At 41.3% G+C, this 243793-nt stretch overlaps 1 protein-coding gene across 2 annotated transcripts; it reads right to left on the bottom strand.

Annotated features, from left to right (window-relative positions):
* Nucleotides 1-24333: 24333 nt before the first annotated feature.
* DAAM1 (dishevelled associated activator of morphogenesis 1) lies at nt 24334-198617 on the bottom strand. 2 transcript variants are annotated; one of them, XM_042943384.1, is made up of 26 exons: nt 194251-195379; nt 174597-174679; nt 129682-129901; nt 108963-109052; nt 81086-81157; nt 75646-75740; nt 72469-72802; nt 71721-71831; nt 71494-71597; nt 70273-70339; nt 69927-70044; nt 69356-69494; nt 69013-69071; nt 65673-65860; nt 64663-64962; nt 64241-64348; nt 56144-56250; nt 48020-48104; nt 42869-42975; nt 40995-41083; nt 39964-40132; nt 35989-36096; nt 34038-34098; nt 30148-30279; nt 26263-26433; nt 24334-24965 (listed from the first exon to the last, which is right to left on the bottom strand). In XM_042943384.1, the coding sequence occupies exons 3-26, from the start codon at nt 129862-129864 to the stop codon at nt 24756-24758; spliced, it is 3207 nt and encodes a 1068-aa protein (XP_042799318.1). In that variant the 5' UTR covers nt 129865-129901; nt 174597-174679; nt 194251-195379; the 3' UTR covers nt 24334-24755. The 2 variants fall into 2 exon arrangements, with proteins under 2 accessions (XP_042799318.1, XP_042799317.1); XM_042943383.1 differs by lacking the exons at nt 174597-174679; nt 194251-195379 and adding an exon at nt 198508-198617.
* Between the last annotated feature and the right edge of the window lie 45176 nt (nt 198618-243793).

Raw genomic sequence — 243793 nt, 5'->3', positions numbered from 1 at the left:
AGTTGTTTTTTTTTTTTTCTTGTAAATGCATTTGTATGGGGGTAGTTTTCCCCTAGGACATACCATAAGTTTAAAAACTTGTATTTACTACAGACCTATAAATTACTGTTTCCCCTTAATGTTGGCAAGTAGTGATTTATTTTAGTAAAATTGCAGACCTCACTAGGCATGCTTTACTGTGTATGTACTTCCCTAGGGCAAGTGAGTTTTTTTTAGCATATTGTTTGGGGGAAGGATAAAAGCTGTTAAATTCCTAAGTTAATTTACACATGAATTCTTAGCTTACTCTGAGATGCCATTTATTTTGTATAAAATGGCTGTTATATTTGCATTATCCTTGAGACACTAAAATACACAACTATTAGCAATTCTCACATGTTTAGGATAGAGCTTTGTCGTTGCTAAATATTTTCAAATTTATCTTTTCACTTCTGCAATCCTGGTTATGAAATGGCGTTTATATAATAAATGATATCTGAGACTCACTTTTTCATTGGTGAGGTTTATTTTAACCCTCCTCTCATTACAGATTTGTCTAAGAAGGGCAAAGGAAATAAAATTAAGCTGAAATAGGTGTAGTTTTCTTTAATTCAATTATAGAGGCATTTGAAAATAAAAGGTATCCAGAAAATCTATGGGATGGTGAATATGGCATAAAATGGTAAAATGCTAAATGACTTAAGAGGGAAAAAATCCAATGTCATGAGTTGCAGCCACTCCGTCACCTGAAGAGTCTGAGAATTGTTGCATCAGAGACCGTGAACACTGTAGGCAGAAGTTCAACATGCCAGGCAGAAGTTATTTAGTGGGAAAAACACTTGAGTTAGACAAACGTAGGTTAAACTTCTAGGTTGGCCCCTTACTAGGTTTTGACCTTGGTCAACTTGAACTTTGCTTAGTCACCGTTTCCTTGTCTGAAAATTTGAGATAGAGTAATTACCTCTCAAGGTCCTTGTGAGAAACCATTGTGATTACAGGTGTTGAGTGTTTGACCTCCTGTCATTATGGTCCCTTGACTTCCTCCAGCCTTGGGGTCTGACCTGCCAAATGAACATCTGGGGAGACATCAAGATTTCACTAGAACTTAAAAGGCAGATGTCATCAACAAGCCATCATCCCTTGACTGATTACTAACTTTAAACTGTGGAGCTGTTTATACTTTGAAGACCTGATGCAAAACGTGTGACAGAGAAAATAAGTTTATTCTGGAAATTGTCTCCACCAAAGACAGGGACAGTGGGGGAACTACTGAATCCTATACCAATGCCTTGTCATAAAAGCCACCAAGCATCATTACCTAATTTGGAAACATGGCTGAAAGTGCAGATTCCAAAAAGCAGTTAGAATTACCAGCACACTTATCTGAAGCATACGGGAGCAATTCTTTTGTTTAAAAAAAAAAAAAAAAAGCTTGGTTTAAGGAATCCTTTGCTATTATATCCTATCCAAGGACTAGCAGTGTGATTATTTCATTTGACTGTTTATCAGAACTATCAAAAAAATCACCGTTGTACCATTGGTTCAGGAAGGGACTCCCTGGGACCTTCTCCATGGCAGCTGGTTCATTCCTCTGCTTCTCATCTGAGTCTTTGCGGTGCTTGACAGCTTGGGAAGGATTTTCCTGTTGGTAACTTCTTGAGGTATGCAGGACTGGTTTCATCCCACTCTTCTCAGCTCTGATTTCTTCTTTATGGCAATCTTCACTCTCCTGTGAAGATCTGGGTCACCTTCCCCCTCACTTCCATCAGCAGTTCTTGGCAGGTAGCTCCAGAAACTCTAGAATGGACTTCTCTTCCCATGCTGTGGCCCCCATTCCACTAGTCTGTCAGACAGTTTCACACTAGTCTCTCACAGATACCTCCAACTCCTCGGAGCCAAAGTGGAACTCATTGGCTTTCCTCTGAACTCATTCATCTTGGTTAATGACATTGCTGTCTACTCAGAGACACAGGCTCAAAAACATTGGCTTCTCTTTTGCCTCCAAAATGTAAGCAGTTGCTGTATTCTATATAGTCTGCCTTTATAAAGCCTTTCTAATGAACTCATTTAAATTTCTTAATTTTTAATTTTTTATTTAAGTTTGTTGTTGTTTTTCTTTTTCTTTTTTGGAGAGAGAGACAGTGATAGCGTGAGTGGGGAGGAGCAGAGAGAGAGAGGGAGAGAGAGAATCCCAAGCTGGCTCCGTGCTGCCATCACAGAGCCCAATGCAGGGCTCGAACCCACAAAACCGTGAGATCATGACCTGAGCTGAAACTAAGAGTCGGATACTTAACCGACTGGGCCACCTAGGCGCCTTTCATTTAAATTTCTATACCTCCTGCCTCATCTCTGGTCCTCATTACCTTTCCTTAGGACTATGGCAACAGCCTTCTAACGATTAGCCAGTTGTATCCCATCTTACATGTTCCTGCCCAAGGCCAAGTCCAATGATGGTGCTTGCCTGCTCCAAAATCTTTACAATTTCTTTTTGCTTAGGGATTTAAGTTCTAAGTTCTCATCCCACATCAAGGCTCACTGCATTATGGATCCAACCTACTTTCTGCTCCTTTGTCCCTACCTATATTCCAACCAAGGCACCCAAAGCCAACATTTTAATCAACACCTTTTTTAGACACTGTGATGGACATTTAAAACATATTATGCCATTTAATCCTTAACCCATATAATGGCATTATTTTGCCCATTTGCATAGGAAGAAACTGCATCTTCAGAAATTTAGGTAAATTATCCCAAGTATTATGGTTAGTAGGGAGCACTGAGAAAATTTAAATCTAAACTCCACAAATACACCCTATACTGTATATGCCTCTATTCATGTAGTTTCCTTCATGTGAATTTCTGCAGTATCTTCTACACATAACATTTGCATATCAAAATCTTATCCTCCAAGACAGGTGTCAAATGCCACCTCTTCCTTGAGGTCTCTCCTGATGTCCCAACTGGTGGAAGTTTGTCCATCATTTGAACAGTCACGCAGTAATATGTACCTGGCATTAGTGATTGGCAAGCTCATCATTGGTGGGCTTTGTGAGGGCAGTGGCCACGTATTAAGTCATATTTTACCCCCCTGCACTGGACACAAGTCTTGGCACATTCTATGTGCTCAGTGCTGAAATGCATTGTCCCACAGATAAACAGAAAAGATGCGACACAAGTGTTGGAAAAATAAAGGCAAAACGTCCCTACGTTACAGTCCCTGTGTCTTTTCTGGAAATCACAGTGTTCTACCTAGCAACTAAGCAATTGAATATGACACAAAGGAGGAATACGTCTTATTGAAAGCTTCACTTTTGACATTAGACATCTGGTTTGTGTGGTTTGTACATCTGAATAACATACATGCCTTCTTAGATAATCAGTAGACATGGTTATTGACCAGCTGATTTGTCTTCAGTCAGAGTGGAGTAATTACCCAGTTCTTGTTTTGGTCAGAGATTTATGTAGCGACGTTGGCAACAAAATGGACTCTTTTCTATGCCCATGAGAGCAACATTAACAAATACCTTCCCCTATGTTCATTAGTTATGAAATCTAAAGGTGTCCTCCTTTAACACTGACAAGCAAATTGATATGATCCCATAGTTCCACTTCATGTGAAATATATGAAAACACATGTCCACACAAAAACTTTTGCATTATTCATAACAGTCAAAAAGTGGCAACAACCCAATGTTCATCAGCTTATGAGCGGGTAAACAAAAGTGGTATGTCCATGTAATTGAATATTCGGCAATAAACTTAGCAATAAAAAGGAATTAAACACTGACACATTCTACAACGTGGATGAACCATGAAAAAATGCTAAGAAGCCAGACACAAAAGACCATCTATCGTATAAGTCCATGCATATGAATAGGCAATAAATATCCAGAATAGGCAAATCTATAGACATAGAAAGTAGTGGTTGCCTAGGGTTGGAGGGGAAGGAAGTGGGGAGAAATGAGAAGTAACTGCCAATGGGTATGAAGTTTCTCTTTGGAGTGATGAAAATGTTTTAAAATTCATTGTAGTACTGATTGCACAATTTCGCGAATATACTCAAAGCCATTGAATGGTACACTTCAATCATGTGAATTGTATGGTATGTGAATTGTATCTCAATAAAGCTGTTATTGGGGCATCTGGGTGGCTCAGTTGATTAAGCGTGCAACTCTTGATCTTGGCTCAGGTCATGATCTCATGTTTCGTGGGTTTGCGCCCCATGTCAGGCTCTGTGCTGACAGTGGAATCTGCTTGGGATTCTCTCTCTCTCTCCCTCTCTCTTTCTCCCTCTCTCAAAATAAACACTGAAGGGGAAAAAAAGACTTTAGAAAGCTGTTATTTTAGGAAGCGCTCAAAATGATATCTAGGATTATTATGGGATGAGGAGATGCTAGTTAATCATTACATAAGCTGCTAAAAATTCTGTTTGAAAGGGGAAATTCAACATTTGAATAGACATCTACCAAACTTTCTCTTTCTCAAAAATGGATTAGAAGGAGAAAGACGAGATATGAAAGAAAAAGATATTTGGTTCTTTGCGCAGTCCCCTGGTACATTTACTTTAATAAAAGATTTTGCTTTGGCTTAGCTCAGTCAGGAAATACTTTTTCAAGAAGTTTTTTTTACTGTTCTGTATCTTGCAAAGGTAAAAATGAATAGTTTATCATTTGGATAAAGGGGAACTTTTATTTTTGGCTTTGATATTAATTGTGAAAGGCACTTAACATAAATAAGCATTTTTACCCAGCTGGATATATGTGTCTTAACACAAGCAGGTTTAAACTTATCTAGGAACATTTAACAACAGGCTGTCCACGGAGACCATAAAATGAGCAGCTGTAGTGTTAATGACTGTTACACGCTCCCAGCCAGCTGGGACTGGACAGAATGCTGGACCACAGAAACCCTGTAAGTGAATAACATGGGAAATAGTCTATAAATAGGAAGAATATCAGTTATTTGCCAAAACACACAGATTCTGGTGTGACCACACAGAAAGGAGTAGGGACGCCATTAGGATTTCTGACAAGCTGACTGATCCTTGGACCCAAGGACAGCAAAAAAGACAGTATGTTCTCCTGAGCAGATGTTAGGCGCTAGCTTAAGCTTTCTCTCTGATTTTGGTTACTTTCCAGCTCTCTTGAAGGGGAGACTGGGGTCTGAGAACAGATTGCTTGAAAGTGAGACGTAGGACTTTGCCTTTCTGCTGGGCTCCCTGTGTCTGTAAAGCCAAATGCACAGGAGTGGCGTTGGCTGCTTCTGGTTGGCAATTGTCCACTTGCTCCACAGATGCTGAAAAAGTCTGAGGAGACTGGAGAACCCTCCTGACCAACATGTGCTAAGCAGAGTGTTTTTTTTTTTCCTGTCCCACCATCCTGAGGACGGTGTGTGTTACCACTTGACTTTCTCCAAACCAACCCTACCCTTGAGCCCCACTGCAGTTCTCATCATTCCCAAACATATTTTGTTTGATACTCTTGTGTTTGGGTACCTATCGCTCCTTTTAGTCAGAATTTCCCTCTTCCTTCTCTGGAAACCTTCTACTCATCCTTTCAATCTTACCTTTTCGGCGAAGCCTCCCCAGCTGCCTCAGGCATAGTCAGTCATTTCCAGGTCTATCCTCCTAAAGTCATCTCCATCACAGCCTGGAAACTGTGCATGGTTCTCCCTCCCCAGACAGCGAGTATCTCAGATACAAGGATTACATCTTCTATTTTACAGTCACTATCACTTAGCATGTCTGGAATATAGTAAGGACTTAATAAATGTTTGTTGAATTCCATTACATTGAGGTCCTGATATGTTGCCTAAGACAACAGAGATGAGTAAGCCAGCTGCTGCCTGGTCCGGAAGGAACAACAAATACTGTGTGTGAGTGTGTGTGTATGATTAATATCAAATAAGAAACTAAGGGCGCCTGGGTGGCTTAGTTGGTTAAGTGACTCTTGATTTCAGCTCAAGTAATGATCTCACGGTTCATGGGAATGAGCCCTTCATCCTGCAGTGCAGAGCCTAGTTGGGATTCTCTCTCTCCGTTTCTCTGCCCCTCACCCACTCTCTCTCACCTTCTCTCCCTCTCTCAAAATAAATAAATAAACATTTAAAACGAAGTAAGAAATGATTAAACGGACCAGCCAAAGCCAAAGGACCACCGGTTTTTAATGGAAGTATTCCAGGGACCAACGGGAGAAAGATTTATTGAAATCATACTATAGTGTATTAGTTTGCTCTGCTGTCATAACAAAGTGCTTACTGAGTGGCTTAAACAGAATTTTCTCATGATTCTGGAGGCTAGATGTCCGCGATCCAGATGTCAGCAGGGTTGTTTCTTCTGAGGCTCCTCTTCTTGGCTCCTTGTAGATGGCTGCCTTCTCCCGCCATCTTCCCATGGTCTTTCCCGTGTGCCTCTGTGCCCTGATCTCTTATAAGGACACCGATCCTGTTGGATTAGGACCCACCCTAGTGACCTCATTTAACCTTAATTTAAGGTCTTTAAAGACGTTATCTCCAAATACAGTCACTTCCTGAGGTACTGGGGGTCAGGTCTTTAACATAGGAATTTTGATGAGATGCAGTTCAGCCCATCACAGTGGGTAACTACCTACATTGCCTGGGGTTAAGGCTTGTTTCATAAGTCAGTGCTGCAAACTCTTTTTATCTTCTTTGAACTCATCTTCAGATCTGAGCAATGTTGACAGAGCCCCTTTAAGCACGCATTTAGATGGTAATTGAAGCTGGCAGTGTGGAGCCTGGATGCTAATGCAGATTCTCTTCTCCCTCTTCGCAGTCTTGCATGGGCTGGACCAGGCCTGGGGACCCTTTCCGCAGGATGTCAAAAGGTCCTTGGTCCCTGGCTCTACATGCTGCAGCCCACTTTCACAGACTGCTTTTATACCACAAATGAGTGTGCCCTTGGAAGTCTATGCCAGCATTTGCTGTAACTGCTCTCTAGTTAGCGCCAACCTAGCACCAAACAAGGTTAGGGCTTGTGCATGAGGCTGGAGAGAGAAAGAAGACCAGTGAAGGCTTACAAACTAGAACTGCATACAGCTGAAGAAATCCAGCCCCAGTGCCAGACTGCAAGGTAGGCCAGTTGAAGAATATCATTCAAGGAGCTCTGCCTTCGAGGACAGATGTCCTTTTCAAAAATATACAGCAGAATCATTAGACTATTGTGGAGCTGTTCAGAGTAGATTCCTCTTGGAAAGAGCAATACTGGAGTCGTTTCTGGAGATAAAATACACTTGGGTTTACAGGGTTGACACGCCAGAGATGTTCTTCCTCTCCTTTAGTTTAATATGTCTTCAAGTGAGGTCCCCAGCCACCTATATTGAACCCACGCAGGGTTCTTAATAAAAATATAAGTTCCTATGTACTACCTCATGCTAACTGAGTCAGGATCCTTGGGCGGACCTAGGAATCTGAGTTTTAATCTTGCCTTGTGTAATTTTTATCCAAATTGATATGTCCAAATCACTGTTTAGTAACCACCTGGAAATGTAGGAGAGGCACCTCCAGGTGCGTGGTTCTGCCTGGACTGTGGCTTCATGATCCACTCAGCCTCCCCATGGGTGTGGTTCACCGAGACTCAGACAGACTGACAGTCACCAAGTCCCTTTACCATACAGCCAGCTCCTGATTTACCCCCTCCAGGGCTCTGCCCGCAACTCTCATTTATCTCTCTTCCCTGTCCCTTCGTTCTTTGAAGTCACAGCTTGGATCACCCCAAATTAAAAAAAAAAAAAAGCGCCTAAAAGTTTTCTAATCCTGAGATGACTCAATGTTGATGATGGTGTGGTTAGTAGAAGGGGATACTCACACTCAGATGCTGGGAGTGTAAACAGGTACAATCCTTTCCGGAGGGCATTTTGGCAATCTGTAGTGAGAAACTATGAATTCTATTTCCAGAAATGAACGCCAAGGGAAAATGAGAGATTCTGGCAAAGACTTATATTGAAGAATATTCATCAGAGCCTTGCTTTATAATTGTGATAAACAGTTAACAGATAGGGAACTTGTCAAATTCATAAGATTAAAATATTAGGTAGTCATTAAAAATTCTGCTGTCATAAAATACCTAAAGATTAAAAAGTACTTTTATGGATTTTTTTAAAAGATGAAAATCTCTATATATAATAATTCCAAATCCCCCTCCCCCAAATTTCTCTATCTGAAGAGAAATATACCTAGTAGTTAAAAATGATTATCTTTTGATCACGAGCTTCCATAAAGAGAGAAAAGAACATTGTCCCTGAGGACAACGTAAGCTAAATCTTCAGCAAACTCACATTACTTTATTGCCTTCATTTTCACTCCAGCTGAGATCAGCCAGCCTGAGTGAAGAGAAATTTGGCTTTGTGGCAGAGATGGAAGTAGGAAATTAGAAACCAAACACTTTATGGCGGTGACTCTCAAACCTCAGTGTGTAAAAGGATCAGTGTGTAAAAAAGCTAGCTAAAATGCAGATTCGTTGGCCCTACTTCTAGAAATTTCTATGTAAGAGATGAGACTTGATATCTTCATCTTTTAACGATCCCCTGATGTAGTTTTGCTGCAGGGAAGCTGAGGGTATTAGCGTCTGGGGGGAGTAGCTGGAGAGAGATCCTTAGGGGAGACCTGGGGAAGCAAAGGGTACCGGGAAGCTAGAGGAAGGGCAAAGGAGGTGTCAAACTTTAACACCGTTCTTTTATTTTCCATATAAACTAGGACTGTTTACTACAATAGTAGGACTACAGACTACAATAGATCTGACAGCACTTTGTAAGCTAAACTTGAGAACATGGCTATCATTTTAAACATGATATCTAGTGGAAAATATGTTTCAAGTTTTAAACATTTTTTTTTTAAATTTTGAGAGAGAGAGAGAGCACAAGAGAGAGAAGGAAAGAGAGAATCTGAAGCAGGCTCCATGCCCAGTGCAGAGCCCAACCAACGCTTGATCTCACAACCATGAGATCATGACCTGAGTCGAAATCAGGAGTCAGATGCTTAACCAACTGAGCCACCCAAGTGCCCCATGTTTCAAGTTTTGAACAACTTGATTTCATGTTTCAAGTTTGAACAACTAATTCCCATGTGAACATTTGGGATTCAATTTGTTCCCATATAGGCAACTATCTGTTATAAATTCCATACCACAAGGTTCCCAACCAGAACTTGGAAAACCACCCCAACTTTGATGTAATAATTTAGAGGCCCTTCAATTTTTCACATTGACTTTGGCCCATTTATCAAAATAGAAAAAAGATAAATGTATTTTTGAGAAAAAAGGACAGATAGCCACTATTAAATATAAGATTGAGGGATGCCTGGGTGGCTCAGTCAGTTGAGTGTCCGACTTTGGCTCAGGTCATGATCTCGTGGTTCCTGGGTTCAAGCCCCGCACCAGGTTCTGTGCTGACAGCTCAGATCCTGGAGCCTTCTTCAGATTCTGTGTCTCCTTTCTCTGACCCCACCCCACCATGCTGTTACTCTCTCTCCCTTTCTAAAAAAAAAAAAAAAGATTGACTACATCCAATCTCAAATTAAAAACAAAAAAACTACAAATCAGATTTGAGCCTCTATGTTCTTTTTACAAAGAATTTTGGATTCTTGCCTTTTTTTGGAGAAGGATAATATGAGGAATAAGGATATAGCTTAGAAGTTCCATTCAGCTTTCTTAGTTTTGAATTTGGAATGGTCCCTTAAAATTCTACAAATTCCAAATTCACTAACTCTAAAGAATAAATTATTGAACAAATCTCTTTTGACAGGCATGGAGTAGGAAATAATGAAAACTGCCAGTGCTGGATATGTACACAGGCAAAAGTGCTGTTGCACATTTACAATTTGATGGTAATAATAAGCCGTTTAAAAGAAAGTTCAGCTGTGAGTTGGAACCATGTTTGAGAAAGTTGTCAACAAGAGGTGAGTTGGGATGGTAGTTGTTTCCATGTCTGTCTGGATCGAGTGCAAACAGTGGTGAGATTAAAAAAGCTCCAATAAATAAATAAACTCCTAAAATACCACCCTGTCCTCATATTTAATTCATGTGCAAAATAAATATAAAAGCCCCAATTAAAGGCCCCGAGAGCTGAGCTAGATGGTCAGTTTGAGCTACTGAAGACTGAGGGTGTTTGGACTAGATTTGTGATGTTTCAGATTTTAATAATAAAACCCTTGGTTCAAACAGTCCTTTGCTGTTGCAGAAGTGGAAGCCTGGTGCATCAGATTGGCGACCCTTGATGACATCAGATTGGGACACTTACATCAGTTAGGATTCTTTAATTCCAAGCAACAGAACCTGATTTGGGCCAGTTTTCAGATAGCTGGGGAAGCTAAAGAAACAAACTTCAGAAAGGACTGGAATCAGGGATGCTCTGGAGTTCTGGGTAGCAAGAACTAAAGGACAGTCTCTTCAGGGATTGTCACTGGAACCACACTTGGTGTTCCTTAGTTCTGATTGCCTTGTTTGGGTCCCATGTCCATCCCTTGATGCAGAAGGATGGGAACATTTTCAGGTGCGAGAGGATGGCTAGCAGAAGGGAGTTGATTGTAGGAAACTAAAATATGTCCACTACTGTCCTTTGAGGTTTCCTCCAACCCCTGTATTCTATGACTACTGTTCCATTGCTGTTCTTACTTGCTCTCATCACAAGAAAAAAAGTTCTGTAACTATGTATAGTGAAGGATGTTGACTTGTGATCATTTTGCAATACATAAACACATTGGATCATTTATGCTATATACCTGAAACTAATATAATGCTGTATGCCAAATATATCTCAATAAATAACAAAAAAAGAGAAAGTGTTTTGTAAAATTAAAAATCTGTACTAAGACACTGATTAAGATGGAAAAATATTTGACCAATCTTTCCCCTGCCAAGAGAAAGAAAGAAAGAAAGAAAGAAAGAAAGAAAGAAAGAAAAGGAAGAAAGGAAAAGAAAAGAAAATTAAATTTTCACTTGCAACAGCAAATCAAGGTGGCCCCAGAGAGCTAGCTGAGCCTCTAATTTCAAATTTTAATCTCAGAAAATAGCAGCACCAACAAAGAAGTAAAAATAAAATTATGGGGATAATAGCAATGTCTTTTGCAATTGCTTTTTTTTTGAATATGTATTAAGGGCTCAGATTTTTGGTCAGATCATGATTGAATTTGTGTGACACTGGGTAAATTTCTTAATCTTCCCAGGCCTCAGTTTCCTCATCTGTAAAATGTGAGTCATTGGGTTTTTATTGGGCTGTTTTATGGGAAATGCTTTTTACCATGCCTTGCCTTAATAAACGATAGTTATTGTCATTATCCCGAAAGGGAATTTTATCTCAAATGTTAATCATGAATATTTATAGTCACATTTTAATGAGTTCATTTTCATAAATTCATTAGAGCTTGGAGACAGGACGAACAGATAGATATTCTCGGATTCTCAGCAATCGAGCCCAGGAGACTAACAAAGTGAACGCTGGTAATTCACTGAAGATGCAGATTTGTATTCCAGGAACACAGGGACCTGTCACAGAGACTGTGTCCAGGGACACAGCTAGCGTTTCAACTGGGTCAACACTGTAGAATGAATATTACAAATGCTCATGCCAAAGAGTTACCCTGACTTGTCCTGAAACAGTTTCCTGCCTGGTAACTTCCTCATAATGGCATGGATTCCCTATTTCTGTAGGAGTTTGATGCAATCAAAATCTGTACGGCCTCCGTCACTTGGCAAACTGGAGCAGTTGCTAGGACTCTTTGGCACATCACCGTGGTGACTAAAGTACAACTGAGTTTCAGGCCAGCAGTGTGTACTGGGAGTTATGACCACATGCTTCCAGAAGCAACTCCCTAAAGGATTTTTAAAACAGAGGGACTGAAGTCTGGGGAGAGAATGCCACTCACTTAGTTCATCGTAAGCACCTTATTAGGGATGGGAAATGAGGAAAGGAACTGTTTCTAATGCAGATTTACAAATCATCCTCGTGTGACCAGATCTGGGTTGGAGAGGGAAAGATTCCTGTCCCTCCACTGACAGAGCACCCTTCCTTCCTTTGGAGGTTGAGAGCTGCGAATGCCAGTGTTCAAAATTTCAATGCCAGTTCTCCAGAATTCCCCCATCTTATTATTTCTAAAAGCGATGAGCCAAAAGCACTTGTTTACCAACTACCTACCTTTTTATTCATCACCATGTTGCCCACTGGTGCTCTCAGAAGAGAAGGGTGATTTGGTACTTCTAGACTCTACCTGGGGAGATATGTAAACACATGAAATACTAGGACCAAGTAGAGAGCAGTGTGCAATGTAGACTCATTTTTGTGGCTCACAGTCCTGGTGGGTCCGGGCAGCTCTGTGAACTCTCCTGTACACTTGGCAAAACCCCTTGCTCAGCTGGAGATTTCAATCAGCAAGCTTATCTCTGCTTAATGAAACAGTGTCCAAATTTGTCACCAGGTCATGTTTGAAGGAACAGGCAATTTGTTGAAGTCAGTTCGGATACAGGAAATCCTGTGTTTACTACCTAGGAAATACTACATAAAGATTTGGATTCCCCCTCCCCCTCCCCCCTTGTCGTGTTCTTTCCAATTGAAATTTAGCAACAGAGAAACGGCTGATAAGAAGAACGTTCCTCAGGAAATGACAATATGGTGATACCCGATTGAACACAATGGGGCTTACTTCTTTGTTTCCATCCTGGTTCTCAAAGTTGGCTGATAGAATCACTTCCTTCGGGGAGTCCAGTCACTCACAGGTTCATGTCTCTTGAGTGCTGATGCCTTTAGGGAGGCATTACCATCTCCCTGTAAATGTCTAAAAGGATATATGAGGGAAATGCCTGGAAAATACTTGACTCCTCCGTAAAGATGGCGAGGGATCATGTATAAACGTGACAATAAGATTCTCTAGGTCTCAGTTAATCTAACTTAATCGACTAAGTAGGCATGAAGTAGGCCTTTTCTTGAAGCCACGAGCTTAAGTAATAATATCTGTACTTGTGACTACAGGGCTTCCTCTAGGGGGCTGTAAACAAAATCTGATGGACATTACACAAGATGATGGAGATATGAAGTAGTATATTTAAAGGATATCAACAGAAGATATTGATAAAGCACCTAGAAGAAGGATGAGCAGATGTAAAGCATCATTGAAATGTACCCAGCACTGTCAAGAGTCACCAGTCCTGGAGTGTTATTGTCACATTGGCAAGGCAGGAATGGGCAAGATTCCTCCTTCACATTGACTGAGCTGTGAGATATTCCTGTAATTAACTGAGCTGTGATATTCCTGTACTCATTTTTTTTTCCTGTTTTATTTTGGTTGTTTTCTCATTTTTAAGTTAAACTTTTAGTTCCGTTTTAGTCATTTCTTTTTAAGAAATGAAGGCATCCGCAAACATGCCTTTGCCTTGAGTACAGTTTTTGCTGTATTCTGTATGTAGTGGCTATATTTTTGTATGTAATGATGTTATATTCATTATTTTATAAATAAGACTTGTCAGATTTAGCACATAAAAATACAAGATCCCCAGCTAAATTTTAATTTCAGACAAACATCAAACTTTTCATGTATGTTCTAAATACTGTACAGAACATGCTTACACTAAAAAAAAATGATTTATTATCTGAAATTATAAGGTAACTGCGTGTCCTGTATTTTATCTGGAAAACCCTGTTATAAATAGATCTTAGATGGTAGCTTTGGTTAACTTTGACCTAATCTTTTCTGCTTAAACTTTTATTGTTAAATTCTATTCTTTTTGTGTATGTGTGTTTCATTTTCGGGAATGTAACCATAGGTGACTGGGTCCCAAATGGGGACAATTTTACTCCCCAGGGTTATGATTGACAAGGTCTGGAGACATTGTTGGTTGCCACAAGTTGGGGAGGTGTGTAAATGGGTAGAGGACTGGGATGCACACGACAGCCCTCACGATAAAGAATTTTATTTAGCACAAAATATAACACTGTTGAGAAACGCTACCATTAACATTTGAAAAGGCAGGTTTATCTTTTAAACTGTATCTTTGTTTAAAATGTATCAATTGATCAACCTTGTCGATTGCATTAATATCATGTGTTTGTTGGTATATTTGATTTAACAAAGAAAGAGAGTGATCTATTAAAGCGATTTATTCAATTTAACAAGTATTTATTGAGATCCTCTCTAGTATGTTAGATCTTGTTCCTGGAGCTGCAAATCTTCAGAGAATACAATAAACATCTCTGACTTTATGGAGCTTTTATTCTAAGGGATAGGGTAGGATCAGGTGACATAATCAATGATACACAAAACATGTAAGTATTATGAAGAAAAATAGAGCAGAGAATAGGGATAGGTGCTGGGATGGGTGTGGGTGATGATCGTAAAATGAGTGGCAAGAAAGTCCTTACTGAGAAAGTTAAGTTGGAAGGAAGGCGGGGAGGAGATGACAGAGAAAGTGATGTGATATCTAAGGGAAGAGTCGTTCAGGCAACACAAAAGCTCAGATGTAGCTCGCTGCTTGGTACAATCAAGGAAGAGGAAGCCAGTGCAGCTGTAGCAAAGGGAGGAAGAGGGAAAGTAGTGAGGATGAGGTCAGAGGGGTAATGGTGCTGGCAAGTGTCCAGATCATTCCGGGTGTAGGAGGCCACTGTGAGAACTATCACATTGACTTCTAAGTGAGATAGAATGCCTCTGGAGAGCTTAAGTAGAGTGATATGATGTTACATACGGTTTGAAAGCATCACTTTGGCTGTTGTGTTGGGAATAGACTGGGGTTGGGGGGGGGCAGGTGGTGGTGATGAGAGTTGGGGGAAGGATGAAGCCAAGAGACCAGTTAGGAGACCATTGCCATAATTCAGAAGAGAGAGGATGGTGCTGTGTCCGGGATGTTAACAGTGGAGATTGTGAGAGCTGATTGAATTTATCAGGCACATGTACACATTGCTGGTGGGAATACAAAATGGTGCAATTCCTATAAGGGGAATTTAGCAATCTTGAGCAAAATGACCTATGTGTCTACTCTTTGACCCAGCAATCCTACTTCTAAGATTTTAGATTGGAAATATACCTTCAACAGTAGCAAATAAAGATGCAAACGGTTATGCACTACAATGTCATATGTAATTGGAAAATATTGGAGGTTGGTTGAATAAACGATGTTACCTGTACACGATGGAGTAGATGCAGCTGTAAAAAAGAGTGAGGTTGAAGATCTATATGAATTGACACGGGGTGATTTCCAGCAGGTATTAAGCGTAAAGGACTCACTGCAGAAGAGCACATGTAGCATGCTACCTTTTGTGCAAAAAAGGGAAAAATAAGTAAACACACATATATCTGTTTATCATTACAAAAGGAACAAAGGAGGGGCGCCTGGGTGGCTTGGTCTGTTGGGCGTCCGACTTTGGCTCGGGTCATGGTCTCACGGTCCATGAGTTCGAGCCCCGCGTCGGGCTCTGTGCTGACAGCTCAGAGCCTGGAGCCTGTTTTGGATTCTGTGTCTCCCTCTCTCTCTGCCCCTCCCCTGTTCATGCTCTGTCTCTCTCTGTCTCAAAAATAAATAAATGTTAAAAAAAAAAAAAAAAAAAAAAAAAAAAAAAAACAAAAGGAACAAAGGAAAGATAAACCAGAAAACACTAAGTTGGATACTTACAAGGAAGGGTGGGGGTGGGAAGGGAGGAAAAGGGATACAGGAGAGAGTGACGCTTCTCTGACTACACCTTTTCATATAGTTTTGGCTTCAAAATTATGTTAGCAGCCTACATGTTCAAAAATAAAAATTAAATCATTGAGAAGGAGGAAAAACCTAAGTAACACCAAAATAAAATGGAAACAAATGGATCAAAATGTATTTCAAATGATTACTATACCTATCCTGAAGGGAGAGAAAGAAAAAACCAACCCATGTAATTTATGAACAGTTTTTGGTAATACATCCTCAACATGGAATAGAGTAGGATGTGGGAAGGGGAAGCAGAAGAAGAAGGAAGTACTAATTCTGCACTCTCTCGTAGGTTAGTTTTTTACATTGTTGTGCAAGAAGTGATTTTGAAACAAAGATTGTATGCTCGGGATGTGATTCCCTGGTGCCACCTATGCTGCATTCCAGCCAAAAATGTATAACCTTAAAATAACAAAAAGAAACATCATGTGAGACAGGAAACCATCAAAATCCTACAGGAGAAAACAGCAACTTCTTACTAGACATGTCTCTGGAGGCAAGGGAAATAAAAGCAAAAATGAACCCTTGGGACCTCATCAAGATAAAAAGCTTCTGCACAGCAAAGAAAGCAATCAACAAAACTAAAAGGCAACTGACAGAATAGAAGAAGATATTTGCAAATGACATATGAGATAAAGGGTTAGTATCCACAATCTATAAAGAACTTACCAAACTCAATACCCAAAACCCCAATAATCCAGTGAAGAAATGGGCAGAAAACATGAACAGGGACTTTTCCAAAGAAGACATCCAGATGACTAACAGACACATGAAAAGAGGCTCAACATGACTCATCACCAGGGAAATACAAATCAAAACTACAATGAGATAGATACCACCTGACACCTGTCAGAATGGCTCACATTAACAACTCAGGAAACAACAGATGTTGGCAAGGACGTGGAGAAAGGGGAACCCTCTTTACATTGTTGGTGGGAATGCAAACTGGTGCAGCCACTCTGAGCATGGAGTTTCTTTAAAAAATTAAGAATAGAACTATCTTACATACAACCCAGCAACTGTACTACCAGGAATTTGTCCAAAGGATACAAAAATGCTGATTCAAAGGGGCACATGCACCCCAATGTTTATAGCAGCACTATCAATATGATCAAAGCATGGAAAGAGCCCAAATGTCCATTGTCTGATGAATGGATAAAGAAAATGTGATATACATATATAATGGAATACTACTTGGCAATGAAAAAATGAAATCTTGCCATTTGCAACAATGTGTATTATGCTAAGTGAAATAAGTCAGTCAGAGAAAGATACCATATAATTTCACTCATGTGAAATTTGAGAAACTCAACAGATGAACATAGGGGAAGGGAAGGAAAAATAAGATAAAAACACAGAAGGAGGGAAACCATAAGAGACTTAAATACAGAGAACAAACTGAGGGTTACTAAAGGGGAGGTGGTGGGGGATTGGTTAAATGGATGATAGGCATTAAAGAGGGGACTTTTTGGGATGATCACTGGGATCTACTCCTGAAGCCAAGACTACACTGTTAGGTTACTAATTTGAATTAAAAAAAAAAAAAAAAGGAAAGGAAAAATCAGACTAACATGAGGAAAATTATAGTTAAAAAAGCAGGGGGGGGGGAGGGTGGGGGTGGCGGGGGACTTGTTTACTTGTCTTGTGGTGCCCTTCAATCTCCAAAGCCAGCAGTCACATTACTCCAACCTCTGCTTCTGTCCTCACATCTCCTTCTCTGGCTCTGGCTCTCCTGCCTCCCTCTTATAAGGATACTGGTGATTACATTGGACCCACCTGGATGACCCAGGATAACCTATCTCAAAATCCTTATCTTATTTACACCTGCAAAGTCCTCTTTGCCAGGTAAGGTAACATACTCACAGGTTCTGGGGATTAGGACATGGACACCTTTGGGGGGTGTATTATTCTGCCTCCCATAGGACTAATGCTCAAAAACGTCAACATCATAACCAACAAAGACTAAAAAGTCTAAGAGGCTGGAAAGAGGGGACAACTAAAGCACTGTCTGGCCTTGGACTAGATCCTTTTCTGGAGGGGAGAAATACTATAAAGGACATTATTATATCAACTGACAAAATTGGAACTTGGGTGGTTACTTAGATAAAAGTATCAATATATTTATGAGGTTGATCAATGTACTGAGGTTATTGAAGAGTATATCCCTATTCTTAAGAAAGGCACACTGGACTATTCAGGAATTAAGGGCCATGGTGTAAGCAAATGGTTCAGAAAAAACATGATGTGTGCATAAACACACAAAGACAGAACAAGAGAAATGATGAAGCAAATGGGGCAAAAGTTAACAATAGGTGAATCTGAGAAAAGGCAATAAGGTGTTCCTTGCACTATATCTACTTTTGCAACCTTTTTCTAAGTTTGAAATTATTTCCAAAAAAAAACTTAAAAAAAAATCATCTATCCAATCTGTCCCTTAGTCCCAAACTTCTGGGTTTATAGGTCTGAATGCCTCTAAGGATGAGTGAACTCAGTATCTTAGGAGGTAGCCTGTCCGATGGCTGGTCAGCTAACGGAGGCTGAAAGTTCTCTACAAGCTAAGAAAAATGAACTCAGTCTGGGTGACTTTCACCCCATTGGTTACAGCCCTTTTGTCTGGTAAAATACAGAATAAGTCTTCTACTTCTTCAAAGACGAGGCCAGCTGTCATACCTCCTTAGTAATTTGTTCTGCAGGCTTAAAGCTTCTTGTCAGTGGATGATTCTGAGTCAGTTTTTAAACCTCCTCACCAGGATGCATCTTCTTTTGTCAGAGTTGCTCTTAACACGCAGTGTCTGTGAGAACACAGCATTCAGCTGGGCCCCTTCACTTCGTTTGATTTGTTCTTTCCTCCTCTTCCAACCACACTCATCCTAGGTTACCACAACCTCTACAGGGGAAAGCCATGTTAATGACCGACATTGATTTTGTGACTAAATCAACACATTAAGTGGTTTTGGTGCAGCCCCAGTGGGGCTCTGAGATCAGCGTTACTGCAGTTACCTGGTAAAACAAAAGGAAGCCCTCAAGTGAGTTTCTTTGCTGCTGAAATAGAATCTGCTCTAAGCAGTTGCCTTTCCACCTCCCCTTCCCAAACAGCCAGGGCAGAGGTCATTAAACAGTGCAACTGGGAGAATTTGTTTAATTTTAGTGACTCGGCTGCAGTGAATCCCTAGCATCCAGGGACTTGGAGCCTCAGAGGCAGGACTACAACCCCCTATGGTGGGACATTTTGGAACTTCCCAAAAAGGTTTAGGGCACTCGCCTAGGGTTACAGCTCCCATCTGATGGCAATAGACAAACTCTGGAACTCAGTTCCTAGATTCTAGTGTTGCTTAGAAATCTGTGCAAGGGAAGTTGGGGGTAATCGTGTGTGAGAAAGACTTTAATGACTACAGATAATTTCAGGACTGATCAGGCTGATGGATCAGGCTCACCTTTGCCACATTCTTGTGAGGGAAAGTCAGTGATGAGGGTCACCTTTGCTATTTTCTTTTGAGACAAAGTCAATGCTAATTGTCCTCGGAGCATCATTTCCCCAGATCACGTAAGAGAATCTCCTTTCTTAATTGCATTAATCCTTTCCAGAGACCCCATTTCTAGCAGCGCCTCTAACAGCCGTTAGAAGACCGAGCTTTTAGTGTGACCTCACCAGCCATAAAAATGTCAGGTCACTAAACAGCTGTTGCTTTTCAGGGTCAAATAGCTCACATTCAAGGCAGTAAGAGAGGACTGTTTTCTGCAAAAGGCATTTTACGAGAATTCTTAATAATGAAGCCTTTATTATGGTGGAGGTTCGAGGGAAGAAAGACAGGGAGGGAAAAAGGACAGGCTCTTCTTGTGAGCCTTCTAATGACAGTCAGCTTGTAGTAACCATCTTAAACTGGAAATCCTAAAGGCTTATAATCTGAACTGCCTAAGCTTGATTAGCTCACTAGTGATCAGCCCTTCCTTTTATTTTCTGACTCTCCCCTCCACCCCTCTGCTTCTCAAGTAGAGTTAAGGAATGGACACAAAGATCCTATTGGTCTAAGAGTTAATCAGGAGGTTTTAGAGACAGGGCTTAAGTCTCAAAGGGTAGTGGTCTGAATGGAAGTCCAAGAAAGTATGAGAAACTACTCTGCTGGGCTTTTTGTGGTGATACACACAGATGTGAATGAACTGGGGGAAGTCAACGGGCACGATAAGTCATCAAAGGGAGTTTAGCAAAGGGGGGCATGTAAAAGGGAGTAGGGCAACTTGACCTGACTTGGTAGGGAAGTGTCTTGGCCATCCATACACGGGCTTTTCTCTTTTTATGCAGCTGGTAGAGACACCTCCCTCTCCCCTGTGTCTGTCTTCCTGAGTCGTCATTGCTCAGCACTACAATCACCTCCTTTCTGGGCACCCCTTCTCATCCCAGGACAGTCAGGGTGCTTCCCAAATCTGATTAGACTCAGGAAAGTTTCTCCACACTGGAGGTGGGGGTAGGGGAATGGGGCAAGGACACTAACAAGAGATGCTCACCATCCCATGGTCGGGCGGGGTGGGGGGGGGGTGCTGCGAGTCCTTCGCCACAGCAGTGTAATGGGTGTAAATGAAATGGGAGATGGCATCGAAGATCAGTACAGAATGGTTTCTTCCACCTTCCAGTAAATGAAACTCTAGGCATAGAAGCATAAAAAACACTTTATGTAAATGAGAAATTTATACTTGGGAACCTCTCCTTTTCCCATGGTGGCGTGGGGGGGGGGGCGCATATCAAGGTTTGATTAAAAATAAGGATCTCCTTTGTCAAAAACTCTTAGTGTGCAATCCTATGTCCGTGTTGTTTGTTTGACACCATGGAAACATAGTTGAGCGGAGTAGACAAAAGCGTGTCAGGGAAAAGACCAAAGGTTAGATCTGAGGTTTCCCCACCACCCCCAAGACTAGTGAAAAATAATTGTGACTGGTCTTTGCTATGGAAAACATGAAAATCCTTATAAACAGGAAACTCCTTCCTCCGGGGGTTCCAAACTCTTTCCAAGGTAAAGAATTAGAGATTTTAAGCCATCTCTTAATTATAGACTCACCAGGCTTTTAAACTTCAGTAGAGTTCATATTAATAGGGGCACAGGGCTATAGAAACAAACCAATGTATACAACACTTTGAGAAAATGGGCACCTAGACCAACATAGTGATGATCTATAAATGACTCCAGTGTAAAAAGCCCCAGAACCCTGACTTAGACCTACACATAGTCCAAAGGTTCTTGAAGATAGCTAGTGTTTTTGGAACTGAATGTTATCAAGTAGCTGTTAAGCCTTAGTAGTTCTTATTTTAGGTTTCCTACTTGGTAAGCAACAGTTGATGTTATTAAAAAAAAAAAAATCATAGAAAATTCTTTCAGAACTCTGAATAATTGTCTAAACTGGTTTAATAAAGATTATCATTTTGCCTCACATAAACCTATGGTAGGTTACAGAAAATGGGCAAAATCTTGGAGGAGTCAGATAACTTCATCCTTTTAATAGAAACATATTATACCCCAGAAGTTATTTTTTTAGGGTAAATTGAAGACATAAAAGGAAACACAATGATCTAAAAGTTTCCTATTTTTTTCCATATGCAATACTCCATAAGCAACTGAGGTTTAGATGGTTTTGTATGTAACTCCACCCTCAAATGTATAAATTGGTAATTGTACATTAGTTTGTAGTTTGCAATAAAATATCTAACATGCAGAAGGCTCTCTCCCACCTGAAGACCAGCATAAGAGAAAAGTAGTAGTCTTTGGATACCATGCAGTATCCATTGACTAGAAGAAATGCAAGGTGGATGGCAATGTTTAGACCATCATGAGTCCATTCCAAAGATCAGAAGGGCTTAGGTCCTCTATCAACCACCAGGCCAATTTGTTTTCAGCTTGACTTCAAATTGGGCTGAGGATGGCCAGGCAGCCCAAGTGATGTGGCCAAGAAAAAGCCCAATTTTCAGAAGATACGATGCACATCCCTTGTTCTATACAGGTGACACTTCTGATACTGACGTGTATCCTATATATATTTTAATGTTTTATTTATTTTTTGAGAGAGAGCGTGAGCAGTGGAGGGGCAGAGAGAGAGGGGGACGGGATGTGAAGCAGGCTCTGTGCTGACAGCAGCACGCCCCACACGGGGCTTGAACTCAAGAACTGTGAGATCATGACGGGAGCCACCCAGGTGCCCCTAATAGATTAATTTTAAAAAAGGAAATGCTTCAAAATAAAAAAGCCTTTGATTCTAGAGACTAGACATTCTTTTTTATACCCCAAGTTGAATTATTCACTAGTAGCCCTATTGGGCAACCGTATAACTCTATGGAGTCATACAGAGAGGTTATAGAAAAGTGACAGAAAGAGGTAGCATATGTCTGTGGACATATCAGATGCTACCATAGCAGAAAACTATACCCTTCTAGGTCCAGCCCGGATGTACAAATTTAAAAATATGTATTTTTTACTTACTAAACAATTTGCAATATTTAATAGTGCAAAGTAAAAAGACGTTTGGCAATGTTCTAATGACTCATCGAAAGCATATACATACACCCAATGAATTCATCTCTTTATTGCATATTGCTTTTTTAAAAAAAATGTACAATCTCATGACACAACATTTTTTTTCTTGGTACTGTAACAACAGTCTTGCACCTAAAGACTAAGTGGTTCCAACTACTAAGCTAATAAGATACAAGACATATAATTAAGTTTACAAATTATAATGCTTTCTTTTTGGCATTAATTTAAAAAAACAAACAAAAACCTTTAAAATACACACCCAAGAGAGAAAAGTGGCTACTTACACCAGCACCAATCTAAAAAGTAGATTTTTTTTTTTTTTCCAACAATGGCACATGGAATTACCTGCACAAAGCTTTTGGGAAAAGAAACCAAGAATGGAAATGGCAAAGGAGGCCTACCAGGATGGCCGTATCAAAATGAGGATGATTACCAAGGGCAAGAGGGACAGGCTACGCGAACTTGCTCCTTTAGGTGACACTTCATCCACTTGTCCATTCCTTAAACTGTAAAACAAAGCCATTTTCAAAATACAGTTCCAAAATTGAGCCAGACCAAATTTCTCCTGCTATGAATAGAAAAGAAGATAGAGGCACTTTAGTTAAGGAAGAGACACATCCCTCATCATAACCCACTCCTCATCTCCAAGCCTTTTGGAGCACAGTCTCTGTCTGCACCTCTAACTGGGTGTATCTGCAGACCTTGGTAACTAGGGGCTGGGGAACACAACCTCTGCTGTGTCTTTATGACTGTTTCATGTGCTAGAGTCATTTACTTGCCTAAAACGTGTAGAAAGTCTCTAAGTTCGCAATGAAGGGGGACAAAACGTAAAACCACTGCTCTTGACAACTCGTTGAGCACTACTTCACAGCTTTCACACAGTGCAGGGCCTCGCCGTCTGCACTAAGCATTAAAGTTCATACAAAGTATTTTTAAATAGCATGATTCCTGTACAGCGCCTATTGGTATTCTATTCACCCCTTTATCCCCATTAGAACATGAGCTCCTTGGGGGCAGGGACTTTGTCTTGCTTATCACTGTAGCCCTACTAAGCCTGGCACATAGTAGGTGTTTAATAAATATTTAACTGACTGAAAAACTCAATTTCATGAGTCAATAATGTTCTAGTGCAACAGGACAGACTACTCTCTCCACAGGAAACCCAACCACAACAGGATTGATAGAAAGAAAAGAGAGAATCTTAGCCCCTCCCTCCCCCACTACAAATAAATAAAGCAAAGCCAAAAAAAAAAAAAAAAAAAAAAAACCCAAAAAACCAAAAAAAAGTAACAGTCCTCTTTATATATAATTTAAGGATATTAAGAGTTGGTAGGTTAATGGTAAGCATCTATATTTTATTTTCTAATGTTCATTGTTTTTATTCATTTCTCCCTGAGAGCTTTATCTTTTGGACTGAAATTTTACAGGTAGCTTTACTGACACACAATTTAAAATGACAACATATAAACAACAAACCATTTCAAACATACTTAGAGATAAATAGATCTTGGCATCTCTGTTGGTGTTGTTGGCATTTTGTGCATTCGTTAAGTGTCCTTTAGTCCAGACTCATATTGACAGAAGATGCACCCTTGTCCTACAAAATAGAAGATACAAAAAAAAAAAAAAAAAAAAAAAAAAAGGCACCCCATAAAAAAATTTAAATACTTTTTTATCCCTTCAGAGAATTCCTCCTTTTAGGTCTTGGGTGGGAAATTTTATTTTTAAAGTTTATATATCTACATTGTTAGAACAACAAGCACATTCTGGCGATCTTGTTTTTTAACAAGAGTGTGAATTGCATGTAGATAAATAGTGTTCTTTTCAAAAGCCATGTAAAGAAATCTTCAAGAGCGCTTGGCAGAGAACGCGATGAAATTAGGAAACAAAATTGATGCCCGAGTTGTAAATTCCTAAAAAAGAGTCTGATTGATATTCTACATAATTCAGATTGTGTGCGAGATATTCTCAATAAACATTTACAGCCTGCACCCCCACACCAATGTCAGAAATTCTAAGCTGGTTCCTCTTAATTACTGATGCTTTACACCAGCATCACATCGTCAACTATCAAAAACCATTTTAAATCTATATTTTTCCAACACCAGTTTCCCCAGTGAAAATAATTTCTAAGTATACCAAGCTTGGAAACCATAAAATATTTCTCAAGCCTTTTTTTTACTTTTTTTCTTTTTTTTTCGCTTTTGTTTTTCTTTTTTACTCTAGGGAATGTCTCTGTCATCTCTTTCAGGAGACAGCATTGTGCTTCTGAACAGCCATGGTGTTCAGGGGAAGAAAATGAGCCATACTCAATATGAATGCATACACAAAGGGTTTCTGAGCACATACATTAACACAGAGTTTTGTTTTTAACCATACATATAGGTCTCCAGACAACACTCAGACTTCTATATACATTTTTTAATATATATGTACACATACATTTACATACACACACATTCACGCATTCACTCACAGATGAAGGAAGAAATTGCCACTGTTTGGATTGCAAGGCAGTGTAATGAAAAGTTCTAGTCACTTCAAAGGGCTGCTAATGGGCTTCCTAAAAAAGTATCCAAGGAAAATTAGAAATTAAGTTTTGTGACGGGTCTCTCTCGGCTGCTGTCCGTCATCTGGTTGGTAATACGCTTGCGGTTCCGTTTCAGTTTAGAAAGGTCTTTGTCAAACACTTCTCCTGAGCGTAAAGCTGAAACCAGGTCATCGAACTCTCCACCTTCTTCACTATTCTCTTTTGCTTTCCTCATTTTACGTTCCCTTTCACGCTGTTCTTTGAGCTGCAAATAGAAAGCAACCTCTTAGAGAAGCGTCAAAATGTTGTGCTTTGTTTTCGGTGGAGAGGAAGTCTGAAATATAGCGTTGCTTCAGCCACATCAACCCATGTGCATCTATGGCTGCTAAGCCCCCTGGACGTCACAAGACAGGGGTAATTGGGACATGAGGTCTCATTTGAGAAGCAAGGAATAATGATGAAAAATGACCACTACTCTGTGATTAGACACTCATCGTCTAGAATCTAGGTAAACCTCATGATATTCTAGTTAGAACAAGAGCAGTCGAGGCAATTCATATTTCTATAATGGAACCAGAAAGTTATCGCTATTAAACAGACCCCAGATATTGTTTTCTATGACACTAAAGCAAATGCTCATTAGGCCACTCTCCTTACATCAAAGGCTTAGCTTGAATTTCCTGTGGGTGCCTGGAGCCTGCTTCATACAATTTACTACTATTAAAAGCCAAATTATACATGTGCATTTTAGAAAACTTAGATAATTCATATAAACAAATGAGGGAAAATCATTCTTAATCCTACTGTTAAGAGATGAAGCATTGTGAACCTTTTGGGGGTATAGCCCACCACTATCATTTATCCTTATTAAAACTTACCTTATTAAAAAAGAAAAAGATTTCATATAGAAATACATTTATAAGCTTTTTTGTATCATTAAATATTCTTTTTTTTTTTTTAAGTTTATTTATTTATTTTGAGAAAGACAGAGACAGCATGAGCCAGGTAAGGACAGAGAGACAGGGAGGCAGAGAATCCCAAGCAGGCTCTGCACTGGCAGCACAGAGCCCGATGCAGGACTCGAATGCACGAACTGTGAGTTCATGACCTGAGCAGAAACCAAGAGTTGGCCGCTTAATCAACTGAGCCACCCAGGCGCCCCTATTAAATATTTTTTTAAAAATATGATTTTTAAGGACTGCATAAATATTCCACTATGTAGCTATTATTGCATTTAAAACTACTGCCTGGTTGGTAAACATTTAGGTTGTTTCCAGGTCGAACTACTGTAAAGACTACTATTCTCTTTGTGCAAATTTATGATTATTTCTTTAGAATAATTTGTAAGAAATGGAACTCCAGATCAGAGGATGTGGATATATTTTTTCAGGCTTCAGATATACACTGCCAGGTTGCCCAAGAGAAACTTACACTGATTTAAGCTCCCAGAAGCATAAAATGCCCTCCGTCCTGCTGGCACATCGCAGCACGGTCTACAAACCAAGGAGCCACAGCATTGAACTTCCAGGAGTTGGAAACGGCCAGTTTCAACATTTTCTTACCTGAGCCTCCATGCGAGCACGGCGTTCCTCTTCCTCCTTCTTCTTTCTCATGTTTTCATTCTCTTGTTTGGCTTCCGACACAGCTTGGAGAAACTGATCAAAAATGCCAAAGAACTCATCCGGCTGGATTTTGCCAGCCTCTTCTCCGAAGTGTTTCACTGCTTTAGTAAACTGGAAGAAAGGAGGTTTTAAGAAGTTCACTGTTGTGAGAGAATTCTGTGATCAAATAGAAATCTATCTCTCTAGAAGGAGTGAAGTGCAGGAAGAGTCAAATATAACTTGCTGGATTTTAGTGAGCCTGTATTTATCTTTGGCTGCTGAACAAGCCTATCACTCATGTCTAAAGTAAAAAAAATTGAATACTCCTCAACTTTTGAAACCATTTATTCGTTTCCACCTCATTTCAGCCTAACGCCAATGATTACCTACTACGACTTTTTATTAACTAAACAGTAGTAAAAACAAGAAAGCAAAATATCGTAGGGCAGAGCACTCAAGACATAAAACTAATAGCAAACTCAGCAGGGGTAGGGAAACTTGTACTTTTAACTTTTCTTTGAAGTAGTTTAATATCATTTATTGGTGCCATATGGTTAATATCAAAAACAAATGGGATCCAGTCCTTCTTAGCTGCTTTCCCTGATCATGTTGTGTAGCTGCTCGTGTTGTGATATTTCCTGGGTCTCAATTAGAAAACAACTGACCATGGGATCATTAATCAAACCCCTACTTTAGGACCGAGAATACAATTTTATTCCAAATCCTTTGTTTTGCAACCCCTTTCAATACAAATCCTCTTAAAACACCGTAAGAGCAAAATATTAAGGGAGAATTTTAAAAAGTTAATACAAACATATGGATATAGTAACAAAATAGTATCACCAGTCTCTTCAGTTCTTTCTTTTATTTTTATTTTTTTGCATGTTTATTTATTGATTTTGAGAGAGAGTGAATACCAACTGGGCTCTGCACTGATAGTTGGTCTCGAACTCAAACCGTGAGATCATGGCCTGAGCTGAAACCAAGAGTTGGATGCCTAACCGACTGAGCCATCCAAGCACCTCAACACCTCAAGTTTTCTTTTCTTTGATTTTCTTTCTTTCTTTTTTTTTGGACTGGTGAATGTGTCAGTTTATTTCATATTTTATTTTAGTTCTTTAAAGTGAAGTACACTTAACATACAGTGTTATATTAGTTTCAGGTATACAATGTAACGATTCAACAATTGCATATGGTAGTCAGTGCTCATGAGGAAAAGTGCAGTCCCCATCTGTCACCAAATGTTATTGTTCCCTGTGCTGTACTCTCCTGGTTTTACTTCTTCTGGCAGTTATCTTCGGAACTCAAGATCGATGCTTTCAGGAGTCTTAGCGGTATCATGACTATCTAAATAATGTTCAATGCCAGTCATACTGTTTGCTGGAATTTCTCTTCCCCCTGTAAGGATCCGATGCTGTTACTCCTGAGCTACTAAGGGTGGTGTTTACAGCTTCAGAGTCAAATGAATTCCTAATCCCTATGCCTCATCAACTACTTAACATTTTCCAGATCTTTAATTTTCTTCATTTAGCATATGAAGTGTTTATGCACTGCCTCCAACCCATGAATTTCTAATTGCTTTTATTTTTCTTGCATTACTTGCCTTTATTATTTTTTTTTTCTGATATTTTGGTAGTACTATCTCCCTAAAGGAAACCTTTTCAGTATTTTCTTTTCCCCTAGTTTTTATGAAATATAATTGACATGCAGCACTGTATAAAATTAAGGTGTATGGCATGACGACATGACTTACATATATCGTGAAATGATTACCACAATAAGTTAACATCCATCACCTCATACACACACACGGAAGTGTCTACTCTCTTAACAACTTTCACGAAGAGCATGCAGCACTGTTCCCTAGAGTCATCACCTTGTACATTACAACCCCTATATTCATCGATCTTATCACTGGAAGCTTGTACTTTTTGATCACCTTCCTCCAATTTGTACTTTTTTTTTTTATTTATTTTTTTTTTAATTTTTTTTTTTTCAACGTTTTTTATTTATTTTTGGGACAGAGAGAGACAGAGCATGAACGGGGGAGGGGCAGAGAGAGAGGGAGACACAGAATCGGAAACAGGCTCCAGGCTCCGAGCCATCGGCCCAGAGCCTGACGCGGGGCTCGAACTCACGGACCGCGAGATTGTGACCTGGCTGAAGTCGGAGGCTTAACCGACTGCGCCACCCAGGCGCCCCCCAATTTGTACTTTTTGATCACCTTCCTCCAATTCCCCCTCAACATTTATTCTGAGATAAAACATGAAGTAATATATGTGTGTGCACATGACATTTTATAATTGTTATTTCACATCTTTAAATGTATAATAAAAATGTGCTTTTACCATTTTTCTCTTCACTGAGTTGTTCTCAATGCTTTACTTATTTGGAAATAATCTACTAGACATCAGAGTTCTTTAGGGAAAAATACACTGTTCACATGACACGCACAGAGCTCTAGCCTGCCTTCATGGCTTTATAAGCGAATTTCTAAAAGTTCTGGTATGAGCAAAATGGCATTAGACAGCCTACAACTGAGTTTCTAAAACACTCAAGTTCATGCACTTCAAGCCATCCTGAATGATCTTTTTATCTAGGAATTCTAGTGATGATGAAGTCATGTGTATTTTAGTCTTAAAAATCTGAAGAAAACTAGTCCCAGACTAATGTTCCCAGACTAAAGTTCCCACACTAAAATTTTTTTAAAAGTAGGTTGTGCACAAGCATGTGTTTTTACCTCAAAAATTAACTGTAGAGTTGATTCTTATAAAAATTCTTGAGTCCTTAATGAAGTAGATTCTGTACTGCCTGGTTTGGAGTGGGGGACGGGGAAGGGTCCCTTCCCTCCTGTACAGGAGGCACACATAAGACATGGGTGGGGACTATCACAGTGGAGGTTGCTGGCATCAGTCATGGGACTTTTAACAGCAGTCATCTGAACATATATTCTCTTTCCATTTATCTAATAACGTTGGAGGTCAGGTTTACTGTTGAGACTAGCTAACGTATCCTAATATGATCTTCTTCCGAACTTTAAGCAGTTGTGTGTGCACTTTACATAAACAATCGTCTATATCTATTACTAAACAGGTGGCTACAGGGAATGACATCCATTACTCAAGTTTCAAAGGTAAGATCAAGTTAAAGCAAAAGAGTATTATGGCAACTGAGAGATGAGCAGTAAGGAAGAACTCAACAGGGTGGCATAGGGGCCTGATATGATTTATTTAACTATGAGAAGGGGGGGGTGAGAGAAAAATGAGACAATGTGTACATGTATATAAATGGGTATGTATTTTGGAAGAGGAAATAACGAGGAGTTAAGGTCTTGGTTATTAGCCAACGAAAACTTTTCTTTTAGAGGCAAACAGCATTTTAAATAGCAAAACTCATAAAAAGCACCGTATTATTAAAACATATGCCTCTTGTAATGAGGCTGTGAATTAAAGTGTATCTCCTTTAATAAGGTCTGCCGGAGAGTTCAAGAGGGAATATCCTGCCTGAAGTCTCTATCTCAGGAGAGCATATAACTTACAGCTACTAAGACACTTGGCCTAGGTCACACCTGATCTCACACTTTATCTGGCCTCTGGTTTTCATAATCGACTCTTTTCTGGTTTCCAGAGACAAGTACTTCAACCGAATATCAACCAAGAGAAAACTGCAGAATATTTTGTGGTTTTATACCATCCAGATACTTTGAGGTCTTGCTAACCTAAGGGCAACATAGGTTAGACAAAAAGGGGTGTTTTCCAATTGATCACAGTCCTAGATATGAAAATACAGAATACCTGGAAGTGTCGGCCCTGTCAAACAACACTCGGTATGCAACGGGAAACTTACCAGGTCTTTAGCTTCTGCTAGAAGGTCTTCGACATCAGAGAAGCTGAAGCTGGCTACTGTGATGAACTGGCTGACAACAGACACAAACTTATCTCCGGGTTGTGGGGGCTGAGACTTTTGATATTCCAGCTCCTTCAACACAGGAAATGGATAATGTCAAGGTGGGCTTCAAACGCAGATGCACACACACCTTGTCTAATTTTCCATATGCCTCAAATGTAGTAAGTCTGAATGGTGAACACATCGGAACCTACTCCAAACCATTTTGTGATGCCCTAGCTCCCTCTGCCCCTCTGCCCACAATGCCTGAGCCATGCCCAAGCCGTGCCCCTGTGCGCGCATATATTTGCAAACTGCAATGTACCAATCGTTGGAGCCCTTTATTGGTGTGATTTTTTTTTTTTTAATTTTAGAGAGAGAGCACAAGCAGAGGGGGTGCGGGGGGGGGGGGGGAGGGAGGGAGAATCTTAAGCAGGCTCCACACTTAGTGTGAAGCCCGATGCAACACTCAATCCCATGACCCTGGGATCATGACCTGAGCTGAGATACCAAGAGTTAGATGCTCAATTGACTGAGCCACCCAGGTGCCCCTGAGATTTCTTACCCCAGCTTTAGGATATAAGCAGATTAGCACTGGGATACAATTAACAGAAATTAAATAAACAGCAAATTAGATTCAAAGGGTGTGTGACTGAAAGCAAGAGAATTTAATCTGTTGATACTCTGTGCTCAGAATTCTGGCTGCTTGGTTTTTCCTTCTTTCCCTCTGGCTATATTGAGGCTACGTGATGATATCTGGGTCAGTGGGATTTCAACTGTCATGTTTGGCACCATAATTGTCTCCCATTTTTATTCTTGTCTACACCATTTCGTTTTTGTGAACGGGCAGGCAGGAGTATTAGTGCCTTGTTAGTTATCCATATTCTCCATTACCAGGGTGATGAACATACAGATTATTCAAATCTAATTTTCGTAATTAATTTCAACCATTGCCAGATGCACTTTCTTTATCTCACCCTCTATGAGTGAGGGATTATTATTCTAATTGTACAGACACATAAATTCAGGTGTAGAGGGATTAAATTCTTGGCTCAGAGTCTAGTAACTGAAACACGACAGAGCCAGAATTTGAGGTCAGATCTGTCTGACTCTGCACAGTCTCAGTAACAACCATCTTGCCTACCAATGACTTAATCTGGTTCTATTTCTATACGTGCTTTGGTGGAGGAACTACCAAGCAGGAGTGGAGAAGTCACAGGCTATGGTTCTGATTCAGCTCCACCACGGATTTGGTTCTTGTCCATGACAAGTGGCCTCGGCCTCAGTTCCTTCTTTGACAAAAGGCAAGCAAGATCCATATCACCATGAGAATCAAGGAAATAACAAGTAGAAATTTAGAAAGTATGGAACTTGCTTTGATTGGAATAAACTGCCACGATTCTAGGACTTTGGCCTTGCAAATGAACATGTATGTATGTGAGGTACAGAGATAGGAGAGTAATTTGAAAGTATTTCATAAACGTATTATTCTCTTTCATTCAAAGGCAGATGATGAATTCCAACTTTGCTATCTTCAAGCAGTATAACTGAATTGTGTAAATCACAACTGGGATACATGAATATTTAGATAGGCCAAGGTCTGCCTCCCAGTATTTCCTTCCAGGGCTACATCTTGACATGCATGCTGCCAGGGGGAGGGGAAGGCTCCTGTAGCCCCTTTCCTACGAGAAGTGTGTTAGTGTACATGACCCAGGTGCTGGACAGATTCAAGCAAAACCACCTTTAATAAACCCCAAACACAAAACCTCCTTGGGCCCCCCTCCCCCCTCCATGTCTTGTTCTGAACTAGTTTAGATGCAAAGGTCAGAGGATGCATTATCAGGCTTTAGGGCTGTGTCATCACTGCCACACTAGTCTCAAGAAAGACTTCCACCGGGAGGAAATGGGAACGAAGAGAAGGCTGTAAAAAAAAAAAAAAAAAAAAAAAAAAAAAAAGCCTCATCCCAAACTGCCCTGAGCCTGTTGGGCCTCTGAAATCTGAGGAGGACCATCCTACTCGCTCACTCAGTGTCTTGACCCATTGGGGTTGGCAGAAATATTTCATTCAGTTCATCTCCCTTTCCTTTTGAAAGAGCATCCTCCCCATGCCCCGCCACAAAGGGGGCGGGGGGAGCCTTACAAGCTTCTGATTTATAAAAAACAGGAAAAGATTAGATATTGTGACTTTAACTTTTATTAGAGCTATGTCTTCCATGAAGTCAACTGCTTTCTATGGCAGGAGAAAGGAAGGAGGTTCTTCATGGCATTACTGATACACTACTTGAAAGATACTTAAGAGAGGGGCCACCTTGCTAAGCTGCCTGAAGAACAGTCTCCTTTGTCAAGTACCAGACCGGAGTGAGGATCACTCTCCTAAGCAGGTTTCTTGTCCTGACCGGCCCCTCCTCACTGGTGGCAGTGCTGTGTGGTATCCATGTGGCACTCTGCCCACACAGTCATGTTTAAGTGCACCCACTCCTCTGCCTCCAGCAGGGTGGCCTGCTTTCCTTCCACGGAGGCCCGGCCCAGGTAGTTTTGCACACCAGGGACAACCTCACTCCTATGTAACTAAGTTTACCCCACCCTCCTTCTTTTTTTAGAATTAAAAAAATTTTTTTAAATTTATTTTGAGGGAGAAACAGAGAAAGAGAGAGAGAGAGAGAGAGAGAGAGAGAGAGAGAGAGAGAGACAGAATCCCAAGCAGTCTCTGTGCCGTCAGCACAAAGCCCAGTGCGGGGCTTGAACTCATGAGCTGTGATATCATGACCTGAGCAGAAATCAAGAGCTGGCAGCATAACCGAATGAACCACTCAGGCGCTCCTACGCCACCCTCCTTCTAAGCCACAGCTCGAAGTTCATCTCTTCCAGAAGAGAACCTTCCTCTAATCAATGCCAGTCATTCCACAAGTTTTGGACTAGCCAAGTCCACCCTTCTTCCTCAAGGCATTTTTGTAACCACTGTGCTTATCTGGACGTGGCCAGGCTGAGTAACTGTGAACGTTAGCTGGACTCACTGCTCTTGGCCATTTCAACACCCGGAGGGAAGGAGTCGGAATCATCGTGACCCCTTGCCTAGAAAACGGACCGTACGCCCAAGTGTCTACTCAATAAATACTCCCCAAAAGACCAACTTCAACACAAGAGAGGTGTTCCACTGCTCTACTGAGAGTGAACATCACTCACTTGTTTTTGTTTTGTTTTCCTTTGGCATGTCTTTAATCACATGCTCAGAACAATCCTTACAAATACGATCACTGGTTTTATAGTGACACACATTTTCAAGGCTTTTGTTATAGTGTGGTAGTCTGCAAAAATGACCATTAACTTCTTCCCTCCCTTTGATGCCTCCTTTCCTTATTCTTTTTTTTTCTTTTCTTTTTTTTTTTTAATACAATTTATTGTCAAGTTGGCTAACATATAGTGTATACAGTGTGCTCTTGGTTTTGGGGGTAGATTCCCATGATTCATTGCTTACATACAAACACCCAGTGCTCATCCCAACAAGAGCCCTCCTCAATGCCCATCACCCATTTTCTGAACATCACTTGTTAACAGAACATGGACACTGAGGGTATCCTTATCTGGCCAAACCCACTTTAATGAGTCCTGCCTTACAGGTGGGAAATCAGTGTGACCCTAGCTTCCCAGTTCCTGCTCCGGTGACACCCCAGGACATCCTGCAGCTGAGTTGCCAGGGTAACACAGCCAGCCTTTGCTTCCTCGTTGCTGCTGTTTTCCTTTTTCTTTTTTTAATCAGTAAATGTTTATCCTGGGCAGACCACCATGCTGGATATCATCAGCACTCGCAGCAGCGGCGAGACTGGGAATCAGAAGAAGAAACACGTACTTACCATCTCTACGGCTTTCAAGCCACTTCTCAAGGTACTTATTTCTTTGTCCAGCTCAGTCATGCTGTTGTAAATAGCAACATTTTAGTAACCAACATGCGACTTGTATGTATTAAATAAATAATGGGTTCACATATCTCACGCTTGGAAGTCCACCCTAGTGTATTTTCAATGTTCAAAATTCCCTCCCATGCTCAGATCTCACAGAAAGATAAAATTTTAAACTTAAGCCATTTAAACGTGGACCTATGGTTTTTGTTTTCCACAGCCAGTAGGTACATTTTATAGATTAAAAAGAGCAGAAATGTCTGTCATCTCTACAAAAATAATTCATGTTTCAATTTCACAAAAATCTCACTTAAGCCAATTATCACATGTAGAAATAAATATTTTGCCATACGTAGCTCCTTTCGAACAAGTAAAAGAAACCGCCTTATCCACAATCATGCTCACATTGTATTCTTCATAATTAGGGCACTGCTTTTCACTGAAGCTCTGGTGATGTGAGTATTACAAGGTGATGGCTTAAATTTCAATCAACAATGGTATTTCTTCAAGTTGTACTAACTAGATCTCATTGTCTCTTTTTATAGAGAAAGTTTCCTGGATTTCTCCCATATAACTTTCTATCTGAAGGCTTTTAGATCTCAGAGATTATAACATAAATCTTGTGGATAATTCAGATGTTAGCAAATTCACCAAAATGTCATTTACTTTAACATTTTAATTTCATGTCTCACATTTCTACCAAAGTCTACAAAAAGAGGGAAAAAAATTAACCTACTCTTCATCATACTTTTCAAATTCACTGCAAAAGATAGTTTTAAATACACACACACACATTTATTTTTAAATTCTTTTTATTAAAATTTTTTATGTTTATTTTTGAGAGAGAGAGAGAGAGAGAGAGAGCGAGCATAAGCATGAAGGGACAGAGAGAGGGAGGCACAAAATCCAAAGCAGCTCCAGGCTCTGAGTTGTCAGCACAGAGCACCATGCAGGGATCAAACCCATAAACCGCGAGATCATGACCTGAGCTGAAGTCGCACACTTAACCGACTGAGCCACCAGGCACGCCTATTTTTTTTAATTCTTTTAAGTACATTTATTTTGAGAGAGAGAGAGAGAGAGACAGAGAGAGAGAGCACAAGCAGGGGAGGGGCAGAGAGAGAGAGGGAGAGAAAGAATCCGAAGCAGGCTCTGTGCTCTCAGCATAGAGCCTGACGTGGGGCTCAAACCCATGAACTGCGAGATCATGACCTGAGCCGGAGTCAAGAGTTGGAGGCTTAACCGCCTGAGCCACCCAGGCGCCCCTATGCATTTATTTTTTTTTAAAGGGCCAAAAGCAGGAGGGAAGAACAACAAGGAAAACTGCCTGCTCTTCAGTCTCTGAAAAGTGGTGTGAAGTCTGAGGTGAAAGTTTGGCAACTTTCCATTTTATTTTTAGTTTCTTCATTTGCATAAAGACTGCTTTCCATTAAAAGGCTGCCTTGGTTTCTGAGAGTGTGTGCACATGTGAAAATTACTAGCAACGCCCTGACATTTACGTTCTATTTGCTTAGCCATGTTTCCTCATTAACTAAGAGTGCTCCTACCTGTATGTAACAGAACTACCTTTTAAAAGTACTAGTGAAACTGTATTCCTTTCTTATACTCTTAATAACCCAGAAAATTGGGTTTCCTGGCGGTTAAAAATTGCATGCAGGAATAATCCAAAGGAAATACAAAACATGTATGCGTGTGTGTGTGTGTGTATTCATATATATACATATATATTCAAAAGTATGTAACATATTTCAGTGACTTGGGTAGGATTCAAACTTTACTTCATATGCTACTCAGGGGAAAGCAAACAGAAGGACCCTCTTCACGCGATGCCAGCTGACCACCTCAATGGCTAAAGCACAGTCCAAGTGACTTAAAAGACTAAAACAATTCACAGGTAGGTACTTACTTTACTTTTGCTGCTTGAGGAATGTCCCGCAGTTCTTCATTTAGATTGAGGACCTTGGGGTATTTATTTTCCACAATGGTTATGAGATAGTGCAGAAGTGTAATATTCCTACAATAGAGGAAGAAAAAGTATTAAACATGGTTAATATCTGCATATGATTTGCATATCCAAGTGGCTGAACCTGCAAGAATGCTATACTCCTGCATTCATTTTAAAATTTGGAGATTCCTTTAAGGCAGGGATTCTCAAGAGAAGGGGATAAGGGGAGGGCCTACACGGGATTTACATAACTTACAATGAAAGGAAGCATATCTCTTCTAAAAGGGAAGGGGATAAGAATTACCACTTTGGCTCATAACAAACATCCTTCAAAATCTGGATGACAGAAATGAATTGGAACCACTGCCAGTGGGGACATAGCTTCACAGCGCATCCTCCCAAAGACAAGGTGTGCCTGAGGTTCATGACAACGGGATGGGGCCAGCCGGGGTGGGGACGGAGGGATGTTTAATTCACTGAAAAGGATAGCTATTTTTCAAATCTCAAAGTACAGAGCAGCAACTCACTGATAAGAATTTATTGATAATTCTCATTTAAGCTTTTTCAACTCTTCAATAACTCCCTCCCTCTGCCCCCCCACCCCCCAATCCTCTGACTCACTTTGTTAGCTTTTTTCCCTTCTGACTCGATTGTTTTGCTGTTGCAGCAAAGGACATTCAGGAAGTTAGAAGGCCTCCTGCTTTAGGGCTGGTCCTGGAAGTGGACCAGGACTGTGCCATCATGGCTATGACATCTTTGCAGCCAAAAATCCATTTCCTAATTTTAGCAACACTTGAGCTCCTAACTGTACAACCCAGCTCCCTCTTTGGTGGTGACAGCACTGAACCCTGACTGACCTGGGTTGAAAAAGTGGATGTCTGATAACACTGTCTGTTAGGCAAAGCTGTAGCAGTCTGTTCCCGTTGTCCCTGACTCTAATGCACATTACAGTCACCTGGGCCCTGGATGCCTGGGCCAACCTGAGATTCATTTCACTGGAATGAGGTGGGGCCAGGCATGGGTATTTTTAAAAACTCCCTGGTAATTCTAAGAGCCAGGATCAAGAACCACTAGTCTACTGAAGGTTACCATAATCAGGACGACACAAATGTAATTCTTTAAAAACATGTCCGTAATTTGTAGGCAATTTGTTAACTCACGATGCTACATCCCAACAGTCCCATCCACCCCCAACTACCATGAAGCAGAGTTGTCAAACCATTTCCTTTCCAACAACAACGAAATGTTTTCCACTTCTGGTTACCCTTGCATCTTCATAGACGCCAAGGCAATCCCATTCCTCGGAGTCAACTGACCCACACGTGAAAAAAACTTTTTTTCTATTTTTCTTGCTCTCAAGAAATAATTAGAAAACAATAGCTCAGCAAAGTAAATCGGTGGCTAATATTCCGGCCATTTCCTTTGCAGACACTGAGCTGTTATCCTTCCACTTCAATTCTGCTGCTCCCAGAAGCTGAGCATCAGCCCATGTGCCTGCTGCGTGAGGAAGTAAAATCCCAGCGACTGTCACGAGACAGAGCGGAGCCATTTCTCTTCACTGTTTCACAGAGATGCTTTGTGATTCGGAGGGAACTTAATTAACCATATACACTTTTCTTCATGTAGAAAGACTTCAACCTAGATCAGAGCACTCACATTTGTGTGCTATCCAAGTAACACCTAATTCGACTGAATGTAAGTTCTTAAAGAATGAAAACAACAGCCACACATTTGATTTTTCGCTGGTATAACTGGAAACAAGCCTTTAATGCAGAGTAAATGTGTCCCTCATGCGCACTGTCCCACCCTTGTGCAGTTTGATAAGATTCAACTGACATTTAATGAGTGACTGCTTATAAACAAGGCACTGTGCTTAGGCACTATGGGTTTAGAAGACACTGGTACTATTTCCAGGGACCAAATATTCACAGGAAGAAGAGGGAAAAAAAGAACAGAAATATTTTTAATTTATTGTTTTGAAAAGGCTTGTGTATTAGATAAATTTTGTAGTAACTTCGATAAGCAGATAATCACATAGTAAGTGCCAGGTTATCAGTAATGGCAGAAGGTATTAGGGGAGGGTGCGGGGGGGAGAGAGAGAGAAGACCTAAATGGTAGTAAAGGTCTCTTTCCTCTCCAACTTACAAGCCCAGTTGAAGAGAACACCCTTCCTCAAAAAAGGTGACTGCTCTTGGGTGCCTGGGTGGCTCAGTCAGTGAAGCATTCGATTCTACAGTTTGGTTCAGGTCATGATCCCAAGGGTTGTGGGATCGAACCCCATGTTGGGCTTTGCACTGAGCCTGCTTACGATTTGCTCCCTCCCTTCCTCCCTCTCCCTCTCTTCCCCTCACCACCCCACTGCTTGCATGGACTCTCTAAAATAAAAAAAAAAAAAAAAAAAAAAGAAAAGAAAAAAGGAAAAAGGTGACTGCTGCTTATGTGCAGGTGAGATGTTGCAGTTACCTACTACAACCTACAAATAAGATCCATCTGTTGTTAGAGTAGAGGTGGGGACAATAGGACAGGTGTCAAATACCTGTGAGACCAAATACCTTGCTTGTGATCTTAGGCAGACTAAATGAGCCACTTGACATTGCCTCAGTTTCTTTATCTGACAGTAGGCAATGTAGCACTTGGCCCGTGCACTTCACACAATCAAATATGAAAGTGCTCTGGAAGGATCAAGTGCTCACATTAAAAATAAGGTGGTGATAGAACAGCTGCCCTTTGTTAATCTATCTCTACATGATGCAAAAAATAAGGTTTAGCCCTACAACTTAACACACTCACTGCTTATTTCTTTTTTTAAAGTTTATTTATTTGAAAGAGAGCAAGTGTGAGTGGAGGGGGTGGGGGGGGGGGCGCGCAGAGAGAGGAAGAAAAAGAATCCCCAAAGCAGGCTTCATGCTGCCATCACAGAGCCTGAAGTGGGGCCAAACTCAAGAACCATGAGATCATGACCTGAGCCAAAACCCAGAGACAGATGTTTAACCGACTGAGCCACCCAGGCTCCCCCACCCTGCTTATTTCTTTATAGGATGGATTCAGGGTTGCCATAATGCTATGCATCACTAACCTTATAGAAAATATAGAGTAAAAAGCCCTTGCTAGTTAGGAATAATTAGGATGAACAGCCTATTTTTAAAAAGAATTTGGATGCAGAGAAGTTTGCCTTAGAGACAATTGGGCAAGTTGCTTTGAAGTCAGTAAGAACCTTAGAGAAACAGGGCTCTCAGGGAAACTGGTGTTACTATGCCTAACGATTCTGTTAATGACACCAGAGCATTTCCACCTCTCAGTGTTTCTAACAAGAATCTGTTCACTTTTACACTTTCTAGGAAGCATTCTGAGGAGTCTTGGGAGCAGCGGCTTAATACCAACAGCCAAAATGCACTTAGACCCCATCAGTTTTTATAGCCGCTAGCGTCAATGTATAAAGGAAGACATACCCTAAAAGCCCAACAAGCTTCCCATCATCGGCTGTCAGTTTTCTCTTTTCCCCTAGAACACAGTTCTCTGTGGAGGGGTTGTGACTGGGAGAGGTCATGAGGAGACCAGCAGCATGTGGGTCACATTCTGTTTCTTGTTCTGGGGACTAGTTATACAGAGGTGTCCAATTTGTGAAATTTAAGACCGGTGGACTTGTTCTTAGTGTATTATACTATAACAAAAAGTTTACCCAAGAAAACCCTAAAACTTAGACTAGCTGATATCCCTGGGGACTGAAAATGGATGAAGGATAATTGGCCCAATGGGAATTTAGGGATATTTATAACTGTGAGAGAAGAGAGGTCACTTCTCTCTTGGAGAGAAGGAAAGAGCATGAGCAGGAGACCAGCAAACCAGAGGCTGCAGGATCAGGGAGGCCCAGGAGGCCCAGAGGGGTCCTGACCTAAGCTCCTGGATCCTCCTAGTGTTGGAAGATACCATACTTACTTGTCAATACTAGATTTTGTGTCAGCAATCTTGTTTAGGCTGGATATCTTGAATCCATATGCATTGCCTCTTTGGCCTTTGTTCATGTAATTTCCAAATGCCAAAACCACTTCTAGCAACTGCTTCAGGGCGTTGCTCCTAAACACCTCTTCTGAGCCAGAACGAATTGCTTCAAAACAAAGCACACATGAACACAACTACTACCACCAGGACTTTCCAGGGACACCCAGCCTAAATCCACACACCTGGGAGCAGACACGGACGATGTAAGCCTGGGTCACTAGACTACCAGGGAGCACTTACAAAACACCTAACCTAGAAGCAAAGAGCAAGGGGACAGGGAGAGCCAGCTCACGTTGCTCAAGAGACCCACAGCCGCACCAGCCTATCCTTTCTTAGTCCTTTTCTTGACTGGCTCATCAACTGTAAGCAGGGATATATGAAACAGTGATTGCATTTCCCACATTCCTCTGCAAACACTTTCTTGCCTGGTATGAGTAAGACTGAGAGGATAACTGATCAAGTCTATTGACAGAAAAACTGGCCAAATGTGTTTCATGTTATAGCTTGCAGGTGTCCTCAGGGACTGGGGCTTGAGCAGGGTCCTGAGTCCAGCCTGCATTCTGTGGCTGTGTTCTTCAGATGCCCATTTTTTCAAACACTTAAAAATTTAATAGCCTCAAATCTTCCCTTAGAAATACCTAGTAAGGCACCATTGCAATAAAGCTGGCTACAGGTTTAATGCTAGTAGTGGTCAGATACGTTCTGACCAACATCCAGGATGTTAAAAGCCTGATTCTACAGAGGAGCTCGGGAGATGTGCTGTGGGCTCCAGAACCCAGGCTGGGCCACAGGGCCAAGTGCAGACATTAAGTAATTACTCATCACAATTTCAAAAGATTTTAAGCAAAAAAAAAAAAAAAAAAAAAAAAAATCACCCAAGGGATCCTGTTTACTACCTGCACTTGGGTTGCAGTTGCAAATGGGCACTTAAGATGAACATCACTTTCAATCTGGAGGCCTGACTTTACCTTCTACTTTAGGTTTCACTTCTGCCACACGCTCTGCAAACTTCTTTTTGAAGTACAGCGATTGCAGTCTTTGCTGGTAATGATTGATGCTGTAAGAGCAAGAATGGACTAATGAACATCTACTTAATATATTATCTATGTTCACTTAATGGATATGGAAGTGGAGGTGCCTTAGAGCACCACCCCCCCAACACTCACACACACACACACACACACACACACACACACACACACACAAGCCTGCACAATTCCCCTGCTGGACAGGAAATGAGGTCACTTCGCCTGGAGAGCCCATTTCCCTCTGACCAACAGGAGGTATTTGGGCAATGGCAGCAGGGTCCTTAGCTCTAACCAGGTCAGGCAACTGCTAAAAGAAAAGGAGAGTTGCCACCTCCCTTTCCTCAGAGTCCCAGCAGCTCTTGTGAAGACAGAAGAGATAAAAAGGAATGAGAATGCAAAACCTCCCCATTCTGCTGCACGTAAGGGGCTGTTTCCTATGTCTCTCCTATACTTAACTTTCCACAAAATTTGCCTTTGGCAAAGCTGTGGAGTAAAACTTGTCTCCGGCATTCTCTCCTCGTCTTCTCCCCACTCATGTTCCCAAACCTTCCTCTTTCTTTACAGTTAGCTCCCTATCTGCTCCCCTCAGGGCTGGCAGGCTGTGCCTTCAAGATGGCAACTGGTGACCAAAGATAAGAGGGTACAAAGCAGCCTGGTCATCAGTAAGATAGGTTGCTACTGCTGAGGGGCGAGGGCAGAGCATTCTTGCCAAGGTCTTCTGAAACCAAACCACTGCCTTACCTGCTCTCTAGTGGAAACTTCAGTGCAGTAGCCCCTCCTCCAAAATGATACCATATAATCAGGCAGACCTGGGTTTGCAGTCCAGGTTCTCCTCTTATTAGGTGACCTCTGGCAGGTAACTTAACTCCTCCATTAGATGGAAGAGAATACCTCCCTACTTACCAGCCCTCTTGGCAGGGCAGATGAGAGGATCAAGTGGGACGATGCATGCACAGAGCTAGACAATGACAAAATGGCAGCTACGCAAGTGACCATCTACCTATTGATACACAGGGTTGCTGGGCCCACTTGTCAAAAATCCAAAACCATCCTTTGTCCTACAGTAGTATATATACAAAATGACAAGTTGGGATGGACAAACAACAAAATAATTCTGGATATGGTAGAAACGTACAGCGAGAGATATGTTCACCTGAGCTACACTCGTAGGCCTTTGATATTCAGGGGAAGAGTGCTGCCCTGGGGGTGACTGAGAGTCTCAGGACCACTGGTCCTTGTCTAATGCAGAATCAAATTTCCAGGCCGAGGATGGCAAAGAGACTCAGCTCACATGCCAAACAAAATTATGAAGCAGTGGCTGCCTCTGGGCTTTCTGGAGAGGGGTTGAAAATGCTTGCCAAGGCTTCACGGGAAGTATGCCATGATTGATTAGAGATGTCTGCATGGGTCAGGATTTGACATGCAGACCCTAGCAGTTCAGTAATGTGGGCTCTAGGTCGACATTGCTGAGTCTATTTTTTGAGATGCTGAGGTACAGAGAGGAGTGAGATACGATTCCAAGAAGTCAAAGTGGTAAGGAGAATGACCCCGACTGGAACCAGGAAAAGTTATGACCTGTTTAGGTCCAGAAATAGAGGTAATTGTGAAGAAGCCCTCACCCTGGTTCACCCATGGGCAAGAACTCACATGAACAAAACAAATTCCACACAACTCAGGCTTCAGAAGATTTTGCAATTTAAAAAGGCTTCAAGTTAAGCCAGGTTATTGGCCCAAATAATTCAACCAGGATTGAAAGTTTAACTTCCTTAGAAAGGTAGAGGGCATGTTCACATTTTATGCATTTCCAAACTCACCGGCTCATCTCAAAAAGGAACCTGTCAGCCTTGGCCATGCGATCCAGTTCATGTTTATGTTCCTCCAACAGGTCAATGTCACTTTTTTCGGGAACAAATTTCAAGAGCTAAAAAGTACACACAAGTATTAGAACTGAAGTTTATAACGGAATTATTGCAGTAATTTTTCACTCTTTCCGTTAATTGGCCCTAGGACAAGACTGTAACTTTGGTTTCATTTAGAAGTGCTACTTCCGGGTCATTAAGATATGCTACGTGATTAAATCTTTCCAGGTAGGTGGTCCAAAGGTACCAACTTTCAGTTACCAGATACATTAAGTTCTAGGGATAGAATGTACAGCATGATGATAGCTAACGCTGCTGTATAACATATAGGGAAGTTGTTAGGAAGGTCAATTCTAAGCATTCTCATTACAAGGAAGAAATGTTTTTCTTTTTTTCCTTTTTTATTGTATCTATAGGACATGACAGATGCTAAACGTATTATGATAATCATTTCACATTTGTAAGTGTCAAACTATTATGCTATACACTTTAAATTTATACAGTGATGTATGTCAATAATATTTCGATGAAATATTATTCAAATATTCAAAAAACTTTCCTTTTTTTACTTATTGGTATAAGATTCGTTTATGGCACCTTTCTGTTCTATACGGTCTCTCAAATCAGATCGTGTAAGCCCTGTAGCAGTATCTGCTTCGCATAGACCATTAGAGGGACTTCGGAGATGCAATGCTCTCATCAAGTAGGTGATAAAACTGAGGTCCAGAGAGATTAAACCACTTACCCAGGATTATAAAGAAAATTCATGTATTCGTCAGAAATAGAACTTAGGTCTCTTGACTGCCAGCTCAATGCTTTTTTCTATTACATCATGCTAGAATGAGTAATTCTATGTGTATTTTCCATTCAATTTTGTTTATTTCTCTGGCTTATCTAATTCCATCTCATTTTTTGTTCCATGTAAAAAAGATGGATGAGAAAAACAACAGGATTTGAAGTTGTTGATTCCATTATTTTATTTTGGAGGAATAAATGAGCATGGAATGTGGAAGAAATAACAATAATATTTAAAGTTGAAAAAGTACTCTGTGTCTGATTTCCTTTAAAGTTACAAATAGATGTATATACACCCACAGCCCTGACCATGTGTGCTATTTTCTGGATCAAATACCCTTGGATATATACATTTTTTTAATGACATTGACCCTCTGAACCCCAAGATCCTCCCCATAACTTGAAGCTGGCATTTGGATGGTTCATTTAGTAGGTTTCCAAAGTTTGTTGGATTTAAATAAGGGACCTCAGAAAAGGCAGTCAGTCTGGATGCCACCAGCAGAGAAAGAACTAGAACTCCAGGTGAATGGTATGCGGTTGTAAATATATTCCAGGCAGAGTGCATATCAAGTGGCAGGGTCTGGAATGGGTGGCACAGCATTTATGCAAGTAGAAGGACAGCTGCAATGGCATCAGAGGTCAAGGCCAGGTAGCAGCAAGGACCTTGTAAGAAGTTCAGTCTTTATGTGGGCACTGGGGTGTAGCTTAAAATCTTAGGTAGGAGAGTGAATTTGCATTGTAAAAAGACCACCATGCTCACAGAATGGAGAAAGAACTAGAAAGGATCAAAAGTATTAGGGGGTTGGCATTAGACTGTTGCTGTAGTAGTCCAGGTGAGAGAGGGCAGAGGCCTGGATTGGATAGTGAGTAGATTCTAGAGCTATTTAGGTGGGGGTTGAATACAACTGGCCTGACTTGCTGATGGATGGTTTATGGTAGAGGGTCAAAAGGATGAGGTCCAGACTTTTGGCTTAGGCAACAAAGTACACAGAGTGTAACAGGAAACCGAGGAAGAGATGGCTGGAGGAGAGCGGGTGGGTTTTGAGAAAGTGAGTTTAGTGTTTGAAATACTAGCAAGAGAACCAAGAGTGATTCCTAGGCAGGTGGACAAATGGGTGTGACATCCTAAAGAGATCTATTTGAAAGACAAAGCATTGATATTGGTTGTAACATGCATGGATGGGAGTGAGGTAACCAGGGGAACCACCAAGAGAAACAAAGCAGGGCTGGAGAGAAGCCAGCTTTTGAGGAATGAGGACAAGAGGAGGAACCTTCAGAGGAGACAATGAAATGCCAAAGAAAAGCATCTCATCATGGAGCAAGTGGCCATTGGTGTTGCATACCACCAACAAGTCAAGGAAGATAAGGACTGCAAAGTGCCTCCTGGCTTTGGCAATAAGGAGGTGGTGAGTCCTTAGTGAAAACAGCTTTAGGGAGGTGAGGAAGAGTGAACAGGAGGCGAGTGTGGACAAGCTTTCAAGAACTTTGCTTATATTGAGAAAGAGAGAGGATGGTGGCTACGTGGAATGTGGTATTAAAAGCTGTTTTGTGGAAGGCTGAGACACGAACAAGTTAAGAGTCAAGAGGGAAAGGCGTATGATCTAGGAGAAGGGCAGTCCTCTGATCTGGCTGGGTCCCTGAGCAGAAGAAAGGGCTGGGCCGGAGCAGAGCCCAGGGACACCCCCTCTTTCCTAGGAGGATGTAGTGGATGCAGATGCCAGTGCGTTCATGGGTCTAGTGGCCTGATAGCTTCTAGGCATTTGTGTTCCTGTGTTCAAATGGTGCCAGTGGACAAGTATCTTCTAGCTTTTCCTCAGTGTAGAAGGAAGGTAGTAAGACAAGGAGAAGGGAGAAGGGAGAAGGGAGAAGGGAGAAGGGAGAAGGGAGAAGGGAGAAAGAGACAAAAACTTGTTTTTTCCCTTCAGTTTGGATTTTTATCTACTGGGCAAAGAAACTCAGGTCTAGTGTCAGGGATTCCCCCTCCTCCCGTGACACATGCATTGATTGTGCAAAGTCCACAGCCCTGTTCACGATACCACAACCACTAGCTCTCTTTTGTACAGAACACTGTTAAGAGGCACCTGCTAAAGGTTCAGTCCTTCCCAAAGAAGAGTCGAGTGACAGACTGTGTGTGGATAGTTTTAAGAGAGGATGAAGAGTTAGACGAACACCTGGGAATAAGGAGAAAGGTACATATTCCAAGAAAGACTGTATTAATCTCGTCTGAGTTCTGAGCTCAGCAGTTAAAAAAGGAAAGGAAGGAATGAATGTGGTTCTCATAATTAAGAGTAAAGCGATGTTAGCTTCAGAACTTGTCTGGGAGAAGTGCTGTGTGAAGGATGAGGGAGCAGAGGAAGAACAGTAGAATGAGAAGGAGAAGAAAGAGTGTGGTAGAAGACCAGAGAGTAAGACACACACAGAATTATCGGGGGAGACCAGGTCAAAAGTATCCCACTTGGCCAGATTCTGCATCAGTCCATTGATTTTCTTACTTGTATTTATTTGAAGTACATTCTATTTGCACTGCAAGCCCTTTTGGCAAGATTTTGAAATCCCTTCCCTCAAGGAGGAATTTCGCTGGATGCAATTTCACAGTAAACAGATCTTGTGGAATTTTAAACATACGACCTTGTCAATAGGGGCTAAAGGCCTAAGGACCAAAGCAGTTTTCTGCACAGTTCTTCCCTCTGTGTGAGCAGCTTCTGATGCAGGCAACTAGCATGCAGGGTCACCTGGGGGCCAGAGAGGGGCAGAGGGGAGCTGGGCTGCACCTCTGGGTGGAGACTCTTGCTAGGTGGAGAAAGAGAAGAAGAGAAAGTATGTGCAGAGAAGCTGTTAAATGCTCTAAAAATTAATTTTTGGTTTAGGAATCACCTTTAAACTATTTGTACACAAAGTATCCCAATAGGCTTGGTATATAGTTATTAAGTATTGATAACTAAGTCAAACCTCAAAAAAGACAGCATGGGAGCACCTGGGTGGCTCAGTCAGTTAAGCGTCCAAATTTAGCTCAGGTCATGATCTCATGGTCCGTGGGTTCAAGCTCTGCTTGAAGCTCTGTGCTGACAGCCTAGAGCCTACTTCGGATTCTGTGTCTCCCTCTCTCTCTGCCCCTCCCCCGCTCATGCTCTGTCTCTCAAAAAGAAATAAATGTAAAAAAAAAAAAAAAAATTACAAAGGACAGCATGAAAAGTTATTCCACTGCCAAGTGTGAGGCCTTCCCCAGGACAATTCCAGTTGCAGGTTTCAGGTGGGGCTGGCGCACGGAGGTGTGGTGACCCTTCAGCCATCACTCCCTGCTCTGCGTCTGAGGCCTTTTGGGACACCAGTGAGAACACGACAGAAAATGCACAAGCAGACAGGCACTCCACCCGGAGCGGCCATGCCACCCAGGATCACTGTTAGTTAACGCCAAACAGACTTTTCCTCTGCTTCTGGGAGCCGAGTCTGCCTACGATGAGACACCCAGTCCAGCCTGGCATCACCATCACCGGCATCCACAGTTAACCTTTGGAGGACCTGGCACTAAGGGACGTGGACCTCTTGACCGAAATCACTCAAAATAGGATTATGTCCTACGGACAATGAGACAAGCAGACAGAACATTCTCAGAGCATGGAGGCTATCTCCACAAAGCACAGAAAAATTTAGGTCCAGACCAAGAAGCAGGTAATAACCCCGGAAGCATGTGCTAGTTCCACAACATTGTCATTTGGGTAACAACTGAAGAAAGCTGCAGAGAAACACGTAACCGAGTTGGAGTGGCTGCAGAGCATGTTATAGAAAGGCTGCACGGAAAGCGTGAAGTCACCACATTCAGCTTGCCCGGCCACGGCTAACACTACTGATTTCGATGCAGGTGACAGAGCTGGGGGTGTAACGGTAGCTCCTGTGGTGTAGGAATGGCGAGTCAAGGCCAAGACACAGACTGTATTAAGGATTCCATAATGAATCAGTTTACGTAGCAGTCTGTGACCTCATAATGCGAGTGAGATTCTCCATACTCCTGTCAAACACTTCCCAAAAGCTAGATTTGCATGACCTCTGAAGGCATAATAACCTTACTTGCAACATGAGGGACAGACAGAATCTGGCACTGTGGGTCTCAGGCATTTGACAAACTCGTGACCTTCCTTCTCACCCATCATTTTGAGGGGCAATGGGAGAATACAATCTCCTAAGAGAGCCACATTCAACGTTGGTTCAGAGATGAGGAAACTGTCCACCAGCAGCAACCAGATTTTCTCAGTATCCCACTCCCCGCTGAAAGCCAGTCGTCGCTTACGCTCTGAAATATGTCTGGCAGCTCACCTGTTCCAACATGTCCTTGGGCAGATCTTCCTGCTCGTCCATTGTTAGAATTGCCCGTTTGATTTCATCATTGGACAATTTCAACCTGGAGAAAGAGTATTTTATTTTTTTGTTACACATATTGGCACGGGTATTAAAATTTAATGCAAGATCATTCATTTTGCTACTCCAGCTGCTGACTTTCAAGAACCGTTCTTCTCAAAATCTCTTAGTGAAAGCTTATTTCCTGACAATATTGCACCTAAAAATAGTATTTTGAAACTGCTTTAACATTCTTTCAGGACTTTGTAATGCTCTGCTGACAAAGAGAACAGAGCTGTTATGTTCTATTGTTTAGTTTCCTTATGTAAGGGATCGGAGGATGAGAAATAGGGAAAACACCTAGATCCAAATTATCTCTTTAATATACAGCATCCATGAATTCTAGACAGAAGAGGAAAACTGAATTCTTGACTATTCATCAGGAATGTTCAAAGTCTGCTTTCAGATTAAAAATGGATTTAAAAAAGGTTGGAATCTGTTACTGTCAAAAAGTTGAATAGCTAATACATGGAATAGAATGTGTAAGGCACTTCATGGTTGAGGAGTTTTCACATATAATATTTCATTGGAGGTTTAAAATAACTATGATTTTTTTTTTTTTTTTTTTTTTAATGGAGGGACAAACTGAGGCTCAGAATGGCTGATTTGCCCAAGGTCAAACATATGGAAAGTGGCAGTACCTAACACAAACTTGAAACTCCTGATTCCCAATCCCAAATTCCTTTTAAAATCTATTTATCTAGTTAATATCTAATAGGGAAGAATTTAAGCAAAACCACAAATATGTTTTCTGTTCACCATAAATTTATATGATTAACTAATTTTAGGACTTATGGCTTGATTATGTCAGGACAACAAGTGTTGACTATGAAGAAAGTCATGAAGTTAAAATGTACTTGTAAAAATGTGTTTTTATTAGACACAATAGTCTAAACTCGGGGGGGGGAATCTTAATCAGATTATTAGCTAGAAAAATAGAGTCATTCTTTTGTTCTATTTGTAAGCATTAGACCCAGACTTACTTAAAAATATCTTACTTCTTTAAGCTACTATTAAAGTGGCATATTAACGTTATTTGTCTGTTCCTCTAGTCTATGATCTTCAAGAAAAATCACATTTTGGCCTGGAGATGAAGACATAAACACACAAATACAGAGCAAGACATGAAGCCTTCACACAGAATATTTGAAGGCGGGAGCTTTGGCATCAGACTGGGCCTCAGTCCTGTGTGACGCTTCCTGGCCAGTGTGACCTCGGGTCGAGTTCTCCTTAAGCCTTAGTTTTCTCAGGGTGCCTGGGTGGCTCAGTTGGTTAAGTGTCCTACTCTTGGTTTTGGCTCAGGTCATGATCTCACTGTTCGTGGGTTCGAGCCCTGCATCGGGCTCTGCACTGACAGTGCAGAGCCTGCTTGGGATTCTCTCTCTTTGCCCCTCCACTACTCATGCCCTTTCTCTCTCTTTCTCTCTCTCTCTTTCTCTCTCTCTCTCTCAAAATAAATAAATAATTAAATAACTCAGAAAAAAAAAAGCCTTAAGTTTTCTCATCTATGGAGTGAAATAATGCATGTAAAGCACTACGCACTGCCTGTCCATAGATAAAGCTCATAAACTAGGTGTCTCACTTTCCAACAGACTTTTCTACACTGGGGACAAAAAAGCAGCAGTACTTCTGTAACCTAAACATTCTCACATAGCACTTAGTAGGGTTATTACGAACACTTCCCCAAGCACTCCCACGGCCATTATTTCACTGGCGTTTCCTCTCTGTACACAACATCCATTAGGCCCAGAAATGTTAAACAAGAATTAGAAGATAGGGTTCTTATTTTAAAGGTGGCTGTAACATTTGGGAGAATCAAATGGTAAGTGAAACACTCAAGACACATGGGTATGAAAGCACACATGGCTACTGCCGCTCTCACAGATAAACGAGGGGGCAGCATGAGTGTGGGGAAGGGGGCGGGACACAAAGGCCACAGAAGGAGGAAAGAACCCTGGGGGTAGAGCTGGACAACACACACCCCACTTTGGACAACTCGGCTTGTCCTTTTCTCTAGATTTTGAATTTTTTTTTTTTTTTAACATTTATTTATTTTTGAGACAGAGAGAGACAGAGCATGAACGGGGGAGGGGCAGAGAGAGAGGGAGACACAGAATTGGAAGCAGGCTCCAGGCTGTGGGCCATCAGCCCAGAGCCTGACGCGGGGCTCGAACTCACGGACCGCAAGATCGTGACCTGAGCTGAAGTCGGACGCTCAACCGACTGAGCCACCCAGGCGCCCCTAGATTTTGACATGATCTCATTAAAACCATCTATCCTGCTATTTATGCTGAATATTGTTTCGTGTGCCGATAAGTAGGAAAGGGAAGGAACAAATTTGTCAATCCTATTGTACTAGTACTGTGTTTTTTTGTTTTGTTTTGTTTTGTTTTGTTTTGAGGGGGGGAGGGGCAGAGAAAGAGGGATAGAGGATCGAAGAAGGCTCTCTGCTGGTAGCACCCAATGTGGGGCTGAAACTCACAAACTATGAGATAATGACCTGAGCTGAAGTCAGAAGCTTAAACGACTGAGCCACTCAGGTGCCCCAGTAGTACCATTCTCTTTCATCTCATGTTTTCAAATCCAAATATACCATGTAGGCAACAGGAGAAAATTGCCCATGTTCTAAAATGAGATCCATTCTATCGCCTAGTCTGAGGTAGGGTGCCATCATAATTCCCTAGACCTGGGCAGACTTCTTTAGATTGTTTTAGTCATTCTTGGGACAATCATTGCCCCACAAACATTTTCACCAGGACATCGTGATGGAAAACCCTCAAACTTTAACTGGAACAATCTAGCTAAGTTGGCATGGGTAAAACACATGATAAGGTAAAAACCATAATGCTGGCATCACTGTACAGGCTCTGGGTAGCCCTCAGTTCCAGAACACTAAAGGCTCATGAGTCAGTTAAGAGCGAACACCACAGTCCAGCCATGCAAGGCCAAGGAAGAGGAATGCTAAGGAAGGTTGAAACTGCCACTAATGAAAACCAACCGGCCGTGGAAACATCTATAGGCATCATGAGAAAAGCTCCACTTATAAGAAAAAAATAAATTAGTTCTGTGTCCTTTTCACACTGAGCTGAAGAAACTACTTTATGGTGTGGTTCTGCTGAGTCCTTCTGTTTTACATTTAAAAGAAAAGGAGTTGAAAATCAGAGTGAGAACAATACTTGAAGTATCAGATTTGCATTTCATTAGCTCCCCATATGGAGTGCAGAGCTCCTTGCTTTTGAAATTGTATATATTTATGCTTCTCAACCCCCAGAGGCTGTCTGGACTAAACACTAGCTCTAATTCATAACAATTTTGGTTTCTCTTTATGTGTCCCACAAAGAGACTCGAGACTTTAATGGATAGTACTTAAGAAAATCTACCTGTCAACATACTGCCTTGCACGTGGCCTGTTGGAGCAGACAAAGAAACTGTACCCTTGGGGAAAGGGGAGAAGGGTACTCCGCCCTCTGGGATGGCTCTGTAGGTTGCCCGAGTTCTTAGTATCATCTGTCATCCACAGAATGAGTCGCTAATCTCTGTAATTTAAGGACCCTACCAATCCTAACGTTTTAATTGCTTTTAAAGCTTGGCAGTGTTCTGGTGTGCTGGAGGGTGGCAACGTTTGAGACATCCACTTCAACTTTCTTTACAAGGCAGGAAACAAATCGGCCATTTTAAAACAGTATTTAAGTCTACCTTGCTACACTCAAGTATTTCAAAAATTTGCCAAGAGAATTGGAACATCCAGGCGTAATTAAAATAAGTTAGGGATGGATGGCGAGATCAGCCTTAGCTCTGCTTCAGTGGATTTAAGCCAAATCCCCCTACTTTAAAGTAGCTTTTTGTGCTTTACTGCACCCCGGGCTGCCATGTTAAGTGAGCATCTGGAAAAAAAAGAACGGCAGAACACTCCATAAAAGTGTATTTTAGGTGGGTTCATTTGGCAATATAAACCAGCTTCCAAGTTTCTTTCTTTATTTCGGAAGGGAGAAGTCTGTTTCAGGGAATAAAGCAGGGCGAATTTTAAATTGCCACATGTCACCTATAGATACCCAGTAGGTTGTTGCTCACCCTGCCCAGGCCTGAAGTGAGCGTTCTTAGTTTAAGGAATGTCCTGTCCATTCCTCCACTCTCTTCTCCAGTCTGGGAAGGCAGGGTCCCTCGTGGCCGGGAACTTCTGCTTCAAAATCACACTTTCCAGGCAGCCTCCCCTCCGGGAGTTGCAAGTGACCCTGGCCACTGAGGCTGCAAGCCCGGTGTGAAGGGCCCTCACTTCCCTTCCCTGTTCAGCCTGTGGGGCAGGGAGGGCCTTCCTCCCGACTGACTTCTCCACTCCAGGCAGGGCTGTGGCAGGTGCCTGACCAAAGGGTCCACTAACTTCTGCGGTATGGGAGTAAGGAAGAGCGTTTAAGGATAACCAAGCGCTGCGGACATATGTGCTTATGAAACATCCCCCACAGAATACGTCACAGGCTTATCTCATGGTGGAATCTGGTGTGATGACTGTGTTGCTGGGGATTAAACTTCTTGTCAGCAAGGTAAGAAATGGAGAGGGTCACCAGTCTTGGGGAACGAAATCAGCAGAAAAGGAGAAAGTAAGTGTGGAAAGGCAGGAAATCTTGACATCAACTTGGAAACATTCCTGTTCATCGTCCACGTGCACAAAACCGTCTCCAAGTACTGCTGAGGGCGGTCTCTCTCAGTTCTCTCGCGGGGTCGCACCTGGCCATAAGGGAGAACCTATCTAGTGGCGACTGTGGCCTCCAGGTCGCCACCCTTTCCAACCTGTCCTGCAAACTGCAGAGGGCAAACTTCAAACCTTCTTAAAACAAAGTGTCGTCCTGGACAATTTGCACCAATTCCCGATCCCACAGGCACATTAACAGGCCACTAAACGAGCAACTACTCCATGCAGGTTCTCTGCTGCTACTGCACATGCGCTGGGTCTAACTCTCACACATCGAGAGGGCCTACTGCAAGGCCACTATTTCACGATCTCCATTTTATAGACCAGGAGGGTGCGGCTGGAGCTTGGGCTGACTGGTACCCTTAACGAAGGCACGCGGCATGGTTCACAGGCTCTCTTGCCCAGTCCCATTTGTTATGACTGATGACTGCTACAATTGCAGGGCTCTCTGTATTAGTTGTGCATCGACCCCCTGCACCTCCCCCACCCCTCCACCCCGGGTGCCTTGGCTTCTGCTGTACACCTCCTTGGAACTGCCTCTCGACCCCATGCCATGTAATTGCTATCACCCTTTGGGACCCACTTTCTCTTCTGAGCCCCGTCGGTGTCCTCACTCGGCTCAGCTCCTGGCTCCTTCTGGTTGGATCAGTCCGGGCCTGAGCTGTTCACAAGTCATCTTGCTGGTGTTGTTTTTCTTCTCCAAATAGCCACGAGCTTTCAAAGGCAGCAGTGCTACCTAAAATCGTGGTGCGTTCTATGGCACCCCACGTAGTGCCAGGCAAGTCAGTGCTCCAAAGTGGTAACTCTAAGATCTCTTCCTTCCTTTCCGCCCCTAGCTCCTTTCACGTGTGGTAAGGCGTTGCCAGAGAAAACGGGAGAATGAAAACAAGGTGAACTACTGACTGGTTAAACAGCTAGGGGGGCGCCTGGGTGGCTCAGTCAGTTAAGCGGCTGACTTCGGCTCAGGTCATGATCTCACGGTCCGTGAGTTCGAGCCCCGCGTTGGGCTCTGTGCTGACAGCTCAGAGCCTGGAGCCTGTTTCGGATTCTGTGTCTCCCTCTCTCTGACCCTCCCCCATTCATGCTCTGTCTCTCTCTGTCTCAAAAATAAATGTTAAAAAAAAAAAAAAAATTAAAAAAACAAAACAAAACAAAAAAAACAGCTAGATACAACCCAAATTAGAACTCAATCTGCTTTATTTCTGTTACCTTTGCCACACAGCACATTACAGGTCGGTCCTCTGCTTTCCTGGCAAGAGTAAAACTATCGATCACGGAAAAGAAAAGCATGTGGGGCTGAATCCTCTGTGGGAAAGGACGTTTTAGAACCTGATCCATAACGTCTAATTACCATAAGGTCAACTGGGACTCAAAATTACCTTGTTACGTATAATATGCTTTTTAATTATACTCGTTATAATGACACTTATTCATTAAATTGGATTTTAATAGATAATTTAACAGATACAAGGCAATTTCTTAAAATTATCTTCCAGAGAGAGTTTAGATACGCTCAAGTTCTAAGTCACCTTAGGCTCTGACACTTTTAAGGTAACAAGGGAATTATATATCACAAATACGAAATAATTCCTTCAATAATGGGATGGGAAGTTTGCCAGAAAGAACTGGAACCTAATCTATAGCTAGTGTTAGTGTTATGACCCTTGCTGACATCTCGTACTGAGAATAATCTGTCTGTGAGGAACTAGGTCACAGATTTTGCTCCTACGAGCACTTAAATACTATAGGAATTCAGTGATAGCTCCCTTTGTCAAGCTGTTTAAAAAGTGTTCCTCCAGACTGCAAAAGCACAAGATATAGGCAGAAATTCCAGGCTTTAGGAAAAAAAAAACAAAAAAACCTTTCCCCAAATTTTCATTTAACTTCACTATTAAGAATGTTATTTGTAAAAAGAAGTTGTAACAAAACAGATTATAGATACTGTAGAAGAAAAATAAGTAGACCTTCAGATTATTTCGTTGGTATCTTCATCAGCATGTGTTCAGGGAGAAAAAGGGGGGCTAAGTACAGGGCCTGGACATTTACATAGCTTCCAGCCAGAGGCAGAAATGAAATGCTAACAGGAGGGTTCATGTTACCTTACTAGTTATATTAAAATTCAGGGATCTCACTAAGCTTCAGTTTCTCTTTTACCAAAAGAAACATTTGCTCCCTAAAGTAATATATATCTGGCTAATAATCAAGCTCCGTGCTGTAAACCAAGCAGCAGCACTTTGTGTTAAAAGAAATTCACTGTAAGATCATCTGAAAAATAAAGACTGCTACTCTCCCTCCCTGCGCTCCCTGAAAGAGCAGCCACCTCACGCCAGCTTTAACACATACACGACATTCTTTCCAGAACGTGACCAATGGGACTTATACTTAATGCCCCCCAACCCAGGATTCTTTAGATCTTCGTTCACCTCAAAAGCATTAGGTATCTTTGCGTGACATAAAAGTTCCTTTTAGAGAAAAGAAGAAATTAGATACAGAAAAGCTACTTGAAATGCCCGGGATGACAGACACAGTGCCTGAAGCTATAAGCAGATTTCAGCCTCCCAAATTTCCTTTCTTCTTTTCAAGTTCCAAGGCCGTGATGGTTCACTAATTATGAGAAAGATTTCTGAACAGGGCTGAAATGGGTAAATTAGCATTTCACTGGGGCTTGAGATTTACATATCTGTTTAGTCATAAAAATGTCTCAAAAAGAGCATGAAATCACATAAACTCTAAGTATAAAAAGGTGACTTCGAAAAGCAAAATAAGACAAAGAGCTTTCATGGTTGCTGCTGATTCTGTGGCAATGTTACTTAATCAAAATACCTCTTAAAAACTGAAAACAAACTGAGGGTTGATGGGGTGTGGGAGGGAGGGGAGGGTAGGTGATGGGCATTGAAGAGGGCATCTTTTGGGGTGAGCACTGGGTGTTGTATGGAAACTAATTTGACAATAAAATTCATATAATAAAAATAAATAAATAAATAAATAAATAAATAAATAAATAACAAAAAAAACCCCACAAAATACCCCTAAAGCCAGGAAATATACATAAAGGTAAAATCCATTTTACAGGCTCTCTGGGAAAACAAAACAAAAGAAAACATTGACTTGGGACGTTCCACTCTTTAACTTTAGAAGCCTGAGGAAATTAAACTAAGAAAGTAGGCATCCAGCTCTGATACATTCTGCTCAGGGAAAGTAAGCGCCACGAATTCTCCTCACCTCAGACGGAAGAGAATCCAAAGAACTGAATCTCGGCAGAGTCCGATTATAAGAATAGGCACAAACACATGGTTTGGAGCCACCAGAGAGAAAAGTTGGTCCTACCAAAAATGTTTATTCAACTTCAACAATACCTCGACAGAAGGATGTTGCAATTCTGAGCTCTCCGACCATCAATCACCGAAAGTTCTTTGACTTTAAGTTTGGAACTCAGAGTGTCATCAATGGCATCTGCTTCTTTCTATAAAGAGCATGAAAGAAATCCGTCAAAGTCAAACAGGGACATTCTGACTTCAGACACACACTTTTCCTTTATATTTTCTGTTTACACACACACACACACACACACACACACACACACACACACACGCGCGCAAAGCTGAGATGGTGAGGGAGGGAGTGTAAGGAGGTGGCAGAATTGAAACGAAGGGCTAAAATCTAGTTGACAAAGGGAAATAATAAGAAACGCTGACCACCCACATTTGAAAAAGCATTTTTGGAAGAACAAAGTGCATCTAAGTTGAAGATGCTAAGCGTGCATAAATTATCAGTGAGTGGTGCCCTCCTTTTGTCCCCCAAATCCCTATGGATAGCAGACAGAAGAACTGTCACTATGAATCAAGCTCGGCTGAGGCTTGCCATTGCTAGTCTGGCCATTTGCAGGGCCCATTCACTCCGGAGCCATTTGCATCGTGAGCACTCAAAAAGCCAAACAATAAATCCTCCCAAACATCCTCATGTGCAACAGAAAGGTCCCAAGCCCAGATGGTACCTTTCATTACCCTGGAGCCTGATGGATAACAGAGAGGGGGCAATTCAAGGCATTAGTTCAATTACTTGAATTAACAACAAAACACTACTTCCATACTCTGCCGCTGTACAAAAAGCTGTAAGCAATGATGGCCAGTCATAATTTATGGTGGAAGAGGCACAAAAAAATTCTATATAAAATACGGTTTGAGTAAACTGGGCACCAAGGTGAAAACACAGACTAACTTCATAAACAGCAAGTTTGATTTTATTCGAGGTCAGGATCAATTTTAAACACGGATCATGGCATTTTAAATATGTAAGGAAAGCAAAGAGCTCTGGAACTTAACAGTTTGGGAAAAAACAAAGACAATATGGAGTTTATAGTAAGAGGCACTGGGTGATCAAACTTCAACGGTCTCCTGTCATACTGAGATTTCAAGCACACCGCTAATTATCAGTTAAGAGTTGAAACCCAGTGTGGAATTACCTAAGCATTGCATTACACTATCTGGGGGGGAAAAAAAAAAAAAAAAAAAAAAAAAGGATGGCCAAGACATTCTGAGCTTACAGTGAGCCAAGAAGTTATACTAAGCAAGGTTTGGGTAGTTGCTCACTTACCTGCTTGGAGTTACTGTTCACAAAGAAATCCTACAGCCATGGCAGAGGCATGGAAAAGGCAAATCAGATACATGCAGTTCAGAAATCACAGCAACAAACGGGAGAAAGTCAAAGCAGTCAAGGAACTCAGTGACACAGGGTAAGAGAGGATTTATGCCCCAAGGATGAGCAATGAGAGTTGATGAAGACGGGAGCCTGGCTGAAGATACAATGAGGGCACGGTACAAAGCATTCTGGGTAGAGGACATGTGTTGTGCACCATTTCCAATGGCGGCAAATCAAACTTGGAGAAGAAAGGACTGAGAACACCCCAGAAAGACCCAAGTTGGGAAAGGAACACACTCTCTTTGAAAGAGGAATGGGCTCCATTTATTCAACATGACAATTTTCACTTGAAGCAGAAAAATATCCATCAATTCCATCAACTTGAGGAAACTACTCCTATGGTTATGTCCTACCAGCAAAATATGCTTTTTTGGGGGGATGGGAGCAGGAATAATCTGTCTTCTTATGTCATAAGGAAGGATTAAGAAAAGACAAAAGACAAGTTCAGCAACATAGGTCAGTAATATTAACCCTCAGTATCCCTCAAGAGTCCAAACAATGCCTGGCAGTGCTATGGATAGGTATGAGAAAAAAGACCGAACATGCAATTAAGAGACAATAAGTGATTCATGTTTGTGTGCCGCCATTGGTGGCCCTGTCCCAGCTGCCTCAGGGAAGTTGAAGGATACAAGGCCTGCGGCCTCCTCCTGAAATACTCCAGACAAGATCTGGAGTGAAGAAGAGAAAGAGGAAGAAGTAACTGACATGTTAAGAGAAAGTTACAGCCTTCTTTACATGGTTCTGCCATGCTGGAATGAAGAAAGCTTCAGGGTGCAAAACACACCCCAGCTCTCAGGCCAACCGCTTCATGACCAGCAGTTGCTCAGCAGATTCCTTAAGGCCTCATTGGCCCTGGCAGCACTGCCAAGGCCAATTTTACACAGATGAGCTGTTTCACATCATTCTTCCAGTGGGAAACAAAATGTGTCCTCCTTTTGCTCCTCCCACACAAGGAGGGATTGCTTTTCTAGAACGGCATTTAAAAATAAGTTGACAACCACAAGAAACCTTTCTTCTACTCTGACGTCACAGTTTTCTTTTGTCCCAGTTGCAACAGCCAGGTTTTCTACTCTCAAACTCCTTAGGACACTTTCCCTGTAAAAGTAGCCTCTCCTTGCAAGGGCAGAAAGAACTATGGCAAAGTGAACTCCGTGAGGTCATCTTATCCTACTTTTCTCTCTTACTGAGGCAAGTTGCTAGTTGAATTTAGATCCAGCTATTACTGTCTGGCCTTCAAAGAAGAAACTTCTACAAAGCTCTCTGGCAACTTATTCTCCGTAAGTTTGCACTGTCAGAAAATTAAGACTTCTGACCTTGACTATAGTGGGCTATGGAATCAGGCAACTATCATTAATTAGGTGTGAGGCTTGTAGCTCAGCCTTACTATCTGCAAAATGGAATTAACAACTGGATTATTACTGTGACGACTAAACATGGTAATTCATGTAAAAAAGCAATGTGCACGGTACCTCGTACATATTTATGAGCTCAATACTTGGAAGGTATCATACAACTATCTTTCAAGCTGATGATCAAGTCCATTTTTTTTCTCCTATTGCTCTCTTTTTAATTGAGTTGAAGAACAGCTGGTCAAGATCTCCCGTTTGTTGCCAGCAGCAGAAGTGAGCGACCGTTAATAGCCAAGTAATGCATCTTATCTGTGCAGAGGTGATGATGAGGAATGCCATGGGAGAGTGTGGTTTACTGTTAGCCTTAAGGTTTCCCTTCTTTAACAGTCCTTTAACCACATTTAAAATAAAATCACAAAGCTTATTAGATGGGCATGTTAAAAATAATGATGCTTCCAGGCCTCTTTCAAATAAGTTAACATTCTTTTTGAAACTTTAAATGATTCACTAATTGGCTTGGGCCAAACACCATAGGATCACCTAACAGGAGGTCTGATTTTTCCAGATGATTTTTGGTGTAGGGCTTTGGAAAATAAAAGTTGGGACTCGAATTTTCAGGAACCAATGCTGATAGCTTCCTAGGGATAAGGTTCCTCAATGACATAATGATTCGACAGTTTATAGGTAATAATAATCCTTACCTGGATATTTCTTAATTTTTTCGAGGTTACAATCCCTTTGCAAATCTGACAAAAGGTAGGGATCCCTCTCCAGAAAAATGCATACTATTTATATAAATGCATAATATTAAAATATATTTTTAAAATTTTATTTATTTTTGAGACAGAGAGAGAGCATGAACAGGGGAGAAGCAGAGAGTGGGGGGGAGACACAGAATCTGAAGCAGGCTCCAGGCTCTGAGCTGTCAGCACAGAGCCCGATGCAGGGCTCAAACCCACAAACAGTGAGATCATGACCTGAGCCACCTGGGCGACTGAGCCACCCAGGCACCCCTAAATGCATAATATTTATATAAAACCCTGCCTTTAATTAACTCTTACCATGGAGTCAATTAATAGAACCTCTACCTTATACTTTGGTCTAAGAAAAACCATCATTCATAATTTTCTCTTCGGCCTTCACATGCCATGGTGAAGGGCCAAGATTATTGAAATAAATACCCTAAATTATAATTTTTCAATGTAAAAACTAGATCTCCAGAATACTGAAAATGTGAAAAGAATAACAAAAAATTCTTTGACCATTTATTTAAGAAAAAAAAAAATCAGAAGATAACACAGAATGTTCCAAATGGGAGCCCAAGAATGACTTCTATATTATGTTATTAACAGGAAGAGGTCAGATTCTGGAGTTTGGCGTTGAGTTAGCCTTTGTTCCCTACATCAGAGCAGAGAGGCTTTCAAATGTTCTACCATATGCTGATAAAAGGACCTGTAAAGAAGGGGTGCCCTCAGGCAAAGAACTGGGAGAAGGGATGGAGATACGAGCTGTAAATTTACTGCTACAAAGATATGACTCCCTTTAGGTAAATGTAAAATTCATCTTCCTATATCCAACCGCATGGACGGGGAGAGTGAATTTATAACATCTCAAGGTGAAAATTTCCCACAAAACCAAAATGAATATTAAGTGTATCTCAAGTAATACTACTATGCAATGCATGTGATGTATTAGAACAAGTCCTTTGTGGTTGGCCTGAAAATCATGCATAATGTAGTTTCAATGAGGAAAAGAGGTTCTGAGATTCAAGAAATTGACTTTCAAATGAACTTTTGGAATGTAAGCAGGGGAGTAACTGCACGCTATTAAATTCCACTTCATGTGGCACATAAGCTTACATAATCAGGTCCGCACACCTTTGATAGCCACACTGGAAAAGAAAAATCCTGAATAGAAATGGTCTTGTTCTTAAAACTGGAGTTACAGAAAATCCTTTACAAAGCCTGACCTTCATAGTGAATGAAACTGTGGTGTAAGAACAAAGTGAAACTGAGAATGTATGCCACTTGTGACCTGGCTGTGCCACCTGTTCAGACACTGAATATATGCTAAGCCATGTTTCTATTACCTATGAGATAGGAATAATACCTCATAGAGCTGGTGTGAGGATGAAATAAAAATAAGTGTAAGAGTGTCTTGAGAACTAAATTTTACAACTGATGAGATTGAGACTGGGTATACTGTTCTCAGCACCAAAAAGGTAATGGATACTTAATATTGATTATCATTTTTTAGTCTATACAGATTGTCTTCGTCTTTGCTTTTACACTGTAAGTTGCATCAAAAGCCTGTGCAACCATTCAATACATTTGCATCCTTTGAAGCACTTCACATACAAAAACAGATGGTATAAATATCTGTTTTGATTTTTATGATAAAAATATTTCTCAAATCAAGTGGGCATACCTTTCATATGTGTGCATATTTATATAAAATCTCTCCTAAATATCATTAATCAGTGTTCATTTAAAGGTACTAATCTTATACCTGAGGTTGTGTTCAAAATCCTACTCTGTATAGTGTTCTTGTTACATGCACACAGGTAATGGTATTCATGTGTTCCTTTGCCTCTCTGAGAAACTGACTTGTTCAAACAACTGGCTGAAGTTCAGAGAGTTTGACCAGGGTTTTATAATTGGAGGGATAGGGGAGATACTATAGGAAAAAAAAAAAAAAAATAGGTTCCCACTATTCACTGGGGAGTGGAAAGGAGGGCAGTTCAAGTGTGATGATAATTATACAGCGTATTGCCAAGACTAAAATGAAAATACACAGGTCTTTGACATTGTCATTAGATAAGGAGATAGGGAACATTCAATGACAGGCACCCCGTTTCCTATACTCTGTCCTACAAATTCCTACTAGAATGTCTGTATCTTCAGATTTTTTTTTTTTTTTTTGTCTCTCAACATTCAATAAACTCAATAAAATGGATAAAATTACCTTCATTTGGGAAATATAGCTATGGTTTAAAAATCTCATCTCAAATTTGTGCACCAAGAGGGGAAACCTACTTCAATCAAGCTGAGCCAAGTGTGTTGAAATCTTTTTCCAGAAAGTGCCATTGAAAATGTCACAAATGAATCTACCAGTCTCCTTAGCGTTAAGTACAACTGATATGTTCTGGTCTACACTGACTGGAATGACTACTGATTACTTAAACAGGGATCGGTTGCTAGGAGACAATTACCCAATTGCAAGGCTTTCTGCAACCCTGTCTCCCAGAGCTCTTGAGAACTGTCCACATATTTGTCCCAGAGCATTTTGGCAGCATCCTTCTGCACCTTCTGCTGAAAGCCAGTTAATTATGAGTCTTGTAAAGTCGGGTCTTTTAACCACCTGCCTTCATGATCAACGCAACCCACATGCTCAGACTTGAATAACATCATTTGGAATTGACTGCTGTTTTCCCTTTCTTTAATTTACTTTTTTTAAAAAAAATTTTTGTTATGTTTTTATTTTATTTTTGACAGAGACAGAGTGCAGGCAGGGGAGGGGCATAGAGAGAGAGTGGGAGACACAGAATCTAAAGCAGGCTCCAGGCTCTGAGCTGTCAGCACGGAGCCCGACACGGGGCTTGAACTCACGGACTGTGAGATCATGACCTGAGCTGAAGTCGGATGCTTAACCAACTGAGCCACCCAGGCACCCGTTTAATTTACTTTTCTACGCTCCCAAACCTTCACCTTAGGCAACCAGAATGGACCAGAATTAGTGACTGAAACTGAAGTGGGAAATCAATTGGATGTGTGATGAGGTCAGAAGATTACTGAATCTACCAGGAAATTTGCTAAAATGTCCTACGACTTCATGTCAAGGCCCAGAGAACACCTTCCTAGGTCAGCAGCAAAGAGACCGAGAGAAGAGGTCCATTGCAGCCAATCAGGAATGAGTCTGGTCCAAGCACCCGCCATATGAGGGCCCTAAACATACCCTTTGTTTGTCCCTTGAAAGATAAAGTGTCTTGCTTTCTACTGGACATTATCTTTTTTCCCCTTCATTTTCCTTTATTTTGTGGGTACAACACTGCACAAGTTTTCCTTCATACTTATGGAGGGGCCCCAGCTGAGGGCTCCTGTTTTAGGTTCATGCTACCGTGGCAGACAACGACCAGCATTTTTGTACTACTAAAATAGCACAGAATACAATGCAGAGAAGCTTTCCCTCTGAGTGAAAATATTCTGGCTAAAAGACATACTACTTTTTCAGTTTCAGATGTATCAAAGGTTTTAAAATAAAAACCTGTCACAGTTTCGGTTTCTCCCCAGCCTCAGTCCATCTTCTCCCTCGATAGTTGGTAGTTCTGTTCTGAGACACCCTTTCTTGGGAACCAGTCTGCAGCTGCTCTGAGGATGCTCCAGCCGGCACATGATTCACGTAGGAGATAAAGGGCTCCCAGTAAAGCCCAAGAAAAGCCCCCATGCAGATGCCTGGCATGCTTGTGTTCCTAGTAAGATGCACTCTGCTCTCTCCATCATCTCTCTCAGTCATCCTGAAGAATCTTTCTTCTCTCACTCCAGGACACCACGTTTCCCTTCCTACGTCTCTGATTGTCTGCTTGGGATCTTTGTTGTGATCTCTTCTGGTCCACCCTTAGGAGGATCTCCTAAGATGTCCTCTCAAGAAGTGAGAGGTACCATTAGATGTGACTGGAGTGTACGGCATAAAGTTGATTCGCTGGCTATATCAACATGGATAGCCAACGAGCACCAAATCACACGTTTCCCACTAGCGTCACAAAAGTTTGGCTCCTGTTTCAGAAGCTTCTCTGGTCCTTTTTCTGTCAGTGCCATCCTCCAAATTGCTCAGCCTTCCCAGCCCCACTTCTGAGTTGACCGTGTTCGTGACATATAGTAAAAACTTCTAAGGTTCTGGTTAACTGTCAAATCATAGTTATTTACAAACCCTTGTATGTCTAAAGGTTCCATCTATTTCAAAGAGCAGTTCATTTCTGATAATAACCAACGGATATATAGATTTTTAAAAGTCAGATAAACTATAATGGCTTAAGAAACGAACCCTGCGACAATTACAAGTTAGGCAGCTCTCCTACTAATATTTGCTCCTGGTGACCCATTTGGACCAAGCACAAGAGATATATTAATATACAAAACTCCTTCCACCAATGCAGATAAGGTCTTGGACACACACCAGGGTATGAAGTTAACAAGCAGCTTCAACACGTTCACACACATACACGGACAGGCACTTAGACACACATGTGAACACACGCACACCATGCTGCTTTGCAGGAACAGAGCAGGGTAGACCAGACAGCCTCAAACCAAGACGCCCATCACCTCATGGCATGGCAGATAGCACGGGGACCATGCGTGAGGACAGGACTTCTTATTTTTGTCTCGTCTGGAGAGCACACAGTGTTACCTGCTGTCTTTGGTAGGCAGAGAATGTTCTCTCCAGGTCTTCGAGGTCTAGAATTTTGAAGACTTTTGTATCATCGATTTCGGTCCATACTGTGCCTTCCAGTTTATTCTGCAAACATCAAGTTAATAAGTAATAAATACTAGAGTTTATGGTTATATACAAAAAGAACAGACGTGGTTATTTTTTTAAAAAGTGCTGCCACCCCCAATTTTTCATTCTACCAGATGCTCAAAGTGGTCTGGCTTCAAACAACATGTCATTTATTTCAGCTTTAACACTTAAAGTATCAGAGCTAGTGAGAACCCGAGTCCATACTAAGAAAATGAAATCACTTAACAGTCAGGGCTGTTTCCCTTTTCAGTGACAGCACAGTGAGCTGCTAATGTTATCCATTAGAGGGAAAATCAGAACAAATGGCTTACCTCAGGCAGCTTAGACCAGTTGAAGGATTTCAGGGCATTTGTGGGCTGAGGAATGTTTTTCTTCTTGAGTGCCAGACCCAGTGGAGCACCAGGAGGTGGCATGATCCCCCCTAAGGGAGGAGGCCCTGGGGGAGGAGGAGGGCCGCCTGGAGGAAGGGGCGGGGGTGGAGGAGGAAGCATTCCACCTGGCAGGGGTGGAGGTGGTGGTGGGGGGAGGAGGGACCCTGGGACAGAGGAAGGAAAGGGCCCCCCTGGGGCTCCAGGGGAGGGTCCACCTGGGATCGAAGCACAGACAGCTCTCTGAAAAGGTAAAAATAGGAAAAGAGAAGGTCAGTGGAAGAAGTAAATTCACTGGATGATTCGGAGTCTGAAACTTTGCCTAAAATGTATGTTACAGAGAAATTCACATTTCTGAGAAGATGGGTTTAAAAGGAGCAATAAATCAAATGGGCTTTAGGGTCTTCATGGACTACTGAGTCAGCCCTTTATATGTGGCACATTAGTGCTTGTCTGTATAGCACTCACGTATCCCTCACTTCTTATAGCATCCGAGTTTGGTTTTCATGAAATCAGTTTTCATTTTAAGAAGTTAACGTGGGGGTGCCTGGGTGGCTCAGTTGGTCAAGTGTCTGACTTTTGATTTCGGCTCCGGTCATGATCTCACAGTTGGTGAGTTCGAGTCCTACATCGGGATCTATGCTGACAGCATGGAGCCTGCTTGGGATTCTCTCTCTCTCAAAGTAAACAAATAAAACTTAAAAAAAAAAGTTAATGTAATCTCCTTTGATCTTATTAGAGAATCTGCATTTATTTAAATACACACACCCCCAACCCCTCTCTGCTGCCTGACTTACACGATGGCAGAGGGGGGGAAGTCTTAAAACCATTGGGATAGATCACCTTGGGATACCCAGGCAGAAGCTGTCTGCCTAAGGTAGAGGGGCTCCATGATAAGCGAGGCCCAGCAGCTGCTCAGAAACGAAGACCCGGCCTGTGGCCCCGGCCCTCACCCTGTTCAGCTCGTGGAGCTGTGCTGTGAGATCCGCCACCTGCTGCTTGACTTGCTTATGCTCGCTAGTCTCCTTTTCGAGCTTCTCTTTCATTTTATTTAAGGTCTGCATCATCTCCTCCTTCTCTTGGGTCTTGGCATCACATTCGCGCTCTTTCTTTTCCAATTTCTGTTGCAACTCATTGTGCTCTACACAAGAAAACAACGGGACATGAAAACAGGGGACTCTTCAAAGCTGAAGTGTTTTTCTCTAAACAGAAAACTGGCTGAGGATGATGTGAGGCTCTTCATTAGGTAAATATTATTCCTCTCCTCTGTCAAAGGGAGCGACTTATGGACTCAGTGGTGTTCGTGCTTGGAGGGGTCTTTAGGTGAAGAACGTTATGGTTAACTACATCTTGTAAAATACTGAAGAAGAGACCCTGAAGTCACAGTCCTGAAGATGGAACACAAGGGTGAGCACCTATTTGTGGAGGATAATGGTGCCCGTTTGGTATTTAATTCAGGATCCTGTCATAAAAATGGCCCTTTAGCCACACTACGGAAAATGAATATTAAAAAGGCTTCTTTTGACAAATTAGAAATGAGAACCAGAGAAGCCATTGTTTGTTAGCCAGGTTGCTGGCTTGTGTCCAACCAGCAGAGGGCTGAGAGGGAGGATCTTGCTCCCTGGGGATATGCTGATGCCAGACCGCGTCTGTCCCGACACCGAGTCCTCTCTCGCATTCTCCTCTCGGAAGGCTACCTGGACTTGAAGTATTTTATGCTTCTGGCAAATAGTCCTTAAAACTTGTGAAAGCAAATGCTATCAGATTCTCAGCATTAAAGACTTTAAGGGCAGAGCATGACAATCGCCACAATATGGGGAGAAAAATATTAGCTCTCAGCTGTAGTTTTACTAACTTCCCAATCCTGCTCTAATGGAACGAGGCATCCAATGGAGCCCAATGTTTACTTACATTGCCAATATGCCTGCTGACTCCAGCCCTTGCGGGAGTGAGGAGCTTTGGGAAAGAGGACTAATGAAGTTGAGGCTGCAGGTTTTTATTTCAAATACTTGGCCCCAATTCCTACTCTTTTCATAAAGTAAACCCACGAGAGATATAACCCACTGGGGCTGAGCTACACAGAATTGGTCTCTATTTCTGAATCTGATAACACATTTAAATTCTTGCTTTCTCCATCTCTTACTTTTTCTTTCCTGAGTTTGCAGAGAAGAGTTCACGCCATTGAAAGCCTTGAATTCTACCAGTCTTGAAGTTAAGGTGACCACTATTCATTCTGTGAATGAACGCATCCCTGACTTCTTCGGCGACGCGTCTGAAACCCACTTCACTGTATCCCATTTGCCTTCTTCTGTCTCCACGTCATTCTTCTTTCACAATTCTAAGACTTGAGACTCTTACGACCCGTCATTAAGCTTTGACAAATCCTGCTGTGCCTCAGAACCACCTCAGAGATTTTAACATTTCAGGAGCCCCGGACCCCATTTCTGGGAGTGTCTTCTACAGGTCAGGGACAGGGCTTAGGGATTTGTTTTCAAACGCTCCTTAGATGATTCTGATGTAATGCCAGGTTTGGGAAGCTACAGTCTAAAGGATTCTCCCTACAAAGGCGTTCATTTACCATCCATTTGCTAAGATCTTCTTGAACACTTACTACTGACTATGCCATAGTAAAGAGAATTCTCCACCTTTCAGGGCCAGAGAACTCCCATCTCCTCACAGCCTCCACCCTCCGATTCATCATCGTGTGCCCTTTTTGATACAGCCTTGCTACTTGAAGACTTCAGAAAAGAATTCATTTTATCTACAGTATCTCCTCTTTTACACTCCACCTGTGACCTCACGTTAAACCATCCTGTTCCGCCCACTGACCTTGGCCATTATTTCTCATCCCACCTCAGCCGCCTAAATCTACCATAGTCCCTATCATTTATAGTGCAATCAATATGGCACTATGTTAAAGTCCTTATATTTGTTTTGTCCTTTAATCTTTGCAACAGCCCTGCAAGTCAGATATAATCTTCAGCTTATAGAGGGGGAGGGTGGAGAAGAGGAGTCTGCATGCCTATGCATGCAGTCAGTGAGGAATGGAGTTGAGACTCAGACCCAGAGCCCAGTGCAGGGCCTGACACATAGAGGAGTTCAACAAGCCTGCACTGAGTGACCGCCTGAATGACTCCAAAGCTTCTGTCCTGGGTGTGCTCCTTAGCTTGCACACCCACATCCCTGTGCTCTATGTTTTCCCCCAAAGTATCACCTGACCATTTTCTCTTCGGTATCACCTCTCTTCACCCCAAGTTTTGGTCAGTGTTTCTATTCTTTCTACAGCAGCTTCTGGAATCTATTTATAAAACGGTATACAGCAACCTCACCTGTGTGAGAGCAATCTGAATTCATATATGGAACTTCTAATATAGGTGCACTGCGTGTCTGGTATTTTCTGCTACCAGTGGTGGCCCTGCTTTTCTGCTCCACGGAAAAGGACAAATGTGATGAGGGAAAAGGAAATGCTTTGGCATCTCTTAGACCCTCTTTTCAACGCACTAAATATCGGGGGTGAGTGCTATTGTGTGTCACTGGCTGTGACTAAGTAAGTTGGACAAGGAAAAGGAAGTCAGTTGGCCAGCAGAGCGAAAGAGCAGAGGCCGGGAACAGGACTGTTTTCATAAGACGGCCGACTTCAAGTTGCAAGCATTTGGAAGGGAGAGGGGGACTTCTATCCATTCTGAGAGTGGCTGGCACAGTGATGGGTACAAATGACTCTCCCATCATTTGATGCTGAGTGTTAAGACCAAAGACATGCTCAAGTACTCACCAAGAGCTGCCCTAGTTACGTCTCATAATGCCTGTATCTACAATGATCGGTGATTTTCTATATGATTTCTCTTTTTATAACGGGTGCCAAACAAAGGTCATGTGGAGAATTGGGCTGCTGAAACCAGGTGGCCTGGGTTTCTGTTAAAATTCTGGGTAGTCCCCCTTAAAACCTAGTGTGCTTTAAAGAGCAGTTACAGAGTGGGGGGAGGGCTGGCAGGAGTGGTAGTTAAGAAAATTTGAGTTAATGAATGCCAAACAGCAAATGCTACAAGCTTTTCAAAAAAAATTTACATAATTATAATAAAAGGATAAAATATCTGGCAATCAGCATGACAATTAAAATAGCTGAATTCGAGAGAAAACAGGGCAAAATGCCCTTAAGACACAGAAAAAGAAAGGCTGTTGGATGCATTCAAGTCAGTAAGAAATATCAGTGCAAGTTTCTAAAATATACAGAAAGCAGAGTTGCCCAATAACCAAATACGCGGCCGTTTCTCTCATTGGGTCCTCACTATTTACCTTTTCTCATTTTTTCCGCTTGTTCTTTCCACTGCTTAACTTCATTTTCATTGACCAACCTGTATGATAGTCAAAAGAGCATTCATTACAAAAACATAAAAGGCCCGTTGCCAAAATGCATGCTCTTCTAGGTACAAAAATAGTCCTCTGCAGAAAAATCCTCAGCATGCTTGAAACCCATTTAAACCCAGATGTTACTCAGATACATTACATATGTATATATAGGCGCTCATATTTGACCTCTAGAACATTTCGGTTCTCCCAGCTGCTATTTTAAAGTAGGATAAAGTAAACGCCTTACATTGTGACTATCATCTCACAGACAGCAAAATCAGAAACTTACATTCGTACGACATTCTTAATGTTAAAGTTTTCCAAAGGCGTGGTGTCAGGGTCCTGTCCTTTGTCATTCTGAATAACTATCTGCTGTATAATCCTATCTAGTAGCAGCCAGTACTGAACGGTGTTGCCGCTTCTCTTGTCTAAAAAAGAAAAGAAGGGTGGAAAAATACTTCATGTTGTTTCTAAACTAGGATGAATATGTTTCAACAGCGGTCACCCGCCAGAGCCACAGAACCAGAGATGTTTATAACATCTGCACCAGCACTTCCCAAAGTTTCTGGAATTCTGACATGCGATGATCATTTACATGATTGAGAGGCACTTTCTACCCCTTTCTAAATGTGTTGCAAGGCATATATTTATTTTTTAAATCAAATTAAGTTTTAATTCATTTCATTTTTAGAATGTCATAATACCCCTTAAGCTGCGTGGAGACACGTTGGACTGTCACAAAAGCAAGGTTTGGAATCCCTGGTGTGCACCCAAGCTAATCAGCGCTGCTCAGAAGACAGAGCCCTTTGGATGATATCCAAACATTCAAAAACACACATGTAAGTCACAAACACACTCACAAGGCATTTGGAGGCAGTGGTGCAGGATGGACATGAAGTGAGGGTAAGCTTCACTATGGGTCAGCCTCTTCCTGGTCAGCTCAAACATCTGAGTCGCACTTTTTGTGTCTATGTGAACCTATTCCGTATGAAAAAGAGATCTAAGTCAACACCCGGTATCCTCAATAGCTGCAACGCAAGGTAAGCAAATCCAAGGCACGCACGGCTAATCCTGCCACTTAGGTAGCAAAACAAAACCCGGATTTTGCTTTTCGGTTGTACCGGTCCATGTCAACTCAACACACGTTACGGCAAGGGAAGCCCATGAGTTCATGAGTTAAATCTGAATAATTGTGACCATACGTACCAGTTCAAATCTTTTGGCAAATTCTAGTTCATCTTCATTTCTGAGCATTTCGAAAAAATCTAAATGCCTGAAATCCAATAAGAGAGAAGCTATTAAAAGTAGAATGTCCTACAAACACAAGCACACAGGAATCAGGACATTAATACTAAGGCCTTTCCTAAATTGTCAGAGATAGCTCTAAAAGAAGTAAGACAAAATTGTGAATGCCTTTGCTTAACTATGTTCTAAGGAAAAAAGATACTGAGTGAGATCACAGTAAGACAAGCTTCAAAGCCTAGGATGCCTAGTACACATTAGATAATTAATAAATGTTTATCAAATTCCAACAAAACCAAGTCCAGCTTCTGCTCACAGACTTCTTTTATGGAAAAAGCAAATCCACTTGCCTGACTGATGAATTAAGATCACAAAAGAAATATTCATGCCATTCACCTATTCATTCAAATATTTATGGAGTCCCTACTATGTATTTTAGCAACTGGGGATAATAAGTTTTATGAAGACAAATGTATCAGAGTAAAGGGAATAAAGAATAATGGGAGGTGGGGTGAGTGGTGGACACACACTGGCTGGAACAGGTCTCTTGGAAGGGAGCAATAAGCAATTTGGACATCTGTAGGAAGATCTTTTAATGCTGAGCAAATACCAAGTACAAAGGCCCTGAGGCAGGAGTATTTTGACATGTTCACAGAATATCAAAGAGTGCATGAACGAGGTAGGAGAGCAGTAGGAGAGATCTGAGAGCTGGTGGGAGATCTTAGAAATGGTAAAATGATTGCAAACAAGAGCAAATGAATAAGAAAGTGAAAATTAACTAATGCCTATCAAGGTGCCTCCAAGTTTTATAGTCAATTTTCATAATAGCCCATAAAACATAGTTGTCATCATCATCATCATATATCTTAGGAAAAAAAACAAAACAAAACAAAACAAACAACAGGAAGATTCAGAAAGATTGAGTAACTTGACCAGAATATAGAGCAAGTGAAAGAGGTAAGACAAGAATGTGGGTTCAGCCTGATGCCAGAACCCACATGAGGTTCTCCACACAATGTGCTGCTTCCTTCACGGAGAAAGTCTTAATATAAAAGCATCATAGTTGAACTAACAGTCTGGGGCCAGCTCCTTATGCTACACAAAGCTCACATGTAGTTCATAGGCTAGTGCTACACATACGGAAAAAGCTTGAGAATGATCTCAGATGAGAACAGTCTGACTTACCTATCTAATGTTGAATTTTCATGTTCCCTTAATTTATCTATTACAGGTTGAATTCCTAACATCAGAAATTCATAGCGAAGATGAAGTCTAAAGTCCAAACTTTCCTGAAAGTGAAAGGGTGATAAAATACATATTTATGCTTTTTGGACTACATAGTAATCTTTTTTTTTTTTTAACATTATTCTTCAATAATACATGTTTTCAATAGCAGTATGGAAGGTTCTTACCACCCCAGCGCCTTGGCTCAGCACTGCGTTGATGAAGGACATGATGGCAGTCTTGAGACTCACTTCATCTCGATACCGCCCTGTGCTTTTATCCAAGTCATTGATTAATGTCTACCAAGGACACAAATATAGAAACAAAGGACTGAATCACTAATTGTACATTCATTTTATTAATTCTTATACTCAGAAGTAAATTTTTAAAAATCTCGTGTTTAGTCAGAATTACATGGATCTATAGAAAGCCATCTTTTATTTTTCTTAAAATTAGTTCAAAAAACTCTTTCAAAATTCCTACATCACATACATCCATATATGTATGTATGTGTGTGTGTGTATATATATACACACACACACACAAAATACATATTTTGTCTGCTTTGTCAACTCAGCTCTTTATATTTGAGCATAAATATGGTGACATAATCCCACTGTATATATTAATACTAAATCAAGAATGGTAACCTATAAAAATTTCAGGGAACACTGCATTTCATGGAATCAAAAGATATATGCTACATGATGTGTAGAAAGCAGGGCCACATTTTCAAGTTCAGTAAATCTAAAATCCCAGATTGATTAACTATAGAAAGCATCTTCTACTCTGGTACTAAAACCCAAAAGGACAGAAAGACTGGAAGACATAGTGTGAGTAATCATCACAGGGGGAAATAAGTCATGTTCCCCTTCAGGGCCAGGAAGGCAGCTGTCAAAAGGGGTGAGTGACCAAGTGGCAAGGGAGCATGCCCACCTGAAAGCGGGTTCTTTCACTGGCATACTTCTGGTAGTGCAGCATGGCCTGCAGAACCTTCTTGTGACCCCCGGGAACCAGGCACACGGCGCCCAAGATTTCCAGCACGGCCACCTTTGTTTTAATGTTCTCTGTGCTCAGACTCTGAGCAATCACGTTTATACTCTCAGAGTGAGCCAGGACATGAGCCCGGCCTTGAGAGTTGTTCATTAGCGCCTTTATACAACCAATGAGAGAGGTATGTATTCGAGACTCTGAGGTCTCGTAGTCCATGGTCTTTAGAAAGTTGAGAATACATGACAGGCCATCCAAGTCAATGAATCTGGTTACAAACCTGTCAGGAGAAGAAGGTTAAAATGTATCAGACTTCAGTTTATTTGGAATTTTCTAATAGCCCTTAATGGAAAAGTTTTGCAGGGACAGGAGGAAGGAAGACATAAGTCCTGAGCACCAAAGATCTACACTGATGAAGTCTTCTTAATTCCTGGCCTCTTCCTCTGCACAAACCCAATGGTCAGGTCTCTCATAAAGGTAAAATAATCTCTATTTGAGATACAAAGATCTTAGCTGATACAAAGAACCAATTAACAGATCATACAACCATAGAAACTCAGGAACAGGAAGACACTCAGAATATGTGTCTTAAGTTAAAGTCATCTGCTGATCCCGTGTTGTTATAGCATTCAGCCCCTAGATACCTTTACGTTAACCCCTGACCCATATCAATGAATGTCAAAGAGCATCCTTAAATTCTAGAATTTTTGCTTGTCAAAAGATGAAAATCTATATTATTAACATTCTGCAGCAAATCTCTTCTTTTGTAGGACATGCTGCTGGAATCCCAATATATAAAATAATAGCAATTCTTTGTCACTGCTCATTAATTTAATTGACGTCTACAGTGCTTATTTACTGTAAAGTCAGTGAGAATAATTCACAATATGCATATGCATTTGAAGTCTCTGAAAATTTCAGAAGTAACACAACTTGCTTATACGACTGCACCAGAAATTTCCAAATTTATTTTGCCTTGGATACCCATTAACATCTGAGAATGCAAAACACACACAAATAGGGAAACATTGATGTAGTTAGGATTGGCTAGAAAACCTGTGTCACACAACTACACAGAATTTTTGATAAGTCAATAGGTTTTTCTTAGTATTTTATAGTTAAATAAAGAAAATGTAATCTTTATTTTTCCAGCCATTTCATGCAATCACACAACCCAGATGGAGCCCAATTGGTTGAATCAATTGGCTTCTTTCATAGCACCTATGTTAATGAAATGTAACTAGAAACACCCCAACATCTCACCAAACCTAATTAATGGAAAATGAAGGCGTGGGAGACACACAGAAAAGGCTGACTACCTATCATGGTTTTTTTTTTTTTTATTTTTTTTTATTTTTGAGAGAGAGAGAGAGACAGAGCGAGAATAGGGGAGGGGCACAGAGAGAGGGAGACACAGAATCTGAAGCAGGCTCCAGGCTCTGAGTTGTCAGCACAGAGCCTGACACAGGGCTGGAACTTACAAACCTGTGAGATCATGACCTGAGCGGAAGTCAGACGCTTAACTGACTGAGCCACCCAGGTGCTCCCATCATTTTTTAGTAACAGTTTTATTGAGATATAACTCACAAGCCATAAAATTCATACTTTCAAATGTACAATTCAGTGATATGCAGAGATGTACAACCATTGACATCATCTGATTAAAAAATTTAAAAAAATTTTTTTAATCTTTATTTATTTTTGAGAGAGAGAGAGAGACACAGAGTGCAAGTAGAGGAGGAACAGAGAGAGAGGGAGACACAGAATTCGAAGCAGGCTCTAGGCTCTGAGCTGTCAGCATAGAGCCCGATGCGGGGTTTGAATTCATGAACCATGAGATCATGACCTGAGGTGAAGTCAGATGCTTAACCAATTGAGCCACCCAGGCATCCCCCCCAATTTTTTTTAATGTTTATTTATTTAAAATTTTTGTTTAAGTTTACTTATTTTTGAGAGAGAGAAAGAGAGCACGAGAGGGGAGGGGCAGAGAGTAAGAGGGAGACCCAGAATCTGAGAAGCAGGCTCCAGGCTCTGAGCTGTCAGCACAGAGCCTGATGCAGGGCTGGAACCCACAAACTGTGAGATCATGACCTGAGCTGAAGTCAGACACTTAACCAACTAAGCCACCCAGGCACCACAATGTTTGTTTATTTTTGAGAGTGTGAGAGAGAGACAGAGCATGAGCAAGGGAGGGGCAGATAGAGAAGGAAACACAGAATCTGAAGCAGGCTCCAGGCTCTGAGCTGTCAGCACAGAGCCCAATGCAGGGCTCAAACTCACAGACTGCGAGGTCATGACCTGAGCTGAAGTCGGACACTTAACCGACTGAGCCACCCAGGCGCCCTGACATCATCTGATTTTAGAACACTCTAATCATCCCCAAAAGACCATTTCCCCCTCACCCCAATCCTAAGCAACCACTAATCTTTCTGTCTGTATGGATTGGCCTTTTCTGGATCTTCCGTATAAATGGAATCATATACTATGTTGCCTTCTGTATATCTGGCTTCTTTCGCTTTGCATAAATATTTTCAAGGCTCATCCATGTTGTAGCATGTATCAATATTCTATTCTATTTCAATATTCTATTGTATTCAGGGCCAAATAATATTCCATTGTATGGATATATCACATTCTATTTATCCATTTATGAGCTGATAGAATTTGGGTTGTTTCTACTTTTTGGCCATGAGGAATACTGCTAACATGAACACTCCTGCATGGGTGTTTGTGAGACAGGTTTTCATTTCCCTTAGCTATATACTGAGGAATAGAATTGTCAGATGATACGGCGATACTACATTTAACAGTATGAGCGACTGCCCCACTGTTTTCCAAAGTGGCTGAACCATTTTACATTCCCACCAGCAGTGTACCTGCAACGAATACTTGCTAGTCTCTTTTTTTATTTTAGCCATCTTAACAGCTGTCTGCATATCTTCTAATTGAAGAAAATCAATTCATTCAATGTTCAACGATTAAAGTATTTCACTTATGTTCAATTGCATGCATTTAAGACATCCTTGAAAGTTTGGCTATTTCAGGAAAAAAGAAGAAAGAAGGGTACAAAAGAAGAAAAAAAGAAGAGTGATAAGTAGCACATGCTACCCAGAAAAGAATTACCTCATTGGTTTTGTCCTCAGTGCTGTTTTCAAACTCTCTATAGTTTTACTTCTCTCTTCTTCCTCTTCCTTCTCTAAAGCCAGGAGAGATTTTCTCTATGCAAAGAAAATCGAAGTTACCTCTTCAAATTCTATGATTTAGTTAGGGTCCAAGCAAGACAAGCCTACAGATTACATGCTATTATCACTTTCAAGACAAATAAATAAGTAATAAATCTATAATCAAGATAATTACAAAACCAAAATATAGAGTAAAAGTACTAAGAATTTCAGATTTATTATCTCTGCTAGAAGTTCTTTCAAATTATAAAGCTTTAAGAAACATTTAGAAATCTTTGGTACAGATTGCAGTTTGTCTGACTATAGTTGTAAATGACTCTGTAACTACACTCTAATGAGGATATAACTATTTATATTTTATAGAAAGAGGATTGGGCCTGCAGTTAAATACAGTATTCTGGCAACTAAAGTTAGTAACATTATCACACTATCAAACCAAGGCAATATGTGTAATCCTCAAGCCAAAAAGTGTAATCTTTTACACTTTGTCACATTAAATTATTTAAGGGCAATGAACTCCGATATGATACTAAGTTGGACAATTCCTTCAGACTAAGATTTAAGCTTTAGAAATGATTCAACACCATTTGGAAATTTGGCTACAGAGTGTGTGTGGGTGGGTAGGTGGGGGGTGGGGGGGGGTGGGGGGTGGTGGGGGGGGTGGTGGTGGAGGAGGAGGAGGAGGAGGAGGAGGAAGAGGAGTGTGTTTACGCTTTCCCTACACAGGGATCTTTTGAGCAGTGCTTCCCAAACTTTAACGTGGACACGAATTATCCGGGGACCTTGTTAAAATGTGGGTTCTGACATGGTATGTCTGGAGTGAAGCCCGTGGTGCTCCATTGCTGACTAGTTTCCATGTGGTGCTGATGCTGCAGGTATATATGGACCTCACTTTGAAGAATGAGGCACAAGGAAGCAGACCTCGGCTGACATCACGGCCATGGATGCCAGTCAAGTTTATACTTGTTAAACAGTCTTTTCTAGTCCTTTGAGTCCATGATCACTCAGTTGTACTAAAAGTATCCCCAAATCTTAATGGCCTCAGGTATACTCCACCCACAGAACCACTGGTTCCTTGTCTTCATCCTATTCTGAACATGTGCTTTTCTAATTCAGTCTCCCTACCTGTTTCTAATTCTGATTAAGTGCATGGCTGGGAAACAGTCTGGAGTATTGCTTGGAGGGGGGGGGGGACGAGGTGGAGGGAGGTTGGCTCTTATCCATGTGTCTCAATGATCCAGTCTCTCCCTTTCTTTCAGGATCACAAATCATCAAAGGGTGGCTTTACTTACTTCTTTTAAGTTAATAGTATCAGCACTGAGTAACTAAATGTTAACTGAAGCCTAAATTTGACTTCATGACTAGGAGGGGGTAAACCTCCAAACAAACAAATGTATCAGTATCATTTAAGGCAACTGAAATAAAAATCCGTAAAATCTTGTTTTTCAAACTGGTTATTGTTTCTGCTGACACCGTCCTCTTGCTTGGTGATGCGCCTAGACAGCTGTGACCAATGGATGGTAGGGGAAGAGGCAATGTGCAGAAATAGCCAATAAATTTCTTCAGAGCTCTAGGAGACGTATTCCCTGGAAAATTCAGCATGAATCCAGCCAAGTATGTTTAATCCCCTAAGGCAAAGCTGAACTTGTTTAGACTCTTAAGCAATCACTTTTTGAATCTGCAGCTCAGAATAAAGCCGTTCATGAACATCACCGCTCGTTCCTAAACTTAATCACACAGAGACATACATTTCTTATTATGGTTCACTAATTCTAAAGAAAGATGTATGTATTTACTCTTTTAACAATCTTGGAGAGGGTGAAACATCTGAATGAAGACAGACTACATTAAGTCTCTCCCTAGTAGAGCTGGGAGATTTATGAAAAGTCAAGAAAATTAAATTGGAATTTCCTTTCCCAGTATAAGGACCATTACCTTCCTCTCAAAACAGAGGTGACATACTCTTTTCTGCATGTGATGCAATTAGATTTGATTCTAAGACTGTGTTTGTTGTACTGAGAAAACTGAGGATATGTAGATGGACGTGTCGCTGTAATGTGACTTTTCAACATAATTTATATAAAGTTGAAAGTTTTCAAGCTTCACATGTAGGAAGAAGGCTTGGTTTGCAGCTTTTTGTAGAAAAAGAAGCTACGCCCACCTTTCTAAAGATGGCTGCCAGGCTAAACATCTAGCGTGCACCTTGGTCTACACAGCCCAGGCTTGTGGTAGCCTCCTGGGGTGCTCTATGCACTTACCAAATCCCTGCTCACTTGAGAAGTGGGCAAAAGACAAAGTGTGTGCTGGCAGAGGATGTTCTGATGAAGGCTACTAAGCTGTACATTGGAACATGCAAATCTGAGAAAGATGGACAAACCAAGCACAGAAATCATTCTTGGCTGGGAGTCTGGAACCAAGCTCCTGTTTGAGACATTTCACTGGTATGAAGTCAATAAGCCAGTCGGCTAAGCACGCTGCATTTCACCTCACATCTTCCTCCTTGAGAGCGCAGAGGAGAAGCCACATACAAAGGAGGGCCAGGTCCTTCTCGAACCTGTTGGGCTGTACTTTTATGACACTGTTTTTCACTCTTTAAAAGCCAACCGATCACTCAGGGGTCCTTTCAAGAACAAAGCATTCTTGTGAAGAGGCTTACGTAAAGTAACTGAACTTGTTCCACAAACGGCTTCGCAGACCAGTAAGTGCTGCAGTTCTCGACCTGGACAGTTCATCAGACTCTGGAGGCATTAACGGAAACAGATGCCTGCCCCACCTCAGCAAAGTTGGAGGTGGGGTGGGGGTGGGGGAGGGTGGGATCACCAGGCCTCTGGTACTTGCCAAAGGGTTTTCAAACTGAATTAGTGAGAGGCAAATTAGAAAGGAATCTGTGAGCTCAGACTGATAGGTTTAAATTCCAGCTCTACTGTTTCCTAATTAGATGACCTTGGGCAAGGTAACCTTTCTCCAAGTCCTGACTCCTTATCTATCAACAGCACTTATAGCACTGGGTGCTTATAAGGATTTAAAACAACATATAAAGTGCCTGTTATACTGCCTGTCACATGCTTCACACTCAATGGCAGTAGCTGCTGTTGACGCCAAAGACAATGGATGATAACAACGTGGATAATGCCCCTCCAACAAATCTCTAAGCTAGAAAGCTGCCAGGCCAGCTGCCAGGCCATGAAAGGATATGGAAGGATATGGAAGAGCTGTATGTGTTTCCAGTCCCCAGGGACAATGTCTCGGGCTTTCTGCTGTGTGTGATTGGGACTTCTCCAATACAGTTATCAGAGAGATCAGCCAGAACTATAGGAGGAGGTGGTGGCAACACATTTGGTGAGAAAGACAGAAAATTCAGCATAGGGTTTTTGGTCTCATCAGAACTCCTTGTTCTTTACATATACAGGAGTTCTAAGGTCTCATTGACTCATGAGCTGTTACTGCTTTTTGCCTTTAACCCTAGACAGATGCCAGCTCTGTTCTTAAAGGAGCATTAGAAAGCTTTGTTAGTTGTTAAACAGAAAGAATAGCCAAGTGACTGACGATTTAATTGCCTTGAGACACTCTTGGAGAGGACTTCGGATTAGGAAACAAATATAATTAAAATGTAGATGACTCATGAATGTAGCAAAAGGTTGTCCAAGGAGCTGGCCAAGGGAGAAAGGAGGCTCTTAAAGAAGTGCCTCATACTGGCACATCACAGACCTTCTAGTGCAGGAAATGAGCCAGGCTGACTCCATACAAGGCATGGGTTAAGTCACTAAAGGACAAATTAACCTAACTGCCCCCAAAATTTGAAGGAAAGAAAATGCCATGGTATTTAGTACTTCTCCATTGATAGAAGTGAATTCATTAACGAAGAAGCAACTTCTTCCCTTGTTACATCAAACAATGCTGACTTAATTAGAAAGAAAGACAGCCTGCCCACAGCTCTTTTTTTTCCCCCACTCTAACAGCCAGGAGCAAGAATTGAGAATACAATCTTCACACGCAGGAAATGTAAATGGCTCCTAAATTATTACTGCTTAGGTGATACACAGAAAATCCCTGATGGTCACCACAAGCCTCATATTCTGCTAACATATTCATACAAATGCTGAGATCACCCTTTTCTCATTTCTGCCACTGTGCAGGATGCCTTATCCTGGATGGCTGTGGAGGTTATTTTCTGCTTTTAGACTAGAACTCCTCAGGGCAAAAGCTTAGCAGTTTCTTCTATAATTTATACAGCCCCGTTCACATTTACCAGGCTGTTTATTATTCATTGTGCAACAGCAGAAGTATCTTCAAAGGAAAAACTAGAAAAGAGGAAGTTACTAAAAGTGAAGCCCTCTGAAAGTTTAGTAAAAGTGGGAGTGATTCATATATTCTAGCCAGTTTTTAACGTTTGCAGCAGAAGCAGCAGCAAAATATTAGACAATGTTTTTAAAAATGTCTGCCCTAAGTCTTAAGAAGCTAACTCTCCAAAAAGGCTCAGCGGGAGGAGGAAAGGAAGAGGTAGAGGAAAGTATTTGTCATGGAAGCTATCATTTTGCTTGGATATTATAAACTCAAAGTTGAATCTAACAGAGTGACTCTTAAAATCACGAGACTGTTCCGCCGTGGGCAATCTCCGGTTTTTATCAACATGAGCAGGATTTGAGCTGCTAACACTCAGAGGTTGACGACTCGTTTTCTGCTGCGTATCTTAGCTGGGATCGATAGGTGCCCTTCAAGCTGCTCAGAACGCGGATATTACAGAGACGTCCATGTGATAAAGATGCGTATTTCAGATACTGAGAATGGATTTCAAGCAATTATTTAACCAAAGATTTCCCACGGACATCTCGGCATAATTATTGTGCCTCTTCATTCAACCACCTATTCCATAGACTCCTTTTGTTAATTTAACAGAGTAAAAGAGTACCTGGCTGCCCTGTGAAATCAAGAATCCAGGAACTTAGTTAGGCAAGTCCTCAGTGAAAAGAGAATGGGAGGAGAAGAGAGAAGGAATAGTTTCATTGCATTACCTTTAAATGGCATTAACTTGTAGAATAGTGCTGCTATAACAAAGCTCCAAATGATCGGTAAGAGCAATTGCAAGTTAAAGTTGAACATAAGCCAGAGTTAAGATTACGTTTCCTCTTATAACATTAAACTCACTTGTATTTTAGTGTGTGCTGATTTTATGTAAAACATATTGGAAAAAAATCATTTTGCCAAGTACCACTTCTGCCCTCCTTTCCCCCGCCCCCTGCAGCCGCCACCAACACTGAGTGTTTGGAATGGAGTTTGGAAAGATGATGACATTTGGTAGTTCTTACTCAAGAGAATTTCCGGCGCAATTGTGTGACAAATTTGCATTTTACATTGTGCTACTGAACAGAAAGTATACCTACAGCAGCCATGGAATTGAGCTGATCAATGTAGAATTCAGGCCAACTTGTTGCTCCCTTGTTTTCTTCCTGGTCCTAGATAGAAAGAAAAAAAAGTAACACACAGCCAGATATGTACACACAATGGCCATAAGCACATCTGACTTTCACAGCATCTAGGCAGTGGCCTACATAGAAGACATTAGAAGACAATGAGATCGAAGAGATCTGTCTTCAAATGTTGGCTTTAATCAGCTGACTGTCCACTTGGCTAGACACAAGACAGTGCGAAAGTCAGAGTTAGGGGTGACAAGGGGACATTTTCTGAACCATGCATCAAGAGAAATTTACTATTTTATCACTTTTGTAGCGTATATTTTTTAAAAAACTGTAGAACACAGGGCATAAAACACTGTATTAGTTCCAGGTGTACAACGTAGTGATGCGACATTTCTAAACAATACGGAATGGCAACCACAGTAAGTCTAGTTAGCATCTGTCACCACAAAAGTTGTTCCAGTGTTATTGACTGTAGGAGGATTTAAGTGGCAACTCAGCCACGCCATGTTATGATACTGCTTTCCTTCGGGGACACAATAGTACTGGGAAGGGCACAGTGTGTTTTGTGAGGACAAAGGATCTCACAGAGGATCTCTGTGTCACACTGGGGACAGTATTGCTCAATTACATGTCTGGATGAAATCCACAAAAGAAGGAAAGTTGTCTTAAAAAATGACCACAGGATTCGGCCAGTTGTTAATTAAACTTTTTTAGTTAGTTTATTCAGACTCCAGAAGACAGTAAAAATTTCGAAGGGTTTCATTTGATGTAACCAAAACTAGGTACTGCTTCAGATGAGAAGGTAGAACAAAGCCGGACAGTGGATGGGAAGTAGTAAAATGAACACACATTACTCATCTTACAGAACAGGGTGACATGAAGCCAGCACCAGGGCCCTCAGGGCTTCTGTGGATGGCAGCTCCCTGCCAGCCTGAACCCTCACCTCCCCCCAAAATTAGGGGGCTGTGGCTTCGGCTCCACGGCAACACTGAGCTCATCAGAAGACAGCATTGGAGTTGGGGCTTTCCAGGCATGTTTGCAAACCTATGTGGCTGTAAGTCATTTGTGTGATCAAACAGACTCAGAGGGCAATTTCAGTCTTTAGCTTCACATTCAGAGAGCACCTTGGTACAACTGCTATCCCCTGTCCCCTTGGGGAAGGTGCTGGGCCAGGTACATTGCTACAAGACAATGAAGTAGTCACTACCCATTAACTGATGTCAAGAATCTCAGTCCTTGAGATAGCAGTTTCAAGGTGGGACTTTTCATTTCAGTCCTATACTTTATCTCAAAAACACTTTTTCTAAGCAAATCTTTTGAGGCAGGTCTATGGGGTGAGATAAAAGAAATGTCATTTCAAAACTATTCTTTTTTTTTAAGTGTATTTATTTGAGAGAGAGAGAGAGAGAGAGAGAGAGAGAGAGAGAGAGAGAGACAAAATCTCAAGCAGGCTCTGCGAGGTTAGTGCAAGAGCCCCACGTGGGGCTCAAACCGGCGAAACCGTGAGATTATGACCTGAGCCAAAATCAAGAGTTGGATGCTTACCCAAATGAGCCACCCAGGCGCCCCCCCCCCCCCCCCCGCCCCCGGCCCATGCTTTTAAAAAATGTTTGTTTTTGAGAAGGGGGAGGGACAGAGAGAGAGGGGGACAGAAGATCTGAAGCAGGCTCTGGGCTGACAGAAGAGGGCCCAATGTGGGGCTTGAACTCGAGAACTGTGAGATCATGAGCAGAGCGTAAGTCAGAGGCTTAACCAACTGAGTCACCCAGGTGCCTCTCAAAACTATTCTTTAAGTAGTCACAAAAAGAAGGCAAAGTAATCAGTGCTTACGGTGCCTTAAAGGCTGGCAGTAAAGAATATCGGAACTCATCTGGAGACTGAACAAGCCAGATGATGGGGACAAAGGCTATAGCAGCAGCTTTGAAGTTAGACTGTATTACACTTGCACGGTTTTAAAAAGCTTAAGAAATCTGATGAGTTTTTAGAACAGTCCTTGACTATTATTTAACATGTTAACAAAATAGTTACAATGGCAGTGTAAATGCTGAACCCTTCTCTCCTCCTAAAATGGAGAATTAAAGTTAGCAAAACCCCAGTTACCAATGCATTCAGCAAGCCAAAACCCACAGTGATAGCCAACGGTATTTGAACCTATAAAATGAAATAGAAGGTGCCAGGTCTTTCTAGTCCCTCAAACTAGGGCAAATGTCCAAAACTACAACAAAATTCTGTCCCCTGTCTGGGGTCCCATGAGAGCCCATCTGTTGTAAGCTTAATAGTAGCAGTTAACAGAGCAGGAGACCATTTTAGAAGCTGAAGATTAGCAAAGGGAGAGAAATCTTTACACTTTGGAAATGCTTTAATAATGTAAACATATTAAGAGTAGACCTAGATACTGTAGTCAAAATAGGGGGAAGACAGCTTCATTTTTATTTCACATGCCTCAGTGCTGAGAAAATCAAATGAGCTAACGTATATAAAAGCTTCTCGTAAAAGTACTGTTATCACTATATTCCTGGGGGTGATCCTCAGAGTTCTTCATTTTGGCAACGTGTCTCCAGTTTCCTCTGTGCGATCCTGGTTCTTCTACACAGATGTGTGCTCCAGGAGCCAAGTGAAACACATCTGCGAATCAACTCTCTGTTCCTACGTCGTGCGGCTGCTGTTATGCAGAGACACAGGCCGGGAAGAGATGAATGCAATTGTTCTCGGGGGTCCCCCCCCCCCCAAAAGAGCACGGGACACGGAGACACGCCAAGGGGAAGACTCTCTCCTAAGAAGTCCACGAAAGAAACTGCTGATGAAAGTACATGTCTGATGTTCCTGGGAAGCAACTGGGTCCTAGGTATTACCAGCCTCTGACATGTGTTCTTCTTTGAACCATCTGCCTCCCTTCTTTTTTATTTGTTATGGAGAAACAAGTGGAAAAATAAACAAGATTGCGTAAATTGTCTCAGCTCTAAGAGAAGCAGCAGCAGTAATGACACATGCACAGCCTACTGTGTCAAAAACCGTTCTACACACTGTGCTCTTCATGTGATCTACTGGGTGGGGCAGGAAGTCACCTCACTCATTTTAGTGAGAAGGAAACAGGGGCAAAGAGAAGACGGGTGAGTTGCCAAAGGTCCCCCCACTAGAAATTCAGGGCCAGTGAGAAAGAATCAGGGCGACCTCTTTCCTAAGAATAGACCTCAGATTAATCACAAGCAATACATATTGAGTGAGAAACTGGCCTTTCACTCTTAACCACCTTATTGTATAAGAAACTCAAACGTGGTTAGTGGCCAGAAATGACTGCTTTTCCCCAAATCTTTATTGCTATTTTTGCTATATTCAGCATTTCTGAATATCACCCTCATTCTGAACATTATTCTAAGGTCTGATGTCCTGCTTGGATTCCCTCTGATCTCTCTCTCTAGACTTTTTCTGTGGGAACTCTTCGACCCCTTTATCAATGCCTTATCTATTTAGATGCATGCATACAGACAGCACTTGTGAAGCTTTTCCCTAACTTGTTCTCCTGTTCCATTATCCACCAGTCTAACAGCCGCCTTCACGGGGATTTCTCAAGACTGCGTTGAAGATGAGCTGTGATAGCACAGAGCAGTTCTGGACACTGGAATTGCAAACAAATCCCTCCTTAAACCGTATACATCTAACCCTACTTTTGATTACTGCCTTGACTGATCCCATTAGAAATTTTCTCTAATAAGCGAGATTATTGGTTTCATTCTATATTCTTTTAAAAAGTTCTATTTTCCCCTTTTAAAACAGATTGTGGGTATGATGCGCCTGGGTGACTCATTTGTTTAAGTGTCAGACTTCAGGTCATGATCTCATGGTTCGTGGGTTCGAGCTCTGTGTCAGGCTCTGTGCTGACAGCTTACAGCCTGGGGCCTGCTTCAGATTCTCTGTCTCCCTCTCTCTTTGTCCCTCCCCCACTCACACTCTCTCTCTCTCTCTCTCAAGAAATGAATAAACATTAAAAAATTTTTTTAATTAAAAAAATTAAAATATTGTGGGTAGCACTTAAGCACACCTAGAGAAGGTTTGCCCCATGAGAATACAAATTCTAGCAATCACATTAAATCCTTTTTTATTCTACCCACAGAATGGATAATTTATATTAAAATCTAGTTTTGACTCCTTATCAAAGTGTTACAAACATTTATGCTTATATGTCTATCTTTAGGTCTATTAAATAATTAGCACTAAATTGATATCAACATTTTATGTTAGTAATCATCAGAAAATTTAACATTTAGACAATACTTGCAAACATCACTTATTTTCAGAGCAATGGTATGGTGGGAAAATGCCCAGATTGGCCATCTGAAGATGAGATCCCAAAACCTACTTTTTGGTGTACTTAATCAGTATTTCTTGGCAAGTTTAATTATCTCTGGGCCTCGTTTTTCTCTCTCCAAATCAAGAGGGTAAGACAAGACTGTTTCTAAAGTCCCCATAAGCTATAAGATTCTATGGAATTCTAACAGTGGTCACAGAAAACCAGCGTGTACTGTACTTAGGTTGAGGGCCCAATTTCTTAAAACAAATCATTTTTTAAAATTTATGTTGTTCAGTGACCCAATTATAAAACACTTAACTTTCTTTTTTTTTTTTTTTTTTTTTTTTTTTTTTTTTTAATTTTTTTTTTAACGTTTATTTATTTTTGAGACAGAGAGAGACAGAGCATGAATGGGGGAGGGTCAGAGAGAGGGAGACACAGAATCTGAAACAGGCTCCGGGCTCTGAGCTGTCAGCACAGGGGCCCGATGCGGGGCTCGAACTCACAGACCGCGAGATCGTGACCTGAGCCGAAGTCGGCGCTCAACCGACTGAGCCACCCAGGCGCCCCAACACTTAACTTTCAACAGCTACTTCTTGTATAAGGTAATTGGCCGGGGGTGGGGGGGGGGTGCCCAACACTAGTTTTACTATTTCTTTAATCCAACTCACTCTGTTTCCTTGGTAGGTTGACACCATGAATTAGAGAACATTGACAGACAAGACCTGCCGGAGGGACACCCCGAGCTTTGCTTTCTGCCTGACTAGCATTAAACTCTTTTCTTGTTATCTACTTTTCTTCCATTGTCAAAACAAAACAAAAACCCTTTTGCTAGAAAAGGAAACTGGTATGGCACAAGGGACAGTCAAGAAATTGACGTCTTTAAAAAACCAGGCTTTAATTAACCAACTCATTTAGAAGATAAAAAAAAAAAAACCACACACACACATCGGTTTTCTAACTTAGCCTCATTTTCAACTGGTACAATTTTTTATTCCAAATCTCTGGTCAGTGGCTAGTGAAAAAAATTCTAAGAGGGCCTCCCCGATTCTCTTAAAAGGCCTAAGAGTACGTTTATTTTTCTCCACATCACTTTGCCCACAAGAATAAATTTTGCATTATTTCTTTGTACTCTTCCCGAGGTAAACATTCACAGCTATGTCCCAGACTTCTGCCTCTCATTTTGTGATCATCTCTACCAATCCAAGCTGGCTGTGTTCGTCTTCTATCACCAACAGAAATATATTCGAATCTTCAGCCACTCACTACTTACGGTGATGTATAGGCAGGCAAGTTAAGTAACCTTCCTATATGACTCCGTTTTAATTAAGTAACCTTTCTGTATGACTCAGTTTTAGTTTCCTTATCTGTAAAATGGGTGCCTACTCCGCAGGGTCATTGTGAAGATTCGATAGGTTATTACAAGTAAAGGAAGCACCGAGAACAGTACACACAGAACATGCTTAATAAATGTTAGCTAGGATGATGAGGATACTGTTCCAAAATCTCCAGCTATGACCATTTTTTTTTTTTAATGTTTTATTCATTCGGAGAAAGAAAGTGCATACAAGCACATGTGTGAACAAGGGGGAGGAGCAGAGGAACACGAGAGGGGGAGGAGCAGAGAGAGGGAGAGAGAATCCCAGGCAGGCTCCATGCTGTGACTGTGCTGCAGCTATGGCCATTCTAAGTCCTTGTTATGCTAGGACTGTAAAAATCGGACCAACCAGTTCGGAGGGACATTTGGCAGTAATTGTTCAAACTGAAAACCACACACACAGCCTTTGACCCTCCTTTAAGTCTACTTTCAGGAAGTCAGCCCACAATTGTATATTTACACTGCGTAGATGTATACTACAAAGATCTTTTTCACCGCAGTGCTGTTTGAATCAGCCAAATAACAAAGCGAACAAATACATGGAAAGGGAGATGGGTGAATAAATTACTTTGTGGCAGTAACCCAGAATGAAGTAGAATTATGTAATGACATTCAAAATGGCCAAATATAGTATGGGGAGGGGGGAGGATGCCTCAGAATATGATTTCTCATCTGTAGAAAAAACATGTACACTTAACATACAAACATTTCCGGAAGTATATACAGGAAAATTGAGCAATGGCTACCTCTGGGTAGCAATAAGAAAGGTCTTTCACTTACAAACTGTTGTATAATTTAAACTTCTATTTTGCCAAGTACATGCACTATCTTTCACAGTTAAAATAGAAGTGCTAAAGCTCTGTATGTTCTGTTAAGACAAGTGCTTTTTAAGATGTTCTATGTAACATGAAATGCATCATCAAGTCAACAAGATCCCGTGACATTTGGGATGTCTCTGTTGTCTACACCTGGGGCACCACCCTGCTCCCCACAGCAAATAAATCATTGTTGCACTCTACGCGAACTAATTTGGATGTAAATGAGTAAAATTTAAAAAAAAAAAAGAAATCAAAGAGCAAAATAAAAAATAAAAAATAAAATAAATAAAATTTCCTTTATCAGACAAAGAAATAAAATAAAAAAATAAAAACATTTTGCTACTGTCTTCTCACGGGATTTTCTACTTCTAAAACACACTACAACCCTAATATCAAATGTTTATGCAAAGAAATTTTATGATTTGGACTAAGACTTATGTACTCAAAAGATATTAAAATTTTTGAAATTTCCACACTTTCATTTTTGGGTGGCAAACAATTTCTTAGTAGTGCCTAAAGTCTTTCAGTGAGACTCAAAGCACAGTTTGAAAATTAAGTCTTTAAGAATGACTTCTTTTGAAATTACCACAGGGCAAATTTTTAATAGGATCATTTTCCAAGTAATAATATGTAAGAACTGGTAGAGTTTTTCTTCAGTTTCGGATGCTGTTAGTAAGACCCAAAATAGGCTGTACAAAGGGCAATTAATTGCAAAGGACGTGTTTTGTGGTTGTTCACGAGACCACAAATCACAGGCTGAAGAATATGCACTTGGCCAACTAAAGCCATAAATCTCCACGTTCACTGTTACAAACCCCTGTGATTCTTAGAGAATACTTGTGAAAGACACATTCTTTCACTGCCTATATTGGCTAAAAATCCTCTAACAACGTATACGAGTACCATCGACTCAACGATAGGAGAGACGTATTAAGATTTAACTAAATGAACTTCAACAGCAGAAAGGCATTGTTTCGGTATGATACAGAGTAGAGTTCATTCTGGTCATTTTTATCATAGGTAAAGGTAACTAAATACTAATCAAAGCTTGTTCCACTTATAAAGAAGACACTACTAGAAAACATGTTAACTGTGATTATATATAGGATCAAGAAATCCTACCCCTTGTTAATGATCAAAATAGTTACCTGTTGCATTAAATTGTCATTACTATTTTGGATGTGGTGGACCCAGCCCCATATACTGATGAATGAAACAGGTGTTAAATAAATTTACTCTACACCTAGAATTTTTACAGAATACTAACGAGAAAGGGGCAGACAGGCCAAGATATTTTATCCTATTAGGTATGACTCCCCAATGTGTATGTCCTCTAATAAACTCAAGTGAACGACAGGAAACAGGTCCGAGGAACGGGGAAGGAAGAGCAGGTGGGATGGAAGGTGGAAAGTACTGTGTGGAAGACCTTGCTAATAACTTCTGCCAACTTTCCCTCCTGACTCAGTAACAGTGTAATCAGCATCCTCTCCTAAGACGGTCACGGTGGAATAACCTGACAGACCAGGCGCTGGCCAACTTCTTCTGTAAAGGCCCCCATAACAAAGATTTCAGGCTTTGGGGACCACGGAGTCTGTTGCGACCACTCGGTTCTGCCACTGTACTGTGTGAGAGCAGCTCCAACTACGCTTGGGTGAAGGAGCACTGCCCTGTGTCAGTAACGCTTTATTTACCAAAACAGTTAAGTGGCTAGATTTGGCCCATGGGCCATAGTTTGTCACCCCCTGTGCTAGAATAAGCCTGGCTCTCAAGAGGGCAGGGGTGCATCACCGTTCCAAGTTGGTCATCAATTATTTTCCAGGTTTTCTCCTCTCCTTCAAGGCACTCCATCTGCAGTGAACCCCGGCTCTAAGTTAGGATCAGCTCCTCGAGTATGGGGAATTCGCCCAGGAACTGGCACTGTTGTCTAGCGAAGAGGCAGGACCTGCCCTGTCTGAAAAGTCCACCTTCTTACCAAGCTCACTATACCTTGAAAGTGGTTTAATCCTCATTTTTAAAACTGTATGGCATCATTCGGTCTTTTAAATCCTGATTTTTTGCCTCCAAATCTTTCTGTCTTACTGTTCTTTCACTGGGAAAAGAAGAACCAGCAGGTCCACAAACCTGGGTTCCCGAGACTATTGCTTTCCTCAGTCCCTCCAACAGCCCTTCCCTGTAACCCCTATCAGTGGGGCTACAACTACACCCCACATTTGAAACTTGCCAAAGGGAGGCAGTTGGTTTCAAAAAATAATTCTTATGTTGTCACATTTCAAGATAGTCATGTGGCCCCTGGGGCTGCCAATCCTGGTTACATTTTTGGCCACTGCCACAATTACACATCAAGTGCATCTGCTGCCCAAATCCGGTTGGGCCCACACGAAGAATGATTACAGAACAGCGGCTTCTGCGTCTGGCAGGAAACCCAACACCTACTCCTAAGCCTCAGAATGTCAGTCATTTTCTGGAAAGACTGGAGGGTGACTTGCAATAACAATGGCTTTCATATTTAGCACTTACAGCCATGTCTGAGCAGCAAATCCTCTTCCCCATTTTTTCCTGGTGCTGCAGAACATCTGTATGTTTTCTAAGGAAAGCCATCATAATTATACAGTGAGGCCTTTGACCCTAGAGACACCCCAGTCCAAGTTTCCCCTCACAGGGGTCCCTCGTATAAGGCCGCCAGCAGGTGACCGTATGTTCTCTGAGAGAAGGCTTCAAGGAGTCCAAGAACCATAACCCTCATTGACTGTTAGAAAATCCACCTTAGACTGAATTGACAGGTGTCTCCTCATAACTTCAAGCACTTGTTGGCCTTAGTTTTGCCCTCAGGAACTGCATGGAAGAGTCTAATTTCTCCTCTGAGCAATAACTCTGCAAATATTCAAAACAAGCTGAATAAAACTATTATGTCCACCCAAAGTCTTCTCTATACCAAGCAAAAAATTCTCCACTGGCTGAATAGCATAAGTTTATCTTCAATTCATAAATACATCTCAAATTTTCCATAAGTTTATCACACCCTCATGTCCACTTTTTGCAAAAATAACTCCAACAAATATATCTAGATCCCTATGAAAGGGATCTTCTCACATGCCAGTGATGCATAACTTAAGACAGTTTCTACTAGGAGGGCATCTGGAAGATTTCTGACCAAAATATCTCCCCAAGATGAAACAGAACAAGTTCTTGCTTTCTTGAATGTTCACAACAAATAACATTTATGATTTAGAATAAAAGATCCATGTCTCATGAAGCATAAACGTGCATAGCTCCTGTTTTTTAAGTACACATATTGTAACAACATTGGCCATAAACTCAATAATAGGTCTTATTATAAGACTGAGGATGATTTCTCTCTTAAACATCAATACAAGTTAACAGAATTAAAACTGGGTGAATAGAACCTAGGCTCATTAGCCAAGAAACTTTGTGGGAAGTTTAAGACCCATTTAGAGCACTGTTTTTCAAGTCTCTGGATTACACTTACATTGCCCCTGCTTCTCTCCTGTACATCACCCTTTCAAACATCACAGGAATTTCTTCCTTGAATGTGTGTGAAGTTTAACACCTCTTTTGACCCCCAAGCTCTGCTCTTTCCCCTTCTCTGCTTTATGCAGATATCTATCTATATATATATATATATATAATCTGCAGATATATATATAGAGAGATAGATAGATATATCAAGCTTACTAGAATCGATAAACAACGCACATTTTCCCAGAGAGCTTCCTGCTATCATATCCTGTACTCCAGTGTAAAATATTATTAAAGATCTCAGCTCGTTTAGAATAAGCTACCCCTTCTCAAACAATTCTTGGTGATGGACATTAAAGAGAAACTTATTGGGATAAGCACTGGGTGTCACATGTAAGTGATGAATCACTAAATTCTATTCTTGAAATCATTATTACACTATATGTCAACTAACTTGGAGTTAAATAAAAAATAAGAGAAAATTTTATATTGATAGAGGATGATTTTAAAATCATGGCATGTACTCATGTCAAAGATTTTGCTGAACTCATTAATAAATGCAGGAACTAATAGGATGTGACAACAGGTTCAAAAGAGAATCCAAAGAGCAAAGGCATATATAATTATATATGTGTAAATAGATACAAAAATGATCAACAGGGCATAATCGATTGCATTGCTACTAGTTTTTAGCAAAGACAATTTTCAGATTTCTTAAACAGCTCAAAGGTAGTAAAAAGTGAAGATCACTCTGAAGAGTGCTATAGACAGAACAGTCAGTACATTCCCCCCACCCCCCACCTTAATATAATAACTACAATTTACCAGAATAACAGATACATGACTAGCACTTCCTGGTTGAAGAGGACATGTCTACAGAGGTGTAATGTAGAAGCCAAGCTGTATGACTAACACTGCTCTAGGCTCCTCACACCTAAATTACCCAGATGCTTGGGCTTGCCCAAAGCTCTTGCTCAAGAACACCTACCCTATCCTGACCACTCGCCTCATCTCAATTCTGCCAGTTTCCCTTGCCTTGGCTGTGTGGCATGGATTCTATTTGTGTGTCACTGAGTTTCTGACTTGAAACCACTGAGACCACTCTACCCTGTCCCCCTTAGACCCAGAGTTACGCCTAGTCTTCTATCCTCCCCAGAAATCTGTTGGATGAAAGAAAGCCTTACTCAACCGCTGGACCCCAACGCCATTTCAGAGTAACACATAACCTAACTTGAGAGCAGTGCGGACACTATACTGTAGAACACAGGACTTCTCAAGGGCAGGACAGGAGCAGAATCCCTCTGCTCATCATGCCCCAAAATTCACAGTGCTGAACTCCATCACTGGCTTCTCTTCTCATTCATTTACTCACCCAGTAAATATCTGTTGAGTTTTATAATGGCTGAGGCACTATTCTAGGTGTTTGAACACATGAATAAAAGAACAAAGCTACTGCTTTCCTTTTAGGGATCCATAAATACAGGATATAGGAGACTGGTGACAATATGCTTTCAAACCTTGGCACTGAGAGTTTCTTACAGCATCACAAACTTCTGACTATGGGTTCTCAGTTATGACAAGGATAGCTACAAAGAACTGTACCCATTTGTATACTTCACTCCCTTTTCTCATCATGACAGAAACAGTCCAGTGCTATGAACTCTCTTGTATTTTCACTAATCTCCAGTCTTCATCAATGTCTTCTAACTTTAAAATATAAATCAAATGTAAGCATTCCTAAGCTCAACTGGGAAAAATGCTTTGAAACCTTTCTTCATTGCACAAAATGTTGCATTAATATTTTTTAAATGTTTTGCAAATTTATTTTTGAGAGAGTGAGCACACGAGCACGAGCGGGGGAGGGGCAGAGAGAGAGGAAGACACAGAATCTGAAACAGGCTCCAGGCTGTGAGCTGGCAGCATAGATCCCGACGCGGGGCTCAAAGTCACAATCTGTGAGATCATGACCCGAGCCAAAGTCGGGCGCTAAACTGACTGAGCCACCCAGGTGCCCCACATTAATATTTTTATGTCACAAACTTTACTTATACTGGTAAAAATGATCAAATATTTCTGAATGAGCTAAAATGAAACACTGCCCATTAAAAACTGGGCTTGTGCTACTTCTCAGCCATCTACCATTTCGTTCTCCCCCAAATCACAAACCCCAGAAAAGCAAGAGCAGCATGCCACTTTAAAGAGATCTAGTCCCTGTCCAAGGACGGCAGCAATAGAACAGACAGAAGACGAACAACATGACTCCAAGAATAAAGAGACCAACGGCATTTCTGAAAGAGCTAAGGGACTCAGTCTGTTCTAACACCCTGTTCTTTCCTGAAAAAGCCTTGGCTGACTTTACAGAACCCAAATCTTAAAAGTTATATATATGCTACAGGATCCTGGGGGGAAACACATTTAATGTGCTGATATAGCTAAGAAAATAGCCACAATCCTTACCTAGAACTAAAAGCAGAGACTTTACAGCCCACTTCCTATACTACAAGACATTTATTTTATTTATTTTAACAAGTCATTGCTCTGGCAAATCACTTCACAGCATGGAACATGACTGGAGCCTAAAAATCTCAATCAGTATAACTTCAACATCTGAAGCCAATTTTAGATGACAATTCCCCCTCATTTTCATGGCAAAGAGAAAGAAACATTCTCCAATTGTGATTTTCAGAAATGATACAAGCCCACATTTCCCTGTTGCTTAGGACACAAAGGTATACAATGACATAAAACAAATTACTTCTATGTAGTGTGTTAAGAGTCAAGTCTTTGACCCACATGCCACCATGGAGTGCTACAGATCCAGGTACAATTCAGTCCAGCTGGTTGGTAAATTAACATGTTCAGACACACATCACTAAACCCGTATGCAGTGTGGAAATCCAATCAGCGGTGTCAATGGCCTTTGTTGCCTCACATCTTGCTACCAGATTTGCTGCTACCAGACCAGCCTTTCAGAATGTCGTAAAGCAGGTTTTGATGTTCTGTAACCTGCTCTTGGGAAAACAATCAAAGTGTGTTTATGATTTGCAATATAATGCTTAACACGAGGCTATAAAGCGAGGGCTTTGGAAAACAGTAATTAAACTAAGAAGAGAATCAGGGGAAACAGTAAGCCCATAAAGGCATATTCCATTCAGAGAAGCATTCTCAGGACGACTGTGAAAAATGCTAGGACAGGATTAATTGTCCCCTAGAAGGGGAGTCATAACCGTATTTCTCATTTTAAGTGATCATTTACTTTAAGGCATATTATTGAATTAACGACAGAATTGTTGGCAAAAGAAATAAAAAAAGAAAAGCATCAGTTGGAAGATGTCACCATCTAAGAAATGCCCAAATGTGAGGACATGGGGAAGTACATCTTAGAAATTGAGGAAGCATCACATGTTTTTCCTTACATAGGAAGACAGATATGCTTAAGGCAAGTGTTGTTCCCATACCGTGTTGAAGAACAAGAGGATTTAAGACACTGTAATTTAAAGTTGGTATTCTTTAGTACACTTTCTACTGTAACCCATTTCTAGTTCCACAAATTACTAGGTTCCTGGAGTATAAGGAATTTGGAGAACCCCAAATTAGAAGTATTAGCAGTATGTTCTAAGTTACGCTGGAAGCTCAAAGTTTCTTCCTACTTCACGAGGGGGTGAAACTCTGAGATGCACCAAGCATAATATGGATTCAAAAGCATTAGATGCACCAGCGCTATTAGTGAGACAAAAAAAATAAATACACATACAGGAGAAACTCAGGAAAAGTGGTTCTTGTTCTTCGCTCCCTCTTCTAAAGTGGATACTTCCTTCTACTGATGTCTTTCATAGACCTATCTCCAGGAGATGGTGACATCAGGCAGGCTTGGGGTATTCGTTCTATGAAAGTAGGTGCCACGGCACTTAGAGAGTCTGCAGAAGACCAGGGAGAGACCCGGGGAGAAAAAAGCATGGAATATGATACTTAACGTCCAACTCCAATTTAGGAGCAAGAGAAGCCCTCAAGGGCAAGGATGGGAAAATTTGCTACATATGCCACCTTTTCCCATCATGTCTCATGGCAGACATTGCTAATTAATTACCACACTATTCTTACTGAATCCATTCATAACCTCTGAATGGTTCTTTAAGTGCTCCAGGCTTCAACCCCCAACTGTTCCTAGTTGGTAATCAAGATGAACCTTTTTGCCATCTCTGCTTGAGGTTACTCACAGTGCACACTCTGTCAACCAGGGAAGGGGGCCACAGTCCTAAGGAATCCTGAATCAAAGGATGTGCATCAGTCTGGAGTGTCTCTTGTGCCGTTTGTCCCTAAGGGACCCAATGAGCTGGCAATAATCAGAAAGGGCAGCTAGCTCTGGACTCTCAGATCTGAAATGTAGTGATGTCCTTTCCATCAGAGATACAGCTATCACTGAGACACTCAATGTGTAATTCTACACCTGCAGATTGCAGAATTTTGGAAGTGAAATGGGCCTGTGCTTGTGTGTTTCAACACACACAGGCACGGGGTTCAAAGGGCCGCACACAGACACATTTGGCACCTTGGTTCCACAACAGCACTGTTGACAAGTACTCTATGGCAAAGACTGAGAGCTCCAAGAGAGTCATGTACTCCTAACTCTGCAATCAACACATGACGGAATCTGTTATGTACGAGAGCTGTCAAAGGGAGCTGTCAAAAGGAATCTGCTTAACAATTAAGATTTGGAGGCCAAAGATAGCTGCTGTATGGCAGTTGAGAACCACTGCCCTCCCAGGGATTCCATGCAAACCCCAAGCTACACATCTTTTCCAGTGACCAGAGATGAAGTTGGAGTGTTCTCTCCATAGTGCAGCACCGACACAGGCATGAGTGACAAGCACAGAATGAAAGAGGGGAGAGTTGCTTCTCTAGCCCCCATTCCAGAGGGAAAGATAGAGCTCCACAGGACAAGCGACACCCACTCTCTCCCTGACTCCACATTCATGATCTGTCCAACCAAGATGGCCTACTTTCCCCCAGCTCTATATGGCTTATTTTTATTGTTTGGATGATTTTAAGTGAACGCAAATGCAGGGTCATTCTCTCCCCCCTCTTCCAACTTGGTATTTCTTATTTACAGTGAAAGCAAGGCCTTGGATAACAGAGTTACTCACTGGAGCAATGCAAGTATGAGGAAGCACAAAGGGAAGATGGTGTCCACAAAGTAGATACACAAGCACTTTTTTTTACAAGGCTGTCAGGAAGAACCAAGCAGAGTAAAGTATTTACAGACTTAAGAATCAACAATTCCCTGGCACCTGGGGGCTCAGCTGATTAAGCACAGGACTTCAGCTCAGGTAACGAATTCACAGCTCATGGGTCCAAGCCCTGCATTGGGCTCTGTGCTGACAGCTCAGAGCCTGGAGCCTGCTTCAGAGTCAATGTCTCCCTCTTTCTCTGCACCTCCCCCGCTCACATTCTGTCTCTAAGATAAATAAACATAAAAAAAAAAAAAAAAAAATCAACAATCCCCAAATCCAGGAATTGACTTGTACGCAGAAACTGGTTCAGAATGTAGGCATGGGGGGTAGACACACAGCAAGTACACGTCTCAATTTCTTAACATTCAAAGGAATCAAAGAGTCTAAGAAAGGAAAGGAGAGAGGCTTTCACAATTGTTACCGATGCTCGAGATAAAGGTACTTTGGTGAGAGGAAGAAAGAAACCAATTATGGCATTTCCAGCCACATCCTGCCTGCCTGCTTGTGCAGATGTGCTGGTCCTGCACCTGTACCCGGGCTGTCGTCCATCAGGGAAGTGGCCGATGCCTCAGAGGGACTTCCTGTGTTGGGTGATTGCATACATATATCAGTCAAGAGCCTGCTAAAGATGGAAACACAATTTGCCTGTGTCTGGGACTAAGGGTGTAAAGAGGTCTGGAGGAGAGTAAGGGTGAACCACACACAGAGCAGTTTCCTTTGTAGTCAAAATCAAATAAACATAATGCTGAGTGAACTGTCCATTTTTATATACTTCTAACACTTTGTACTTTTCTATGGCTTTATGGGTATTTGAATGGAATGCTTTTCATTTTCCAAACCTTGGATTCTTCTTCTTCTTTTTTTTTTTTTTAAATTTTTTTTTTTTAACGTTTATTTATTTTTGGGACAGAGAGAGACAGAGCATGAACGGGGGAGGGGCAGAGAGAGAGGGAGACACAGAATCAGAAACAGGCTCCAGGCTCTGACCCATCAGCCCAGAGCCCGACGCGGGGCTCGAACTCACGGACTGCGAGATCGTGACCTGAGCTGAAGTCAGACGCTTAACCGACTGAGCCACCCAGGCGCCCTGGATTCTTCTTCTTCAAATGAGCACTTTCTACTTCAGTAATTTTTACTTCAGTTTGATTTGCTACTTAAGTTTGATTTGATTTGAAAACTGAATGACAGCTTCTTGTATCTGAAACATTCAAACTTAAGTAAAGCGATTCATCAGGGCAACAAAGTATCAGTTCTCTCCCCTCGGAGGGTACCGATCCCTCAGATGGCTGGCAATTAATATGCTGCAGGTCTAAATTATTATGACAACTTCAGAGAGCAATTAAAGGTGGAAATGTTCACAGCCAACAACCCAGGAATTACATGTTTTGGTGTTTATCCCAGAAAAATTCTTGAACACATGCACAAGGCTGTTCATTGCCATACTTTTTAAAAAATAATGAAAAACTGCAAGTAAGCATTATCCAAAGGGGTGTGAAATAATTAAACTGTGGTGTGTTCATGTAATGGAACATCATATTGCAGTTAAAATGAACTACCATATATTGTCTATGAATATATACATGCAGAATAAAGTCATAAATACATGGGCAAGGAAAAGAAAACATGTACCACCTCCAGAATAGGTCACCTTTGGGCTTCAGCTATATTTATGTTTCCTTTCTTTTTAAAAAAAATCCATGGTGGGCACTGAGGAGGGCACTTGTTGGGATGAGCACTGGGTGTTGTATGTAAGCGATGAATCACAGGAATCTACCCCCAAAACCAAGAGTGCACTGTATTCACTGTATGTTAGCCAACTTGACAATAAATTATATTTAAAAAATAAATAAAATAAAAAAATCCATGGTGAGGGGCACCTGGGTGGCTCAGTCAGTTAAGCGGCCAACTTCAGCTCAGGTCATGATCTCGCGGTCTGTGAGTTCGAGCCCTGCGTTGGGCTCTGTGCTGACAGCTCAGAGCCTGGAGCCTGTTTCAGATTCTGTGTCTCCCTCTCTCTCTGACCCTCCCCCGTTCATGCTCTGTCTCACTCTGTCTCAAAAATAAATAAATGTTTAAAAAAAAAATCCATGGTGATTATAAAATGTCAGCAGTTGTTAAACACGGGTGTTCATTATATTCTGTACTTTTTTGTATATTTAAAATTTCACAAGAAAAATCATATCACCAACCGGGATATAGTAGTTTATCCCACGAGTGGAGGGGAAAGTTATCAGAAATTTGTTTTCTTTTCAGAAATTTTAGAGAATGCCAATTTATCGGTACCCAGAACGTCTGCTCTGGTAATTAGGTTTAAGATTTCTACCAATAATGGTATCTGTGCTAAAACATTCTTTTTTATTTTTAGCATCTTTAATTTTTTTTTAATGTTTGTTCATTTTTGAGAAAGAGAGAGAGAGGGAGACACAGAATCCGAAGCAGGCTCTAGGCTCTGAGCTGTCAGCACACAGACTGATGAGGGGCTCGAAGTCAAGAACCGTAAGATTGTGACCTGAGCCAAAGTCGGACGCTTAACCAACTGAGCCACCCAAGTGTCCCTAAAACATTCTTTTATGATCTCCTCAACGCCGAAGTTTTGTTTTGTTAGATGGATTTTGGAAATCACACAGCTAGAATGCACTATTGAATTATAATGCTGCAACTCTGAACAAATTTTATTGTTGAACAGAGGGTAATTCCAGCTCACTTCAACCCAATAAATCACTTATTTGTAAAGCTGACTTGTTTCGTGGAACCTCTTGGTGTTGTGTCCTATCACGGGATTTTTCCCCACTGCAAAAAAAAATAGCAGTAGTAATGTTTTCGTCTAAAACTATTTTTAGTGCTCTTATTTCAAAAACTGAAGATCTTTCAACCACTTGCCTTTCCTAGGCAGCAAGAGAGGAATTTTAGTTAAAAACTGGCTTGATCCACACACATACCCATTTCCCAGAGATCAGCTGGTGTTCACACCTGCTTGCCAAGCAAGCCCAATGATGGGAGCATCTCCAAGGGCTGCAGCTGGTCAGCAGGGACTGAAGCACTGCAGTGGGCAGGTGGGTGAGAAGAAGTGGGATAGACTCTGACGTTTTCAGGGTCCCAACCTTCCCAAGTACCAATTAAGGGCACTCTTGATACCAGATTCAGAGCTCCGCCCAGGAGCTTAGGAACTACACATTGATCGCCAATGCCCTAGAACTTCTGATACAAAAGGGGCCTCCTGCCCATTTCTGGTGCTAACAGTGAAGACCGTCTTGGTTTCTTCCCTGATCTATAATTTATCCTCCTAACTCACTATTTCTGCCTCCAAAAGTTTCTGTGGTCCAACTGAGAGAGAGGGCTTTTAAAATCTTCACTACTGTTCTGTGAAAACCAGGTATCATTGTTTAAGAATATGGACGTGAATCCCAGACTAGCATGAGTGTGGACAAACAGAAAGTGAGTCCATACTACTATTTTGATCATAGTCACCATCACTGACATTGACAATGTCAACAGCTGTCATCACCATGCCCCAAGCTCTCCGTTAACTCTGACATCATATTATCTTAATATCCACAACCACCCTGTGAAGTTGATCTCATTACACAGAGGAGAGAGAAATCAGAAGGGTTCAGAAATATCTCCTAGTGAATGGTATCCTCCCTTCTCTGGTCACCCTTCAGATGGCCTGTAACTATGCAAAATATTTTCTCATAGCTGTTACTTGCCTTCTGCTTATCTTAGAAAAAATAGTGGCAATCACATTACAATACAGTTTAGAACAATTATGAGGGGCAAACATAATGTAGGAAGCTTGTAGACAGATCTCTTGACTGAAAGGCTCTTGGAGATAATCTACCCCAAGGGAAGTCCTTTTACTGGTGAAGCCTGAAAAACAGAGGCCTGTACTGACCCAGAATATAGAACCCCATTGAAAGACTACAGAACTTGCCCACCATATTTTAGATTTGTTCACTTCTCCAAGCACCAGGGAAGATAGATATGTTTTGGTTCACCCTGTGGGCAAGTTTGCTTACTGCTTTCTTCATTCATGAAACTGGCCACCTACCAGGTGGCAATACAGAACTATGAGCTCAGGACCATTCTTTAGACTTCAAGACATGGGTGGTAGTAGGCACAGCTAGAATGGCAGAATTGGTTAATACAAGGAGGAAAAAAAATGCCCCAAACTGACATTATTGAACCAAGGGATTACGGGAGTAGGAGTCACATAAATACTCATGAACCAACCACCCTTTATTTCAACACTGGTTCAAGGGCTGCCAGAGACAGAGAGTCCTTGAATTTTCTACTCCAAATCTACAATTCGGTGTTCATTTTGACAGCACTGGCTTTTGCAATTAAAAGAAAATAAAGAAAGGGGCGCCTGGGTGGCTCAGTCTGAGTCAGTCGAGAGCGTCTGACTCTTGATTTTGGCTCAAGTCATGATCTCACAGTTCGTGAGTTTGAGCCCTGCGTGGGGCTCTGCCCTGCCGGTGCAGAGCCTACTTGAGATTCTTTCTCTCTTTCTCTCTCTGTCCCTCCTCTGCTCTCTCTCTCTCTCAAAAATAAACAAACATTTAAAAAAAATAAATGAAACTAAAGAAAGGAAATGGGTCATTAGCTTTGAGATTATACTCCTTAGGGGAGAAAGGGCAATGAGAAACATGGCTTCAGTGCGTTTCTGGGCAGAAAACTCAGGAAATCTCACTAAAGCCAAGATCACCATGTTTTCACAGTCACTGCCTAAATAGATAAATGGTACTGAAAACCTTTGGGTGGTTTATAGATTCCCCTTGTTTTAATGTCACAAAGGAAGAGTTAAAAAAAAAAAAAAAAAAGAGGAGATGGAGGGGAGAAAAACAAAACAAAAAACAAAACAGGTCCCTGAGCTAGACAAAGGAAGGAAGAAGGAAAAAAAAAAAAAAAAAAAGCCAGGGTTGCCTTGACAACACAAGCACTGGCTGCATTTTAAATAATATTTATTTTTCCTCCTCATTTCAATACAAGTATGTGGTGGCTTTATAATGCTCGACTTGGCTAGGCTGAACAATATCCTTTCTTGGAGGCTTCTGGGTACGGGGAGGCACAGAGAGAGGCTCTCACAGGAGGTATAGAGGCCAGAGGCAAAGCAGCAGCCATTTTGTTCTTCATACTTGTCTTTCATCAGCTGGCTCACCTTGTTGGTGTGAAATAGCAGGCGGGTCTGCAACTGCCCCACCTTCCCCTGGATCCTCCCTCAGCTTCTCCTGGCCCAGGTGTGTGTGTGCTGAGGTCCATGACTAATGGTTCAGGCTTCTGCATGACACCCACACAAGAGCCAGAGGTCGAGAGAATGGACACTGGCTTGTGTGTCCTTGTGGGCTCCAGCCTATCCTTGCTCCCTCCCAGTTACACCCACCTTTCTTCCGAACTGCCTGCTCCAGAATGTGAAGCTCCGGCAACAGAAATAAAGACAGCAGCCTGACAAAGAGTGCTTAGCTGGCCTCAGGGTGAATCTCTTAGCTCTGTGTCTCCCCCAGTAGTCCTGCTTCTCTGACTGAAACCCGACTGATACAAAATATATTGAATGCACATTTTAAAAAGAGCAATTTTATTTTTATAATCAGGGGGAAAAAATACTCCTAGGTAAGAGGGAGAATAACGCACTGTAGAAAATCTGGGAAATATCTTTATAAACAAAAAAGCGGGGTGCCTGGGTGGCTCAGTCAGTTAAGCATCCGACTTTGGCTCAGGTCATGATCTCACAGTTCGTGGGTTCAAGCCCCGTGTCGGGCTCTGTGCTGACAGCTCAGAGCCTGGAGCCTGGGTCTCCCTCTCTCTCTCTGCTCCTCCCCTACTCTCACTCTGTATCTCTCTCTGTCAAAAATCAACATTAAAAAAATAAAAAAGTAAATCACCCACAGTCCCAACAAACAGCTGTTTCTGTCTGCTTACCTCTATCTATATACTTTTGTGCAAACTTTTGATCATACCAATTATAGCTTTACACCTTTTTTTTAACACTGTATCATTAGTTTCCCAGGTCACTGAAATTTCTTTGATAACATGACATTTTTTTTTTTTCTTTTGATAACATGACTTTTCAATGGCTACAAGATACTGTCAGGATTGTGTGCTATAATATAACCATCCTCTTTAAGTTGGTTACAATCCTGGGCTTTCAAGAACACTGCAAAGAACTGCCTCACATATAGGTCTTCGCTTTCATTTCTCATCACTTTTGTGGAGTCAATTCCCAGAAGAGGAACGTTTCAGGCTCCAAATACATATTATCAAAAAGTTTTGGTCACCATCTTCAGGTCAATCAGCATCTCATACTCAGGCCAATGGGCAAAATATTTATCAACCTGTATAGCATGGGAGTCAGTGAAGGGTGTCAGTGCATCAGAACCAATGATGCAATGTGGGAACAGGGTCCTGGAGTCCCCTGTTTTGCCATGCCAGGACTTAACCCTTCAGTCCTTGAATCATGGGAGAAAACTGTTGGACCCTTGGGAGAAGAGTCAGACTGTCAGGGGTGCCTGGGTGGCTCAGTTGGTTAAGCGTCTGACTTCGGCTCACGTCATGATCTCGCAGCTCGTGAGTTTGAGCCCCGCATCAGGCTCTGTGCTGACAGCTCAGAGCCTGGAGCCTGCTTTGGATTCTGTGTCTCCCTCTTTCTCTGTCCCTCCCCTGCTCGCACGCGCTCTCTCTCTCTCTCGAAAATAAACATTAAAAAAAATTAAAAAAAAAAAAAAAGGTAGTCAGCTTGGCATGGAGATTTTTACTGGGAGGGCTTGAGGCAGCCGCTCTTTACCAACTCTAAGTTGGCAATATTTTGACAAGATACCATAGTTTCACTGGGGTATACCCAGTGGACATCAGCTCATGTTAGAATTTCTACCCGACTTTCTCTTCTCCACGCTGAACAAACCTCAGTTATTTCAGTCTTCCCCCCCAGGGCCTTTTTTTCAAAAGTTTAAGCCTCTTTACAGATTTCCTAACAAGGCCTACAAACTGTGTTTAGCGAAGATCAATCGGATTAGGCCAACAGTCTAAAGCTGACCTTTTCAGTATTGGAAAAGGGACAGAGAACAAAGTACTAATCAAGAGAGAAAATAGACAGTGGATGTGAACATCGCTCAACTACTGAAAAAGGGGGCCAGTTTCTAGAAGACGGGACAAAAGCATGACAGTGTCAGGTCTCTCACCGGTGCAAGTGCTAGAGGGGTCAGGGTGGTAAAGGAGCTGTTGTCTGAGCCACACACACCCACCCCCAAAGCCTGGTGGCTCCTTGCCCTGTGCCCCAGAGCCTGTTTGCTTACCCCATTACGGAGCTTATGACAAGACTTGGTAACTATTTGATTTTATCTACTTCTCCTACCAGGATCACCCACTGCAGGAAATTTGACTTATTTGTTTAATCATCCTCAGAGTTTAGCCAAGAGTTTAGTCAGTACTTTCTGACCTACAGAAAGTACTCCATACACATCAGGTGAGTCACAAACCAGCTTGCCCTCCGCCAACTGTATTGCTGCATGGAGTGAAGAAACTCAAAGCTCGTTGTTCCTTAGTGGTTCAGTCTGGCATTATATGCAATTATATTCCCTTTCAGAGCCATGGAATATGTAGACAAGGCAGAGAGTTTCAGAGCCTACAGAGCCTGAAGATGCCCACTGTCCTCTAGCTAATGTGCTTCCCTCATTTTCTTTAGAGAAGCAGAGGGGGAAAGACAGCCCGATCTTATTTCTGTTCACTTCTACTTCTGCTATTTTCCTCAACCCCTGAGCACTTAGGACTACAAATCCCAACTGGAATCCATTATCAGGTGAAAACTCAATGGCAGGAAACCAACCCAAGTACTTCTTTAAAAGTCTAGAAACATACTTACTGAAATCTGGTCTTCTCCCTTTTCCGGACTCCCTCTCCCCAATCTTGACAGCTAACACAGTGAGTGCCTGAAAACCCAAAGCTCACTCTACTGTACATTTAAACCACCATCAAGGAGGGATACCTAGCTTCTCTTCCTTCTCACGCCTTCCAGGTCCAGTGCCCGACCACTGCTTCTCATCCCAGCCTCCCCACAGGAGCCTCTCAGTAGGATACTGGAAACAACTACAGGGTGAACTATCATCTCGCCCCCTCGTTTTATACCTGGCTTGTTTGACAGCTGTGCGGAAAACTGGTGGTTCCTTTGGTCTTAATTCCAGCGCTTCAGCCTACGTTCCTTTGAACGCAAGAGGGCCTCCGCTCTCAAGGAACTGAAACTGCACCCTGGCGACTGTACACAACACAACTTCAATCTTTTTTTGGTGTGTGGCAAGAGGAGAATTGCTTTTTGCGGGGAGGAGTGGGGAAGTGATCCAATTAGGATATGCGAACCAAAAGACGGGAGTGAATGAAAAGTACCAGCTGAATTTTCTGCCACTTTTCCTAGAGGTCTCCAAAATGTACCTGGCACCAGATCAGCACTTTGCACAAATCACAACAACTCCGCTGCAGCCGGGTCGGGCAAGATTCTTAAAGGATTTAATTGAACTACAGTCAAACACACGCTCAGCGGCGCAGTAAAAATCCACCTCCTCCACAGAAGACCCGAAAAGATGCAGAAATGCAATATGGAGAATCCACAGCCATTTACTTAAGCCGTGGCTTTAGAGATTGGAGACAGAAGGAGGGAAGTTCGTACACTCCTCAAATCTTGGTCTTCGCCTCAAATACCTGATGACACTACCGCTAACAGTGTCCAGCGCCATTCGTCTACTTTGCAAACTCTGAAGCTTCAGGAGGGGAAGCAGGTATTTTTTGGAGACTTACAAGGACTGGCTAAGCGAGGCAACTGGCGCAGTTGCTCCCGTGGAAAACTGCAATTAAAGATTCCTGCCGGTGCCGATAAGATCGCTGCCACCGTGACACGGGGCACACGCCCTTTTATTCTCTCCTCTCCGCAGCCCTCTCCTTGCTTTTCCCAGGGTTTAAAAATCATGTTAACAATAAGCAAATACAGCATGGCCAGATGCCTTTCGTGGTCAGATGGTTCATTGTTTAAAAAGTTTCAGTTTAAAATCCAAAAGATTGTTAACAGATGCAGTTTCTGGCTAGAGACTGGGAAAAACCTCACTTAAACAAAAGAGTATGTTGTGATTGGAACTAAAAAGGGAATTACCTTTAAAGATAAGAACCACAAACATTTCCTATTCGAAAATACCTCCAGCCCCACCAACAGGACCTTTTTTTGGCCCTTTCACAGAAGTGAAAATAATTTGACAGTGGACTGCTGCATATGACAAACCACGGCTGCCCAACCAGCCCCGTCATTTTTACAGATTTGTTTGGACTTTCAACAAGGCCACAACATCCATCTCTTACTCTCCCCCGGATTACTCAATTAGGCAAGCCTCCAATTAATTTCTCTCCAATTCTTTCAGCCCCAGAAATACTTTTGCTGCTTTCATTTTGGCTCTGGAAATGGGTTTTCAACCGGAGACTTAGATAGAGACGAGTGTGAGAAATGAACATGGAGCCTGATAAGCAGACAGCCGCTGTTGGGACACAAGTCACTATTGGGTGGAAAAGAGCCACTTGGCTGAGTGAGGCCTGGCCCCATCCTCAGTTCCCAGTCTCATTTGCCTCCACAACTGCTGTGCACTTTTACACAGAAAGCCTGCTTTTCACCAACTCATGTGTCTGTTTCTGTTGGCTTTCGTGGGCCCTTACTCTATGGTTTCACTATGTGTGAGAATGTCTGTAATGTGCTGGGTTCTAATCTTGAGAGATGGAAAATCTAAAAAGCCGTGAGTATGTAGCTTTCCCTTGGCCCGAGAAACAGATGTGGTTTGACTTGCTGGTGACAAGCCTGATTTGAAAAGGCGACCAAAGATACGGTCCAAGGAAAACAATCTGTTCGTAGTAACACGGACGGCCACCATGGGCTCTACTTTGAGAATGAGCAAACTGTCCATTAGGGGATCGCATTATATGAAGAGAGGTAAACATTATGCCCTTTTCACACTTAAATTTTTGTGTTCTCTTACTCATTGTATTGTTTCCCTATTTATTACAGTGCCCCAGAAAGGTCAGTTTCAGATCCATCACATAGCACGCTTAACAGTTTGAGAGGCTCTAGTCAAGAAAAACCTACATTTAGCAACACTCCCATCCATTTTTTTAAAACCATTTTTAAAAGTTTATTTATTTATTTATTTTGAGAGAGAGAAAGACAGAGACAGAGAGCACGTGTGAATGCACGAGTTGGGGAGGGGCGGGGTCGGGGGGGAGGGAGGGAGGGAGGGAGGGAGAGAATCCCAAGCAGGCTCCTCACTGTCAGCATGGAGCCTGATGTGGGGCTCGAACTTACAAACCAGGAGATCACGACCTGACGTGAAGTCAGACGCTTAACCCATTGAGCCACCCAGGCTCCTATCATACATTTTAAAGTGAGGCAGATCTATAACCCCACGGGAATCCCCAAAGACTTCAAATGGCTTTCCCACTCAGCCACAACTTGGCTGTCATGTAAGGAATCCAGGCTGCAGGGATGAAGCCTGCAGGAGAACTGCATTTCCAAAGGTCTGTGCAGTCTGGCCAGGTACTAGTAGGAAGGGCCCATCCATCAAGAAATGGGACTCAGAGGCCAGGGGCCACATCCCTATCTATCCTCCTAAAAAAAGGTAAACCTCACCATGTGCACATGAGGCAGTGTTTGCAAGGGGATTTGATAGGCCTGGAAATTGAAAAATGAGCAACAGCTGCCAAATCCAAGGTCATTACTATCCTCCAGGATTTGCCTTTTCTAGTCTAAGGGGCAGCAGTTTCCATGATTAACTTACAATTGCTGTCAAGGGTGTAATAAAATCTGGGAAAGAAGAAAACTTTCCCCTCAGTAAGCTGCTCCCATTTTCCTGCCCTTTCCTTCCCTCAGTCCCCACTTCATATTGTTTCCTAATTTTGAGAAAAAAACTCTGCACTCGGATGAGCCAAAATAGACAGACATGTCCTCTGTGCACATAAGGAACTTGAAGATTTTTCCTTCTTGGTTCCAGGGGCCAGGTCCTAAGATGGCTGTGTGAAAGTTCCCTTGCTTTCAAAGACCATACAATACCATCACTTTCAGAACTGAACATATTTTAATTTCAAAATGCTTTCCCAGTGTATTATACCTGTTCCCTGAGCTACGACAATCAGTTCGGTAAGAGAGAGACAGTACAAAGAGAAAAAAGAAGAAGACACAATCATTCACAAACACATCTTCTTGGTTACTACTAGTTTCGGAATCCTTAGGTCTACAACTTAGTCTGATCTGGTAGCAGCTCAGAAAACCATACAGAGAGGTTAGAGCTGGACACGTCTCTCAGCAAAGGCCCCTGGAACCAAACCCCACACATAGTTTTAGCAATTGTAACTGCTCAGGTGGAAAACTAATTGTGCTTTAAATTTTTTTTTTGACAGTTCAGCATAACACTCATGACAACTTAGTGGTTCACTCGTCATGCACTCATTTCAACGTGTCCGATGCTGGAGTTACAAAGATGAGCTAAGACATGGTGCCTCGCCCCCAGAGGCACAAAGTCTGGCTGGAGAGGGGCACACGCAGGCTCACTACTGTAGACATGTTCCTGGAAGGACAGCACAGCAATCAGACAAGGCAGCAAAGGGGCAGTGGTGCTCAGAGACACTCACATGGGTAAATGGAGGTCTCACAATGCACGCTAGTCACATAGGAAAAGTTTCTCGGACTGATATTGTGTCTTGAAAAGAAATTGGATTGCTATAGTTTGTTCTTATTTCCTTGTGGCAAGAGTGAGGAACTCCAGTGTCCACTGCCTGTTAGAGAGAGAGGTACCATTTCTCCTAGGTGCTAGCCTGCCCTTCCTGCTTACCCCATCGCGATTCAAGTTTCTACTGAACACAAGAAAAAAGTGGCAAAAGATGGTCATGAACTTGATTGGTTCCAAAAATGGGGTGGGCATGGTCTCAGAATTTGCCACAGGGTAAAAGATAGATAGCAGAGTGAACGTTATTGCAGGAGATACAGTCCATGCGGTGATGCTTAGCACCACGAGAGAGGATATCCATTCTCCCCTTCTCCAAAGGTAACAGAACCCAGAATAAAGATCGATTTCCTTGCAGCTGGGGCCATATAACAGTGGGTTGTGAGGGAATTCAGGTGGATGACTCCTAGGACATGTCCCTAAGAGGGGAGGTGGGGAAGTCTGTGCCTTCTTTCCCTTTCCCACATCCTCAGTTTAGAATATGAAATGGTCAGACAGCCACTTTGGACCATGAGGATGAGGCCACACCTTAGAGATGCTGAAACGGAAAGCTGCTAGAAGGTAAGAACAGAGGAGTGAGACCCCAGAATACTAGTCCTAACCTACCGAGATACCAACTATTATGTAAAAAACAGAGAGAAAATTCGATCTTGGTGTAAGCCAATATTATTTTGGGTCTCAGTCGTAACAAGACTATGAATAGCAGCTACAGGTATAGGAGATATGGGAAGGTGTCCAATGAAGTGTTGATAAAAACGACATCTGAGGCATCACCACATTGCCCCATGTAGCAACAAGGCCACGATCTGGTCTGTACATTATAAAGAACTGTCTGAATCCTGGTGGTGAAACGAGAGAGCAAAGGGAATCAACAGTGATAATTTTCCAGTTAACCATAAACACAATGAATTTCTTACCTTTTTCTTGCTACAGTATATCTGCCATTTCTTCTCAGCTGGAAGTGCAAACATGGCTTCCCTGTGTTTGTCTGTCAGGTCAAGTTCATCCTGAGAAGAAAAATAGTAATTAGTATTTCACAGATTAAATGTTATTCCTATAGGAGAGTTTATCAAGGGTCATTACAGAGGGGGAAAAAAAAAAAGAAACCAACACAGAATTCAATGAACTTGGAAAAGACTGAGACTGTAAGGTCTATGTTGTCACCATTAATAAGCCACGTCCCTGGCATGGGGCTGAGTATCAAGCATGGCAAGAAGGACAAGGCTCAGCCTACACTTACTGCAGGGTGTGGGAAAGTGAGCTGAGCACAGAGAGAATCATCTTGAGCCAGTGTGTACAGCTGGGGGGGGAGGGGGGTCTGCTGAGCAGTAAAGGCCATCAAAGCTCCAGAGTTTGGAAGGATTACTCATATTGTAGATGAGGATTTGCTCGGGGTGGCTCCACCAACACTAACACTGAGTATCAGGCTGGACCTGAAGAACTTGCACATGACAAGGAGAGGAGAGAAACAGCACCAAAGGCAGGGTGCGAGACCAGACTAGGTGTGTTTGGGGGACAGAGATCAGCTTAGCTGAAACACCAGAATTATGCAAAGAATCATCACATAAAAGGTTTGGGAGATTGGGAGTGATCATTTTGTGAAGAGTCTTTTTTTTTTTGTAATGTCTATTTATTTATTTTGAGAGAGAGAGAGAGAGACCAGAGGATGGGAAGAGACAGAGACAGAGACAGAGACAGAGAGAGAGAGAGAGAGAGAGAGAGAATCCGAAGCAGGCTCCACACTGTCAGCACAGAGCCCAATGTGGGGTTCAAACTCATGAAACGTGAGATCATGACCTGAGCAGAAACCAAGAGTCAGATGCTTAACCAACTGAGCCGCTGAGGCACCCTGTGAAAAAAGTCTTAGGAAAAAGAATAAGGAGTTTATTCTCTTGACCAAGGAGAGCCAATGACGGCTGTGAACGAGGGCGTGGCATCTTCACTGCCACAGGCCCCACTAACGTTTATTCAGTGCTTCTGGAGCCAAGCACCGTGCAGGCATTTTCTCAGTTCCCACAACAACTCGGAGTTCCATTCATTATTACCTCCTCGTAATAACAATGCCTGTTGTAATACAACTGGGGGAAATTTGGGTGGGAGACTGGGCAAGGAGCGTGCTCCAGACCACGCACCTGGTAAATGATGGGGCTGGTTTTCAGCCTATAGCTGTCAGACTCCAGGACCCAGACTCAGCCTCTCAGATCAGTGTCTGGAAACATGAATGTTACAGTGGAGCGAAGCTTAGACTGGGCACTAAGGGAGAGCAATTTACAAACATCCGTAACTACTGAATAACAACAGTAGGATAACAAATATAAAGTGCTTAGACATAAGTTCTTGGCATTTAATAATTCAATCATCCCCAGTCCTTATTACTGGCATTGAGCGTCTGGTACATTTTTATTACGTAGGGAAAGTTATCTCATTGAGAGGCTGGTGGGTGTAGGCCACATAAAAAGATGCTGTAAGTTAAGGCACGATAAGGTTTAGATCCCTGAGGAGTATGAACTCATCCCCTGCCTGAATGCCTTTGGTATTTATCTGCAATTCTGCCACTTGTAGACTCTAGCTTCATATCTCATACTTGTACCTCCATTTATCATCAAGCCCTGTTATTTCTTTCTTGAGAAGTGTCAGGATCTTTTTAAAGTTTATTATTTATTTTGAGAGAGAAACAGAGAATGTGCACGCACAAGTGGGGGAGGGGCAGAGAGAGAGAGGAAGAAGGAGAACCCAGAGAGAGAATTGACAATACGGGGCTCGATCTCACGAACTGAGAGATCACGGCCTGAGATGAAACCAAGAGTTGGATGCTTAACAGACTGAGCCCCCCAGGTGCCCTTTTTTTCTTTCTAAAATTTGCAATGAAACCACCCAAACTTGCACTCTAATAGCTGCTCCCTCGACTCCTGGCAATAGCCTGCCCACTTCTCCTCCTTGCCTTTCCAATCCTTCCAATGGCACATCCAGAATTCATTAAAGCAGTGGTACTTAAACCTGAGAGAACATCAGAATCACCCGGAGGACTCCTGAAATCATTGATCACCCCGTGTTAAGGATCGAGTCCGTAGGAGGATGTGTGAAAATGTGAGTATCTAAAAAGTTTCCAAGTGGTGCTGATGCTGCTGGTCCGGGGACCACATTTTAAAACGACTGCCTTAAAAATAGAGCTCCTGTGCTGTCCTGAGCTCCCAGTTCAAACAACTTCATTAGTTCCACATGCCTACGAAAGTAATTACATATTCCTCAGCTCGCCTTTGAGGTCTTCCATTTATAAGCCCCAAGTCACTTTGCCAGGCTTGCTTCTGGTTATCCCTTCTGCCCTGTTCTGTTAACCCCGCACCTCCAGGGCCTAGCCACTCTGGGCTGCACACCCAGATATGTGCTACTAGCTTCCTGGGGAAGTTCTTAATCTCGTTAAGACCTACTGCCTCGCCTCCAGGATGGGCCTATCATTTCTCTTGCAGGGCTGTTGTGAAATTAGCAACATCAGCTAGGTATGGAATAAAGCTCGGCACAGGGCGGGTAGCTGAGGAGCTGCATTATTGTTATTTCCTTCGTCATTTAAACATAAATCAGGTGCTATTTTCTTTTAAGAGCAAGGTAAACAGTTCAGTCACTTAAATACACACCCACACATATTACACCCTAACCACAAGAAACGAGTTACGAATTTTGGCAATGAACAACCAGGGAAGGGACAAAAGATATTTACCGAAAATTGCATTATGAGGAAACATGCTAAAATGTTAAAATTTTGGCATGCGACTATTATATATGTGAAGTGAGAATTTTTCTTACTTCCTTCCTTTTTTAATTTCCTAGAAGCCACCTATTGATGAATGGGGAAAATAATGGTGACATAAATTACTTGGGGTGGGGGCGCAGATGCAGGGGATGGCCAGGTTGGTTATCCAAACAGCTCGATAATATGGTGCCTAGTTTGGGGAGAATGTTTGTGATTTGTAGGAGAGAAAAGCACTCCTTGTGTTGCAGCCTTTACTATACTACAGCACTGTTTTTGCTAACTGGGCGGAGGTGTGAACAAACATGTGAGTCCTAAAACCTACAGATTCACAGCAAAGAGTATTAATATTACTATATTTTGCTGCTAGAGGTAGAAAAATGCTCCCTCAGTTTTGAGACACACAAATGACCAATTTTGAATTGAGAGAACACAGTCGAATAGGACTTAGAAGCAGATGGTTTTATGCAAGAAGACACTTTGCGTAAAATAAAAAATAAACTGCTATAGGGTCTCTGGATATAACTTTGGATTACAGTAAAAAAAAAATGGGGAAGAAATAAATGAATACTGGTAATAGTAATAGCTAACAATTACTGAGCACGTTCTGTATGCTTAGTACTGTTTTATAGGAATTCATTTAGTTTATTTTCACAACAATGCTATAAAGCGGGCACTGTTACCGCATTTTTAAGGAAACTGAATCGTAGAAAGATTAAATAGCTTGCTCAAGGTAACAAAGCTAGCAAAAGGTGGAGAAGGAAGTGAAGTCTAGACTGTCTGTTTACAGAGTCCACGTTCCTAACCACTAGACCATTCATTCTGTTGATCATTCGACAAGTAGGTAAAATCATGGCACTGACGCAAATATGAAAATGTATCCATCTGCTGCACTCACGGCCTACTAAACTTCCGTTAGCAGAGAGAGGAAGCTGTTGTCGTCAGACACCCCTGAGTTCCAGGCCTGGCTCTTATGGGTCATGCAAACTTGGACAAGTGACTTAACCTCCAAACTTCAGTTTCTTCACCTGGAAAATGAGAATGACAGCATCTATCTGAGAGAGTCCTCTCAAGGATTCATTCATGCAGCCAACAACTTGTTTTCAGGCTTCATTCAATGCTAGGCATTACGCTACATCCAAGAGACAAAAAAGTATCACAGAGCTCAAATTCTTGAGTAAGAAGGGAAATCAAATAACCACATGAACTGAGGTATGATCACACAAGATGCTAAGATCTGACAGCCCACTTGTGCAGAAAGGCAGAGCAGTGAAGGGCTGTCCCAAGGAAGTGAGGTCAAAGTTCAGATGACTAAGAACCAAATAGGTAACAAGCAGAGCAGACACTGAACAGTAGCCTTGAAGGACAATGTGAACTCTGGTCTTTCTCTTAGGAGCAACCAGAGGTCACTGGCAGATTCTGAGTAGGAATGACATAGATTAAATTAGATAATGACTGGGAGTGCCTAAGCACAATGTCCAGAGTGTAATAAGACCCCCATCCCTCCATTCCAAAAGTATCTCTCCTCTGACTCATTCCATTTTCATAACATGGCTGAATCAAGCATGTGAAACTCTTACAAGACTATTACAGCCTTAGAGATCAATCAACACTCGCTGTCCTACCCATTCCAGGACCAGGGCCAGACATTATAAAGAATACAAAGATGAATAACAGACCCCGATTTTCATGGAATTTAAGAATCTAGTTAGGAAGACAAAGATGATAGAAAGCTTCAATGTTCCCTTTCTTTTCAGGATCAAGTCCAAAATTCCTCAGCAGGTAGGTAGAGGCCCTTTGTGATAGGCTGACTTGTCTCCTCTCCTTCCCCTCCCCCTCCACCACTACCAGCAGCCACCTTTTAGCAGGTCTGATCACAAGTTGCCCACTTCTGAAAGTTTTCCACATGCTGTTCCCTTTTTTCAGAGAGCCCTTCCCACCATTTCTAAGGATCAGTCCTATTCATCTAACCTTTTACAAGGTGTCAACTTTTCCCCTCCAGATAGCCTATCCTCACTTTCCTCAAGAGGGCAGCTCATCTATTTTCACCTATCCTGACAGCATTCATCACATTGCTACTGTTATATTATTGGCACGTCTGACTCCCATTCTGGACTCATTCCCAGAGGGCAGGAACTGAATTTGTTCTATTCGTTGTTGCTATTAAGTAATTATGGTGCCTGAAACAATACCTGACATAGCTGGATTCCCCACCCCCTGCCCCCCAAAAAAGTAAGGTGAGGGAAGTTGAGGAAGCTAGGAGGAAGAGAAGGGACTATTGTAAGAACAGTATAGTACAGTATGTATAGTAATATATAGTATGCATATATTATATAATATATAATATGTAGTATAAGTTTATATATAATACACTATAGTATGAATAGTAATGCTCAATGTATTTCAAAGATTAATGCCCCCTTCACCTTTTCTGGTGGCTAAAATGTACATATGGTGAAATGTACAGATCTTAAGAATACAATTTTCAGTCTGGCAACAGAAGAGAGACTATTTCTCCTAGCCTGTAGCTTGCCTTTTTACTTTGTTAACAATCTATTTTGATCACTAGGTGTTTTTAATTTTAATGATGTCTAAGTGATTAATATTCTTTTCTTTCAGAGTTAGTGCTTTTTGTCTTCTCTGAGAAATCTTTGCAAGTTTCAGGTCAAAAAGTATTCTGTGGTTCCGCATGGAAATTGCCCAGTTGTAGTTTAAGCTTCTATGTTTGAATCTTACTCCACATCTCCTAGACCGGACTCCTGGGGTCCTTCTTTAGATACAAAAAAGCTGGATGGCTTTTGCCTTCTCTTTTTTCCAGCTACTTGTACTCATTTAGATATACTGCTGGACAAGGAAGGGAATTAAGCCACAGTTGATGGAAGAAGGAAAAAGAATGGAATGCAAACTAATTGGAAAATCATCTTGACATATTAGGCCCTTCAAGCTCTGCCATTACTTCAAAGCAATATTACAGATTACAGAGATTTTTCATTTTTATACTTAATTCAAAGACTGAAAGAGGCAATCATGGAAAACAAAACAGTTAGGATCACTTTATCTCAGACAGTATCTCTTTACAGGAGATTTTTAGAAAATGTACATTTATGGGGCAGAGGGCAGATTGGTGGCTGTGCGGGGCTAGAGGGAGGAGCAGGGGCTGACTGCAGATGGGCAGGGTGCTAGAAATGTTCTGAAGCAGGAGTGTGGTCATAGCGGCACAGCTGTATACATTTGCTAAAACTCACTGGACTGTTCGCTTACAAAAGGTGAATTCCATAGCATGTAAACTACATCTAAGCTGCTAAACAACAACAACAAAGTCAAGCTTGCTTGTTGGAGCCCCGAGGAAAACAAAAAGTTCAGAGTAGAGAAAATATAGTCTGTGTACACTGGAAGGAAAGAAATTTCTGACTGAATATTAGATAAACTAAGGAGTTGGTTTAGAAGAGAAACGGATTGCAAAGAAATGTGAAGAGAAGAAAAGTGTGTTCTCCTTTAGGATAAGCAGCTCACTCTGGGAACTGTTAAAATTTCACACACAACTTCTGTTTGAAACCAAAGATCACTTCTATGAAATATCTTTATCCTTTCCTTCAGAATTATATAGATTCTATTAATATGCATTCCATTTAGACCAAGAGATAGTATTTCCCCTAAGGTACCTTAATATTTTTTTTAATGTTTATTTTTGACAGAGAGAGACAGAGCATGAGTGGGGGAGGGACAGAGAGAGAGAAGGAGACACAGAATCCAAAGCAGGCTCCAGGCTCTGAGCTGTCGGCACAGAGCCCAATGTGGGGCTCGAACTCACAGACCGCGAGATCATGACCTGAGCCCAAGTTGGACACTCAACCGACTGAGCCACCCAGGCACCCTTAAAGTCCCTTAATATTAAATTAAATGATGTGTTAAATGTAACGATAAAGTTTCAAGAACTTTTTCAGTTTTGGGTTGTTTTTCCCCCAATTTTCCCTACTGGTGGTGCTATAGAGTACTTGCTCCTCTGGGCCTCTGTGAATTAATAAGCAAGTTTTCCACTAAAATTAATAAATGTAATTAGCCCAGTTCCAGGGAACATCCCAGATGCTCCTAGATCACCTTACTGCTTTTGTTTTGTTTTGTTGCAATCATGCTAAGTCACATACTGTTTTCCCCAAAACAACTGCTTTGCGATTCATGCCAAGACAAATAGAACGAACTTCTTTCCTACTCCGGATGGCCCAGCTCCTTTCACTGGCCACAGAATATTCTTTCGCATTATTCTTTGTTGGACAGAGTTTTCAGTTAACTGAAGGAAAATAATTTGGCCAGTGCTAAAAGAAGAAACATTTCCACCAAGCATCAGCCCTCTCCCCACAGTGCTCAAGCTTCTTGAAAACTAAAACCAGCAAACAAAACCCTCCAGGCTTTTCTTCTTAGAGAACATTTTAATTATGTTTTTAATATCTTTATATGTATTTCATATAGTATCTTGGGAAAAAGGTATAAGTTATATATTTTTATATATATGAAAAATATTATATATATTTTAAGAGGAAAAGACCTCTGAGGGAAGCCCAGCTGTGGGAACTAAAGTTCCCTAACAAAGCATGTAATTAAGACCCACTTCTAAAAGGTTCTGTACAAAGAAATCTCACCAGTCTTACACTCTGCATAAGCGGGCAACACTATAGAGAAATCTACATAAATCACAAAACAATTGGCACAGTATAAATAAATCTAAGGAAATGGATTGATTTGCTAGATAAAGCAAAGGAAGGAATTTTGAAATAATATACAATAAGGGTCTTGAATGGGTTGAAACAGCTTTTCCAGATATTTAGCTAAACTGAAATATAGAGTTATTTATAAAACCTCCAAAACAGTATTGAAAGCATTTATTCTTTGAAAATCCACCAAATCAATAGATTTCAGTGAGCCAACAAGTAAGTTTCCAGCTAACCAGAGAAATCTCTAATAAAGGAATTCTGGGTTTCTATTTCTAATGAGTTAAGCTAACTCTTTACATACATACTAATACATATTCCCGCAGAGGTGGAAGGACATGCAATTAACGCGGTGGAGAAGGGAGAATTAAAAAAGTGAGGAGACGAGAAGATAGGTCCCTGGGGTCACCCTGCCAATCAACTCACTCTTTTGTGTGTGTGTTTCGTTTTGCTCTTTCATAGTCCTTGACAAGGTGACCCACCCTCTGACTCAATGTACAGACCGCACAGAATTTCTAAGCATAACTCAGACAAAGCTAAGTTTTCTCCTTCAGATTACACACTTCAGGTATTTGCCCACAGCATGTAGACCCAATTCACCCACCCTAGCCCCACCCACAAAAGGTTTCCCCACATGCCCTGTAGGCAGCAATCCTCAAGTTCACCTCACATACACGCTATGTTAGCGGTGTCTTTTCTGGATTTTTAACCTTCGCCTTCCATCCCATAACTCAATATAACCAGAAATAAGTCAAACACTCGGAGGGACAAGTGACTAGGCCTTAAGTCATATGACATGGTGATAAGTGCACCTTGGGGAAAAGGCCAAATTACAATTTTACACATGTATAGAAAAAAATGTTCTATTAGGCTGAGCTATTTCATCAAATTTATGAATGTCCTTTACCAGCACAGAAAGTGACCGTCACATCCATAGGTCACAGATTGCCAATTCAACTCTTAAAATTTAACCATAATGACCATGAGAAACAATATTGTACTTTCACTGTGGTGGTTTGAAATCTGAAAGTTAGATACCATATTTGTCAGTTTAAATATAAGTACTGTTGGTGGGAATGCAAACTGGTGCAGCCGTTCTGGAAAACAGTGTGGAGGTTCCTCAAAAAATTAAAAATAGAACTACCCTATGACCCAGCAATAGCACTACTAGGAATTTATCCAAAGGATACAGGAGTGCTAATTCATAGGGGCACATGTACCTCAATGTTTATAGCAGCGCTTTCAACAATAGCCAAATTATGGAAAGAGCCCAAATGTCCATCAACTGATGAATGGATACAGAAGATGTGGTTTGTATATACAATGGAATACTACTTGGCAATGAGAAAGAATGAAATCCTGCCATTTGCAGCAATGTGGATGGAACTGGAAGGTATTATGCTGAGTGAAATAAGTCAGTCAGAGAAAGACAGATACAGGTTTTCATTCACATGTGGAACTTGAGAAACTTAATAGAAGACCATGGGGGGAGGGAAAGGGACAAAAATAGTTACAAACAGAGAGGGAGGGAGGCAAACATAAGAGACTCTTCAATACAGAGAACAAACTAAGGGTCGATGTGGGGTGGGGAAGAGGGGAAAATGGGTGATGGACAGTGAGGAGGGCACTTGTTGGGGTGAGCACTAGGTGTTGTATGGCAGCGATGAACCACGGGAATCTGCCCCAAAAACCAAGAGCACACTGCATACACTGTCTGTTAGCCAACTAGACAATAAATTATATTTAAAAAAAATTTAAAAAGGATTTTGTAGATTTCTCCTCAAAAATAGATAGATAGAAAGAAAGAAAGAAAGAAAGAAAGTAAGTAAGTAAGTAAGTATATTCGGTCACTTATTACCTGCTCCTAATTGGTCAGGAAAAAAAATAAATGGAAACAACTGCGTGCTTTAAATCCCAAAATGGATGTGTACACACAGAGAATGAACCTTGAAGGTTTTCGGCCGGTAAGGTTTCTGCAAACCCTATTAGTCATTACATGAAATACCACAATATGACTCACCACCACCTACACAGTAATGTTCTCTGTGTCTGACAGACATGTTTTCACTCGATATATAAAAATAAGAAGTGAGATCCTACAAGCAAAGGCTGACTAATAGAAATAATTTTTAGTTTCTTACTACCAATGGTTAAGTGTTTTACACTGTTTCCTTTTCTTTAAGAGTAGACAATGAAAACTATATCCAGTTTGCTAGAAAAAATCTGCCGCTAAACCTGGGGCTTATTTAGCTTCTTTGTGTTATTTCAACCAGAAACTCGGAGCAATGTTAACTTTTATTAGTATACATCACCAGCAGTTTTCCAGGAATCTACAATAGATAAATCTGTTCTAAATATATGTCATAATCATCTCCCAGTATCCACCCAGCCACCCAAATATCCACTTTTTAAAAAAAATATTTTTAATGTTTATTTATTTTTGAGAGAGAGAGAGAGAGAGAGAGAGAGAGACAGAGTGTGAGTGAGGGAGGGGCAGAGAGAGAGGTAGACAGAATCTGAAGTAGGCTCCAGGCTCTGAGCTGTCAGCCCAAGGTCTGACGCAGGGCTTGAAACCACCAACTATGAGATCATGACCTGAGCTGAAGTCAGAGCGAGCCATCCAGGCACCCCAGCCAAATATCCAGTTTTTATACCTATAACCTGGTACAACTTCTGTTGACAAGGCTTAATTGGGAGAATTTCTTAGCAGTATCTCCCTCACCGAATGGAGGGGCTTTGTCTCCTAGAAAGGCACCCTAAGGCCCTGTGGGCAACCGTGAAACCAAGTTCCACACGTGCCCCCTCCCTCAATGACTCTTGCCAGCCCAGGCCCCTCTCACACCTGCTCAGCATGCCCTTCAGAGACTTTTAGGCAGCTCAGATGACACTTTTAAGTTTTATTTGGGTCAAAAGATATTTAGCACAATAGGTCGCTTCTCCCATATTGCAGCTATGTATTTTACCATGTCATATATGATAGAGACTGTTAAGGACAAAAAATAATTCTTAAACCCTATCAACTTATCCTTTCAATCTGCTGTTGATGCCAGTCACTTTCATGCTCCCAGAGTAACTGACATCCAAATGAAGAAGATGAGTAAAGAGAATGACAAAGAGGTGGATGGGGGACAGGAAGGGTGCAGGGATCAGCCCGAATCCATACTACTACTTTGAGAATAATTCAGAATACATACCCAATTGCTGGAGGATTCAGCAGTCATTAATTCATGCATATATGCATGCATGCATGCATGCATGCATGCAAATAGTTACTGAGCATCTCAAGCATTAACCTTCAGTAATTACTCGTCTGGACCACAAGCATTTACTGAGCACCCACTCTGGGCCACACCCTGCTCTAGGCTCTGGGAGTCCTGAGGATAAAAAAAGCCAGATACAACGCCTGTATGTCATTCTGCTCTCTGAAAGTGCAAAGGTATAGAGGATTTAACATAACGAGTGTCCATATGGGAATAAACTCAAAGCATCTGATTATTTCAAAGATGGCAAGAGACTTGATGACTTTTTCTTCCACATGCAAAAAATGCCCATCTTTCCCAAAAACAACCTGTGTATACATTCTAAGTGAGCTTTCATTTGGTTTAGTTTAGTTTTTAAATATCCCATTGTGTAATCAAATAAATAGCAGCTGTAGGATGTTTCCAGTGGATTCATTTAAAATTGGGCAGGAGAGAAAAAAAAAAAACAAAACGCTGCATTTTCAGGGATTTAAAAAAAAAAATACATATAGATATGGTTCTTCATCCATAAGCCAAAGAAACCATAACTAAAAGATGTAACTGGTCCTGAGCTCCTATAACACGCATCAAGAAACAGCCTGAAATTCCTGAGTAATTTTGGGAATTGAAGGCTGGGGAAGGGAGGATTCCAAGTACAACGGATAAAATTACCGAGGACCATTAGAACTGAAATACGCCATCCACCTATTGTGCATTTACCTCTCAGAGGCCATGTGACATATGTTCTATGTGAGCAAATGATGTTTAGATGATTCCCAATGCAACAATATATATTCTCATGTGCAGTTATTTATACAAACTACCAAACTGTTCTAGCCATTACTGAAACACATTTTCAAAATTACACTTGAAAGCTTACCTAAACCACATGACTTATGGAGATGAAATTATTTCCCCCAGTCCTTTAAAACCCGTATTGATTTATCTGGGGACATACAGAGAGTTGGCAAGTCAGTACAGTGTGTTGACTTTGTGTAATTCGCACATGGTAGCCTGAGGATTAAGTTAAATAATCATATTTTAAATTGTAGTCAAAAGCTAAGTAGGTATATACTGCTCAGAGTCTCTTTACAATTCATAGTAATGAAAATCATCAAGGCCAAGGGGACTCATAACCATTTTTTCACTAACCTCATTAGTTCAGACATGGTTTTGCATTATTTGTATTTAAAAAAAAAAAAAAAAAAGTTTTCATGTTTCTTTCCTCCACCTCTCCGCACTCTCCCATTTCAATCCCTGGAATCTAAATTTAGAAGCACCCAGAAGGGCGCCTGGGTGGCTCAGTCAGTTAAGCATCCGACTCTTGATTTCCACTGAAGTCATGATCTCACGGTTCATGGGATCAAGCCCTATGTTGGGCTCTGCGTTGAAAGCACGGAGCCTGCTTGGGATCATCCCTCTCCCTCTCTCTGCCCCTCCCCTGCTCTCTCTCAAATAAATAAACGTTAAAAATAAATGAATAAATTTAGAAGCACCCATAAATAAGCGTATTGATTTATAACAGAGCATCTAACATGGAGTCAAAAAACGAAACCTAACAGCCTACAGGAAAGGACGTTTGGAATGAATCTGGCGAGACAAAACATAAATTTAGCACCAGAAGGAGCAAAATGGTTTTGTAGTTTTACCTTAAGCTTCACTGGGTTTGTTTAGTAAATTAGAAGACAAGAAGGAAATTTAAGAAGCCATGTTGACCACCTTACTATCTCTAAGCAGACAGGGCCTCCAAGCAGCACAAAGAAATGTAGACTGTCAACTGGGATAAAGATCTACTACCAATCCTTCTTTGGTTCTTAGAATACAATGTTCTGTTCAGAAGTACAACACATGTAAGCAAGCAAAACCACCTATATTAACATCACCTACGTCACAAACCGTCAGTTGTTCTCAGGGCCAAAATAATTTGTTTATAAATTTCTGGGACAGAGACAGAGAGAGAGAGCCAGGGAGGGGCAGAGACAGAGGGAGACAGAATCTGAAGCACACTCCAGGCTCTGAGCTGTCAGCACGGAGCCTGATATGGGGCTCGCACCCACGAACCATGAGATCATGACCTGAACCGAAGTCAGACACTTAACCAACTGAGCCACCCAGGTTCCCTCTGTAAGAAACTTTCTATTCTTAGTCATGGCCTTTAGTGTAAATGGTGAGTTTAAAAAACAAAGAGATAAAAAGTGTTGAAACTTTTCATCAATTGTAGTGATAGTGGAAGAATTTTTATTAAAAAGAGCTTAAGACAGTCCTAGTAATAAAAGAAATTATGTTGGCAGCCTGTGGGAGATGAGTAACAATTCACGTAGCTAGGGGAAGAACAGAATGTGTATACTGCTAAGTCTGTAAGACAACTTTGGATTCCTGTAGCTCCTTTCATACCAAAATGAGTTCAGAATATATTGAAAAATGAAGAGATTACTGATGTAAATTCCCAGGTGAATTCACTTGGCACAGCTTCACTTGACCGTGAATTCATCTGACTCTGATACACCAACTAAATTCTCCCATTCCTGCTATCTTTATTTCTCATATCCTACGTTGGCTACTAATGTCCTCAGTAATTAGCAGTAATAAAACTGACCTATAGTAAGTAATTGACATTATAATTACATTTATGAGGATACAAATCCCATCAACCTACGGTATCCATGATCACCACATTCCCCATTGAGATTTAATTTTCACTGGTAATCCTCAATGGTATAAATGGTTGTTCTATGATCAATAATGATTTTCTTAATAAGTTTCTTTAAAATATGCTACATTTCCTGGAAGGCACAGCACTCTATAGTTTATTATCCTAAAATATTAGACCCATTGGCCAAATAAATGGGACACTAAGCAATGGATTCAAAAGAAAACAGATTAACCAGAAAACAGTGTAAAATGTAATTGGTCATATTTCAGATTTAGGAAAACCTGGGTCCATACTGCATATTATTTCCAACCAGCCATAAATTCATAGTGATACACTGTGTTAGAAATGAAAGTTTTCCTCTAATCAATCTATGAAACTGATTCCAAATACACAAAACAGTGTGTGTACTAGAAGAGTGGAGATTTAGTGCAAAACACTTCAAAAATAATAGCCAGCCTTGTCTTAAACCTGGTTTCTCACCTAAAATCTCACCCAGGGCTATTTTGCACATTTCACAAGGCAAGAGGGCTGAGGGAACTCGTTAGGAGATACCAATTCCAGTATCACTGCTGCTGTGGAATATTCTGCAGGGAACACTTAGCCCATCAATTCCAGGTGGATGCAGGAGTCTATGCACTGGGTAGAAGGGCCAAAAGGGGGAAGGGGGGGCTCCTAGTAATTCTCTATTTCCTTTTTATTTCAAAATTAAAGTGCCCTGAGGAGGTATGTGTTACAGCAAGATAGCATCTCATCTCAACAAGTGGACTCAAATGAAAACGTACTCAGCATCTATTCAAGAAGGCATGAAACCTTTTGCTTAACTTACCAACACTTCACAGAGACTGCAAAGAACAACGGTCATTTTTGTAAATGTAATCAAGTAGCAATATATTTTGCCGTACTTTCATACACAGTAAAACCCTGGATTGCAAGTAACTTGCTCTACAAGTGTTCCGCAAGACAAGCAAATGTTTCTAATAAATTTTAACTTGATAAACGAGCGATGTCTTGCAACAGGAGTAGTAGGTGACACCGAATATCACATGATCACAACTGAGCCAATGGTTATTCTCTCTCTCTCTCTCTCTCTCTGCAGGATTGTGGGTGATTGTCTCCCCTTCTCAGATGCTTGGTCTCAGGTTGAGGTGTTTGGCAGAAATCAATGATTTTTCAGAACATTGGAAGGTGCCCACAACTGGCACTATTTTTTGATACTTCAAAGCACCTAGGGACAGTCCCCTGCTTTTCCATCCAAGAGTAAGCTTAGGAATGCTTTGCTTCATTCTAGGTCAGGCTGCCTGCAGATATAGACCGTTTTCCTCTGCTGCCTTATTGCCAGTTACATTAAATACAGTATTTGACAGTTTATTAATACTGTAGTCAACATCCGTACGAGCATATACAATGGCCCCCATGCAGAAAAAGACTCCATGGAGCCAAAAGATAGCAGTGATTCCATCAGTGATAGTGAAAGTCGTCCTACACAGTACCCTCCTCTCTCTGGTCTCCCTCACACAACCATGAAGGTTTTCAAAGGAAAGTGCAGGTTAATTTGTTTATTTTTCTTTATATTTTGTATTTTATTATTTTGTTACTATATTATAGCATTGAGTTTCCATTATTCCTTATGGGGAAATTCGCTTTGATATACAACTGCTGTGGATTGCAAGCATGCTTCTGGAACGAATTATGCTGGCAAACCAAGGTTTTATTATATTTGGTTTGCTGAGAAAACCTGTAAAAAGGCAGAGGCACCTTCCTCTCATTCAAATAAGAATCTGAGATATAGAATTAAATCAATAACACAACCATCCCCATCCCCTTTTCCAGAACCACTTCTCAGAAGCCCCAGTCCTCCCAGCTTCCTATTTCATGTTCCATCTACACTGAGCTTTCTGTTCTTTGAGCCTTCCACACTTTCTCTCACCTCCCGGCCCCCTACTGTGCTGTTCTCAAGGTCTGTAACAATCTCTCCTCTTTGCCCTGATATTCCTACTAGATTTTCATGTCTTAACATTAAATGAAACCTCTCCCACAAAGCCTTCCAAGACCCTTCCACACTAAGTTAGGAAACTGTGGGGTTTAGAATCTAGCAAGTTTGTTATTAACTTGACAGCTAAGCTAAGGAGTCAAGCAAATGGAAATCAAAATATTTACCTTCTTTCTCACTCACGTAAGCTGAGTTGGAGAACTCAATTTTCATCTGAGGACAAGTGGCCTTGCTGAGATTTCAAGGCTGAATTAGACACTCACCTACCAGTGGTAGGGTCAGCTGGACAATTGTAGAACTCCCCAAGGGGAGCTCACTGCTAGGAAACTTATAGTACCACGGGCCACAAAACGTGTTTCCTGAAAGCTGGTTGATTGGCAGAGAAATCGACAGAGAAAGGAACTGAGGGATGCATATTCCCATGAGGACTTGGAAGAGAAGCTAGGAATTACTGGGCAAGAGAGCTAGGTTTATAGATATGGAACCTGTGAGTGCAACCCCCTCCTTGTGAAAAAAGGCGAATGAACATTCTTCCCCAACAATATATACTGCTGGAAGAGCCCCTCATAATCCTGGGGCACACTGGATAAGATTGTGTGTGTATTTGCCTATTTCCCCACTAGACCTTTGGTCCCATAAATTCATTAACAACCATGGCTGCTTTGCTCACCAGCTATCTCAGGACACACAGCAGCCACTCATCACACGCACACACCCTGAAAGAACTGACCGGTCAATTAGTGACACATCCTTCTAGTCATCCCAAAGGAAATCTTCTATTTGCTAACATTGAGATGAAAAAGTTATTTGAATAAGGACAACTTACAGATTCGTGATGCCTAGGGGTCTTCAAATAGGTCAGCAAAAACAATCTAAGACCTTTAGAAGCCTGTAGAAAAGGCAAGACTATAGCTGAATCTTATTTTATGGGAACAGTGTTGACTCTTGGGTTGGTTATGCTCACGATGTGTGGCTGAAGCAAAGGACAAAGCAGAAAAAGTGGGGAGAGGAGGTGGGGGAGGTAATACAGGAAAAAAAGGATTGATGCTCGAAAGGCATAAAATACAGAGTTGGCAGAGATTACACAAACTCTCAACTTAATGTTTTTTAAAATATACCAAATCAGTTAAAATTGTTAGCATAGAGACTATTTCTGTGTGACAACTCACAAAAATAAATTAATTAGATAGTTAAAAAATTCCCAAGTTACATGTTCTCAGTTCTCCAGGAGCCGTCGAACAGCTTTAGAAGCAGCAGGTCAGTCGGTAGGAAGTAATAACAAGTGTCGGCAGAGATAGGATCAAACTGGAACCCTCATACACTGCAGGTGGGAATGTAAAATGGTGCACTTTGGAAAACAGTCCGACAATTCCTAAAAATTTAAGCATTGTGTTAGCATATGGCCCAGAAATTCCACTCCTAGGTCTGCACCCGTGCGAACTGAAAATATATTTCCATGCAAAAACTTGGGTATGAATAAAGTTTACAGTGGCATTATTCATAACAGCTGAAGACTGGCAACAATCCAAATGTCTGTCAACGATGAATGGATAAACAAAATGTGGTATGTCCATATAGTGGAGTATTATTCAACCATAGAAGGAAAAGAAGTATCGATACATGCTACAACACGGATACACTGAAAAGATTACGGTAAGTGAAAGAAGCCGGTCACAAAGGACCACATAGTACACGATTCCATTTTTATGAAATACCCAGAATAGACAAATTCACAGAAACAGGAGTAGACTAGAGGTAGCCAGGGGATGGTGAGCTGGGGAGAAAAGAGAAGTGACAGTTAATGGGTAAGGGAGTTACTTTTGGAGGTCATGAAAACATGCTAAAATTTATTGCGGTGATGCTTGCACAACTAAAAGCCATTGAGCTGTACACTGTAAATAGGTGGATTATAGTCTGCGAGTTATATCTCAATAAAGCTGTTAGGAAAAAAAAAAATAGGCAGGGTTTTGGACTGGGACCCCCAGGAACCACTACATCCTGAAATTGGAATGAGTCTGGTTCCACTGCCTATGGCAGGCACTCCTCACGGCCCACCCTCCTTACAGATTCCCGTGGCTGACCTCCCGCTCAGGCTTGCTTTATTTATGAGATGATAAGGTTGCAGCAAGCAATTCTGAAGGCAACCTATTTGGTACCACTCATTTAAAAACATTAAATGGGTGTGTCACCAGAAGAGGCCAAGGAAACTAGCTGACACCAACCGGCTGTGATGAGATGCTTTCCAACAGATACAGAGGTAAAATGCCCTGCAAGTTAGGACCCACACTGGCTCACTCACAGCGGGCAGATTAGCCTTCAAGAAAAGGAAAAACCTGGGATATGTGCTTAGGGTGTTGTGCCCAGGAAATACTTATCTCCCATCCTTCTCATTGCACTAGGATGTGGGTTATAAAGCACCTAAGAGGTGCCCCCCTTTTTAAAGAAGTTATCCTCTTTATACCAATCCTATCAGAGAGACGGTATTGTCCCCATTGTATAGGCAAGGCAATAAACTTAAATTCCAATAGAAACCATCTTAAAGGCAGTCACCCCGGGTTGCAGAGCAGTCTGACTCCACAGGCCAAGCACGCTCCCGTTCCCCACCTGGCCTCCCTATCCTGTGCACGGGCAGAGGCAGAAGTGCTTCTGCGAACACTCAAGAGAACCCACAGAGGTTTCCCATGGCTCTGAGCCCACCCCTCTTGCCCCAGCACACCCCTGGCCATTGGATGGGTTTGTGGTCTAAGTCCCTGAAGTAAGGAGTGGACAGAAATCCATCCGTCACTCACCGGGACAGATACAAACCTCAATGTAATTTGTTTTCCAATGGTTTCGGCTTAAAGTTCTGGTTTGGCATTGGCTTTTTAACAACTAACAGCTGTAGGCAATTTTCACACAGAATAAAGACATCAATAAGGCAGAGAGTGGAATTTTCTCCCTTATGAATACAGAACAATGAGCTGCCTTCAAGATGTACATGGAGCTACCACCACACAGGCTCTGGCTTAGGTCTCATCTGGGGAGTCTGATGGAGCACAATTGAAAAGACAGTGGATGTAGAGGCTTTGAGGGTACTAACTCTGCCCACCAGCTCCAACTACCACCAAGTGGGCCCTCATCTATCAGCAACATCTATCTCCTTAGGTGGGCTTTGGGTTTTCAAATACTTTAAATGGGATACACTGGACCAGATGGACTTGACAGATACATTCAGAACTTTTCATCCAAAAGCAGCAAAATACACATTCTTCTCGAGTGCACGTGGAACATTCCCCAAGATAGATCACATACTGGGTCATAAAATACTTTAAGTGGGAAATAAAACCAAGCCCGTGAATACATTATTGCCCTTCCTGATAGCCATCATGGTAGATGATTCACTGCCTCTCCCTGGAAGAGGATTATATGTCCTCCACTGCCCCAGTGACCTCAGGATTGTCCATGCGACTTGTGGTGCCAGTCTCTACAGAAGGATGATTCATCCTTACCCTGTGATCTCAGGAGTGGCCACGTGATTTTCACCTGCCAAAGAAATGTGGGCAGAAGTGCCACATGCCATTTCCAAGCATAAGCTTAGAGCCCACTAGCAGTTTGCCATGTCTCTCCTTACTCTTCCACCAGGCCTGGGTCTTGGATGAAAGATGGTGAGGAACAAAACCACACCTGACCCACAATGGACATGCAGCATCAGCAAGGGATAAGCTGTTGTAGTTTGTAACCGTCACAGGATGAACTAGCTGAGATGACTGAGACAGCCATTGACACCGATCCCCACCACTTCCCTTCTTACCTTCAATCACTCACAGCTCACATCCTCCAGAACGTCTTCCTTGACCACCCTCCTCATCACTGTGTCCTATACCCCACAACACATCTACACACCATGCAGAGGTGGGTTGTGCTTCTTCCTCTAGTGGCATTATACTTTTTTATCAATCCCCTTTTGCTACTGAAACTGTCAGCTGTTTCAGAGAAGGTTCTAGTTTCCCACTTTGAACCTCCCCATTAACACCTAGAACATAATCTCTGCATGCAGAGGTGGGAGAGGGGAGAGATTCCTTAAACACCAAAAATATTCATCAACATCGTAAAATACAAACATGCTGCCAAGAGCCATCTCTTCTTTTTCCCAACCAATTCTGGTTGGTAATAGGCTTGGTAATACTCTCATATTGGCTTATCTTATAGGGTAAGCCTATAGGTAAATTCTGGTCTGGAAGAGCTGCAGTGGCCTGATCGGTTCAGACATTACCCCTGGAGGGCAGTAACACAGCCTACATTACTTTCTGACCTAAGAGTCATGCAAAATGATAGCACTCTCGAGTATCTGTTGAATGATACAAATGGTCTGATTCGTCTGATTAGAACTAACTCCATTACAAAATGCCGGCAATGATCGAGGGAGGATAGAGTACTCATGTAACATTTATTGAGCACCCAATGAGGGCCAGGCACTGGGCCATTCCCACTATGTATTACTCTCGCTTCGACACTACATCACACTAGAAAGAGGACTTATTTTTTTTTCTCACTTTCCAGAAAACAGGCTCATATGCTTCTTCCATACTTACACAGATAATAAAGTCCGAATAGTAACTTGAACCAATGTCTTCCTAATCCACATGCCAGGACTCTGAACTATACCATAATATACCTCTATAACATGGAATGGAAAGAAACACTACTTCAGAGGTAGCTAAAAAGCTAAGCTGAAGAGATCACTTACATCTTTTGAGAAGAGGTCCTACACCAGATATCTCACTTCAGTACAGTGGATTCTAAAATATGACAGGATTCATGAAAAGCTTCCCACAACACTTATTACTACAGTCTGATCATTAGGCTAAATAATTAACTGCCTTAAGTAATAATGGCTTTCATCAAAGGATCTGGGACAGGAAGAGGAGTAGGACTAACTGTTTAGAAGACATTCATACAGCACACTGAGAGTAGGGGTGGAGAAAGCATTAGAGAATTGGAGGGCTGTGAGGCAGAGGACACAGGTATAGACTCACGCTGGGATGGAAGGCAACAGGAGAAGCAACTTGGGATGTGATTCGGCCACATATTCGAAGATCTAAGGGTCTAAATCCCTTCACTTAAAGCAAAGCCCTCTGATGTAGTAAAGCAACCTTCTTCTTTCTCTTCCTCCAGAGGCTCAGTGCCCACAGCTGGGGTGCCAATATAAAGGGGTCATTGCACTGAAGAAGGGCAAGCCCATGGCTAACCAAACGAAACCAGGCACACCCTCTCCTCTTCCTCCTGGCTCCCAACCACCGGCAGGAAGCAAGTTGGAGACTCACCACAAGTTCAGTGAACATGACATCCAGCTCCTCCACAGGGGGCATGGGTAATGCTGGCTCCATGGTCTGAAGCGCAAAGTTGCTATCGTTTCGCAGCCGATAGGTGATTTCCGGGTGATCATTATTTCGGAAACAGCAAAAGATGAATGAAATCCCCCGTCCACCTCTCTTCCTTGGGGCCATGGCGGATTTCTGTTCTATTTCTTGAAGTGACTAAACTCTGCAAAAACAAGACAAGACATGGTTAAAGGTGCAAAAATGGATAAAAGATTTTTTTTTTTTTTTTTTTTAAAGCCAGACCAATTCAAGAAAGACCCTCTGCCCTGGAGGCAGTTGATAGCCTGCAGGGCATAAAGAGGACAACCCCGAGATGGTTTGGAGTTCAGTTACACAAAGAGCACATCCTTCTATTCACTTGTTGAATGTTTCCTGTGACCAACTGCTGAGCAAACAGTACAATTCTCCCCCTCCACACCACAGCACATGCCCCAGTCGCACTGGGCTACTGGCCATTCTTTGCCTATCACATGCTTTCTTGCCAACCCATCTTGTTCTTTAACATCCCCTGAAAGAATGACCTTCTCTTCCTCACCCCTTAGGAATCCAGGATCTCTTATCCTTTAAAGTTTGATACCAACGTCCTCTTTTTCACCTTCCCAAAGGAGAATTAATATGTATGCTAAGGCATATCTACCCATTCCAGCTCATATCATATTCTAAGTTCGTTAAGAGAGTATTGTTAGACACTGTTAGACAGCCAATAACTTCAAGTCAGGGAAAGGGACTGACCATCAAACACCTTGTTGGCCCTAGTGCCCTGCACAGTGCCAGGAAGGTAGGAGGCACTCAGTTCATGTTTATCATGTTGAATAATTTAAATTCATAACAAACGAAGAGTGATTTCACATGAGCTTTCCAAACAGAAAAGATCAAAGGAGTCCACCAATACAGAGAGAGTCATAGTATATTCACATAACAGAATACTATGCACTCATTTAAAAACAACACGGCATCTGTATATGTAGATATGAAAACATGTTCAAGATACTTTATGATATACTGTGCGTATTACAGAATTACATGTTTTAAAGAATGCATATATGTTTTTATGAATATATGTAAGAAAGGGCAAATAGCACTAACCTCTAAAATAAAAACAGGGGATTGGAGAACTATCCTTTTTCATTTTGTACCCTTTTGAATTTGAATTTTTTTTTAATGTTTATTTATTTTTGAGACAGTGCAAGCAGGAGGGGGCAGAGAGAGAGGGAGACAGAATCCAAAGCAGGCTTCAGGCTCTGAACTGTCGGCACAGAGCCTGACATGGGGCTTGAACCCATGAACTGTGAGATCATGACCTGAGCCGAAGTCAGACGCTTAATCGACTGAGCCACCCAGGTGCCCCTTGAATTTGAATTTTTACCATAAAAATACATTTTTAGGGGCCCCTGGGTGGCTCAGTCAGTTAAGTGTCCAACTGTGGCTCAGGTCATAATCTCACGTTACGATTCCTGAGTTTGAGCCCCACGTCAGGCTCCATGTTGACAGGTCACAGCCTGGAGCCTGCTTTGGATTCTGCATCTCCCTCTCTCTCTGCCCGTCCCCTGCCCGTGCTCTCTTTCTCTCTCAAAATAAATAAACATTAAAAGAAATTTTTAAAAGACACATTTTTAATTATTATATAGTTTTTTGTAATTATATGTATTGCCTTGGGAAAATTCCAAAGTTATACTGTCAATTGAAAAAAGCAAATCAAAGAATGATATGTACAACACGATGCCATACTGGCTTTTAAAAAACCAATCGCATACAACATTACAAGCTCCGGTAGAAGTTTTCATAAATAACTGATTTACAAACACTTCTGGAGTCAAGATCTCGCTCACTTAAGGGATGGTGGTCTCCAAAAGCCAGTGACTAGAACTCTTTAGAATGGGAAGGGAAGGTAAATGTTAAGAGCAGGTTGTCCCTCACGTAGCCCTATGTGATACTCCAACTGGCTCTGGAATAACAACTTGGCCGAGACATCCAATATCCCAAACTGTTGAAGCATATATCTCCTGGCCTAAAGTGTACTTGTTCAATGTCATAGGAGACATGTGCAGTGCCTGGGATTCCTTTGGCAGATGTGTGTTAATACCTATTATATACCAGGCACTATAAGCACTGAAGGATACATAAAGGAAATGGGTCACTAGGAGATTATAATCTGGTGGGAGAGAGTAGTACACCAAACAGTTATAAAAAGGCAATATGGTGTATTATACCAGTGGGTGCTACGTAATCGAGCAGGAAGTACATAGGGGAGAATGTGGGTATGGTCCCTGATGGATGAGTGGAGCTTCGATAGATTATGGAAAGCAGGGCATTTTGGCAGAAGGAACAGCGCAAGCAAAGGCATGGGGTGGGAAGGGTCATGGAGTACATAGGGAATGAGTAGTGGTGTGGTACAGCTTGTGTTATATAACACAGCCTTCCCACAGCAAAACCCTGGGGCTCTCATCTTCCTGATCAAAACCCACTGAAGTCTCTCCGATACCAATCTAAACTGGCTTCCAGTGCTCCATCAAATCAGACCCAACTCAACTTCTCTGTCTTTCCTATTTCCTTGAAAGTATCTTTCACTTTAGCCAACAGACCATTTTCCACGCCCCATACACATCCCACGCTCCTCTCTTCTTCCACCCCAGTGGTCTGCTCATTCCTTCTGCCTTTATCTTTGTCAACATGCTCCCATCCTGCCAGCACCAATCCTGACAGTACTCAGTATGGTGAGCCCATCCACGGCTGGTGAAAACTGAAATTTGTTTCAACGTTCCTGAAGGGCAGTTTACTGACGCCTTTCACTCATACTTTTGACTCGAAGTATTTCTACTCCTAGAAATATATCCCAATGGAATATTCCGAGATACTATCGAAAATGTGGTCACAACAATTTTCAAAGCGTTACCTAATAACCAATAAACAAAGGCATAAAATAAGTTCTAGTTATAGGAGACTATATGAAAAGGTTAATCATGGTATAACTAGATGACAGATGACCAAGCAGTCCTCTCTAAAAGAATATTTAATGACATGCGCATTTTATATGTAAAATAAAGAATAGGTATCCAGTGTCCCATTCATGTACGAACATAAGCTGTCAGGATGGGAGCGTGTTGACGAAGATAAAAGGAAAAAAGGATAAGAGAAACAGCACAATGTGAGCCAACAGTAAGCTTGTGTCAAAACCACCAAAAAACTTCTTTGTACTTTCCCAAGTTGTTGTCACAATGAAGACATACTACTTTCACAATCAAATGAAGATGAGATTTAAAAAAAAAAAAACAAAAAAAACTGTATGATCATTTGTTTATATGACAGATGGAAGGAGGGGAATGTGTATGCAAAAATGTTCTTATCAAAAATATCCAAGTTATGGTGATCTATACACCAGTGTCCCAAACTATCTGAGGCGAAGGATGAGTTGCTTCCCTCCAATCTGTTAGCAATGTATTTTTGTAAAATAGAGTACAACTATTTCAGCAATGGCAAAATGCTAGAAGAATTTCTCTAAGAGTGCAATTCTTGTATTCTTTGTTAACCAGCATGGGGAAGGAGCAATACCACTGACGTACACGAGGAGATGGGAGTTCAGACTTAGTTCACTAAAATACAACTGTGAATGTCTGTCTCCGACGTATGTCCTCAGGACCCAGCCATGTCCCCCTCGGCAGCCAGGCCAGAGTCCTGCACACCCTGTCACTCAACTGTCAGTAAGTATCCTGAAGAGACCGTTCAGGGATTAGTGTCAAGGTCTGCATAACTAAGCACCTCTGTATGGGGGTAAAGAGGCAGTATTCACGCTACTGGAAGACAGGAGAAAACAAAAACAAAAAAAAACAAAAAAAACAAAAAACGGGCAAGACCCAGCTCATGGAAGGTCATATGGTCAATGCTTAGCTTTCAAGTTTATTTCCAGGCAGTCTTGCTAACCTATCCCATTGAATGTGGTCTGGGCCCTCTTAGCATTTTGTGACCCCTATGAGGCAGAGCCAACACTTACGGTAATTTGCGGTCTGGGTCTTACTTCCCCTATTGAAGAGTCAACTCCATGAGAAAAAGTGCCCACAGCTTGTGTCACTTAGTGCCTCACACACATAGGAGCACGACCCAAGTATTTGGGAAATGAATTGAGAGCAACTTTACTTTTGTACTTTATAGGTTGTTTCACTTAAACCCAAGTTTTATTACATTCTGGCTGTATTGAGGGGGGGAGGGTGTGCACAAGAAACACAGAGATCTAAAAATCAGCCCAAAGCATTTAAGTCTTTTTTTCTTTAAGCCAGCAGTTCTATAAACAAACACAAAATGAGGGTCTTGGCTAGATTCTAAGATGGGTGATAAGATACAGAGTCCATTACGTTTAAGAACCTAATTGAAATCATTTTAATAAGCAAAATATTGCCTTTGACAGGTGATTTGTGTTTAAAAGCCTCACGAACACCCAAAAGCCAAGTTTTTATGCTGGCTCCTGTGTGTGACACCAAATACAAGGTCTTCCATTAAACCCATCCTTAAACTATAGATGATGGCAAAGCTTTGAGACTTCCAACAGGCTGCCATTTTTTTCTATGTTTATTTTTGAGAGAGAGAGAAAAGACAGAGTGTGAGCAGGAGAGGGGCAGAGAGAGAGGGAGACACAGAATCCGAAGCAGGCTCCAGGCCCTGAGCTGTCAGCACAGCAGGGCTCAAACTCTGAAACCATGAGATCATGACCTAAGCCGAAGTCAGCGGCTTAATCAACTGAGCCACCAGGCACCCCCAAGGCTGCCATTTTTAATACACATACTTGGAACTCACTGTTAAGAGACTAGATTCCTAGATATAGACCAAAGTGGAAGCATAAGCAATCATCCTATGACCCCTCAGTGGCAGTAGACACTTCTGGTCAGCCCTCCTTAACCGTCCTGGCACTTCGCTAATGAGCAATCCCAACAGCTGTGTATGTAATTTTACGAAGCACATCCACACCCATTTTATCATCCTCATTTCACATATCAGACTGAAAGGGAGACTTGGGAGGGAGTGGGGAAGTTAGGAAGAGAGAAGTTGGGGAGGGACTTGCTTTGCTGCAGAACGTAAAGGGATGTTGACTGGAAGAAGCCTAACTGGTTCGAACCTAACTGGTTCGGAAGGCAGGGAAGCTTGGCAGAGGTCAGGGAACCTGAGTGCTTAATCCAATGGGAATCCAATCCCCACCCTCTCCAATCCCAAGGCCATGACCTTAGTTCAGCCTCCCCTTATCTCATCCGTATAATTACAACAGTTCCGTAACTCTTCTCCTTAACCTGTGGTTCTCCAGTTTAGGGGCTGACAAACCTTTTCTGTAAAGGACCAGATAGTAAATATTTTTAGCTTTGTGGGCTCTTAAGTCTCTATCACAACTCATCAACCCTGCCATTTTATTCTGAAAGCAGCCACAGACATCTGTAAAAAATGGGCATGCCTATATGCCAATACAACTTCACCGTGGACACTGAAATCTGAACTTCACAGAACTTTCTCATGTCACAGAATATTCTCTTTCAAAATTTGTTTTATTATTTAAAAATGTGAAAACTATTCTGAGCTCATGGGCCATACAAAAATAGGTGGTGTGTGCATGGAGGCCCAGGGGTTGAAGGTCACCAACAGCTGCCCTAGTTCATCGTATTAATCATTTAATTCATTAAGTCAAAATTCTGTTGAGTACTGAGGTGTCTGGCTGGCTCATTTGGAAGAGCACATGACTCTTGATCTCGCGGTCATAAATTCGAGCCCCACATTGGGTGTGGAGATTACTTAAAAAAAAAACAAAAAAAAACCTGTGTGTGGGGGGGCAATTTATTGCATGCTAATTACGTGCCAAGCACTGTTCTAGGCACTGAGGAAACAGGGATGAAAATGAGATGATGTGTCCTTCAGGGAGTTTTAGAAAAGATGTTTTGGAAAAGGCATGAAAAAAAAATCAAGTAAACTGTATTAATTTTGGTTAGGGTTACAGGGGATGCAAGAAGCAAGTGAAAGAAAATGGTGGTGATGGTGGTGGTGGAGACAGCGACTTTCAATAGTGTGATCGGGGACAACCTCTCCAGAGAGAGGGGATTTAAGCTGAGACCTAATGGATGAATGGGACCAGTCCTGAAAAGTGTTGGAGGCAGATGATTCCAGGTGGGAGGAGTGTGTGCAGAAGCCCAGAGCAGGTGGGCAACTTGGCACATCTGGATCAGGGAAGACAACAAGTATGGCTGGGGCATAGTGAGTAATGACAGTGTTAAGGGAGAAGAAGCTGGAGAGGGGAGAGGCCCAGACTCCAGGGACTCGTACACCAGAGTGAGGAGTCTGGGGTTTATTCTGGGAACATCATAAATGTGATTGTGTCACTCAATCACGACTTCTGTCGTGTCTCCTGGATACAGTACAGCTTCCGGCCGGGACCATAAGACCCTCCGTGGTCTAGTCCTTGGCTACTTATTGTCTATCCTTGTCTCCCAGTACCATGAGCACTGTCCATCCATGTGCCCACCGCCCCCCCCGCCAACGTGCAAGAAGTAATCAGACATTCACAGGAGTCACTTCTGAGCCCACACATCCACAGTTCCCTCAGCCTAAGGTGCTCTTTTCCTTATGAACCTGTCTTCCACTGACCATTCAAAACCCACTCAATGTTTTAATGGGCCTTAAGTTTTCCAGAGATGGTTGCACGTTCCTTTCCACATCCCAAGCACTATATATATATATATATATATATATATATATATATATATATATATATATATTTTTTTTTTTTTTTTTTTTTTGAGTGTTTTTTGGTTGTCTGGATTTTTTTTTTAATTCATGTCTGTTTCCCCCACCAGGCTATGAGATCCTGAAGACAGGGACTATGCTTCATTCAGTCTCTGGCACATGGTATATTCTCAATATATGTTTGTTGAATGCAAAAGCATAAATGCCTAAGTGAACAGATGGCTTGTTTCTGAACTTCAGGATTGTGTGACTGGGTGTTCTTCCCACAGTTGCCTGCAGATCTCTTTTTCACAAATGCCAAGACATTTAAAGTCAACCAGATCACCAAGTGCTCCTTAGCCACTTGTCAAGCTTTCTGATGCTGACAGTAGCCTCACAAACAGACTTCATCCTCTGAGTATTTGCAGCTTCCCTCAAGCAAGGAGCTTCTTTCTGGCTGAATTAGCTCATGCTTGTTTTTTTCCACCCAGCCTCAAAAGTAAGATCCATGGGAAACAGACCCACTGAGAATCTTTTAGACTTTTCCCCATTCCTTACATTCAATGAACACCTTGCCCGAGAAAGTATTCACTTCTTCACCTATCATAGCTGAACCTCAAGAAGCCAGACACAGCATTAGGTGCTATAGACACAGATGAAGAAAGTCCACAGACTCAGGGAGATCACAGACTAGTGGGGACATTTAGGGAGCGACGAAGCTGCTAACTCTGTCCAGTGAAGAGGGAATACAGAGTTACTGAAACCTGGGACCTGTGTTTCCACATCTTGGCCCCTTTTTAATCAGATCAGCCCGAGGGAAAGGACTAATTCCACCATGACAGCTGGGCCCTCAACCAGAACACATCTTCTAATCTCAGCTTCTGGCATCGTTGCAGAGGGGAAGAAGTCACTTCTGCGACATCCAAAATGCAATCCATCTATAACATTACAGATGACTATTGCTATGCCACGCACAAGGAAGCAATTAAAAAGCTACTTAAGATTCTGGAGCAGGTGCATTCTGCTTAGCAAAGAATAAGAAATTTAATCCATCTGTGGCCTAGCTCGAAGTCAGAGTCATTTGTACTGCTCTTTAACAAAACAAACAAGACTCTCAACATGGTAACAGTCAACAAATGAGGGCCAAATTTTTGGTAATATAGACGATGATGATCAGGATGATCTAAAACATTGGAGAACTTACAGTCCACAAGAAGACCCTCCCTAACACTCTCCTTTGATAATGCCAGGTCACAACACATATGTGATACGTAAGCATTGTTTTCCACAAAGCAGGTCAATATCTGTACCGAATAAATAGGGGAAACTTGAAAGCAGTGTTGACAAAACAGATTTGCACCCATGCATACATCTTTCTGATTGCTTCATCAGGGACTTTTGCCACACGTTGGTAAGATGGCTGTCCAGACCGAAGGATACGCTCACTGGCTAAGTAACCACGGTTTTCCTCTAACCAAAGTGGTCACGGGGGAAGCAACTTAGATGCTGGAGGAAGAGAGACAAGGAGAGACCATGAGTTCCTGCCAGCCACCAACGTGATTAGACAGTTGAGAGCTCCTGCATGTACTCACAACGATATCGTAACCCACGTCTATTTTTTTAATCAAGACAGTATTTCACGTTTAATTCTCCAATTATAATTTCAGTACTAAAATACTGGCATTGTTCCTTCATTGTAAATGGTCTCCGGAATTTCTGAAACAATGTCACAGACTTAAAAAGAGGGACAAGCAAAAAAAAAAAAAAAAAAAAATTATACCGTAAGAGCAACTTTAAAGAGAATGGCCGGGGAACCCTCCATTTTGGTGCCATACCTCTTATTTTCAGAGATGCAGTTTACCCCACATTTTGCAATTTTCCAATGGGCCCTGACATGCAGTTTTGGTTTCAACAGCACGATAATGTTAACCCAAATTCTCTTATCAAGAAGAATGTGAAAAGAAAAAACTGCTTTGCTTCTTTCCTTGGCCATCTCTCTCCGCTCTCGCATTCCTCATGTCTGGTTTCATTTCCCAAGCACACCAGATGCCAAGTACTATTTGGAGCTTTAAAAAAATCATGGGATACGGTCTAAAGGTTGCAGGAGAAACGTTTGAAAGGCGATGTGTTTCCCCCGCAAGTTTCAACATCCTCTCCACCAGGAAACGGAAAGGGCGTTTCTCAGTGTGTCCAGCGGAGGGCCAGCCCTTCCCACACACTCAAGTCCCAAAAGGATGTTCGAACGGGGCGCTTCTGGAAGTGGGTCTTGGAAATTCACCCTGTAGTCAGTCCCTTCAGCTCACTGACTTTCCTGATGCAAGAGGAAAACAATATAGGCACCAGGCACCCTAAAACAGGGCAGTATACACAAAACACACTCCTTCCTGTGTGCCCTCTCTGCATCAGTGGGGGGAGGGGGTGCAAAGTGGAAGCCAGAACCTGTCCCATTCCTTCCCCTCTTCCTCCCTAAATAATAAGGAAGGAACCCAAGCGAAGTCCATGCACACCCTCAAGCCAGACCAAGCCTCAACCAGCACATAATTCTTTCTTCCAAGCCCAAGTCATAGACTCCTGCCTTCATGTAAAGAGCAAAGGAGGGGGACCTCCAGGTCTCACCCTAAAAAGCTGGCAATGACTCTTCTGCCATGACTCAGTACTTTAACCACAGGTTTGGGACATAAATCCCTAAAGCCAATACAACACGGTTCTCGAGTTAGGAGTTTGTGTTGTTCACGTGACAGAAACCAGTCTGGAAGCCAGGACATCTCGTCTCGATCATCTGGGAGAAGAGCCAAACCAAAAGTGTCATTGGAGTCCCCACCAAAGAAAGCACAGCCTTGCCAGACAGCCTGTGCCCTTGGGCCTGCCGACCTGTTGTGAGTTAAGTCAATAAACAGATTTAAGCTGAAGCCAAAAGAAATGCAAATCGTTTTCTCCCTTTAGGTTTCCATCTTCACTGCCTCTAAGGGATCCACCTAGATGTGCAAGGACAAATTTCAATGAGAGGTTACACAAACATAGGAAGTTACAACTCAATGGCCAGTTCTGTCACATCAAAGCTCTCACTCTTCCAAGAGGCCAAGTTTTGTTCTTTAACAAACATGTAAAACAAGCAACTTTCCTGAATCACCTAGCAGCTCTTTCAGGAAGAATAGGAGAATACGACATCACAGTCACCAGAGGAGAACGCGAGTACCCTACGGGGCACCAACAGCTGCCTGTACCCTGTGGCTCCAGTCCTCTGCTGACCCTACTTGAGTAACCCCTGAAGTCAGAGTCTTCACCCCTGCAGGCAGATGTGGTGCCTCTTTTTTTTTTTTTTTTTTTTTTTTTAACATTTATTTATTTTTGAGACAGAGAGAGACAGAGCATGAACGGGGGAGGGGCAGAGAGAGAGGGAGACACAGAATCGGAAGCAGGCTCCAGGCTCTGAGCCATCAGCCCAGAGCCCGACGCGGGGCTCAAACTCGCGGACCGCGAGATCTTGACCTGAGCTGAAGTCGGACGCTTAACCGACTGAGCCACCCAGGCGCCCCGATGTGGTGCCTCTTGAAATGCCTCCCCACCACGATGATCACACTTCAGGGGTGTTAGGTTTCAGACCTTTCCAAACAAGTAGCCAACACGTTGGGGCAATCCACACAGAATATTTAAGTGACATTAAAAGACACTGCCTAAAAATAAGTAGATTACTACTCATTTTTTGGAACCTTCTCACAACTGAAATAATTCTGGCAAATCCTGAGAGAGAAGAGGTTGAATAGATATGCACTTAGTTTGAAAAACTGTGCTTTCCAGATCTAGGAGTAAAGTCTAATACGGCTTAGAGAAGATAAACCAGAGGTACTCTGGGCCGAGGACGCGCAATGCCATCCTCAAAGGAGTATCTAGTCCCTCTTCCCAGTGAGGCCATAAGACATGGTCCCTTGAAAAGTGAGTACTGCTACTAACCCTCCCAGCCCCCAAACCAGATGCTGCTCGACCTTACTCCTCCCCAAATACTACAACGACATTTTATCATCAAGGCGTTTTATTGCCAAGTAGGTACAACTTCCACTTGTGTGCAGGCCTTTATGGAGAATAATGTCCACTGGCATCCTAGGGAAACTACAGTTCCCTGGACTGAAAATAAAGAAATAAAACCCTGCCTGGAAGGCTTTATATGTTCATGTTTACTGAAAGAAAATTTAAACCTCACTAATTACCTTCTTCTGTTCATGTTCTTCTGACTACTTTCATGCCAAGTTTCATACAATTGCAGCAAGAGAAAATGAAACACCATGTAGAACAAACTTTCTTGGTTAAGCTTAGCCTCATTCTCTGGGAACTATTAAGAAACCCCATCCTTCTCATGGAAAATGTCTGTGCTTTTCAGTGAGGGAAAAACTAATGAACAGACACAACATGACATAGGCAGCCGTGGAGACTTGACCCAGGTTCAAAGAGCAGCTCACCCATTTCTTTCCTGGAGGAACCGGAGGAAAGGCTTCAAGACCCTAACGTCCTCTCTAAAAGTGTGATGGCTTTTAAGTGGACATTACAAAGGGAACGGAGAACTACCTTAGAGAGTTGGAAGGAGGATTTGTATTTGTTAACTACTGTTTGGTAGAAATGTGTTAACCAGATTCCTTTCTCTGACATTCCTGTGTGTATCAGCAGAACAAATTCCTGGAACGAGGCTGGTTTAATCTCTACAGGGCAGTTGTCATCACTAAATCAAGGGCTCTGCAGGTTAGTCAGCTTATCTGCAAATTGTGGGAAATTCTCTGAGAGTTTTAGGGGCCGTGTGGGAAAAGGCACTTTTAAAAAGTCTTAGCTTTCTTGTATATTTTGAAGCATTCAACAGATTTGGTATTTCAACCCAACCACTTATACAAGAACTACCACACAGCACACCCAACTGAGTCACTGCAAGGATGCTGACATGGGCAATACTGACCTGATTCCCCTTCACATTTTACTCAGGCACTGACCTCACCTACTTATTATTCTACTTTGTACCTCTGAAGGCATCTCGTCTATCCAGGAAAATCACTGAATTGGTCACCAAACTGGACAACGTGACTGTCAGCAGCCACGGCCACAGGCTTCCACACTTTTGCCTCAGAGAGGTCATTCTGAACATGTGTGGACACAGCCACCATTTGCCATTACAAATGTAAAAAATGTTTATAGAAAGCTAAGTCCATGGTGATTCCTGGGTTTAAAATTACAGTGTGGTGAGTTGTTGACTAGATCCTGAGCCTCTCTACAACACCTGCTGCTCAGAGGGGTTCATTTTGGGCAAGGCCAGCACCACACCTATGCTCAGGCTGTTACTAATGAGTCCTGAGCATGACAAGGCAGGGAGAAGCCACCCAGAAACTATAAGGACAGATGATGGAGTCACATTATGAAAACTGGAACTCCCTTGGAAAGAAGGACCCTGCCCTTCATAAAATTCTAACTACAAATTTTACATAATAAACCTTCAAGAGAGGCTTATGAAAAGATGCCGGTAAAAGCTTCAATTGAATGCGAGTTCGGGTGTAGAAATAAGGCAGTAAAGAGGCCTTCTGGCCCCCACCAGTATGGGATGTTGTGTGGCTCTTGTAGGTGTTGCTCTTCAATCAGAACTTCCCCGGCCCTTCATGAGAGACACACATACCCTCTAATGAATGAGAAGTGAAGGCATTACCTTGTCACGTCAGCCTCTAAAACTAATTTCCAAAAGAAAAAGCGCTTAAAGGACCAAGAGAAATAAAACTTTGATGTGGGATTTACCCAGTCTCCCTTCGTGTTAGGAAACTCCATAAGCACTTAGATATACAACCATCCAAAATCAGAACAAATTTTTTTCTTAATGGGGGGTGAGGTTGGGGAGAACTTCAGCCCCACAGTGGGCAATCTAATAATCTACAGATGGGAAAGTCAATTGTATTGCCTCAGTGGAGTGCAAAATGGCAATATCTATTGTTGTTTTTAATGTACTGGCCCTTTGATCCACATCTAAGGATTCCTAGGTTCCATATATAGGGGTTAACCTATAGATATACTTACACATGAGCACAGAGATATATTAACGAGGATGTTCACTACAGCACTGTAATAGAAAACCCATTCATTATTGGTAATAGAGAATCAGTCTAAGTGACCTTCAATAGGTGAATGTTTTAATAAATGTTTGTGCCCCTGCGGTGTAAGACACTGGTTTTCATACTCTGATGCCCAAGCTTTATTTACTCCATACCAATTATATCAGAATCTCTGGTATTGGGGGCCCAGGCATGAGTATTTTTCCAAACTCCAAGGGTAATTCCAATCTGCAGGTCAGTTTGAGAACCAGTGCTACAGAATCTTATGCCCAGGTTCAAAGAATGTCCTAGGTCCATGAATATTGACATGAGAAAGATCTAACATATTCAGAGGAGGAAAAGAAGAAAAAAGAAATCAAGTTGCATAGCAAGACATATGTATCACCATTTATGTTAAAACTAAAAACAACCCTGTGTTTGTAACAATACACACACACCTATATATGTGAATGCATAGAAATCCTTCCAGAATTGGTGGTATAAACTGTAAAGTTGGTCAAAAGTTAGCCAAATGCTTGGCACATGGAAGACGCTCGATAAATAGAGGCTATTACTTCCACGTGCATCTAAGTTTTTGGAACCTATGGTTTCATACTTGGATAATGAACTCTTCTTATAAGTGCACCAGACAGTATTCTACTGAAACTAGGAAGTTTGCAAGCTTCTCAATAACCCCATTAAAACTCTAAGTGTACACCTGAATAACTCATTAGCCTTTAAAATTACAGCTTGCTCTGTGTATACACAAAACCCATGCCCAAAAATGCAGGCAGATTCATTGTCAATATCATATTGATTTGTAGGTCCACCAAAATGGCCCATTTATAAGTTGTTCTATGTCAGCCAACAAATCTAAAAACTACAACGTAATGCTAGATGCCACCTTGATAAACAAAGAGGAAGAATATTCCCAGGGCTACGTGTTAAAGCCACAGGGATGACAATGTGACAAACTTTAGAAAAATGTTTTGTTTGGTCTTAAATTCTTCATATCCCAAGAGGCAATTAGTGGAGAATTTCTGGTTCCCTGAAGCCTTCAAATAGTCACAGGGCCAGTTAGAAGAAAAGTTGGGAGATTCTATCATTTTTTTCTTTTTATTTGGCTCTGTTTCAATTATATTTCTATTGTGGATCAGAAATCAAAGGGCATCACAAATACAGCCCAGGATAAGAGGCTTAAGGATGCTCATACATGGAATAAAACTTAGTATGTGGTACAGTCTTTTTAAAACATTTTTAATGATTATTTTTAATTTTTATATATTTTTTAATGTTTATTTATTTTTGAGAGACAGAGTGTGAGCCGGGGGAGGGGCAGAGAGAGAGGGAGACACAGAATTCAAAGCAGGCTCCAGGCTGTCAGCACAGAGCCTGACACAGGGCTCGAACCCACAAACCATGAGATCATGACCTGAGTCAAAGTCGGACACCCTAACATTTGCTTATTTTTGAGACAGAGAGAGACACAGAATCTGAAGCAGACTCCAGGCTCTGTACTGACAGCACAGAGACCAATGCAAGGCTCGAACTCATGAACGGCAAGACCACGACCTGAGCCTAAGTTGGTCACTTAACCGACTGAGCCACCCAAGCGCCCCAGCTTGTGGTACAGTCTTAAGATGCAATCAAACATATTTAAAAACTATATTTTTATAAAAATGAATTTAGTACAATTTTCAAAATTCTTCTCTATTTTACGTAATTTTAAAAAGGTATGCATCATCCACATTTACTTGGGCACTGAATGTTTGACTACAACTTTAAAGCTGGATTCCAGCAATTTTCTCCCAAGTACATGCTCCTAAGTTTCTATCTTTAAAGGTGGGGTCCTCTCTAAAATGAACAAATCAGGAGACTATATATGTTGGCGAGGATGTGAAGAAAGGGAACCCTCTTGCACTGTTGGTGGAAATGCAAACTGGTGCAGCCGCTCTGGAAAACAGTGTGGAGGTTCCTCAAAAAATTAAAAATAGATCTACCCTATGACCCAGCAATGGCACTGCTAGGAATTTACCCAAGGAATACAGGAGTGCTGATGCACAGGGGCACATGTACCCCAATGTTTATAGCAGCACTTTCAACAACAGCCAAATTATGGAAAGAGCCTAAATGTCCATCAACTGACGAATGGATAAAGAAGATGTGGTTTATATATACAATGGAATACTACCTGGCAATGAGAAAGAATGAAATCTGGCCATTTGCAGCAATGTGGATGGAACTGGAGGGTATTAGGCTAAGTGAAATAAGTCAGTCAGAGACAGACAGACACCATATGTTTTCACTCATATGTGGATCTTGAAAAACTTAACAGAAGACTATGGGGGAGGGGAAGGGGAAAAAAAAGTTACAGAGAGGGAGGGAGGCAAACCATTAGAGACTCTTGGATACTGAGAACAAACTGAGGGTTGATGGGGGGTGGGGGAGAAGGGAAAGTGGGTGATGGGCATTGAGAAGGGCACTTGTTGGGATGAGCACTGGGTGTTGTATGGAAACCAATTTAACAATAAATTATATTCAAAAATAAATAAGTAAATAAAAACAAAGGTGGGGTCCTCTTTATCAATCATTAAGTCACCACACTGCTTACAGAAGCAAATGAAAACATGGTGATCATATGAACTCATAAGAGGCAAGAGATGGTCTTTCCTGGACCAAGATTTTATCAAGGAATTTTATGAACTTGAGGTCTGAATGCTGACAATATTCCTATGAGATTAAGACTAATTATTTCCTGGCTACATCTTCCAAAGTTTATGTAGTTGAAACCCAATTCCTTCAAATATCACTAAATATTCATTGCAAACAGCTGGAAAGGAAATCTATGATTCTCAGAACTGCAAAATCATTTCCAGTATACTAGTATCGGTCCCAGTGAAACACAGTTACCATTACTTTGGAAGCAATGCACTGGAAGCATACACTGGAAAGCATACATTGTCAAAGAGGAAGTAAAATGTATTTTTTTGGGCTCTTCGCAAGTTAATAAAAAATGAGTACACAGCGCCCATAGGACAATGATGACCAAGTCTGAACAAATGGTCCAGCATCAGTCAATGTGGTATGCCTATCGAGCTTTGGGAAAATATCAAAGATTAAAGGAACTCCATCTGATACCTATTGAGTTAATAGGCTCTTTGGCAAGTGAGTTCCAAGTCACTTCCAGAAATCCCAGATGACCTTGGAAGAACCGGATAATGATGCCATTCTTGAAAGTTAAGAAGTCATACAAAGGTAGAGTCTTAAGGAAGCACAAAGTCGAGGCATGTGCTCTCAGAAAAAGTGTTTTCCTTTTTTTAATATGGGCTTCAAAACTGCCTAACCTATGCATAATAAAAGCAATTGAGGATACAGATAGGATAAGGGAAAGTTGTGAGAGCTAACAGGCTTTGCCAAGGACAGGAGAACACGTGCGTTGAATAAGTGAACTGGTGAATGTATATCATCTCTTTTCATAAAGCTAACAATCAACCAAAATAGAAACTACCAGCAGCTACAATAAAAAGTGTTTTCTCATTGGTGATTTCTCTCCATGTGACAAACATCCTTGGGAAGTTATTCACGTAGCTTAACAAATGATTCTGAAACTGCATGAGCCAAACAAATAGTGAAGAAAGATCTTTACTGAATTTTAATTACTATACATGATTACCACACTCGTGACTTAAACTCAGGCCAAAAAACAGGGCCATTCCACAGTCATCAAGGGGGAAGTGTGAAGGAAGCTGATACTAGCCAGTGCCCACTCCACCCAACTCTGTAATTTTCTATATAATTAGGTGAGAACAGTAATTGCTTAATTGCATAACTCAAGAAGACTAGACATTTGCTTCTCTTGCAAAATTTATTCTAAATGCAGTAACAAGAAAAGTTCTGTTGTAAATTACTACTTTGACTCATTTACGAAGCCTACAGTAGCTGGACTGAGGTTAATATTTGGATTTCATGTTCTGCAAATATTGTTAAACAGTCAAAAGTCATCAAGTGGCTAAATATGGGAAGCTATCAATATATGACTGGTTAAATGATTTAGGGTACCTCTGTATGGTGAAATACCACACAGCCATTAAAAAGAAAGGGACACCTTTTCTTTTCTTTTTTTTTTTTTAAGGGATACCTTTTCTATTGTTAAGAGGTCTAAAGTATATTAAGTTTCCAAGTTACAGTATAAACATGATATATCATAAATGTAAAAGGAATATACTTAAGCATGGAAACAAAGTATCTAGCCTGTGATAAAATAATAGCTACAAAAACCCATCAAGTAGCTCCTATTCTAGAGGATAAAATGGACATTGGAAAAGGAAGGAAGCTTGTTTGCATCTCGGTTTCTTCTCATTTTTTTTTTTAAACATAGGCTTGGACTACTTTTTTTTTCCCTTGATTATCAAGCTGTTTCCAAATGTTTAGAAAGTAATTAGATCTTATAAAAATTAAGTGGCTTTTTGGGGCTCCTGGCTGGCTCAGTCAGTAGAGCATGCACTTTTGATTTCGGTGTCATGAGTTCAAGCCTCATGTTAGGGATAGAGTTTACTTTAAATAAATAAATAAATAAAATAAAATAAAATAAATGACTTTCATTTATCAACACTCTTCAACATGCCAGCCACTTTTATTGTGCTTTACATCCATTTGTTACCTCAATGAATAAAAGAGATAAGCTGTGAATCCTTAAGTGTCTCCTCCTGAGAACACAGTCCACTGTCAACAAATCTCTATGCTCTGACCTTAGTTGCTTTAATTTCTGCACTTTTCCACTTTACCACACCCACCTCTGCGATTGTTAGTTCTCAAAATGAAAACGATCTGTTCAACTGTAAAACACCAATACGAACAGTGACTTTTTTTTTTTCCTTTAAACTTATAATGAATTTAGAATAGGGGGGAATAAAAGGAGAGGCAGCTACCAAACCATTTACTGAAGACAATACTGTATATATCAATACAGTTCCATCTCATCACCATAGCAACAGAACGCATAACTGCTTCCACCAATATAGCACAATTCAGAATCCACTGAAATCCACAGTACTCTTTGCTATAGAAGTAACTATTGCTACCTTTATCTTCAGAAAATCCACTCTCCAGGTGGCAGCCCCAGGAACACCACATACGGAATTTTTTGTTAGGTGTTTATTAGAAAGCTTGACCCAGAAGGAATGAATTTGCTTAGTAATTTTAAAGTCCTGCTTTCTAAAGCCCAGTTCTAAAGCTACTGAAGTAGCAGCACAGTGTATCCTCTTACATTCATGGCTCCTGACCCAATCTTAAATAAGCAAGCAAATACCATAATGGGAAGTCTGAATTACAAAAGGGCACAGATGGAAGCCTAACAGCTGATCACAAAAGAGGAAGGCAAACACTGGTAACTATTTTTTAAAGAAGGACAAGAAACTTAACGTCAAAATAAGAGACGGGACTAACACTAAAAGAGACCTCAAAATAAAGACAAAAACGATAGGCTATGCATTTCAAGGGAACATGCAATCTACATGAAGACATGATTAAAAAACTGCTTAATTATTATTTATTCATGATTTCTAAATATATACCACCCACCACCTTTCCCTTCTGTCCCACATTTCTTCCCCCCCAACCCCTGCCTAAAATCATCATTTACCTTACAAGCACCACTTTCCATTCCATGAAAATAATCAACCAGGACAATGTCTCCCTCCTATTCATCAGCAGAAAACAGAGCTATGACAGATGTTCTAGCTAACCTGGCAACTGGCCCCTTCGTAGTTACTCCTCTTATAAACACCACCCACCTCACTGGGTAGTAGCACGTAAAAGGTAAAAGCCAGCCTCTTTGTGGGAAAACACGCTGGTTAACAACTGTACTTGCTCAGACTGGAAAGGCAACCAGGACAGAGATGCCCACAGGTAATCAACCTCAGACACACACACACACACATACACACACGCACGCACACGTATACAGGTGTCAAACTGGTTTTTCCTCATAGGGACAATTCACAGACAGTCAGGAATCACCCCCCACCCCACATATCTACACACAAATCTCAAGTTCACAATTCTGTGTGATCATCTATACATTTTTATTCATTCATTCAGGGACCCAGTGTGTGCCCACTCTGTTTGGTTTTGGGATACAAAGATGACCGAAATAGATGTAGACCTTGCCCTTGCACAGCTAGTTCACAGGCACATGAGCCCTTGGCTCCTTAAGCCAACTCAAGGTTCTAGACTCTGGCTCTGTGAGCAGACAGACAGGAAGTAAGTAGGAGTGGTCAATTCTTCACCTCATCTTCAACAGGCAAGAGCAGATTCTACTTGCTTCAAATAACGCAGGCTCCCAGTAACTTCCATGTTCCCTTGACTATAGCTCAGGAAAGGAAGTAAAAGGAAGCAGAGGGTGATATCTGTTCTTAACAAACAGGGGGCACAGAGTACCCTGCTAAGGTTTGGGACCTCAAACAAGACACCAGCATCCACTTCCGTCCTCGAAGGATTAACTGCTACAGGAACTGCCCTCCCACTACAAATAACTAGAAAAATGGACAAAACACATGAAACAACTGTACTAGTTACTGGACAAAGACAATGCAGGGCCATGATCTTTGAGACAAGGAAATTCCAAGTGAGATAAGCCCTACTATCACCCCAACTTACTCTAGGCAGTAGGGCAGGAAGGGGAAACCCAAGCCAAGCTCAGGGGTCGTGCTAAGCTGAGGAGCCAGAGATAAAAGTTCGGGGAGAATGAGGCAGTGAGCAACTCTGGAAATCTGCAAAGGGGGTCCCCTCCAATCCTTGGCTGAGTACTACTCTGCACGAGGACCTAGGGTTCACATGGGGCTGGGAATAAGCGGCATTCCCACCAGCCTGAGTAGAAAGAGCTGGTTTACATAAAATATCAGGAAGAGCCTCCAAAAGGGTCCTAGACACAGCCTGCTCTGGAAAGGGCTTAAAAGCAGCCTCAAAAGGGTCTCGCTGATCCCAAGTAATTTAACCATGTGCCAGAACAAAGGCCAACACTCTTTAAAGGGAGTCCTTCAGGCAGAAAGAAATTGATACCAGATAGAAATTTGGATCTACACAAAGCAAAGAAGAATGCTGGAAATGGCCAACCTCTGGGTAAATATAAAACCAGACACTGCCTCAGAGTTTCCCAGCCACTGACCTTTAGGATGCGCTTTTGCAGAAATCCACAGATGACGCTAACGGGGTCAGAAGATCAGGATCAAAATAAGTCCTAGCTCTACTACTAACTGTCCCCCTAACCTCAGTCTCTTAGAGCCCTCTGGGCCATTATTTCCTCAGAAAAATGCCCTCCCTTGAAATGCCATCACACTATATAATGACTATGAATGTGCTTTGGAAATTCTGAGTACTGAGCAAAGATTTGCCAAGTGCCTTCCATGCACATTTCTAGGCTTTATATGTCTGGACCTCAGTTTATTCATCTGTAAAATGAAAATAATAATAGTACCCACTTCAAGGGGTTGTTGGCCCCATTCACTAGGTAAATATATGTAAAGTATAAAGAATAATGTCTGGCCAGAGTAAGTTCTTACAGATGAGATTATTATGACTATTTCTACTACTGCTGCTGTTGCTAATTAATGCTACCACTGGGCATATGATCATTAAAAAGACCAATTTGGTTCTTGCCCTCAGATTCCGTATTTGAGCTATGTGATAATGAAAACAATGCTTTGGGGGTAATTTTTTAAAATTTTGCCAGAGAAAAATGTGTGTGAAGGGATCCCTAGACCTCACTTCCAGCTCTTCTCCTCAAGTAGCCCTGGGACCCTGGTTACATCATTGCGCTTGTCGGAGACTCAGTTTATCCTTACAGAGGTAGGTGAGAATCTTCAAGGATCCCTTCCAGTCCCAACATCTGATGATATGAACCAGAAGATCCATTTTAGAAGCATGTTGCTCCTGCCTTTATTTGAGCAATTTAATTCTCAAAGCATCAAATCCCCATATAGGAAACAATTAATTTTGAGGAAGGGAAGTTTGTGGTTTAAGAAAGCCACAAGAAATAAACTCGAAATCTAGGATTAATATAAAAGCCTGCACATAAGTCCCAAACCTAGAACCAAGGCCACCTGATTCATCTCCTTAAAAATGGGAAGGAATACAATAGCCTGTCACTCCCACCTACTGCTGGGTAAACCACCATTTTGATTTTAAGAAGCTAATATAATTAGAGGAAGCAGGGAAGCTCTTCCTTTTGGTTCCAGAGTTTGAATTGGCTCCAAACAAGCAGAATTCTCTCTCCTGTCTACAATTCTAGAATTGAGAAGAAAAATGGTAGTACACTGTGGAAGTTCCTTATGCCAGAGAAAAAAGAAGAAATATGTCAACAGCTAGTTTCTTCTACTGGTTGTTTATACCAGCATGTACCACAATTGGTAAGCTATCAATTACAAACACAAAAGCTCCCATAAAATTAACTGGTTCAGATCTTACAAAATATAGCTAATTTTAGCCAAGTCTCAAAAACCAATATTTTCCTTTTTGATAAGCATCATTCAAGGTAAAGTTTCCACTGGAAGAAATAGTAAGTGGTGGAACCCTAAGAGAATGAATCTCTGTCTGATCTTCCAAAAACAGTTGTGAAAGGAACTTTCCTAAAGTTTTCCTAACATGTTGCAGAGGATGAGCCAAAGATTTTGCAGAATTTTATAAAGAGCTTCTATTAACTTCATTGGAGAGAACATGTTGCATAACATTAACTCCAGGGAAAAAATATTTTTCTGTACATATATATAATATGCTATGTATCATTTCGGGCAATTCCCAGACCCCCTGCAGTTTACCATCGGCCTTAGCCCAAAAACTTTAAACACACAACTAAAACGCACCAAAGGAGTCCTTAAAGCACACTCGCATCATGTGCACATACACACACACACAGTAAAATTTGAGAGCATGCTGTATGTCTTGGGACCTGCCATTGCTACCTCAGATGGACACGTTTCTAACCTATATGTCTACTTGAACACCTATGGGAACTACCTCATCTCCTTCTCCCTGTGATTCTAAAGGGGTAATCAACCAAGTGATCATACGTCTTCATCAACAGAGGTGGGCACATGGCATTGGCTTAGCCAATCAAGGCACTCTACCCCTGGACAGAGTAACTGATCTAGAGATGGGCACCCAACACAAAGAAAACCGGACATCTTTATGTGTGTCAATGCTGTAGACACATCCTAGAATCATGAGATAGGACCATAAACACCTGCAATTTACAATAATTGACTTTTCCACCATGTGTTGGAAACAACCCAAGAATGAAGCCAGCAAAGACAAAAGCAGAACTGAGAGATGGGACAAGGGGGATGGGGAGATGAGGAGGTTTTAAATGACATCATTTAACTAGTGGATCCAGCTAAGCCTCAAGTCAAATATCCCCGGAACTCCCCACTGCATGTTTCAATGAACTACTGCCCCCACCAGCCAATTTAAGTGGGTTCTGTCCCTTGATGCAAAAAAAAACCAAAACCAAAACCAAAAACAAAAACCTGATTCATGCTCCACTTGACTAACTGGGGCGAAAACTGTCACTTATTGAGTGCCTCCCAAGTGTCAGAGACCATGTGGAACATCAATATGCATCGTTTTGGCAGGGCACCTGGGTGGTTCAGTTGGTTAAGCATCCAACTTCGGCTCCTGTCACGATTTCACGGTTCATGTGTTTGAGCCCCTCGTTGGACTCTGTGCTGACCGCTCAGAGCCTGGAACCTGCTTCAGATTCTGTGTCTCCCTCTCTCTCTGCCCCTCCCCCACTCATGTTCTGTCTCTTCCAAAAAAAAATAAAATTATGTATCATTTTAGCTAATTTTTATCATCATTCTGGGAAGCAAATGTCACAATTTTATAATAAAGAAAGCTACCAAGGATATCCAGAGAACTAGGAAGTGTCCCCAGGGATTTAAACCCTGCCTGTCTCATTCCAAAGCCCATTCTCTTCTTACCAACTACACCTCCTCAAACCACAAACCTGTGTCTTTCAAGATACTTCATTATTTTCTAAGACTCAACCTAATAATCAAGCTGACAATCAAGCCATAAATCCAAACACAAGTGTCTCATTTTAGGGAAGGCTCTGAAGACTTTGCTGCTCACAAGTCAATATGAATAATGGAACACCTCTTTTCTCAAATGAATCCTATTTTTGGAAACAAATTTTGCCAGGCTGACTTTCCAGGAATCTTAAACAAGCCTGGAGGGACTTACTCTTTGAAGCTTGGAAGTAACACAAGTTTTGGGGTGTATGGTGTTGAAAAAGACATAGTTAGAACATAGAAGTCATCGTCACAGCTAAGCAGGAAGCACTCAGAAATAACCACCACCACCCCCCTTTCTCAAAGACAGGCCACAATCCAAAATTTTAGTCATTCATCTCTAACTTTGCCCCGAGCAGTAGAGTTTGCGAGAGACAGACTGTAGCAAGAAAGGAATTTAACAAGGGGGGTAGCACACAACTAGGCAAATTTAAGAAAAGTATCAAGGGTCTGAAAATCCCACCAGTAGGCCTGCAAAAGAACATATCACAGGTGAAGGTGTCAAACCAATTGAAGGAGGTGAGAAAGAAGGGGGTGGAGAAACTCGAACAGGCAAAGGTGTGGTCAATAGAATTCAGTGTTCTGCTGTAGGCATAAAATTCATTAGCTACATCTCTTTTTCCACTTAGGAAAAGAACTAGCATAGCAATAAGGAAACTATGCTTACCTAACTAGTCATTACTATCCTTTTTTGTAGGACTTGGGTTTAACAGGTGGAGTTGAGGCCCCTATTTGGGTAATGGCCAACTACCCTTATTATAGGTTGGGTTATTTATTTTACATAACCACAAGAAAAAGGTAAATGTTAAAACCATAGGGTGTCACCCTATTTCATAACATGTAATAGTATATTCCCTTCATAACGTAATTTAGTTTTCTAAGTACTTGTGTATACACTGTGCCATTTGATTTTTCCCAACAACCCTGAGAGGAAGAGAGTCACAGGCAATCAGATACTGTTTTCACTTCCACTTTACAGATGAGAAACTATCTTTGAGCACTAAAATGACCTCCACAAGGCCAAACCACTCCTAAGTAGCAGAGCAGGGGCTTGAATTCAGGCCACCCTTCTTCCAATATTCTGAATTGCCAGCCTGACCATCCTAGAATTATCCAACAAAGAATAGTCTCAGGCTCTTTTGTTGAAAGGCTCTGATGGAAGAAACAGCATTTAAGTTATGTTTCAAATAGTTATTATTATCTGTCATCAGCATATGTGATGTTTTAGAGGGCAGTCCATTATACTTCTAGGAGGTGTTTATAGTGGCAAAAATCATACAAATGAAGATACTCCAGTGTTTTATTGGGTCAGCTACAGCTTTACTCACTCGTCTCATCTCTACATTAATTAACCAGCTATTTGTCAGGGATTATATACAAAGGATTAAGGAATACAAAATTGGGGGCACCTGGGTGGCTCAGTCGGTTAAGTATCTGACTCTTGGTTTCAGGTCAGGTTACAATCTCACGGTTTGTGAGTTCAAGCCCCAAATCGGGCTCTGCACTGACAGCTCAGGGTATGCTTAGGATTCTCTATCTCCCTCTCTCTCTGTCCCTCCCCCCTCTCAAAAATAAACAAACATAAAAAAAAAAAAAAAAAAAAAAAAAAGGAATACAAAATTGAACACACCATACTCTGTCCCTGTCAGAAATCAAATAGATAAGAGGGAGAGGCTGACTTGTAGATATGCTAGAAGAACACAGAGGAAAGAGACCTGTATCCAAGATGATATCTCCAGAGTGGGAAACCAGAAACATCACACTTGGTTCCAGTCATTAAGGAGCTAACAATGTAACAGAGAAGAGACTCATGAACACAGCAAAATACAGAGTAATAGATATAAATGCCACAAAAGAGGTATTAAGTAATGTAAGTGTTCAGAGGACATAAAGGGCACTTCTAATTAGGATGACCTCAGAAATTTTTTGAAAAGATTAAATATGAATAGGCCTTTAGACAACTGTTATATCTTAGTGGATCATAAGGCAAAGACTACAAAAGCCAGCTGCCTGCTCCCTGTAGAGACATCCTGAGAAGCTCCAGATTCCATATTGGTCTATGACAACCACTGAGCTGAGGACAATGATGCTGCTGAACTCCCGTGAACTTTCTCTCATTCACAAGGTCATAAGGATATACAAACAAACAAACGAACAAACTTGATGAAAGACATCCACGACACTCATCTTTCTAGGATCTGAGCCATTACGTTAAAAACGTGAATCATTTGGGCCTCCAATATTTCTCTCTAAATTGCCTTCATACCCAATAATGGGAAGATTGCCACGTAAAGAATATCTTACTCTTCAAGACTGTCAATTACATTCTCACAAATCATTCTAACCAGTCCATTTAGTTTTGAAGGAGAAACAAGTTATGAATGCATCACCCTAAAAGCATGCTAATACCATCAGAAGGATATATGGGTTTCACTAATTTTCCCATTTCCAGCAAAACTGGAACTGGCATACGTGCTCAACTAAAAATCATTAAAAATTAGAAAAGAGACCTGAGAGACCATTTTACAGATACCAAGACTATGAGAGATTAAATGACTTCTTCAAGGGGCTCCTGGGCGCTTCAGTCAGTTAAGCATCTGACTCTTGATTCTGGCTCAGGTCATGATCTCACAGTTTTAGGAGTCCAAGCCCTGCATTGGGCTCTGTGCTAACTGCATGGAGTCTGCTTGGAATTGCCCCTCTCTCTGCCCCTACCCTACTGGCGTTCTCGCAAAATAAATAAACTTTAAATAAATAAATAAATAAATAAATAAATAAATAAATAACTGACTTCCTCAAGCTCACACACTAATTTAAAGACAAAGCAGTTAAATAAGACTCAAGGAGTGATTCTAAATAGATTCTTAATAACCAGGAAGTCTGACCTAGCAAATTAATCTCAAAATACCACACAAATGTGGGGTTTTTTTTTGCCACAATTTAAAACAATTGGTAGGTAAATAAACAAAAACCTATACAAATGTTTTTGGTTTATTAATGATGCTATTTTAAACACTGAGCTTTTAACAAGATTTTTACAATCTAATTCTCCTACTCAGTAGAATGAGTCAACTTTGATTGCATTTTCTTTAACTCTTTCAGTCACAAAAGTAGAAACCCAATTCCAGAAGCAAACTATGCCGCTATTCTCTAAGAATCTGTAATCCTTCAAATAACAGAAAGAGCTACAGAGACTTCCCACTGACCAGCTGGTTCCTGCTCTGGGGAGTAGGGTGGAAAGAAGGGAGAAGGTCCAGGATTAACAGTTTTCTTGATTATTAGGAAAGTTCAGACTTGTGTCTCACTAGACAATGGGGCCTATGTCAATCCTGTTACAAAACATTTTATAAATTCCAGTTTTCAAAAGTATGCCCAGTGGCCTATAGGTATCCTGGAGTGTATTCTTCCTTCAGAAGAAAAGTACATAAAATACTTCATAATTTCAGATCATTCTATTTCCTAAATAGGATGCTGCATTAGATTAAACTAAACCCTATCTATATTAGCCTACGTTGGCCTGGGGTGGTCAAAATAAACTTTTTCAACTTTCAGTTCTCCTAAATAAATATTTCTCCTGGTATTTTCACCGACATGTTGATCAGTACTCATTTTTTCTGTTATGATAGTGTTGAATATGTATTCCATTGTATTCCATCCCCTGTGAGAGGTCTCTTTTGGAATGTTGCTATCATGCTACAAATAAGTTTCACTATATGTTCTCTTCTAGAGAAACAAGAACAGATGTTCCTCATATTCTCCTAGTTGTAAACCAAATGAACTGAACCTCCAATTAAGGCAGCTACTCTTCAAATCCCACTTTTTCATATATATTCCAAAATATGTGGGTTAAAACTGATGGACTCTACACAAAACATGGGCAAACTATAGCCTATAGGCCAAATACAGCACCCCACTCCTCACCGATAGTTGTTGTTCTTTTTAAAGTTTATTTATTTTGAGAGAGAGAGAGAATGGGGGAGGAGCAGAGAAAGAGAATCCCAAGCAAGCTCCACACTGTCAGCACAGAGCCAGACGCAGGGCTTGAACTCATGAACCACAAGATGACAATCTGAGCTGAAACCAATAGTCGGATGTCTAACTGAGCCACCCAAGCACCACTCACCAACAGTTTTTGTAAATAAAGTTTCATTGGATCACAGCCACACCTAGGTTTATAGACTATCTGTAGCTGCTTTCTGAGTAGTTGTCACAGATATTTTGGTCCCCAAACCTAAAACATTTACTATGTAGTACCTTGTAGAAAAAGTCTGCTGACCCCTGGTCTATATTAAGTACACCAAACAAAAGAAGTTTGGGGATGTTTTCCAAAACACTTATATAAAAAATAAATTCATTCATGGGGCTTCTGGGTGACTCAGCCAGGTAAGCATCTTACTCTTGATTTCAGATCAGGTCATGATCTCATGGTTCATGAGTTCAAACCCCACAGAGGGCTCTGTGCTGACAATGCAGAGCCTGCTTGAGATCTCTCTCTCTCTCTGCCCGTCCCCTGCACGCACGGACACACTCTCACTCTCTCTCAAAATAAATAAATATATAAGCATTTTAAAGAAAGGATGAAAGAAAAAGAATTTATTCATTCCTTTAGCAAGTATATATTAACCATCTTTGGAAACTGTTCTAGGGGCTGGAAACCCATTAATCAACTGGAAAGATGAGGCCCCTGTGTTTTTGGAGGTCATATTCTAGTGAGAGGAGACAGACAAACATAACTACTTTAATTCCAGGTAGATAAAACAGGATATATAGAGACAGCAGTCAAGGATTCTGAAGGGTGGTGATTCTTTAGGAGATGCAAAATCATGAGGATGACAGCTCAGATGATGCCACTGGAACTGACATTTCAATGGTGAGAGGCCAAACATGCAAAAATCTGAAGACTGACCCAGGCAGAGGGAATAACAAAGGCTCCAGGGCAAGAAATGCTAGGCCTGCTCAAAAAACAAAAAGGTGACTAATGCACCTGAAGCACAGCGGACAAGAGAAAGAGGCACAAGGTAAAATCAAGGGGTCAGCAAGGACCATGTATGATGAGTAATGAGCAAAATCATGATACTAGTAAATTTCCATCTTCAGCTGCTTAGGTATTAATAAACACTACTAGATTAAAAAAAAAAAAAACTAATCAGAGTATAAGGATTGCTTTGGCTACTTCATTTTGCCACAACTTCTTCCTTTTGATCTGCTGAAAATTACCTGAAGCTCAAATGTCTAGCAGCCTAAGAAAGAACACTTTGTTAGAGACAGTTTCTGCTAAGGAAGTAATTACTCCCTCTCCCTGCATATACCGCAACCCACCCCCCCCCCCAAAAAAAAGACTGACTGTTCTCATTGCAAAGACATAAAGTGACCATTTCAAATGGGATTTTTTTTTTAAAGAAAGAGAATTTCCCGTTATTAAGCATAATTAAGCCTATTTTCCCAAGTCTACTAGGCTATTCATTCAATGAAGTGAGGTCTGTCTCCTCACCATCTCTGAGTAGCAGCTGTGTGCATGTTCCACCAGAAATCTTTCAAAGCAGTTGGCTGGTTTGGACAAAATGTAATATTCCTTGAAAGTCTGGAAAGATATACCATATGGCTTGGTTTGCCATCGTCAAAGTAAATGGAGGACTGTTTCACTGTAGAGAATTTCAATGTATTGCTGAATAGCCACAAAAATCAATCTTTTTTTAAAAAAATATTTGTTTATTTACTTTGAGAGACAGAAAGAGAACAACACTCGAGAGCAGGGGAGAGGCAGAGAGAGAGAGGGAGGAGAGAGAATCCCAAGCAGGCTCCACACGGCCAGTGCAGAGCCTGACTCAGGGCTCAAACCCACAAACCATGAGATCATAACCTGAGCCGAAATCAAGAGTCGGATGCTTAACCAACTGAGCCACCCAAGGGTCCCTCAATCTCCTCTCTTAATGCCCTTTCCCTTTCAAATTTTTTAAGGGATTTATTAATCTGAAAAAACAACGTTCCATTTTTAGATCCCAAAATATAAGAAGTCAAGAGCATTCGGAAGAAAGGCCAAGACAGAGGTGCTCTGATAAAACCATGACTCTCAGCGAACAGCCAAATTTATGAAGCACGAGTAGTTATGGGATATTCTGGAGGGATGACAACCAACTGGCCTTTGCTAAGATGTGATGAGGCACAGATCTGCAGAACAAGGTCCCCTCATTGGTGAACACTGTGTGATGACGGGTATGGCATGGACGTTCATAAGCAGACTTGAACAGGCCATAGAAGAGCAGTGTTGAAAAGTATGCTGAAGCGTGAACCTTCAAAAGCAGCAGCAAAGCCAGAGAAGAACCAGCAGACAACTTCCCCAGAGAATTAACTTGCAATCAGTTTCCTCACCATAAAGCAGGCATAAAATAGTAGTAACCTTCAGGGTGGTGGACACTTTACTAGGTGCTCAATAAGCAGTACGCTCGTCAAATGCACCAATCATTTCACATGTTTTACCTCACTGAATCCTCACTAAACCCCGAAATAGGTCCTATTGTGCCACGCTTACAACTGATCAGAAACAAATGCTCAGAGGGGTTATATAATTGCCCCAAAATACTCGGCTGGCAAATGGCAGCACCTAGATCCAAAGCCAGATGGCTCCAAAGTCTACATGCAACAGAAGTTGCTTGTTGGTGGTTCACAGACACACTTTCTTAGACCTACTCAGTGTTGACTAATCCTATGGTAGCAGCTAATGTTTGTTAAGCATTTACTATATGCCAGACACTGAGTTCTTTTCATCAAGTCCTAACTGCAAGTTTATGATGTGGCTTTTATTATTGGCACTGTTTTACAGTGAGGCTCTGAGAATTAAAGATTAGGTCTAATGCCCAAAGTCGCATAGCTGATAAATGGTGGAACTGAGATTTGAACTCTGGCTGTCTGGTTCCAGAGCCAAACTCTGAACCACTAGACCAAACAGTCTCCTTAAAAAGTAATAACGCTTTAAAATACAGTTTTATTAATTGCCAAATAGTTGGATATCCTATTAACACAGAACTTTCGTTCCCAAGCAACGACAATTTGACACAGTTTGCCATGGTCCCAGGACTCCCTACTCTTTCTCCAACACCAAGAGGAGGGGCCAGGTGCCATTTTTCATCATTACTGCTTGCATTTTGTTTTCTCATAAAAGAATTAGGAGGAAGGTAAAATAATTCTCAGGCTTGCATTTCTATCAAAAGTGGTAAATAGAAGACAGTAAGCCACATGTCCAAAGAAAAATGGGAGACAAGTGGACATGAAGATTCTTCTGTGTTTAAAATGCAAAATGAATGACTGCTTTCCTTCCCATGCTCAGTTGCATTACCTACCTGCTAGAAACATTTGAATTTGATCTGTCTTAACCTCTACATCATTATAAGCAGCAAAAGACATGTTGACAGCAAGTATACAGCTGTGCAAGAGAGAAAACTTTTAATTCTGTCAACAGGATGATGGAAGGAGTCCCACCTGCCACAGAACAATGCTTCTTAAATATGACTTAGAAGTCTCTGGTCAATTGAATATCTGTTTTGTTTTTTTAAGTGTATATTGCCTGGATAGAAAGCAGCTCAGCCCCAGGAAGAGGCTCCGTGTTACCCCATGGAACACTACTACCTCCTCGGGCAAGGGGACCCTTCTTTGAAAATAAGTACTCTCAACCCCCCTGTCACCACCACCACCACCCTGCTTGCTTAGCTGCAATGTTAGCTTCCAGCTACGCTAGTCAGTATACTACCCCAGTCAGACTCCCAAGTTGACTGCTACCTAAGTCTAATTCCACTGTGGCCCCGTTGGGGACTTATTTGTAAGGAAATGGTAGGAGGCCCACCCTGATACCTGCTGTTTCACAGAGAAATAATGGATTTGTCATGTGGGTTGCCCTATCTACATCTCAGCTGAAATTCCATTTGCAAGGGAAAGACAGTTAATGGGCCTTAAATGTCAAAATCCACTACAGTTTATACCAATAAGCTGACAGCACTAAATTTACTCCAATGCTGTTCCATTGTCTCACATATTCTGCTATTAAAATGGGTGGTGGGGGAGAAACTTGTTTGGTATTCATTTCAACCTAGTGAACTATTTATAGGCAGGAAAATCACCATGGCTACCTATGCCCCAAGGCATAGGCCCATGTTGGGCTCTGTGCTGCCTCAGCCTGGAGCCTGCTTCAGATTTTGTATCTCCCTCTCTCTCTCTCTGCCCTTCCCTGGCTCACACTCTCTCTCAAAAATTAAAACGTTAAAAAAAAAAAAAAAAAAAAAAAAAAAAAAACGGAAAGGAAAGGAAAAGAAAGAAACACCCTGTGAGGAATCTTTTAAACCAGTCCACTAAATGTTTCTTAGTTTCAATACTTGTTGGCTCATCACAGCTACAATCCTCATAATATAATCCTCATTAGAAAAAATCTTATCAGATGAATTCTCTAACATTTTCTAAATGTAATATAACATAAAAAAAATCGATAAAAAAATTAAGGTGTTTTAGAATTCAGAGGAGAAAAGTGGAGGGTATTCTACCAATGGACTGCTACTTGCAACTAGGAAAAAATAAGTTACTTAAAACTAGAGGTAAGTCTGAAACAAAGTAGCCGTTTGATCTACAACACTTAGGGGAAGGACAGAGGGAAAAGGTAGGCAAGGAAGACAGGATTTATTCAGATTACAAAACAACATGTGTACTGAGTGTGCTGGCTTCCAGGTGGTTCTTGAGTAAAGACAAAAATAAGGAAAAGCCATCAAGCACAGCCTACATAAATATGACCCTGGCCCTGGGGAAAAAAAATCTGAGTAATGAAGCCCAAATATAGGAGCACGATCTAAAAATAACCCTTCTGCTTCTACAGAGGTATTTTCCTGTTAGCATTTATTTGAAATGTGTGGGAAGACAAAACCGTTTGAGTTAAGTGAATTTCCAGATATTATCAAGTAAAGTGATGCTCTAAACCATATTTGACCAATAGTAAAAATGCAATTTCTCCTTCCCTTAGTTTTCTCTTGTGGGGGGGGGGGGGGAGGCGGCAAGGAGGGGGCAAGGGGGACACAAAGGCCAGTAATGGGCAAGAATGTCATTTCTAAATTCCATGATAAGCTGATATTGTATTGTCAGATAAAACATCTTAATACCTAACTTATGTCACAGGAAACATTAGATCCTTGGAATTGTGTGAGAACCGCTATAATTATTTTTTTCCATAAAGAAAGATGAATAGAAGATGACAGAAGGTTGACACTGTGATTACATTTTCCTATCACGCCACAAATTTAAAAGATTTCAGTATCACTGCCTAGGGTGGGATTTTCCCCCTTAAAACTAAAAAAAAAAAAAAAGGTGCTAAAAAATACAAAACAACTTGTGGGTTGACATATGTAATTCTAGCACTTCTTCAAAAAAATATTTAAGGGGTAACTACTAGTAATCCCATCCTATGCTCTGTGCTGCCCCTGTTTGAAATCAATCTTTTCCCCAATGGCAGTTAGAAAAAGACAGCCGTACTTTTGTCCCCCCACACTTTAAAATTAGATAACTACAATGGTAGTGCAAAAAAGAAAGAAATGGAGTACCAAAGGATCCTATTTCACTATATAAAGAGCATAATATAGAAGGCATAGGAGTCTGTCCTTTGGTCACACAGGAATAACGGTCCTACTCTGACTATTTCAGTACGAAGTAAAGATAGAGCTTGGCGGTAATGACTGGGCATAAGAAGTCACGAAGTCCCACTGTGAAAGCCTGCCTCAGGAGCAACAAGTACCATCCGATAGTCCTGGGTGTGCACATGGGTGCCCAGCAGTGGCGGCATCACCGAAAATAAGACCCCATCCCTGCCCTTAAGGACAGTCAAATTTTAGTGGAAGAACTTTAGTGCAAACAATTTCTCCTAATTGTGCTCAGGAGCACCAAATTTGGTCTGGGACACTGGGGAAATCTGCACAAGTATGTGGTTATAGATAACCTCCCAAGAATCCAGGCCCATGTGCAAACCTTCCTCTGTGTGTGTGTGTGTGTGTGTGTGTGTGTGTGTGTGTGTGTATGTAAAATATCATATCATATATCATATATCATATCATATATATCATATATCATATATCATATCATATATCATATATATATGATAAGCTGATGCTGTCTCTAGGTAAAACATCTTAATACCTAACTTACATCAGGGGAAACATTAGATCCTTGGAAGGATACACACACACACACACATATCCATATATACAGATATACATACATACATACATATCCGTATATACGGATATACATACATACATATACATACATGTATACATACATAATTTTTTTGCATACTTTATGCAGCATAGGATGGACACTTACAGGGATGTTCAGAGTTGGAACACATTAAACTTGCAAATCACACCTCTGATACCTAGCCATCCCAAACAAGTCCATCAAGACCTTCACACAAACCTCGATCTCAATCTCATGGCCAGTTGTTTCGGTTAAACAATTTAAAAAACAAGAAAGTGACCTACATAGGTAGTCTATAATGGAAAAGGAGAGACTTCCCTCTCTTTCACTAAAAGCACATTTTCAGGAGTGAGGGACAGAAGGAAGGAAATGAAAGGCACACCACACCTTTCCTGCTCATATATAAACCCATTTCTGTATGGTGGTTCATAAAGTACCCACTGTATTTATAATGGAGTCCATATAAAGAATTAGAAGCTAAAATTAGAACATATGTTAAAAGTATTTCATATATTAATTAGACTATGGGGAAATAAATATTTTGACTCAAGTACTTAGTTGTTTCACTGAAAATTCTACAGACCTATGTGGAACATTTTTTTTTTATTAAAATATAGAAGTGAAAAAAGAATCTGATAGAAACAAGACCAGAGACCACGGCTTTGTAGAACTCCAGGGGCACCATTCACACTACTTTCTGTTGGTGGAGTTGGCCAAGACCACCCTAAGTAGACACATGGCGGCCCTGAAAATGATATAGGAATGCTATTGCTATTGAGTGCCATGGCCCATCCCTAGATTCTAGGGCAAGGGCCCTTGTATTGTATTTGCAGGACAAGTGCCTCCCTTTCTAATGAAGATACCTTCCTCCTTTGCTGTTTCTCAACTTCAATTTCTCTTATTAGTAAAAGGGGGTTTTAACCCATGCTGGCAGATACATGGACAAAGGATGTTAAGTTCCCCCCCCCCCCCCAATTTCAGAGAACTGAGAATCTTGCTGAAAGCTAGTGTCATTTTTGCCTATCTAGCACACAGATTTTATAGGGAATCACCTATCCCTATTCCTTGCACTCTTGGGATCACAGCCCCTACCCCTCCAACCCCATGAAAAATGTGCCAATGCTGAGCAAAGACCTAGGATAGGCAAAGCAGGCTTTCTCTCTGGAATTTTATTTTATTTCTTTTTTTTTTGTTTAATGTTTATTTTGAGAGAGAAGGAGAGAGAGCACAGGCTCCGTGCTGTCAGCACAGAGCCCCATATGCGGCTCTATCCTACAAACCGTGAGATCATGAGTTGAAATGAAGAATTGGACGCTTAACCAACTGAGCCACCCAGGAGCCCCTTTATATATTTTTTAATGTTTATTTTTGAGGGGGGGGGCGGGGAGAGAGAGAACGAGGGGGGGAGGGACAGAGAGAGAGGGAGAAACAGAATCTGAAGCAGGCTCTGGGGTCTCAGTTGTCAGCACAGAGACTAACATAGGGCTTGAACCCATGATCCGTGAGATCATGACCTGAGCCGAAGTCAGACACTTAAACAACTGAGCCACCCAGGTGCCCCTCTCCCCAGAATTCTAAATCTCCACAGGTACCTGTGCTTTCCAGCTTTCCTGTAGGTATAAGGGCTACCTCATATTCTTCAGGAAAATTTTTTTCTTTTTTCTTTTTGCCTAAGTTTAGTTTCTCTTGCTTACATTCAAAATAATTCCAATGCAACAACTAAAAGAAAAAGAATAAAGTAGAGACTTTGGTGCTACTTGGTGGCTTCTCTATGATCTTCCAGAGGTACAAACCAAGTCAGCCCAGAGAACAGCAAACCAAGAAAGTAGGCATTAGTTCAATACTGTTCCACTAAGATGAATGTCCCAGGGGACAGTCTACCAAATGGACTCCAGTGAAAAATGTTCCAAGCTCCATTCTCAAACTACTGGAAAAAAATAACAAGTACCACATTGATAATTCAAATGCAAAAATATCATCACCAGGCAACTAAAATACATTTTGAGCATATATTCCATTGGATTCCTTGCAGTTGTTTTTAGCTGCCCCAACGCCCAGGCTTGTGTTTCTTAACACATGAAGAAGAGGGTTCAGTGAGTATAAATATCAATACACAGGCAGTTTACTATTTTTTAAAATAAATGTTCATTCATTTTTGAGAGACAGAGCGTGAGTGGGGAAGGAGCGGACAGACAGGGGGATAGAGGATCCGAAGCAGGCACCGTGCTGACAGCAGTGAGCCCGACGCGGAGCTCGAATTCACGAGTTGTGAGATCATGACCTGAGTTGAAGTCACACAGGCAACGGACTGAGCCACCCAGGGACCCTAACTACCCTTTTTAATAGTGAGATCGTACGTTTTATAGTGCTGTGCAAATGACATGTACTGTTTCTCCTTTGATCTTCACAAGCTCTCTCTAAGCAGGCAGGGAAGCCAGGTATCATTAATACACATTCTCCAAAAGAGGTAATTAGATCAAACCTTGCCCAGAATCATAGAGCTAGAGGTGGCAAAGCTGGCCCAAGGAGGCTCAAATCAAGATCTCTGCCCACCAAACCCAGTACTCAACTGGGCACCCTGACAAATCCAGAATTTAGAACCACACTGTATTTACTCCCAGGGGTCCTCACTTGGGTTCTTCCAACGGAAGAAATGGAGCTAATAAATCTGTGGAGTAAGCTAGAGAAGGGAAGCACCGGGAAAGAAAGAGCCCACATCCTACCTTGTGTTAGTGGGGGGAAAAAAAAACAGTTTCAGCAGTGTTGCTTCACTAACCACATTCATTTTTTGGCTTCATCATGAAAACTATTAATTATCATTAATGTACTCACTGCAAGTATTGTTGGAAACAATAATGAGTGTGGTTAATAAAGAAACCATGTAATAAGCCAGATCATCGTTCAAAACTAGGCAAACATCTCTGATACACAATATTCAATTTTAGCACTTAAATATTAACAAAAACAAAACACAGGGGCTCAGTCGGTTAGGCCTGGGTGGCTCAGTCGGTTAAGTGACCGACTCTCGGTTTCGGTTCAGGTCAAGATCTCACAGTTCGTGAGATGGAGCGCCACATGGGGCTCTGCACTGACAGCGCGGAGCCTGCTTGGGATTTTCTCTCTCCTCTCTCTCTGTCCTTCCCCCTCCTCTCTCAAAATAAATAAACTTTAAAAATGAAAAAAAAAAAAAAAACAAAAAAAAACAACACACTGAGCATGTTTGCTCTAGAGTTAATCGATCAGTCAATTATAGGCTAAGTGCTATAGATTAAATACTTACAGGTTAATATAGGTAATAAACATATTGCCCTTCCCTTTCAGAAGCTTAAAATTAGTCCAGTTCCATGACTTCCAGAGAATAGAACCATCGATTCTCTGACTTCCATGAATCTCTTCTCCAAATCATTCTATCTCCTGCCAGAACCTTCTGGTAAAACAAAATCACAGAAGGAGAGGCTTGAAATGTGGATCAAATGCTTGAAATCCAGAACTAAATGCAAGACAATACTTTTCAACGTGGCTCAGTAAGGGGCAATATAGATGACATTCTGTGTTTTTAAAAGTTACATCCATAGCAGGAATCACTCTTGGGTCCAAACATAATCTATGGCTAACACCCAGCCAAGGAAAATGTATGCATTTGGAGCAAGATGTTGGCCCACAGTTAAGAATGAATAACAGCATGGCTAGATGCAGTGCTAAAGTCCCTGAGGCAAAGGAGCGGGCACCAAAGGAATACTAGAAAAGCAAGGCCCTGAGAACAAGAAGCTAGAGGAAGCACTCAATGAATCACAACACATGACAGCCAAGTTCATGTTCAAACCAAACGTTATGTGTTTACATGTTCATGAACATATGAAAGACATTGACACTAATTTATTTATTTTATTTTATTTTATTTTACTTTATTTTATTTTTAACCAGATCTAAGATCCAGTTCTAAAGAGTAGCAATTCCAGTTTTCTACATGTTAGCCCAGGTTCTATTCTTGGAAGAAAAAGTATTCTATTATGATATATGTATAGATGATATATACAAATTTACCATGGGCTTACGAAAAAGAAAGTACTTCCAATGATAGATAAGCAGGCATGAAACAAAAGAATAAAGAAAATAAGTGATTCTTCATGCAAGAGAGAATATAAAAGCTACATCTTGAAGTGCTGAACCTGAATAAAAAGTGCTCTTGCTTGTCCCAGAAGATAGCAGAGAACAAGAACCAGGATCCTCACACCAGGGCACAGCAATGGTTTCCCCAAGGGGTTATGCCAAGAGCTAGCTACTCGCTATGGAGTTTTTCCAGCCCTTGGGAAAATATTATTTATAAAAAAATAAAATAAAAATTCACATAACCTCACCTACAATGTTTCTGAAAATAGGCTGGTGATGGGGGTGGGGGAGCTGGTGGTAGAACGTGTTAAATTCCTCTTCAGTATCACACCCTTGCCCTAAGAGGAATTTAGATATAATTTTGGTGTATACACCATCGCCACCAAATGCACACATTAGAAAGAACACAGGTATATATTCTCAAGCAACTAACTGGGAATTATTCAAGATAATGAAAATTAAAGAAAGAATGGTTCATATTAGCTAGGAAAGGTCTTTCAGTTTATTGCCACTTCTCTGTCCATTTACCAGAACCTTCCTGGAGAGCTAACATGTTGTATGTCCATGTTCTATGGCTTGTATGCAGTCTCAACCCTTGGATATCAGTTACACAAAAGCAGCAAGAACTTAATAGTCATATGTGGAAGGGTAAAGGAGGGAAGGACTTACACCCAATTCTTCTGTTCATAAATTTATAGCTTGTGAATTCGAATTTCAAGGTGGATAAATACAGTTAACAAATATCCAGTCTTAAAAATATCTCCTAACAACTAAAAGCCAATAGACGTAAATTTAAACCAAAATGAAACCTAACCACTCTCCCCCGCCCAAGACAAAGCCTGTATACCTGTGCCATTTAGGAAACAGGCCAATAGTGACAACCCTATCTTGGTAAAATTTTAATTTACCCACAACTCACTCCTGGAAATGGAGTTAGAGATCTCATTTCTAATGTAAGGGATGGTAGGCAGTAATGTATTTATATATTGTTTCAGAACATCTAACTTGCACTGGAATATGAGCAAGTCTGATTACTGGACATACACAGCCCTTTGGAAACCAAACCATAGTAAGGAAACACTGCCCAGAAACAAGTAAAGCATGAATGACACATCCTGTTACTTCTCTCATTTTAGGCTAGGAATAAGCAGCAACAGTTTACCAGCACCTGAATTTACCTCTTTGCTGTGATTAATGTCTTGCCTGGATTTTATAGGATAGAGAAAAGTCTACAGTCAGCCAACTTTCCGTGGTGATGGACGTGTTCTATCTCTGCACTTTCCAAAAGAGTAGCCACTAGCCATGTGTGGCTAGTGGAGGTCTGAAATGTGACTAGTGTGACGGACAAATGCAATTTGTAATTAATTGTAACTAATTAGAATTTAAATAGTCACATATGGCTACTCGCTGCCATATTGGACAGCATAGAACATATTTTATTTAGAAGAATCAAACCTCAGACCTCTCATAACAAGGACGTAATCAGAAGACCTCAAAGGTGAAAATGTCACAAAGAGACAAAAGGATGATTTTCGTTTATCGAATAACACTGGATTTACACTGGATAAAATGTAACACAGATAAACCCACTTACAGTACTCAGGTTGAAGGTAGCTGTATGAAATGCTGTGGTGACTGATGCCTTCAAAATCAGTCACAGACACTCACAGAGAGCTAATCCTGAGACCTGGCAGATCACACAGTCTGCCTCTGAGTTCACTGGGGCCAGTAACAAAAAAGGCACATATACAGATTAGGAAGAACCAGTTTTCTGCCCCCCACCACATGAGAACCAGCCTTTTTCAGACAGTTTTCTTTCTCCCAAGACCAGGTCAAACACAATGCGAGATGAACAAATATCTGCTTAGAACATTTTTAAACTGCAGGAAACTCCTATTTGGGGGAATATGGAAAGGCATTATGAACTCTCAACCCAGTCATGGCTGGACCACAGTAAGTCAAAAGAAATACATTATGTATAGATTTAGAATTCAATTCTTTAAGTTCTAATTGAATTAAGCCAAATACATTAATTACTGTAGAAATTAAATAATAGGGTAGCCAACAGACAACACATCAACTGTTACTCTAATCTTAAAGTATATCAATACTTCACGGTGATATGAAATTGACCCTTGAAATGGCTAAACCTAAAATCTTGTTGGGGGGGGGTGCAAATCTATGAAATAGAGGCATAATAAAATGCATAGGCAATTTGCAATGGGTGTAATAAATAGGCAGCTATCCAAAAAAATCACACCCTCCCACACGCACACACACATATACATATATACTCGCCCAACATCATTTTATTTTTTAACTTTTTTTTAACGTTTACTTATTTAGAGGGGGGTAGGGGCAGAGAGAGGGAGAGAGACAATCCCAAGCAGGCTCCACATTATCAGCACAGAGCCCGACACAGGACTCGATCCCACAAACTGAGATCATGACCTGAGCCACTATCAAGAGTCAGAGGCTTAACCAACTGAGCCACCCAGGTGCCATCCCCCAACCTCATTTTAATGAAAGATATTGACTCAACAGAGATAATACAGGACACTGAATGCATGTGTCTGAGATGGACAGTTTTTAAGGGAAAAGAGGATCATGAAGTCTTGTCCTGATTTAAGTCATTTCAGGGAGGGACTCGGGCAAGTCAGAGGAGGTATGACTATACAGCTCTCAGAAGAGCAGACCAGCTGAAACAGGGCTAGAGAGGCCCCAGGGAACAACACTCACCTTCTAAACCTGCCCTGTGTCACAGAGACTCACACTGGTGTGTGAATGAAAATCTGGAGGCAATCCACCAGATTGCAAACATTCACAAAGTTCTTTTCCACAAGCATAGAAATAGGGAACGTAAGAAAAGCAATCATAAGAGGCAGGCCTTCTCTGCCACAGTGTGGTTTCTGCAGCAAAATAATCCGATTGCTTACTGCCAGTGTACAACCAAAAGTAACCAACAGTGGCCAGAAGACAGCGGGAGTTAGATCTATATACCAGAACTAAGAAACAACATTGCTTGTTATTCCCTTCCCTGCCTGCTCCGTAGGTCCCACACAGAGCAAAGGATCTGGGATCTTGTCTCTGGACGGTGCACTGGCCATTTCCAGGATCTCTGAACCTGCCTGTTCACTGCCATGGGGGATTATGAAAGGTCCTGTCATCCTGACCTCAGACATGGCAAACACAACCACCGCCTGCTACAGGCCTTTAACAAGCCTGAGAGGTTGCGGCCTGCAGAAAGCATGGTCTAGGCCAGTCTTGCCAGCAGCCCCGAGCCAGCTGACCAGCATCCAGTCACCGTTTCTTTTCCAAACATCGACTGAACAAACTTTGATTCAGCTCTTAGGTTACGCTCCGGCGGAGAACAGTACAGAGGAAGCACCGAGAGAATGACTGGAGAGAAACTATTCCGGGCATAAACCAAGTACATGTTCCTGTGGAATTGTTAATAACTCAGGGGTCTTTTATGTGTGTTTGAACCCTCCACGTCTAGCTGAGGAAAAGACATATTTCTTTTTTCCCCTCAGGGAGAATGAAAGCAGGAAAGTAAAATTCCTGGTAATGTCATATCCAGTCAAACAGGAAGGTTTGTATGCTCAGGGCTGAAAGCACTACACTGAGCCAGTCTGAAAATAATTTACTTGATTTTCATTTGTTTCATTTCCTCCAAAATCATCATTCAGGTCCCGGTTCCCATACCCACCAAGACAACAGGAGGCCTTCCATAAACACAACTAAAATAGACAAATATAGTATCTAAGAAACACCTGGGATGTAAAGGCATTGGAATCCTCATTCACTGCTGGTGGAAATATAAAATGGTATGGCCACTCTGGAATACAATTTGACAGTTCCTCAAAACGTTAAACATAGAGTCTCCATATAACCCAGCAATTCTATACTTAGGTATTTACCCAAGAACACTGAAAACATGTGTTCGTGCAAAAACTTGTACACAAATATTGACAGCAGCAGAGCAACCTAAATGTCCACGAATAAACAAAATGTGGTATATCCATAAAATGAAATATTATCTGGCAACAAAAAAGAATTAAATGCTGGTACATGTGGTGAATGGATGAACTTTTGAAAACACTATACTAAATCAAAGAAACCAGTCAAAAAAGGCCACATGTCGTATGACTCCATTTATATGAAATGTCCAGAACAAGCCAATCTATCTATTTGGGCAGAAAGAGGATTAATGGTTGCCTGGGATGGATTTGGGGATGGGGGGAGGAGAAGGATGTCCACAGTCACAGATGACTGCTTATGCCTATGATGTTCCTTTCGGGAAAGTTGAAAATGTGCTAGGATCAAGGGAGCCTGGCTGGCTCAGTCCAAAGAGCGTGCTACTCTTGATCTCAGGGTCATGAGTTCCGGCCCCATGTTGGGTATAGAGATTACTTAAATAAAAAAAACCTTTTAAAAAATTTTTAAAAGAAAGAACATGTTTGGGGCGCCTGAGTGGCTCAGTCGGTTAAGTGTCTGACTTCGGCTCAGGTCATGATCTCACGGTCCGTGGGTTCAAGCCCCACGTTGGGCTCTGTGCTGACGGCTCAGAGCCTGGAGCCTGTTTCAGATTCTGTGTCTCCCTCTCTCTCTGACCCTCCCCCGTTCATGCTCTGTCTCTCTCGGTCTCAAAAATAAATAAACATTAAAAAAAAAATTAAAAAAAAAAAAAAGAACATGTTTAAGAATTAGATAGTGGTGATGGTTGTAACAACTCTGAATAAGCCAATGAACTGGGACAATAACCATTAAATTTACTCTAAAATACATGATTTTTGTATGTGAAATATCTCTGAATAAAGCATTAAAAGAAAGAAGGAAGGGAGGTAGCAGGGACAGGAAGCAAAAAGCAAACAAAGTCAGACCTGAAATGTCTCACCCGGAGTGATAATTATTCTTCTCAGGGTATTTTTAACTTTTTATCTTGCCATAACCACAGACTCACAAGAAGTTACAAAAAAAAAAAAAAAAAAAAAAAAGGTGCAGAAAAGTTCCCTGCTTCCCCCATTGGAAATAGCTTACATAACCATAACCATGATACATTATCAAAACCGGGAACATCACAGTTAACTAAACTATAGATCTTACTCAGATTTCTAGGGATGTCTCTCCCCACCCCCACCCCCCCCAGGGATGCCTTTTAAAAACAGCTTCTGGGTAATAATCCTTGAGGTTATACTCCTACTCTTTTTACCAGTCATTCTGGTCAGATTATAGCCAACTAATCAGTAATTCCAGTGACAAAGAGATGAGTGGTGGACATTTTAACACGCCCTGGTTAAGAAGACTAAATTACCACTAGTAAAAAATATTTCCACCAAAGCACATTAAGTCCATATATACTTGACGGGCCCTTCAGAGTCCTGTTGCTCACCAAACTTTTGCCCCGGAAGGCTGCTCGGTGAGTCTCTCTCTAGAGTGATGCTGGTGAAGTGCTCAGGTAACTAAAGCTCTCAGAGAGCCTGTCCTTAGCGGACCAAGAACTTGTAATTCGCCATCCTAATTCTTCCTGAGAGAAAACAGTCTGTTGGAGAGCTGACAGTGGAAAGAATAAGACAGCAGATAGCTATTTTAATTTCCGGGTGGAAAATGGCACGAAGAGACTCCTTCTCGAATGAGGTCTTCCACTAGGCTCCCCAAACTTCCTTTAAAGTTCAGCTTCACGACTCAGGCACAAAAATTACCACTCAATTATCTGAGAATCAGTATTCTGATGTAACATCCTCCTATGTGCTTTTCTTCTTTCTCCTTTTACCTCCTAACTTTTCCCTCTACTGTTTTGGTAAAAAGTGACCTGGGCCAGAGAAAAGTGCTTTCCCTTTCTCATCATATCTGTTAAAACATATGGGAAAGGAAGAGGTTGAGACTACTGGCCAAAGCAAACCATTTTGGCTTTGCTGCAGTTTAAAGAAAAGCGTCTCCACAAGAGAGGTAAGAACCTTCCCCAGAGGGCAAGAAAGCAAGTGGCCTGTCAGGGGGTCTGTGGGAGCAGTCAGCACTTCCTGCCAACCAGGAAGAGGAGGAACCAGAAGCACTTAACATCCCACAGCCAGGTATGGGGCCCACCCTCTGCAATCAGTCACCAGACATTCACTCCAGTTATCCTGGATCACCTACAGCCCTAAACGGCCAAGGTCAATGAGAAAAGCAAGTCCTAGAAATCACAGCAGGCTTCAGAGGGACATTTGGCTTTGTGCTAATGCCACAGGCAGAAAAGGGTAGCCCAGGCCAGGTATGGTAAGTATCCTATTTGGCTGGGATCTTAATGGCATGTTGATTTTAATAATGGCAATAGATGAGCACTGCAGAGAAATGAGTCCTGAATTGAGACCGTCCTTTATCAAAGGCAAAATCCAGGAAAGACACCAAAAACTCTGCTTGGACAGTGCTTAAACCCAGGACACGGGAAAGCACGCCACAGCATGGGAAAGAGAACACCACTGGGAGAAAAGAGAAGGGAAGCATTCTTCTGCCGGTGGCATCGCTCTCTACTGGTTTAACATAAAGGTTAAAAAAAAAAAAAGCTTCACCATCCTGCCACCCAGCCCAAATAAGTAAGAGAAGCCCACACCCAAACAAGACAAACATTTACAAATATGTACACAACATAACCTTTTATTCAAGGGTGGAATAAAAATAGATGTGAGTCCCTCCCCTGGTATTATAACATAAACAATTTTTCTTTCCATATAAACATTTTCTCCTTCCACATAAGTGTGCGCTGCACTCAGCTGGCAGTGGTGTTAGTTTACATCCTCCACTGGTCCTCTGAGCAGCAGCTCAGGTAGGGGGTTGAAGAGTGACCTGCAAATTGGACCATCGGGGTCCTCAGCCTGGCTCCAGTGTTAATAGGGTAACTCCAAACCACTCTGTGTAAAATGGGAAGGTGGGATTATCAGTGTTTTTCAATTTTTTTAAAGCTGTGAAACCCTTTATCCAAATGAAATCTCATGGAGAACCTCAATATATAGAAGAGTTTGAATGAAAACAGGCTGGTTAGAGCCGGAAGGGGTGTGGGGAAAGGGGGACTCTCCCCACCTCCTAGAATTGGGACTCTACAGCACATAGTATGAAAACCACTGATATGACAGATCCCTTAAAATGAAAACTCAATCCTACTTTAAAAATTTAAACTGAAGGCTGACTGGGTGGCTCAGTCGGTTAAACGTCCGACTTCAGCTCAGGTCATGATCTCGCGGGCCGTGAGTTCGAGCCCCGCGTCGGGGTCTGTGCTGACAGCTCGGAGTCTGGAGCCTGTTTCGGATTCTGTGTCTCCCTCTCTCTCTGACCCTCCCCCGTTTGTGCTCTGTCTCTGTCTCAGAAATAAATAAACGTTAAAAAAAATATTTAAAAAATAAATAAATAAAATAAAAATTTAAACTGAAAGCAAGAAAAAAAGACAAAGTGGTATAAAGTAATGGGAACAAAGGTAATAATTCATAAACACGAAAATGTCCCACACAGATATGTATGCCATCTTCCAAATGCATCTGTATGTTGGGATTCATAACAAATTCATTTAAAATGTTACTGAATTCAAGGTCATGCGGGAATCTAGAATTTCCTTTAATGAAAAAGGAATCATCACACTGGGAACCGCCACTAAAGAGAAGGCCACAATATTCCACTTGAATTAAACAAGTAAATCTCCGTAAAAAACCATCTGTGACTTTTTTTTTATTTGAAAGATTCTACTACTTACAACGTCGAACCAGTTAGATCCCCTTGTCTATTAGCTGTGGCTGTTAGAATATTGCTTCGAGAAGGGTTGAGGCCATGTCCAGGCTGAGTAGGAAAGAAATGTCACATTAGATAAGCATTAGATAAACACTGTCTGCCACGGCTGTGTGGGGAAGAGAAAGTGGGGGAAAGGACATGTGCATGTGACATCCAGACTGTGTCAGATAGGTATCTAAGAGGTTATTGGAGACCTGAGCTCTAATTCTATCATTATACTAAATTTATTAGTAGGCAAATCACTTACTCCAGGTTTCAATTTGCTAGGTCTAAAAAGGGGTCATCTTGACTTCTGATGCAGAACACTCGGCCAACTCAGACAGTGACTGCTATACTCCTTTAAAAGCCACTGGAGACAACAAAACTGTCACAGAACTGGTGAGCTAATTCAAACCTCACCATTTCACATCTGAGGAAATTGAAGCCCAAGACACTTGGCCAAAGTCACATAAGCAGATAGCAGTCTAAAGAATTTGCAGTCCCCCACAGGAGAGTTTTTTACTACATTAGCCATCATAACGTGGTTTGAAATTTTGACGTAATTGCTTATATTAGTTATCCTACTATAATAATCAGGGCTTTCTGTTTGATACTATAAAAAAAAAATTCTCGGGGCACCTGGGTGGCTCAGTCGGTTGAGTGTCCGACTTCGGCTCAGGTCATGATCTCACGGTTCATGAGTTCGAGCCCCGCCTCGGGCTCTGTGCTGACAGCTCGGGGCCTGGAGCCTGCTTCAGATTCTGTGTCTCCCTCTCTCTCTGCCCCTCCCCTGCTCACGTTGTCTCTCAAAAATGAATAAACATTAAAAAAAATTTTGTTTTTAAATTCTCACTTCAAAAAAGTTCATCCCTCCCAACTAGATGATTATACTAAATAAACCATAGTGTTGTTGCCATAATATGGACTTAGGTATTAAAAATGTTTCTTTACAGGGCACCTGGCTAGCTCAGTCAGTAGAGCACGCAACTTTTGATCTCAGGGTTGTTAAATTCGAGCCCCTTGTTGGATACAGAGATTACTTTAAAAACTAAAATCTTTTGCACTGCTGGTAGGAATGCAAACTGGTGCAGCCACTCTGGAAAACAGCATGGAGGTTCCTCAAAAAATTAAAAATAGAACTACCCTACGATCCAGCAATTCACTACTAGGTATTTATCCAAAGGATACAGGTGTGCTGTTTCAAAAGGGCACATGCACCCCAGTGTTTACAGCAGCACTATCAACAATAGCCAAAGTATGGAAAGAGCCCAAATGTCCATCGACAGATGAATGGATAAAGAAGATGTGGTGTATATATATACAATGGAGTATTACTCAGCAATCAAAAAGAATGAAACCTTGCCATCTGCAACAATGTGAATGGAACGAGAGGGTATTATGCTAAGCGAAATTAGTCAGAGAAAGACAAAAATCATATGACTTCACTCATATGTGGAATTTAAGAGACCAAACACATGAACATAAGGGAAGGGAAGCAAAAAGAATATAAAAACAGGGAGGGGGACAAAATATAAGAGACTTAAATACAGAGAACAAACAGGGTTGCTGGAGGGATTGTGGGTGGGGGATGGGCTAAATGGGCAAGGGGCACTAAGGAAGACACTTGTTGGGATGAGCACTGGGTGCTATACCTAGGGGATGAATCACTGGAATCTACTCCTGAAATCATTATTGCACTATATGCTACCTATCTTGGATGTTAAATAAATAAATAGATAGATAAATAAATAAAATCTTTTTAAAAAATAACAATAAAGTAAAATAAAAGTGTTTCTTCAATAGAAGATAAATTACACATTTGAGAATCTCAGTAAACACAAACCAAATAATAGTTGCCAATCTTGGTAGAAATTAATGATGGTCTATCTTACAAACTGTCAAAGCTTGGCATGCTTAGCACGAGTCCCTTTAAATAATGAAACCTACATAAAGCTACAAACTGTGACTCCATCAGTCATATATTCCACTTAAAACTTTTATGATAAGAGTTACCTGGGATTGGCTAAATCAGAAAATGACAGGGCCTCAGTGTTTTACATTTTTTTAATCTCTTTTTTGTAAATTCATAAAACAATATGGAACTCCTTGCCATTAACAAGAAAAGTACGTTTCAATTCTTTTAATACAGATCTTTATCAGCCACGAAATAAAAGACTTTATAATCTCTATTCTATTTCCTACAGGATTTTGCCATTGCAAATCAAGAAAGCGTTGTGGAAAATTAAGATAAAATATTTCACGGTCCATTTTGCATTGGAGATGTCATTTGTCCACAGAATGTGTGAATAAAGTGTCTGATTTCCCACTTACAACTGCATTTGGTACTCTTGGAAATTCTGTTCCATCAGCCAATTTTACAGTGAGTCAAGCCACTTGTGATCTGAATGGTGCCTAGGAACTAACGAATCAGCTGAGGAGAAATATCCACTCTTCCAGGCTAGGAAGACATGAATTGACGTTTCAGAAAGGAGAGTGCCAAAGGAGACTCCTCCTCAGGATCTTGGCCCTTACTCTGGAGAATCCTCTCAAAAGCCTCTACACCACGGGGTCAGACCATGTCTCCCAAACAAATACACAGGGAGAATCTGTCAACACTGGCCTTACCAGAAAGCTCCGTGGGTTATGTTCCGCATTTTGTTTGTTACTTCGCGAAGGAGGACAGACAGCCACTGTGCCTCAGAACAGAGTCCCAGAAAAAAAGGATGTGAGCAGAGCCATGATAACACTAAGTTGTCTTCTCTAAAGTATACTGGTAAACACTGCATTCTATTCTATTATTGAATTACCGTAACCATCTAAAATTAGTTTTAGAACATGAACCTCCCTCCTTGCTTGGAAGAGAACTATTTTCTGTTTAAATGAGAACAAACCTAGAGCACTTGAGGTAGGAGAAAATCAATTTCCCCCACAATATGGACTTATGACACGCTGACATGAAGACAACTGGACTGTGATAAATACAGCATTTTTGGTAATATTAGGTGTTGTATAGGCAAAATGCTTTAAATATTTTAGCTAAGCATGTGAATATCTGTTTTACAATACGATTTATAAACAAAAAGCACTGGGTATAACATTTCTTTTATCACATAAACCAGTCTAATATAAACTTCTGCCTCCCTCCTCATAATATTTGGATTATTTCATTGTTCTACCTCCTATTCTTCCAAACATGTGCAGTCCAACGGAAAAACTACATATCATCTCCCTGTCCCCTCTGCCTTCAGAAATGCCTTCTATGTAGCACAGCCTCACAGTCAGCAGAAAAAGCGCATATAGTAAGAAACAACTGGGGCCAACTCCAGGAAATGCAAATGGGCCATAAAATGACAGGAGCTGACCTAAGGTTTTCCTTCACATAATGAGGAAAGGGCTTGTTGAGATAACTAATTATGTAAATCTGCACCCTGAGACCCTTAATCACAGAGAAATATTTTCGGTCATTTTAAATGTGCCTGAAGCTCTCATAAGTTTCCTTCTAACGGGTTCCATGATGGTTTACTGCATTTATGAGAAGTTCCGGGAGCTTCATATTTGCATTGCTAATTAATCTCTTATCTGTTTAAAACATTGAGATTTAAATAGATACATGGGCAAGCAGGCCATCTGAGAAAGAAATAATACAAATGGCCTTGGGAAAAAAAAGTTCTATTGAACAAATTTCTAAAACGCAAGTTAAAATACAATGTGATAGCATTTGCCAGTTGTTCAGTCACAGATAATTGTAAGATAACAATACTCAGCATAACATGTGTGAAATGAAAGATCCTTTAATACCCTCATTCAGTGTCGACTGGCAAAACCTTTCTTGAGGACAATTTGGCAGCACTTATAAAAAACTTTAAAATTATCTATCTTTTGACTCATTTATTTCATACCTAAGAATGCATCCTTAAAAAAAATCTGAAACATAAAAAAGAGGTTCAAGTGGTTTTTAATGGAAAAACATTAGGAAAATGATTACCCTACACAGCACATAAAATAGAAATACATGCAGCCAGCTAAGTTTATTAAGAATTTTAATAAGTTCAGGGGCGCCTGGATGGCGCAGTCGGTTAAGCGTCCGACTTCAGCCAGGTCACGATCTCGCGGTCCGTGAGTTCGAGCCCCGCGTCGGGCTCTGGGCTGATGGCTCAGAGCCTGGAGCCTGTTTCCGATTCTGTGTCTCCCTCTCTCTCTGCCCCTCCCCCGTTCATGCTCTGTCTCTCTCTCTCTGTCCCAAAAAATAAATAAAAAACGTTGAAAAAGAATTTTAATAAGTTCATACTCATTAGGATAACTACCATAAAAAAAAAAACAAATTTTGTTGGTGGGAATGTAAAATGGTACAGGTGCTATTAAAAACAGTATGGCAGGATCTCAAAATATTAAAAAGAAAACTACCAGATGAACCAGGCTCTGGGTATATCACAAAAAATTGAAAGCATGGTCTCAAAGAGATATTTGCATACTCGAGTTCATAGGAGCATTATCCACAATAGCCAAGAGGTGGAAGCAACCTGAATGTCCAAAATGGATATAGTTGTAATGGATAAACAAAATTTGATGTAATGAAATACTATGCAGCTTTAAAAAAAAAAAAAAAAAGGAAGTCCTATCACATACTACAAAATGGATGAATCTTGAAGACTTTTGCTAAGTGAAAGAAGCCAGCCACAAAATAACAAATACTGCATGCTTCCACTTACATAACATATCTACGGTGTCACATTAATAAAGAGAGTAGAATGGTGGTTATCAGGGGCTGAGGCAGTGGGGGTGGGGGAGGAGAAAAGGGGAGTTGTTGAAGTGATACAGTGTTTCAGTTCTGCAAGGCTAAAGGTTCTAGAGATGTTTCACAACAATGCAAATATACTTAACACTATGGAACTATATACTTAAAAAAGGGTTAAGATGTAAATTCCATCATGTGTTTTTTACCACAATAAAAAAGAGTTTTAGTGTCAACTATACTTGATTTTTTTCAAAAAGTTTTAATAACATGAAATATGCTTATGTCAATATCTAGTTGGGGGAAGGAAACAAAAAAAGCATAAATAATAATCAAAAAATTTTTGTAAAACTTCATAAAGATGTATGCCCATAATGTTAACATTATTTGACTCCTTGGTAAGATGCTTCTCTATTCCTTTATACTTCCTATTTTTTTTCTTTCATGTGGGTTTATATAGTAACCTGTATTACTTTTATAATCAAAAAATAAAATACATTTCCGACGTAATAGTTTCAAAATAGCCTTGATAATGGTCCATGCTGGGCAGGATAACATTTGTCAAAGGAGGGACTACTGTTAAGAAAAAACCTAAAATTTAGAAAGGGGTAAAACAGATGACTGGGTATCTTTTCAGTAGAATGCTATTTGTGGTCTAGCAGGTCCTACAGGGATTATCTTTGACCTTTTTTTTTTTTTTTCTTTCCCTTTTAACTAGGCCAGTGGTTCTCTCAAGTGTGGTTTGGGAAGGCCTGGAGAGCCTCAGGCCTTGTCAGGGTGTTTATGAGTTCAAAACTGTTTTCATAATAATATCAAGATGTTATTTGCCATTTCTCTCTCATTCTCTCAACAAGTACACAGGGGAATTTTCCAAAACTTTCAATACTCATGATGAAGTCATCAATCCAGATGATAACATAAAATAGGTTTCATTATTATCTTTTTTTAATGAAAGAACAGTTTTAAAGTTTCTCAATTCTGATTCTAATCTAATTAATACATTACACAAATTTCTCTGGGTTCTTCAATACTTCGTAAGATCAAAAATCCTGAAAATAAAACATAAGAGACTCTTAAATATAGAGAACAAACAGAGGGTTGCTGGAGGGGTTGTGGGAGGGGGGATGGGCTTAATGGGTAAGGGGCTTAAGGAATCTACTCCTGAAATCATTGTTGCACCATGTGCTAACTAACTTGGATGTAAATTATAAAAAAATAAATTAATTATAAGAGTCAAAAAAAAAAAAAAGATCAAAAACCCTAAAACAAACAAGTTTGAGAACCCACTGGGCCAGACTATTTCACAGCTTTGTGGGAGTAGGAATTAACTCCTAAAAAAACATACAACAATGTAATGGCCCTTATCTATAGCACAGCAAAGAGGTTTTGCCTGGCAGAGATACAACTGATTTACATACATGCAGAAAAGAAAACATGAATTTTTATAGTCCTTTAGGATATTAACTAGTTTTGTATCTACTACAAATTTATTTCAGCATTTCTGATTATGGACAGGTGGATGGATCAATGGATAGACAGAGATATATCTGTATTTTAAATTATCTTTTGAGGGGCACCTTTTGAGGTGGCTCAGTCAGTTGAGCGTCCAACTTCAGCTCAGGTCATGATCTCGCAGCTCTTGAGTTCCAGCCCTGCATTGGGCTCTGTGCTGACAGCTCAGAGCCTGGAGCCTGCTTCGGATTCTGTGCCTCCCTCTCTCTCTGCCCCAACCCACTCGCATTCTGTCTCTGTCTCTCTCAAAAATAAATAAACATTATTTTTTTTTTAAATTATCTTCTGAACTGGTCCTAACATCCTTCTGGTTCCTTCTAATAAACAAAGTTGTTGATGTGTTTATTTTATAATTTTGAGAATCTTATTTTTTTAACTCTTTGAAAATTATTCTTTAGTATAGACTATCAGATCAGTTTCTGCATACAGGCCTTAATAAAAACAGAGAACTCGATAATTAATAACCTTATAAAACAGAAAGCACCAGGCCCAGATAGGTTCACTGGTGAATTCTACCAAACATTAAAGAAAAAGTATAACAATTCACTACAATCTCTTTCAGAGAATATAAGCAGAGGAAATATTTCCTACCTCATCCTATGAAGCCAGCATTATGCTCATAACCAGAAAAATATATTACAAGAAAAAATAGGGCAGTACCTCTCATGAACACAGATGCAAGAATCCTCAAAAAAATTAGCAAATTGAATCCAACAACGTACAAGGTGAATTATATACTACAGTCAAGTGGGATTTGTCCCAGGTAAGCAAATCACATGATCATATTCATAGATGCAGGAAAAGTATTTGACAAAATCCAACACCCATTCATGATAAAAATTCTCCATAAACTAGGAATACAAAGGAACCTTTTTAACTTGATAAAGACTATCTACAAAAAAAAAAAAAACAGGTTGCAGGATATAAGGTTACTAAGTCAATTGCTTTCCAACATGCCAACAATAAAAGAGTAAAAAATGACATTAAAAACAATACCATTGACAGTAGGCACCCCTCAAAATGAGATACTTATGTATAAGTCTAACAAAATGTGTACAAGATCTATATGAAGAAAATACAAAACTCTGATGAATGAATCAAGAATGAAATAAATGGAGAGATATTCCATGTTCATGGAAAAGATGATTCAATATTGTCAAGACATCAGTTCTCCCCAACTTGCCACACCCATTGTTTACATATTGTCTATGGTTATTTTTCCTACAATAATGGCAGAATTTAATAGCTGACAGGAACAACATGGCCTACAAAGCCAAAAAGATTTCCTATCTGTCCCTGTATAGAAAAAGTTCTGTATCCCCTCTTCTAAGTAATTATGCTCTAAGTAAACTGTTACTTACCTCAACCCAAAGCTATTTTTTCCTCCAAAACAAAATTTAAATTAGATAACCTCTTTTTTCTTTCAGTGACAGTCAAATGAAATTGTTCTCCTAAAATAATATTAAGCGTTGCATTTTTTAAAATAGAATATTTCAAGGTTAAGAATTTTAAATATATATCATGTTCTCTGAGGATAAAGGACATGTCTTTGGAGAGCCTACAGATAAGAAATAACTAGCAATGCCCTATGATTAAAAAGCAGTTGTTTCATGATCTTCACAATTTTTAAAATCTGGTTATTTTCCAGAACTCATAAATGAAATACCTTTCTCCTTAAGAATTTTTCTCCTTTTATGGAAGCTAAAACCCAATTTAACAAAAACACTTAGGCCAAAATTTAAACAAATCTAGGTATCACTTAATGAATCTATATGCTGTATATTTCCTATAAGAATTTAAATGGCACTAATTCATGCGCTATAAGTATATAACACTTAGCCTGCTCTAAGTAATAGGAGTCTGAAAAATCTAACATACTTGCTCTACTCCCAAATATTTTTCTATTTATACAAACATGAATCGAGTAACTTACTATACATTCCTTTTACCAAGTAAGCTTTTCTACCGCTAATGATCAGATAGGTCCATCGCTTTTCATCTTAACTAATTTACAGGAAATGGAGGAAACAGAGAGATGTTGTACGGTGAGGTCTACACTGTGGGAAATTCTATAGGACAAACAACAGTTTTTTTCACATGTTGCCAAGAAAAATGCTGCACAGGATGCATAGAGGCTTAATGAATATATTTTAAAAACTCCAATGTATGAAACTTATTCGAATCTCGAGTTAACAAACTTTTAAAAAGTGTAAATTTTAAAACTGATGTTTGATAACTTCAAAGAAATAACATAAGTTATTTTAGGTATGATAATAGTATTTTAGTTACATTTTTAAAGAGAGTCCTGGTATTTTTGGACAGAAGTACTAAAAATATTTACAAATGAAATTATAAGATGTCTGGAATTTGCTTTAAAATAAACCCAGAGTTAGGGCGCCTGGGTGGCTCAGTCGGTTAAGCGGCCGACTTCGGCTCAGGTCATGATCTCTCGTGGTCCGTGAGTTCGAGCCCCGCGTCGGGCTCTGTGCTGACAGCTCAGAGCCTGGAGCCTGTTTCGGATTCTGTGTCTCCCTCTCTCTGACCCTCCCCCGTTCATGCTCTGTCTCTCTCTGTCTCAAAAATAAATAAACGTTAAAAAAAAAAAAAAAAATTTAAAATAAACCCAGAGTTGACATAAAGTAGTTCAGGGTCAAAATGAAAAACTCACCATGAATTGATAATTGATGAAGCTGTGAGTATATGTAAAATTATCCTAATAGCAATATTAGTCATTCTACACGGGTATGTGTGTGTAGGAAACTTTCAATAATAAAACTTTTTTTTTAAATCTTCATTTTCCACTCAATTTGAAACAAGAAAAGTAGGAAAGGGAAGCAATACATCTGAGGAGGAGATATTTTAGGCAGACAAAGGGGAAAGGGAGTCCAGAAGCACATTTGTGACGTGTCTTTATTTTCTGGGTTTTTGGATTTTCACCTTAATCATCAACAGTATATTGGCATAATTTCTGTTATCTGTTATGATAGGCAGAACTTTAACTTTTTTTGGCTGTTTTATTTATTTTGAGAGAGAGCAAGAGACAGAGCACGAGCAGGGGAGAGGCAGAGAGAGAGAATCCCAAGCAGGCTCCAGCACTGTCAGTGTAGAGCCCTAAGAGGAGCTCGTACTCACAGTGAGATCGTGACCTGAGCTGAAATCAAGAATTGGCCGCTTAACTGACTGAGCCACCCAGGAACCACAATAGGCAGAACTTTAAATGACACTCCCCATTACCTTTTGAGTGAAACCTATGAATTATGGTGAGACGTTACTCTCATGGTTATGTTACATTATATGGTTAAAGGGAGATCACCCTGGGTGGGTCTGACCTAATCAGGTGAGACCTTAAGCTTAGCCTTTTCTCTGACAGAGGGCAGAAAAGGAAGTCAGAGAGATGTGCTCCAGCTAGCCTGGAAGAAAGGAAACATCCATGTGTGAGCTGCCAATGTGGGCACATGACATGGAATGTGGGTGGCCTCTAGGAGCTAAAAGCAGTCCCTGGCCAACAACTAGCAGTCCTCCGTCCTATAGTCACAAGGAAATAAATTCTGCCAACAACTACAGAGCATGGAAGAATCCCTGAGCCCCAAATGAGAACTGCAGCCTTAGCTGACACGTGACTTTTAGCCTGCTGAGACCCTAAGCAGAGAACCTAGCCACAGCATGCCCAGACTTTTGACCTGGTGGGGTCTTAAACCGCTAAATTTGTGGTAATTTGTTACCTAGCAATAAAACTAATATGTCTGGATAAGCATCTTATACCCAAAGAGTACATCACAGGACCTCAGAGCCCACCTTCTGCACATGAGTTTATGATCCCATGGCACCAAGTGAGTACCTAAACATTCAGCAATTTAACTTTTAATGCAGTGTTTCTCAAAGGATCATGAATCCAAATTTGAGAAACGCTGAGCTACATAATCCCTTATAAATGAAATATTCCTTTTCCAACACACACAGTTAGCTTTACAGGCAAGATTACATACTTGACTGCTTTTTACAGTGTGAAGACTTCTATAGCAGAAAAATCCTGCAAAATAATCATATGGAACAAGTTTAAAGTAAATTGTGACTAAGCCAAATGTATGACCAAAACCTTTAGCCTATCATCACAGTAAGTATAAAACAGTACAAAGCTTTCTACCCTTTAATGCCCTAGCTCATGATTAGGAGGTGTGAAAAAAATATGAGCCAGAATCCATACAACAATTTCTTTATAACAAAGTTTCCAATGTCTTGGATGGTCCATAAATATTAAGGAATTATCACAAATATCCTTTGTCAGTGTTTATATCCACTTATTTAGAGGAAAAAATTTGAGATGTTCATGAATACAAGAAATGGGAAAATACATCATAGATATTATCCCTAAGGACTAAAATTCTGTTTCTAAGGTTGCACTTAGGATTTTTTTTTTTTGCCTTTTTAAAAAATTAACAGCTTTATTGAGATATAAAAATCATATGCCATAAAATTCATCCATTTAAAATGTATAATATAGTGGTTTTTAGTATGTTTACAAACTGTGTAACCATTTCCACAATTTTTAGAAACAAACCGTATTCTTTCTTTTTATTAGTCATTCTCCCTTTAAAACCATGTAATGCTAACAAATTCTTCTCTAGCACAGGAAACATTGGTCACCTAGAACACCAAAATCAGCACTTGGGGAAGAAAAGAACTGGGGGGTAGAAGACTTGATCTACAGGCATAACAAATACTGGAAAAACTGTGGATTTGGGATTGTAGAGTACTGCTTCCTATAACTGATGCTATGAACATTCCTTTGAAAACCCAGACATGATCCGAATACACAAAACATGAAACTACTTGCCAGTGAAAGCAAAAAAATCTTTCATTGGAGACACTCTTCACCTATTGCACAATGTAATTTGTTTATTTCAGGAGCAGAAGACAGAGGATGATCTGAGCTTTATTTAAGTAAAACAAGAGTTCTTGTATTCCAAGGGAAAAAACCTGGAATTTAAAATAGCATTCTTAAGGGTTCACACCCAACATTAAAACATATTTTACAAGCCAAATGAATGAATGAAAGAATGAATGAATGATATTTTAAGGTGTTGCTTCCATAGTTTATGACATAGTCCATAAAATGGTCAGTATAATATCTCCCTCCTGAAACTTAGTTACTCCCTTGCCTCTGCTATGCTTGAAAGAAATCTGGATCTGAAATTCTAAGTAGAATCCAAGTAAAAGGAGGCATTTTATTCTATTTCTCACCTTTGGTAGTTATAACACTGGAACTTTGTAGTCTGGGCTCTGTGGTGGCACATGACATAGGTTAAGGAAGGAAACTTGCAACAAACAAATCTACCCTATGTTTATGAAGCCAAAAGAATCTGATGAGAAACTCACTGAGTGAAATCTAGCTGTGAAATATCTAGATCCTCTCTAGGATCTGGATTTTCTAGAATAGAAGCTAGAAAGAGCACCGACTACGACTTTCACCCACTTTAGGGCAAAGGCACCCTGGTGTTGGCCATTTGTAATAGGGTGGTTTCTGCTTCCTTTTCTTTGAAACAACCGGTTAATGTGCAAATTCAATCTCCTAGGGAATCATCTTGAAAAGAAGATAAGGTCTCAAGTTTTTCAGATCTTTTGCTCTTCCCACTCATTTTCAGTCCTGGCTAAATATCAGAATCACCTGGGGAGTTTCAAGAATCCTGGAGATTGGGTCCAAACCCAGACATTTACTAAATCAGAATCCTGAGGCATCTTTTTATATCCACCAGAGGATATTCTGACTCACATCCAGGGTGGAGAACCAACAGACAGCCTTCGGAAGTCCTACGCAACCCTCTGAGAAAGGACTTTGGCTTCTCTTTTAACTGAAACTGTGTGCTTCCCTAAGCGTTATCTTCTCATTAGTTGCTCAAGAACTGAATTTGGGTTGGTTAATTAAAACTTCACAACATTCCCCCCATGTACACTGAAATTCTTACCGATGCTTTTCTGAGAGTCAAGTTTGAGTGTTGCCAAAGCTCAAGTTTTAGACTCAAGTTTTAAAGACATTCTTGGTTGAGGGAGAGGGGGGAAAAAAACAAAAACAAAAACAAAAAAAACAAAAAAAAAACCCCATCACTATGTTAATCTTTTTCAGAGTTCTTCCCACACTGCTAATGTGAGATAAGCTGTCATTTTTAAAGGTTGAAGCCCCCCCTCCCTTTTTCTAAGCATTCTGGCCTTTGACAATAATGACAGAGCAAACCTTTTCTTTCCCCAAAGCCTCATCTTCCTTATCCACAGATAACATTACTGACCTACCAACACAGGCCTTGGGCTTCAAAGTTGTTTACCCACTAGCTCTGGTAGGCTTGCCCTGACCCAGCATCAGTGTCTCACAGAGTCCCCTGTTGTGACCAAGAATATGTCCTTAAAATGTGGCTGGCCTCCCAGGCAGTGGTCACGGAAGAATGGAGAAATGACCCCACAGGGTCTAATCCACTGACCTTTACTTTGCTCTCACCAACTGCCCAAATAAATAAAAACAGCAGGGTAGCTTAGTTTCCCAGATGAATTCCAATTTATCCCTAAATATCTAAGCCTGGTCCAATGTTTAAAAGTTCTCAGGCCATCCAAAATCTGTCAACTGGCTCCCAACCAAGGCCAATTTTGCCCTCCCAGGGACCTTTGGCAATGTCTGGAGACATTTTTGGTTGTTACAACTGGAGGAAAGGTTGTTACTGGCATCTAGTGGATAGAGGCCAAGGATGCTGCTAAACATCCTACAGTACACAGTATTGCCCCCACAACAAAGAATTATCCTGTCCAAAATGCCAATAGCACTGAGGTTCAGATACCCTGGATTGAGTCGTTTACCAGACCACTGGTTTGAAGAGACTCTTGTTACCAGTAGCTTACAATACGAACTGGGGGCTCAGGTCATGAACTCATGGTTCACAAGTTCGGGTCCCACATCAGGTTTGCTGACAGCGCAAAGCCCACTTAGGGGGCTCTCAAAAATAATAAATAAATTAAATTAAATAGGGATCACAAACTCAAATGCCTTCAAGGTCCAAGGAGATAAAGAAATATCACATTAAACAAAGTGGCTGTGTATGAGGCACTAGGGTGTGGTGAGGCCTGTGCCAAATGAGAACGTAAACACTCGCTAAAATCATTCAATTTTTTAAAATAACACTGGGTTAGTCAAACAAAACATGACAGCTGGCTACATCCATCCTGTATACCACTGGTAGTCAAACTCTGGTTTAAAGAGTTTATCAATTTAAACAGAACTGGATGATCACCCAAAGACATTGTCTAGCCTTGTCCCTTATACCCTATGGAACTTCCTGAGCCCCCAAGCTGGGGAACAGGACAAGAAGCTGTTCAATTAAGAACAGACTAGGGATCAGGGGCTCCTGGGTGGCTCAGTTGGTTGAGCATCTGACTTGGGCTCAGGTCATGATCTCACAGTTCGTGAGATGGAGCCCCACGTTGGGCTCTGTGCTGACAGCTCAGAGCCTGGAGCCTGCTTCAGATTCTGTGTCTCCCTCTCTCTCTGCCCCTCCCATGTTCTTGCTCAGTCTCTCTCTCTCTCTCTCTCTCTCTCTCTCTCAAAAATGAATAAACATAAGAAAAAAAAAAGAAAAAAGAACAGAAGAGGGATCAGATTTTAAGGGTTTAGTTTCAGAGTCTCTTAGTGCTAAGAGCAGGGGCCAATATTGGAAACTCTGAAGGTGAGAAAATGGAGGTACCCCCCCCCACTGATCTCCATTCTAGGGAAATCCACTGGCTATTATAATCATCAATATTACACAATGCCATACAAGTAAGGTCATTATTAAAGATAACACCATTCACACAAAATTTTAGAATTTTCACTACAGTTCATGATGAGGAAACTGAGGCCCGGGAATTTCAAATGAATTGCAAAGATTACCCACATCTGAACCTAAAATTAATTGATGTGTCTTTTTTCTCTGTGTAATTGCAACACAGCAACCAAATGGTGATGAGATTTCATTTCAAGGTGTCAAACACTCATGACTAAACTCTCTACCAACATAAGTAAGTTCTACATAAATGTTAGATTTAAGCCTACTCATCACCATCCTCTTTTCTCATCAAAAACACATTAACATGTTTGCCCCAAGTCACCGTTTTAAGATCTCGTTTCCACATAACAGAAGAATTGAAAACAGGTTAAATATCTCCAGCCCTCCTTTCAGATCAGGCTGTAGAGAGGAAAGCCAAGTCAGCAAATGGAACACAAGAAGAAGGAAGCTGGGATCAGATCTGAATATCCCCACGTGTATGCATGCTTTCTGCTGGAGGAATTCCTGGCCCGAGGAGACAGTATAAACAAACGCGATCCAGAGGGAAACAAATGATAAGATAAGTGAGACCCAATAACTCCCTCTGTCCTCCCCTCCACCTACTTCCCCCAACATATTCCATCAGAAAAACAATGTGAGCTCGGGAGAATTCAAATGTAAGCAGCCCCCACCCTCTGCTACCACACAGCTCCCTTTTCTCAAATAGGGGGTAAGGGGTAAGACGCGCTCCTTGGTGAGGTCAGTGATTGTGGCTCCCCTCACATGAAACCCGGCCCATGGAAGACAACCTTGTCCTTTTCCCACAAGGAGGCTATGAGCACAGGACTGACAAGGAGGCAATTCACTGCTCTTCCAGACTCAAATTACAATCCAAGGAGTGTAGTAGGCAAAGGTGGAGTGAGGAAGAAAGGTGGCTTCAGTCACAGCGTGAAAAGAAACTGGGTCAAACTAAAAATAGTATTTTATTTTTTTAAATTTCAAACCAGTCCCTTAGCAGAAAATGTCAGAGGCACGGCAGTTTCTTGCCACAGTTCTTGGAACTTCTATAGTTGGAAATGTCACCTACACACAGACTGTTAAGCCCTAAATGGGTCATAGAGGTTTTCTAGTCCAATCCAATCCCTATTCTTAATGTTTAAAATATGAAAATATAATAACAGGCCTTTCATTTAACGTTCTGAGAACATGATGCAGTCTCGGCCATCGCCTTCAATTCCAGCCCAATTCATTCCACACTGTCTCAGACTTTTTCAAATTACCACTGAGTGCAAGTAGCAGGGTTGAGGACTGCTAATGCAAACAAGATTGCCACATACAAACAGAATGGGAAAGAAGCCAAATGTCATTGTTGTTTCTTCTGCCGTCATCATCCTAAGTCAAAAAGCCACTAATATGGGGTAACTGTAGCTGCATTAAAAAAAAGAAATGCTAAGGGCGAAACTGTATGCCATTTTCTGTATCCACAATTTCACCAACTTTCGAGAGGAGAGAATGCAAAAGGGACCTTCAAATGGTTTAAACTGTCTACATCATTTCCTTGAACTTTTTACAATATTTTTTTGTAATAAATTCTCAATATTTAGGAGAGCCCTTGGTGTAATCCTCTTGTTGCAGAACTACAGGCTCTAATTAACTAACTCATGTCTAATCATTTCACTGCTTGGTTTTGCAGATCTCTATGAAACAAATACATTTAGATACATACGAACAATCTAACCTGGTGAATGATGCTGACCACTATCCCTCACTCTTCTCCTAGGATGCAAATCTGCAGGGGTTTTAGGGAAGAAGAGTGAAGCCAAGAAATGGCACAAAAACATCTACTAATGACTTGGGTCACATCCCCAAGAAACAGAAAAGACCAGGGCTACGGGGCTTTGGCAAAGTTTTATTTAGGAAGCTGCTCTTAGTTCTGACCCACTCTTCATAGAAGGACACCTGTCAGAAGCATACAATTCCTTGGCAAATTGTTGGCAAAGCTTTACCTCTAACTTATGGGGTCTAAAAAACTAAGACCCCCATCTTTTGCCCCTTGAAGTCATGGCTATGCATTAATATATCCACAGTGTACTATCTAGTCTCCTCTGTTGCCAAGAAGGAGCATGATGAATTAAAACCGGGCAGGAGGGAGGGGCCCCTGGCTGGCTCAGTTGGTAAAGCATGTGACTCAATCTCAGGTTTGTGAGTTCAAGCCCCACATTGGGCATGGGCTTACTTAAAAAAAAAAAAACAAAAAAACAGTAAATATAAAAAAATTTTTTTTAAAAGCTGACTAAGATTATAGGTACAGTTTGTGGCTCCAAAACAAGACAAAACTAACCCATGGCCTTGACCTGGTTTGTAGGTCACTAACAAGCTGAGCATAGCCAAAAAGCCAGAATATAGAACCCATTTCAAAAAACAAAAGATGGGCATCTCTTATTGCCCAGACAATGCCCAAAGCTCAGATCTGGGCTATCTACTCTTGGAAGACTAAATTCAGAAAGCCCATCAGATGGGCAATATTTGCCAATTGCACAGATTTTTTTTTTCTTTCAGAAATGAAAAGGACAAAGACCAGTTTAATAGTTGACCCTAATTATGTACCTGGCAGAATAAAAGGTACCTTCAATTCCAATCTGGGTGCAATTTATAGAACAGAATGAACTCAGGTTATTACTAACAGTGACTGACATACTTAGGAAGTGTAAGAAGATGAATGAAAAAAAAAAAAAAAGCTTCTGAAATCAATGTCTGTTGAATGAATGAATATTATGTTTGAACAACTTATCAGCTAATAAGCCTCTTGTTTTCATTTCCTTTTCCTGGCAATATACTGTTAGGGCATAAGTTTTCTATTATTTCCCTAAATGACACAGTTTTGAGTTTTACTCAATTGTCTTCATTAAATATGTCAAAGGGGCAAAATATCCAGTTTTAAGCCAAAAGGAAAAGATCTATTGTAAGTTAGGAAATCGTACCAACTGCATTAAAAATTGAACCTGCTTCCCTGGGTTTCCACATTTAATTCACAATAGGGGCTAAGGTTTAAAAGAACTGCAATCGTATATTTGGCACCAAATTTGCTCCACTGTAAAAATAAATAAAAGTCTCTCTTCTGAGGTGAGAAATAAAAAAGCTTATTTTAATATCTAAGGATAAACCAATATTAGATTACATGTCTGACTACTACTCAAGTTTTCATTATTTTCTTTTCAAAAGAGCTTTTACAATTTATGTTAAAAGACAACAAGGAGGAAGAATGCTAAGAAGTTATGGGAGTCAGCTTCTGGAGCTCTGTTCTGGGTGAGAAGGTTTTTTTTTTAGATAAGAGATTCAACCTATTGGAAAGTTATCTCAGTTAACAAATACAGTCTAATGCTGGACAGGCTCCAAATAGATTTAGAGATGGCATATAAGAGCATTTCTTTTTTCAAATAATTTGCCTATCACCCACACAGCAAAAAGGAGGGAGTTCAAAAGTTTTATCATTCAAATACACAGATGCAACATTTTCTGCTCCAGAAAGTCAGACTTTAAGAAACTATTAAATGAAGGGGCACCTGGGTGGCTCTGGTGGTTAAGCATCCAACTCTTGATCTCAGCTCTGGTCATGTTCTCACAGTTATGAGTTCAAGCCCCATATTGGGCTCTGCATTGATGGTGCAGAGCCTGCTTGGGATTCTGTCTCTCCTTCTCTCTGACCACCACCCCCCTGCCCTGTCCCACCTTGTGCTCACTCTCTCTCAAAATAAATAAATAAACTTTAAAAAAATTTAAAAAAAGAAACCATTAAATGAAGAAGCCTTTTTACTCTCAATGAACCCAGCACTTACTGACACAGCACTGTTTCAGAAGTAAGAGATACAAAGGAAGTTATGATTCCCCCTAACTCGATGGAGAGAAAAGAACACACAGGAAAACCAGAGGCAAGGCAACAGTGTAGGGGTGCAGAGAACTAAGCTGCCTAGGTCCCTAACCTAGTCTGCCCCTTACCAGTTGCGGGACCTGAGGTAGGCAAGTTCCTTAACTTCTTCATGCCTCAGTTTCTTCCTTTGTAAAATGGTGATGATGGTACCTTCTCATACAATTGGTGAGAGGAGTCAATGGTTAAGCCCATGTAAAGTATTAGGAAGGTCCTGGTTCAAGGTAAGCACCTCACATACCTTGACTATCAGCATCGTGTCAGCTATGTTACGTTCTGTGGTCAGGCTAAGGGCTCTGAGGAGGAAGGACAGAGGGGGGTGGTAAAAGCTGAGGCAGGGAAGGCTTCCTGGAATCTGTGGCACTCAAGATGGATCTGAGAGCACAAGCAGAATTTAGAAACTCAGAGGAGCACACATTCCAAATGAGTGGAGCCATTACTGGACAAAGTCACAGATGGTGTAAAAACCAGGAGTGCTGAAACATCAACAAGGAAAATAATGCTCACCAAAGCTGCATATGTATTTGGCAACCTCAGATGAACCGCAGGGAAGGGGGGAGGCCTCCGTATACTTGCTGCAGTGCTCCTGGATTCAGCGTTTTAACTAATTTTTGGATGTGTGTATTATGAACGCAAACTCATTCTGAAATGCTCAGTTCTCCCCTCCCGGAACAGTGGAAAGGATGCCAGACAATAAAAAGGTAAACTCCTTTTTTTTTTTTTTCCCTGCAAAAATAGTCTGCTAGAGTACAATGTAGGTCACCAAAATCAACTTGCATCTCATCTGCATCCGTCCCGCTGTCAGTGGTGGTACTTACTAAGTGGTGGCTTGGAGGAATCAGAGGGACGGGGAGGCAATTCAGATCCATCCTTCACTTCCAATCTCTATCAGCCACTCTAAACACAACCTACTGAAGAAGCCAGTGAATGTGACCTCACAGGAAGTATCCTCCACCCGAGCCTGCCCCATCCACCAGATGTTACTCTCAAGCCACATACAGAAACTCCTCTCCTTACAGATTTCTTCTTTTTTTAGGTCTATTTACTTAATTTTCTTTTTTTTTCCTTAGGGTTGGGGCACCTGGGTGGCTCAGTCGGTTAAGCAGCTGACTTTGACTCAGGTCATGATCTCAAGGTTTGTGAGTTCAAGCCCCACGTCGGGCTCTGTGACGACAGCTCGGAGCCTGGAGCCTGCTTCAGATTCTGTGTCTCCCTCTCTCTCTGCCCCTCCCCTACTCATGCACACGTTCTCTTTCTCTCAAAAATAAACATTAAAATTTTTTTTTTAATTTTTAGTGTTTATTTACTTATTTAGGCACACAGAGAGAGTGAGCGAGCGTGCACAAGCTGGGGCGGAGGCAGTATGAGAGGGAGACAGAGAATCTCAAACAGGCTCCACACTGTCAGTGCAGAGCCCGATGTAGGGCTTGAACTCACAAACTGTGAGATCATGACCTGCATCTGTTAAGAGTCGGACACTTAGACTGAGCCACCCAGGTGCCCCTAATATTTGTTTATTTTTGAGAGAGAGAGAGAGAGCACGCACACACATGCAGGGGAGGGGCAGAGAGAGAGACAGAGGGACAAAGGATCCAAAGCAAGCTCTGTGCTGAGAGCAGAGAGTCCGATGTAGGGCTCGAACTCAAGAACTGAGATCATCACCCGAGCTTACCGATTTCTTAAATAGTACCTGTGGTATCAGTTGCCTCTAAACTGAGCTCTCAGGGAAACCATTAAGAACAGATGCTGTGAGTGTTAGAATACATTTCACTTGGAAGATTTCCTCCATTACCACGTTAGAACTCGAAATGCCAATGTAAGTGACAGTAGTCCACGTTCCTTATGCAAAGAAGAAAAATCACAAAATGAAATATAAGAATTTTCATTTTGACCGTGCCCCCTCTGGAGTTTAAACAAGTTTGCTAACCTAAAGTGGCAAAGGTGCCTGCAATTATTTCCTGCAATAATATAAGGATAGGCTTAAAGCTTGGAAATACCAGGAGTATGACATGAAGCCAGGGAGGGCCCCACAGAAGTTACAACTCTGTGATTATTTCCTGAACCAAACACCTAAGGCTCTCAGTGGTACCAGGCTTTGTTGGAAAAGCCGGGTCTCCCTGATCCAACAGCTGTAACTTTTTAAGTGATTTCACAGAAGACCTCAAGATTCTCAAGCCAAAGCCACTCTTTATGACATCCCCAAAATATTTACACGATGAAACACTTTCAATCTTAACCATGTTTTGTTTGTAAACAGCTTATTTGTTCTGATGACCATAATACCAACACTAAAAGCAGGCTTTTAAACAAAGTCGTTCAAATAAAACCACACACAGACACACAGGCATTCGTGACACCCAGAGCCTATCCACAGAGCGAGAAAGCCAGGATTCAAATTCCTTGGCACCTACTAAGCTCCTGTAAGCACCACCCAAGGACACAACCCACTGCTGGTATCATGCCTCCTCGCTAATTTATACTTCTGAAAACCCACAGAATCTGACTAGTGGATGATAACACAACGTTACAAATATTGGACAAATCTCTCCTACTCCGTTCTTCTCTCACATGAGCCAGCCTGGGACAACCAATCCTGTTTATGAGAAAACTCCTCCACAGATAAGAAAGCCACTGTCCAGCTCCTCTACCCCAATGGTGCCTCCGGTGCCATGGGTGGCCTGGCAAAACCCTCTACTTATCTCTGCCTTAGTCCCTCTCTCTCTCTCCTGTCCTACACCTCCTGGGAAAGTTATCTGGGCCAGGGAGAGAACAAGAGACATCTAGAAATGCCGGCTGTGGGGTAATAAGAATTGCATTAAGACCTGTAACAAGAATTTTAGAGAAAAAAAAAAAAAAAAAGAAAGTCTATGTGAGTGAATGTATTCCAACAGCAAATAATTACAAAATACATCGATTTCAGACACATGGAAGGCCTTCTATACTTCAGGTCACGTGCTACATAGGCGTTTTCATTTATGCTGAGATGAAACTACTTCACAGAAAGCTAAAGGAGTATTACCATTGATGCCAGAACTACCAGTGGAAAGAATGCAATCTTGAATCTCCAATCATGGCTCTACTATTGACTCAACAAATATTTATTAAATACCTACCAATGGTCAAACACTAATTGCTAGAGAGACGGGGAAGGACAAGACAAAGACCCTGCCCTCAAAGACCTTGGGGGTTGCGGGGGGGGGGGGGGTGGAACACATTAGAATTGCTGTCAGAATTACAGGGACACATGAAAAATCAGACAATCGAAGGAGATGTTCAGTCAATGATAAGTTCTAGGACAAAAACAGTGACAATTTCTGATTCTGCTTCCTCATGAGGATGTAACCGCCTACTTGAAACAAGACGATGAAATGTCAACCACTTGGCAGTCAATGTCCCCAAGCATCTACCTGCACAAGAATGCACATGCATACACATTCACAGATACAGCCTTGTTCCCCCTTAACTGCAATGTCTGTGATAATCCACTTTGGCATGTAACAAAAGCAGAAGGTAAACAAAATATTTGTGTAATTCAATTACACTGAATGCAATTAGATTACACATAACTGCATTCATCAAGAATCTATAAAAAGACAAACCCTGAACAATTAATTCTACAATAAAAGGATAAATAGAAGTCCAGATACAGGGATAACACTAGTAATATTAGAAATATCATCACAACTAGTCAAATGGCTGCCTTGCCTACCTTGAAGGATTGCCATGAAGAGCCAGGCTGGTTTGTCAAGTGAGTCATACAAATAAGGCTCAGAGATATTAACCCAATGCCACAGTGTCAGAAGTGGAATTTAACTCATCTTCAGATTATTTTGAGAAAAGACAATGACCAAGTCCTTTGTAGAGTCACAAGATTTTATACCTAGAATCAACTTTGGGAAACCCTCTATAGCCCCTCTCCCACGTTACTAAGGACCCAGGTCCCCTGAAGTAAAGAATTACCCCAGATTGGGGTAGCCAGCAATGACAGAGCTAGAGAATGACCCAGGCCTCCTAGATTCCTGCCCAGCCTGCTTCATTCTCAAGGACCTGCATCCTTTAAGCAGGCGGCAGGCTTCTAGATTTTATGGGAACCACAAGGCATGACATGGACTTCCAGAATTCAATTTCAGTAATTAACTGTTCCTATAAACTTCCAGAGAGATGCACCTAGGGCAAATCGAGGCCCTTTACTGGTGGCCAGAGAGCTCTCTCTTCATGCAAAACAGAGGACACGCCCTCCTTGAGAAATATGCCTCCAACTCGGGTCAGGTACATTATTAGGGAAATTATGCATCTAGCCTGAAAGGGAAAGAGCATGCCTCAGGAAAAAGGCTCCAGCATTACTTCTGGAGAGAGGAGAGTCCAAGGTATGGGCACACGAGAGGGAAAGGGGTCTAGAACTGTGTCCAAGTTATTTCCAAGAGAATGGAGGCCTGGGCTGTGGAAAGGGTGAAGAAGAGAGAGCAGCTGGGCCCGGAACGAGCATTTGACCACACCCACTGGCCACGCCCTCCCAGCTGCCCGCAGAGCCACAACGAATTGAAACAGCAGTGGGAGCAGTTAAGATTCCGACGGCAGGAGTCGCCATGGCAACGGGATTCGTCTCGCAGACAAACTCCGCTTCAATTCACTAGGTCCCTCTCCAGTCTCAAGCAACTACCAACTCATTGAGCGCAAAACGGTCACGGGTAGCATATGCTCTTGATGCTCTCCTGCGGGTGGAGATGGGGTAGGGGACCAAGCTAGAGGAAATAAAGCGCAAGTATCAATTCCTGGGCCCACCAAAATATTTTATGGGGGCAAAAAAACAAACAAAAAACCAGAACATCCCATCACCAGGCTGTGAGCGACTTGAGAACAGAGCCATTAGCTGGGTTTGATGAATGAGTGAGTATGCGAAAGAATGAGGGTGCTAGGAAAGGAAATCCAGAGGACTTTTATAGAGTTCTCGGGCCCCAAGCACGTCTCAAGTCGGAGGGCAAACCCATTTGCAAGCAGTTGGATTTTCGACACCAGATGGTTCCTATTGCCCAGCCCTCCTGCCCCACAGCGAGCCTCATCATTAGATTGTTCGACACCCCGCACCGCCTAACCAACTCCCAGCCCAAGGCTCCGGGCAGACGCTTCGCCCCAGCTCAGGTGCTCTTTGTGGAGGGAGCAATCCGGACAGGGGAAACAAGATGCACCTTTCCCAGGGGGACGAGAGGCGCGAGCACCCTGCGGCGCCCCGAACCCGCTCCACAGGCGGCGCAGGCTCCGCTCCCCGCTGTCCGCCAACACCCCTTGGTCTTTCCGCAGCGCGGGGTTTCCCTCCTCTCCTGCGAGACCTTTAGCTTCCAACTTTCGCGGAATTACAGTCACCTCGTCCCTTTTTCAAATAAAGCTCGAAGCGAGGGCTGCAGGGATGGTTGGGGTTCTGCTCGAACGCGGGCGGGCACACGAGTCCCTCCTTCCCTGTTGCCACCTCCGAGTCCACCACGCCTGCATCGGAGCCTCCCGGGCCAGCAGCTCGCGACCGCGGGCAGGGCCCCCAGCCGAGGCCACGACCCCCGGCGCCCCGAAGCCCCAGCCTCGAAAGACTACAGCAAGGCGGCGAATGGTACCCTGCCTGCTCTTTTGGCATCCCAGCGCCTCAGAAAGAAAGGAGGGAGGGACCCCCGTCCTCGGGGGCGCCTTCCTCCGGGCTTGCCTTGCTTTTCGCCGCGCTTGCAGCCATTTTCCCAAACCCAGCTTGGCAGCCGGGAGCTGTCTAGGTCCCGTTCCCACCCAGACCCAACCTGAAGGACGGGTTTAATATTTACCTACTGGCCCTGGGGCTCCGGGGAGGCAGCGGGAGGGCGCGCCGCGAACCCAGCGCCCGGCCCGAAGTAGCGCGCCCACCCCCACGCCACCGCGCGGTGCTACTTAATGAATGAGTGCGGCGGGCGAAGCGGCACGTCCCCCTTACCTGAGCAGCCCCTGCATGCTGGAAAGGCGGCTCTGCGCTCCGGGTACAATGGGATCCGGTTAAACAGTTTCCTTCACAGCCGCTCGTAGGTTACCAACTCGCAGGTGACATCACCCTCTCCTCGCCTGATAGGATACAATGTGGCGCCCACTGCGCATGGACTCCCCTGCCGGGCCCGCACACCCCTGGGAGTTGTAGTCTCGATCTCACAGGCACAGCCCGAGTAGCTACGCTAACCAGGGTTCACGGAACTACACTTCCCGTCGCCTTCCTCGGCCGCTGCGTCCCCGCCCCCTGATCCCGCCCCCCGCCAGACCCGCCCCCTCCCCGCCCTCCAGCCTTGCAGTGTTAGTGGTGGTCGTTCAAGAAGCTGAGTTGCGGACACCGCGGCGAGGGGGTGGGGGGAGGGCACCCTGCGGTCGTGACCTTTGACTTGACCTCCATTCTGCCCGGTGAGGGCTCTGAGGGCCGCCAGGGGTCGGGCGCTGGTGCGCACGGGCCAGGCAGCTCTGACCATCCCGGCTCTTGGCCCCAGCTGGAGGGAGAAGATTAAGCTTTTCGCTGCCTTCCTTGCGCTTAGAAACTAATTAATAGGAGGCACTGGTTTCTGGCTTAAAAGCGGTCCTGGAATTCCCCCCACGTCCCCGAGGAAGAGGCGATGCCGGCCGCGAAGAAGAGAAATCCCCGTGTGCCCCCACTTAGTACAATTCACCTTTCTGTCCTCTTTCCTTTTCCCATTTAACGGAGTCCGGGTGACCAACCAGAACGCAGGGAACAGCTTAGTTGGCTGAGCTGACAGGATAACGGAGGTTGTCACTAATAAAAATGCGGTGTAATAATAGACAGTCGCTGCAACCCTCCTTCGGGGAGCCTGCTGCTGCTGCAGAGATAGTACTATCGCGCAGCCATGCTTTTGTTCTTCCCTGCAGCGGACTTCCCGCTCTGAGGGCTCTCAACTCCCAGGAAGACGACGTCCTTGTCTAAAGTTTTGATAAATGACACATATGCATACATGCACTTTTAAATCCACAACACTCTCCCCTCCTTTTCCATGCCTTTCTCTTAAAATATTTTTTAAACGACCTAAACCAAACAGCATCGTGCTGTTCAAGAATGCCGTGATCTTAATACAGCTGAATGTTTAATTTTAACTAAAGCAAAAAGTGTGTGGCCGAATTCTGACCCTTTAGGAGGATTTTATTTTCAATATGTAAAATTTTTCTGTGACATTTTTCATTATTCAGTGGATCTCAAGTATTACTTGAGTGAATCTCAATTATTGAGTGGATCTCAATTCACACTGAGAGCAGTTCTTCAGGTGTCTTTTTAACTGAAAAAAGAATCAATGTATCTAGTTATTCCAGTTGTAAAGGTAAATTATAATGGCACTGGATGTGTCTCAATCACGCATAAGGATCAGTTCACACCCTTATTTCTGCTAGCAAAATCTCTAGAAGACTGTACATCTTGGGGGAGGGGAGAAGTTCACAATTAAGATTTCAAACAACTGCACCTAATTACTGGAAATCTTATCACTCTTATTTTCTCATCTCATTATGCAGCACTAACTTGGGTTCAAGAAAAAATATTCATGGAACTGGTTGAGGATATCAGCAGAGACAAATGCTTTGTTTTACAGAGAGAAGTTTTAGTTCTGAATTCTGATTTTCTTTTAACAAACCAGACACATTTTTCTCCACTGAAGGAAGATGGCTTGAATGTTGCTCTCCTGTTCTAAGCTATTCTATCCATTTCAAATATTGTGTTAAGTGGAACCCAGACAATGCAAATGGTCCCTTGGCTATCAGATCAAGAGTATAATGGGTGATATTCTAGTTAACGGGTAGGCTTAATGTATTGCAGCTCATTGTGGAAAAATATTCAGAAAGAAACTTGACCTGAAATGATACTAAAGGCTCTCCAGTTTTATAACGGTGTAAAGCTTTTAGATGGAAATATAATCAGTGAGCCTGAAATTTATTGAGTCAATAAATTGGGTGTAGGGCTCTCTCTAAGGCAGGGCTTATCCTTATAGATAAAAGTATATTATTGAGGTACATTCTGAGCAGTAACTTTATAGGACAAATCACTTTACAGCAATTTCTCTTGGGTCTTCAAGCAGTGAAGGAGAGGATGGAGGCTGCCTGTGGAAAAAAATCCCATTCTCTATAGCAATTAATATTATAGAGATGTGCCGTGTTACATAGCTCATTTCCATATATATAGGACATCATGTACCTACACTGTAAGCACAGAAATGTGTACATGTGCACATGTGAGCTGTCCTTCCTTTTAAATAGATATAGATAACAGATACAGAGAGTAAGATTTGTATTTGGAAGCATTTTTCTGTACATGGTGATGGATTTGAACTGATCCCTGCACAGTTTCATTGGTAACCAGGGGAAACAAAGATGGCTTTTCAGCATCAGAAATGCAGCCCGTAGACCTGGGACTAGAGGAAGATTAACAATTTCTATGATACAGAAGGGAACTCTCTCTCTTCCTCTCCGTGAGACACAGGCACATACATTCACATACACTCATTGTGTGTGTTTGTATTTAATTCTAAGTGACTAAGTAGTCTTAGGAGCCATCAAAAACACGCACTATGTGTAGCTTAATTTATATTCTCAGCCAAAGGGTTCTTTGCTTTTTTCCTTTTCTTTTTAAAATGATTGCTGTTGTTCTAGAATGAGCTTATGAAAGACCCTGCCTTGCCCCATAATCATTGCCTATTAATTAGGAAACTGTGGGACCACTGAGAATAGATTTAATTGACCATCCACAGGTGGTGGAGGAGGGAAGGTGCTTTGGGGGTATTTTGCTGATCTTTCAAAATAACCTCTCCCAGTTCTGGTTACACAGTTTTACTCTACACATTGGGTTTTTTGATAAGAGAGGACATGAGATATCAATAGAGAAAGAATTTTAAGTTTGTAGCTTTGCATGTGGTTTCGCACAATAGCTTGGTGTTTTGCAACAATTGAGGTTATGTGCTGAGCACAGGTTTGGGATCAAGCCATTTTACCACTTTTGAGCAATGTGACTTTGCTTATTCTGTGTTGCTTTCTCCTTCTGAGCCTTGATTTCCTTATTCTTAAAATTGAGCTAACAGTAAAACCTACTTCACGAGGTTTTTGAGCATTAAATCTGATGAGACGTATAAAAACACCTCTGGCGCTGAAAATTCACATGCTAGTTCTTACCGTTTGCAATATTCCCCTGAAGATGGTCTCAAATGTCAATCCTAATTATGAAACAATAAAAAGCTATAAAACATTTGTTCTTAACAAGCAACTATTAGAAATTATATGTGAGCACATATTATGTCACTATTTTGCAAGGAGGCAAAGTGTGCTTTGAAGAAAAAACACACAAAATCCAAATAGAACAGTGTTGGTCCTTGGCTTGTTTTCAGATCTGTATCCCACCAGTGCCCCAAGCTGTCCTATCACAGGCCATGTTCTCCAGATTTCTGAGCAGACAGAGGCACTGATGAGAGGTTGGAGGCAAGAGGAAGAATGAAGCCAGGGAATTTTTTTATTTCCACTTCTGCAGAGTGGCATTGGGTAATGTTTCTGTCAAGGGCAGCAGCATTTCCCATGTTGGGTTGGTCCATTGTGGTCTTGGCTTCTTCTAAATCACCCCAGCCTCTGTTAATGCCACCTTCTCCCCTTGTCCCTCCAGCCTAGGGGTGGAGGTAGCTTCCTGATGTTATTAATCTCTCATTTCATATTTGGCTTCTCGGGCCTTCTGTCACCCCACGACCAATTCCCTGTGCTGTATTATATCTGTTTTAAATACTTAGAACGGTTTCTGTTTCTGTGGTGGAACATGTAACTGATACGCTCATGTCTTAGTTCAAGTTCTTTTAGGGGCAGGCAACAGAAACTTGTCTATGGCCAGTTTATGGAAAATACAGAAATAGGATTAAGTGAAAGGATTAAACAACCCAGGCTCCACTCACAAGCAGGAACCGACCAGCTCAGGGAATCACAACAGGGGTAGTTTTTGTAACTTGTCTCCAGAGGGCTCAGTCTCCACATCTCTTTGTTCCAAGTCACAAATTCCTGAGAGAAGCTGATATCCCTATCTCAGGGATATCCCTGAGATATCTACCCCTAAGTTGATTATCTATAGCAGTGGTTCCTAAAATGTGGGCCCCAGATCTGCAGCATCAGTATCACCTGAGAAATTGTTATAAATGCAAATGCTTGGGCCCAACTCACAGACCTAACTGAAAAGAAACTGCAGGAATGGGCCCCCAGTCTGTTTTTACAAGTCCTGCAGCTGATTCAGATCTACAGGAGAGTTTTCGAACCACTCCTCTGTAAAGAAGATTACAAGACCTTCTTAGATCTGGTCACTCAGGACCTCTCACTATGTGTCTGGGAGTCTTCCTCTCGAGGAGAAAGTGTTATGAACTTGGTAGCCGCCTCGAGAGGTGTCGAGTAAAGCTGGTAAATCTGTAAGGGTCTTAACGGTAAAATTTGGTTCTTCCCTAGGGAGAGGACGTTATAATATTCGGAGCCAACTAATCAATTTAGTCACAGCAAAGTCACTTGGAAAAGATTCATTTCATCGTGTTTAACTGAGAACTCAGAAAAGCTGAAAAACCAGCATCGGGGCAGTATAAGGGAGATGCAATCTTACCAAAATCTAAGAACAGTTATAGTAAGATCAGGCCACAGTTAAGAGGGGACATGAAAACAGCTCCAGCCACTCAACTTTTCAGAAGAGCTCCTGAGAATTCAGAAACAGATACTTTCCTTTGTAGACACCTGGCTGGCCCAGTCAGAAGACCGTGTGACTCTTGATCTCAGGGTCGTGAGTTCAAGCCCCATGTTGGGTGTAAAGATTACTTAAAAAAATGAAAACTTTAGGGGCTCCCGGGTGGCTCAGTTGGCTAATCATCCGACTTCGGCTCAGGTCATGATCTCATGGTTAGTAAGTTTGAGCCCCGCGTTGGGCTCTGTGCTGACAGCTCAGAGCCTGGAGCCTGCTTCAGATCCTGTGTCTCCCTCTCTCTTTCTGCCCCTCCCCTGCTCGCACTCTGTCTCTCTCTCTCTCAAAAATAAATAAACATTAAAAAAAAATTTTTTTAACTAAAAACTTTAATAAGAAAGAAAAGAAAGGACAGAAAAGAAGAAAAGAATCTCTTTGACTATCTTAACTAGGATCCCTATACTAGCTTATTCATAACTGGCTTATGCTTGGCTAATCCATGAGAATTGTATTGTTCAATTCTGTAGCCGCTGGCCCCATGTGGCTATTTAAACTTAAATAAATTAAAATGAAATAATATGCAACGTTCACTTCCTCAGTAACAATTGCCATATTTCAAATAATGAGGCCACATGAGGCTAGCGGCTACCATATTGAGTATCTCAGATATAGAGATTTGAGAAAGTCATTTCAGAAAGTTCTGTTGGGTAGTGCTGCTCTGTCACCTTGTGAATTTTCAAATTTCAAATTTTCAATTTTCAAAGATGCTGAAACCCATCTTTTTTTTTTTTTTTTTTTAACATCTTTTCCAGGTCAAATTCCAGAGAGAGAGAGAAAATGAAAGAGAAAAAAGAGGCACACACAAAAAAATCTGATTGTTCCAGTTCACCGTTTTAAGCCAGATCATGCCAGAAATCATTAGTTGCCATGAGAAAGACAGCTAGCCCAACAATCAAAAAAAAAAAAAAAAAAAAAAAAAAAGACCAAAAATTTTAAATAGGCAGTACACATACACACATACAAATCCCGTAACCAAATGGTCAATAAGCGTGTGAAAAGGGCTCACACTGGTCATCAGAGAAATGCAAATAAAGACCAGAGTGGGATACCACTCCACACCCATCAGCCTGGTTAAAATTAAAAGGACTAACTATATTAACGATTGCCAACTAAATCATACACTGCCAGTGAGACTATCAATTTGTATAACTACTTTGGAAAAGTCTTTATTCGTATCTGTTAAATGTGAACATACACATACCTCACAGCTTAGCAATTCACTCCCAGGAACATACCCAACAGAACTGAGTGTATGTGTTCACCAAAAGACACATATTCGAATGTGAATAGCTATGCTATTCCTATAGGCCAGGGTGGCCATGCCATATTTGGGCTATACTAAAAATATTGTTGGTTTGTCTCAAATTCAAATTTAACTGAGAATTCTGTATTTTTACTTACTGTATCCGGCAGCCCCATCATAGCCCCAGACTAGAAACAACACAGGTGTTTATGCAAAGTAGAATGGATAGATTGTGGCATCGGCACATAATTAATGTTATATAGCAGGAGTTGGCAAACTTTTTCTGTAATGGGCTACGTCGTAAGGCCATGTGGGCCTTATATCTGTTATAACTACTCAACTCTGCCATTGTAGCATGAAAGCAGCCAAGAGGTAAAGAAGTGGGCACGGCTGTGTTCCAATAAAACTTTATTTACAAAATCAGCAGCTGGCCTGTGAGCCATAGTTTGGCAACCCCTGTTATCCAACAATGAGAATGAATGAGTCATGTCTACTTGTAAAAATATGGATCAGTCTCCACAAAAATAACTTTGAGTAAAAGAATATATAGTGTGGTTTCATTTACATAAAACTAAAAACCAGGGAAAACTAATAATGGTGTTAGAAGAGTAGTTACCTTTAGGGGATGAAGGAGGTCTCTAGGGTGCTACTGTTGCTCAAATTTTTTATCTGGGCACTAGTTACATGGGTATTTCACTTCAATAATTCGTCATGCTGTTCATTTATGATTTGCATGCTTTTGTGTATGTACATTATGTGAAAATAGTTATATAAATTTAAAAGTAGGCCAAATCATCTCAAGATCATGCCCATAAGAATTATCTTATAAATTCTTATACCCAAAGTTTTGTTGTTGTTGTTTTGTTTCTTTTGCATAATTATAACAGGAATTCCTGTTCTTTGTAGAGAATTTGGAAAATACTGCTACTTAAGGCAATAAAATCACCCATAAGTCTGCAAACCAGAGAAAAGCATTAACATTTCTTCCCCTGCCCTCCTTCTCTTTCAAACCTGGGATCACTTTATTTTATAACTGACTAACTAGTTAAAAATATATCTTGGGAATTTTCTTTGTAAGTAAGTTGTGTTCCATCTACATTTTAATGGCTACCAGTATTTTATTATGTCAAGATAACTATTTTTTGATTGTACAATAAGTCACTTTTAATTTTTTGGTATTAAAAATAAGGCGCCTGGGTGACTCAGTTGCTTAAGCGTCTAACTTCAGATCAGGTCATGATCTCATGGTTCGTGGGTTCAAGCCCCACATCCTGCTCTCCTCTGTCTCCCTCTCTCTGCCCCTCCCCTGCTCTCTCTCTCTCTCTCTCTCTCTCAAAAATAAACATTAAAAGAAAAAAACCCTTTCACCTGTTTCATTATGAAGTTCAGAATTTAAAACAATTAAAAAAAAAATTCCTTGGTACTTCCTAGTTCAATTTTGGTGCCCATATATGAGTATGTATTTAGAAGCAGAAATACAGCACAGGAGGACATAAAGGCTTTTAATGCTTCTGATACCTATTGCCAAATGTCCCACATGCTTGTTTTTATTGTTTGTAGATGTTACAGTTGATGTTTCTTATGAGCCCACATAGGTCTGGTATTCCCTAAGAGAATTGAAGCATATCCTGAGAGGAATTTAAACTGGTAGAAACGAACTCTAATAATGCCATTGGGATGGTTGAAGGAACTATCAGATAAGAAAGAATGTCCAAGGGAAAAGGAAGCACCTTCTGTTTTCCGTAGTTATCTGGCCCTCTAGGATATGCTAGGTGTATTCATTTGCTAGGGAAGCATAACAAAGTACCACAGACCGGGTGGCTGAAAGAACAAAAATTTATAGTGTCACGGTTCTGGAAGCTAGAAATCCAAAATCAAAGTGTGGGTAGGGTTGGTTTCTTCTAAGGGCTATGAGGAAAGATCTGCTCCAGACTTTTCTCTTTGGCTTGCAGATGGCCCTTCATTCCTTATGTGTCTTCCCACAGTCTTCCCTCCATGCGTGGCTGTCTCTGTGTCCAAATTGCCTTTTTATAAAGACACCAGTCACACTGGATTAGGGCCCACACTAATGACCTCTCTTTAGTTTGATTGTCCATTTAAAACCCTATTTCCAAGTAAGGTCGCACGCTAAGGTACTGGAGGTTAGGATTTCAGCATAAGAATTTGGGGGTGGGGTGGGGGTAAGGTGGGAGTAGGGGGTGGGACAAAATTCAACCCGGAACACAAGGTGAACCCAAACAAGAGAAAACTGACTTTGTTGATCTCAACACCAGCATGTTATAGTCACATAAATTTAAAGCAGTTGAACATCTGATTAGGAATTAAAGTTAGGAACTAACAACTGAAGATAGCAACCTGAAACTTATGAAGAATAACAAACAGAAAAAGCCAAGTACTTCTGGCATAACATGGCAGTCTTAAGGCTGACTGTTTCTGGTTTCAAAGGCTGAAGTCTTGCCTCCAGGTACACAGTCCTGTCACTCTTGATCAGGAATTCTCATGTGAAGACTCTACCGACCTTCCATTGGTAAAAATTCCCTGGCCCTGCATTTTAGATAAACCATCCCAAGTTAGCTTTCAAAATATCCCCTACCGAGTATGTCACGTAATTTTCATTTTCTTTTTCTCTTTAAACATCAAATCTCCGCGTGGGCCCTTTAACCCAAAACCGGTCAGTCTACATGTGGCAAAACCTTATCTACATGTAAAAGATGGGCTGGGTGTTCTATGGAGAGAGAGAATTTTATTTACTTTTTCTGTAACTTTCCTCATTGGGAATTATCCTGGCAGATACAATCTCCTTTGTAGCTGAAATATTACAGCATGGAGGATTTATGTAAGAGCCTTGTTTCACAGCAGGTTATGCTAGCACTTAGGCACTGGATTTGGAGATTAGGGACGACTTTAGTCCTGTATTACATGAGAACCTTGTGATGTGGAATTTCTCATGAAAAGCCACACTTCAATACAATATGTCATGGCATATTATCTTTGTGAGAGTGTTTTCTCTTCACCAAACTGTGATTGTAACCTTTTCTCTCGGGTTGTCTGTGCCCTCTCCCTGTGTCTCAAACTCCTAAAATAATATTTTGGGTTGTCAGAAGACTAGCCACCCAGCTAAAGTAGAAAAGGAGATATTGAAATGCTTTATTCTGGCTTTGCTTTCCTGCGAGTGACAGGTTTTCTTCTCTGGGATTTATGTTATTGTTTTAGGAAATTATACTCATTTAAATCTAAACATAGTTAAAGCAAGTAAAATATAACCCCATTACTTTTCACTCACGTGTAACAGTGATTCTGAATAACAGGGTCGTCCCCCTCTTGACTTACGCATGGAAGTTAACGATGCGGGAAGCTATACCACCTCTGGCTATGAGCCTGCTAGAATTTGCAAGTTGAGTAGCTTTGAGTAAGGTCAACGCTAGGATGGGAACCTACAAAGAAAACCCAGATGTCTCTGAGAGGAATATATGATTTTAAATATGTTTGACTGTATTCCTAAAGTTTTAGGGGCAGATCCCTACAGCCATCATCTCAGGAAGGCTTTTCACTGATACATATCCCCTACTTAAAAAAGGGACTTAAAGAGTCCCCTGCTCAAGGCAGATCCACATCAGTGGGATGCCAAAGCCCTATGGAACTGCCTCATAAAAACCCACTGTTAGATTTCAGGGATTTTGTGAGTCAGTTGTTAAACACAGTTAATATTAAAAACTTAATCATACAAACTTACACTTAAATAAATTATATTAAAAACAAAAGTGATAAACCCTCAAAACTCAGTGCATGTTAATTGTTACTACATTTTACAGTTATCTATGATCTTGAGATTCCACCTGAATCTGAGCGGTGGAAACACTAAGTCATGGTATACTGCTGCACATCCCTTCCCAGTCAATCCAGTCAGCGACAGCACATTGGTAGCTAGAAATCAGTCATGGTGGGAATAGTTCCATCATGGACATCTGCAAATACTACCAATTAGAGCTTCCCCCGCAGATCCAGTTGTCAGCCATTTACCTGCACGCTCCACCCCCTGCATTTGTAATAAAAGAGAACAATGGTCCTCAAAATGCTGTGCAATGCTCTGTATATTTCTCCTGTGGCTTCATTCTGCTACTGAGCTCCAGAAATGAAGTGCATACGTCATTTTACTCAGCTTGGGCAGAGGTGTGGCATCAGATCCTGAGCCCAGAAGAGACCAATTCTGCACTGGTTGCAGGAAGCTGAGCACTTTTCCCTCAAGCAGGAAAGAGAAACATGGTGATAGGTTTAGCAGCGGGGAATGGTTTTGAACCAGGAAGAGAGGAAGTCAGCGTGGGGTTGTAGGTATCATTTTCCAGAGAGAATTCTGGAAAAACTGCACTAGTGCATGATGACACAGCAGCTTAGAACAGGGCCCCACATGCTGTTCTTAAAACTATCTTCACGAGTCCGCAGAATAATGGTAAAATAACCTTAAAAAGATGATGTAGTGAGGTTTTTACGGAATGAATTTTTTTCATTAAAGACCATTTTTTATTAAGGGATCGTAGATCAGTCATCTCAAGAGTATAAAGACAACTTCATTAGAAGTATGAGGCTATTATCCAAACTATATACAGTAAAATCTTGGATTGTGAGTAACTTGTTCTGTGACTGTTCTGCAAGACAAGCAAACATTTCTAATAAATTTTAACTTGATAAATAAGCAATATGTTGTAATATGAGTAGTACCTGACACTGAATGTCACCTGCTCACAACTGAGCCAATGGTTCCTCTCTCTCTCTCTCTCTCTTTCTCTCCCTTGCTGTGGGATTGTGGGTGATCATCTCCCATGCTTGAATGCTCCGTCTCAGGCCATGGTGGTTGGCAGAAATCAGTGGTTTTCAGAACGTTGGAAGGAGCCCACGACCGGCACTAGTGTATTTTTTGTCACTTCAAACACCTATGGACAGTCCTTTGCTTTTTCCACCCAAGAGTAAGCTTAGGAATGCTTTGCTTCATTCTAGGTCAGCCTGCCTGCAGATATAGACCCTTTCCTCTGCTGCCTTATTGTTAGTTACGTTAAATACAGTATGACAAGAGTTTATTAATATTGGACTGTGGTCAACATCTGTGCCCCCATGCAGAAAAAGATTCCATTGAGCCAATAGATAGTCCAGTAGTGACAGTGAAAGTCATTCTACACAATAACCCCCCTCTCTCTGGTCTCCCTCACACCAGCCACAAAGGTTTTCAAGGGTAAGTGCAGGTTAATTTGTTTATTTTTCTTTACATTTTGCACTTTCTTTATTATTTTGTATTATATTACAGTATTGTAATCATTTTTAATGAATATTGTTTTGGGTTGGGAAATGAATCATCTAAGTTTCCATTATTTCTTATGGGGAAATTCGTTTTGATATATACGTGCTTTGGGTTGCAAGCATGTTTCTGGGACAAATTACACTCACAAACTAAGGTTTTACTGTATATGGGTAGCTTATATTTTAAAAATTATTTTGTTCCAAAAGTCCATGTTGTGCTCATTTCACAGGCTTGCAATAGAGAATACATATTTTTTCTTTATTATTATTAAAAAGTTTTGATGTTTATTTTTGAGAGTCACAGAGAGAACGGGGTGGGGGGGCAGGGGCAGAGACAGAGGGAGACAGAGAATCTGAAGCAGGCTCTGTGCTGTCAGCATAAAGCCCGACACAGGGCTTGAACCCACACACTGTGAGCTCATGCCTTGAGCTGAAGTCAGACAATCAACTGAGCCACCCAGGTGCCCCACGTGTTTTTTCTTAAAAAAAAAAAAATAATAATGTTTTAAATGGTGCTTAGGTTCCCAGGCTAGACCAAAAAAGCAAACACATTACAGAATAGAGTTAGTCATAGCATTAATCCTATAGGCTTGAAGTCTGAATGGTGAGGAAAGGGGACAGCCTTTGCAGCGGTAAAGAGGGTAGAAGAGAAGAAAGACCATTCCTTTTCCTTACCCTGAGCCAATGGATGATGCCCTAGGAAAATCTGAACCGGGTGAAATGTGTCCTCATCCACTTCTTCACCTCACCTAGCGCCTTGCTCTCTCAGTAGCTTGTGTCCCTTCCCTCCAGGCTTCCACTGCCTCGTGGCACTCTGTTCTCCACCATGGTACCTTCGAAGTTCTATCCGAATTCCAAAAGTGCTCCAAGTTCCACCAATTACTTGCCCTCTTCTCCCCTCCGTCAGAGCCCCTCCATCTATTTTTCCAACACAGCTGGTCTGAGGTGTCATTGAACAGGTTTACATAATGTAAGAATGGCTGATAGCCCTTGATTTTCGAGAGTCATTTCTTAATTTCTAGAAATGAATCTTGCCAACACGGGTTATCTCTAACTGACACTATGTTGTGACATTTAAAAACAAACAAACTATGAAAACCAAGATAGAGCAAGAGTTGGGGAGAGAGTATTAGAATAGGAGGGAATGGGGCAGGTCCCACAAAAACACTGCAAGCGAGTTGCTTAATCCTTTAAAATGTGTTTGTGATTTTCACAAACCCCACCCTTTGACCCATAGATTTTCCCGAACTGGCCAGAGTCGGATTTTAGCTAATCCTTGTTTTGGTAATGGCCCACTGGTACAAGCAGCCCCAGAATAACAACTGTCTTAAGATTAAACATTACAATCCTCTAAATTTTTCAGATTCATACTTGAAAAGCTCCACAGTTCCCATGAGGGGGTTTTGTGGGAACTGTGGAGCTTTTAGCCACAGAAGGGGGATGGCGGGAGACCATGTGTGTGAGCACATGTGTGTGCATGTGCACACACGTATACTGGAGTAGATGTATGCACACTTGCACAAGCTATTTATCACTTTGTAAGAAGAGGTCAATGTGTAATTAAACACACAAAGAGCTGCAACAGATTCTAGCTTTGCCCAGTTTAGGGGACATGTCTCAATCAGCTCTAGAATCTAAACTCAAGTCTAAAAGTCCTTCTACCCAGCTCTTCCCTTCTCAGACCAAGGTCTTCTTGCTGTGGTTACTGAGTGTGTATTCTGTGTATGATTCTAATCTCACTGCCTCTTTTTTTTTCCTATTTAAACCTATACTTACTCACCTACGCCTTGCACAAAGCAGGTGTCTTCTGGTGCTTGAATTGCCTTTTGAGCTATTCAGAGTTAACTAGAACTCAGTCATCTCTCAATCAGCCTTTACTCATTAGCAATAAAGGCTCATCAATTAGCTATAGTTGTTCATCTATAAACCTGAACACTAATGAACAACCATGAACGTTGATGAACATCCATCAGGTGTAAATAATAGAAGGGAGCCCGCACAGATGGTGATCATTGTGGGTCAAATCTTTATCTTGCATTCATAGTGGGTGCAGAGCCATGCAAAACACAGAAGGCAACGTGGCCCCTGACCTTGAGGAACTGAGAGATTAAAAAAAGTGAAAGTAAGAGTACATCTCTCATTTCACCACAAGGAACTTCACCAAAGGAAAGGAGAGAAATCTCGGCAATTTGAGAGAAGATCAGAGAGAGACATTTTTGCAATGGAAGCCGTGCTTCTGTTTGGGCTAGGCTGAAAGGCAAGAGAGTACCCACTTGCCACTTATATTTTTTTGCTAGGCAGCAACTGCTTACTTTTTTGTCCTAGAGCACTGCTGTCTGACAGAAATACGAGACACACAGATACTTGAAAATGTTCTAGTAGCCACATTAAAAAAAGTACAAAGAGGGGCGCCTGGGTGGCTCAGTCGGTTAAGCGTCCGACTTCGGCTCAGGTCATGATCTCGCGGTTCGTGAGTTCAAGCCCCGCGTCAGGCTCTGTGCTGATGGCTCAGAGCCTGGAGCCTGTTTCGGATTCTGTGTCTCCCTCTCTCTCTGACCCTCCCCCGTTCATGCTCTGTCTCTCTCTGTCTCAAAAATAAATAAACGTTAAAAAAAAATTTAAAAAAGTACAAAGAAACAGGTGAAATCAATTGTAATAATGTATTTTATTTAACCAAATATATCCTAAGTATCTTAAGTGATTTACATTCTTTCTTTACACTGTCTCCAAAATCTGCATTTTACACTTACACCACATCTCATTTCATACAAGCCATACTGCAAGTGCTCAGTAGTCACACGTGGCCAGCGGTTACCTAGGGAACAGTGTCGGTCTAGAACATTCCACTCCAGAGGGTGCTCCATGGGTGCTAAAATTCATATTTACCCAGAAGGAGACATCTTACTCTCTTGTTCTAGCTCTATATCCTATAGCCAGAAATTGGTTGGAGGCAGGAAAGGGATAGGGCAAATCATTTTTCAAGTTTTCTCAGGAATATTTAGCAAAGCTCGTTACCATTCTGAGGTACTTAGGGACTGAAGAGGGCCCTTTGTCAAAAGCAGACTTTCTTTGTGATGCATCAGAAGAATTCTCTACATTCTAGGAAGTTTGATATATGTCCATGCACACCATCGCCTATGAGATAGGCCTGGCCCCAGCTTCCTGCATGGTTCCTCTGTGGTTTGTATCGAGAGGAATCCCTGACGCATACTATCTTTCCTATCTGGGACTACCTAAAGATAATTCATTCTGGAGGTATCTCCTGTCTCTGGTCGTCCCTAAAATGCCAAGGCTCCGCCTCCACGGGAGTGGAAACTGATAACAATAGCTTCTACTTCTCCGGTATTTGGACTCTTCAAAGCAAAAGCTCAAAGACACTACTGTGTGTTATCCTCACCGCAACTGTTAGGACCGGCACTTTGATGACGAATCCAGGTTTCTGAAAAATCCCAGTGATTCGGTGATTAGTCTCTGGCAAAGTTTTGTGAATTTTGGAGTACACAGGACATCTTCCACGGGGTTTGCTTCTGCTGGCGACAGAGCCTTTTGCCCCAAGCATCAGGCCTTGTACAGAGCTTCCTTTCAATAAGCTCTCCAGGTAATTCTGAGTCAGGTGGCTTGGCTCTCTACAGTGTAGAAATGACGGAAGGTACTAGAACACAGGTTCCTATACACGGAACGCATTGCTGTGTCCTCAGCTGTCCCACATTAGGGGGTACCGCAATAAGTCACTTGCACTGTCATTTGAAATTATGTTTTGAACCCTTTTTGCCCATCAGAAAGTTCCCCTTGGCAGCGTGAAATTCTCAGTGTCTTTTTGGGAAAAGGAGCTGCTAAGTTGTGTTTTTTAAAAAAATAACAAAAGAAAGGGGCGCCTGGGTGGCTCAGTCGGTTGGGCGTCCGACTTCGGCTCAGGTCATGATCTCGCAGTCCGTGAGTTCGAGCCCGGCATCGGGCCCTGTGCTCAGAGCCTGGAGCCTGTTTCGGATTCTGTGTCTCCCTCTCTCTCTGACCCTCCCCCATTCATGCTCTGTCTCTCTCTGTCTCAAAAATAAATAAACGTAAAAAAAAAAAAATTAAAAAAAAATAACAAAAGATGTATAGAAGCCAATAAAAATCAAGTATCACCTAGGGCAAGACTAGGTGTGCCACTGACTTATCTGTCTTCTCTATCCTTGCTAGATTCTTTTTCTTTTGTCAACTTTATTTTTTAGCTAATAAGGCTCTCTTCAGATTAAGTGAGAAAATACAAATAAGCTAAAAGAAACTTATTCATAGATCCACCCTTCAGAAACATTCACTTTGTTTTCACAAAATGGGTTTGTAACATAAATTCTGTTGCACTTGCCTTTTAAATATTTTATTATATACAATTATTATGTTTTAGAGAGAGAGCACAAGCCTGGGAGAGGGGCAGAGGGAGAGAGAATCTTAAGAATTTACACTCAGCATGGAGCCTGACATGGGGCTCGATCCCACGACCCTGGGATCATGACCCGAGCCAAAATCAAGAGTCAACACTCAATCAACTGAGCCACCCAGGCACCTGTGCACCTGTTTTGTTGTTGTTTTTTTTTAACTTTAACCTTATAATTTTGTAAGCTTAAAAATGTCTTCATATTATTATTGTTTTTAATGATAGTGTCTTCTACAGTATACCATAATTTTATCAACCTTCTATATTGGAACTTTTAAGCTGGGTTTTTGTTTTTAATAGACTTTATTTTTTTTAGGGCAGTTTTAGGTTCACAGTAAAACTGAGAGGAAGGTACAGACATATCCCATATACCCCTCTGCCCCACACATGCAGAACCTCCCTCACCATCCACATCCCTCAACAGAGCTGTACATTTGTAGCAATTGATGAACCTACACTGACACATCATTATCACCCAAAGCCCCAAATTTACACTAGGACTCACACTTGGTGTTGTCCATGCTATGGGTTTGAACACATATATAACGATATGTATTCACTATGATAATATCATGCAGAGTAGTTTCACCACCCTAAAAATCCTCTGTGTTCCTCCTATTCATCCCTCCTCCCTCAACTAGCAGCCAGACTCACATACTATGTAGCTTTTCCATTTTTCTTTTCTTTCCTTTTTCCTCTCCTTCCTTCATCCTTTCCTTCCTTCCTTCCTTCCTTCCTTCCTTCTTTCTTTCTTCTTTCTTCTCATTCTGCTTCTCCTCCTTCCTCTTCTTCAACAAAGCATAAAGATTTCTTATATACATCTCTTTTGGGGAAGAGCTTGAATTTTTAATAAAGAAAAACACAGAGAGCAGAAACTAATACCCATTTCCCACTATCCAAAATGAATTACTATTAATGTTTCAACACATTATTTTTCAGCCTTTCCATGTATATAAATATTTTTAAAGTATACAAATATTCCTCTTTAAAAAAAAAAAAGAGATGAGACTGTTCCAAGTAAAATAAAAGCTCCCCTTGGCTACTGTCTTCTAATTTGGTCCTCTCCTTTCTCTGCAGAGGAAATAACTACGATGAGTTTGATGCCTATTGTAATCCATTTTTATACATAACATATATTTATCAAAAACATTTAGTGAAGTCTTATGTTTTTTTACACAAACAGTATTGTTCTGCGTCTATCATTCTGAATTTTTTTTTTTTCATTCAGAGATGTTTTTGATAATCTCTTCCTATGTAGTTCTATAGAAATCCAGGGACACCTGGGTGGCTCAGTCCATTAAGTGTCTGACTTCAGCTCAGGTCATGATCTCACAGTCTGTGAGTTGGAGCCTCATGTCAGGCTCTGTGTTGACAGCTCGGAGCCTGGAGCCTGCTTTGGATTCTTTGCCTCCCTCTCCCTCTGCCTCTCCCTCACTTGCACTCTGTCTCTCTGTCTCAAAAATAAATAAGCATTAAAAAAAAGGAAAAAAAAAGGAATCCAATCCAAAAAGAAATCCTTCACATTATAACTTTACTATCTCTTATTTATCTGTTCCTTATGCATGGAAATTTAGGCTATTCCTCCTCTGGGTTTTTTGTTTTTGTTTTTGTTTTGTTTTTTGTTTTGGTCTATTACAAATAATATAGGGACATGCATGTGCTTCTGTATCTCTCTTTGTGGATGTGTATCTTTTTCTCTAGGTTAGACACCAAAGGAGTAGAGTCATTGGGTCAGGGTAAGCATAGGGTTTTTTTAAAGAGTGTCAGATTTGTCGTCCAAAAAGGATATACCTAGATAGCTTCCTACCAACAATACATATCTGTATTTTCAGAACCTTGGCAATTGCTCGCCACTGGAAAAAATGTTTAGCTTTGACAGTGTCATGGATGAAATATAGCTTATTGTTTTCCATCGAGTTTCTCAGATGGGTAGTGAGGATAAGCATCCTTTCAATGTTTATTAACTAAACACATACTTATGGATGATTATCTGATTATATTCTCCGTGATGGTGCTTGTTAAAATATGGATTGCTGGATCTCCCTCCTGTAATTTAGTGAGGGGACCCAAGAATTTGCATTTCTGACAAGTTCCCACGTGATGTGGATGCTGCTGGACTGGGGACCACACTTTGAGAACCGGTTTTAAGTGCTCCCTGTCCAAACTATCACATCGCAGTCACTTCCCTACTTAAATCCTTTTTGTAGTTTCCTCCTGTCTGCAGGACAAAGTCCAGACTGCTTGGCAAGGCACACAAATCTTTTATGATCTGGCCCTGAGCTGCTTCCTCTCCAGACTCACTCTTCACACTTGGCCCAGCTCTCCACCCCAGGAGGCAGCCCTGTAGGGACTGTATCAACAGGTTCTGTGCTTTGCCTTCCGGGTCAGGTGTCGGGAGACTGGAAGGTGGGAAAGAGCAATCACTGTATCCCATCCCTTGCCCCACCTTTGGGCTTCTTTCCTCCAAGGTTTGGCAGTGGCTACCTACCTCTACCTAACATCCAAATTGACTTGGTTCTTTCCTATAGCTATAGCTCTAAATTCTGGTCATTTTCCCCACCATTGGACCCTTAGGCTTAGGGACTGTGACAACTCCCTACTGTTGGTCTGAGAAAGTGTCATGATCCTTTTCGGGTTCTTTTAACTCTGTCCATACCTCCGTCATCCATGTCTTTATCACATTCTCTTTACTCCTTTTTGATCACTCCCTCTCTTTCCTGCTGAAATTGGCTGATCCAGGCCCTCCTTTCCATTCTTATTTCCCACTAACCTTTTCCTAGGCAAGACTTGGTCACATAGTTCCCAAATACAGTTGACCTTTGACTAATGCAGGTGGGAGTAGGGGTGCTGATCCTGAGCGGTCAAAAATCCATGTGTAGAGGTGCCTGGGTGGCTCAGTTGGTTAAGCATCTGACTTCAGCTCAGGTCATGTTTTTGCAGTTCATGGGTTCGAGCCCCGCATTGGTCTCTGTGCTGACAGCTTGGAGCCTGGAGCCTGCTTCAGATTCTGTGTCTCCCTCTTTCTCTGCCTCTCCCCTGCTCACGCTCTGTCTCTGTCTCTCAAATAAACAAAAAAATCCACGTATAACTTTTGACTCCCTGAAAACTTAACTGCTAATAACTTACTGAAACCTTTCTGACAACAGTCAATTAATTATATGTATTCTATACTGCATTCTTACAATGAAGCAAGGTAGACAGAAGAAAATATTATTAAGAAAATCATAAGGAAAAGAAATTACATTTATAATTCTTTACTGTCCTTCATGGAAAATCTGGGCATAAGTGGACCCACGCACTTCAAACCAGTGTTGTTCAAGGGTCAGCTGTAGTTCACCATCCCTTGCTTTTCCCTTTGGCTGAAAAGACCTTTAATTTTATGCAGAAAACTACTCCTCAGCCTTTCATCCATAGGTCAAATGTCATTTTCTTCATAAAGCCTTCTCCTTCTCTTCAAACTTCAGGTTTCTGAGACTTTTTTTCATACACACATCTATTGAGACATATTTCACAAACTAGAAAATTCCCTCCTTTAAAGCATACAGTTCTAAATATTTTAGAATATTTTGAGTTTTGCAACCATCACCACAATTTGATTTCCACACATTTCAGCACCCCTCAGAGGAACCTTGTATCCATTAGTGGTCATTCCCTCACTCTTCTTGGCCCCTCAGCAGCCACTCATCTACTTTTTTTCTGTATGGTTTTGCCCACTTTGGATATTTCACATTAACGGAATCATACACTATCCTTTTGTGACTGAGTTCTTCCACTTAGTGCAATCTTTTTTTTTTTTTTTTAACATTTATTTATTTTTGAGACAGAGAGAGATCATGAACAGGGGAAGGTCAGAGAGAGAGGGAGACACAGAATCTGAAGCAGGCTCCAGGCTCTGAGCTGTCAGCACAGAGCCCGACGTGGGGCTCAAACTCACAGACCGTGAGATCATGACCTGAGCTGAAGTTGGCGGCTTAACCGACTGAGCCACCCAGGCGCCCCTAGTGCAATCTTTTTAACGTTTATTCACGTTGCAGCATGTAACAGTATGTCATTCCTTCTTAGGGCCAAACAATATTCCACCACAGGGATATGCTCCATTTTGTTTGTCCACTTATCAGTTGATAGACATGTGGGTTGTTTCCACTTTTTGGCTGTTATGAACGATGCTGGCAGGAACATTCATGTACAGGTTTTCATGTGGACATGTTTTCAGTTCTCTTGGGTATATACGTGGGAGTGGAATGTCTGGGTAACACTATGTTTAACAGATTGAGGAGCTACCAAGGTGTTTTTTCAAAGCGCCTGTACCATTTTGCATTCCCACCAGCAATGTACAAAGGTTCCAATTTTTCTACATCTTTGTCAACAGTTGCTATAGTCTGTCCTTTTAATGATACCGTCCTAAGTTATGTGATGAGATACCTCCTTGCAATTTTGATTTGCATTTCTCTAATGATTAAGGAAGTTGAAATCTTGGGGCGCCTGGGCAGCTCAATCAGTTAAGCATCCTACTGTTGATTTCAGCTCAGGTCACAATCTCATGGTTTGTGAGATCAAACCCCGTGTCAGGTTCTGTGCTGGCAGAATTCTCTCTCTCTCTCCCTCTCTCTCTGCCCCTCCATTCATGCTCTCTTGCATGTGCACTCTCTCTCTCTCTCTCTCTCTCAAAATAAATAAATAAACATTCTTAAAAAGCAACCTGAAATCTTTCTATATGCCTATTCATCATTGTTATGTCTTCTTAGGAAAAATATCTATTCAGGAGTCCTTTATACAGTCTGGGTACAAGTCTCTTGTCATATATTTGATTTGCAAATATTTGCTACCATTCTGTGTGCTGTCTTTTCACTTTCTTGATAGTGTTCTTTGAAGCACAGAAGTTTTTAATAATTTTGATGAAATTCGACTTACTTATTTTTTCTTTGGTTGCTTTTGCTGGGGGAATCTAGGAAACCATCACTTAACCCAGGTAATGAAGGCTTATTCTGATGTTTTTTTTTCTGAGTTTTATACTTTCCTCTTACATTTAGATCTTTGATGCATTTTCAGTTAATTTCTGCATATGGTGTGTGAGAGAGAGAGACCCAACTTTTTTTTTTTTAACATGTGAATATTCAGTGGTCCCAGTACCATTTGTTGAAAAGACTATTCTTTCTCCCATTCAATAATCTTGGCACCCTTCTTAAAAATCATTTGAATATTGGGGCGCCTGGTTGGCTCAGTCGGTTAAGGGTCTGACTTCGGCTCAGGTCATGATCTTGAGGTTCGTGAGTTCAGGCCCTGCATCAGGCTCTGTGCTGACAGCTCAGAGCCTGGAGCCTGCTTTGGATTCTGCGTCTCCCTCTCTCTATGCTCCTCCCCGACTCATGCTCTCTCTCCCTCCCTCTCCCTCTCAAAAGTAAATAAACATTTAAAAAATTTACTTGAACATAAAGGTGAGGGCTTCTGGGACTTTTTATATACAACTTTACTGTAACACGTACCACATTGACTTAATTTCATAGAATATAAGCTTCTCAAGTCTAGGAATTGACCATGTCTGTTGATGTAGGTAGAGCATAATGCCCAACATACAACAGTACTCAATATGTCCTCCACTATTTAAATATATCTTAATGTTTTCTTCTGCTGTGCAAATGATAACTCCTTACCATGGAATATAGTTCGTCAGATGAAGCGATAACAGGAATTATAGGGATGGAAACACGGCACGTGAGTTTTGATGGAGGAGTTGGGGAAGGGAAAACCTTCACCATTGGTTTTGCCTGACAAAAGGAATACCTTGGGCTACCGGAAGTGTACTTCCTGGTGTTGGGTCCTTGAAAGGAACTGTGTGGAACCAGAGAAAAAAAATAGAAATTAGAATGTAATAAGAAGGAGCTGAAGAAGAATTCACCTAACTAACAATTTTGTCATGGGTCAGCCCACGTTCTGAGAAGACAAAAATCCAAAAAGTTATCAGAGAAGATTTGGATATTCAGTGAAGATGTATGTGGTACCTGTTTAATCAAAGTGGCAATAAAACAGTTTAAAATAAACACAGAGGGGCGCCTGGGGGGCTCATTTGGTTGAGCGTCCGGCTCTTGATTTTGGCTCAGTTCATAATCTGACAGTTTGTGGGATCGAGCCCCACGTCGAGTTCTGCACTGACAAAGTAGAGCCTGCTTAGGATTCTCTCTCTCTCCATCCCTCTCTGCTCCTCCCCACCTATTTCTCTCTCTCTCAAAATAAATAAATAACTTTAAAAAAAGAACCATAGCTCTATCATAGGTGAGGATTCTTTGGGGGTACACTTAAATAATAAAGGATATAATAAAATGAACATGGAACACCGAAAATTTTCCTAAGGCACTGGATTTTTACTACCTAGGCAGATTACACTTAAAGAATAACCTTTCATGTTGTAGGCAAATCATTAATCGGTAAACAAACAAAAAAGCTAATAAAAAAGGCTCAGAACTGAGCAAATATTACTGAGATTTTTAACACACTTCGTAGCTTCTTTTCAGACTCAGGTATTAAAAACTAAGGCAAATAAAATTCATTTTCAAGTTTCTTCCTTCAAATTTATCTCTGCTTTCCTTTTATCACTACAAATGTGTATTACTTTGAGTTTTCTTCTCAACCCATTCTAATATCTTGCTGGTTCCCTCATTATTAGTGAGAAAAAAACCTTTCACATGTGTTTATTTTATATTTATATGAGAGCATTATTTTATCGTTGTGTAAAAATTATTCTTTTTAAAAAATCTTTTAAATGTTTTTATTTATTTCTGAGACAGAGAGAGACAGAGCACGATCAGGGGAGGGACGGAGAGAGAGGAAGACAGAGAATGTAAAGCAGAATCCAGGCTCTGAGCTGTCAGCACAGAGCCTGACACGGGGCTGGAACTCATGGAGTGTGAGATCATGACCTGAACTGAAGTTGGACGCTTAACCGACTGAGCCACCCAGGCGCTCCTGTAAAAATTATTCTTTAACAGATGAGGCACAAAGTCTCACCGCCTTTTACCACATGGTTTCGTGACCAAGAACTCACAGGATGGGAGACATCAATTTCCCTCTCTAGACTGAGAAATAGAAATTAAATATTTTACTTCTCAGCAGCCCCTTATCCTTGGGGTATCTTCTACTCTCTCACAGTCAGCTCCTTGGGGTATTTGAAATAATTCTAGTGTGTAGCCTTTTATGAAGGAAAAAAAATCTATAATGTGGTAACAGCCTTCATCTTTGTCCACCTGAAAAGTCAGATTCTTTCATTTCCTTAGTTTTTATTCTACATCTCATCTACCTTGATCTTGCTTTGAAGAATTTTATTTGAGAGTTTTTTTTATTTGTTTGTTCTTTAATTGTTTACAGAATTCTGTTGTTTCATGGGTAGGATATTTTCCCTAATTTCAACGAAGTTATTAATAACGATTTCTTTGGAAGAGTTCTTCTTACGTTATTTCTTCTCCCTCAAAGTAGTGGGTTTTTTTGTTGTTGTTGTTGTTGTTGTTTTGTTTTTGTTTTTTTTTACTTTTTTAGTTTTAGTTGTTTTATGTGAGGAGGTTTCCTCAGAGGGTGGCAATCTCCGGCTGCTCATGTTTGAGAGCAGGGCACTAAAAAGTGCCTTGGAAGCTCTACATGTGTTGTGTTTACCCGGTACTTCTTCCCTCTCCACTCCCCGCGTTCTAACCCACACTCCCCACTCTCCCCTACAAGATTCAACTCAAGCACTACCTCTAAAAAAGAGGCAGTGCTTGAGTCGAGGTGTCCCATCCTGCCTCAACACTGTCCCATCCCCCTATTCCACCCCACAGAGGCTGGGGACAAGTCTGGCTCCATTCTTGGCATGGTCACATACAGCAAGTATGTGTAGAGAGAATGAATATAGGAAAGCCCACCTCCCACACATACTTTATTTGCATTACTTCTTTTTATCCTCATAAAGAAGATATGCCATTCTGCTTTTTCTCATGGTTCCTTCTCAATTGTGGAAAAATCTGAAGACCGACAACTGACAAAATGCTGAGCAAATGAATGTATCTATAAGCAGAAGAATAGCCTTCGAATAGCCCTGTGGGTCTAAAGCAGAGAAAGAAATGGCAGGGGAGTGAAGTTGAAGAGGGATAGGGAAAGTCTCACATGTTCCTGGCACTGTGCTAAGTAAGCACTTTGTGTACTTTGAGTTATTACTTGTCCGTAAATCAACGAGAAGTTGAGATTCAGAGAGATTGAGTGATTTGCCCTCGATCACACATGTATGATTTGGAATCAAGTCTCTCTGGCACCTCTAAGCCTACGGTCTGGGGTGTCTCTGGGGGATCGAGACAGGTGGGGTACTGGCTTTGATGGGACTTTCGGTACCCTGATGGAATGAACCCTTCCCCAGCCCACTTGATTCTCTCAAACCTGACCTTGATGCATTTATACGCTCTTTTTCAAAACAGTTTTCATTTAAATTCCAGTTAGTTAACACAATGTTCTATTAGTTTCAGGTGTAGGATTGAGTGATTCACCACTTTCATACCACACCAGTGCTCATCACAACAAGTGCACTCCTTAATCCCCACCACCTATTTAACCCATTCCACCGCCCATCTCCCCTCTGATAACCATCAGTTTGTTCTCTACGGTTAACAGTCTGTGTCTTGGCTTTCCTCTCCCTTTTTTCCTCTTTGCTCATTTGTTTTGGTTCTTAAATTCCACGTATGAGTGAAATTATATGGTATTTGTCTTTCTCTGACTGACTTATTTTGCTTAGCTCCATCCACATTGTTGCAAACGACACGCTTTCATTCTTTTTTATGGTTGAGTAATAATCCATCGTGTATGTATGTGTGTGTGTGTATATATATATATATATGCCACATCTTCTTCATCCATTCATCAGTCAATGGACACTTGGGCTGTTTCCATAATTTGGCTATTGTGGATATGCTGCTATAAACATCAGGATATATGCATCCTTTCAAATTAGTATTTTTGTATTCTTTCAGTAAATATCTAGTAGTGCAATTGCTGGATTGTAAGGTAGTTCTAATTGTAACTTTTTTAAATGTTTATTTATTATTTTTGAGGGAGAGAGAGAGAGACAGAATCTGAAGCAGTCTCCAGACTCTGGCTGTCAGCACAGAGCCCGACACAGGGCTCAAGCCCACAAACCATGAGATCATGACCTGAGCTGAAGTCAGATGCTTAACTGACTGAGCCACCCAGGTGCCCCTAATTTTAACTTTTTTGAGGAAACTCTTTTCCAGAGTGGCTGCACCAGTTTGCATTCCCACCAACAGTGCAAGAGGGTTCCCCTTTCTCCTCGTCCTTGCCAACACCTGTTGTTTCTTGTGTTGTTGACTTTAGCCATTCTGAAAGGTGTGAGATGATATCTCATTGTGGTTTTGATTTGTATTTCCCTGATGATCAGTGATGTTGAGCTTTTTTTCATGTGTCTATTGGCCATCTGGATGTCCTCTTTGAAAAAATGTCTATTCATGTCTTCTGCTGGTTTTTAATTATATTATTTGTTTTTGAGTTTTATAGGTTCTTTATGTATTTTGAATACTAACCCTTTATCAGATATATCATTTACAAATATCTTCTCCCATTCCATAAGTTGTTGTTTAGTTTTGATGACTGTTTCCTTTGCTGTGCAGAAGCTTTTTATTTTGATGGAGTCCCAATAGTTTATTTTTGCTTTTGTTTCCCTTGCCTCAGGAGACATATCTAGAAAGACGTTGCTATGACTGATGTCAAAGAGGTTACTACCTATGTTCTCCTCTAGGATTTTTATGGTTTCATGTCTTACATTTAGGTCTTCAATCCATTTTAAATTTATTTTTTTGTGTAGGGTGTAGTAACCTGTAAGTTTTAGCCACAGCAACAAAAAGACAACAGAAAGAAATAAAGGCATTCAAATTGGCGAGGAAGGAGTCAAACTTTCACTATTTGCAGATGATGTGATACTTTATCTTGAAAACCCAAAAGGCTCTACTAAAAATTTGTGAGAACTGATACATAAATTCAGTAAAGTTGTAGGATTCAAAATAAATGCACAAAAATTTATTGCATTTCTATCCACCAATAATAAAGCGGCAGGAAGAGAAATGAGGAAAGCAATCCCATTTACAATTGTACCAAACCCAACAAGAAACCTAGGAATAAACCGAACCAAATAGGTGAAAGACCTGTACTCTGGAAACTATAAAACACTGATAAAAGAAATTGAAGATGACACAAAGAAATGGAATGATATTCCATGCTCATGGATTGGAAGAATAAATATTGTTAAAATGTCTATACCACCCAAAGCAATCCACTCATTTAATGCAACCCCTATTAAAGTACCACCAACATTTTTCACAGAACTAGAACAAACAATCCTAAAATTTGTATGGAACCACAAAAGACCCTGAATAGACAAAACAACCTTGCAAAAGAAAAGCAAAGCTGGAAGTATCACAATTCCGGATGCCCAATTATATTACAAAGCTGTAGTGATCAAAACAGTATGGTACCAGCACAAAAATATAGACACATAGATCAAAAGAACAGAAGAGAAAACCCAGAAATGAACCTACAACTATATGATCAATTAATCTTCGACAAAGCAGGAAAGAATATCCAATGGGAAAAAGACAGTCTCTTCAAGAAATGGTGTTGGGAAAACTGGACAGCAACATGCAAAAGAATGATACTGGACTACTTTCTTCACTATACTTTTATTTAGAAGGTTGCTGTGTTTTTGGACTGAGGTTTTCAAAAGAGCCGGGTAAGCAGCCTTACTAAGTCACTTGTAACTGAAACCCAGATTTAGTTGCCTGTGTCTCCTGTAGTGAATATCTGGTCTGCTCAGGGCATAATGCCATGTTAATGCTGATTTTGTATTTATCAGCATGGCTCTTAGCTATGGCAATCAATAAGACATACCCTTCTTTTGGTAATGGCTGCATTAAATGGCATCTGTCCCTTTGCATTAAGAAATCACATTGTACTTGTCTTTCAATTGACCGAAATAAAAAAGCATTTCCAACAGCTGTACCTCTTTCACTAATGCTGCTTTTTCTTTTAGGCTTAGCCCTGAAAAGGCAGATAAGATAATGGGAATGGGACTCCTAGTTCCCTCCCCTTGCCCACCCTTTACATGGGCACTGACCATGGAACTAAATGAATAAATGAGCTTTTCAGACATAAATGTCATATGTGGCACTTCAGGCATACAGGAAAGTTCTAGAAGTCTTTTCCCCAAGTCATCTCTCCACTTAGCAGTGTCAGAGAACTCACCCAACAGATGTGATTGAGTCTAGGGGCCTGAGGAAATGGAACATTTGTGTTATAGGTTTCTATTTTTTATGCCCAGGCCTTGGATTTAGGTCCAACCTGATTTGGGTAGGTCCAAGGCTGGATTACAGTTATAATCTTCATTAACAAAGTAATATTATGTATCTTCCCATATCTGATTAATGGATTATTACCTTATATATATATTGCAATTTTATCTATGTTTCTTAAGCCATTAATCATTTAGCCTTTCCCTCAGGCATGAGACAGGGCTTTACTTTTGTGCTTTTTGAGAGCATTCTTTTGACAGAGTAAGTCATAAAAGCTCAAGTGTATTCATTCTCTTTTCAATTTGTGAATCCGATCCACCATAAAGCATGCTGACTACATAAAGAAAGGAACTGTGTAAAAAGCAAGTATTATTAATGTAATACTTCCCCAGGCACATTTGCCAACCAAAATATTAAGCTCCCTTTAAGGAAATGCTTGGGAATTACTAGTTTATCATTCAGTTAAGGGTTTATGTGTGTAAAACTATTCCAACCGAGGCTAATGTCCCCGTAATGTAATGTCATATATAGTCTTCCAAGAGGGGTATTTTGAGGTCTGTAATTCCCCCTGTTTGGGAAGTGCCCTAATTTTTCTTAATTACAGGAATACCAGGAAAGTGTGTTTTTAGCATAGTAGGCCAGTCTTGGATACAATTTGTCAGCGATGCCTTTATGCTAAAAATATAAACACCTGAATGGAAGGGTGACTATTCACCACTTTTCTGTTTAAACACGTTGCCCGTATCTGCTACAAAAATAGATGAAATAAACCAAAATGTTCATTTAAATCCCACTAAAAACCACTGGCCCAGTTTGTTTTTCAGAAAAGCTTAGATTATTACTTATAGCTTAACTTCCCTCTCCCACTCTGCTCTTTCTTTGCTTTGAATTCAACCCTTGGAAAATCATCTGTCCTTTTTCGGGCTAAAATTGGAAGCCCCGCCCCTACCCCACCTTCCAGCCCCTGCCCCCAAGCAAGGTCTTACCAAGCAAGGTAAGTTTGTGGCTGGACAAGGCAGGGCTGACCCCATCCACGCTCCTGGAGGGGGCTGGACAAGCACTGCTCCCAACAATGCAACAGCTGTCACAGACCAGCCTCTTTCTTTCCCAGCAGAACACCGAGGGGGCTGAGTCTCTCTAACTGCCCTGGGCATCTACATTTTTTTTTTTCTCTGAAAGGGCAGGTGGCCCTAATGCATCCTGACTCCCATCTACCCTTTCCCCCTTCGCCTGCTCATCCCAAAGCAGTAAGTTAGTCACTTGAGGATTTGGACATGAAATATGATGCAAGAGCAGGCAGGGAAATCTTAGACGTGGAACAAAGCCATTTGAGAATTATTGCATCAGCCTAGGACTTTGATTTTGTGTGTTTGCATCTTAAATGCTAGTTAATATAGCTACCATGAACAGCAGATATAAAGGTGATAGTGGAACCATGCGGTGGTTTTTTAGGGGGTGTGTGTGTCACGTTTTCTTTTTGAGCTTTTCTTGTACTGAATGTTAAGTCAAAGACACCTACTTTAATTAATGGTTAGATTGGAATTAAAAATGAATCATGATCAGCCACCTGACATTGATCATCTGTGACCTTAGAATTCCAATATTCCAGTTTTCTGCCAAAGGTAGAAGTGTGCATGTTACAGAGCTATTCAGGAAGACAATCTTAACCTATTTTAAGACTTACCAACATTGGGGGCACCTGGGTGGCTCAGTCAGTTGGGCGTTCGACTTCAGCTCAGGTCATGATCTCGCGGTCCGTGAGTTCGAGCCCCGCGTCGGGCTCTGGGGTGATGGCTCAGAGCCTGGAGCCTGCTTCCGATTCTGTGTCTCCCTCTCTCTCTGACCCTCCCCCGTTCATGCTCTGTCTCTCAAGTAAATAAACGTTAAAAAAAAAAAAAAAAAAGACTTACCAACATTGTTATTTATTCTGGTTTAAATGCCCAAGGTCAGATTTATCTTATTAAGTTTAATATTTAAATATTTTTTTAATTTTAGAGAGTGGGGGAGAGGGGCAGAGGGAAAGACAGAGAGAGAGAGAGAGAGAGAGAGAGAGAGAGAATCCCAAGCAGACTCCATGCTCAGCACAGAGCCCGACTCAAAGCTTGATCCCATGACCCTGGGATCACGAGTCAAAATCAAAATCAAGTGTCAGCCACTCAACCGACGAGCCACCCAGTCGGTTTCAACATGCCCCTAAGTTTAATTTGAAGGAACAATTGGTAGCAATCCCCCTGCTCTCTCTTTTTAAATAATTAGATTAACATTTTTTTCATATCATTAGACATTGCAAAAACTCAAGCCTCTGAACCATAGGGTCTCACACAGACATTATAAAGACTTCATAAAAGCTGGAGACCAACTTGTATACCTGGATGGTATTTCTGTGTTTTGTGATCTATTTTCTCTTTAGTGGCCTGCATATTGTCTAAACTCCTTGTCTAAATTCCTTTCCCTTGAATTACCCAGTTCTATTGTCAGAGGCCATGCTGTTGGTGAAATTTCACTTTAGTAAAGCCGGCCCTGCAAAACCAAACAGTACAGAGACTTATAAAAGAGCGCCTCGAACTTAACAGAGAAGCAAAAGCCAAAGATTCACTGCTCCTGATGGAAATGATTACCAATTCAAGATTCCCCACAGAGAAGCCTCTCTCCATGATGCATGGAAAAGTTTCCAGAACATAATCTAATAATAGCAAAAATAAATAGAAATACTAAATAAATACTCCAACAAACTCATTGCTCACATCACGAATGGAAATCCAGGGTGCTGACAGTGTGCGGGGTTTTCCTGCGACCCAGTGCAAGCATGAGGTACGCACCCAATCTTGTGATATCACATCAAGGTGTGGAATGGCATTGTGCTTTTTTCCATGTGGAAAAAGTGATGTACAGAGAACGGATGTGGCTTGCCCAAGGTTGTCTCGTGCAGAGGCGAGTCTGTGATGGACACAAGCACCCTAGTGCTCAGCTGAGGCTGGCTCTTTAGTTACACTGCCCTTTAGTTACACGTAAACTCTTTTTTCACTGTGAAACCTTATTACGCTTGCCTTACACCTCGCAGAGCCCGGTCTGGTGATCAGAAAATAATTATTTTAACAATAGCTTTAAGAAGGTATGCCAGCTGTGGGGCTCCTGGCTGGCCCAGTTGGTGGGCCGTGACTCTTGATGTCAGGTTGTAGGTTTGAGCCCCATGTTGGGTGTAGAGATTCGTTCAAAAGTAAAATCTTAAGAAAAAAAAAAACGTATGTCAGTGATGTGTGTTCGCTATAGAAAGATTGAAACTATATTCCAGAAAAAAGAATATGAAATTCAGCTATCATTCTGTCATTTGCATTTTAGTGCATGTCCTTTTAGACAGTTTCCTTGTAGTATTCGTCTACAGATAATGTAGTTTTTAATTCGGTTTTTAATTTTTAATATGCAATTTTATTTTTTACCAAAATGGGGATTGTATAGTACATAATTTTATTATTTTGCACATGTAGATTGCTAATGTACAAATATGTTAATAAATATACTTGTACAACTTCACTTTTAATGGCTAATACAGAATTCTATAACTATTAACTACTTTTTAATGAATTATTAGTTTATGAGGTAGAAACGCTGAGAAATACCAGGGTGACTATTTTTGCAATTAATGTTTGCACACATCCTTAATTACAAAGACTTAATTATTCATTGATTAGTATCAGTCTAATGATGTTTTTAAGCCTAGCAACTTACAGACCCTGTGTGCCATAAAAGCACATTCCTTCTGAAGGATCCATATCCCCCCTCCCTAGGGCACCACATAAATAGTTATCTGTTGAAAGTGACCTCGAACTTTGCAGTCATTTCTGTTTTGGCAATAAAGGCAGGCAGGATTTTCACATCGGGGAGATAGGAGAGATGAAGAGTTGAAAGCCCCGGCTAAATAAAAAGATTCTTCATTACTGGAAGAGTTTAGTTCCATCCCATACATGGATTCTGAACAGGAATGTTCTCTAAATGCCAACGTTATCAAAAACACTACCCGTACAAAGGTACAAATTGTGGGGAATAAACTGTGAAGGTCAGATGATCTGCTGAGAAGCCACATGGAGAAAGAAAACTCCTGACGACAGAATCCCGTCCACCAGCAGATCAACCCTGAAATACAAACCTTCATGCAACCTTCTAGGAACTGCAAATCTCCTTGATCTTTCTGCCTGCAGTGTTTTGGAGATGTTTACAATAAAACTGTAACCTAAGACTTGCCTTTCAGGAAAAGAATAACTGGTAACCCAATCCTAGAAAGCTGTCCGCACTGGGCTTTTTAAATAGTAAGCGAATGGAAGGATTTCCCTCTCACCATGCCCCATGAAGCAAAGGGGAGAGGGAGTCACATACATCCAGTGTCTTCTTACGAGCTGGGTGCTGTGGTAAATACGTGCATCATCTCGCTGTTTCTTCCCAACCACCTCATAAATGACTCATTGTTATTCCATTGTATGTAGGGGAGAAACTGAGATTCAGGGAGATTAAAACATTTATCCCCAGTCATATAGTTGGCTAGTTGCAAAGACTACATTTGAACACATTTCTACCAAACTGCAGATCCCATGTTTTTTTTCTACCACCCTTATGTGTTTAAAACACATTCCCTACGTCGTCCAATTTTGGTAATTCTGCTTTGAGCACAGGCCTCAACCATTCAGGGGGCTGTGAGTTGGGATTCTCCTTCCATATGGTGGCTGCCCTCAGAATAGAGACATGAGGTCACCTCTAGTTTGACTAGAACTCTACCTCCTTCAGGTGACTCCAAATTCTGAAAGGCACAGAAGCCTGTGTACTTTGTAAGTGGCATTCGTGTGGGAGCCTTTCAACTGGGTGCTATTGATGGTGGTCATCTGAGAGAAGGGCTGGTGATGTACTCGGTTTTCTTCACGAACTTGATGAGGATCCAAGTCCCTCATTTCAGCTTTCTATTCAGAGAAAGAGGCTTGGAGACAGCCACATGTTGAGGAAAACACTCATGAAACTCTGATGAGGACTGCAGAATAATAGTTAAATATCATTTCAACATCGCTAGGATTCCAGTAACTCAGTCGAGTAGGGACAACCTTAACGACAATAATTGAAAGCAATAAAAGTACTTAGCCTTTATTAAGCTCTAACATGTTCCAGGTACGGTCTAAGCATTTTATACCCATTCTGACCCCAACTGGTGTACTGGAATTCAATTCTGGCACTAACCACCCAAAGTTAGCCCAGACCCTGCAAGTTAAGGGCTCAGTTCTCCACAAGACTGCCCTCACTTCAGAGGTCAGCCACACCTTGGGGGGTGTCTAGGCCTGTGCTTCTGACTGACTCGCTACAAATTTGGGCGTTCCCACAATGCCCGCAGGTTTGATAATTCACTAGAACAATGCACAGAACTCAGGAAAACACTATACTTAATTATTAAAGTTTTACTGCAAAGGACACAAATCAGGACCAGTCAAGTGAAGAGACATGGATGAGGAATGAGAGGATCCCAAATGCAGAGTCTCCTTGTGGAGTCTCCAAAAAAGCCAGGAGATTTGGCTGATATCCCATGCTCTAAAGCCCCAACCCTCTAATCACATGTTTGGTCTTTTTGGTAACAGCCCCTATCCTGAACCATCTCTATCTTGATAGAACGAATTCGGGGGCGACCCAAAAGGCTCATGAATAACAAAGACATTTGGGAAATTCCAAGGGTTTTAGAAACTCCCAGCCAGAAATCCAGGACAAAGAACAGAAAAATTCGTTATTATCCGACAATACACATTATTTAATTTGCCCCTTATAACCTTTCTATGAGGTAAGAATTATCTCTGTTTTACAGGTAAGAAAATTAATGTTTAGAAGAGCTATACATCTAGTCAATGATAGAGCCAAATTCAAGCTCAGGTCTTCCTGGCCTTAAAATCTACCATGGATCTATTTTAATCATTAGGTAATCCTGCCTTCTATGTAAGCCCCTATTTATTCTTACAAATGCTTGTGTATGAGAGTGTGTATACACACACACACACACACACACACACACACACACACATTCAGAAGCTCGTCATTTAACTACTATGGGAAAGTTTGAATTGAACGCCAATATCCATTCCCCTTTGAGCAAGAAGAGCCATTGAGTTTTAGATTTTCCCACACACCTTTGTATCTAGTGGTGGGGATACATGATGTATGTAATTTCTGGGGCATGTCTTTGAAAAAGAGGTTGGTTGCCCTCCACTTTGTCATTTCTTGCTTTTCATAGTTGGCATATGGTCTGGTACTAGTGAGCCGCTGTCAATCATGAAGATGAGAGCAACATCTTAACAGGAAGCAGGGCAGCAAAATCAAAGCAACCTGGCTCCCTGTGTGACCTTGAAACAGAGCCCCCCACTTGCCCTGGAATGGCCAACTATGTCTGGCCGATAACATGTGAGAGAAATAAACCGATCTTACTTAAGCCACTGTAGTGTTGGGTTATAGTATCTTGATCTATATTCTAACCATCACAACTACCTGTATAAAGGTTCTTCGGCAGGGGCACCTGGGTTGCTCTGTCAGTTAAGCATCCAACTTTGGCTCAGGTTATGATGTCACAGTTTGTGAGTTGGATCCCTGCGTCAGGCTCTGTGCGGACAGCTCAGAGCCTGGAACCTGCTTCGGATTCTGTGTCTCCCTCTCTCTCTGCCCTCTGCTGCTTGGGCTCCATCTGTCTCTCTCTCTCAAAAATAAATAAACATTGAAAAAAATTTTTAAAAACTAAGAAATAAATAAAGGTTTTTCTGCAGACTTCTAGTATTGCATAATAACAGGAAGAGTGTCGCTAGTTTGCATGCCTTCAAATGTTACTTGTATGCGGTATTACATCAGGCTCTCTCCCCTCCTGAGTGCTTTAGTTGTGGATTCCCCTTGATCTACCTTTTTATCAGCTTGAAATGCTTATATGCTGAACTGGTTGTTTGCATGATGAAACCCACAATTCCTTCTGTAAACATGCATTCTGCTATTCAATGACAGTCATATTTTTCCTTCTATTGTGAAGCACGGTTGCTAAATCTCAAAATGGAGGGGGAAAATGCCATAAACTTTCCTTCCTGCCGTACTTTAGACTTGCACTCAAAATGCTGCTTGGCGCAATGTGATTGGTGCAGTTGCTGCCCTGTGTTATGGCACTGTCCCTAAGCTGAGTTTGTTCTAATGCTAAACTCAGCCAGCTTGGGTGGATTTTGGTCTTGGAGGTTAAAGTTTGACTGGAACCAGTATCCTGGTCTTTGTTTAAGACTTTTTTTTTTTAACGTTTATTTTTGAGAGAGCGTGCGCGTGCATGCGTGTGCATGCGGGGTTGGGGCAGAGAGAGAAGGGGACAGAGAAGCTGACGCAGGTCGCAGGCCTCGAACTCAGAAACCGCAAGATCATGGCCTGAGCCAAAGTCGGACGCTTGATGGACTGAGCCACCCAGGTGCCCCATCCTAGGCCCTTGTTTAAATTTCTTCTCAATAGGCTCAGATACATTTAAAAATAGAACTTAACCCAAAGTGCCTCATTAGAAAAGAAATAAGGAGTGTAAAGGACACTAGTTCACAATTTTTAAACTTATAAAATCTGCAACTGCTAAAAGGCCCCCAACCTTGGCCTTTTAAAGCTCAACCTAATGTTTGTCCCAGTGAATTCTTTTATAGCTGCTCCTTAAAAATGAGTACTAACAACATGCTACAGAGCTGTTTCTGAATTGAGTTCAATGAAAAACTGACACACGTTTCCAAGCTGGCCACTGCTTTCCAAAAAGTCTTTTAAGGAAGTAGTTTAATTTATGTATAACTGAAACTTAGAGAAGAGAGTGTTTATTTACATAGTTTGAAATTCCCAAATTGCCTAACAGTACTTAAAACCAGAAAAAATGATTCTGTGTCAAGAGAAGACAAAATGAAGGACAACCAAAGTTTTCTTCGTACCTTCTTTCTGGGTTTCGGAAGGAACACTTTATGGTAGTGGGTGAAAAAGTAACTCTCTCTGAGTTTTCCATATAAGATCATCAAAGCATAGTCATATTTATATGTGAAAGGCTGGGCCTAACCAGGGAACAGTGAATTGGAATGGATGCACTATTACAGGAAGATGAGGAGGGATCCTTTCAAAGATGGGCTACCCAATTGTTCCCCCTGTTTCTCTGTCATGGAGAAGGAAGGCCATGAAGAAGCCAGCCATGCTGAGGGCTCCTGAGAATTCCATTTCATTGTCTTTCTTTCCACATTCAATCTAACATATTCCTGTTTTATAATATAACATTAATATGAGCCACTTTATTTTTAAAATTTTTTGAAAGTTTCTTTATTTTGAGAGAGAGAGAGAGAGAGAGAGAACATGTGCATGTGGGAGGAGCAGAGAGAGGGAGGGAGAGAATCCCAAGCAGGCTCCACACTATCAGTGCAGAGCCTGATGTGGGGCTCGAACTCATGAACCACTCAGGTCATGACCTGAACCGAAACCAAGAGTCAGATGCTTAACAGACTGAGCCACCCAGGTGACCCAATATGAGCCACTTTAATTAATCAGCTAAGTTTTCTTAATTCCTAACTAAGGAAAATACTTTGAAATAGAATGGGGAAAATGAGAATGTAATATTTTAAAGTTTTTATTTATTTGTTTTAGAGAGAGAGAAAGAGCATGAGAGAGCAGGATAGGGGCAGAGAGGAGAGAGAAAATCGCAAGTAGAGCTTGAACTCACAAACTGTGAGATCATGACCTGAGCCAAAATCAAGAGTCGGACACTTAACCAACTGAGCTACCCAGGTGCCCTGGCATTTTATATTTTTCATTTTACAGGGTACTTGGGGAGAGTGATGGAGAGTAAAACCTACATGATATTTTAAAAGAGGCTGTGCACAACAGAAGACAACTTGGGGAGACTCAGAAGAGAGTGCTGTGAAGACGGCAGGTCCCAGGTCAAAAAGGAGACAAGAACGCAGCAAAGACAAGCTCCCTCTTACTCCAGTAAAATTTGCCAGGTCTCTGGTGGAGTCAGAGGTTCAACAATCTCTGGTTTGCCTGTTACTATAAAACTCCTTCACCCTAGCATCAACTATTTAAAGAACATACATGTAAAAACACAGAAAAAAAAAATCGGGAGTTCACCTTTTGAATTATGAAAGCAGGGTTAAAAACAGATTAGTAAGACATATCAGATGTTGGTTACATACACGCTGGTTGTTGATATTAGAAATGCAAGTTTGTTGAATTAAAAAAAAATAAATGGAAACATCCTTTCCTTTAAAGTTAGTGTAATTGTGGTGGGTTCATCTTTATAAAATGAGCAAATGAAATGAATGACATCCCAACTTGGCTGAAATATCCAGGAAGTATCGCTGAAGTTCAAGTCAGTTTATTTAGACTCGACCTATTTAAAGAACTACTTTAGTTCTTCCTTTACTTTAAAGGTGAGATCAGTCATCCTGTCGACCCACGCATCTTTTTGGAGTTTCTCAACTCTATTCTATAGACAGAGATAACTGGTAGGCATCTGGGCTTAGAAAATCCCACCATCATTACAACACAAAAATGTCATTAATAAGTAAAAGTCTGATACGAGTTTTATGTACAAAGAAGACCAAACTGCTTGAGGGATGATCATCTATCCCTCTGTTGGTGACAGTCTCTTAGCCTTGGGCAAGAATAGGGTCAGCATCATCAAATATTTACTCAGTACCCGCAGGATTGCTGTTTCTGCACTGGGCCCCATGCCTGCTCTCTTCTGATGCTTAAACAGAGTTGAACCTTTATCCCTCAAGGAAAATTGTAAGAAATCATTTCTGAACCAAAGTCTAAAAATTAGTATTTTTTACATACTGACATCTATCCTATAACTCCCTTATATTGCAGCCAAATTCCAGAAGCCTAAAATTTAAAAAACAGCAAGAATAAGGCAGACTTGCTCTTTGAAACTAAATATCAGGTGATAGAAAACTTTCAGGCTATGACATGGTTTTTTTTTTTTTGTTTTTTTTTGTTTTTTTTGAGTAGGGTGGGGAATGAGTGGGCTTGAGAGAAGCAGTCAGGGCTCTGGATTATCTATCTCTGCTATCAGTTTTATACATATACAGAAAATATATATGTGTATACATTTTATACATATAAATACATATACCTCGTTTAACGTTTTGTCTGTTTATGCATTTTTGAGAGAGAGAGAGAGAAAACGCACAAGCCAGGGAGAGCCAGAGGATCCAAAGCAGGCTCCGTGCTGACAGCAATAAGCCCAATGCAGGGCTCAAAGTCACAACTGTGAGATCATGACCTGAGCCAAAGGTGGACGCTCAACCGAGCCACCCAGGTGCCCCTATACCATGTTTAATCTTTAGGTGATTCTATTGGGGATACTATTTCAGGTTTTTAATTTCGGGGGATATTCTTAAAGAGTCCTTCAATAAATAGTTTTATTCTCATTTTCATGAGTTGTATGGAATTCTACATCTTTACCAAAAGGCCCAGTGAAATCCCAATACTTGGGTCTTTTCTTCCTGAGGGATGGTTTATTTCAGTACTGTTCTTTCCTCTCTGTGTGAGACTTAAACTGGAGGCTCAGAAGGGTTGATTTAACCATGACAGTGTGGGCCTGACTGGAAAGAACATCTGCTTTCAGATATAGTGCCATCTCTGAGAGGCAGAGCCTACAGGAGTAGTGACCCTGAAACTTGAGTGTTCATAAAAACCACAAGGATAGCTAGTTAGAAACATGGAGCCGTGGACCCCACACCTAGAGGTTCTGATTCAATGGGGTTGGGTGGGTCAAAATAAATGACATTTTTTTTAAATTTTTTTTAACGTTTATTTACTTTTGAGACAGAGAGAGACACAGCATGAACGGGGGAGGGGCAGAGAGAGAGGGAGACACAGAATCGGAAGCAAGCTCCAGGCTCTGAGCCATCAGCCCAGAGCCCGACGCGGGGCTCGAACTCGCAGACCGAGAGATCGTGACCTGAGCTGAAGTCGGACGCTTAACCGACTGAGCCACCCAGGCGCCCCAATAAATGACATTTTTAACAGTACTCCTGAGTGATTCTGCTGCAGGTAGTCTGTGGACCACACTCTGAGAAACACTAATCTAGTGGATTGCAAAATAAGTAACAGATGATAGTCAGGATGGCAATTGGCAACAGGAATATTGCCTCCTGGGAATGGGATGTTGTGGAAGATGGACAGAGCCTTGGTTGAAGAATTCAGATACAGAGAATATTCTGAGAGCTGAACTGGCAAGCAGTAGCAGGAGGAAAGTCCCAAAGACCCCGCTTCCCTGGCTGAGACAAGTCTCTGGCCTTTGGAATGAGGACTATTAAGAACAAGCCACTGCCGTTCTGGAGGACAGTGGACAAAGCCCGGGGAACCAGGCACCTGTCTGACCCTGGGCATCAGGTGGAGCATGGGACTTAGAGTAAAAAAAGAATCCCTGTTATGGGTTAAACTCTATCCCTTAGAAAAGATGTGTTGAAGTCTTAATTCCCACTACTTCGGAGTGTGACCTTTTTTGGAAATAAAGTCTTTATAGATGTAGTCAAGTTAAATGAGGTCATTAGGGTGGGCTTTAATCCAATGCAACTAGTGTTTTTATAAAGGGGAAATTTGGACACAGAGGCAGACGCATACGGAGGGAAGATGATATGGAGACAGGGGAAGCGTAGCTATGTTACTGGGGCAGTGGATCTACGGGCTAGGAATTGTTGGCCAATGCCAGAAGCTGTAAGAGTCAAGGAAGGTTCTCTGCTTGAGGCGTCAGGGCAAGCATGGCCCTGCCAACACCTTGGTTTCAAACTTCTAGCCCCCATAACTGTGAGGTAATACATTTCTGTTGTTTTAAGCCAACCAGTGTATGGTACTCTGTGATAGCCCCTGGAAAACTAACACAAGCCTCATACTTCTTCTCATCTCTGTTGCCACTGCCCTGGCTCCAGCCACATGATCATCTGCAGCCTGGGGGAAACCCTCCTCTACAGCTTTGTTTTTTTCTCCTTCATTCTCCACCCTGTGGCTAGAGGACTCTTTCTAAACACAAACCGATCAGTTCGTTTGCTTGCTTAAAACACATTGGCTTCCCGGGGTCCCTGGGTGGCTCCGTTGGTTTAGCGTCCGACTACTGATTTCGGCTCAGGCCATAATCTTACAGGTTGTGAGTTTGAGCCCCTTGTCAGGCTCTGCGATGACAGTGAAGAGCCTGCTTGGGATTCTATCTCTCTCTCTGCCTCTCCTTCATGCGTGCTCTCGCTCTCAAAATAAATAAATAAATGAACATTAAAAAAAAAAAACACCAAAAAACAGGATGGCTTCCCATTTCTTTTAGGATAGAATCCAAACCCCACAACCCATAGCCCTGTTCCATCTAGCCCTGCCCATTTCCCCAACCTCATATCTTGTGATTTACCTTGTTTCTCTTACCCTTCACCTACTCACGTTCTACCTTCCCAAACTCAGAGTTCTCAGACGAAATCCTATTTCCTTCTAGCCTTTGTAGATACCGAATCCTCTGATGAGGACTCCTTCCCTTACCTCTCTTGCTACCGAAGTCATATCACGCTTTAGGTCTTATCTTGAATGTCATTTCCATGAACCTTGGTTCAGTGTCCTTTCTGAGTATCCACAGCATAGCTAGTGCCCCCATCAGAGCACCTGTTGTACTGGGTTGTCACTGACGGCTTACTTGTTGGTGTTTGACCCACAAAATGTTAAGTTCTTTGAAGGCAGGGATCAGACAAATAGTAGCTCCAGAATTTCCATAAGAGTGGATTTGAGTAGAAAATCTGGTTATAAGAAGGGCTAGAAATTTATTTGGGGTGGGGATTTATTTGGGGTGAGGAAGGCTAATGGAGACTGTGGGGTATCGAAAGCTCCCCAAAACTATTCCTTATATTGTCTTTGGCAGGAATCATGCCTATCTTGCTCACTGTGTGCCTGGAACATCATAGATACTCAAAAATGTTGAAGAACTGAATGACTGATTGAATGTATGGGAAGTCCCATGATCAATTCTTGCGCCCAGGTCAGAGCCAGATGCGCAGAATCTCAAATGGGACTAGGACATCTTAACAGCCTTCCTGCCTAAGGTCAGGATTGGTTGTGGGTGGCCCAAGCTGTTGGAAGAGGGGTGATGCAGAAACTGGGGACCAGGCTAAGCTCCTTTCTGAGAAAGGCTGACTAGTCATTCAGCATCATTTCCTCTGGCTTGGTTCTGCTTCTCATCGAACGTGCAGCTCACGTTATTGACTCTTCACCAGCTGCTTCTTTCTTCTGCAGCAAAATGAAAGGGCACCACTTCTCCAAGATGGCTGGTCTACATAAAAATGATTTTATTGATCTCTAAAGATGCCACACAGCAGTCATCCTTTTCTGGGCTTATCGTCTTCTGGGACATGGCTATTCAGGATCCCATGAAATGGTGTCTCTTTAGTAGGGAATGGTAACAGTTGCATTAAAAAGGGACATTAGGGGCACCTGGGTGGCTCAGTGGGTACAGCACCTGACTCTTGGTTTCAACTCAGGTCAGGTTCTCGCAGTTTGTGGGTCCGAGGCCTGTGCTGGGGTCCATGCTGGCCGTGTGGAGCCTGCTTGGGATTCTCTCTCCCTCTCTCTCTGCCCCTTCCCCACTTGTGCGCACTCTCCCTCTCAAAATAAATAAATACGCTTTAAAAAGCAAATAAAAATGGACATTAAAATGAAAGGAATAGTAAGGGAGAATAAACATAACTGGATGTTGGACAGTGAAAGCAAACTTTGGAGGAGGAATTTATACTGAGCAGGAAGAAATCTAGCAAGAATCCTGACAATCATATCGTCAGATAGCCAACAGCTATTTATCGAGCATCTTCATAGAGTACTGTTCTAGAAACTAAGGAGGACACAGAAAGGGGCAAGAACTCCCACAGGTGCAGTGTGTACATTAATGGAGTATATACAACAGGAACAGTCGTGTGTAGCTGACATATTCGGAAGGAGACTGGGACAGAGGGAGAGGCTGCAGCCAGGTAACATTGTAGGTTTCCTGCCTTTATGTTTTCCCACAGAACTGAAGGCTAAACTCTAGGTCAGACTGGTTTCATTTCAAGTACCAGCTAAGAGGGATAATAGCTCAGAATGACAGTAGCTGGTGTTGAGGAGACTGCTGAGAGTATCTCTATGCTCTTTGAGAAAATGGTGCCAGATCGTTTAGTGACGTCTGCCAGTTAAGGCGGAGGGACAGGAGGGAGAACAAGGGCACCATATATTTGCACAATTTTTCCTGTTCTAGATCGCTGGCAGATATCTGAGTATCCTCTGGGGATTTCAGCCCTTAAGACCTTCTTAACTGTAAGCTACAAGTTTGCTCTGCCAGCCATTCTGGTGATGAGACGGTAGATTGTGTCTTCTAATTTGAAAAATAAGGGATTCAGTTAAAAATGCACAGATATTTATCCTACTTCAATAAGACTGCTCATTAATAATCAAAGAAAGTGAAACAAGCAAAATACTCTTTTTAAAAGCTATTAAATATTAAAGCAAAAAGAAAATTCGGGGAAATGTACACTCCCATACAATACTGAAGTAAGCACAATTTGGTATAACCTTCCTGGAAAGCCATTAGGAAATATATATATATATATATATATATATATATATATATATATACACACATATATATATATATATATATATATATATATATATATATCAAGAGCCCAGAATGTTAATATCCTCTTAGTCAGTGATTTCAATACCCTAAATTTATCTTAATCATATAATCAACTTGGCTACATGGATTCACGTTTAAAGATATTTAACACAGCATGTTTTTTGATGACAAAAAGTTGAAAATAACCTAAATATCTCAAAATACGGGATTGACTAAATAAATAATGTTAGGTGCATTTAATAGAATAAAATGGGACCCATGAAAAATCTTTAAAAATTATTTTTTAAAATGTGGATATTACCTATTCAGTGAACATTACAGGCTACAAAGCATTATATGTAGTATGATTGTCATTTACTAAAAACATCTTTAATGGTGTGTGTCTTAAGAGTGTGCGATAAGCACACACACACACACACAACTGAAATATACCCAATGTCAACAGTGATGATTTCTGGATTCATGTGAATTTCGATTCTTTTTGTTTTTCTGAACTTAGCAATATTTTTCAAATTGAAATGTAAATGAAGGAAAGAAAATAATGGCTTCTTAGGAATTCACCCATGCTCTAAGTCAGCTCTGGGTGGTTTAGCAGTCTCCAGCCAGGACTGAGCAGAATTTTTTTTATCATAGTTTGTTACTTCAGTGTGTCATACAAAACATGCTACAAATGATCCCCCTCCCCTGTTTTTATAGACAAAGAGACTAAACACTGGAGGGAAAGAAGGGGCATAAATAATTAAGGTAAAGTCAGGCTGCAAGTCATTGGCAAGACCTTAAAGAAAGTTCGAGGCTCCAGTTCCCTAGTCCCAAACTTAAAACACACTCTGTTTCATTATTCAAGCTTGTTCGGCTGTCACATGCCCTCTAATCAGTCAGGACTCAGTCTTTGCAGAATTAGATCCTGAATGAAAAGTTTTTGTTGTTGTTTTTCCTTTTGTCTCAGCTGCTGTTGTTGAAGTGTTCTCCTCTGCGTCAGACTAAATGACTTTCCAACTTCAAAGGGCCCCCTCCCATTTTCTGTGACGATGGGATACTTACAGCTCCAAGAACTTCATGGAGCCATTCTTTCCCAGGCGACATCAACGTTAACTTTGTTAACATGTTAGTGTTGACCTGTTACATATTAATCATTGGTATTTTTTTTATATCAAGGTAACAGATACTGCTAGTTCTAGATACTGTAAGATTGTTATCTTACCTGTTACACACATGAAAATGACAAGGAGTTTTTTTCTTTTTTTTTAAATCCAAATAATGCAATTAATTCCATCACATTGGTAGAGCGGGTTCTGGGTCTAAAGGCAGCCTACTTACGGTGTAACAAAGAAGGAAAGAACAGGCCGGGAAGCACAGAAATCTGTCCATTCTTTGTTTGATTTAATCGTTGACTTGCCCATAATTCAAGTTTTTGTTTTTTTTTTTTTTCACTTTCTCAGAGACCCAGTGTCTCAACCGTAAAACAGAATAATTTATGTCCTTCACATAAAACACTGGGTTGGGGTAGGCAGCCCATTCCAAGTGGAGATTAGTTCAAAGTGACACAAACACCTTACAAGTCCTCTCAGCTTCTTAAAGAAGTGTATCAGATAGTAAGATGTTATTAAATTACTTTAATACTTGAATGAAAATAATACGAGTATAACTTGCATAGAACTTGCTTACAAAGTAATATGGTAAAGTAAAAATGTATTCTCCAATGAATTTGTCAAATGTTAAGTTCTAAAAAGCCTATCCAGGTATTTAATATATAAAGTAACATTTAATATAGACAGGGTGGTTACTTTGAATTCTCTAAATTCAAATAGTACAATATAAAAATTAAAAGGTTTTCCTTAAGGTACAGAAATTGATGAGAGTCCACAAATTAAAAATGTATCACAAATAGCATTGATTTCAAAACTGGTGGGCTCAGTGGATCATTGACGTTGTTGCTGGGCTCATGATAGTTTCGTTTTAGCCATTTAGGCAAATGAAAATACGTGCTCTGTCTATTCAGGTCTAGTCTTGAATAATACTAGTCTTGAAATAAATGTGAGTACTGAATTCAGTAAAGTCTGTGGGCATCTATCCTTTATACAACATGCTCCTGTTCCTTACATAAAAGTCACTATGGGATGTTAAGCATTCACTATCTTGAAACACTCTTATTATGACTTGGAACTTAAATAGAAAATTAGGTCAAGTGATGCTGGTGTTCTGAATCTAGTTAAACACATACTTTCGAATTTATAGGAATACCAAATGTCTGGCTTATACTTTTTTAAAGCGAGTAAGACTCCCCAAACCTTCTATCAGGAAAGTAGTTTATTCCTAATTCCACACAGGCTTTGATGACATTGTGTGGTGCTAAATAGCTTTTTAAGGGCTAAATCCAAAGGTTTATTTATTTATTTAAAAATTTTTTATTTTATTATTTTTTGAAGTAGGCTCCACGCCCAGGGCAGAGCACCATGTGGGGTTTGGACTCGCCATCCCGCGATCGAGACCTGAGCTGAGATCAAGAGTCGGACGCTCAACCAACTGAGCCATCCAAGCACCCATAAAGGTTTTATTTTTAAATAATCTCTATGCCCAACATGGGGCTCAAACTCACAACCTCAAGATAAGAGTCTCAGACTCTGCTGACTGAGCCAGCCAGGTGCCCCATAAGTCCAAAGATTTATATTTGGAACTCTTCTGCTTGGCTTCCTTGCATCATTTCCTTCTTGGAACCCTTTCCACAGTTCTCCTACCGCTCAGTGCTCTGCTTCTGATGTCCTCTGCTGGTTCCTCTTTTTTTGCCCATACTGTAAATACTGGTGTTTCATGGGTTCCAGTTTGTGAACTTTTTCTCCTCTCTCTACACTGTCTCTGGGTGGTTTCACCCGTTCCCTTGACTTCGACCTCTATGCATATGGTCGTGACTCCTACCTATGACGGTCTTCAGCTCTGCTTACCTAGTTGAATAACCTCAGGTGCCCAAACTGGATTCATTATCCTGCTGTCTCCTCATCAACTTGTTCTTGGCCTTTTTGTCTCCCTATTTCCCCACTTCCATTAATGTCATCACTCAAGCTCCAAGCTAGAGGACAGAGTCATCCTCGATAACTCCTTCTCTCTCAACTCTCATTATCCTGCTTTGCGTACACTGTTACTAATTCTATCATAAAACCAAAATTTAAGTTTGATTCCTTGTCTCCACCTCCGTTGCTACTATATAAGCGGAGGTCTTCTCCTGTCTTGCTTGGACCACTGCAATAGCACATTAAACTGTTTCCCCGCCACCAGTCTCTTCCCCACAGAGGTCATCTCCCACTCCACTACAAGGGTGAGCTTTCTAAAAAACAAAGCTGATTATATTCTAAAACTTCCATTGATTCTCTGATCAATAGAAGCATTTGACTGAATGGGATTCTTTAGTAAAACATTAATATTGCATAATGGGTAAGAGTCTAGATTCACGAGTCTGGCATAGTTTGACTCAGGAGTTTTTTATTATCTAAGTGACCCGGGCAATATCTCTAGGCTTTGGCATCTCTGGGCATCTGTACTTTGCTTTGGTTTAGGCACTACCTAACTAAATGAGTTCCAGAAATAGAAGATAATTTCCAAACGAATGA

This window comes from Panthera leo, chromosome B3 (assembly GCF_018350215.1).
Source record: "Panthera leo isolate Ple1 chromosome B3, P.leo_Ple1_pat1.1, whole genome shotgun sequence".
Classification (NCBI taxonomy): domain Eukaryota; kingdom Metazoa; phylum Chordata; class Mammalia; order Carnivora; family Felidae; genus Panthera; species Panthera leo.
Note: the sequence above shows the minus strand (reverse complement) of the source record. Positions and strands in the feature narration are given on the sequence as shown.

Coding starts and splice junctions, on each gene's coding strand:
- DAAM1 (XM_042943383.1), bottom strand. CDS start 129,864: ATGGCCCCAAGGAAGAGAGGTGGACGGGGGATTTCATTCATCTTTTGC. Junction 41,084..42,868: donor TTCCTTTTTGAGATGAGCCG/GTGAGTTTGGAA, acceptor TTGCTCTTACAG/CATCAATCATTACCAGCAAA. Junction 24,966..26,262: donor GTGCTCGCATGGAGGCTCAG/GTAAGAAAATGT, acceptor TTCTATTTGCAG/CTCAAAGAACAGCGTGAAAG.